The 247,522-nt window shown below is 42.3% G+C and overlaps 3 protein-coding genes across 8 annotated transcripts; all 3 read left to right on the top strand.

The window, feature by feature from the left end:
- Window positions 1-13,753: 13,753 nt before the first annotated feature.
- On the top strand, window positions 13,754-52,843 carry LOC134480478 (uncharacterized). Of its 3 annotated transcripts, XM_063267969.1 has the most exons (5): window positions 25,798-27,340; window positions 28,071-28,230; window positions 29,562-29,693; window positions 30,363-30,546; window positions 34,690-35,481. In XM_063267969.1, the coding sequence occupies exons 1-5, from the start codon at window positions 27,211-27,213 to the stop codon at window positions 34,693-34,695; spliced, it is 612 nt and encodes a 203-aa protein (XP_063124039.1). In that variant the 5' UTR covers window positions 25,798-27,210; the 3' UTR covers window positions 34,696-35,481. The 3 variants fall into 3 exon arrangements, with proteins under 3 accessions (XP_063124041.1, XP_063124039.1, XP_063124040.1); XM_063267971.1 differs by lacking the exons at window positions 25,798-27,340; window positions 28,071-28,230 and adding an exon at window positions 13,754-14,177; XM_063267970.1 differs by lacking the exon at window positions 34,690-35,481 and adding an exon at window positions 50,995-52,843 and having other exon boundaries at window positions 27,227-29,693.
- A 1,473-nt stretch (window positions 52,844-54,316) lies between these two features.
- Window positions 54,317-238,366, top strand: LOC134480474 (uncharacterized). 4 transcript variants are annotated; one of them, XM_063267961.1, is made up of 6 exons: window positions 54,317-54,794; window positions 208,012-208,439; window positions 230,970-231,129; window positions 232,461-232,592; window positions 233,259-233,442; window positions 237,576-238,366. In XM_063267961.1, the coding sequence occupies exons 2-5, from the start codon at window positions 208,298-208,300 to the stop codon at window positions 233,440-233,442; spliced, it is 618 nt and encodes a 205-aa protein (XP_063124031.1). In that variant the 5' UTR covers window positions 54,317-54,794; window positions 208,012-208,297; the 3' UTR covers window positions 237,576-238,366. The 4 variants fall into 4 exon arrangements, 3 of the variants coding, with proteins under 3 accessions (XP_063124031.1, XP_063124030.1, XP_063124032.1); XM_063267960.1 differs by lacking the exon at window positions 54,317-54,794 and having other exon boundaries at window positions 207,585-208,439; XM_063267962.1 differs by lacking the exons at window positions 54,317-54,794; window positions 208,012-208,439 and adding an exon at window positions 229,753-230,246.
- On the top strand, window positions 135,581-157,360 carry LOC134480477 (uncharacterized). Its single transcript, XM_063267968.1, has 5 exons — window positions 135,581-138,006; window positions 138,721-138,880; window positions 140,219-140,350; window positions 141,018-141,201; window positions 156,563-157,360. Exons 1-5 carry the CDS (start codon window positions 137,877-137,879, stop codon window positions 156,566-156,568), a joined length of 612 nt encoding a protein of 203 aa, XP_063124038.1. The 5' UTR covers window positions 135,581-137,876; the 3' UTR covers window positions 156,569-157,360.
- Window positions 238,367-247,522: the final 9,156 nt, after the last annotated feature.

The following is a 247,522-nucleotide window of genomic DNA, read 5'->3' as shown; positions in this document are numbered from 1 at the left end:
GAAGGTTTTATCTTTAAAGATTTATTTATTTCTGTACATGAACACTCTGTTTGTGAGTGTGCCTACATGTCAGAAGAGAGCTTCAGACAGAAGAGAGCATTGGATCCCACTACAGATAGTTGTCGGTCACCATGTGGTTGCTGGGAATTGAACTTGGGAGCAATGGAGGAGCAGTGCTCTTAACCACCAAGCCATCTCTCCAGCCTGATAAAAAAGATTTTAAATTTCATTCTTTTCGTGTTTGTTTGCATCTTTCTTCTTGAGAACACTGTGATGGAATGTCCAAATGGTAATTGGTGGCGGTTGGTAGAAGGAGCCATATGTGTGATGCTGCCATATGTGTGAGGGGCTGGCAACAAGGTGCAGAGCCAAGACCATGGCCCCCTGCCCTGAGGCTCGCCTGCTGGATGTGGGCTCTCAGCCCCATCAGGATGCCTTCAGGTGAGGAAAGGTGGTGGTGGCTTGTGCCCTGCTGAGCCAGCCTAGGAGAGTGGCAACCACAATCACATCGTCCAAGGCTCCAGCCTGGGGCAGCGGGAAGCTCCAGAGGTGATGACCGAGGGTAGGTCACGGTGGTCCTGGGGCCCGCAGAAGCCACCCTGGGCCACCGCAGAGCCCTGAGGGGGGACTGAGGGGCCTGAGCGGAGCCCGGAGCTCCACACCACACGCCTCGCCATGTCCCGCCTCCCGGTGTTGCCTGCACCGCGGAGTGGGCACCCGTGTCCTTCCCACCCCGCCGCTCGACAGCGCCCGAGCCGGGCCTCAGGGCACGCGGAGCTCGTGGGTGAGCGCGGGGCCTGAGGGGACCGGGCGCGCGCGTTATATTTGGCGCCGGCAGCAGCGCGTGTGCCTGGGCGAGTTTTCCTTCCGCAGGTGCCAGCAGCCGGGGCGCCGCCGCCCAAGCTGACTCCTCTCTCTCCCTCTCCAACCCCGGCAGGGTCCAGAGGTGATTCTGTCCGCACGATGTCCTCCTTCCTGGAGACGAGCTCTTCGCAGGCGCCACATCGTGAACAAAAAGAGAATGAAGAAAAGAAAAGAAAAAGCAGAAGAAGCGGCCAGGGAAGCGGGCCTTAGCGGCTTTGGAGGTCAGCTCGGTCACCAGAGGGCGCGCTATGATAGTGGAGGGGTTTCCAACGGAGACTGCAGCCTCGCAGTGTCCAGGGACGAACCCCAGGCGTGCCCTGCCAGGGGACCTGGAGGCGTGGTGCTCGCGCTGACCCCTAGACCAACCTCCGGTCTGGTCCCCAGGGACAGCAAGCAGCAAGCAGGGCGGGCTGCACCGCCAGAGCAGCAGAATCATGGTAGGTAGGAGACCCGAGTCCCTCCTTGGGCTGGTTCTGGCCGTGCCCCCCGCCCCTGGCCCCCTGCCCTGGGAAAGCAGTGGCAGAAGGAGGCAATGCAAAGTGAGCCCATTGGGTAGGGGAAGGGAGGGTTCAGGGATGTATGGAGAGCAGAAGCAGGGATTTGAAAGCCCATGGCATTGAGAAAGAGTGGAGAGGTAATCTGGAGTGTGCTGTTAAAGGACGGGGATCGTGGGAAAATATTTTCTTAAAACCTCAGGCAATGAATGTATTATTTAATAGATTTTTTCTGATCTACTTTGAAATTGGTTGCCCCTTGCAAGAGATTGTAATTGGAGGATGTTAAATACCCTCCTTCAATTACTTGGAGAAAGGGAACATGAACAGAGGTTTCCTCTTTTTTAGCCTCCAAAGCTCTGAGAGATTACAGTTCTGCATAATTTAATTCTTTCCTGCCTGCTATGAGCAGGCCTCCAGATCAGCAAGTTCCTTTGGAACGGTTTTGCTTGTTTTTATTTATTTTCCATGGTGCTGATTAGAAAGCCATGAATTATTTTGTGAATTTTAAATTTCAAGAGGTGACACCCAGAGTTTATGGTGGTTTCCTTCAAACACTGCAGTGTAGTTGCAGCATAAAAAAATACTTCTTGTGACAAGAACTGGAAAAAGAAAGTTGATGAGGTAAGAAAAGTAGAGCCTTGAGCCAGATCAACCATTTGGCTTCCTCAAATATGGAGCAAGCATGGAATGTGGCTTTTTCAGAATCGAAGGGGTTTTTAGGATAGGACAGTGAATACTGTGTGGTGCTAACCCGTCCCTTTTGTGGCTGACAACCCTTAGGAGACAGGTCAGAATGTGCCAACAGCACAGAGTGGGCACTGGTGGTATTTGAACTCAGAAGTGCTCAGGAACTGTGAAAGTTTGTCTGTTATCACCCTGGAGCCATCTAGTGAAATAGATCACTGTGATGTTGTGTAAGAGGCCGTTGTGAGGACTGGAGAGATGGCTCAGTGGGTAAGAGCACCAAGTGTTCTTCCAGAGGTCCTGAGTTCAAATCTCAGCAACCACATGGTGGCTCACAACCATCTGTAATGAGTACTGATGCCCTCTTCTGTTGTGTCTGAAGACAGCTGCATTGTCTCACATATAAATAAATAAATTTTACAAAAGATTATCATCTACTGCAGTTTCTATGTGGACAGAGCACAGTTGAAGGGCTTAAAGATCAAGTACATTGCCTGTCTTTAAAGATCAAGTGTATCACCTAACTTTCAAACAGAGAAATGTAGTGTCTTTTTGCTGCTTGTGTAGCTTTTAGTGGTTTTTTTCTCCTAGTACGTCGTTTGTTTCCATGATAGTTGTTTTCAAGTATATATGATTATCGCTCCTATTTGCAGAGCTATTCAATATTTTCATTGGATAAACATTTGTGGTGAATTTACATTGTGATATCAGTAAAAGGCTATGTGAAAATTTTAGAGAATATACGGGTTTGGGTAATTTTAATAACCTTTGCCCTCAAGTGGTGGCCTGTTTTCACATTGAAAAGACTGGAATTCATTACCATCCATAGCAGGATTGATAGGGAAGCGAAATGGACAGTGACAGTGTTGTTCTCTTTGACAGTTGTGGGAGCCAAGAAAGAAGTGTGACTTGCTTTTTGTGACTTACAAAATCAAGACTGAGTATCATTACGGTAGAAGCCCATGGCAAAAATGATGAAGTTTTCAGAAATCACCAGTTAAAGAAATGGTGGTTTTGCTTATATTGAATTCTGAGTTTCAAAGTTATGTTTCATTTTTCTTTATTCCTTACTGAGGCTTTTTATTGTTTTTATTTACCATTACACCCTTAGATGCACAGTACTAGGATCATAGTAGGTGCTCAATAAATCACTGACCATCGGGAAGGAGGAATGATAAGAAAGTATGTATTTTCTGTAAGTTCTGTTAGTTTTGGGTTGACCAGTCATAGCTTGGTATCTTGTCCAACATAAGACAACTTGACAGAACCCCCTTTCTGGCCATTATGTTCAACTTATTTTACTATTATTCATTCTTGAAAATCATGGAAGTAGTGTGGAAAATTGATTTTACCTGCAGTATAGCAAAAAACAGCAGTCTAGATAGGTAAGCAGTTATGTTTCTCCATGAGCTGATGTCTTAAAACATCTAGATTTAGGAATTTAGTGTTGTGTTTTCGAAACATACATCATAAAGCATAGAGATAACATCGTAATAGAATAAAGGAATCTTTTGATTTAGCACCAAATTCCATAAAGCAGTGACTACTGCACAGTTCTCTTGGCCATATGAATACCCGAAATTATATTTCACTCTTTTAAAGAAATAATGAAAGAACTTAAGGTTAAGCAAAGCCCATGGGAAAAGTTTGCTGTGGTGTTTTTCTTTGGTTTCTTGTGCTCTTTCTAGAGAATGACTTTAAGAAGTCAGGGTGGTCAGGTGGTCAGTGTGGTCAGGCAGTCATGAGCAGATGGTTAAGTGATGTGCTAGGTCCCCATAGGCCAGTGAGCCCAGCTGAAGAGGACAGGCTAGCCAGTGAGCCTGACTGAAGAGCAGAGGCTAGCCAGTGAGCCTGACTGAAGAGCAGAGGCTAGCCAGTGAGCCTGACTGAAGAGCAGAGGCTACCCAGTGAGCCTGACTGAAGAGCAGAGGCTAGCCAGTGAGCCTGACTGAAGAGCAGAGGCTAGACAGTGAGCCTGACTGAAGAGCAGAGGCTAGACAGTGAGCCTGACTGAAGAGCAGAGGCTAGTCAGTGAGCCAGGCTGAAGAGCAGAGGCTAGCCAGTGAGCCTGACTGAAGAGCAGAGGCTAGCCAGTGAGCCTGACTGAAGAGCAGAGGCTAGCCAGTGAGCCCAGCTGAAGAGGAGAGTCTAGCCAGTGAGCCTGACTGAAGAGCACAGGCTGGACAGTGAGCCAGGGTGAAGAGCAGAGGCTAGCCAGTGAGCCTGACTGAAGAGCAGAGGCTAGCCAGTGAGCCTGACTGAAGAGCAGAGGCTAGCCAGTGAGCCTGACTGAAGAGCAGAAGCTAGTCAGGGAACCTGACTGAAGAGCAGAGGCTAGCCAGTGAGCCTGACTGAAGAGCAGAGGCTAGCCAGTGAGCCTGACTGAAGAGCAGAGTCTAGCCAGTGAGCCTGACTGAAGAGCAGAGGCTAAACAGTGAGCCTGACTGAAGAGCAGAGGCTAGCCAGTGAGCCTGACTGAAGAGCAGAGGCTAGCCAGTGAGCCTGACTGAAGAGCAGAGGCTAGCCAGGGAACCTGACTGAAGAGCAGAGGCTAGCCAGTGAGGCTGACTGAAGAGCAGAGGCTAGTCAGTGAGCCTGACTGAAGAGCAGAGGGTAGACAGTGAGCCTGACTGAATAGCAGAGGCTAGTCAGTGAGCCAGGCTGAAGAGCAGAGGCTAGCCAGTGAGCCTGACTGAAGAGCAGAGGCTAGCCAGTGAGCCTGACTGAAGAGCAGAGGCTAGACAGTGAGCCTGACTGAAGAGCAGAGGCTAGTCAGTGAGCCAGGCTGAAGAGCAGAGGCTAGCCAGTGAGCCTTACTGAAGAGCAGAGGCTAGCCAGTGAGCCTGACTGAAGAGCAGAGGCTAGCCAGTGAGCCCAGCTGAAGAGGAGAGTCTAGCCAGTGAGCCTGACTGAAGAGCACAGGCTGGACAGTGAGCCAGGGTGAAGAGCAGAGGCTAGCCAGTGAGCCTGACTGAAGAGCAGAGGCTAGCCAGTGAGCCTGACTGAAGAGCAGAGGCTAGCCAGTGAGCCTGACTGAAGAGCAGAAGCTAGCCAGGGAACCTGACTGAAGAGCAGAGGCTAGCCAGTGAGCCTGACTGAAGAGCAGAGGCTAGCCAGTGAGCCTGACTGAAGAGCAGAGTCTAGCCAGTGAGCCTGACTGAAGAGCAGAGGCTACCCAGTGAGCCTGACTGAAGAGCAGAGGCTAGCCAGGGAACCTGACTGAAGAGCAGAGGCTAGCCAGTGAGGCTGACTGAAGAGCAGAGGCTAGTCAGTGAGCCTGACTGAAGAGCAGAGGCTAGACAGTGAGCCTGACTGAATAGCAGAGGCTAGTCAGTAAGCCAGGCTGAAGAGCAGAGGCTAGCCAGTGAGCCTGACTGAAGAGCAGAGGCTAGCCAGTGAGCCTGACTGAAGAGCAGAGGCTAGCCACTGAGCCAGGCTGAAGGATGAAGAGCAGTGATTTTAACCTTTATTTCTAAGTTCTTCAGTTTTCCTAAAAGACAAAAGTTTGCCTCCATAAAGTTTGACTTAGAAGGTTCTCCTTGCTCTCTTCTTCTTATCTCCTGTTCTCTTGCTCTTATGACACAATAATTTCCTTACTCTCAGTGCCTTACTCTCAATGCTATGCCTTTACTTCTAAGTTCTTCTTGAGTTCTGTTCTCTTCAGTTCAGTTCTGTCTAAAAAGCTTTCTCTCTCTTTGTCCTCAGCATTTGTATATCTTTCTGAACACAGCATCACATGGTGAAAAGGTCACCACAAGTTTGCACAGGAATTCAAATCATAAGTTGGATAATCAGTTTAGGACAGGGAATGTTTACATGCATATCCATGAAGAGTAATCATCAGGATAAACCGTCACCATCTGTCACTGGCTCTGCACATTCATGGAGAGTTAAAAGCTGTAATTTTTATGAGAAAAGAATAAGTGAAATTGCCTATAGGCAAATCCAGTCAATTATTTATGTTCAGTCCATGCACCTATACTAAATCATTAGTTCTCTTTTTATGAACCTTGGTTAATTGGTTTATACCCTCTTAGGATGGGCTCTAATTTGTAGATCCTGCTTGGTATTGCAGAAGCAATTCACTCATGACACTTTAAGAATAGAAGAGATTTCAATGCAATTTTGATTACCAGAGAAAACATAATAGCAGTCCTATTATAAAAGCTTAAAATTACTAATCTAATTTTAGGAATTCTTATACAACCATCATTAGGAATTAAGAAATCAACTATTTGTCTACACATCATCACGCCAACACAATACAACTTCGTTGCTCTGTGGTGATATGCTCAAAAGAGTGGCGTAAAGAGCATGACAAATACAGAAGCAGATACTTGCAGCCAACCATTTAGCTGAAAACAGGGTCCCAAATGGAGAAGTAAGAGAAAGGATTGAGGGAGCTGAAGGGGTTTACAGCCCCATAAGAACAACACTAAGAAACAGCCAGAGCTCCCAGGGCCTAAATCACCATCCAAAGAGTACACATGGACAGACCCATGGCTACAGCTGCATGTGTAGAAGAGGATGGCCTTCTTGGGTACAAATGGGAGGAGAAGCCCTTGGTCTTGTCAAGGCTTGATGCCCCAGTGTAGGGGAAACCAGAACAGGGAGGCAGGTAGGCCTGGGTGTTTGAGTGGGTGGTAACACCCTCACAGTAGAAGGGGGAGGCACGTTATAAGGGGTTTTGTGGATGGGAAACCAGGAAAAGGGTTAACATTTGAAATGTAACAAAAGCCCTCTCTGGGGATGGACTGCTGCTAAGGTGCTCTGAGACCCTACTTCCCTGCTGCCTCCCTTTGATCTCTACTGTGGTGCAAGGTGTTGGCCTGGGAGTCCCCATGGGCTGCTGCTGGCACTGGTCCTGGTGTTCAGGGCCAAGAGCATGATGATCAAGGAGCACATGGTTTATCCCGATTCAGAGCTGGGCGAGTGGCCACCAGAGGACTAGCACAGCTTCCTGTACGATCATGAGGTCTTCCTGGGTAAGGAGAACTCCAAGACCTTTGATAGCTTAGCCTGGACGAGAGCAGGAGAGGCTGGGGAAAATTGTTGATCCAATTGACAGTGGCTTATGCTCTAAGATCAAGAATCAACAAATGTGATCTCATAAAACTGCAAAGCTTCTGTAAGGCAAAGGACACTGTGGTTAGGACAAAACAGCAACGAACACATTGTGAAAAGATCTTTACCAATCCTACAACAGATAGAGGCCTTATATCCAAAATACACAAAGAACTCAAGAAGTTAGACCGCAGGGAGACAAATAACCCTATTAAAAATGGGGTTCAGAGCTAAACAAAGAATTCACAGCTGAGGAATGTCGAATGTCTGAGAAACACCTAAAGAAATGTTCAAAATCTTTAGTCATAAGGGAAATGCAAATCAAAACAACCCTGAGATTTCACCTCACACCAGTGAGAAAGGCTAAGATCAAAAACTCAGGTGACAGCAGATGCTGGTGAGGATGCGGAGAAAGAGGAACACTCCTCCGTTGTTGGAGGGATTGCAGACTGGTACAACCATTCTGGAAATCAGTCTGGAGGTTCCTCAGAAAATTGGACACTGCCTGAGGATCCAGCTATACGTCTCTTGGTCATATACCCAAAAGATGCCCCAACATATAAAAAAGACACGTGCCCCACTATGTTCATAGCAGCCTTATTTATAATAGCCAGAAGCTGGAAAGAACCCAGATGCCCTTCAACAGAGGAATGGATACAGAAAATGTGGTACATCTACACAATGGAATATTACTCAGCTATCAAAAACAATGTCTTTATGAAATTCGTAGGCAAATAGAATGAACGAGAAAATATCCTCCTGAGTGAGTTAAGCCAATCACAGAAAAACACACATGGTATGCACTCATTGATAAGTGTCTATTAGTCCAAATGCTTGAATTACCCTAGATGTCTAGAAGAAATGAAACTCAAGATGGATGATTAAAATGTGAATGCTTCACTCCTTCTTTAAAAGGGGAACAAGAATACCCTTGGCAGGGAATAGAGAGGCAAAGATTAAAACAGACACAGAAGGAACACCCATTCAGAGCCTTCCCCACATATGGCCCATGCATATACAGCCATCCAGTTAGACAAGATGGATGAAGCAAAGAAGTGCAGGGTGACAGGAGCCGGATGTAGATCTCTCCCAAGAGACACAGCCAGAATACAACAAACACAGAGGTGAATGCCAGCAGCAAACCACTGAATTGAGAATAGGACCCCCGTTGAAGGAATCAGAGAAAGAACTGGAAGAGCTTGAAGGGGCTCGAGACCCCATATGTACAACAATGCCAAGCAACCAGAGCTTCCAGGGACTAAGCCACTACCTAAAGACTATACATGGACTGACCCTGGACTCTGACCTCATAGGTAGCAATGAATATCCTAGTAAGAGCACCAGTGGAAGGGGAACCCCTGGGTCCTGCTAGGACTGAACCCCCAGTGAACTAGATTGTTGAGGGGAGGGCAGAAACGGGGGGGGAGGATGGGGAGGGGAACACCCATAAAGAAGGGGAGGGGGAGGGGTATGTTTGCCCGGAAACCGGGAAACAGAATAACACTCGAAATGTATATAAGAAATACACAAGTTAATAAAAAAATAAAATAAAATAAAGTACATAGCATGTGAAAAAAAAAGAAATAGCCATTGTAAAGAATTTATAAAAAGCAAAGCAGTGGAGCAGAGTGGATGCTGTGTGTCAAGTCCCTCTGCTGTCCATCTCTGGGACCAAGTATGCATCAGATCAGTGACAGGAATGGGGTGCTGAGAGCCTGGAGCAAAGGGATGCTGGCTGCATGGCCACATTTGAACAGCGCTAAAGCAGGACTAAATGCTAAGAAAACAAGCAATATGCAAACCATATAAATTTTAATGTCCTCCAGAAAGGCAAAACCACAATAGTTTTACTGTTTGTCAAGCTGCTTGTGTCACCAAACTTCTAATATTGGTAAGGATGTGGAAAACTCTTGTGATGCAAACCAGCTGCCAATAAGAAGAGCAACCACTGTCCTGACCAAGGTGACCTGGATGCTGTCAAATAGGCCGAGGCAGCCTGGACAGCCATCAGAGTATGTTTAACACACAGATATCTGTCATTTCAAAAGGGGGAAAATGAAGCCTGACTTTTCCCCCCTTTAAGCAAAACCAAGAATACTAAAGCATTGAGGATTACAAATAAAAATATGCCAAGAAACTTCATAGAATATGCATTTCTCTTGTGTGTGCTACTGAGTGTGTGTGTGTTTTGTATGTGTTTTGTGTGTGTTTTGTCTGTGTGTGTGTATGTGTGTGTGCTTGTGTGTGTGAGTGTCTGTGTGTCTGTGTGTGTATGTGTGTGAGTGTGTGTGTATATGTGAGTGTGTGTGTATGCATGTGAGTGTGTGTGTTTTGTGTGTGTGTGCGTGTGTGAGTGTGTGCGTGTGTGTGTGTATCTGTGTGCACTAATGCTTCAATTATCTGCTATGGTGAATATTGTCCCCAACTCAATTATGAAGGTTAGTATTAAGCTTTGAGTAGTATGTGGGGAGTGGTCACAAAGAATAATTAGGAGTCCTCTTCTGTTAAGTTGTCTGAGACTCCCAAATGCTGCATGCTGTGAGTGGGCCTCACGTCTCAGCACACTAACGCTATTAAGTACATTGCCTCTGTTTTTCTTAAACATTTGTATGAAAACCTTTAATAATTTTTCTCCCATTCATTTTTTTGGGAGGCACAATGGTCTTTGTTTGGTTTTTGTTTTTTTTGGTTTTTTTTGTTTGTTTGTTTATTGCTTATTTTAGGTCCACAGGATTTTCTGTACCCTTTGAGGAAGTCCTAGACTTAGGACACTGGATCTGTATACTTTAGGGAATTAACCAGTTCACTGAGCACACTTTTCGTTTGTTTGGTTTCTGTTTTTCTTTTGCGATCTCACTGTGGGAGCAGAGGAAGCCCTGAGGAAGTGAATCCCTGAGTGGATGTGTGCTGTAAACATGATATGACCATGCCATGGACCCAAAGCCATTTATCAGTGGGGAAAAGGCAAAGGCCCCCATGCCCCTTGAGGCTCAGAGACATGCCAAAGCCTTCTCAGGATGGCATTGATAGTGTGTGCAGAAAAAGTCTACTCTACCTTTCTCCCTGGCCCCATCTGGATATTTACAGCCTGAAGACTGCTCCTACTGAGATTAGCTAAATCTGCCCCTTGTCAGTTACATATGCATAGTCCTCCCCTCCTTGTTTATCTGCATGTAATGCCCACCTCCTTGCTGCCCTGTGCAACAGCCCTGCTTCCTGGCCAACTCTATATAATAAACATGCTGAGCTTCTGGGATGCTGCATTTTCTCCAGCTCACGGACCCAGCCTTCCCCATGTATGTGTGTCCAATGTCATTCTTCATTTCCTCCTCACTCCTGGTCAGGCCCAAGTCCCTGGAGCCACACAAAGGACTTGGCAATCTCAGTCTGCTCCACTTCGAAGTGAAATCTAAAGCACACAGTGGGTTCAGCTCCCTCTCAAGTGTCTTTGGTGAGGGTTGGGGTGGGTGTGAGACCAGTTACATTATGACTATTGCAGAAGAGTAAAGGATTCACAGTTTGCTTTTGGTGAAGGTGAGCTCCCCAAGAGGCTCTCATTGCCAACGTTTTCCCAAGTCACCTTCTAGGAGGTCAACTGACTCCTAGGTGAGTCTTTGGTTACACTGCTTCAGTTTTCTGTGGCTACACTGTCCAAATGGCACCCACTGGTCACACATGGCTATTTGAGATGAACTGAACTAAGAACTAAAATCTGCCTCTTTAGTCACAGCAGGCAAACCAGGAGGCAAACAGCCAGCCAGAATCCATAGCCAGAAACACTGCAGATATAGACTATTTTATCATCTAGAAATTTCTCCTGGACAGCAGTGGTCTAGGTTCCTGGTGTCTGGTTTTTCCTTCAGGGAGAGTTACTTGCTGTACTACTATCCAAAGGTTTATTTTTAAAGCAACTTTACCAAAATATGACTTACTCACCCCCAAATTAATCCAGTTTAAGTCTACAATGCAATGGTTCCCCATAAATCTACCCGAGTTCGTCTTAGGCCACGGAACAAAAGAACGAGAATGTTTGCAGTTATGTAAAATGGTATGCAACAGTATTGACCACTGCATAATTATACTGCACTACTTTTGAATTCTTCAAAATTCAGGCCTCTTATTGATAGTTGTACAAAAATTCATTATCCTAGAGTTGAGAAAATATTATACAGTATTTCATCTGGGCTTTATATTTCATTTAGACTTTAATATTTTTGCATCTTTTGCTAGTATCGTTAGATTCTTTATAAGAGTTTTATTTTTTGGAGTTTTTTCCTTTTTTTTCTTTTTTTGCCAATCTGGTCCGTATTTGATGCCATTTCAATGTTCTCAGGATTTTGATGAAAATAATACGACAATGAAAAAGTGATACTCATTTTCTCGAGCTATTGACATATGTATATACACACATATGGGAAGTTATGTATACATATTTCTATGCTATACTGTGTAGAATACAATTCTATATACGTCAACATATACAGTTTGCTGAATATGATTTCTGTGAATGTCATGGTGAAATATTAAGAGCCTGAATAAACATGGACAATATTTGCAGGATGCACATAAAATTGACGATGGTATATAAGCAAAAATGTGAAGTATATCACTTGCAGCTTTCATATCAAATGCACTTTACAATTTTTAATAGATTATAAAAATTTAAATCATTTTACCCAGTTTCTTGATTTTTTTCAAAATGTGTCTCCTGGATGATTTGAATTATATATGCTGCTCAAGATCCTTTTAACAACAGTGACCTAATGCCTTAAATGTGTTTCTGATATTTCCATTCACTTGATCACTGTTCAATAATTGTACCAAGTTGATAACTGTACTTTTTTTTTATCACTTTAAGAATGTAACTTTCATGTGTGTGTATACACTTTTGATCCTAACTCTTTGGAAGTATAGGCAGGTGGATCTCTTTTTTGAGGTCAACCTGGTCTATATAGGAAAACCCTATCTTAAAAAAAAAATCAATCAATAAATTAGCAAATAAATAAAAAGAATTTAAAACATTTGTAATTAATATGAACACAACCACATCTTTAATAACAATTGATTTTTTCTTGCAGATAATTCATATAATCAATTTACAAAATGTTACATAGTGTCATATGGGAACTCAATTTCATTGTAAAATAAACCTGCTTTTCTCTTTTAATTGGTTGCTCTTAGTTAACATTTTTATATGCATATGTAATTTATTCTGATTATTCTCTCCCCCACATCGTCCCATCCCCTCCCCTAAGACTTCAACATATACAGTCTTCTAAATTTAGGCTTTCCAATGTCTGATTTCTCTTTTAATTATTATACATTACTTTTCCATCTATAGTTTATGATATCTTAATAAGAAACCCATTCTGTCATTCGCATTATCTCAGTGTTTGGTAGGAGACATTCACATTCTTCAGTAGCTTGTCATCAGTGCAGGAAATGACATCGAGGTCTCTCTCTGTCTCTGTCTCTCTCTGTGTCTTTCTCTGTCTCTCTGTCTCTCTGTCTCTTCTGTCTCTCTGTCTCTCTGTCTCTTTCTCCATCCCCTCCCCAATTGTTTTGTTTTCTAATACAAGGTCTCACACTTTAGTCTTGAAATCAAGGCAATCCACCTACCTCAGCCTTGTGAGTGTCGGGATTCCAGGCATACACCATCTTGCCCAGTGAATTTTGTGACTCTCGTACATCCCTTTACCATTTCTGAATTATTTTTAATATTGCTGTGACCCTTTTCTAGCTTCTAGATGTAGATACATTAACTGATTAGAAGGTTTTATTTTTAAAGATTTATTTATTTCTGTACATGAACACTCTGTTTACGAGTGTGCCTGCATGTCAGAAGAGAGCTTCAGACAGAAGAGGGCATTGGATCCCACTACAGATAGTTGTCGGTCACCATGTGGTTGCTGGGAATTGAACTTGGGAGCACTGGAGAAGCAGCGCTCTTAAGCACCAAGCCATCTCTCCAACCTGATAAAAAAGATTTTAAATTTCATTCTTTTCGTGTTTGTTTGCAATCTTTCTTCTTGACAACACTGTAATGGAATGTCCAAATGGTGATTAGTGGCGGTTGGTAGAAGGAGCCATATGTGTGATGCTGCCATATGTGTGAGGGGCTGGCAACAAGGTGCAGACCCAAGACCATGGCCCGGTGCCCTGAGGCTCTCCTGCTGGATGTGGGCTCTCAGCCCCATCAGGATGCCTTCAGGTGAGGACAGCAGGTGGTGGCTAGTGCCCTGCTGAGTCAGCCTAGGAGAGTGGCAACCACAATTGCCATTACCAAGCCTCCAGCCTGGGGCAGCTGGAAGCTCTGGCTGTGATGGCCTCAGGTTGGTCACAGTGGGCCTGGAGGCCTGAAGAAGCCGCCCTGGCCTCCGCAGAGCATTGAGAGGGTACTGACAGGCCTGGGCTGAGCCCGGAGCTCCGCACCACGGGCCTCCCAGTGTCGCGCCTCCAGGTGTTGTCTGCCCCACGGAGTGGGCACACGTGTCCTTCCCACCCCGCCGCTCGACCGCGCCCGAGCCGGGCCTCAGGTCAGGCAGAGCTCGTGGGTGAGCGCGTGGCCTGAGGGGACGGGGCGCGCGCGTTATATTTGGCGCCCTCAGCAGCGCGTGTTCCTGGGCGAGTTTTCCTTCCGCTGGTGCGGGCAGCCAGGGCGCCGCCGCCCAAGTTGACTCCTCTCTCTCCCTCTCCGACCCCGGCAGGGCCCTGAGGTGATTCTGCCTGCACGATGTCCTCCTTGCTGGAGGCGAGCTCTTCGCAGGCGCCACATCGCGAACAAAAAGAGAAAAGAAAAAAAGAAAAGGAAAAGCAGAAGAGACCAGGGAAGGTGGCGGTAATGGCGTGGGGGTCACCTCGGACACGGGAGGGCGCGCTATGACAGCGGCGGGGTTTCCAACGGAGACTGCAGCCTCGCAGTGTCCAGGGACTAATCCCAGGCCAGCCCTGCCAGGGGACCAGGAGGCGTGGCGCTCGGGCAGACCCCTTGCCAGACCTCCGGTCTGGTCCCCAGGGACAGCAAGCAGCAAGCAGGGCGGGCTGCACCTTAAGAGCAGCATTATCAAGGTAGGTAGGAGACCCGCGCCCCTCCTTAGGCTCCTTCTGGCCCCCTCCCCCGCCCTGGGAAAGCAGTGGCAGAAGGAGGCAATGCAAAGTGAGCCCATTGGGTAGGGGAAGGGAGTGTTCAGGGATGGATGGAGAGCTGAAGCAGGGATTGGAAAGCCTGTGTATTGGAAAAGAGTGGAGAGGTGGTCTGGAGTGTGCATGAGAGCTGTGCTCTGACATCCCCAGAGCAACTTGGGGCTGTCACCACTCTCCAGATGACATGGAATTGAATGGCCTGTACCTGCCAGGGCAGGACAGGCTTTTCAGAGGCAGCTTAGCCTGGTGGCACACTCCCTGTAATGTTTCCATTGTATGCTAAAGGACGGGGATCATGGGAAAATATTTTCTTAAAACCTCAGGCAATGAATTATTATTTAATAGATTTCTTCTGATCTACTTTGTAATTGGTTGCCCCTTGCAAGAGATTGTATTTGGAGGATGTAAAATACCCTCCTTCAATTCCTCAGAAAAAGGGAACATAAACAGAGATTTCCTCCTTTTTAGCCTCCAAAGCTCTGAGAGATTACAGTTCTGCATAATTTAATTCTTTCCTGCCTGCTATGAGCAGGCCTCCAGATCAGCAAGTTCCTGTGGAATGGTTTTGCTTGTTTTTGTTTATTTTCCATGGTGCTGATTAGAAAGCCATGAATTGTTTTGTGAATTTTAAATTTCAAGAGGTGGCACCCAGAGTTTATGGTGGTTTCCTTCACACATTGCAGTGTAGTTGCAGCATAAAAACGTACTTCTTGTGACAAGAAGTGGAAAAAGAAAGTTGATGAGCTAAGAAAAGTAGACCCTTGAGCCAGATCAACCATTTGGCTTCCTCAAATATGGAGCAAGCATGGAATATTGCTTTTTCAGAATCGATGGGGTTTTTAGGATTGGGCAGTGAATGCTGTCTGGGGCTAACCCGTCCCTTTTGTGGCTGACAACTCTTAGGAGACAGGTCAGAATGTGCCAACAACACAGAGTGGGCACTGGTGGTATTTGAACTCAGAAGTGCTCAGGAACTGTGAAAGTTTCTCTGTTATCACCCTGGATCCATCTAGTGAAATAGACTACTGTGATGCTGTGTAAGAGGCCGACGTGAGGGCTGGAGAGATGGCTCAGTGGGTAAGAGCACCAAGTGTTCTTCCAGAGGTCCTGAGTTCAAATCCCAGCAACCACATGGTGGCTCACAACCATCTATAATGAGTACTGATGCCCTCTTCTGGTGTGTCTGAAGACAGCTGCATTGTCTCACATATAAATAAATAAATCTTACAAAAGATTGTCATCTACTGCAGTTTCTATGTGGACAGGGCACAGTTAAAGGGCTTAAAGATCAAGTACATTGCCTGTCTTTAAAGATCAAGTGTATCACCTAACTTTTAAACCAAGAAATGTAGTGTCTTTTTTGCTGCTTGTGTAGCTTTTAGTGATGTATCTTTTCTCCTAGTACGTCCTTTGTTTCCATAATAGTTGTTTTCAAGTATATATGATTATCGCTCCTATTTGCAGAGCTATTCAATATTTTCATTGGTTAAATATTTGTGGTGAATTTACATTGTGATATCAGTAAAATGCTATGTGAAAATTTTAGAGAATATACCGGTTTGGGTAATTTTAATAACCTTTGCCCTCAAGTGGTGGCCTGTTTTCACATTGAAAAGACTGGAATTCATTACCATCCATAGCAGGATTGATAGGGAAGCACAATGGACAGCAACAGTGTTGTTCCCTTTGACAGTTGTGGGAGCCAAGAAAGAAGTGTGAGTTGCTTTTTGTGATTTACCAAATCAAGACTCAGTATCATTACTGTAGAAGCCCATGGAAAAAATGATGAAGTTTTCAGAAATCACCAGTAGAAGAAATGGTGGTTTTGCTTATATTGAATTCTGAGTTTCAAAGTTATGTTTCATTTTTCTTTATTCCTTAATGAGGCTTTTTATTAAGTTTTTTATTCACCATTACACACTTAGATGCGCAGTGCTAGGATCTTGTAGGTGCTCATTAAATCACTGATCATTGGGGAGGAGGAATGATAAGAAAGTATGTATTTTCTGTAAGTACTCTTAGTTTTGGGAACAGGTGGTTTTAGGTTTACCATCATAGTTTGGTATCTTGTCCCACATAAGACAACTTGACAGAACCCCCTTTCTGGCCATTATGTTCAACTTATTTTTCTCTTAATCATTCTTGAAAATCATGGAAGTAGTGTGGAAAATTGATTGTACCTGCAGTATAGCAAAAAAGCCCAGTCTAGATAGGAAGCAGTTATGTTTCTCCATGAGCTGATGTCTTAAAACATCTAGATTTTAGGAATTTGGTGTTGTGTTTTCTAAACATACATCTTACAGCATACAGATAACATCATGATAGAATAAAGGAATCTTTTGATTTAGCACCAAATTCCCTAAAGCAATGACTACTGCACAGCTCTCTTGGCCATATGAATAGCCGAAATTATATTTCACTCTTTTAAAGAAATAATGAAAGCACTTAAGGTTAAAGCAGAGCCCATGGGAAAAGTTTGCTGTGGTGTTTCTCTTTGGTTTCTTGTGCTCTTTCTAGAGAATGACTTTAAGAAGTCAGGGCGACCGGTCAGGTGGTCAGTGTGGTCAGGCAGTCATGAGCAGATGGTTAAGCGATGTGCTAGGGCCCCATAGGCCAGTGAGCCCAGCTGAGAAGCAGAGTCTAGCCAGTGAGCCTAACTGAATAGCAGAGGCTAGAAAGTGTACCTGACTGAAGATCAGAGGCTAGCCAGTGAGCCTAGCTGAAGAGCAGAGGCTAGCCAGTGAGCCTAGCTGAAGAGCAGAGGCTAGCCAGTGAGTCTGACTGAAGAGCAGAGGCTAACCAGTGAGCCAGGCTGAAGAGCAGAGGCTAACCAGTGAGCCTGACTGAAGAGCAGAGGCTAGTCAGTGAGCCTAACTGAAGAGCAGAGGCTAGCCAGTGAGCCTGACTGAAGAGCAGAAGCTAGCCAGGGAACCTGACTGAAGAGCACAGGGTAGACAGTGAGCCTGACTGAAGAGCAGAGGCTAGCCAGTGAGCCTGACTGAAGAGCAGAGGCTAGTCAGTGAGCCAGGCTGAAGAGCACAGGCTAGCCAGTGAGCCAGGCTGAAGAGCAGAGGCTAGCCAGTGAGCCTGACTGAAGAGCAGAGGCTAGCCAGTGAGCCAGGCTGAAGAGCAGAGGCTAGCCAGTGAGCCTGACTGAAGAGCAGAGGCTAGCCAGTGAGCCAGGCTGAAGACTGAAGAGCAGTGATTTTAACCTTTATTCATAAGTTCTTCCGTTTTCCTAAAATTTCTACAAAGGTTTGCCTCCATAAAGTTTGACTTATAAGGTTCTCCTTGCTCTCTTCTTCTTATCTCCTTTCCTCTTGCTCTTATGACACAATAATTTCCTTACTCTCAATGCCTTACTCTCAACGCTATGCCTTTACTTCTAAGTTCTTCTTGAGTTCTGTTCTCTTCAGTTCAGTTCTGTCTAAAAAGCTTTCTCTCTCTTTGTCCTCAGCATTTGTATATCTTTCTGAACACAGCATCACATGGTGAAAAGGTCACCACAAGTTTGCACAGGAATTCAAATCATAAGTTGGATAATCAGTTTAGGACAGGGAATGTTTACATGCATATCCATGAAGAGTAATCATCAGGATAAACCGTCACCATCTGTCACTGGCTCTGCACATTCATGGAGAGTTAAAAGCTGTAATTTTTATGAGAAAAGAATAAGTGAAATTTCCTATAGGCAAATCCAGTCAATTATTTATGTTCAGTCCTTGCACCTATAGTAAATCATTAGTTCTCTTTTTATGAACTTTGGTTAATTGGTTTATACCCTCTTAGCATGGGTTCTAATTTGTAGATGCCTGCTTGGTATTACAGAAGCAATTCACTCATGAAACTTTAAGAAGGAAGAGTTCTCAATGCAATTTTGATTACCAGAGAAAACATAATAGCTGTCCCATTATAAAGGAGCCTAAAATTACTAATCTATTTTAGGAACTCTTATAGAACCATCATAAGAATTAAGAAATCATCTATTTGTCTGTACATCATCACGCCAAGACAATACATCTTCGTTGCTCTGTGGATATCTGCTCAAAAGAGTGGGGTAAAGAGCATGACAAATACAGAGGCAGATACTTGCAGCCAACCATTCAGCTGAGACCAGGGTCCCCAATGGAGGAGTAAGAGAAAGGATTGAGGGAGCTGAAGGGGTTTACAGCCCCATAAGAACAACACTAAAATACACCCAGAGCTCCCAGCACCCAAAATCACCATCCAAAGAGTACACATGGAAAGACCCATGGCTACAGCTGCATGTGTGGAAGAGGATGGCCTTCTTGTGCACAAATGGGAGGAGAAGCCCTTGGTCTTGTCAAGGCTTGATGCCCCAGTGTAGGGGAAACCAGAACAGGGAGGCAGATAGGCCTGGGTGTTTGGGTGGGTGTGGTAACACCTTCACAGTAGAAGGGGGAGGGGGTTTTATAAGGGGTTTTGTGGAAACCAGGAAAACGGATAACGTTTGAAATGTAACAAAAGCCCTCTCTGGGGAAGGGACAGCAGATAAGCTGCTCTGAGCACCTACTTCCCTGCTGCCTCCCTTTGATCACGACTGTGGTACATGGTGTCAGCCTGGGACTCTCCATGGGCTCCTGCTGGCACTGGTCCTGGCGTTCATGGCCAAGAGCATGATGAGCAAGGAGCACATGGTTTGTCCTGATTCAGAGCAGGGCGAATGGCCACCAGAGAATAAGTACAGCTTCCTGTACGATCATGAGGTCTTCCTGGGCAAGGACGACTCCAAGACCTTTGATAGCTAATCCTGGACGAGAGCAGGAGAGGCTGGGGAAAATTGTTGATCCAATCAACAGTGATGAAGGCAGCCTTGTTACTACTGAGGACCTGAAAGTTTGGATCAAACAGGTACAGAAAAGATACATCAACCAAAAGGTGGCTAAACTCTGGAAGGATTATGATAGGGACATAGATGAAAAATCTCCTGGGAAGAATACAAGCAGGCTACCTATGGCTACTACCTGGGAAACCTTGCTGAATTCCAAGATAGCTCTGATCATCACAACTTTAAAAAGGTGCCTCCACGAGATGAGAGGAGTTTAAGGCCTTGATGGTGACCTGACAGCTACTCAGGACGGGTTCATTGCTTTTCTGCACTAAGAGGATTTAGAACATATGAAGGAGATTGTAGTTCTGGAAACGAGGAAGAATATCGACAAGAATGGGGATGGTTTTGTGGACGAGGATGAGTACATTGTGGACATCTTTTTCTCACGAGGACAATTGCCCTGAGACCGACTGGGTTTTGTCTGGGGAGCAGTTCAATGATTTCCCAGATCTGAACAAGGATGGGAAACTGGACTAGGATGAGATTCACCACTGGATCCTCCCTCAGGACTATGACCATGCACAGGCTGAGGCCCAGCATCTGGTGTATGAGTCAGATAAAAACAAGGATGAGATGCTGACCAAGGAGGAGATTCTAGACAACTGGACCATGTTTGTGGGAAGCCATGCCACCAATTACAGGGAAGATCTTACCAAAAATCATGATGATCTTTGAAAGAAACTCATCCTCATGTGGCCACAGTCACATGCTTTCTACGGATATTCTGGTTGATTGCTATATTTGTCAAGTATATAGCAGTTGTGTCCCTAAACAATAAGAAACCTTTCTAAAGCTCAAAAAAATCATACATTGCACCACAAACAATAATAGTAGGAGATTTAAACACGCCACTTTCATCAATGGACAGATCAGGGAAACAGAAATTAAACAGAGACACAGAAAGACTAACAGGTTATGAAACAAATGGATTTAACATATATTTATAGAACACTCCACCCTAAAACCAAAGGATATACCTTCTTATCAGCATCCCACGGTACCTTCTCCAAAAGTGACCATATAATCGGTCACAAAACAAGCCTCAACAGGTACAGGAAGATAGAAATAATCCCATGCATCCTTTCAAAAAACCACGGACTAAGGCTGCTGATCAATAACAACAAATAGGACAGAAAGCCCACATATACATGGAAGTTGAAGTCAATGACAACTTGGTCATTGGAGACATAAGAAAGAAATTAAAGACTTCTTAGAATTTAATGAAAATGAAGATACAACATACCCAAACTTATGGGACACAATAAAAGCAGCACTAAGAGGAAAACTCATTGCTCTGAGTGCCTGCAAAAAGAAACAAGAGAGAGCATATGTCAGCAGCTTGACAGCACACCTAAAAGCTGTAGAAAAAATTAAATAAACCCTAGAGGAGTAGAAGGCAGGAAATAATCAAACTCAGGGCTGAAATCAAACAAGCAGAAACAAAACCGAGTATCAAAAGAATCAGCAAACCCAGGAGCTGGTTCTTTGAGAAAATCAACAAAATACATAAACACATAGCCATATTAACCAGAGGTCACAGAGAGTGTATCCAAATTAATAAAATCAGAAATAAAAGGGAGACATAACAACAAAATCTGAAGAAATTAAAAAGATCATCAGATCCTACTACAAAAACATATATTCAACAAAACTGGAAAATGTGGAGGAAATGGACAATTTTCTATACTGATACCAGGTACCACAGTTAAATCAGGAACAAATAAACCATCAAAACAACCCCATAACTCATAAAGACATAGAAACTGTTATTAAACATCTCCCATCCAAAAAGTGCCCAGGACCAGATGGATTTAGTGCAGAATTCTATCAGACCTTCATAGAAGACTTCATACCAATACTGTCCAAACTATTCCGCAAAATAGAAACAGACAGAGCACTACCAAACTCCTTCTATGAAGCCACAATTACTCTTATACCTAAACCACACAAAGATACAACAAAGATAGAGAAATTCAGACCTATTTGATTTATGAATATTGATCAAAAACGCTCAATAAAATTCTTGCAAACTGAATCCAAGAACGCATCCAAACAATCATCCATCATGGTCAAGTAGGCCTCATGGCAAGGATGCAGGGATGGTTTAATATACGGAAGTCCATCAACGAAATTCATCATATAAACAAAGTCAAAACCACATGATCATTTCATTAGATGCTGAGAAATCATTTGACAAAATTCATTACCCTTTCATTTTAAAGTCCTGGAAAGATCAGGAATTCAAGGCCCATATCTAAATATAGGAAAAGGCAAAATACATCCAACCAGTAGCTAATATCAAACTAAACTGAGAAAATTGAAGGAATCCCACTAAAATCAGGGACTAGACAAGGCTGCCCACTCTTTCCTTACTTTTTCAATATGGTACTTAACGTCCTAGCCATAGCAATCAAACAATGAAAGTAGGTCAAAGGGAAAAAACTAGAAGGGAAGAAGTCAAAACACTAATATTTGAAGATGATATGATAGTCTACTTAAGCAACACCAAAATTCTACCAGAGAACTACTTAACCTGATCAACAACTTCAGCAAACTGTCCGAGTATAAAATTAACCCAAACAATTCAGTAGTCTTCCTCTACTCAAAGGGTAAACAGGCTGAGAAAGAAATTAGGGAAATGACACCCTTCACAATAGTCCCAAATAATATAAAATAACTTGCTGTTACTTGAACCAAGCAAGTAAAAAATCTGTATGACAAGAACTTCAAATCTCTGAAGAAATTGAAGAAGGTCTCAGAAGATTGAAAGATCTCCCATGCTCATAGATTGGCAGGATGAATATGGTAAAAAATGACCATTTTGCCAAAGGCAATCTACACATTCAATGCCATCACCAACAATATTCCTACTCAATTCTTTATAAAGGTAGAAAGTGCAATTTGCCGTCATTTGGTATAACATAAAACCCAGGATAGCAAAACTCTACTCAACAATAAAAGAACTTCTGGGGGAATCACCATCTCTGACCTCAAGCAGTATTACAGAGCAATAGTTTGAATGGTATTGGCATACAGACAGGCAGCTCAGTGGAACATAATTGAAGACACAGAAATGAACCCACACACCTATGGTCATTTGATCTTTGACAAAGGAGTTAAATCATCCAATGGAAGAAAGATAGTATTTTTAACAAATGGTGCTGATTCAACTGGAGGTCAACATGTAGAAGAATGCAAGTTGACCCATTCTTATTACCCTGTACAAAGCTTAAGTCCAAGTGGATCAAGGACCTCCACATCAAACCAGATACACTAAAAGTAGTGGATAAAAAGTAGGGAAGAGTCTCGAAGACATGAGCACTAAGGAAAATTTCCTAAACAAAATACCAATGGCTTATGCTTTAAGATCAAGAATCGACAAATGGGACCTCATAAAACTGAAAAGCTTCTGTAAGGCAAAGGACAGTGTCATTAGGACAAAAAGGCAACCCACAGATTGGGAAAAAATCTTGACCAATCCTGCATCTGATGGAGGGCTTATATCCAAAGTATACACAAAACAGAAGAAGTTAGAGTACAGAGAGCCAAACACCCCTGTTAATAAATGGGGTTCGGAGCTGAAGAAAACATTCTCAGCTGAGGAATATAGAATAGCTGAAAAGCACCTAAAGAAATGCTCAATATCTTTAGTCATCAGAGAAATGCAAATCAAAACAACCCTAAGAATCCACCTCACACCAGTCAGGATGTCTAAGATCAAAAAATCAGGTGACAACAGATGCTGGCGAGGATGTGGAGAAAGAGGAACACTTGTCCATTATTGCTGGGATTGCAAACTGGTACAAGAACTCTGGAAATCAGTCTGAACGTTCCTGGAAAATTGGACATTGCACTACCTGAGCACACAGCTATACCTGTCCTGGGCATATACTCAAAAGATGCTCCAACATACAATAACACATATGATCCACTATGTTCATAGCAGCCTTATTCATAATAGCCAGAAGCTGGAATGAACCCAGATGCCCTTCAACAGAGGAATTTATTCGAAAAATGTGGTACATCTACACAATGGAGTACCACTCAGCTATCAAAAACAATGACTACGTTCAATTCACAGGCAAATGGAAAGAACTAGAAAATATCATCCACAGTGAGGTAACCCAATCACAGAAAAACACACTTGGTATGCTCTTGGGAGCGATGGCCTTGAAGCCCTCCATTATTGATGTTATTATTATGGTTAGCATTAAGTATGACTGGGTTCATGGAAAATCGCCAGCCAGCTGCAGAAGACTAATACAAATGTGGTGGTCAAGATGAATAATCATATGATAACGTCTGACATTAAGATACCCAAAGTCATGACCTGTAACCTTTCTGAAAAAACAACATCCTGCTGACTAATAGATATTACAAACCTGTGACCTTTCTGACAACCTGTCAACATCAGCCGATTCCCTGACCACATGAATATTGTGTCCTTGGCGTGGGTAAATGTTTCTTACTACTCTCCTCTCTCTGTTATCCATTTTAGGCTACAAATTCAGCCTTGGGGAAAAATAAAAGTGTCGCCTTGATCAGACTCTTGTCTTGGAGTCCTTCTTCACATCTCTTGTCCCTCATTCTCTTCCAGGTACTCAGAACCCCTCATTGACAGTATGCACTCATTGATAAGTGGATATTGACCAAAACCTCGAATTACCCAAGATGCAATCTACAGATCTCAGGAAACTCAAGAAGAAGGATGACCAAAGTGCAGATGCTCCCACTCCTTCCTAAAATGTTGAACAAAAATATCCATAGGAGGGGATATGGAGGCCAAATCTAAAGCAGAGACCGAAGGAACAGCCATTCAGAGTCTGCCACACATGTGGCCCATATATATACAGCCACCAAAACTAGGTAAGATTGATGAAGCTAAAAAATGCTTACTGAAAGGGACAGAATATGCATCTCCCCTGAGAGACACATCCAGGGCATGTCAAATCAAGAGGTCAGTGCTGGCAGTAGACTACTAAACTGAGAACAGGACGCCCTTTATGGGAATTAGAAGAAGGATTCAAAGAGCTGAAGGGCTTGCAACCCCATAAGAACAGCAATGCCAACCAAATAAACCACTAGCAAAAGACTATACGTGGACTGACCCAGGGGTCCAACTGCATATGTAGGAGAGAATATCCTTGTTGGGGCACCTGTGAAAGGGGAAGCCCTTGTTCTTAACAAGGTTGGACCCTCAGTGCAGGGAAATGTCCGGGAAGGGGTTTCTAAGTGGCATGGATTGGGGGACCATACATATGGGAGAGGGCACGGCAGGGGGGCTTATGGACCAAAAGCTGGGAAAGGGAATAACGTTTGAATAAAACATATATATCTATTAAAAAAACTGAAATTTAAAAAAATGATACTAATACCAAAAAATAATCAAAAAATGTGAATAAGAAAGAAATTTTAGGTTTTGGAAAAAGATGAAGGCCAGGTATTTGAAAAACTGTATGACCATGGTAAACACTTTAATATACTTGAGAAATTTTTTATATGTTAATGAACTGCATTATTTTTTTAAATAGTGAATGGAAATACAGTCCCTTCCTGGCTGTGAGGCTAGGTATCCAGATGTAGTGGAATTTATTATTTGTTGGTCCTGAATCTTTGAGTCTGCTTCTAATTCAGCTTATGCCAAGGAAACTAGGCCAAGGTGATATCTAAGCCATTGACCCAACTATCTGGACTAACAATTACATGTGAAATTCCAACTTGTAAATGGGAGGAGAGGAATAAAAGATACCTTTAAGGATTTAAAAAAGATGAAATGTACCCAAAAAAATCCAATAAAATTGTTTAAAATAAAAATAACTTAGGAAATACAAAATACTGGGGTGCCATTCCACAATCATGATGTGTTTCTTCTTTGATAGCTTACAGGTTAATTTACTTCTCTATGACTGTTTTCTTATTTCAAAGTAAGTAATGGCATCATCTGTGGAGTGATGGTGAGAACAAAAGCTTTGTCGAACTTGAATAATTGATCCCTATGGAGCATGTGCTTAACATTCTAAGCACAGGGAAATTTCCTGAGGGGATTAAAAGACAAAATCCAAACATAAAACAGGAACAACAACGATGTAAAAACATTCTGCACTCTGGGCATGAAGGCATGTTGCAACTTTAATCAGCTTTGTAGGTATTTCTAATAAACACACAAAGAAACAAAAATCCTATCACAGTCCTAGCAGTTGCATCCAACAAAGAGAGAGCTGTGAGGTAGTGCATGCTGCTTCTCTCCCCAGATACCCCTGGGCCTCAGGCCTGCACCCAGTGAGCTGGACCAAGAGCAGCCAGGTTGAAATTCCTGCTGCCATGGCAGGATTCTGCAGGAACATTTCCCTTTGACAACAAGGGACCGTGTGGAGAAGACCTCTTGGTGAGTCCTCAAGGACTCTATGTGTCCTATTCTACAGGGAGAAGCCCTGCCAGGTCTTTGGCAAGGCCAGCCATTTGTATGGGGAAGTCTCTGGTCCTGTGGCAGAGGGCGAGGAATGGCAGAAAGAATGGCAGCTCCACTGAGAGCAAAGGCTACCCCTTCTAAGCCTGTGACCTCCTAATTAATTTATCTTTCACCCAATGCCCTATTCACATTTTCTTACTATCATACAACTGTGATCTTGATGAGCAGCTGGGCTCTTGTTTTCTTAATCAGTTCTTTGTTATCACAGACGTTTTTAACTTACTCCAGCCCCTGAGACTTATTCATACCTTCTGTATGCAGTAGGACCCTTGGTGGGCCTGTCATCTCAAAAATAGAAGGTTCGGTAATCCAAAAGATTGGACTCCAGTTTACCTCAGGCCAGAAAAGAAGTCAACCACCATTAGTAAAAGAGCAAGGGAAATATTACATAGGAAAAACAAGTGGCTTAATCAGAAGAAAAGATCCTCAACTTCTAGGGCCTGCACATCTGCACCCCTCTCTTCTGAGCTTTGTATAGTGATGTTGTATAACTCCAGATGGTAGTAAAAGTCAGAGTTCTTCCCAGAATGGTCAGACATGATTTTCACTCTTACATCTCTGAGGTGGGGTGGCATTATACCACACATTCATGTTGAATTATTATAACACCTATGATAAGAAGACAGAATCAATATATCACAATGCCAAATAGACTCCCTCCTGAACGTATGGACCCATTAAAATTGAGGTTCAACCTGAACTCAGGCCATTCCACTCCCTTTCCATCCTCCTGATTCTTCTGTTTGCTACAAGTAAAAGTTCATGGTGTAGTCCCCAATATTCTCATGCCTAGACTTGTCTATTCACGAAGAATGATATTGGAGAAGTGATGGCTATATAGTTACAATGTTTTAACACAAGGTCCTGGTTGACATTTGCTCACTGATGTCCAATTTAATTGTCTTGTTATATATGAGAAAGGGAGGATGTCCTACATAATATATAAAACAGACAGAAATTTATTATTTTATATATGCCATGTAGTTGATCCCTATGTTCCCAAGAAAAAGGAGTTTTTATTGCAAAAAAATAGGATTATAGACCATTGATTTTGTGAAATACATGGATATGTAAATGGAAACAATGTCGGCTTTCAAGGACTGCACAGTAAGCAAATATTTCCAGGTTTTATGCACTCAGAGGTATAGAAGAAATATATTGGCCTCCAGAAGAAGGGAAAAGCTTAGGAATGGAAATGTGTGTCACATACATTGTCTCAAGTAGTTGATTTACTTTTAAGAAAAATCTCCCTCCTCCTTAGTCCCTAGAGATTTGGGTGCTAAGAAAAATCGGTTCTCTAATTCAGGGTTGTAAGCAACCCTCCCCAGCAAAAGCATTGTTGACTTCTAATGAAGCAGAGAGACATATCTAGCTTTGAAATAGAGGTTGCCAAATGGTATTCCCAGTGACACATGGGAGACTGGAGGAAAGGGTCCCCACATAAATTCATCAGTGAGGGGAGAGCTGGTTGGTAGGTAGGCCATAGAATTTTCCAGTGACATTACCAGTAAGCCGTTCACTGGACACTCTATTGTATCTAAGAGATCCCTAGAATCTTCTGTGATGTCACCAGTGTTCTGGTGACACCAACTGCCTTTGGGATATTACTTCAGTTCCCTTTGGGTTCACAAGCAGGCATGTTTCGCCAGCTGCTCAGGCTATTTCGGAAGGAAAGTGTTGATCAAGGAGAGACCACACCAGGTCAGAGGGAAGCTGTCCCCCTCTCTAGTGACACAGGAAGGAGGAAATCATTCTGGGGAAGGCTTGGTGAGTCGTGGGCAGAGTTGGGGAACATCCTCAAAGAGGTAGGTTTGAGATGTGCCTTCTAAGATTAGGCCTTACAAGCAGGAGCCTTGGGATTTTTCAAAGGCAAACCAAGAGTCAGAAGTTCCTGATCTTTAATTTGAGAGAAAGCCATAAAGTGGAAAGACTTTAGTGTCTTTTCTTGAAGCTTTTTAACTGTGAGTGTCAACGAATGGCAGTAGGAGGCACTGTGGGATTAACAATGTGACGATCCATGGTTGGGAGTTGAAGCACTTCATCCTCTAGATTACTGTAGGTTACATAAGTGTCTGATGGCGAGAACAAGGAAGGATGCACCCCTAGTCATGAATTGAGTTCTCAGACACTTTGGGCTGGACCACACTTGGTTGGAGCTTGATGGTGGTAAGCATTATGAAGTCATTATGAACTCCAGGATTATCTGCACCACATCTGATATGAGATAACAATGTCGCAGATGTTTATGTCTCAGTCAGATTATAACTTTCAGTGCCGGGGGTTGTGTAATAGTGAGTGTGGCACGTTTATGGCATTAGAGGTTGGGAAGAGGGACATAGCTTAAGAATCAATCTTTAAGAAAGCTTTTCTGCTCTTTCAGGGATTCACCCAGTCTCTACCATTTCCCCTTCCTCTACCTCCTTTTCGGATTCAGAATGATCTTTTCTGCCCACGGGCCATCAAATATGCAAATTCACTTGGGTTTATATGTCTACAGGTTTTGGTAGGAAGGCATCATCCCAAAATGTCATCAGTAAGCAAGAGGAGTGTCTAAAGGAACTGGAGGAACTCAAATTTGAAATCCAGAAGTGTCAATTCGAGAGGGATGAACTTTATCAAATCCTGGATCTTTATATCTATGATGAGTGGGACCACAGGTAGTCATTATGCCCAGTAACCTGTTCACTGTCTTGCGCTCTCTCTCTGCTACCTCGAGATTTCCTCATAGCACGAGAAAGTTTCACCTCTCATCCTGGATTTTAAGGAGATTTGGCAAGCATTTGCTTGTGAGATAAGCTAGGTGCTGTGTGTTTAGGGTCAACCTCTTTTGTACTTGACCCTGAGCCTCTTGGATTAGCATTGGTTCTGTCAACAGCTAGAAGGACCTTGTCACACTTGCTGAAACTGTGTGTGTGAATGAAATGCCTGCACGTCATCACTCTTTCCTCTGAATTTGTTCATTATACACTGATTCTATGGCACCTCCATGGATGTAGTTGGCATTCTAAATGTGTTTGGATATGGGTTGGTGTGTATATATGTGGCAGTATTTGTTGGTGGTTTACTCTGGATCAGGACGTCTGGGACCTTTGATGGGGTCTGAGGATTTGTTTGATCAACACTTTGCAGGTCATGATAGTGATGAGTACGTGGAGGCCCACACTGATCAAAAGAGCACTTTGCTCCTTCTGTATACCTTGGTGGCACCCAGGACTCTCCTGAGGGGAGGAGGTGCTATAAATCCTCTTCCCGGTCAAACTTAGTTATGCCCTCTGGGAATTCATGTAACGATAGAAACCAAGGATTGAGTATACCTGCTTTCAAAACAAGAGAAATGTCATCACAGCTTTCTCTTGGGCCCAAAGCTGTGGCACAGACTGGAGGAATCTTCTTCCTGAACTAGTCAATTCCATCATGCTCACCTGGCCAGCTCTTGAAGGTCAGGTCGCTCCAACTGGTACCGTGGCTCAGTTCTCCTGTGCCCAGGATAATAAACTTAACCAGTACAAATACTTTGAAGGAGCAAGTATGTTGTACATACTGAGTTTAAGTAACAGGGAGAGCAGTCTGATTTTACCTAATTTCTTTCACCTGCTTTGATCTTTAGTTTTTTATTTTTTTAAGTACCCAGGGATTGATTATTGTGACCTAGAAATGGTCACTGTGGTCTTGACCATTGTTCTTCCCAAACAGGCAGCTCTCAGGCTCTGCCCCCTCCTATATAGTGAGTCTTTGCAGAACCATATCTCTCAGGATTCCAAGGAGTCCTTATTTCAAAACAAATGTTTGCTTATTTACATAGAAATATTTTCTGTGGATTGAGTCTCACTGTTGGGTTTTGGTCTGGTTTTTGAATTTGCCATTTTCTTCCCTTCCACCATTCCTTGAATTTGAAATTTTTTATTATATATTTTCATTTACATTTCACCTAATTCTGAAATCGTGAGTTCAAAACATTATTTGTTCCTTTGGCCATGACCTAACCCAGGCTGCATGTAGAATTGCCAGTCCTTCAATCTGAACATGAGATGAGAATGATGGCTATGCAAATGATGACCAACTCAATAAGCGATGCCATGGAGAGGTACAAGGAGCTCATACAAGTGAACAGTTCCTACCGGTGAGTCGCTGACAGAGATGAGAACCCAGCACTAGGCAGGGAATGCTTCTGTCCTGTATGACTTTGAAACAAAGTCAGGGCTCTGGTTCTGTAGTGTCTGACTCTTAACAAGAAGGCTGCCTCCTGGCAAGGGTCTTAGATTTGTAGCTCTTGGACTCAGTTGTCGTACATGTGAAGGTTGTAGAAGACCCTCCAATTGTTATTTTCCCCGTTAAAGTTCCTCTAGATAGAAAAGGTTTGCACCATGATGGGAGTATCAATAAACTCTGAATCTCTAGGACTCTGACAGGAGATTTAAAGATCTGTGATCCATGAGAAACACATGGAAAGATTGTATAGCTATTGGGTCTTCAACTCCCCCTCAGAGGGGCTTTCCCCACAACGTGAAGATGGTTTCACCATACCATGGACATACGAGCTCCCTTATGGACCATCTCTTCTACCTTGATTTATATAAACCGTCTTAGTGTCAGGATTTTCAGAAGTACTTTGATTCATGTGGAATGTGTCCTCTGGATTTGACCTCCTCTAATTGGTGCTAACTTGTATAGTGTGGCTCTATTCTGCGGATTTCTGAGGATGAGGACCCTTAAAGGGATGATTGGACTTGCAGGAGTGACAGGCAAATAGAAGCTGGCTAGGATTTACCATTTTTTGTTTGTGGTTCAGCATCAGGCAATCCCAGCTCCTGCGTGAACAAGCTCAATTGAAGAACAATATACAGATTTTGCTGAATGAGAAGAGAGAACTGCTGGTGGAGCAGACTGAACTGCCAGCATCCTCTGTGGAGGCAAAGAGGCTCTGTGAAGAGGCTGGAATGAACATCTGTGACCCCAGAGCCATGCAACAGCAGGTAGGGTTAGGACTCAGGGTCAGGTTGTCCTCAGGTCTTACCATAACCATAGACAAACCAATGTAACTGTCTATTGACTGATCCATGTCCTGACCTAGGTCTCATCCAAGTGTTCATTCATGTGATGGTTTACAAGGCTTTCTGTGGAGATAGCCCCTTTTCAAGAAACTGCATGTTTGGAAAGCAAATGCTCCTGCTCTTCGAGAATCTGCACTTCATTAAGGGAGATAGGTTGATCACACAGCACAGCACTACATGCCATTATGTATGGAGGGTGCTATGTGGGAGCCCCTCTTTAGACTAGAACAGGGCTTTGAGGGATGAAGCAAAAGCCCGGAGCTCATTTTCTTTACAGGGATCGTGTGAGACTCAAGAAGTAAGTAGTTTTCAAGGAGGAGAGCCTGCTGGAAATGCCAAAGAAATGGTTCTCATTGTCATTTGTGGTGGCTTTTGTTCTTCCTCCCCTCATGTCCCTGTATATGAAGATGGTGACTTCATGCTTCATAGATCTTGGGTAACTACAGAGCCTGTATATCAGCATGTCAGTCCTGTCTTATTTGAGTGCTCCTGGAGAGTTCATAACTGGGCCTTACAACCTGAAGCTGGTTAGAAGAGCAAGGATGTGGAAAAGGTTTCTCAAAGGCTGAGGGTTGGCATGAGAGACTTGAGACTTCAAGAACAAAGTTATCCGTATGTACCCCCAATTGTCACCAAGAAAGGTGCATTGCTGTGCTGACCTGCATCTTAGGGAGCATGCGGGGAGGCCAGTTCATGACATGCAGTTTTGTCCAGTCATTATCTAACTTAGTCCCTTAAGCCTACGTCTCTCAACAAACATGAAGCTTCCTGTTTCGTGCTGGCCAGCAGTCTTTGCATCATTCGTCCAGTTCCAAGTGGAGCCCCCTCTCTTATTTGTCTCAACACATTCTTAAACCATTCAGCTCTTTTAAAAATAAGGATTAGATTTCTTCGCTTTACCTGAACAGAGTTATCCCCCGGGGAAGATTCTGGATTGTCTTATTCCATGATATTGCATGGAATCCTAGAATGCAACCCTCTGCTGACATTGCTTTGCTGACTATATCATGGGCACTGCATTCTTTCAGGATAGATTCCCTCTCAATATTGTACACAGTGCTGCATTTCAGAAAATTCACTGTATGTTATTTATTTAGCCTTTTTCTGACTGACACAGAGGTTGTTTTAATATCACAGGAACTCTAATGTCATGAAATGTTCCTGGTAACTGACCGTGAGTTACTGTCTTCTCTGATGCTTCCAAAGTCTTCTATGAAGTAAACAGGGTAGTTTTAGTGAGGGGCCTATGATGAGTCAGCATAGAGCTCGATGGAGTCTTTTCCTAGAAATCTCTCTCTTGGGGATTTGATGTTGTGTTGTTTAGGCTATCTGTGCAGAACATGTAACTTACTTGTCGGACCAGCAAGTATCTGCATAGAAAGGTTTCCTGAAGTGGAAATGAGTACAGGCCAGGGCAGCACAGCCTGCTTGAGTCTAAGAGACTTGTACACAGCATTTTTCCCACTAATTCCTCACTCAACAGGAAATGTGCTGCATAAGAGCAAAGTTTTCATTTGTGCATGCGAGTGTGTATCTGTGTCTGTGTGTGTGTGTGTGTGTGTGTGTGTTTGTGTGTGTGTGTGTGTGTGTGTGTGGGTATGTGTGTGTGTGTGTGTGTGTGTGTTTGCAGTAGTGAACCTGTGTTTCCCTCAATTCCAAGTTTCATGAGAAAAGTACTCTAAGCATTCACTTTACATCCATGAAACATGAAATAGAGCTGCCCAGTCATTTGGCATCTCCATCTAGCTCTGTTCAGCAAAAGGACACTTAAATTACTAACTTACTCTGTTTCCAAAAATTTCAGAACAGAATTATCTTGTGAAGTCTGGGGGAGGAGTGGAAATATGTTCAACTGAGTCGTGTTTCACAGGGGTAACAAATGGTACAGGCCTAGAGCTTGCAGGTCCCTTTTTGTTATGGTGTAGAAGCAGGACAATAAAATCCTTTAGAAATGCAACCCCCAAAAAGAGGACACAAAAACACCTGTAAAGTTAGATTTTCAAGTGATTAGGGGCAAAACTACTGATCTGCATTGAAATCCTTTGGTGCACATCAAAGGAATGGAGTACTGGGAGGTAAGGGCAAGGCTTCTCTAGAAAAATCCATGAGTTTATTCTGCTTCTCTGTTCTTTGTGAATTGTGAAAGCCCACTGGAAGGTTGTGTCACTCACTGTGTCTTCTCCAAGGTTGCTTTCCACATTGCCTGCTACCATTTCTTTCCAGCTACCTTGGCACACTACAACTTCCCCTGGGAATTTGGCTTGGATTTTATTCATTGAGAATTTGAGTTGCTTGGAATTGTATCGTCATCCAGAAAAAGTCCCATAGCTATGCTGTGGTGCAAGAACAGGGCAGTTTCAGGAACCCCTTTAGGTGTACAGTTAATCCAAAGCGCTCCTCTATGTTATCTGTGTAGCATTCTGCAAGTTCTGTCGATCAACATCATTTTCTCTCAGTTAATTTCGGCCTCACTGGGTTAGGAGAAATGATGAGCCTCAAATGGGTCTGACAGTGTAAGAACAGGTAGCCCTATGAGAAGCCATGTTCAGAAAGTGCAACAGAAGTTTTAGTTAACCCAGTGATTCCACAACAAGGAGTAGGTATTGCCATTGCAACTATGGAGCATCAATGTGCTAGTGGTCCCAGAGTAACCTTGAAGGAGAATCTATCCAGATGTCCATCAGCCAAGGAGTAAAAGTGTACCATACGATGGAGCCCTTCCATAGATTCTGATTCAGTGTGAGATAATCCATGCAAGCTTTTACTTACTTATTCAAATTATCTGTGGAACAATCACATTACGGGGAGAAAATTTGTTGATTTGGATCCTGGTTATGGAGATTTCCTATGATTCTAGCTTTGGGCATGAAGTCACTCAGGCTATGGTAAAGACAGCTCCGATTAGAAGAAGTTGCACACTTTGGGGAAAGTCTGAAAGAGTGAACAAGAACAAGAGTCTAGTCCACCACCAACATATGATCCTTTGCTGAGCAACAAGACAGCTCTACACAGCCTTTGGGACTTGCTAAGCCGGATTGTTAATGGGGAAAGAACCCTGAGTCTATGACGGTTTATGGGAGGACAGTACATCACTGACTGAGCTGTCTATAGGCTCTGGCCACTATGTACATATCCCACTCAACATTTGTTTTTATGTCTCCAGCGAATCCTGGGGAATCTTTACATTAAGCATTAATGTTCAGGTAGGAACATAGGCTGGAAGAAGCCACTTGAATATCCTTCCCTATATAAATACCCTTTTTGGGTGGATGACCACCCCACCTGGATTTCAGCCTCAGGCAGTTAAAGAGCTACTCAGAGTATTGTTCTGGTACAGTTCATGTGAATTTTGCCCATGAAACAATATATATGATCCTCTGGATTTCTTGCTATGTTCTACTCCTTTCTTCCTGTGATCTCTCCGGAAAGATCTGAGGGCATTTTCTCTTCTGTCCTCTCACAAATTGCCTTACACTAGCCATAGACTTACGGGAGTGCTGTTCTCTTTCTACATCACAATCACCTTTAATGTCCGTGTGTACGCTGGGAAGATTTGCATGGAGCACATTCTCAGTGATTACAGGATCTATGCAATTCCCATGGATTTGATGTGAGATGGCTTCTCTGTGTATTTGCAGATACAGTGGTTACAAATTGAACCTACGCAGGTTCCTTCAGTGCTAACATAATCAGAAATTTCACCTCAATTCTGGGCATGTTCTCCAGAAGGATTCCACATGGTATTCTAGGTTGCTCATACCTCTCTTGAACTCAGATTCAGACATAGCTACAATGTTATTATTCAATGTCATATACCTGGACCAGTGGGAAAAAATGCTCATTTTTCTCTTAATCCCAGTACAGTGCATAGTCCACAGTTCAAATTCTAGCAGTGTTAAAAGCTGAGATATAAATCCAAGCGCAGGTACTCTATGTCACTTGGGGATGCAGGGACTGACCTCAGCTGACAGGTCATGCTGGATAGTCCAACTGAATAGAGCTGATGTAAGAGGGAGAGCTGAATTGACAACCACTCAATAAATCTTTATTCCCTTGCTCTGCTAGGTCTGAAATTCTCCAGCAGAAACTCGAACATGACACAGACCAGGACAAGATCTCCCTTGGAGAGAAGAGCTACAGGAGGAGAACTAAGTGTGCACAGCAAATACACCACTATTGCATCTCATCTGTAGTGTCCATAGCAATTGTAGACTGCATTTTCCTCCTTTAGTTTGATTTCTTTGGATTGAATAGGCCGTACTTTCACCTCAGCTCTCTCCAGCAAGTGTGCACATTTAGGGGGACTCAGAGAAGTGCTGATGCACATCAATCAAGAGCTGCTGGTCATCCAGAAAGACTGTGCACGTGTAAATTTGTACTTGTCCTGATGGGTCATCCAGAAGAGTTTCATGGAGATCAGTTCACAACATTGGAAAGACTTTGTGACAAAGTCTGTAATATCATTTATACTCAGTATTGGTAGGCTTTTTCCTTAATACCCCCACTCCAACAAAACAGACCTACTTCCACTCCTCTCGAAAAGATTGTTACCATCACTAACTGCTTGTCTACTATGTCTCCAAGGCAAGCCACAGGCTATAAGTCTATTCTGCAAAAGGAGCAGCAAAAGAATGCTTAGCGCAATTCTTCTATTTAAAGTTTGGTTAATTTTTAATTGTTTTGGTTATTTGGTTTTCCTTCTATTCATTTGAAGATTTATTATTTATCTGTTCTTGTTGTTTTGTTCATTTGCTTTTCTATTTTGATAAGGATATAGTCTCTACATATTGACTGCCTGCATCTGGTTACTATCAAGTAAATTGGATGTATTCTGGTCAATAAAGGAGTAATCTCAAACTCTTCACTCTTAAGAACCTTCTTTATTGATCATTAGTGTCAACATCTGAAGTCCCACAGCTATCAGGGAGGGATGGATCTCTGCATTCTCATTCGGACTGGGCATCAAATCACTTCCCAGTCAGACTGAGATTCACAGGCATTTATACAGTCACTGTGCACTGTGTTTCCAACTCTGAATTTCAACTTCGTCATGCATACATTACCCACTGTGTATGCTTGCTGTCAAATATATAGTTACCTCTAAATTATACTCTGTCGATGACAGTTTTGACCAAATTAATAGGATAAACATTAATTTTTCTGTAACACCTCCCAGGACATATAAACATGGTATAAGGGAGTTTAAAGCCATCGGGAATCCTGCACCCAAATCCTGGGGCAGAAAATGCTGAACACCCTGGAATGCAGATAATCCTGAGACCACAGGAAATAAAGCAACTTCTGACCAGCTCTTCCCACATCTCTGGCCCAATATTAATCTGCATGGTGCCTCTGGAAACAGGAATAGAGGAGCAGTCAGTGGCAGGAACCTGCTTGGTTCAGCCTAGGCCCAGAACCTACCTGGGCCCCAAGCATATTTGAAGAAAACCAGAGGCATACAATTCTCTGTTTCCTGACTGTGGCTTTTTTTGATTCGAAGCTCAAAGTACCATTTTGTTGTTGTTGATTTTTAGTTGGATATTTTTCATTTCGAATTCAAATGTTATTCCTTCCTTGTTTTCCAGAAATAAGTCTGAATACCATCGCCCTCCACCTCTGCTATAAAAGTATTCCCTTCACCAGCCATCCACTTTCCCAGCCTAGGCAGGACCAAGGGCTGCTCATTCCATTTGTGCCCAAGAAGACCATCCTCTGATACACATGCAGATGGAGCCATGGCACAGTCCCTGTATAGTGGTTGGGTACTGGTTTAGTCTCTGGGAACTCTGCTTGGCAGCCATGGTTGTTCTTATGGGGTTGCAAGTCCCTTCAGCTCTTTCAATCTTTCTGTAATTCCTCCAACTGAGGTCCAGTTCTCAGTTCAATGGTTTGCTGCTAGCATTCACCGCTGTATTTGACATGATCTGGCTGTGCCTCTCAGGAGACATCTATATCCACTTCCTATCAGCCTGCACTTCTTAGCTTCATCCACCTTATCTAGTTTGAAGGCTGTATATGTATAGGCCACATGTGGGGTAGACTCTGAATGGACATTCCTCTAGGCTCTGTTTTAAACTTTGCATCCCTATCCCTTCAATAGGGATTCTTCTTCTCCTTTAAAGGAAGGAGTGAAGAATCAGCATTTTGGTCATCCTTCCTGAGTTTCATTTGGTCTGTGAATCTTGGAGAATTTGAGCATTTGTGGTAATATCCACTTATCAATGAGTGCATACCATGTGTGTGTTTCTGTGATTGGGTTAACTCATTCAGGATGATATGTTTTAGTTCATTCTCTTTGCCTATGAATTTCATGAAGTCATTGTTTTTGATATCTCTGTAGTACTCCATTGTGTAGATGTACCACACTTTCTGTTTCCATTCCTCTGTTGAAGGGCATCTGGGATCTTTTCATTTTCTGACTATTATAAATAAGGCTGCTATGAACATGGTGGAGCATGTGCCCTGTTGTATGTTGGAGCATCTTTTGGGTATATGTGCAAGAGAGGTATAGCTGGGTCCTCAGCTAGTGCAATGTCTAATTTTCTGAGGAACCTCCAGACTGATATCCAGAATGGTTGTACCTGTCTGCAATCTCACCAACAATGGAGGAGTGTTCCTCTTTCTCACATCCGTGCAAGCATCTTCTATAGCCTGAGTGTTTGATCTTAGCCATTCAGACTGGTGTGAGGTGGAATATCAGGGTTGTTTTGATTTGCATTTCCCACATAACTAAAGATGTTGAACATTTCTTTTGGTGCTTTCAGCCACTCCATATTCCTCAGCTATGAATTTTTTGTTTAGCTCTGAACGGCAATTTTTAATAGGGTTATTAGTCTCCCTGCAGTCCAACTTCATGAGTTCCTGTATATTTTGGATATTAGCCCTCTATCAGTTGTAGGATTAGTAAAGGTCTTTTCCCAATCTGTTGGTTGCTGTTTTGTCCTAACCACAGTGTCCTTTGTCTTGCAGAAGCTTTGTAGCTTTATGAGGTCCCATTTGTCTATTCTTGATCTTAGAGCATAAGCCATTCGTGTTTTGTTCAGGAAATTTTTTCCAGTGTCCTTGTGTTCAAGATTCTTCCCCGCTTTTGCTTCTATTAGTTTGAGTGATCTGGTTTGATGTAGAGGTCCTTGATCCACCTGGACTTAAGCTTTACACAGGGCAATAAGAAGAGGATGATTTGTACTCCTCCATATGCTGACCTCCATTTGAACCAGCACCCTTTGCTAAAAATGCTATCCTTTTTCCACTGGATGCTTTTGTCTCCTTTGTCAAAAATCAAGGGACCATAGGTGTGCTGGTTCATTTCTGGGTCTGCAGTACTATTCCACTGGTCTATCTTCCTGTCTCTGTACCAATACCATACAGTTTTATCACTAATGCTCTGTAAACAGCTTGAGTTCAGGGATGGTGATTCCCAGGGAAGTCCTTTTATTGTTGAGGATAGTTTTAGCTATCCTGCGTTACTTGTTATTCCAAATGAATTTGCAAATTGTTCTGTCTAACCCTATGAAGAATTGGAATCGAATTTTGATGGAGATTGCATTGCAACTGTAGGTCACTTTGGGAAAATGGCCATTTTTACTATCTCCATACTGCCAAGCCATGAACATGGGAGATCTTTCCATTTTCTGAGACCTTCTTCAATTTCTTTCTTCATATCATGAAGTTCTTGTCACACAGATATTTCACTAGTTTGATATAAGTCACACTGAGGTATTTTTATATGATTTGGGACTATTATGAAAGGTGTCATTTCCCTAATTTCTTTCTCAGCTTGTTTATCTTTTGTGTAGAGGAAGGCTACTGATTTGTTTGAGTTAATTTTGCCCAGCCACTTTGCTGAAGTTGTTTATCAGGCTTAGGTGTTCTCCGTTGTAACTTTTGGGGTGTCCCATGTATACTACCCTATCCTCTGCAACAGTGATATTTTGACTTCTTCCTTTCCAATCTGAATCCTTTTGACCTCCCTTTGTTGTCTGAGTTCTGGCTAATGCTGGGGACAACATACAATGGAGACATCTCAGTAGCCCGCAGTAGCTTTTTGTAAAAACTGGTTGTTTCCATTTCTCCAAACCTTAGCCCTGGACAACGGCTGTATAGATTTCATTTGTGTGTGACTGCCTATCAGTTGGCCTTGGTGTGCACAATTATTGTATTATATCTGACTTTTCTACTTCTTTCTCCTTCTGCTCTGGTGAATTCTGTGAAACTAGATGTTCCTTGATGTTATGATTCTTAGACAATTGGAAATTGATGCATAGGGGCACAGCACAGCAGAGCCCTAGTGGCCCAGGTGGATACTGTGTGTTCTCATCTTGGAAAAAATGTAATAACTGCAGAATTGTAGTTCTAGATTAGGGTTTGATTTGCAAAGACAGCTTGAAGAAAATAAGAGAAAATGAATTAGAGCCAACATTGGGACCCTAAGAAAGGAAAAAGTTATTGAAGTTAGGAAGTAAGTTTTACATAATATTATAGACTAGTTAAGGAAGTATAGAATATATAAAATAATATACTAGTAAACTAAGTCTAACTACTGGAACCCTTATGAGTGTCATTGTGTGCAAGGAGCAGAACGCTAGTGGAATTAGTGTGCTAAGGGTTACCTTGATTCTTTCTGGCCACTGCCTGGCAGTTTTGCCTATGTCATTTATCATTAGAGTGTCTAGGAAAATGCAATTAGCTGATCTCGGGGCTTTGGACTCTGAAGTATAAAAGTAAAGAGTTAAAGTTTAAATAATGATAAGTTTACAATTATTATTATTATATTGGCCACAGGCCTGGATATAGGGCAAGCCTGAAACTTTGGAGAACAGTTGTAATTCTTAGTTCTTGGTGAGATGTAGTCATTCTTTGCATTTGATTTGGCAATGATTATAAATCTCTTTTTTCTACCCGATTTTGGATTATTAATAAAGGACTGGGGCAAGAGAAAGGCTACAGAACATGTGAAGACAAAATGAGAGAGCATGAGGGAGTGAATGAGAGAGTAAATGACAGAGCTAATGTAAGAACAAATGTGAGAGCGAATGATAGAGCATGACAAGAGCATGTGAAGAGTGAGTGGAGAGAGAATGTGAAGAGTGAATGAGGGAGCTAATGAGGGAGCGAGTCTGAGAACAAATGTGAGAGCCAGGGAGAGAGCATGAGGAGAGCATGTGAGAATGAGTGAGGAGAGAATGTGAGGTGTCTGTGAAGACTGTGTGTGTGCGTGACAGGAGAGTGCTTTGGTGTGTGTGAGATATGTGTGAGGTGTGTGTGAAGATTGTGTGTGTGCATGACAGGAGAGTGCATGTGCTGTGTGTGAGATATGTATGAGGTGTGTATGAAGACTGTGTGTGTGCGTGACAGGAGAGTGCATGTGGTGTGTGTGAGATATGTATGAGGTGTGTATGAAGAGTGTGTGTGAGAATGAAAGGGTAATGAACAGACGTGTGCATGATTGTGGGAGTTTGAGAAAAGAAAACTGCAATAAAAAAAGCAGAGTGCACAAAAGAATGCAGCGTGTGTGCAGCCTCAAGCTGAGAGAGAGAGAGAGAGAGAGAGAGAGAGAGAGAGAGAGAGAGAGAGAGAGAGAGAGACAATGACTTTAAGCCTTGAAGTTGCCTATCAGTTTGTACCCAAAGAGGAATCTGTGGATATGTATTATGTGCCTTCCAGATAACCCTGCTTCCAGGTGAGAACTCTGATCCTGTGACCGAGGGCCAGGAAAGGCTGACAGAATGGCTGCTCCCCTGAGGGCAAAGGATAAAACTTTTAGGTCTATGACCTCCTAATTTATCTTTTCATCTGAAGACTTATTATTCAAATTTTCTTACTGGGATAAAACTATGATCCTGGTGAGCGTCTTGTCTCTTGGATGCTCAATCAGTTCTTTGTTGTCACAGACTGTTTGAGCTTACTCCAGTCACTGGGACTTATTCACATCTTCAATTTTCCTGAACTTTTCAGATTTCTAACATTTGTGGCAAACTGAGTGACAAAAGCAATGAATGTTGAGCACTTCCCTGGGGTCCAGTGCATATGGAGCTACGGGTGTATGGATATGGTAAATCACTAGGAGTTACTCTAAGAATATAGGACTGTGCTCTTAAGACCCCTGCCTGACCTCACTTCACTTTGCCAGCTTTGTGGGCTTCTACACTGCTGCTCTGAGAAGAACTGAAAACTAAGGGAATAGATGTGTAGCCTCCCATTACCTTTGTTATTGTTAGGATATTAGTAGGATAGGTTGGATTGAAATATACTCTCAAAAATATTAACAAAACCATTGCCTCTTGTGTACCATCTGGATGAAGGACCAAGTTCACAGACATTTCTTCACAAACTCCCGAAAGCCAGCAAATTGGAGCATGAAGAAAGCCAAGTCCAAGGCATTCAAAACCAGCATCCTCACCAATGCCCCCAGGAAAGGCTTTGGTTAAAGAAGGGAGGTACTGAGATAGTTGGCCCTCATACACTCAGAGAAGACTGTGCCAGGAGAATTGGGGAAGGATTGTGGGAGAGTAATTAGGTATCAGTAGTCAGTGAGCAGAACGTAAAGTGAAAAAGAAAAAATATATAAATAGAAATAAAAAAAAGTTCTTTAACAAAATGGGATACAATGTATTGCTGAACTAACTCTACTGTATTTACATTTGCACATGCTTTAACAGATAGAGAGACTAGATGTGATAAAGTAGGATGCCCTTTTCATTTACATATATTATGTATACAAGATAAATGAGGTGGAGAACATGCAGTTCAAAGATCCATTGTTCCCTCACATCTATGTGACTCTGCTTCCCTTTATCAGGACTGTGGAGGCCTCTGCTCATCCAGGTTTCAGGGCTCAACCAAAATGCAGTCCCCTATGATCTCTGGCCAAGTGCTCTTGTGATCACAACAGAACTCTGCCTCAGGCTGCAGAGGCACTGAAGGGCCAGCCTTCACCTTCAAGGTGCAACCACTCTTTCAGTCTTTCCAGGCTCTCTGTTACTCAACTGGAGGTTTCAACAGAGGCCTTTCATCTCAATAACAGAAGCTTACCTAACCCAAAACATTGGGAAGCCATCCTACACTCCTGATTGGCTGGTTACCTGAGACCAAACTACATAGCTCTCTTCTTTATGCCTGTTTTCCTGATTTGAAAGTAAATAATGTGATCATCTGTGGTGTTGGTGGTAAGAATAAAATTCTTAACATGAATAAGAGGACCATGCAGAGCACTGGCTTCACATTCTAGGTACAGAGTGAAGAGCTAGAGGGAATTACCAAAGAAAACAATAAGAATCCTAACAACAATTACAGAAATAATGAAAAGAAATAAAACAAAAACAAAAGCAAAAACAAAAATACCTTGTGGGTGCTGGTATTAAAGGCATGTATTAATTCTGACCAGCTTAGTAGGAATTTCCAATAAAAACAAACAAACAAACAAACAGCCTTATTACACTTGCAGCAAGTGCAGGAGAGAAAGCTGGGAGACATCCTGTGCTGGTGCCCCCATGCTGTGATTCTGCAGCAACAACTTCCTTGGGAATAGGAACCTGTATGCAGTGGGATCCCTTGCTGGGCCTATCATCTCAAAAAGAGGGGCTTCCCTAATCCAAACCTTAGAATCCAGTTTACTTCAGGCCAGGAATGAAGTCAACCATCATTAGTGAAAGAGCAAGGGAAAAATTATACAGGAAAAAATATGTGCCTTAATCAGAAAAGATCCTCAACTTCTAAGGCCTCCACAATCTCCACCCCTCTCTTCTGAGCTTTGCATAGTGATGTTGTATAACTCCAGATGGTAGGAAAAGGCAGAGTTCTTCCCAGAAAAGATCATACATGATTTTCACCCTGACATATGTGAGTTGAGGTGGCATCGTATCACAGAGTCAGCACACCCGGGATAAGGACACAGAAGCCACAGATGACAATGATAAAATGGACTCCCTCCTGAACTTATGGACCCATTAAAATTGAGGTTTAGCTTAACCTTAGGCCATTCCACTCCCTGCCCATCCACCTGATTTTTATGTTTGCTCTGAGTAAAAGATCAGAGTGGACACCCAAATATCCTCATGATTGGACTTGGAAATTCCGGAAGAATGATATTGGAGAAGGGATGGCTATGTGGTTACAATGTGGTAACTAGTTTCTGACCAGGAACCTCGTCCGTAGCCAATGGGGAATTTAAGGCCGGGCCTCCTGCTTGTTCCAGTCTAGGCTAAGACTTCAGGGTCAGGCCAGCTCCTGAGCCCCACACAGGGCTGCCTGCATGCCCTTGTGACTGCATTAGAGCCAGAGTGCTCTCCGCCCCATCCTCTTCTCTCCTCTTTGTCACAGCCATGGTCCCCAAGAGCACTTGTCAAACACATTTATACATCTATCTCTATCTCAAAGTCAGGTTCCCAGAGAATCAATCCCCATAGCTGACCATAAATGAGGATTCACTGTGTGTGTGTGTGTGTGTGTGTGTGTGTGTGTGTGTGTGTGTGTGTGTATAGTATTTTAGAACACAGAATGGGGATTCTTGGTGAAAGCTTCATGGACATGTATTGTAGAACTAGAGTTTTAAAAAGGTTACTCATTGTCAGAGTCCGGATGTGCAGGGCCGGACATGCCTGAGGGAGAGCCAGAGATAGGACTTGCCAAACCAGCTATCAGCCCCAAGGACATTGACCATCTACAGCCACCCTCTCCCCTTCCTTCAACCCCCTGAGTGAGATGAGCCACCCTACCTGCCTGCCGAGCTGCTAGAGAGCACGTACTCCTTGCTGATGTAATTTCGCGCCGAACGTAACTGTGCACCATTTGAATTGACCAATCATGTGTAACCTCGAGAATGCCCCTAACCTCCCCTATATAAACCCTTGAGTTTGGAGGCTCGGGGTCGATTCCTCTGTCTCCTGTGTGAGATACGTGTCGACCCGGGATCCTGCTAAGACCCGGGATCTTGTTAATTAAAGCTACCTCTTGCTGTTACATCAAGAATGGCTACTCGTGATTCCTGGGGGCACCCCAGCCCGCGATCGGAGCGAGAGACGGGGCTCCCCGTTTTGGGGTATGCTCTTTCATTTGGGGGCTCGTCCGGGATCTGACCGTGACCCCCCCGGAACCACGAATGCCACTTGGAGGTACGTTAGTGTGAGTGCTGGAAAGCGGCTGCTGTGTGTGAGTGTGTGTGAATTAAGTCTTGTAGTCTGTGTTTTTCAGTACCGGTTTAAGGTCTTGGTGCACTGTCTGGGCAGATGAAGGATTCCTGCCCTGTGCACGGGTGGAAGAAGGATTCCCACCCCGTAGAAAGCTAGCTTGAGAGTGCACTGTCTGGGCAGAAGGAGGATTCCTGCCCTGTGCACGGGTGGAAGAAGGATTCCCACCCAGTAGAAAGCTACCTTGAGAGTGCACTGTCTGGGCAGAAGGAGGATTCCTGCCCTGTGCATGGGTGGAAGAAGTTTCCCCACCCCGAATAGGCGCCTGTGAGTAGATGAAGGATTCCTACTCCGAATAGTCTTTTTTTTTTCCTTTTCCTTTTAGAAAGCGCACAGGGGGACGCCCCAATTGCGCAGGTTCTGGGACGCATGAGAACGTTCCACGAGCTGAATTTTGTAGGGAGGACCCGGCAACTGACAGTCAAAAAGATCTGACTGTGTTTAAAATCTTGGACCGACGACTGTGTTTGAAATCACGTTTTGCTTTGTTGGTCGAAGAGTTTTACTTGGTCCCCTTAATGCTTAGTGAGTAAGAAACTTAATCTTATGGACCCTGCTCTAGTGGCGGTATGTTGGTTGATAGCCAAAGTTAATTGTTAAAACAGTGTTTTCTCTGTGCTTGTGCTCGCAGCCAGCTGAGATAAGCTAGAGAAAGATTTAAATTTTGCTTGGGAGTAAGGAATCTTAAACGCGGAGTTTCAGCCGTTTTGACACTTAGTGCGTAGCTGCCTAAAAGATCAGAAATGCTGTCAACAGGCTATCAAAAAAAAAAGAGAGAGAGAGAGACAGGCTGTGTTAGAAATGCTACAGGAGGAACTATCTGAAAAGGCTGAGAGCGAGGTGGGAGAGGACTATAAGGAAAACAAGAACAAGAAAGGAATTTCTGACATTTGCTCACAGTAGGAGAGCACTCATTTAGAGAAGTTCTTTAAGGGAGCCTGCCTTATCAGGCGGTGGCCAAGGTCAGGATTAATGTTTTCTTTTCCATGGGCCTTTAAACCCAGTGAGACAGTTTGGTAAAGGGCTGATACTGAGGTCCTGATAGCCCCAGGTGAATTGGTTACGATTCTTTTGTCAGCCACCTGGCATCTAGCACCCAGGTTCTAACCATCTCTCCATCCTTTGGTTATACTCCTTGAGGGAAAAAATCTAAGTCTAGAGAGATTGTCGATAACAGATCTGCTGCCTCTCTGCTCACCTTTCCGTTTCATAGACAAAGCTTGTGCTTATTTGTACAATGGCTTTTTGTCCAAGAAGGCCTCCTGGTTTAGCTGTGTGACTAAATGCTGTTTGCCCTCTTCATGCTTGTTAGTAACTGTTACAGGTTTTCTTTACCACTGAGGAAAGACGGGATCCTACTAGAGGCCAGAAAAAATGTTCCAGACACGGATAGAAGGCCCTCACTTCTGCCTGCTCTCTTCAGACGCCTGAAGGTAGGGAGTGCTCCAGGTCTGCCGCCAGGCTCCAAGGGTGGTCTCTGAGGGGCTGGAAAATGCCCCACCAATCTGGCTAAGATAAGGAAAGGATATGAAGAGAAAGTTACAGAAACTTGAAGGGTTAAGCTAAGTCACTGAGAGAGTTATTGTAAGTTGCAGAGAAAAATAGCTGTAGAAGAAGGTGCAGACAGAGAGATTGAAAAAAAGAAAAAAAGAAAGAGGATAAAAAGAGCAGGGAGCTAGGGAAGAAAAGAGACAAAAAGAAGAAGAAGTTAGAGAGCTAAAGAGAGATAAAAGATGAGAGAGGAACATATACTGGCCACAGTAGTTAGGGAACCTAGGAAGATAGTACCTGGCAATAGAAGAGAATTCCTGGCTAAAGATCAGTGTGCCTAATGCAAAGAAAAAGGACACTGGGGCAGGGACTGCCCAAGAAAGAACAGGAGGGGCCACTGGAGAGTTTCTTGGTCCTAGAGTGCTGGACAGGGACACAATGCTCTGTGCTCCTATGCCCCCCAGTGGGACAATATCCAAAGACGTTGAGTGCAAGGGGCTACTGGCAACGAACAATACTTATGGACTGCCTGAAGAACAGTGGACCTTGGCGTGTGCCGGGTAACCCACCCACTAATTCATGGTCATCCCTGACTGCCCCATCCCTTGCTCATGAGAAAATTGCTCTCCAAATTGGCTTGCGTGGGCTGAAATCGCTGGGTGAGGCCATGTGTATGCATATCTACAGACTGTGAATGTGGAGCTTAAGACCTGTCTCAGTGCACCAGTACCTGATGCTGGGAGATCTGTGACTTAGTCCTGTTCTGCTTGGAACACACCGTTCCTGCCAGCCGGGCACTGGCAATTATCACCCAATCCAGGACTTAAACTGTGATAGAGTGGCTGATGTTTTGCCTTTAAATAGAGTGTCCCAAACGATGGAACCACTGGTCAGCTGCCATGGACTAGATTCTCCACCGGTTGGGGACAATCTGGTCACCTTGCTGCCCAATCCAGACCTGGAGCCACCACAGCACGAGTGTCAAGCACTGACAGAAGCCCATGGGTGGAGGAAAGACCTCTGCAACTGGCTGATTGACCCCTGCTGAAAGCCGAGGACCTTGTCCACAGACGGGAACAGTTCTCTTCATGAATGAAGGTCAGAGACAAGTGGGTGCTGCCATGGTGGACAACACGATGTCATCTGGGATAGCTGAACTTCTACCCCCCAGCACATCAGCACTTCAGATGCCTTTACCATCTCTTGGATGCCCTAGTGAAGCCAACAACTGCAAGAGACGGCCTCGATAGTCATCAAGAAGATACTGGAAGAAATCTTCCCCCAGTCTGGAGTACCCAATGTAATCTGGTCAGACAACAGCCCTATTTTCATTGCCAAGGTAAGCCAGGGTGTGGCCAAATATTTAGAGGTCGATTGGAAATTACATTGTATCTACAGACCTCAAAGTTCAGGACAGGTAGAGTAAATAAATAAAACTCTAAAATTTTTAGAGACCCTGTCCAAATTAAATTAACCATGGAGACTGGCGCAGACTGGGTGACACTCCTTCCCTCTTGCTCTCTTCAGAGCAAGAAATACCCCTTCCAGATTCAGCCTTACCCCCTTTGAGATCTTATATGGGGCCTCAGCCCCCCTGACTGTATTAGATGATGTTACTGAACCAACACATCATAGTGCCAAAGTAATAATGATTTGTGTGCCAGGCTAAAAGACCTATAGGTGATACAGAAAGAAATCTGCTCACAGCTGACAGCAGCCTATGCCCCGGAGACCCCTGAGACATCCCATCAGTTCCAGGTCTTAGACTGCAGCTACACTGAGCCCAGACACTCGAGCCTCGCTGGAAAGGACCATACCTGGTGCTGCTGACCACCCTGACAGCTGTCAATTCTCAGCCCTCACCAGTCATGTACTAGATGTTTGGGCTGAGAGCTGGGACCTAGAGGGAAATTCAGTCATGTTTGTCCCGGGTTCTATCAAGATAGGTGTGGGATAGGCTTGATTTCCATTACAAATGATGTAACATTGCATATGTTACTACTCTTAATACTTCTTGGGACCGTGCCTCAGGGATCACAGTCTGTATAAGCTTAGAAGTTCTAAAAGCTAGTCATGACCTTGGTGTATAGCCTTAGATAGTGTCCAGATTAGAATCCTCATGTTAAGACAACAATACCAAGCTGTTATGCTAGATGAAGCTGAGTTCTCCATGAAGTTCTAAGATTAGAACTATTAACAAAAAAGGAGAAGGGAATGTAGAACTAGAGTTTTTAAAAGGTTACTCATTGTCAGAGTCCGGATGTGCAGGGCTGGACATGCCTGAGGGAGAGCCAGAGATAGGACTTGCCGGACCAGCTATAAGCCCCAAGGACATTGTCCATCAGTAGCCACTCCCTCCCCTTCCTTCACCCCCCTGAGTGAGATGAGCCACCCTACCTGCCTGCCGAGCTGCTAGGGAGCACATACTCCTTGCTGATGTAATTTCACACTGAAAGTAACTGTGCACCATTTGAATTGACCAATCATGTGTAACCGTGCAAATGCCCCTAACTTCCCTATATAAACCCCCCAGGTTGGAGGCTCGGGGTCGATTCCTCTGTCTCCTGTGTGAGATATGTATCGACCCGGAATCCCGCTTAGACCTGGGATCTCCTTAATAAAAGCTACCTCTTGCTGTTACATCAAGAATGGCTACTCGTGATTCCTGGCGGCACCCCAGCCCGCGATCAGAGCGAGAGACGGGGCTCCCCGTTTTGGGGTACACTCTTTCAGTATCTTTGCTACATGTCTTTGCACTGGGATCTTTCCACATGACTTAGATATCCTTGCCATGGGGTCATTACCCGTCACCTTGCCATTTCAATTTTGTGTTTGTTTTGGATGCTAACGCTGTTTGACGTAAGATCCAAGGATGAACTTCCATAATGGGCTATGGTTTCAGACTTGATTTACAGCCATGTGCCCCTCAGGTTGCTTCCTTTTGATCCTAGAGGTTGATTAATCTTTCCAGCAAGGCTTCCAGTACTTGATAGGATTGTGCTACATGCTATCAGAGCAGAGTTATACCGAAGTCATATGCTGGCCTTCCTCTGACAGTGCTTACCCTTGAAAAGTCCTCAAACAGGGCAGCGCTTGCAGAAAAAAAAAAACCCTGTAGGCAATAAATCATATATCTGGGTCTACCCCTGGCTCCTTGAGAAATGAAAGAGGAATATGGTCTTGGCTTACTGGAAGTCTTATCCCAAGACTAGGGAAGGGGACTCCAGAGAGCACTAAGCCTTCTCCTAATCCATCATAGTCTGTATAGCCTGTGGCTTTCATTTGGTCGGTGTGGTGACCTTAAAATGTTCTAGGTATTTCTGCCATGTTCTGTCTCTATACCTACACATGACCTCAGGTGTACAGTCACATTGGAAATATACAAAAACTTGCATATGAATTGTAAAATTCAATGTGTGTTATATTTAAAATACCACAATAATTGAGTGGCCGTTGCTACAGTAAATATTATTAGGGGGTTTCTACCCGACCGTAGATCATTTAGTTCCCAAATAAAAGACACAAAACTTTTAGATTTATAATAAGCTTTAAAGTACTAGAACTGAGCAGACATCAACCCTCTGTGCTATTTTTTCTGCTTCCCTGTCAATAACCCTGAGGTTTTGCTTGCCATGCTCTGCCCGGGCCACGCCTGTTCTAACAGACTGGCCCACATGGCAATACACTCATGATCCAACTACCCTATGGGGTGGTTTCTCCTTCCTTCTCCTCCATGTCCTTTCCCTCTCCTTGTGGACCCTGCCTGAGCCCCCAAGCCAAGGGCAACTTTGCTCTGTCCCTTCTCTTCTTCCAAGCCCATGTTGTAGGGATTTTATTAACCAATCAGGGATAACTTAGGACGCAAAAAAAAAAAAAATCTGGTATACATGAGGGTCTCCTTGTTTGAAGCAACCAGACCTTAGGGTACAGAATTTAGCATTTGAATATACAGCACCACAGGCCAACCCATTATAGGCCAATCTACTTTGTAGTTGGACTCAAAGCTTGGCTCTCACACCCATTAGATGTTCAACTGTGGAGAAGTTATTTTACCTTTGTGTGACTCAATTCCCTTATCTGCACAGTGAGGATGATAATGAGTGTTAAATTCACAGAGTTGTCTTGGGGACTGATGAGTTAATATATCTAGTATTTAAACATTTAACACCATCTACTTTGCATAATTAATAAAAGTCTGTGGAAAGGGCAAAGTCATAATGCCAGAAGAACATTTGATTTGGAAATAGGGCCATACAACTACCTCTAATAACAAATTGAGAATCAGGGAATGGTGGAAGACTAAGGCCAGAGAATTGGGAAATCAAGGCCAGCCTGGGCTGCATAATAAGATCCTATCTCAAAATATCAAGACAAGTCATGTTCGTAGAAATAATAAATCAAGAAATAGCCATTATAAAGAATTTACAAAAAGCAAAGCAGTGGAGCAGAGTGGATGCTGTGTGTCAAATCCCTCTGCTGTCCATCTCTGGGACCAAGTATGCATCAGATCAGTGACGGGAATGGGGTGCTGAGAGCCTGGAGCAAAGGGATGCTGGCTGCATGGCCACAATTGAACAGCACTAAAGCAGGACTAAATGCTAAGAAAAAAAGTGATATGCAAACCATGTAAATTTTAATGTCCTCCAGAAAGGCAAAACCACAATAGTTTTACTGTTTCTCAAGCTGCTTCTGTCACCAAACTTCTAACATTGGTAAGGATGTGGAAAACTCTTGTGATGCAAACCAGTTGCCAATAAGAAGAGCAACCACTGTCCTGACCAAGGTGACCTGGATGCAGTCAAATAGGCCGAGGCAGCCTGGACAGCCATCAGAGTATGTTTAACACACAGATATCTGTCATTTCAAAAGGGGGAAATGAAGCCTGACTTTTCCCCCCTTTAAGCAAAACCAAGAATACTAAAGCATTGAGGATTACAAATAAAAATATGCCAAGAAACTTCATAGAATATACATTTCTCTTATGTGTGCTCCTGAATGTGTGTGTTTTGTATGTGTTTTGTGTTTTGTGTGTATGTGTGAGTGTGTGTATGTGTGTGTACTTGTGTGTGTGAGTGTCTGTGTGTCTGTGTGTGTATGTGTGTGACTGTGTATGCATGTGTGAGTGTGTGTGTATGCGTGTGAGTGTGTGTGTTTTGTGTGTGTGTGCGTGTGTGAGTGTGTGTATGAGTGTGTGTGTGTCTGTGTCTGTGTGCACTAATGCTTCAATTATCTGCTATGGTGAATACTATCCCCAACTCAATTATGAAGGTTAGTATTAAGCTGTGAGTAGTATGTGGAGAGTGGTCACAAAGAATAATTAGGAGTCCTCTTCTGTTAAGTTGTCTGAGACTTCCAAATGCTGCATGATGTGAGTGGGCCTCACATCTCGGCACACTAACTCTATTAAGTAAATTCCCGTGTGTTTTTCTTAAACAATTTTTATGAAAACCTTAATTTTTTCTCCCATTCATTTTTTTGGGGGGGGGGGCGCAAGGGTCTTTGTTTGGTTTTTGGTTTTGTTTTTGTGGTTTTTTTTGTTTTCTTTTTGTTTGTTTGTTTGTTTTTTGCTTATTTTAGGTCCACAGGATTTTCTGTATCCTTGGAGGAAGTCCTAGACTGGATCTGTACAGTTAAGGGAATTAACCAGTTCACTGAGCACATTTTTTCTTTGTTTGGTTTCTGTTTTTCTTTTGAGATCTCACTGTGGGAGCAGAGGAAGCCCTGAGAAAGTACAGCCCTAAGTGGATGTGTGTTGGAAACATGATATGACCATGCCTTGGACCCAAAGCCATTTATCCATGTGGAAAAGACAAAGGCCCCCATGCCCCTTGAGGCTCAGAGACATGACAACACCTTCTCAGGATGGCATTGATAGTGTGTGCAGAAAAAGTCTACTCTACCTTTCTCTCTGGCCCCATCTGGATATTTACAGCCTGAAGACTGCTCCCTGCAGAGACTGCTCCTACTGAGATTAGCTAAATCTGCCCCTTGTCAGTTACATATGCATAGTCCTCCCCTCCTTGTTTATCTGCATGCAATGCCCACCTCCTTGCTGCCCTGTGCAACAGCCCTGCTTCCTGGCCAGCTCTATATAATAAACCTGCTGAGCTTCTGTGATGCTGCATTTTCTCCAGCCCACGGACCCAGCCTTCCCCATGTATGTGTGTCCAATGTCAATCTTCATTTCCTCCTCACCCCTGGTCAGACCCAAGTCCCTGGAGCCACTCAAAGGACTTGGCAATCTCAGTCTGCTCCACTTTGAAGGAAGTGCTTTCTAAAATGAAATCTAAAGCACACAGTGGGTTCAGCTCCCTCTCAAGTGTCTTTGGTGAGGGTTGGGGTGGGTGTGAGACCAGTTACATTCTGACTATTGCAGAAGAGTAAAGGATTCACAGTTTGCTTTTGGTGAACGTGAGCTCCCCAAGAGGCTATCATTGCCAACGTTTTCCCAAGTCACTTCTAGGAGGTCAACTGACTCCTAGGTGAGTCTTTGGTTACACTGCTTCAGTTTTCTGTGGCTACACTGTCCAAATGGCACCCACTGGTCACACATGGCTATTTGAGATGAACTAAACTTAGAACTAAAATCTGCCTCTTTAGTCACAGCAGGCAAACCAGGAGGCAAACAGCCAGCCAGAATCCATAGCAAGAAACACAGCAGATATAGAATATTTCTATCATCTAGAAATTTCTCCTGGACAGCAGTGGTCTAGGTTCTTGGTGTCTGGTTTTTCCTTCAGGGAGAATTATTTGCCGTACTAATATCAAAAGGTTTATTTTTAAAGCAACTTTACCAAAATATGACTTACTCACCCCCAAATTAATCCAGTTTAAGTCTACAATGTAATGGTTCCCCATAAATCTATCCGAGTTCGACGGTAGACCACAGAACAAAAGAAAGACAGTTTATGCAGTTATGTAAAATGGTATGCATCAATATTGACCACTGCATAATTATACTGTACTACTTTTGATTTCTTCAAAATTCAGGCCTTTTATTGATTGTTTTACAAAAATACATTATCCTAGAGTTGAGAAAATATTATACAATATTTCATCTGGGCTTTTTATTTCATTGAGACTTTAATATTTTTGCATCTTTTGCTAGTATTGTTAGATTCTTTATAAGAGTTTTATTTTGTGGATTTTTTTGCCGATCTGGTCACTATTTGACGCCATTTCAATGTTCTCAGGATTTTGATGACAATAATACCACAATGATAAAGTGATACTCATTTTCTTGAGCCATTTACATATGTATATACACACATATATGGGAAGTTATGTATACATATTTCTATGCTATACTGTGTAGAATACAATTCTATTATACGTCAACATATACAGTTTGCTCAATATGATTTCTGTGAATGTTATCAGTCATGGGGAAATAATAAGAGCCTGAATAAACATGGACAATATTTGCAGAATGCACATAAAATTGAAGATGGTATATAAGCAAAAGTGTGAAGTATATCACTTAGAGCTTTCATATCGAATGCACTTTAAAATTTTTAATAGATTAAAAAAATTTAAATCATCTTTACCCAGTTTCATGTTTTTTTTACAATGTATCTCCTGGATGATTTGAATTATATATGCTGCTCAAGATCTTTTTAACAACAGTAACGTAATGCCTTAAATGTGTTTCTGATATTTCTATTCACTTGATCACTGTTCAATAATTGTACCAAGTTGATAGCTGTAATTTTTTATCACTTTAAGAATGTAAATTTCATGTGTGTGTATACACTTTTGATCCTAACTCTGTGGAGGCATAGGCAGGTGGATCTCTTTTTTGAGGTCCACCTGGTCTACATAGGAAAACCCTATCTTAAAAAAATCAATCAATGAATAAGCAAATAAAAGAAGAATTTAAAACACTTGAAATTAATATGAACACAACCACATCTTTAATAACAATTGATTTTTTATTGCAGATAATTCATATAATCCAAAATGTTATATAGTGTCATATGGGAACTCAATTTCATCATAAAATAAACCTGCTTTTCTCTTTTCATTGGTTGCTCTTAGTTAACATTTTCATACACATATATAATTTATTCTGATTATTCTCTCCCCCACATCGTCTCATCCCCTCCCCTATGACTTTAACTTATACAGTCTTCTAACTTAGGCTTTCCAAATTCAGGATTTCTCTTTTATTTATTATACATTCCTTTACTTTCCCATCTACAGTTTATGATATCTTAATAAGAAACCCATTCTATCATTAGCATTATCTCAGTGTTTGGTAGGAGACATTCACATTCTTCAGTAGCTTGTCATCAGTGCAGGAAATGACATCGAGGTCTCTCTCTGTCTCTCTCTCCCTCTCTGTCTCTCTCTGTCTCTCTGTCTCTTCTGTCTCTCTGTCTCTCTCTCCATCCCCTCCCCAATTGTTTTGTTTTCTAATACAAGATCTCACACTTTAGTCTAGGCTAGCCTTGAACTCAAGGCAATCCACCTACCTCAGCCTTGTGAGTGTTGGGATTCCAGGCATACACCATCTTGCCCAGTGAATTTTGTGACTCTCGTACATCCCTTTACCATTTCTGAATTATTTTTAATATTGCTGTGACCTTTTTTAGCTTCTAGATGTACATACATTAACTTGATTAGAAGGTTTTATTTTTAAAGATTTATTTATTTATGTACATGAGCACTCTGTTTGCGAGTGTGCCTGCCTGTCAGAAGAGAGCTTCAGACAGAAGAGGGCATTGGGTCCCACTACAGATAGTTGTGGGTCACCATGTGGTTGCTGGGAATTGAACTTGGGAGCAATGGAGAAGCAGCGCTCTTAACCACCAAGCCATCTCTCCAGCCTGATAAAAAAGATTTTAAATTTCATTCTTTTTGTGTTTGTTTGCAATCTTTCTTCTTGAGAACACTGTGTTGGAATGTCCAAATGGTAATTGGTGGCGGTTGGTAGAAGGAGCCATATGTGATGCTGCCATATGTGTGAGGGGCTGGCAACAAGGTGCAGAGCCAAGACCATGGCCCGGTTCCCTGAGGCTCGCCTGCTGGATGTGGGCTCACAGCCAGGTCAGGATGCCTTCAGGTGAGGACAGCAGGTGGTGGCTTGCGCCCTGCTGAGCCGGCCTAGGAGAGTGGCAACCACAATCACCATGCCCAAGCCTCCAGCCTGGGGCACCTGGAAGATCTGGAGGCTTTGGCCGCGGTTAGGTCACGGTGGGCCTGGGGGCCTCAGAAGCAGCCCTGGGCCTCCGCAGAGCCCTGAGGGGGACTGACGGGCCTGGGCGCAGCCCGGAGCTCCACACCAGGCGCCTCCGCGTGTCGCACTTCTGCGTGTTGCCTGCACCAGGGAGTGGGCACACGTGTCCTTCCCACCCCGCCATTCGACCGCGCCCGAGCCCGGCCTCAGGGCACGCGGAGCTCGTGGGTGAGCGCGGGGCCTGAGGGGAAGGGGCGCCCGCGTTATATTTGGCGCCCGCAGCAGCGCGTGTGCCTGGGCGAGTTTTCCTTCCGCGGGTGCCGGCAGCCAGGGCGCCGCCGCCCAAGCTGACTCCTCTCTCTCCCTCTCCGACCCCAGCAGGGCCCAGAGGTGATTCTGCCTGCACGATGTCCTCCTTGCTGGAGGCGAGCTCTTCGCAGGCGCCACGTCGCAAACAAAAAGAGAGAGAAAAAAAGAAAAGAAAAAGCAGAAGAAGAGACCAGGGAAGCCGGCCTTAGCGGCCTTGGGGTCACCTCGGCCACGGGAGGGCGCGCTAAGACAGCGGCGGTGTTTCCAACGGAGACTGCAGCCTCTCAGTGTCCAGGAACGAAGCCCAGGCCAGGGGACCTCGAGGCGTGGAGCTCGCGCTGACCCTAGCCCGACCTCCGGTCTGGTCCCCAGGGACAGCAAGCAGCAGGCAGGGCGGGCTGCACCGCCAGAGCAACAGAATCAAGGTAGGTAGGAGACCCGCATCTGTCCTTGGCTGGTTCTGGCCCCGCCCCCTCCCCTCCCCTCCCTCCCCTTCCCCCTGTCCTAGGAAAGCAGTGGCAGAAGGAGGCAAGGTAGGGGAAGGGAGGGTTCATGGATGTATGGAGAGCTGAAGTAGGGATTGGAAAGCCCAAGGCATTGGGAAAGAATGGAGAGGTAATCTGGAGTGTGCTGTTAATGGACGGGGATCCTGGGAAAATATTTTCTTAAAACCTCAGGCAATGAATGTATTATTTAATAGATTTCTTCTGATCTACTTTGAAATTGGTTGCCCCTTGCAAGAGATTGTATTTGGAGGATGTAAAATACCCTCCTTCAATTACTCGGAGAAAGGGAACATAAACACAGATTTCCTCTTTTTTAGCCTCCAAAGCTCTGAGAGATTACAGTTCTGCATAATTTAATTCTTTCCTGCCTGCTATGAGCAGACCTCCAGATCAGCAAGTTCCTTTGGAATGGTTTTGCTTGTTTTTGTTTATTTTCCATGGTGCTGATTAGAAAGCCATGAATTGTTTTGTGAATTTTAAATTTCTAGACTTGACACCCAGAGTTGATGGTGGTTTCCTTCAAACACTGCAGTGTAGTTGCAGCATAAAAAAAAATACTTCTTGTGACAAGAAGTGGAAAAAGAAAGTTGATGAGCTAAGAAAAGAGGAGCCTTGAGCCAGATCAACCATTTGGCTTCCTCAAATATGGAGCAAGCATGGAATGTGGCTTTTTCAGAATCGAGGGGGTTTTTAGGATTGGGCAGTGAATGCTGTCTGGGGCTAACCCGTCCCTTTTGTGGCTGACAACCCTTAGGAGAAGATCAGAATGTGCCAACAGCACAGAGTGGGCACTGGTGGTGTTTGAACTCAGAAGTGCTCAGGAACTGTGAAAGTTTCTCTGTTATCACCCTGGAGCCATCTAGTGTAATAGACCACTGTGATGCTGTGTAAGAGGCCATTGTGAGGGCTGGAGAGATGGCTCAGTGGGTAAGAGCACCAAGTGTTCTTCCAGAGTTCCTGAGTTCAAATGACAGCAACCACATGGTGGCTCACAACCATCTGTAATGAGTACTGATGCCCTCTTCTGGTGTGTCTGAAGACAGCTGCATTGTCTGACATATAAATAAATAAATCTTACAAAAGATTGTCATCTACTGCAGTTTCTATGTGGACAGGGCTTGAAGATCAAGTACATTGCCTGTCTTTAAAGATCAAGTGTATCACCTAACTTTTAAACCAAGAAATGTAGTGTCTTTTTTGCTGCTTCTGTACCTTTTAGTGATGTATCTTTTCTCCTATTACGTCGTTTGTTTCCATGATAGTTGTTTTCAAGTGTATATGATTATCAATCCTATTTGCAGAGCTATTCAATATATCTGTTTTCATTGGTTAAATATTTGTGGTGAATTACATTGTTATATCAGTAAAATGCTATGTGAAAATTTTAGAGAATATACCGGTTTGGGTAATTGTAATAACCTTTCCCCTCAAGTGGTGGCCTGTTTACACATTGAAAAGACTGGAATTCATTACCATCCATAGCAGGATTGATAGGGAAGCACAATGGACAGCGACAGTGTTGTTCCCTTTGACAGTTGTGGGAGCAAAGAATGAAGTGTGAGTTGCCTCTTTGTGACTTATAAAATCGAGACTGAGTATCATTACTGTAGAAGCCCATGGAAAAAATGATGAAGTTTTCAGAAATCACCAGTTAAAGAAATGGTGATATTGCTTGTATTGAATTCTGACTTTCAAAGTTATGTTTCATTACTCTTTATTCCATAATGAAGCTTTATATTAATTTTTTTATTCACAATTACACCCTTAGATGCACAGGGCTAGGATTGTAGTAGGTGCTCAATAAATCTCTGACCATCGGGGCAGAGGACTGATAAGAAAGTATGTATTTTCTGTAAGTTCTGTTACTTTCGGGAACAGGTGGTTTTCGGCTTAACCATTCATAGCTTGGTATCTTGTCCCACATACGACAACTTGACAGAATCCCCTTTCTGGCCATTATGTTCAACTTATTTTTCTCTTAATCATTCTTGAAAATCATGGAAGTAGTGTGGAAAATTGATTGTACCTGCAGTATAGCAAAAGAGGCCAGTCTAGATAGATAAGCAGTTAAGTTTCTCCATGAGGTGATGTCTTAAAACATCTAGACTTAAGGAATTTAGTGTTGTGTTTTCTAAAGATACATCGTACAGTACACAGATAACATCGTAATAGAATAAAGTAGTCTTTTGATTTAGCCCCAAATTCCATAAAGCAATGACTACTGCACAATTCTCTTGGCCATATGAATAGCGGAAATTATATTTCACTTTTTTAAAGAAATAATGAAAGTACTTAATCTTAAGCAAAGCCCATGGGAAAAGTTTTCTGTGGTGTTTCTCTTTGGTTTCTTGTGCTCTTTCTAGAGGACGACTTTAAGAAGTCAGGGCGGTCAGGTGGTCAGCGTGGTCAGGCAGTCATGAGTAGATGGTTAAGCAATGTGCTAGGGCCCCATAGGCCAGTGAGCCAGGCTGAAGAGCAGAGTCTAGCCAGTGAGCCTGACTGAAGAGCAGAGGCTAGCCAGTGAGCCTGACTGAAGAGCAGAGGCTAGGCAGTGAGCCGGACTGAAGAGTAGAAGCTAGCCAGTGAGCCTGACTGAAGAGCAGAGGCTAGCCAGTGAGCCAGGCTGAAGAGCAGAGGCTAGCCAGTGAGCCAGGCTGAAGGCTGAAGAGCAGTGATTTTAACCTTTATTTCTAAGTTCTTCAGTTTTCCTAAAAGTTTCTACAAAGTTTTGCCTCCATAAAGTTTGGCTTAAAAGGTTCTCCTTGCTCTCTTCTTCTGATCTCCTTTCCTCTTGCTCTATGTCACAATAATTTCCTTACTCTCAATGCCTTACTCTCAACGCTATGCTTTACTTCTAAGTTCTTCTTGAGTTCTGTTCTGTTCTGTTCTGTTCAGTTCTGTCTAAAAAGCTTTCTCTCTCTTTGTCCTCAGCATTTGTATATCTTTCTGAACACAGCATCACATGGTGAAAAGTTCACTACAAGTTTGCACAGGAATTCAAATCATAAGTTGGATAATCAGTTTACAACAGAGAATGTTTACATGCACATCCATGAAGAGTAATCATCAGGATAAACCATCATCATCTGTCACTAGTTCTGCACGTTCATGGAGAGTTAAAAGCTGTAATTTTTATGAGAAAAGAATAAGTGAAATTACCTATAGGCAAATCCGGTCAATTATTTATGTTCACTCCTTGCATCTATAGTAAATCATTAGTTCTCTTTTTATGAACTTTGGTTAATTGGTTTACACCCTCTTAGGATGGGCTCTAATTTGTAGATGCCTGCTTGGTATTGCAGAAGCAATTCACTCATGACACTTTAAGAATAGAAGAGATTTCAATGCAATTTTGATTACCAGATAAAACATAATAGCAGTCCTATTATAAAAGCTTAACATTACTAATCTAATTTTAGGAATTCTTATAGAACCATCATTAGGAATTAAGAAATCATCTATTTGTCTACAGATCATCACTCCAAGACAATACATCTTCGTTGCTCTGTGGTGATCTGCTCAAAAGAGTGGGGTAAAGAGCATGACAAATACAGAGGCAGATGCTTGCAGCCAACAATTCAGCTGAGATCAGGGTCCCCAATGGAGAAGTAAGAGAAAGAATTGAGGAGCTGAAGGGCTTTACAGCCCCATAAGAACAACAGTAAGAAACACCCATAGCTCCCAGGGCTGAAATCACCATCCAAAGAGTACACATGGACAGACCCATGAGTAAAACTGCATATGTAGAATAGGATGGCCTTCTTGGGTACAAATGGGAGGAGAAGCCCTTAGTCTTGTCAAGGCTTGATGGCCCAGCGTAGGGGAAAACAGAACAGGGAGGCAGGTAGGCCTGGGTGTTTGGGTGGGTGGTAAAACCCTAATAGTAGAAGGGGGAGGCATGTTATAAGGGGTTTTGTGGATGGGATACAGGAAAAGGGATAACATTTGAAATGTAACAAAAGCCCTCTCTGGGGGATGGACAGCGGCTAAGGTTCTCTGAGCCCCTACTTCTCTGCTGCCTCCCTTTGATCACGAATCTGGTGCCAGATGTCAGCCTGGGGCTCTCCATGGGCTGCTGCTGGCACTGGTCTTGGCGTTCAGGGCCAAGAGCATGATGAGCAAGGAGCACATGGTTTGTCCTGATTCAGAGCAGGGCGAGTGGCCACCAGGGAATAAGCACAGCTTCCTGTACGATCATGAGGTCTTCCTGGGCAAGGAGGACTCCAAGACCTTTGATAGCTAAGCCTGGACGAGAGCAGGAGAGGCTGGGGAAAATTGTTGATCCAATTGACAGTGATGGAGGCGGCCTTGTTACTTCTGAAGACCTGAAAGTTTGGGTCAAACAGGTACAGAAAAGATACATCTACCATAATGTGGCTAAACTCTGGAAGAATTATGATAGGGACATAGAGGAAAAGATCTCCTGGTAAGAATACAAGCAGCCACCTATGGCTACTACCTTGCTGAATTCCAAGATAGCTCAGATCATCACAACTTTAAAAAGATGCCTCCAGGGGAATCACTATCCCTGAACTCAAGCAGTATTACAGAGCAATAGTGATAAAAACTGCATGGTATTGGTACAGAGACAGACAGATAGACCAATGGAATAGAATTGAAGACCCAGAAATGAACCCACACACCTATGGTCACTTGATTTTTGACAAAGGAGCCAAAACCATCCAATGGAAAAAAGATAGCATTTTCAGCAAATGGTGCTGGTTCAACTGGAGGTCAACATGTAGAAGAATGCAGATTGATCCATGCTTATCACCCTGTACAAAGCTTAAGTCCAAGTGGATCAAGGACCTCCACATCAAACCTGATACACTCAAACTAATAGAAGAAAAACTAGGGAAGCATCTGGAACACATGGGCACTGGAAAAAATTTCCTGAACAAAACACCAATGGCTTATGCTCTAAGATCAAGAATCGACAAATGGGATCTCATAAAACTGCAAAGCTTCTGTCAGGCAAAGGACACGGTGGTTAGGACAAAACGGCAACCAACAGATTGGGAAAAGATCTTTACCAATCCTACAACAGAGAGAGGCCTTATATCCAAAATATACAAAGAACTCAAGAAGTTAGACCGCAGGGAGACAAATAACCCTATTAAACAGTGGGGTTCAGAGCTAAACAAAGAATTCACAGCTGAGGAATGCCGAATGGCTGAGAAACACCTAAAGAAATGTTCAACATCTTTAGTCATAAGGGAAATGCAAATCAAAACAACCCTGAGATTTCACCTCACACCAGTGAGAATGGCTAAGATCAAAAACTCAGGTGACAGCAGATGCTGGCGAGGATGCGGAGAAAGAGGAACACTCCTCCATTGTTGATGGGATTGCAGACTGGTACAACCATTCTGGAAATCAGTCTGGAGGTTCCTCAGAAAATTGGACATTGAACTGCCTGGGGACCCACCTATACCTCTCTTGGGCATATACCCAAAAGATGCCCCAACATATAAAAAAGACACGTGCTCCAATATGTTCATCGCAGCCTTATTTATAATAGCCAGAAGCTGGAAAGAACCCAGATGCCCTTCAACAGAGGAATGGATACAGAAAATGTGGTACATCTACACAATGGAATATTACTCAGCTATCAAAAACAACGGCTTTATGAAATTCGTAGGCAAATGGTTGGAACTGGAAAATATCATCCTGAGTGATCTAACCCTATCACAGAAAGACATACATGGTATGCACTCACTGATAAGTGGCTATTAGCCCAAATGCTTGAATTACCCTAAATGCCTAGAACAAATGAAAATCAAGACGGATGATCAAAATGTGAATGCTTCACTCCTTCTCTAAAAGGGGAACAAGAATACCCTTGGCAGGGAAGAGAGAGGCAAAGATTAAAACAGAGACTGAAGGAACTCCCATTCAGAGCGTGCCCCACATGTGGCCCATACATATATAGCCACCCAATTATACAAGATGGATGAAACAAAGAAGTGCAGACCGACAGGAGCCGGATGTAGATCACTCCTGAGAGACACAGCCAGAATACAGCAAATATAGAGGCGAATGCCAGCAGCAAACCACTGAACTGAGAATAGAACCCCCGTTGAAGGAATCAGAGAAATAACTGGAAGAGCTTGAAGGGGCTCGAGACCCCATATGTACAACAATGCCAAGCAACCAGAGCTTCCAGGGACTAAGCCACTACCTAAAGACTATACATGGACTGACCCTGGACTCTGACCTCATAGGTAGCAATGAATATCCTAGAAAGAGCATCAGTGGAAGGGGAAGCCCTGGGTCCTGCTAAGACTGAACCCCCAGTGAACTAGACTGTTGGGGGGAGGGCGGCAATGGGGGGAGGGTTGGGAGGGGAACACCCATAAGGAAGGGGAGGGGAGAGGGGGATGTTTGCCCGGAAACCAAAGAATTATTATTAAGTATTAAATAAATTAAAAAAAACTGAAAACAACAAAAAAAATGTAAGTTAAAATTATCCAATAAAAAGATTCAAAGCCAAAAAAAAAAAAAAAAAAAAAAAAGGTGCCTCCACGAGATGAAATGAGAGGAGGTTTAAGGCCTTGACGGTGACCTGACAGCTACTCAGGACGGGTTCATTGCTTTTCTACACTAAGAGGATTTAAAGCATATGAAGGAGATTGTAGTTCTGGAAACCCTGGAGGATATCAACAAGAACGGGGATGGTTTTGTGGACCAGGATGAGTACATTTTGGACATCTTTTTCCCATGTGGACAATTCCCCTATGACAGACTGGGTTTTGTCTGGGGAGCAGTTCAATGATTTTCTAGATCTGAACAAGGATGCGAAACTGGATTAGGATGAGATTCACCATTGGATCTTCCCTCAGGACTATGACCATGCACAGGCTGAGGCCTGGCATCTGGTATATGAGTCAGACAAAAACAAGGATGAGATGCTAACCAAGGAGGAGATTCTAGACAACTGGACCATGTTTATGGGAAGCCAAGCCACCCATTATGCGGAAGATCTTACCAAAAATCATGATGAACTTTGAAAGACATTCATCTTCATGTGGCCAATGGTCACAGGCTTCCTGCGAATGTTCTGGGTTATTGCTATATTTGTAAAGTATATAGCAGTTGTGTCCCTAAACAATGAGAAACCTTTCTAAAGCTCAAAAAAAAAATAATATATTGCACCACAAACAATAATAGTTGGAGATTTAAACACCCCACTTTCATCAATGGACAGATCAAGGGAACAGAAATTAAACAGAGACATAGAAAGACTAACAGAAGTTATGAAACAAATGGATTTAACTTATATTTATAGAACATTCCATACTAAAACGAAAGGATATACCTTCTTCTCAGCATCTCATGGAACCTATTCCAAAATTGACCATATAATCAGTCACAAAACAAGCCTCAACAGGTACAGGAAGATAGAAGTAATCCCATGCATCCTATCAAAAAACCACAGACTAAGGCTGCTGATCAATAACAACAAATAGAACAGAAAGCCCACATATACATGGAAGTTGAAGTCAATAACAACTTGTTCATTGGAGACATAAGAAAGAAATTAAAGACTTCTTAGAACTTAATGAAAGTGAAGATACAACATACCCAAACTTATGGGACACAATAAAAGCAGTGCAAAGAGGAAAACTCACAGCTCTGAGTGCCTGCAAAAAGAAACAGGAGAGAGCATCTGTCATCAGCTTGACGGCACACCTAAAAGCTCTAGAAAAAAAATTAAATAAACCCTAGAGGAGTAGAAGGCAGGAAATAATCAAACTCAGGGCTGAAATCAAACAAGAAGAAACAAAACTGAGTATCAAAGGAATCAGCAAACCCAGGAACTGGTTCTTTGAGAAAATCAACAAGATAAATAAACACTTAGCCATACTAACCAGAGGTCACGGAGAGTGTATCCAAATTAATAAAATCAGAAATAAAAGGGAGACATACAACAAAATCTGAAGAAATTAAAAAGATCATCAGATCCTACTACAAAAACATATATTCAACAAAACTGGAAAATGTGAAGGAAATGGACAATTTTCTATACAGATACCAGGTACCACAGTTAAATCAGGAACAAATAAACCATCTAAACAACCCCATAACTCCTAAAGAAATAGAAACTGGTATTAAACATCTCCCATCCAAAAAGAGCCCAGGACCAGATGGATTTAGTGCAGAATTCTATCAGACCTTCATAGAAGACTTCATACCAATACTGCCCAAACTATTCCGCAAAATACAAACAGACAGAGCATTACCAAATTCCTTCTATGAAGCCACAATTACTCTTATACCTAAACCACCCAAAGATACAACAAAGATAAAGAAAATCAGATCAGTTTGCTTTATGAATATTGATGCAAAAATGGTCAATAAAATTCTTGCAAACTGAATCCAAGAACACATCCAAATGATCATCCATCATGATCATGTAGGCCTCATGGCAAGGATGCAGGGATGGTTTAATATACAGAAATCCATCAACGAAATTCACCATATAAACAAACTCAAAGGAAAAAAAAACACATGATCATTTCATTAGATGCTGAGGAATCATTTGACAAAATTCAACACCATTTCATTAATAAAGTCCTGAAAGATCAGGAATTAAAGGCCCATATCTAAATATAGGAAAATACAAAATACATCAAACCAGTAGCTAACATCAAACTAAACTGAGAAAATTGAAGGAATCCCACTAAACCAGGGACTAGACACGGCTGACCACTCTTTCCCTACTTTTTCAATATGGTACTTAAAGTCCTAGCAATAGCAATCAAACAATGAAAGTAGGTCAAAGGGAAAAAATTAGAAGGGATGAAGTCAAAATACTAATATTTGAGGATGATATGATAGTCTACATAAGCAACGCCAAAATTCCACCAGAGAACTACTTAACCTGATCAACAACTTCAGCAAACTGTCTGAGTATAAAATTAACCCAAACAATTCAGTAGTCTTCCTCTACTCAAAGGGTAAACAGGCTGAGAAAGAAATTAGGGAAATGACAGCCTTCACAATAATCCCAAATAATATAAAATAACTTGCTGTTACTTGAACCAAGCAAGTAAAAAATCTGTATGACAAGAACTTCAAGTCTCTGAAGAAGTTGAAGAAGATCTCAGAAGATGGAAAGATCTCCCATGCTCATAGATTGGCAGGATGAATATGGTAAAAAATGGCTATTTTGCCAAAAGCAATCTACAGATTCAATGCCATCACCATCAATATTCCTACTCAATTCTTTATAAAGGTAGAAAGTGCAATTTGCCATCATTTGGTATACCATAAAACCCAGGATAGCAAAAACTATACTCAACAATAAAAGAACTTCTGGGGGAATCACCATCTCTGACCTCAAGCAGTATTACAGAGCAATAGTTTGTATGGTATTGGCATACAGACAGGCAGATCAGTGGAACATAATTGAAGACACAGAAATGAACCCACACACCTATGGTCATTTGATCTTTGACAAAGGAGTTAAATCATCCAATGGAAGAAACATAGCATTTTTAACAAGTGGTGCTGGTTCAACTGGAGGTAAGCATGTAGAAGAATGTAAGTTGACCCATTCTTATTGCCCTGGACAAAGATTAAGTCCAAATGGATCAAGGGCCTCCACATCAAACCAGATACACTAAAATTAATCGAAAAAAAGTAGGGAAGAGTCCCGAAGACATAAGAACTAAGGAAAATTTCCTGAACAAAATACCAATAGCTTATGCTTTAAGATCAAGAATCGACAAATGGGCCCTCATAAAACTGAAAAGCTTCTGTAAGGCAAAGGACAGTGTCATTAGGACAAAAAGGCAACCTACAGATTGGGAAAAAATCTTGACCAATCCTGCATCTGATAGAGGACTAATATCCAAAGTATACACAAAACACAAGAAGTTAGAGTACAGAGAGCCAAACACCCCTGTTAATATATGGGGTTCGGAGCTGAAGAAAACATTCTCAGCTGAGGAATATCGAACAGCTGAAAAGCACATAAAGAAATGCTCAACATCCTTAGTCATCTGGGAAATGCAAATCAAAATAACCCTAAGAATCCACCTCACACCAGTCAGGATGGCTAAGATCAAAAACAGGTGACAACAGATGCTGGCAAGGATGTGGAGAAAGAGGAACACTCCTCCATTGTTGCTGGGATTGCAAACTGGTACAAGCACTTTGGAAATCAGTCTGAAGGATCCTCAGAAAATTGGACATTCCACTACCTGAGCACACAGCTATACCTGTCCTGGGCATATACTCAATAGATGCTCCAACATACAATAACAAACATGCTGCACTAAGTTCATAGCAGCCTTATTCATAATAGCCAGAAGCTGGAATGAACCCAGATGCCCTTCAACAGAGGAATGGATTTGAAAAATGTGGTACATCTACACAATGGAGTACCACTCAGCTATCAAAAACAATGACTACATTCAATTCATAGGCAAATGGAAAGAACTAGAAAATATCATCCACAGTGAGGTAATCCAATCACAGAAAAACACACTTGGTATGCTGTTGGGAGCAATGGCCTTGAAGCCCTCCATTATTGATGTTATTATTATGGTTAGCATTAAGTATGACTGGGTTCATGGAAAATCCACAGATACCTCAGAAGACTAATACAAATGTGGTGGTCAAGATGAATAATCATATGATAACGTGTGATGATAAGATACCCAATGTCATGACCTGTAACCTTTCTGAAAAACCAACAGCCTGCTGACTAATAGATATGACAAACCTGTGACCTTTCTGACATCCTGTCAACATCAGCCGATTCCCTGACCACACGAATATTGTGTCCTTGGCGTGCGTAAATGTTTCTTACTTCACCCCTCTCTCTCTTACCTTTTTATGGTACAAATTCAGCCTTGGGGAAAAATAAAATTGTCGCCTTGATCAGACTCTTGTCTTGGCGTCCTTCTTCGCGTCTCTTGTCCCTCATTCTCTTCCAGGTACTGAGCACCCCTCATTGACAATATGCACTCACTGATAAGTGGATATTGACCAAAACCTCAAATTACCCAAGATGCAATCTACAGATCTCAGGAAACTCAAGAAGAAGGATGACCAAAGTGCAGATGCTCCCACTCCTTCTTAAAATGGGGAACAAAAATATCCATAGGAGGGGATATGGAGGCCAAATCTAAAGCAGAGACTGAAGGAACAGCCATTCAGACCCTGCCCTACATGTGGCCCATATATATACAGCCACCAAAACTAGGTAAGATTGATGAAGCTAAAAAGTGCTTACTGAAAGGGACCGGATATACATCTCCCCTGAGAGACACATCCAGAGCATGTCAAATAAAGAGGTCACTGCTGGCAGTAAACTGCTGAACTGAGAACAGGACGCCCTTTATGGGAATTAAAAGAAGGATTCAAAGAGCTGAAGGGCTTGCAACCCCATAAGAACAGCAATGCCATCCAAATAAACCACTAGCAAAAGACTATATATGGACTGACCCAGGGGTCCAACTGCATATGTAGGAGAGAATAGCCTTGCTGGGGCACCTGTGGAAGTGGAAGCCCTTGTTCTTAACAAGGTTGGACCCTGAGTGCAGGGAAATGTCAGGGAAGGGGTTTCTAAGTGGCATGGATTGGGGGACCATACATATGGGAGAGGGCACGGGAGGGGGGCTCAAGGACCAAAAGCTGGGAAACGGAATAAGTTTTGAATAAAATATATATATATATATATTTAAAAAACTAAAATTTTAAAAAATGATAATAATACTAAGAAATAATCTAAAAAAGAAACTGTGAATAAGAAAGAAATTGTAGGATTTGGAAAAAGATGAATGCCAGGTATTTGAAAAACTGTATGACTATGGTAAACACTTTAATATACATGAGAAATTTTTTTACATGTTAATGAACTGCATCTTTTTTTTAAATAGTGGATGGAAATACAGTCCCTTCCTGGGTATGAGGCTAGGTATCCAGATATAGTGGAATTCATTATTTGTTAAGTCCTGAACCTTTGAGTCTGCTTCTAACTCAGCTTATGCCAAGGAAACTAGGCCAAGGTGATATCTAAGCCATTGACCAAACTATCTGGACTACCAATCACAGGTGAAATTCCACCTTGTAAATGGGAGGAGAGGAATAAAAGATATCTTTAAGAATTTAAAAAAGATGAAATGTACCCAAAAAACCCAATAAAAAAAGTTTAAAATAAAAATAACTTAGGAAATACAAAATACTGGGGTGCCATTCCACAATCATGATGTGTTTCTTCTTTGATAGCTTACAGGTTAATTTACTTCTCTATAACTGTTTTCTTATTTCAAAGTAAGTAATGGCATCATCTGTGGAATGATGGTGAGAACAAAAGCTTTGCCGAACTTGAATAATCGATCCCTCCCGAGCATGTGCTTAAAATTCTAATCACAGGGAAATTTCCTGAAGGGATTAAAAAACAAAATCCAGGGTTGGAGAGATGTCTCAGTGGTTAAGAACCTTGACTACTCTTCCAGAGGTCCTGAGTTCAAATCCCAGCAAACACATAGTGGCTCACAACCATCTGTAATGGGATCTGATACCCTCTTCTGGTGTATCTGATGAAAGCTACAGTGTACTCACATACATGAAATAAACAAATCTTTAAAAAAAATCCAAACATAAAACAGGAACAACAATGATGTAAAAACATTCTGCATGCTGGGTATGAAGGCATGTTGCAACTTTAATCAGCTTTGTAGGTATTTCTAATAAACACACAAAGAAACAAAAATCCTATCACAGTCCTAGCAGTTGCATCCAACAAAGAGAGAGCTGTGAGGTAGTGCGTGCTGCTTCTTTCCCCAGATACCCCTGGGCCTCAGGCCTGCACCCAGTGAGCTGGACCAAGAGCAGCCAGGTTGAAATTCCTGCTGCCATGACAGGATTCTGCAGGAACATTTCCCTTTGACAACAAGGAACCTGTGTGGAGGAGACCTCTTGGTGAGTCCTCAAGGACTCTACATGTCCTATTCTACAGGGAGAAGCCCTGGCAGGTCTTTGAGCAAGGCCAGCCAGTTGTATGGGGAAGTCTCTGGTCATGTGGCAGAGGGTGAGGAATGGCAGAAAGAAGGGCAGCTCCACTGAGAGCAAAGGATAACCCTTCTAGGCCTATGACCTCCTAATTAATTTATCTTTTCACCTGATGCCCTATTCACATTTTCTTACTATCATAAAACTGTGATCTTGATGAGCAGCTGGGCTCTTGTTTTCTTAGTCAGTTCTTTGTTGTCACAGATGTATTTAACTTACTCCAGCCCCTGAGACTTATTCATACCTTCTGTATGCAGTAGGACCCTTGGTGGGACTGTCATCTCAAAAATAGAAGGTTCGGTAATCCAAAAGATTGGACTCCAGTTTACCTCAGGCCAGGAAAGAAGTCAGCCACCATTAGTAAAAGAGCAAGGGAAAAATTACATAGGAAAAACAAGTGGCTTAATCAGAAGAAAAGATCCTCAACTTCTAAGGCCCGCATATATGCACCCCTCTCTTCTGAGCTTTGTATAGTGATGTTGTATAACTCCAGATGGTAGTAAAAGGCAGAGTTCTTCCCAGAAAGGTCAGACATGATTTTCACTCTTACATCTCTGAGGTGGGGTGGCATTATAGCACACATTCATGTTGAATTATTATAACACCTATGATAAGAAGACAGAATCCATATATCACAATGCCAAATAGACTACCTCCTGAACGTATGGACCCATTAAAATTGAGGTTCAACCTGAACTCAGGCCATTCCACTCCCTTCCCATCCTCCTGATTCTTATGTTTGCTACAAGTAAAAGATCATGGTGCAGTCCCCAATATTCTCATGCCTAGACTTGTCTGTTCACGAAGAATGATATTGGAGAAGTGATGGCTATATAGTTACAATGTAGTAACACAAGGTCCTGGTTGACATTTGCTCATTGATGTCCAATTTAATTGTCTTGTTATATTTCAGAAAGGGAGGATGTCCTACATAATATATAAAACGAACAGAAATTTATTATTTTATATATGCTCTGTACTTGATCACTATGTTCCCAAGTAAAAGGAGTTTTTATTGCAAAAAAATAGGATTATAGACCATTGATTTTGTGAAATACATGGATATGTAAATGGAAACAATGTCGGCTTTCAAGGACTGCACAGTAAGCAAATATTTCCAGGTTTTATACACTCAGAGGTATAGAAGGAATATATTGGCCTCCAGAAAAAGGGAAAAGCTTAGGAATGGAAACGTATGTCACATGCATTGTCTCGAGTAGTAGATTTACTTTTAAGAAAAATCTCCCTCCTCCTTGGCCCCTAGAGATTTGGGTGCTAAGAAAAATCTGTTCTCCAATTCAGGGTTGTAAGCAACCCTCCCCAGCAAAAGCATTGTTGACTTCTAATGAAGCAGGAAGACATATCTAGCTTTGAAATAGAGGTTGCCAAATGGTATTCCCAGTGACACATGAGAGACTGGAGGAAAGGGTCCCCACTGAAATTCATCAGTGTGGGGAGAGCTGGTTAGTAGGTAGGCCATAGAATTTTCCAGTGACATCATCAGTAAGCCCTTCACTAGACAATCTATTGTATCTAAGAGATCCCTAGAATCTTCAGTGATGTCACCAGTGTTGTGGTGACACCAACTGCCTTTGGGATATTACTTCAGTTCCCTTTGGGTTCACAAGCAGGCATGTTTCGCCAGCTACTCAGGCTATTTCGGAAGGAAAGGGGAGATCAAGGAGAGACCACACCAGGTCAGAGGGAAGCTGACCCCCTCTCTAGTGAAACAGGAAGGAGGAAATCATTCTGCGGAAGGCTTGGTGAGTCCTGGGCAGAGTTGGGGAACATCCTCAAGGAGGTAGGTTTGAGATGTGCCTTCTAAGACTAGGCCTTACAAGCAGGAGCCTTGGGATTTTTCAAAGGCAAACCAAGAGTCAGGAGTTCCTGATCTTTAATTTGAGAGAAAGCCATAAAGTTGTAAGACTTCAGTGTCTTTTCTTGAAGCTTTTTAACTGTGAGTGTCAATGATTGGCAGGAGGAGGCACTGTGAGATTAACAATGTGACGATCCATGGTTGGGAGTTGAAGCACTTCATCCTCTAGATTACTGTAGGTTACATAAGTGTCTGATGGCGAGAACAAGGAAGGATGCACACCTAGTCATGAATTGAGTTCTCAGACACTTTGGGCAGGACCACACTTGGTTAGAGCTTGATGGTGCTAAGCATTATGAAGTCATTATGAACTCCAGGATTATCTGCACCACATCTGATATGAGATAACAATGTCACAGATGTTTATGTCTCAGTCAGATTATAACTTTCAGTGCCGGGGGTTGTGTGACAGTGAGTGTGGCACGTGTATGGCATTAGAGGTTGGGAACAGGGACATAGCTTAAGAATCAACCTTTAAGAAAGCTTTTCTGCTCTTTCATGGATTCACCCAGTCTCTACCATTTCCCCTTCCTCAACCTCCTTTTTGGATTCAGAATGATCTATTCTGCCCATTGGTTCAAATATGCAAATTCACTTGGGTTTATCTGTCTACAGGTTTTGGTAGGAAGGCATCATCCCAAAATGTCATCAGTAAGCAAGAGGAGTGTCTAAAGGAACTGGAGGAACTCAAATTTGAAATCCAGAAGTGTCAATTCGAGAGGGATGAACTTTATCAAATCCTGGATCTTTATATCTATGATGAGTGGGACCACAGGTAGTCATTATGCCCAGTAACCTGTTCAATGTCTTGCGCTCTCTCTCTACTACCTCAAGATTTACTCATAGCATGAGAAAGTCTCATCCTGGATTTTAAGGAGATTTGGCAGGCATTTGCTTGTGAGATAAGCTAGGTGCTGTGTGTTTAGGGTCAACCTCTTTTGTACTTGACCCTGAGCCTCTTGGATTAGCATTGGTTCTGTCAACAGCTAGAAGGACCTTGTCATGCTTTCTGCAACTGTGTGTGTGTGAATGAAATGCCTGCACGTCATCACTCCTCTGAATTTGTTCATTATACACTGATTCTATGGCACCTTCAAGGATGTAGTTGGCATTCTAAATGTGTTTGGATATGGGTTGCTGTGTATGTATGTTGAAGTATATGTGGTGTTTTACTCAGGATCAGGAGGTCTGGGACCTTTGATGGGGTCTGAGGATTTGTTTGATCAACACTTTGCAGGTCATGATAGTGATGAGTACGTGGAGGCCTACACTGATCAAAAGAGCACTTTGCTCCTTCTGTATGCCTTGGTGGCATCCAGGACTCTCCCGAGGGGAGGAGGTGCTATAAATCCTCTTCCCTGTCAAACTTAGTTATGCCCTCTGGGAATTCATGTAAGGATAGAAACCAAGGATTGAGTATACCTGCTTTCAAAACAAGAGAAATGTCATCACAACTTTCTCTTGGGCCCAAAGCTGTGGCACAGACTGGAGGAATCTTCTTCCTGAACTAGTCAATTCCATCATGCTCACCTTGCCAGCTCTTGAAGGTCAGGTCCCTCCAACTGGTACCATGGCTCTGTTGTCCTGTGCCTGGGATAATAAACTTAACCAGTACAAATACTTTGAAGGAGCAAGTATGTGGTACATACTGAGTTTAAGTAATAGAACAGTCTGTTTTTACCTAATTTGTTTCACCTGCTTTGATCTTTAGTTTTTTATTTTTTTAGCTATCCAGGGATTGTTTATTGTGACCTAGAAATGGTCACTGTGGTCTTGACCATTGTTATTCCCAAACAGGCAGCTCTCAGGCTCTGCCCACTCCTATATAGTGAGTCTTTGCAGAACCATATCTCTCAGGATTCCAAGGAGTCCTTATTTCAAAACAAATGTTTGCTTATTTACAGAGAAATATTTTCTGTGGATTGAGTCTCACTGTTGGGTTTTGGTCTCGTTTTTTACTTTGCCACTTTCTTCCCTTCCACCATTCCTTGAATTTGAAATTTTTTATTATATATTTTTATTTACATTTCACCTAATTCTGAAATCGTGAGTTCAAAACATTATTTGTTCCTTTGGCCATGACCTAACCCAGGCTGCATGTCGAATTGCCAGTCCTTCAATCCGAACATGAGATGAGAATGATGGCTATGCAAATGATGACCAACTCAATAAGTGATGCCATGGAGAGGTACAAGGAGCTCATACAAGTGAACAGTTCCTCCCGGTGAGTCGCTGACAGAGATGAGAACCCAGCACTAGGCAGGGAATGCTTCTGTCCTGTATGACTTTGAACAAAAGAAAGGGCTCTGGTTCTGTAGTGTCTGACTCTTAACAAGAAGGCTGCCTCCTGGCAAGGGTCTTAGATTTGTAGCTCTTGGACTCAGTTGTCGTACATGTGAGGGGTGTAGAAGACCCTCCAATTGTTATTTTCCCAGTTAATGTTCCTCTAGATAGAAAAGGTTTGCACCATGATGGGAATAGCAATCAACTCTGAATCTCTAGGACTGTGACAGGAGATTTAAAGATCTGTGATCCATGAGAAACACATGGAAAGAGTCTATAGCTATTGGGTCTTCAACTACCCCTCAGAGGGGCTTTCCCCACAACGTGAAGATGGTTTCACCATACCATGGACATACGAGCTCCCTTATGGACCATCTCTTCTTCCTTGATTTATATAAACCGTCTTAGTGTCAGGGTTTTCAGAAGTACTTTGATTCATGTGGAATGTGGATTCTGGATTTGACCTCCTCTAATTGGTGCTAACTTGAATAGTGTGGCTCTATTCTGGTGATTTCTGAGGATGAGGACCCTTGAAGGGATGATTGTACTTGCAGGAGTGACAGGCAAATAGAAGCTGGCTGGGATTTACCATTTTTTGTTTGTGGTTCAGCATCAGGCTGTCCCAGCTCCTGCGTGAACAAGCTCAATTGGAGAACAATATACAGATTTTGCTGAATGAGAAGAGAGAACTGCTGGTGGAGCAGACTGAACTGCCAGCATCTTCTGTGGAGACAAAGAGGTTCTGAGAAGAGGCTGGAATGAACATCTGTGACCCCAGAGCCAAGCAACTGCAGGTAGGGTTAGGTCTCAGGGTCAGGTTGTCCTCATGTCTTACCATAATCATAGACAAACCAATGTAACTGTCTATTGACTGATCCATGTCCTGACCTAGGTCTCATCCAAGTATTCATTCATGTGATGGTTTACAAGGCTTTCTGTGGAGATAGCCCCTTTTCAAGAAACTGCATTTTTGGAAAGCAAATGCTCCTGCTCTTCGAGAATCTGCACTTCATTAAGGGAGATAGGTTGATCACACAGCACAGCACTACATGCCATTATGTATGGAGGGTGCTATGTGGGACCCCCTCTTTAGACCAGAACAGGGCTTTGAGGGATGAAGGAAAAGCCTGGAGCTCATTTTCTTTAAAGGGATCGTGTGAGACTCAGGAAGTAAGTATTTTTCAAGGAGGAGAGCCTGGTGGAAATGCCAAAGAAATGGTTCTCATTGTCATTTGTGGTGGCTTTTGTTCTTCCTCCCCTCATGTCCCTGTATATGAAGATGGTGACTTCATGCTTCATAGATCTTGGGTAACTACAGAGCCTGTGTATCAGTATGTCAGTCCTGTCTTATTTGAGTGCCCCTGAGAGTTCATAACTGGGCCTTACAACCTGAAGCTGGTTAGAAGAGCAAGGATGTGGAAAAGGTTTCTCAAAGGCTGAGGGTAGGCATGAGAGATTTGAGACTTCAAGAACAAAGTTATCCGTATGTACCCCCAATTCTCACCAAGAAAGGTGCATTGCTGTGCTGACCTGCATCTTAGGGAGCATGCGGGGAGGCCAGTTCATGACATGCAGTTTTGTCCAGTCATTATCTAACTTAGTCCTTTAAGCCTAGGTCTCTCAACAAACATGAAGCTTCCTGTTTTGTGATGGCCAGCAGTCTTTGCATCATTCGTCCAGTTCCAAGTGGAGCCCCCTCTCTTATTTGTCTCAACACATTCTTAAACCATTCAGCTATTTTAAAAATAAGGATTAGATTTCTTCGCTTTACCTGAACAGAGTTATCCCCCGGGAAGATTCTGGATTGTCTTATTGGCTTCACCATGATCTTGCATTGAATCCTAGAGTGCAACCCTCTGCTGACATTGCTTTGCTGACTATATCATGGGCACTGCATTCTTTCAGGATAGATTCCCTCTCAATATTGTACACAGTACTGCATTTCAGAAAATTCACTGTATGTTATTTATTTAGCCTTTTTCTGACTGACATTGAGGTTGTTTTAATATCACAGGAACTCTGATGTGATCAAATGTTCCTCGGAAGTGACCATGAGTTACTGTCTTCTCTGGTGCTTCCAAAGTGTTCTATGAAGGAAACAGTGTAGTTTTAGTGAGGGGCCTATGATGAGTCAGCATAGAGCTTGATGGAGTCTTTTCCTAGAAATTTCTCTCTTGGGGATTTGATGTTGTGTTGTTTAGGCTATCTGTGCAGAACATGTAACTTACTTGTCGGACCAGCAAGTATCTGCATAGAAAGGTTTCCTGAAGTGGAAATGAGTACAGGTCAGGGCAGCACAGCCTGCTTGAGTCTAAGAGACTTGTACACAGCATTGTTCCCACTAATTCCTCACTCAACAGGAAATGTGCTGCATAAGAGCAAAGTTTTCATTTGTGCATGTGACTGTGTATCTGTGTGTGTGTGTGTGTGTGTGTGTGTGTGTGTGTGTGTGTGTGGTGTGTGTGTGGGTATATGTGTGTGTGTGTGTTTGAAGTAGTGAACGTGTGTTTCCCTCTATTTCCAAGTTTCATGAGAAAAGTACTCTAAGCATTCACTTTACATCCATGAAACATGAAATAGAGCTGCCCAGTCATTTGGCATCTCCATCTAGCTCTGTAGAGCAAAAGGACACTTAAATTACTAATTTATTTTTTCCAAAAATTTCAGAACAGAATTATCTTGTGAAGTCTGGGGGAGGAGTGGAAATATGTTCAAGTGAGTCATGTTTCACAGGGGTAACAAATGTTACAGGCCTAGAGCTTGCAGGTCCCTTTTTGTTATGGTGTAGAAGCAGGACAATAAAATCCTTTAGAAATGCAACCCCCAAAACGAGGACACAAAAACACCTGTAAAGTTAGATTTTCAAGTGATTAGGGGCAAAACTACTGATCTGCACTGAAGTCCTTTGGAGCACATCAAAGGAATGGAGTACTGGGAGGTAAGGGAAAGGCTTCTCTAGAAAAATCCATGAGTTTATTTGCTTCTCTGTTCTTTGTGAATTGTGAAAGCCCACTGGAAGGTTATGTCACTCACTATGTCTTCTCGAAGGTTGCTTTCCACATTGCCTGCTACCATTTCTTTCGAGCTACCTTGGCACACTACAACTTCCCCTGGGAGTTTGGCTTGGATTTTATTCATTGAGAATTTGAGTTGCTTGGAATTGTATCGTCATCCAGAAACAGTCCCATAGCTATGCTGTGGTGCAAGAACAGGGCAGTTTCAGGAACCTCTTTGGGTGCACAGATAATCCAAAGCGCTCCTCTATGTTATCTGTTTAGCATTCTGCAAGTGCTGTCAATCAACATCATTTTCTCTCAGTTAATTTCAGCCTCAATGGGTTAGGAGAAATGATGAGCTTCAAATGGGTCTGACAGTGTAAGAACAGGTAGCCCTATGAGAAGCCATGTTCAGAAAGTGGAACAGAAGTTTTAGTTAACCCAGTGATTCCACAATAAGGAGTAGGTATTGCCATTGCAACTAGGGAGCATCAATGTGCTAGTGGTCCCAGAGTAACCTTGAAGGAGAATCTATCCAGACGTCCATCAGCCAAGGAGTAAAAGTGTACCATACGATGGAGCCCTTCCATAGATTCTGATTCAGTGTGAGATAATCCATGCAAGCTTTTACTCACTTATTCAAATTATCTGTGGAACAATCACATTACGGGGAGAAAATTTGTTGATTTGGATCCTGGTTATGGAGATTTCCTATGATTCTAGCTTTTGGCATGAAGTCACTCAGGCTATGGTAAAGACAGCTCCGATTAGAAGAAGTTGCACACTTTGGGGAAAGTCTGAAAGAGTGAACAAGAACAAGAGTCTAGTCCACCACCAATATATGATCCTTTGCTGAGCAACAAGACAGCTCTACACAGCCTTTGGTACTTGCTAAGCCAGATTGTTAATGGGGAAAGAACCCTGAGTCTATGACGGTTTATGGGAGGACAGCACATCACTGACTGAGCTGTCTATACGCTCTGGCCACTATGTACATATCCCACTCAACATTTGTTTTTATGCCTCCAGCGAATCCTGGGGAATCTTTACATTAAGTATTAATGTTCAGGTAGGAACACAGGCTGGAAGAAGCCATTTGAATATCCTTCCCTATATAAATACCCTTTTTGGGTGGATGACCACCCCACCTGGATTTCAGCCTCAGGCAGCTAAGGAGCTACTCAGAGTATTGTACTGTTACAGTTCGTGTGAATTTTGCCCATGAAACAATATATATGATCCTCTGGATTTCTTGCTATGTTCTACTCCTTACTTCCTGTGATCTCTCTGGAAAGATCTGAGGACATTTTCTCTTCTGTCCTCTGACAAATTGCCTTACACTAGCCATAGCCTTACAGGGGTGCGGTTCTGTTTCTACATCACAATCACCTTGAATGTCCGTGTGTACGCTGGGAAGATTTGCATGGAGCACATTCTCAGTGATTACAGGATCTGTGCAGTGAGCATGAATTTGAAGTGAGATGGCTTCTGTGTGTATTTGCAGATTCAGTGGTTACAAATGGAAACTAGACGGGTTCCTTCAGTGCTAACATAATCAGAAATTTCACCTCAATTCTGGGCATTTCTCCAGAAGGCATCCACATGGAATTCTAGGTTGCTCATACCTCTCTTGAACTCAGATTCAGACATAGCTACAATTTTATTATTCAATGTCATATACCTGGACCAGTGGGAAAAAATGCTCATTTTTCTCTTAATCCCAGTACAGTGCATAGTCCACAGTTCAAATTCTAGCAGTTTGAAAGGTGAGATATAAATCCAAGCGCAGGTACTCTAGGACACTTGGGGATGCAGGGACTGACCTCAGCTGACAGGTCATGCTGGATTATCCAACTGAATAGAGCTGATGTAAGGGGGAGAGCTGAATTGACAACCACTCACTAAACATTTTTTCCCTTGCTCTGCTAGGTCTGAAATTCTCCAGCAGAAACTCGAACATGACACAGTCCAGGACAAGATCTCCCTTGGAGAGAAGTGCTACAGGAGGAGGACTAATTGTGCACAGCAAATGCACCACTATTGCATCTCATCTGTACTGTCCATAGCAATTGTGGACTGCATTTTCCTCCTTTAGTTTGATTTCTTTGGATTGAATACGCTGTATTTTCACCTTGCCTCTCTCCAGCAAGTGTACACTTTTCGAGGGACTCAGAGAAGTGCTGATACACATCAATCAAGAGCTGCTGGTCATCCAGAAAGACTGTGCACGTGTAAATTTGTACTTGTCCTGATGGGTCATCCAGAAGAGTTTCATGGAGATCAGTTCACAATATTGGAAAGACTTTGTGACAAAGTCTGTAATATCATTTATACTCAGTATTGGTAGGCTTTTTCCTTAATACCCCCACTCCAACAAAACAGACCTACTTCCACTCCTCTTGAAAAGATTATTACCATCACTAACTGCTTGTCTACTATGTCTCCAAGGCAAGCCACAGGCTATAAGTCTATTCTGCAAAAGGAGCAGCAAAAAATGCTTAGTGCAATTCCTCTATTTAAAGTTTGGTTAATTTTTAATTGTTTTGGTTATTTGGTTTTCCTTCTATTCATTTGAAGATTTGTTATTTATGTGTTGTTGTTGTTTTGTTCATTTGCTTTTCTATTTTGATAAGGATATAGACTGTATATATTGACTACCTGCATCTGGTTACTATCAAGTAAATTGGATGTATTCTGGTCAATAAAGGAGTAATCTCAAACTCTTCACTCTTAAGAACCTTCTTTATTGATGATTAGTGTCAACATCTGAAGTCCCACAGCTATCAGGGATGGATGGATCTCTGAATTCTCATGGGGACTGGGGATCAAATCACTTCCCAGTCAGACTGAGATTCACAGGCATTTATACAGTCACTGTGCACTGTGTTTCCAACTCTGAATTTCAACTTCATCATGCATACATTACCCACTGTGTATGCTTGCTGTCAAATATATATTTACCTCTAAATTATACTCTGTTGATGAGAGTTTTGACCAAATTAATAGGATAAACATTAATTTTTCTGTTATACCTCCCAGGACATATAAACATGGTATAAGGGAGTTTAAAGCCATCGGGAATCCTGCACCCAAATCCCAGGCAGAAAATGCTGAACACCCAGGAATGCAGATAATCCTGAGACCACGGGAAAGAAAGCCACTTCTGACCAGCTCTGCCCACATCTCTGGCCCAATATTAATCTGCATGATGCCTCTGGAAACAGGAATAGAAGAGCAGTCAGTGGCAGGAACCTGCTTGGTTCAGTCTGGGCCCAGAAACTACTTTGGCCCTGAGCATATTTGAAGAAAACCATAGGCATACAATTCTCTGTTTCCTGACTGTGGCTTTTTTTGATTCGAAGCTCAAAATACCATTTTGTTGTTGCTGATTTTTAGTTGGATATTTTTCATTTCTATTTCAAATGTTATTCCTTCCTAGTTTTCCAGAAATAAGTCTGAATACCATTGCCCTCCACCTCTGCTATAAAAGTATTCCCTTCACCATCCATCCACTTTCCCAGCCTAGGCAGGACCAAGGGCTGTTCATTCCATTTGTGCCCAAGAAGACCATCCTCTGATACACATGCAGATGAGGCCATGGCACAGTCCCTGTATAGTGATTGGTACTGGTTTAGTCTCTGGGAACTCTGCTTGGCAGCCATGGTTGTTCTTATGGTGTTGCAAGTCCCTTCAGCTCTTTCAATCTTTCTATAATTCCTCCAACTGAAGTCCAGTTCTCAGTTCAATGGTTTGCTGCTAGCATTTGCCACTCTATTTGACATGATCTGGCTGTGCCTCTCAGGAGACATCTATATCCAGTTCCTATCAGCCTGCACTTCTTAGCTTCATCCACCTTTTCTAGTTTGAAGGCTGTATATGTATAGGCCACATGTGGGGTAGACTCTGAATAGCCATTACTCTAGGCTCTGTTTTAAACTTTGCAATCCTATCCCTCAATAGGGATTCTTCTTCTCCTTTAAAGGAAGGAGTGAAGAATCAGCATTTTAGTCATCCTTCCTGAATTTCATTTGGTCTGTGAATGTTGGAGAATTTGAGCATTTGGGCTAATATCCACTTATCAATGAGTGCATACCATGTGTGTGTTTCTGTCATTGGGTTAACTCACTCAGGATGATATGTTTTAGTTCGTTTTCTTTGCCTATGAATTTCATGAAGTCATTGTTTTTGATATCTCTGTAGTACTCCATTGTGTAGATGTACCACACTTTCTGTTTCCATTCCTCTGTTGAAGGGAATCTGGGATCTTTTCATTTTCTGACTACTATAAATAAGGCTGCTATGAACATGTTGGAGCATGTGCCCTGTTGTATGTTGGAGCATCTTTAGGGTATATGTGCAAGAGAGGTATAGCTGGGTCCTCAGGTAGTGCAATGTCTAATTTTCTGAGGAACCTCCAGACAGATATCCATAATGGTTGTACCAGTCTGCAATCTCACCAACAATGGAGTAGTGTTACTCTTTCTCACATCCGTGCAAGCATCTTCTATAGCCTGAGTGTTTGATCTTAGCCATTCAGACTGGTGTGAGGTGGAATCTCAGGGTTGTTTTGATTTGCATTTCCCACATAGCTAAAGATGTTGAACATTTCTTTTGGTGCTTCTCAGCCACTCCATATTCCTCAGCTATGAATTCTTTGTTTAGCTCTGAACTGCAATTTTTAATAGGGTTATTAGTCTCCCTGCAGTCCAACTTCATGAGTTCTTGTATATTTTGGATATTAGCCCTCTATCAGTTCTAGGATTAGTAAAGGTCTTTTCCCAATCTGTTGGTTGCTGTTTTGTCCTAACCACAGTGTCCTTTGTCTTACAGAAGCTTTGTAGCTTTATGAGGTCCCATTTGTCTATTCTTGATCTTAGAGCATAAGCCATTCGTGTTTTATTCAGGAAATTTTTTCCAGGGTCCATGTGTTCAAGATTCTTCCCCGCTTTTGCTTCTATTAGTTTGAGTGATCTGGTCTGATGTAGAGGTCCTTGATCCACCTGGACTTAAGCTTTACACAGGGCAATAAGAAGGGGATGATTTGTACTCCTCCATATGCTGACCTCCATTTGAACCAGCACCCTTTGCTAAAAATGCTATCCTTTTTCCACTGGATGCTTTTGTCTCCTTTGTCAAAAATCAAGGGACCATAGTTGTGCGGGTTCATTTCTGGGTCTGCAATTGTATTCCACTGGTCTATCTTCCTGTCTCTGTACCAATACCATACAGTTTTATCACTAATGCTCTGTAAACTGCTTGAGTTCAGGGATGGTGATTCCCAGGGGAGTCCTTTTATTGTTGAGGATAGTTTTAGCTATCCTGCGTTACTTGTTATTCCAAATGAATTTGCAAATTTTTCTGTCTAACCCTAGAAGAATTGGAATCGAATTTTGATGGAGATTGCATTGCAACTGTAGGTCACTTTGGGAAAATGGCCCTTTTTACTATCTTCATACTGCCAAGCCATGAACATGGGATATCTTTCCATTTTCTGACATCTTCTTCAATTTCTTTCTTCAGATCATGAAGTTCTTGTCACACAGATCTTTCAAATGTTTGATAAGTCACACTGAGGTATTTTTATATGATTTGGGACTATTATGAAAGGTGTCATTTCCCTAATTTCTTTCTCAGCTTGTTTATCTTTTGTGTAGAGGAAGGCTACTGATTTGTTTGAGTTAATTTTATACCCAGCCACTTTGCTGAACTAGTTTATCAGGATTAGGAGTTCTCTGTTGTAACTTTTGGGGTGTCCCATGTATACTACCCTATCCTCTGCAACAGTAATATTTTGACTTCTTCCTTTCCAATCTGTATCCTTTTGACCTCCCTTTGTTGTCTGAGTTCTGGCTAATGCTGGGGACAACATACAATGGAGACATCTCAGTAGTCCGCAGAAGATTTTTGTAAAAACTGGTTGTTTCCATTTCTCCAAACCTTACCCTCGACAACGGCTGTATAGATTTCATTTGTGTGTGACTGCCTATCAGTTGGCCTTGGTGTGCAGAATATTGTATTATATCTGACTTTCCTACTTCTTTCTCCTTCTGCTCTGGTGAATTCTGTGAAACTAGATGTTCCTTGAAGTTATGATTCTTAGACAATTGGAAATTGATGCATAGGGGCACAGCACAGCACAGCCCTAGTGGCCCAGGTGGATACTGTGTATTCTCATCTTGGAAAAAATGTAATAACTGCAGAATTGTAGTTCTAGATTAGGGTTTGACTTGCAAAGACAGCTTGAAGAAAATAAGAGAAAATGAATTAGAGCCAACATTGGGACCCTAAGAAAGGAAAAAGTTATTGAAGTTAGGAAGTAAGTTTTACATAATATTAAATTCATACATGATTTCACCCTGACATATGTGAGGTGAGATGGCATCGTATCACAGAGTCAGCACACCCGGGATAAGGACACAGAAGCCACAGATGACAATGCCAATGGACTCCCTCCTGAACTTATGGACCCATTAAAATTGAGGTTTAGCCTAACCTTAGGCCATTCCACTCCCTGCCCATCCACTTCATTTTTATGTTTGCTCTGAGTAAAAGATCAGAATGTAGCCCCAAATATCCTCATGATTGGACTTGGAAATTCAGGAAGAATGATGTTGGAGAAGGGATGGCTATGTGGTTATAATGTGGTAACTAGTTTCTGACCAGGAACCTCGTCCTTAGCCAATGGGGACTTTAAGGCCAGGCCTCCTGCTTGTTCCAGTGCAGGCTAAGACTTCAGGGTCAGGCCAGCTCCTGAGCCCCACACAGGGCTGCATGCATACTCTTGTGACTGCATTAGAGCCAGAGTGCTCTCCACCCTATCCTCTTCTCTCCTCTTTGTCACAGCCATGGTCCTCAAGAGCACTTGTCCAACACATTTATACATCTATTTCTGTCTCAAAGTCAGGTTCCCAGAGAATCAATCCCCATAGCTGACCATAAATGAGGATTCACTGTGTGTGTGTGTATATATATAGTATTTTAGAACACAGAATGGGGATTCTTGGTGAAAGCTTCATGGACATGTATTGTAGAACTAGAGTTTTAAAAAGGTTACTCATTGTCAGAGTCCGGATGTTCAGGGCCTGACGTGCCTGAGGGAGAACCAGAGATAGGACTTGCCAAACCAGCTATCAGCCCCAAGGACATTGACCATGAGTAGCCACCCCCTCCCCTTCAGTCACCCCCCTGAGTGAGATGAGCCACCCTACCTGCCTGCCGAGCTGCTAGAGAGCACATACTCCTTGCTGATGTAATTTCGCGCCGAAAGTATCTGTGCACCATTTGAATTGACCAATCATGTGTAACCGCGCGAATGCCCCTAACCTCCCCTATATAATCCCCCCAGTTTGGAGGCTCGTGGTCGATTCCTCTGTCTCCTGTGTGAGATAAGTGTCGACCCGGGATCCCGCTAAGACCTGTGATCTCGTTAATTAAAGCTACCTCTTGCTGTTACATCAAGAATGGCTACTCGTGATTCCTGGGGGCACCCCAGCCCGCGATCGGAGCGAGAGACGGGGCTCCCCGTTTTGGGGTATGCTCTTTCATTTGGGGGCTCGTCCGGGATTGGAGCGTGACCCCCCCCCCCCGAAACCCGAATGCCACTTGGAGGTACGTTAGTGTGAGTGCTGGAAAGCGGCCGCTGTGTGTGAGTGTGTGTGAATTAAGTCTTGTAGTCTGTGTTTTTCAGTACTGGTTTAAGGTCTTGGTGCACTGTCTGGGCAGATGAAGGATTCCTGCCCTGTGCACGGGTGGAAGAAGGATTCCCACCCCGTAGAAAGCTACCTTGAAAGTGCACTGTCTGGGCAGAAGGAGGATTCCTGCCCTGTGCACGGGTGGAAGAAGGATTCCCACCCCGTAGAAAGCTACCTTGAGAGTGCACTGTCTGGGCAGATGAAGGATTCCTGCCCTGTGCACGGGTGGAAGAAGGTTCCCACCCCGAAAAGGCGCCTGTGAGTAGATGAAAGATTCCTACTTCGAATAGTCTTTTTTTTTCTTTTTCCTTTTTAGAAAGCGCACAGGGGGACGCCCCAATTGCGCAGGCTCTGGGACGCATGAGAACGTTCCACGAGCTGAATTTTGCAGGGAGGACCCGGCAACTGACAGTCAAAAAGATCTGACTGTGTTTAAAATCTTGGACCGACGACTGTGTTTGAAATCATGTTTTGCTTTGTTCGTCGAAGAGTTTTACTTGGTCCCCTTAATGCTTAGTGAGTAAGAAACTTAATCTTATGGACACTGCTCTAGTGGCGGTGTGTTGGTTGATAGCCAAAGTTAATTGTTAAAAAAGTGTTTTATCTGTGCTTGTGCTCGCAGCCAGCTAAGATAAGCTAGAGAAAGATTTAAATTTTGCTTGGGAGTAAGGAATCTTAAAGGCAGAGTTTCAGCCGTTTTGACATTTAGTGCGTAGCTGCCTAAAAGAAATGCTGTCAACAGGCTATCAAGAGAGAGAGAGAGAGAGAGAGAGAGAGAGAGAGAGAGAGAGAGGCTGTGTTAGAAATGCTACAGGAGGAACTATCTGAAAAGGCTGAGAGCGAGGTGGGAGAGGACTATAAGGAAAACAAGAACAAGAAAGGAATTTCTGACATTTGCTCACAGTAGGAGAGCACTCATTTAGAGAAGTTCTTAAAGGGAGCCTGCCTTATCAGGCGGTGGCCAAGGTCAAGATTAATGTTTTCTTTTCCATGGGCCTTTAAACCCAGTGAGACAGTTTGGTAAAGGGCTGCTACTGAGGTCCTGATAGCCCCAGGTGAATTGGTTACGATTCTTTTGTCAGCCACCTGGCATCTAGCACCCAGGTTCTAACCATCTCTCCATCCTTTGGTTATACTCCTTGAGGGAAAAATCTAAGTCTAGAGAGATTGTCGATAACAGATCTGCTGCCTCTCTGCTCACCTTTCCGTTTCATAGACAAAGCTTGTGCTTATTTGTACAATGGCTTTTTGTCCAAGAAGGCCTCCTGGTTTAGCTGTGTGACTAAATGCTGTTTGCCCTCTTCATGCTTGTTAGTAACTGTTACAGGTTTTCTTTACCACTGAGGAAAGACGGGATCCTACTAGAGGCCAGAAAAAATGTTCCAGACACGGATAGAAGGCCCTCACTTCTGCCTGCTCTCTTCAGATGCCTGAAGGTAGGGAGTGCTCCAGGTCTGCCGCCAGGCTCCAAGGATGGGTCTCTGAGGGGCTGGAAAATGCCCCACCAATCTGGCTAAGATAAGGAAAGGATATGAAGAGAAAGTTACAGAAACTTGAAGGGTTAAGCTAAGTCACTGAGAGAGTTATTGTAAGTTGCAGAGAAAAATAGCTGTAGAAGAAGGTGCAGACAGAGAGATTGAAAAAAAGAAAGAAAGAAAGAGGATAAAAAGAGCAGGAAGCTAGGGAAGAAAAGAGACAAAAAGAAGAAGAATTTAGAGAGCTAAAGAGAGATAAAAGATGAGAGAGGAACATATACTGGCAACAGTAGTTAGGGAACCTAGGAAGATAGTACCTGGCAACAGAAGAGAATTCCTGGCTAAAGATCAGTGTGCCTAATGCAAAGAAAAAGGACACTGGGGCAGGGACTGCCCAAGAAAGAACAAGAGGGGCCACTGGAGAGCTTCTTGGTCCTAGAGTGCTGGACAGGGACCCAATGCTCTGTGCTCCTATGCCCCCCAGTGGGCCAATATCCAAAGACATTGAGTGCAAGGGGCTACTGGCAACGAACAATACTTATGGACTGCCCGAAGAACAGTGGACCTTGGCGTGGGCCGGGTAACCCACCCACTAACTCATGGTCATCCCTGACTGCCCCTATCCCTTGCTCAGGAGAAAATTGCTCTCCAAATTGGCTTGCGTGGGCTGAAATCGCTGGGTGAGGCCATGTGTATGCATATCTACAGACTGTGAATGTGGAGCTTAAGACCTGTCTCAGTGCACCAGTACCTGATGCTGGGAGGTGTGTGGCTTAGCGCTGTTCTGCTTGGAGCACACCGTTCCTGCCAGCCGGGCCCTGGCAATTATCACCCAATCCAGGACTTAAACTGTGATAGAGTGGCTGATGTTTTGCCTTTAAATAGAGTGTCCCAAAAGATGGGACCACTGGTCAGCTGCCATGGACTAGGTTCTCTAACAGTTGGGGACAATCTGGTCACATTGCTGCCCAATCCAGACCTGGAGCCACCACAGGACGAGTGTCAAGCACTGACAGAAGCCCATGGGTGGAGGAAAGACCTCTGCAACTGGCTGATTGACCCCTGCTGAAAGCCGAGGACCTTGTCCACAGACGGGAACAGTTCTCTTCCTGAATGAAGGTCAGAGACAAGTGGGTGCTGCCATGGTGGACAACACGATGTCATCTGGGATGGCTGAACTTCTACCCCCCAGCACATCAGCACTTCAGATGCCTTTACCATCTCTTGGATGCCCTGGTGAAGCCAACAACTGCAAGAGACGGCCTCGATAGTCATCAAGAAGATACTGGAAGAAATCTTACCCCAGTCTGGAGTACCCAAGGTAATCTGGTCAGACAACAGCCCTATTTTCGTTGCCAAGGTAAGCCAGGGTGTGGCCAAGTATTTAGAGGTCGATTGGAAATTACATTGTATCTACAGACCTCAAAGTTCAGGACAGGTAGAGTAAATAAATAAAACTCTAAAAGAGACCCTGTCCAAATTAAATTAACCATGGAGACTGGCGCAGACGGGGTGACACTCCTTCCCTCTTGCTCTCTTCAGAGCAAGAAATACCCCTTCCAGATTCAGCCTTACCCCCTTTGAGATCTTATATGGGGCCTCAGCCCCCCTGACTGTATTAGATGATGTTACTGAACCAACACGTCATAGTGCCATAGTAATAATAATTTGTGTGCAATGCTAAAAGACCTACAGGTGATACAGAAAGAAATCTGCTCACAGCTGACAGCAGCCTATGCCCCGGAGACCCCTGAGACATCCCATCAGTTCCAGGTTGGAGACTGCAGCTACACTGAGCCCAGACACTCGAGCCTCGCTGGAAAGGACCATACCTGGTGCTGCTGACCACCCTGACAGCTGTCAATTCTCAGCCCTCACCAGTCGTGTACTAGCTGTTGGGGCTGAGAGCTGGGGCCTAGAGGGTAATTCAGTCATGTTTGTCCTGGGTTCTATCAAAATAGGTGTGGGATAGGCTTGATTTCCATTACAAATGATGTAACATTGCATATGTTAGTACTCTTAATACTTCTTGGGACCGTGCCTCAGGGATCACAGTCTGTATAAGCTTAGAAGTTCTAAAAGCTAGTCATGACCTTGGTGTATAGGCTTAGATAGTGTCCAGATTAGAATCCTCATGTTAAGACAACAATACCAAGCTGTTATGCTAGATGAAGCTGAGTTCTCCATGAAGTTCTAAGATTAGAACTATTAACAAAAAAGGAGAAGGGAATGTAGAACTAGAGTTTTAAAAAGGTTACTCATTGTCAGAGTCCAGATGTTCAGGGCCGGACGTGCCTGAGGGAGAGCCAGAGATAGGACTTGCCAAACTAGCTATCAGCCCCAAGGACATTGACCATGAGTAGCCACCCCCTCCCCTTCCTTCACCCCCCTGAGTGAGATGAGCCACCCTACCTGTCTGCCGAGCTGCTAGAGAGCACGTACTCCTTGCTGATGTAATTTCGCGCCGAAAGTAACTGTGCACCATTTGTATTGACCAATCATGTGTAACCGCGCGAATGCCCCTAACCTCCCCTATATAAACCCCCGAGTTTGGAGGCTCGGGGTCGATTCCTCTGTCTCCTGTGTGAGATACGTGTTGACCCGGGATCCCGCTAAGACCCGGGATCTCGTTAATTAAAGCTACCTCTTGCTGTTACATCAAGAATGGCTACTCGTGATTCCTGGCGGCACCCCAGCCCGCGATCGGAGCGAGAGACGGGGCTCCCCGTTTTGGGGTACACTCTTTCAGTATCTTTGCTAGATGTCTTTGCACTGGGATCTTTCCACATGACTCAGATATCCTTGCCATGGGGTCATTACCCGTAACCTTGCCATTTCAATTTTGTGTTTCTTTTGGATGCTAACGCTGTTTGACATAATATCCAAGGATGAACTTCCATAATGGGCTATGGTTTCAGACATGATTTACAGCCATGTGGCCCTCGGGTTGCTTCCTTTTGATCCTAGAGGTTGATTAATCTTTCCAGCAAGGCTTCTAGTACTTGATAGGATTGTGCTACATGCTGTCAGAGCAGAGTTATACAGAATTCATATGCTGGCCTTCCTCTGACAGTGCTTACGCTTGACAAGTCCTCAAACAGGGCAGCGCTTGCAGAAAAAAAAAAACCCTGCAGGCAATAAATCATATATCTGGGTCTACCCTTGGCTCCTTGAGAAATGAAAGAGGAATATGGTCTTGGCTTACTGGAAGTCTTATCCCAAGACTAGGGAAGGGGACTCCAGAGAGCACTAAGCCTTCTCCTCATCCATCATAGTCTGTATAGCCTGTGGCTTTCATTTGGTCGGTGTGGTGACCTTAAAATGTTCTAGGTATTTCTGCCATGTTATGTCTCTATACCTACACATGACCTCAGGTGTACAGTCACATTGGAAATATACAAAACCTTGCATCTGAATTGTAAAATTCAATGTGTGTTATATTTAAAATACCACAATAATTGAGTGGCCATTGCTACAGTAAATATTATTAGGGGGTTTCTACCCCACCGTAGATCATTTAGTTCCCAAATAAAAGACACAAAACTTTTAGATTTATAATAAGCTTTAAAGTACTAGAACTGGGCAGACAGCAACCCTCTGTGCTATTTTTTCTGCTTCCCTGTCAATAACCCTGAGGTATTGCTTGCCATGCTCTGCCTGGGCCACTCCTGTTCTGACAGACTGGCCCTCATATCAATACACTCACGATCCACCTACCCTATGGGGTGGTGTCTCCTTCCTTCTCCTCCCATGTCCTTTCCTTCTCCTCGTGGACCCTGCCTGAGCCCCCAGGCACAGGGAAACTTTGCTCTGTCCCTTCTCTTCTGCCCAGCCCATGTTGTAGGGATTTTATTAACCAATCAGGGATAACTTAGGAGGCAAAAAAAAAATCTGGTATACATGAGGATCTCCTTGTCTTGGAGCAACCAGACCTTAGGGTACAATATTTACCATTTGAATATACAGCAGCAGCAGACACATTATAGGCCAATCTACTTTGTAGTTGGACTCAAAGCTTGGCTCTCACACCCGTTAGATGTTCAACTGTGGAGAAGTTATTTTACCTTGTGTGACTCAATTCCCTTATCTGCACAGTGAGGATGATAATGAGTGTTTAACTCACAGAGTTGTCTTGGGGACTGGTGAGTTAATATATCTAGTATTTAAACATTAAACACCATCTACATTGCATAATTAATAAAAGTCTGTGGAAAGGGCAAAGTAATAAAGCCAGAAGAACATTTGATTTGGAAATGGGGCCATACAACTACCTCTAGTAACAAACTGAGAATCAGGGAATGGTGGAAGACTAAGGCCAGAGAATTGGGAAATCAAGGCCACCCTGGGCTGCATAATAAGATCCTATCTCAAAATGTCAAGAAAAGTCATGTTCGTAGGAATAATAAATCAAGAAATAGCCATTGTAAAGAATTTACAAAAAACAAAGCAGTGATGCAGAGGGGATGCTGTGTGTCAAGTCCCTCTGCTGTCCATCTCTGGGACCAAGCATGCATCAGATCAGTGACGGGAATGGGGTGCTGAGAGCCTGGATCAAAGGGATTCTGGCTGCATGGCCACATTTGAACAACACTAAAGCAGGACTAAATGCTAAGAAAAAAAGCCATATGCAAAACATGTAAATTTTAATGTCCTCCAGGAAGGAAAAACCACAATAATTTTACTGTTTGTCAAGCTGCTTGTGTCACCAAATTTCTAATATTGGTAAGGATGTGAAAAACTCTTGTGATGCAAACCAGTTGCCAATAAGAAGAGCAACTACTGTCCTGACCAAGGTGACCTGAATGCTGTCAAATAGGCCGAGGCAGCCTGGACAGCCATGAGAGTATGTTTAACACACAGATATCTGTCATTTCAAAACGGGGAAAATGAAGCCTGACTTTTCCCCCCTTTAAGCAAAACCAAGCATACTAAAGCATTGAGGATTACAAATAAATATATGCCAAGAAACTTCATAGAATATACATTTCTCTTGTGTGTGCTCCTGAGTGTGTGTGTTTTGTATGTGTTTTGTGTGTGTTTTATGTGTATGTGTGAGTGTGTGTGTATGTGTGTGTACCTGTGTGTGTGAGTGTCTGTGTGTATGTGTGTGTATGTGTGTGAGTGTGTATGCAAGTGTGAGTGTGTGTGTATGCGTGTGAGTGTGTGTGTTTTGTGTGTGTGTGAGTGTGTGTATGAGTGTGTGTGTGCCTGTGTCTGTGTCTGTGTGCACTAATGCTTCAATTATCTGCTATGGTGAATACTGTCCCCAACTCAATTATGAAGGTTAGTATTAAGCTGTGAGTAGTATGTGGAGAGTGGTCACAAAGAATATTTAGGAGTCCTCTTCTGTTAAGTTGTCTGAGACTTCCAAATGCTGCATGATGTGAGTGGGCCTCACATCTCAGCCCACTAACTCTATTAAGTAAATATCCGTGTGTTTTTCTTAAACAATTTTTATGAAAACCTTAATAATTTTTTCTCCCATTCATTTTGGGGGGGACACAAGGGTCTTTGTTTGGTTTTTTTTTTTTTTTTTTTTGGTTTTCTTTTTGTTTGTTTGTTTGTTTTTTGCTTATTTTAGGTCCACAGGATTTTCTGTAGCCTTAGAGGAAGTCCTAGACTTAGGACACTGGATCTGTACAGTTAAGGGAATTAACCAGTTCATCACTGAGCACATTTTTTCTTTGTTTGGTTTCTGTTTTTCTTTTGAGATCTCACTGTGGGAGCAGAGGAAGACCTGAGGAAGTACAGCCCTAAGTGCATGTGTGCTGTAAACATGATATGACCATGCCTTGGACCCAAAGCCATTTATCCATGGGGAAAAGGCAAAGGCCCCCATGCCCCTTGAGGCTCAGAGACATGACAACGCCTTCTCAGGATGGCATTGATAGTGTGTAGAAAAAGTCTACTCTACCTTTCTCCCTGGCCCCATTTGGATATTTACATCCTGAAGACTGCTCCCTGCAGAGACAGCTCCTACTGAGATTAGCTAAATCTGCCCCTTGTCAGTTACATATGCATAGTCCTCCCATCCTTTTTTATCTGCATGTAATGCCCACCTCCTTGCTTCCCTGTGCAACAGCCCTGCTTCCTGGCCAGCTCTATATAATAAACATGCTGAGCTTCTGGGATGCTGCATTTTCTCCAGCCCACAGACCCAGCCTTCCCCATGTATGTGTGTCCAATGTCATTCTTCATTTCCTCCTCACCCATGTCAGGCCCAAGTCCCTGGAGCCTCGCAAAGGACTTGGCAATCTCAGTCTGCTCCACTTTGAAGGAAGTGCTTTCTACACTGAAATCTAAAGCACATGGTGGGTTCAGCTCCCTCTCAAGTGTCTTTGGTGAGGGTTGGGGTGGGTGTGAGACCAGTTACATTATGACTATTGCAGAAGAGTAAGGATTCACAGTTTGCTTTTAGTGAAGGTGAGCTCCCCAAGAGGCTATCATTGCCAACATTTTCCCAAGTCACCTTCTAGGAGGTCAACTGAAACTAGGTGAGTCTTTGGTTACACTGCTTCAGTTTTCTGTGGCTACACTGTTCAAATGGCACCCACTGGTCACACATGGCTATTTGAGATGAACTAAACTTAGAACTAAAATCTGCCTCTTTAGTCACAGCAGGCAAACCAGGAGGCAAACAGCCAGCCAGAATCCATAGCCAGAAACACAGCAGATATAGAATATTTCTATCATCTAGAAATTTCTCCAGGACAGCAGTGGTCTAGGTTCTTGGTGTCTGGTTTTTCCTTCAGGGAGAATTACTTGCTGTACTAATATCCAACGGTTTATTTTTAAAGCAACGTTACCAAAATATGACTTACTCACCCCCAAATTAATCCAGTTCAAGTCTACAATGCAATGGTTCCCCATGAATCTATCTGAGTTCGTCGCTAGACCACGGATCAAAAGAACAAGAGTGTTTGCAGTTATGTAAAATGGTATGCAACAGTATTGACCACTGCATAATTATACTGCACTACTTTTGAATTCTTCAAAATTCAGGCCTTTTATTGATAGTTGTACAAAAATACATTATCCTAGTGTTGAGAAAATATTATACAGAATTTCATCTGGACTTTATATTTCATTGAGACTTTAATATTTTTGCATCTTTTGCCAGTATCTTTAGATTCTTTGTAAGAGTTTATTTTGTGGATTTTTTTGCCGATCTGGTCACTATTTGATGCCATTTCAATGTTCTGAGAATTTTGATGACAATAATACCACAATGATAAAGTGATACTCATTTTCTTGAGCCATCTACATATGTATATACACACATATGAGAAGTTATGTATACATATTTCTATGCTGTACTGTGTAGAATACAATTCTATTATTCATCAACATATACATTTTGCTCAATATGATTTCTGTGAATGTTATCAGTCATGGGGAAATAATAAGAGCCTGAATAAACATGGACAATATTTGCAGAATGCACATAAAATTGAAGATGGTATATAAGCAAAAGTGTGAAGTATATCACCTAGAGCTTTCATATCGAATGCACTTTAAAATTTTTAATAGATTAAAAAAATTTAAATCATCTTTACCCAGTTTCATGTGTTTTTTCACAATGTATCTCCTGGATGATTTGAATTATATATGCTGCTCAAGATCCTTTAAATAACAGTAACCTAATGCCTTACATGTGTTTCTGATATTTCTATTCACTTGATCACTGTTCAATAATTGTACCAAGTTGATAGCTGTAATTTTTTATCACTTTAAGAATGTAAATTTCATGTGTGTGCAAATACTTTTGATCCTAACTCTTTGGAGGCATAGGCAGGTGCATCTCTTTTTTGAGTCAACCTGGTCTACATAGGAAAACCCTATCTTAAAAAAATCAATCAATGAATAAGCAAATAAAAAAAGAATTTAAAACACTTAAAATTAATATGAACACAACCACATCTTTAATAACAATTGATTTTTTATTGCAGATAATTCATATAATCCAAAATGTTATATAGTGTCATATGGGAACTCAATTTCATCATAAAATAAACCTGCTTTTCTCTTTTCATTGATTGCTCTTAGTTAACATTTTCATACACATATATAATTTATTCTGATTATTCTCTCCCCCACATCGTCTCATCCCCTCCCCTATGACTTAAACTTCTACAGTCTTCTAAATTTAGGTTTTCCAAATTTAGGATTTCTCTTTTATTTATTATACATTCCTTTACTTTTCCATCTACATTTTATGATATCTTAATAAGAAACCCATTCTATCATTGGCATTATCTCAGTGTTTGGTAGGAGACATTCACATTCTTCAGTAGCTTGTCATCAGTGCAAGAAATGATGTCGAGGTCTCTCTCTCTCTCTCTCTGTCTCTGTCTCTCTCTGGCGCTGGCTCTCTGTCTCTGTCTCCCTCTCCGTCTTTCTCTGTCTCTCTGTCTCTCTCTCCATCCCCTCCCCAATTGTTTTGTTTTCTAATACAAGGTCTCACACTTTAGTCTAGCCTTGAACTCAAGGCAATCCACCTACCTCAGCCTTGTGAGTTTTGGGATTCCAGGCATACACCATCTTGCCCAGTGAATTTTGTGACTCTCGTACATCCCTTTACCATTTCTGAATTATTTTTAATATTGCTGTGACCCTTTTCTAGCTTCTAGATGTAGATACATTAACTGATTAGAAGGTTTTATTTTTAAAGATTTATTTATTTATGTACATGAGCACTCTGTTTGCGAGTGTGCCTGCATGTCAGAAGAGAACTTCAGACAGAAGAGGGCATTGGATCCCACTACAGATAGTTGTAGGTCACCATGTGGTTGCTGGGAATTGAACTTGGGAGCAATGGAGAAGCAGCGCTCTTAACCACCAAGCCATCTCTCCAGCTTGATAAAAAAGATTTTAAATTTCATTCTTTTTGTGTTTGTTTGCATCTTTCTTCTTGAGAACACTGTGATGGAATGTCCAAATGGTAATTAGTGGCGGTTGGTAGAAGGAGCCATATGTGTGATGCTGCCATATGTGTGAGGGGCTGGCAACAAGGTGCAGACCCAAGACCATGGCCCTGTGCCCTGAGGCTCACCTGCTGGATGTGGGCTCTCAGGATGCCTTCAGGTGAGGACAGCAGGTGGTGGCTTGCGCCCTGCTGAGCCGGCCTAGGAGAGTGGCAACCACAATCGCCCACCCAAGCCTCGAGCCTGGGGCAGCTGGGAGCTCCTGAGGCTATGGCCACAGTTAGGTCACGCTGGGCCTGGGGGCCGCAGAAGCCGCCCTGCGCCTCCTCAGAGCCCTGAGGGGGGACTGACCCGCCTGGATGGAGCCTGGAGCTCCGCACTACAGGCCTCGCGGTGTCGTGCCTCGCCCTGTTGTCTGCCCCACGGAGTGGGCACACGTGTCCTTCCCACCCCGCAGCTTGACCGCGCCCGAGCCGGGCCTCAGGGCACGCGGAGCTCGTGGGTGAGCGCGGGGCCTGAGGGGACGGGGCGCCCGCGTTATATTTGGCGCCGGCAGCAGCGCGTGTTCCTGGGCGAGTTTTCCTTCCACAGGTGCCGGCAGCCTGGGCGCCGAGGCCCAAACTGACTCCTCTCTCTCCCTCTCCGACCCCGGCAGGGCCCAGAGGTGATTCTGCCTGCAAGATGTCCTCCTTCCTGGAGACGAGCTCTTCGCAGGCGCCACGTCGCGAACAAAAAGAGAAAGAAAAATAGAAAAGAAAAAGCAGAAGAAGAGACCAGAGACGGGGGCGGTAACGGCATTGGGGGTCAGCTCCGCCTGGGGCAGGCGCGCTATGACAGCGGCGGGGTTTCCAAAGGCGACTCCACCCTTGCAGTGTCCAGGGAAGAAGCCCAGGCCAGCCCTGCCAGGGGACCTCGAGGCGTGGTGCTTGCCCGGACCCCTAGCCGGACCTCCGTCTGGTCCCCAGGGACAGCAAGCAGCAAGCAGGGCGGGCTGCACCGCCAAAGCAGCAGAATCAAGGTAGGTAGGAGACCCTCGTCCCTCCTTGGCTGGTTCTGGCCCTGCCCCCCCGCCCCCCTTCCCCCTGTCCTGGGAAAGCAGTGGCAGAAGGAGGCAATGCAAAGTGAGCCCATTGGGTAGGGGAAGGGAGGGTTCAGGGATGTATGGAGAGCTGAAGTAGGGATTGGAAAGCCCATTGCATGGGGAAAGAGTGGAGAGGTAATCTGGAGTGTGCTGTTAAAGGACTGGGATCGTGGGAAAATGTTTTCTTAAAACCTCAGGCAATGAATGTATTATTTAATAGATTTCTTCTGATCTACTTTGAAATTGGTTGCCCCTTGCAAGAGATTGTATTTGGAGGATGTAAAATACCCTCCTTCAATTACTTGGAGAAAGGGAACATAAACAGAGATATCCTCTTTTTTATCCTCCAAAGCTCTGAGAGATTACAGTTCTGCATAATTTAATTCTTTCCTACCTGCTATGAGCAGGCCTCCAGATCAGCAAGTTCCTTTGGAATGGTTTTGCTTGTTTTTGTTTATTTTCCATGGTGCTGATTAGAAAGCCATGATTGTATTGTGAATTTTAAATTTCAAGAGGTGGCACCCAGAGTTGATGGTGGTTTCCTTCACTCATTGCAGTGTAGTTGCAGCATAAAAAAAAAAAATACTTCTTGTGACAAGAAGTGGAAAAAGAAAGTTGATGAGCTAAGAAAAGAAGAGCCTTGAGCCAGATCAACATTTGGCTTCCTCAAATATGGAGCAAGCATGGAATGTGGCTTTTTCAGAATCGAGGGGGTTTTTAGGATTGGGCAGTGAATGCTGTCTGGGGCTAACCAGTCCCTTTTGTGGCTGACAACCCTTAGGAGACAGGTCAGAATGTGCCAACAGCACAGAGTGGGCACTGGTGGTGTTTGAACTCAGAAGTGTTCAGGAACTGTGAAAGTTTCTCTGTTATCATCCTGGAGCGATCTAGTGAAATAGACCACTGTGATGCTGTGTAAGAGGCCATTGTGAAGGCTGGAGAGATGGCTCAGTGGGTAAGAACACCAAGTGTTCTTCCAGAGGTCCTAAGTTCAAATGCCAGCAACCACATGGTGGCTCACAATCATCTGTAATGAGTACTGATGCCCCCTTCTGGTGTGTCTGAAGACAGCTGCATTGTCTGATGTCGCGCGCCCAATGTCCCGCCAGCAAGAACGACGCGCGGCAACAGGATTCTTCTGCGAGCAAGCCTTTACTGTGTTACAGCTCTTCTTAGTGTTACAGCTCTTCTCAGTGTTACAGCTCTTCTCAGTGTTACAGCTCTTCTTAGTGTTACAGCTCTTCTCAGGGTTACAGCTCTTCTGAACAGGGACCCCGAGCAGCAAAATCGATCGGCTTATATAGACAGCAGTATGCTAATTATCTCTCAGGGATTGGTGGGGCTTGGATCACCACACTACTTGTCCTCCAGGGCTTGGGGGAGAATGAATCACCTCATTAGCATATTAACGGTCAACTAACACCTGGTGAATAAACCCCACATGTGCAGTACCGCTGTTCACCACTAGAGTGAGCCCTAGCAAGGGGACAAGCCTGCACATGCGCAGTAAGTCGTTTATATCCAGACAAGGCTGGATGTCGGCGCCATCTTTGTTTCACCGCGCCGCTCTCTACATCTCCCCCTTTTTTGTTTAATAAAATGACTGGTCTAGATCTGGGTGTCACGTCAATCTTGTCATTGCTCCGGTCTTAGGTCGTTCTCATCCAAACTCGGCCTTACCCGTCATAGAGTTACCCTATCGCCACCGGGCCCTGTGTCTTAGGTTGGTCCGAGTTCGAGGAAAGTTGCCCGTCCCTGGATACAATGACTCCACATGACTGTGACAAAAATGATCTAGGGCAAACTCTTGATCTTTCAAAGAGGCCAGCCATATGTTGGGAGAAGTACCCTTTTTAATGGTGGTCATAGCCTGGTAAACAACCACTTTGTGTCTGGCATGTTCTCTACAGTCTGACATATAAATAAATAAATCTTACAAAAGACTGTCATCTACTGCAGTTTCTATGTGGACAGGGCACAGTTGAAGGGCTTAAAGATCAAGTACATTGCCTGTCTTTAGAGATCAAGTGTATCACCTAACATTCAAACCAAGAAATGTAGTGTCTTTTTTGCTGCTTCTGTACCTTTAAGTGATGTAACTTTTCTCCTATTACGTCGTTTGTTTCCATGATAGTTGTTTTCAAGTATATATGATTATCGCTCCTATTTGCAGAGCTATTCAATATTTTCATTGGTTAAATATTTGTGGTGAATTTACATTGTGATATCAGTAAAATGCTATGTGAAAATTTTAGAGAATATACTGGTTTGGGTAATTTTAATAACCTTTGCCCTCAAGTGGTGGCCTGTTTTCACATTGAAAAGACTGGAATTCATTACCATCCATAAAAGGATTGATAGGGAAGCACAATGGACAGCAACAGTGTTGTTCCCTTTGACAGTTGTGGGAGCCAAGAAAGAAGTGTGACTTGCTTTTTGTGATTTACCAAATCAAGACTCAGTATCATTACTATAGAAGCCCATGGAAAAATGATGAAGTTTTCAGAAATCACCAGTTCAAGAAATGGTGGTGGTTTTGCTTATATTGAATTCTGAGTTTCAAAGTTATGTTTGATTTTTCTTTATTCCTTAATGAGGCTTTTTATTAAGTTTTTTATTCACCATTACACACTTAGATGCACAGTGCTAGGATCGTAGTAGGTGCTCAATAAATCACTCACCATCGGGGAGGAGGAATAAGAAAGTATGTATTTTCTGTAAGTTCTGTTAGTTTTGGGAACAGGTGGTTTTACGTTTACCATCATACTTTGGTATCTTGTCCCACATAAGACAACTTGACAGAACCCCCTTTCTGCCATTATGTTCAACTTATTTTTCTCTTAATCATTCTTGAAAATCATGGAAGTAGTGTGGAAAATTGATTGTACCTGCAGTATAGCAAAAAAGCCCAGTCTAGATAGGAAGCAGTTATGTTTCTCCATGAGCTGATGTCTTAAAACATCTAGATTTTAGGAATTTGGTGTTGTGTTTTCAAACATACATCTTACAGCATACAGATAACATTGTAATAGAATAAAGGAATCTTTTGATTTAGCACCAAATTCCCTAAAGCAATGACTACTGCACAACTCTCTTGGCCATATGAATAGCCGAAATTATATTTCACTCTTTTAAAGAAATAATGAAAGCACTTAAGGTTAAAGCAGAGCCCATGGGAAAAGTTTGCTGTGGTGTTTCTCTTTGGTTTCTTGTGCTCTTTCTAGAGAATGACTTTAAGAAGTCAGGGCGACCGGTCAGGTGGTCAGTGTGGTCAGGCAGTCATGAGCAGATGGTTAAGCGATGTGCTAGGGCCCCATAGGCCAGTGAGCCCAGCTGAGAAGCAGAGTCTAGCCAGTGAGCCTAACTGAATAGCAGAGGCTAGACAGTGAACCTGACTGAAGAGCAGAGGGTAGACAGTGAGCCAAGCTGAAGAGCAGAGGCTAGCCAGTGAGCCTAGCTGAAGAGCAGAGGCTAGCCAGTGAGCCTGACTGAAGAGCAGAGGCTAGCCAGTGAGCCCAGCTGAAAAGCAGGGTCTAGGCAGTGAGTCAGGCTGAAGAGCACAGGCTAGCCTGTGAGTCTGACTGAAGAGCAGAGGCTAGCCAGTGAGCCAGGCTGAAGAGCAGAGGCTAGCCAGTGAGCCTGACTGAAGAGCAGAGGCTAGTCAGTGAGCCTAACTGAAGAGCAGAGGCTAGCCAGTGAGCCTGACTGAAGAGCAGAGGCTAGCCAGGGAACCTGACTGAAGAGCACAGGGTAGACAGTGAGCCTGACTGAAGAGCACAGGTTAGCCAGTGAGCCAGGCTGAAGAGCAGAGGCTAGCCAGTGACCCTGACTGAAGAGCAGAGGCTAGCCAGGGAACCTGACTGAAGAGCACAGGGTAGACAGTGAGCCTGACTGAAGAGCACGGGTTAGCCAGTGAGCCAGGCTGAAGAGCAGAGGCTAGCCAGTGACCCTGACTGAAGAGCAGAGGCTAGCCAGTGAGTCTGACTGAAGAGCAGAGGCTAGCCAGTGAGCCAGGCTGAAGAGCACAGGCTAGCCAGTGAGCCTAGCTGAAGAGCAGAGGCTAGCCAGTGAGCCTGACTGAAGAGCAGAGGCTAGCCAGTGAGCCCAGCTGAAAAGCAGGGTCTAGGCAGTGAGTCAGGCTGAAGAGCACAGGCTAGCCTGTGAGTCTGACTGAAGAGCAGAGGCTAGCCAGTGAGCCAGGCTGAAGAGCAGAGGCTAGCCAGTGAGCCTGACTGAAGAGCAGAGGCTAGTCAGTGAGCCTAACTGAAGAGCAGAGGCTAGCCAGTGAGCCTGACTGAAGAGCAGAGGCTAGCCAGGGAACCTGATTGAAGAGCACAGGGTAGACAGTGAGCCTGACTGAAGAGCACAGGTTAGCCAGTGAGCCAGGCTGAAGAGCAGAGGCTAGCCAGTGACCCTGACTGAAGAGCAGAGGCTAGCCAGTGAGTCTGACTGAGGAGCAGAGGCTAGCCAGTGAGCCAGGCTGAAGAGCACAGGCTAGACAGTGAGTCTGACTGAAGAGCAGAGGCTAGCTAGTGAGCCAGGCTGAAGAGCACAGGCTAGACAGTGAGCCTGACTGAAGAGCACAGGCTAGCCAGTGAGCCTGACTGAAGAGCACAGGCTAGCCAGTGAGCCAGGCTGAAGACTGAAGAGTAGTGATTTTAACCTTTATTTATAAGTTCTTCCGTTTTCCTAGAATTTCTACAAAGGTTTGCCTCCATAAAGTTTGACTTATAAGGTTCTCCTTGCTCTCTTCTTCTTATCTCCTTTCCTCTTGCTCTTATGACACAATAATTTCCTTACTCTCAATGCCTTACTCTCAACGCTATGCCTTTACTTCTAAGTTCTTCTTGAGTTCTGTTCTCTTCAGTTCAGTTCTGTCTAAAAAGCTTTCTCTCTCTTTGTCCTCAGCATTTGTATATCTTTCTGAACACAGCATCACATGGTGAAAAGTTCACCCCAAGTTTGCACAGGAATTCAAATCATAAGTTGGATAATCAGTTTACGACAGAGAATGTTTACATGCATATCCATGAAGAGTAATCATCAGGATAAACTGTCACCATCTGTCACTGGCTCTGCATGTTCATGGAGAGTTAAAAGCTGTAATTTTTATGAGAAAAGAATAAGTGAAATTGCCTATAGGCAAATCCAGTCAATTATTTACGTTCAGTCCTTGCACCTATAGTAAATCATTAGTTCTCTTTTAATGAACTTTTGTTAATTGGTTTATACCCTCTTAGAATGGGTTCTAATTTGTAGATGCCTGCTTGGTATTGCAGAAGCAATTCACTCGTGAAAGTTTAAGAAGGAAGAGTTCTCAATGCAATTTTGATTACCAGAGAAAACATAATAGCTGTCCCATTATAAAGGAGCTTAAAATTACTAATCTAATTTTAGGAATTCTTATAGAACCATCATAAGAATTAAGAAATCATCTATTTGTCTGTACATCATCAGGACAAGACAATACATCTTCGTTGCTCTGTGGTGATCTGCTCAAAAGAGTGGGGTAAAGAGCATGACAAATACAGAGGCAGATACTAGCAGCCAACCATTCAGCTGAGAGCAGGGTCCCCAATGGAGGAGTAAGAGAAAGGATTGAGGGAGCTGAAGGGGTTTACAGTCCCATAAGAACAACACTAAGAAACACCCAGAGCTCCCAGGACCGAAACCACCATCCAAAGAGTACACATGGACAGACCCATGGCTACAGCTGCATATGTAGAAGAGGATGGCCTTCTTGGGCACAAATGGGAGGAGAAGCCCTTGGTCTTGTCAAGGCTTGATGCCCCAGTGTAGAGGAAACCAGAACAGGGAGGCAGATAGGCCTGGGTGTTTGGGTGGGTGTGGTAACACCCTCACAGTAGAAGGGGGAGGGGGTTTTATAAGGGGTTTTGTGGAAACCAGGAAAATGGATAACATTCGAAATGTAACAAAAGCACTCTCTGGGGAAGGGACAGCAGATAAGCTGCTCTGAGCCCCTACTTCCCTGCTGCCTCCCTTTGATCTCGACTGTGGTGCATGGTGTCAGCCTGGGACTCTCCATGGGCTGCTGCTGGCACTGGTCCTGGCGTTCATGCCAAGAGCATGATGAGCAAGGAGCACATGGTTTGTCCCGATTCAGAGCAGGGCGAGTGGCCACCAGAGAATAAGCACAGCTTCCTGTACGATTATGAGGTCTTCCTGGGCAAGGAGGACTCCAAGACCTTTGATAGCTAATCCTGGACGAGAGCAGGGAGGCTGGGGAAAATTGTTCATCCAATTGACAGTGATGAAGGCAGCCTTGTTACTACTGAAGACCTGAAAGTTTGGATGAAACAGGTACAGAAAAGATACATCAACCAAAATGTGGCTAAACTCTGGAAGGATTATGATAGGGACATAGATGAAAAATCTCCTGGGAAGAATACAAGCAGGCTACCTATGGCTACAACCTGGGAAACCTTGCTGAATTCCAAGATAGCTCTGATCATCACAACTTTAAAAAGTTGCCTCCATGAGATGAGAGGAGGTTTAAGGCCTTGACGGTGACCTGACAGCTACTCAGGACGGGTTCATTGCTTTTCTGCACTAAGAGGATTTAGAACATATGAAGGAGATTGTAGTTCTGGAAATGCTGGAGAATATCGACAAGAACGGGGATGGTTTTGTGGACTAGGATGAGTACATTGTGGACATCTTTTTCTCACGAGCACAATTGCCCTGAGACCGACTGGGTTTTGTCTGGGGAGCAGTTCAATGATTTCCCAGATCTGAACAAGGATGGGAAACTGGATTAGGATGAGATTCACCATTGGATCCTCCCTCAGGACTATGACCATGCACAGGCTGAGGCCCAGCATCTGGTGTATGAGTCAGATAAAAACAAGGATGAGATGCTGACCAAGGAGGAGATTCTAGACAACTGGACCATGTTTGTGAGAAGCCATGCCACCAATTACAGGGAAGATCTTACCAAAAATCATGATGATCTTTGAAAGAAACTCATCCTCATGTGGCCAACAGTGACATGCTTTCTATTCTGGTTGATTGCTATATTTGTCAAGTATATAGCAGTTGTGTCCCTAAACAATAAGAAACCTTTCTAAAGCTCAAAAAAATCATGCATTACACCACAAACAATAATAGTAGGAGACTTAAACACGCCACTTTCATCAATGGACAGATCAGGGAAACAGAAATTAAACAGAGACACAGAAAGACTAACAGGTTATGAAACAAATGGATTTAACATATATTTATAGAACACTCCACCCTAAAACCAAAGGATATACCTTCTTCTCAGCATCCCATTGTACCTTCTCCAAAATTGACCATATAATCAGTCACAAAACCGGCCTCAACAGATACAGGAAGATAGAAATAATCCCATGCATCCTATCAAAAAACCACGGACTAAGGCTGCTGATCAATAACAACAAATAAGACAGAAAGCCCACATATACATGGAAGTTGAAGTCAATGACAACTTGGTCATTGGAGACATAAGAAAGAAATTAAAGACTTCTTAGAATTTAATGAAAATGAAGATACAACATACCCAAACTTATGGGACACAATAAAAGCAGCACTAAGAGGAAAACTCATAGCTCTGTATGCCTGCAAAAAGAAACAGGAGAGAGCATATGTCAGCAGCTTGACAGCACACCTAAAAGCTCTAGAAAAAATTAAATAAACCCTAGAGGAGTAGAAGGCAGGAAATAATCAAACTCAGGGCTGAAATCAAACAAGAAGAAACAAAACCGAGTATCAAAAGAATCAGCAAACCCAGGAGCTGGTTCTTTGAGAAAATCAACAAGATACATAAACGCTTAGCCATATTAACCAGAGGTCACAGAGAGTGTATCCAAATTAATAAAATCAGAAATAAAAGGGAGACATAACAACAAAATCTGAAGAAATTAAAAAGATCATCAGATCCTACTACAAAAACATATATTCAAAAAACTGGAAAATGTGGAGGAAATGGACAATTTTCTATACAGATACCAGGTACCACAGTTAAATCAGGAACAAATAAACCATCGAAACAACCCCACAACTCATAAAGACATAGAAACTGCTATTAAATATCTCCCATCCAAAAAGAGCCCAGGACCAGATGGATTTAGTGCAGAATTCTATCAGACCTTCATAGAAGACTTCATACCAATACTGTCCAAACTATTCCGCAAAATAGAAACAGACAGAGCACTACCAAACTCCCTCTATGAAGCCACAATTACTCTTATACCTAAACCAAACAAAGATACAACAAAGATAGAGAAATTCAGACCTATTTGATTTATGAATATTGATCAAAAATGCTCAATAAAATTCTTGCAAACTGAATCCAAGAACACATCCAAACTATCATCCATCATGGTCAACTAGGCCTCATGGCAAGGATGCAGGGATGGTTTAATATACGGACGTCCATCAACGAAATTCATCATATAAACAAAGTCAAAACCACATGATCATTTCATTAGATGCTGAGAAATCATTTGACAAAATTCATTACCCTTTCATTAATAAAGTCCTGGAAAGATCAGGAATTGAAGGCCTGAATCTAAATATAGGAAAATGCAAAATACATCAAACCTGTACCTAACATCAAACTAAACTTAGAATATTGAAGGAATCCCACTAAAATCAGGGACTAGACAAGGCTACCCACTCTTTCCCTACTTAAGTACAATATGGTACTTAACGTCCTAGCCATAGCAATCAAACAATGAAAGTAGGTCAAAGGGAAAAAATTAGAAGGGATGAAGTCAAAACACTAATATTTGAAGATGATATGATAGTCTACTTAAGCAACACCAAAATTCCACCAGAGAACTACTTAACCTGATCAACAACTTCAGCAAACTGTCCGAGTATAAAATTAACCCAAACAATTCAGTAGTCTTCCTCTACTCAAAGGGTAAACAGGCTGAGAAAGAAATTAGGGAAATGATACCCTTCACAATAGTCCCAAATAATATAAATTAACTTGCTGTTACTTGAACCAAGCAAGTAAAAAATCTGTATGACAAGAACTTCAAATCACTGAAGAAATTGAAGAAGGTCTCAGAAGATGGAAAGATCTCCCATGCTCATAGATTGGCAGGATGAATATGGTAAAGAATGACCATTTTGTCAAAGGCAATCTACAGATTCAATGCCATCACCAACAATATTCCTACTCAATTCTTTATAAAGGTAGAAAGTGCAATTTGCCGTCATTTGGTATAACATAAAACCCAGGATAGCAAAACTATACTCAACAATAAAAGAACTTCTGGGGGAATCACCATCTCTGACCTCAAGCAGTATTACAGAGCAATAGATTGTATGGTATTGGCATACAGGCAGGCAGATCAGTGGAACATAATTGAAGACACAGAAAAGAACCCACACACCTATGGTCATTTGATCTTTGACAAAGGAGTTAAAACATCCAATGGAAGAAAGATAGTATTTTTAACAAATGGTGCTGATTCAACTGGAGGTCAACATGTAGAAGAATGCAAGTTGACCCATTCTTATTACCCTGTACAAAGCTTAAGTCCAAGTGGATCAAGGACCTCCACATCAAACCAGATACACTAAAAGTAATGGATAAAAAGTAGGGAAGAGTCTCGAAGACATGAGCACTAAGGAAAATTTCCTGAACAAAATACCAATGGCTTATGCTTAACAAATAGGACCTCATAAAACTGAAAAGCTTCTGTAAGGCAAAGGACAGTGTCATTAGGACAAAAAGGCAACCCAGAGATTGGGAAAAAATCTTTACCAATCCTGCATATGATGGAGGGCTTATATCCAAAGTATACACAAAACAGAAGAAGTTAGAGTACAGAGAGCCAAACACCCCTGTTAATAAATGGGGTTCGGAGCTAAAGAAAACATTCTCAGCTGAGGGAATATAGAATAGCTGAAAAGCACCTAAAGAAATGCTCAATATCCTTAGTCATCAGGGAAATGCAAATCAAAACAACCCTAAGAATCCACCTCACACCAGTCAGGATGTCTAAGATCAAAAAATCAGGTGACAACAGACGCTGGCGAGGATGTGGAGAAAGAGGAACACTCGTCCATTGTCGCTGGGATTGTAAACTGGTACAAGCACTCTGGAAATCAGTCTGAACGTTCCTGGTAAATTGGACATTGCACTACCTGAGCACACAGCTATACTTGTCCAGGGCATATACTCAAAAGATGCTCCAACATACAACAACACATATGATCCAAGATGTTCATAGCAGCCTTATTCATAATAGCCAGAAGCTGGAATGAACCCAGATGCCCTTCAACAGAGGAATTTATTCGAAAAATGTGGTACATCTACACAATGGAGTACCACTCAGCTATCAAAAACAATGACTACGTTCAATTCATAGGCAAATGGAAAGAGCTAGAAAATATCATCCACAGTGACGTAATCCAATCACAGAAAAGCACACTTGATATGCTCTTGGGAGCGATGGCCTTGAAGCCCTCCATTATTGATGTTATTATTATGGTTAGCATTAAGTATGACTGGGTTCATGGAAAATCCCCAGCCAGCTGCAGAAGACTAATACAAATGTGGTGATCAAGATGAATAATCATATGATAACGTGTGACGTTAAGATACCCAATGTGATGACCTGTAACCTTTCTTAAAAACCAACATCCTGCTGACTAATAGATATTACAAACCTGTGAGTTTTCTGACAACCTATCAACATCAGCCGATTCCCTGACCACACGAATATTGTGTCCTTGGCGTGGGTAAATTTTCTTACTTCTCTCCTCTCTCTGTTACCCTTTTTATGGTACAAATTCAGCCTTGGGGAAAAATAAAATTGTCACCTTGATAAGACTCTTGTCTTGGCGTCCTTCTTTGCGTCTCCTGTCCCCCATTCTCTTCCAGGTACTCAGCACCCCTCATTGACAGTATGCACTCATTGATAAGTGGATATTGACCAAAACCTCAAATTACCCAAGATGCAATCAACAGATCTCAGGAAACTCAAGAAGAAGGATGACCAAAGTGCAGATGTTCCCACTCCTTCTTAAAATGGGGAACAAAAATATCCATAGGAGGGGATATGGAGGCCAAATCTAAAGCAGAGACCGAAGGAACAGCCATTCCGAGTCTGCCCCACATGTGGCCCATATATATATACATCCAGCAAAACTAGGTAAGATTGATGAAGCTAAAAAGTGCTTACTGAAAGGGACCGGATATACATCTCCCCTGAGAGACACATCCAGAGCATGTCAAATAAAGAGGTCATTGCTGGCAGTAAACTACTGAACTGAGAACAGGACACCCTTTATGGGAATTAGAGGAAGGATTCAAAGAGCTGAAGGGCTTGCAACCCCATAAGAACAGCAATGCCAACCAAATAAACCACTAGCAAAAGATTATACGTGGACTGACCCAGGGGTCCAACTGCATATGTAGGAGAGAATAGCCTTGTTGGGGCACCTGTGGAAGGGGAAGCCCTTGTTCTTAACAAGGTTGGACCCTGAGTGCAGGGGAATGTCCGGGAAGGGGTTTCTAAGTGGCATGGATTGGGGGACCATACATATGGGAGAGGGCACAGCAGGGGGGCTTATGGACCAAAAGCTGGGAAAGGGAATAACGTTTGAATAAAACATATATATCTATTAAAAAAACTGAAATTTAAAAAAATGATACTAATACCAAAAAATAATCAAAAAAATGTGAATAAGAAAGAAATTTGAGGTTTTGGAAAAAGATGAATGCCAGGTATTTGAAAAACTGTATGATCATGGTAAACACTTTAATATACTTGAGAAATTTTTTACATGTTAATGAACTGCATCTTTTTTTTAAATAGTTAATGGAAATACAGTCCCTTCCTGGGTGTGAGGCTAGGTATCCAGATGTATTGGAATTCATTATTTGTTGAGTCCTGAACCTTTGAGTCTGCTTCTAACTCAGCTTATGCCAAGGAAACTAGGCCAAGGTGATATCTAAGCTATTGACCAAACCATCTGGACTAACAATTACATGTGAAATTCCACCTTGTAAATGGGAGGAGAGGAATAAAAGATACCTTTAAGGATTTAAAAAAGATGAAATGTACCCAAAATATCCAATAAAAAAGTTTAAAATAAAAATAACTTAGGAAATACAAAATACTGCGGTGCCATTCCACAATCATGATGTGTTTCTTCTGTGATAGCTTACAGGTTAATTTACTTCTCTGTAACTGTTTTCTTATTTCAAAGTATGTAATGGCATCATCTGTGGAGTGATGGTGAGAACAAAAGCTTTTCCGAACTTGAATAATCGATCCCTCCTGAGCATGTGCTTAACATTCTAAGCACAGGGAAATTTCCTGAGGGGATTAAAAAACAAAATCCAAACATAAAACAGGAACAACAACGATGTAAAAACATTCTGCAGTCTGGGTATGAAGGCATGTTGCAACTTTAATCACCTTTTTAGGTATTTCTGATAAAACACATAAAGAAACAAAAATCCCATCACAGTCCTAGCAACAAAGAGAGAGCTGTGAGGTAGTGCCTACTGCTTCTTTCCCCAGATACCCCTGGGCCTCAGGCCTGCACCCAGTGAGCTGGACCAAGAGCAGCCAGGTTGAAATTCCTGCTGCCATGGCAGGATTCTGCAGGAACATTTCCCTTTGACAACAAGGAACCTGTGTGGAGGAGACCTCTTGGTGAGTCCTCATGGACTCTGCATTTCCTATTCTACAGGGAGAAGCCCTGCCAGGTCTTTGGCAAGGCCAGCCAGTTGTATGGGGAAGTCTCTGGTCCTGTGGCAGGGGGTGAGGAATGGCAGAAAGAATGGCAGCTCCACTGAGAGCAAAGGTTAACCCTTCTAGGCCTATGACCTCCTAATTAATTTATCTTCTCACCCGATGCCCTATTCACATTTTCTTACTATCATACAACTGTGATCTTGATGAGCAGCTGGGCTCTTGTTTTCTTAATCAGTTCTTTGTTGTCACAGACGTTTTTAACTTACTCCAGCCCCTGAGACTTATTCATACCTTCTGTATGCAGTAGGACCCTTGGTGGGACTGTCATCTCAAAAATAGAAGGTTCGGTAATCCAAAAGATTGGACTCCAGTTTACCTCAGGCCAGGAAAGAAGTCAGCCACCATTAGTAAAAGAGCAAGGGGAAAAATTACATAGGAAAAACAAGTGGCTTAATCAGAAGAAAAGATCCTCAACTTCTAAGGCCTGCACATCTGCACCCCTCTCTTCTGAGCTTTGTATAGTGATGTTGTATAACTCCAGATGGTAGTAAAAGGCAGAGTTCTTCCCAGAAAGGTCAGACATGATTTTCACTCTTACATCTCTGAGATGGGGTGGCATTACAGTACACATTCATGTTGAATTATTATAACACCTATGATAAGAAGACAGAATCCATATATCACAATGCCAAATAGACTCCCCCTGAACGTATGGACCCATAAAAATTGAGGTTCAACCTGAACTCAGGCCATTCCACTCCCTTCCCATCCTCCTGATTCTTATGTTTGCTACAAGTATAAGTTCATGGTGTAGTCCCCAATATTCTCATGCCTAGACTTGTCTATTCACGAAGAATGATATTGGAGAAGTGATGGCTATATAGTTACAATGTAGTAACACAAGGTCCTGGTTGACATTTGCTCACTGATGTCCAATTTAGTTGTCTTGTTATATTTGAGAAAGGGCAGAGGTCCTACATAATATATAAAACGGACAGAAATTTATTATCTTATATATGCCCTGTAGTTGATCCCTATGTTCCCAAGTAAAAGGAGTTTTTATTGCAAAAAATAGGATTATAGACCATTGATTTTGTGAAATACATGGATATGTAAATGGAAATAATGTCGGCTTTCTAGGACTGCACAGTAAGCAAATATTTCCAGGTTTTAAACACTCAGAGGTATAGAAGAAATATATTGCCCTCCAGAAAAAGGGAAAAGCTTAGGAATCGAAATACATGTCACATGCATTGTCTCGAGTAGTAGATTTACTTTTAAGAAAAATCTCCCTCCTCCTTGGTCCCCAGAGATTTGGGTGTTAAGAAAAATCTGTTCTCCAATTCAGGGTTGTAAGCAACCCTCCCCAGCAAAAGCATTGTTGACTTCTATTGAAGCAGAGAGACATATGTAGCTTTGAAATAGAGGTTGCCAAATGGTATTCCCAGTGACACATGAGAGACTGGAGGAAAGGGTCCCCACAGAAATTCATCAGTTTGGGGAGAGCTGGTTAGTAGGTAGACCATAGAACTTTCCAGTGATATCATCAGTAAGCACTTCACTGGACACTCTATTGTATCTAAGAGCTCCCTAGAATCTTCTGTGATGTCACCAGTGTTGTGGTGACACCAACTGCCTTTGGGATATTACTTCAGTTCCCTTTGGGTTCACAAGCAGGCATGTTTCGCCAGCTGCTCAGGCTATTTCGGAAGGAAAGTGTTGATCAAGGAGAGACCGCACCAGGTCAGAGGGAAGCTGACCCCCTCTCTAGTGAAACAGGAAGGAGGAAATCATTCTGGGGAAGGCTTGGTGAGTCGTGGGCAGAGTTGGGGAACATCCTCAAGGAGGTAGGTTTGAGATGTGCCTTCTAAGACTAGGCCTTACAAGCAGGAGCCTTGGGATTTCTCAAAGGCAAACCAAGAGTCAGGAGTTCCTGATCTTTAATTTGAGAGAAAGCCATAAATTTGTAAGACTTCAGTGTCTTTTCTTGAAGCTTTTTAACTGTGAGTGTCAATGATTGGCAGGAGGAGGCACGGTGAGATTAACAATGTGACCATCCATGGTTGGGAGTTGAAGCACTTCATCCTCTAGATTACTGTAGGTTACATAAGTCTCTGATGGCGAGAACAAAGAAGGATGCACCCCTAGTCATGAATTGAGTTCTCAGACACTTTGGGCTGGACCACACTTGGTTAGAGCTTGATGGTGCTAAGCATTATGAAGTCATTATGAACTCCAGGATTATCTACTCCACATCTGATATGAGATAACAATGTCGCAGATGTTTATGTCTCAGTCAGATTATAAGTTTCAGTGCCGGTGGTTGTGTAATAATGAGTGTGGCACGTGTATGGCATTAGAGGTTGGGAAGAGGGACATAGCTTAAGGATCAACCTTGAAGAAAGCTTTTCTGCTCTTTAAGGGTTCACCCAGTCTCTACCATTTCCCCTTCCTCCACCTCCTTTTCGGATTCAGAATGATCTATTCTGCCCATTGGTTCAAATATGCAAATTCACTTGTGTTTATCTATCTACAGGTTTTGGTAGGAAGGTATCATCCCAAAATGTCATCAGTCAGCAAGAGGAGTTTCTAAAGGAACTCAAATTTGAAATCCAGAAGTGTCAATTCGAGAGGGATGAACTTTATCAAATCCTGGACCTTTATATCTATGATGAGTGGGACCACAGGTAGTCATTATGCCCAGTAACCTGTTCAATGTCTTGCGCTCTCTCTCTACTACCTCAAGATTTACTCATAGCACAAGAAAGTTTCACCTCTCATCCTGGATTTTAAGAAGATTTGGCATGCATTAGCTTGTGAGATAAGCAAGGTGCTGTGTGTTTAGGGTCAACCTCTTTTGTACTTGACCCTGAGCCTCCTGGATTAGCCTTGGTCCTGTCAACAGCTGGAAGGACCTGGTCACACTTGCTGCAACTGTGTGTGTGAATGAAATGCCTGCACGTCATCACTCTTTCCTCTGAATTTATTCATTATACACTGATTCTATGGCACCTCCATGAATGTAGTTGGCATTCTAAATGTGTTTGGATATGGGTTGCTATGTATGTATGTGGACGTATATGTGGTGTTTTACTCAGGATCAGGAGGACTGGGACCTTTGATGGGGTCTGAGGATTTGTTTGATCAACACTTTGCAGGTCATGATAGTGATGAGTACGTGGAGGCCCACACTGATCAAAAGAGCACTTTGCTCCTTCTGTATACCTTGGTGGCACCCAGGACTCTCCCGAGGGGAGGAGGTGCTATAAATCCTCTTCCCTGTCAAACTTAGTTATGCCCTCTGGGAATTCATGTAACGATAGAAACCAAGGATTGAGTACACCTGCTTTCAAAACAAGAGAAATATCATCACAGTTTTCTCTTGGGCCCAAAGCTGTGGCACAGACTGGAGGAAACTTCTTCCTAAACTAGTCAATTCCATCATGCTCACCTGGCCAGCTCTTGAAGGTCAGGTCCCTCCAACTGGTACCGTGGCTCTGTTGTCCTGTGCCCAGGATAATAAACTTAACCAGTACAAATGCTTTGAAGGAGCAAGTATGTGGTACATACTGAGTTTAAGTAATAGAGAGAACAGTCTGATTTTACCTAATTTGTTTCACCTGCTTTGATCTTTAGTTTTTTATTTTTTTAACTATCCAGTGATGATTTATTGTGACCTAGAAATGGTCACTGTGGTCTTGACCGTTGTTATTCCCAAACAGGCAGCTCTCAGGCTCTGTCCCCTCCTATATAGTGAGTCTTTGCAGAACCATATCTCTCAGGATTCCAAGGAGTTCTTATTTCAAAACAAATGTTTGCTTATTTACATAGAAATATTTTCTGTGGATTGAGTCTCACTGTTGGGCTTTGGTCTGGTTTTTGAGTTTGCCACTTTCTTCCCTTCCACCATTCCTTGAATTTGAACTTTTTTATTATATATTTTTTATTTACATTTCAACTAATTCTGAAATCATGAGTTCAGATGGTTATTTGTTCCTTTGGCCATGACCTAACCCAGGCTGGATGTCGAATTGCCAGTCCTTCAATCCGAACATGAGATGAGAATGATGTCTATGCAAATGATGACCAACTCAATAAGTGATGCCATGGAGAGGTACAAGGAGCTCATACAAGTGAACAGTTCCTACCGGTGAGTCGCTGACAGAGATGAGAACCCAGCACTAGGCAGGAAATGCTTCTGTCCTATATGACTTTAACAAAAGTCAGGGCTCTGGTTCTGTAGTGTCTGACTCTTAACAAGAAGGCTGCCTCCTGGCAAGGGTCTTAGATTTGTAGCTCTTGGACTCAGTTGTCCTACATGTGAAGGGTGTAGAAGACCCTCCAATTGTTATTTTCCCAGTTAAAGATCCTCTAGATAGAAAAGGTTTGCACCATGATGGGAATATCAATCAACTCTGAATCTCTAGGACTCTGACAGGAGATTTAAAGATCTGTGATCCATGAAAACACATGGAAAGGTTGTAAAGCTATTGGGTCTTCAACTACACTTCAGAGTGGCTTTCCCCAAACATGAATATTGTTTCACCATACCATGGACATACGAGCTCCCTTATGGACCATCTCTTCTTCCTTGATTTATATAAACTGTCTTAGTGTCAGGATTTTCAGAAGTACTTTGATTCATGTGGAATGTGGATTCAGGATTTGACGTCCTCTAATTGGGCTAACCTGCTTAGTGTGGCTCTATTCTGGGGATTTCTAAGGATGAGGACCCTTGAAGGGATGATTGGACTTGCAGGAGTGACAGGCAAATAGAAGCTGGCTGGGATTTACCATTTTTTGTTTGTGGTTCAGCATCAGGCAATCCCAGCTCCTACGTGAACAAGCTCAATTGAAGAACAACATACAGATTTTGCTGAATGAGAAGAGAGAACTGCTGGTGGAGCAGACTGAACTGCCAGCATCCTCTGTGGAGACAAAGAGGTTCTGTGAAGAGGCCGGAATGAACATCTGTGACCCCAGAGCCAAGCAACAGCAGGTAGGGTTAGGGCTCAGGGTCAGGTTGTCCTCAGGTCTTACCATAACCATAGACAAACCAATGTAACTGTCTATTGACTGATCCATGTCCTGACCTAGGTCTCATCCAAGTGTTCATTCATGTGATGGTTTACAAGGCTTTCTGTAGAGATAGCCCCTTTTCAAGAAACTGCATGTTTGGAAAGCAAATGCTCCTGCTCTTCGAGAATCTGCAGTTTATTAAGGGAGATAGGTTGATCACACAGCACAGCACTACATGCCATTATGTGTGGAGGGTGCTATGTGGGAGCCCCTCATTAGACTAGAACAGGGCTTTGAGGGATGAAGCAAAAGCCCAGAGCCCATTTTCTTTACAGGGATCGTGTGAGACTCAGGAAGTAAGTAGTTTTCAAGGAGGAGAGCCTGGTGGATATGCCAAAGAAATGGTTCTCATTGTCATTTGTGGTGGCTTTTGTTATTCCTCCCCTCATGTCCCTGTATATGAAGATGGTGACTTCATGCTTCATAGGTCTTGGGTAACTACAGAGCCTGAGAAGCAGCATGTCAGTCCTGTCTTATTTGAGTGCTCCTGGAGATTTCATAACTGGGCCTTATACCCTGAAGCTGGTTAGAAGAGCAAGGATGTGGAAAAGGTTTCTCAAAGGCTGAGGGTTGGCATGAGAGACTTGAGGCTTCAAGAACAAAGTTATCCGTATGTACCCCAATTCTCACCAAGAAAGGTGCATTGCTCTGCTGACCTGCATCTTAGGGAGCATGCGGGGAGGCCAGTTCATGACATGCAGTTTTGTCCAGTCATTATCTAACTTAGTCCTTTAAGCCTAGGTCTCTCAACAAACATGAAGCTTCCTGTTTTGTGCTGGCCAGCAGTCTTTGCATCATTCGTCCAGTTCCAAGTGGAGTCTTCTCTCTTATTTGGCTCAACGCATTCTTAAACCATTCAGCTATTTTAAAAATAAGGATTAGATTTCTTCACTTTACCTGAACAGAGTTATCCCCCGGGGAAGATTCTGGATTGTCTTATTGGCTTCACCATGATATTGCATGGAATCCTAGAGTGCAACCCTCTGCTGACATTGCTTTGCTGACTATATCATGGGCACTGCATTCTTTCAGGATAGATTCCCTCTCAATATTGTACACAGTGCTGCATTTCAGAAAATTCACTGTATGTTATTTATTTAGCCATTTTCTGACTGACATTGAGGTTGTTTTAATATCACAGGAACTCTAATGTGATCAAATGTTCCTCGGAACTGACCATGAGTTACTGTCTTCTCTGGTGCTTCCAAAGTCTTCTATGAAGGAAACAGGGTAGCTTTAGTGAGGGGCCTATGATGAGTCAGCATAGAGCTTGATGGAGTCTTTTCCTAGAAATCTCTCTTGGGGATTTGATGTTGTGTTGTTTAGGCTATCTGTGCAGAACATGTAACTTACTTGTCGGACCAGCAAGTATCTGCATAGAAAGGTTTCCTGAAGTGGAAATGAGTACAGGCCAGGGCAGCACAGCCTGCTTGAGTGTAAGAGACTTGTATACAGCATTGCTCCCACTAATTCCTCACTCAACAGGAAATGTACTGCGCAACAGCAAAGTTTTCATTTGTGCTTGCGAGTGTGTTCTGTGTGTCTGTGTTTGTGTGTGTGTGTGTGTGTGTGTGTGTGTGTGTTTGCAGTAGTGAAAGTGTGTTTCCCTCTATTTCCAAGTTTCATGGGAAAAGTACTCTAAGCGTTCACTTTACATCCATGAAACATGAAATAGAGCTGCCCAGTCATTTGGCATCTCCATCTAGCTCTGTACAGCAAAAGGACACTTAAGTTACTAATTTACTCTGTTTCCAAAAATTTCAGAACAGAATTATCTTGTGAAGTCTGGGGGAGGAGTGGAAATATGTTCAAGTGAGTCCTGTTTCACAGGGGTAACAAATGGTACAGGCCTAGAGCTTGCAGGTCCCTTTGTGTTATGGTGTAGAAGCAGGACAATAAAACCCTTTAGAAATGCAACCCCCAAATAGAGGACACAAAAACACGTGTAAAGTTAGATTTTCAAGTGATTAGGGGCAAAACTACTGATCTGCATTGAAATCCTTTGGAGCACATCAAAGGAATGGAGTACAGTGAGGTGAGGGGGGCTGCTTTAAAAAATGCATTGATTTATGATCCTTCTCTGTTCTTTGTGAATTGTGAAAGCCCACTGGAAGGTTGTGTCACTCACTGTGTCTTCTCCAAGGTTGCTTTCCACATTGCCTGCTACCATTTCTTTCGAGCTACCTTGGCACACTACAACTTCCCCTGGGAGTTTGGCTTGGATTTTATTCATTGAGAATTTGAGTTGCTTGGAATTGTATCGTCATCCAGAAACAGTCCCATAGCTATGCTGTGGTGCAAGAACAGGGCAGTTTCAGGAACCCCTTTAGGTGCACAGATAATCCAAAGCGCTCCTCTATGTTATCTGTGTAGCATTCTGCAAGTGCTGTCGATCAACATCATTTTCTCTCAGTTAATTTCAGCCTCAATGGGTTAGGAGAAATGATGAGCTTCAAATGGGTCTGACAGTGTAAGAACAGGTAGCCCTATGAGAAGCCATGTTCAGAAAGTGGAACAGAAGTTTTAGTTAACCCAGTGATTCCACAACAAGGAGTAGGTATTGCCATTGCAACTAGGGAGCATCAATGTTGTAGTGGTCCCAGAGTAACCTTGAAGGAGAATCTATCCAGATGTCCATCAGCCAAGGAGTAAAAGTGTACCATACGATGGAGCCCTTCCATAGATTCTGATTCAGTGTGAGATAATCCATGCAAGCCTTTACTCACTTATTCAAATTATCTGTGGAACAATCACATTACGGGGAGAAAATTTGTTGATTTGGATCCTGGTTATGGAGATTTCCTATGATTCTAGCTTTGGGCATGAAGTCACTCAGGCTATGGTAAAGACAGCTCCGATTAGAAGAAGTTGCACACTTTGGGCAAAGTCTGAAAGAGTGAACAAGAACAAGAGTCTAGTCCACCACCAATATATGATCCTTTGCTGAGCAACAAGACAGCTCTACACAGCCTTTGGGACTTGCTAAGCCAGATTGTTAATGCGGAAAGAACCCTGAGTCTATGACGGTTTATGGGAGGACAGCACATCACTGACTGAGCTGTCTATAGGCTCTGGCCACTATGTACATATCCCACTCAACATTTGTTTTTATGCCTCCAGCGAATCCTGGGGAATCTTTACATTAAGCATTAATGTTCAGGTAGGAACACAGGCTGGAAGAAGCCATTTGAATATCCTTCCCTATATAAATACCCTTTTTGGGTGGATGACCACCCCACCTGGATTTCAGCCTCAGGCAGGTAAGGAGCTACTCAGAGTATTGTTCTGGTACAGTTCATGTGAATTTTGCCCATGAAACAATATATATGATCCTCTGGATTTCTTGCTATGTTCTACTCCTTACTTCCTGTGATCTCTCCGGAAAGATCTGAGGACATTTTGTCTTCTGTCCTCTCACAAATTGCCTTACACTAGCATAGACTTACAGGGGTGCTGTTCTGTTTCTACATCACAATCACCTTTAATGTCCATGTGTACGCTGGGAATATTTGCATGGAGCACATTCTCAGTGATTACAGGATCTGTGCAGTGAGCATGAATTTGAAGTGTGATGGCTTCTCTGTGTATTTGCAGATTCAGTGGTTACAAATGGAAACTAGACGGGTTCCTTCAGTGCTAACATAATCAGAAATTTCACCCTAATTCTGGGCACGTTCTCCAGAAGGCATCCACATGGTATTCTAGGTTGCTCATACCTCTCTTGAACTCAGATTCAGACATAGCTACAATGTTATTATTCCATGTCATATAACTGGACCAGTGAGAAAAAATGCTCACTTTTCTCTTAATTCCAGTACAGTGCATAGTCCACAGTTCAAACTCTAGCAGTTTGAAAGGTGAGATATAAATCCAAGCGCAGGTACTCTAGGACACCTGGGGATGCAGGGACTGACCTCAGCTGACAGCTCATGCTGGATTATCCAACTGAATAGAGCTGATGTAAGGGGGAGAGCTGAATTGACAACCACTCACTAGACCTTTTTTCCCTTGCTTTGCTAGGTCTGAAATTCTCCAGCAGAAACTCGAACATGACACAGACCAGGACAAGATATCCCTTGGAGAGAAGTGCTACAGGAGGAGAACTAAGTGTGCACAGCAAATGCACCACTATTGTATCTCATCTGTAATGTCCACTATTGTATCTCATCTGTAATGTCCATAGCAATTGTGGACTGCATTTTCCTCCTTTTGTTTGATTTCTTTGGATTGAATACACTGTATTTTCACCTCGCCTCTCTCCAGCAAGTGTACAGTTTTCGAGGGACTCAGAGAAGTGCTGATGCACATCAATCAAGAGTTGCTGGTCATCCAGAAAGACTGTGCACGTGTAAATTTGTACTTGTCCTGATGGGTCATCCAGAAGAGTTTCATGGAGATCAGTTCACAATATTGGAAAGACTTTGTGACAAAGTCTGTAATATAATTTCTACTCGGTATTGGTAGGCTTTTTCCTTAATACCCCCACTCCAACAAAACAGACCGACTTCCACTCCTCTTGAAAAGATTATTACCATCACTAACTGCTTGTCTACTATGTCTCCAAGTCAAGCCACAGGCTATAAGTCTATTATGCAAAAGGAGCAGCAAAAAATGCTTAGTGCAATTCCTCTATTTAAAGTTTGGTTAATTTTTAATTGTTTTGGTTATTTGGTTTTCCTTCTATTCATTTGAAGATTTGTTATTTATCTGTTGTTGTTTGTTCATTTGCTTTTCTGTTTTGATAAGGATATAGACTGTATATATTGACTACCTGCATCTGGTTACTATCAAGTAAATTGGATGTATTCTGGTCAATAAAGGAGTAATCTCAAACTCTTCACTCTTAAGAACCTTCTTTATTGATCATTAGTGTCAACATCTGAAGTCCCACAGCTATCAGGGAGGGATGGATCTCTGCTTTCTCATGGGGACTGCGCATCAAATCACTTCCCAGTCAGACTGAGCTTCACAGGCATTTATACAGTCAGTGTGCACTGTGTTTCCAACTCTGAATTTCAACTTCATCATGCATACATTACCCACTGTGTATGCTTGCTGTCAAATATATAGTTACCTCTAAATTATACACTGTTGATGAGAGTTTTGACCAAATTAATAGGATAAACATTAATTTTTCTGTAGTACCTCCCAGGACATATAAACATGGTATAAGGGAGTTTAAAGCCATCGGGAATCCTGCACCCAAATCCCGGGGCAGAAAATGCTGAACACCCAGGAATGCAGATAGTCCTGAGACCACAGGAGAGAAAGCCTCTTCTGACCAGCTCTGCCCACATCTCTGGCCCAATATTAATCTGCATGATGCCTCTGGAAACAGGAATAGAGGAGCAGGCAGTGGCAGGAACCTGCTTGGTTCAGCCTGGGCCCAGAACCTACCTGGGCCCTGAGCATATTTGATGAAAACCAGAGGCATACAATTCTCTGTTTCCTGACTGTGGCTTTTTTTGATTCAAAGCTCAAAATACCATTTTGTTGTTGTTGATTTTTAGTTGGATATTTTTCATTTCGAATTCAAATGTTATTCCTTCCTTGTTTTCCAGAAATAAGTCTGAATACCATCGCCCTCCACCTCTGCTATAAAAGTATTCCCTTCACCAGCCATCCACTTTCCCAGCCTAGGCAGGACCAAGGGCTGCTCATTCCATTTGTGCCCAAGAAGACCATCCTCTGATACACATGCAGATGGGGCCATGGCACAGTCCCTGTATAGTCATTGGGTAGTGGTTTAGTCTCTGGGAACTCTGCTTGGCAGGCATGGTTGTTCTTATGGGGTTGCAAGTCCCTTCAGCTCTTTCAATCTTTCTCTAATTCCTCCAACTGAGGTCCAGTTCTCAGTTCAATGGTTTGCTGCTAGCATTGGCCCCTGTATTGGACATGATCTGGCTGTGCATCTCAGGAGACATCTATATCCAGTTCCTATCACCCTGCACTTCTTAGCTTCATCCACCTTATCTAGTTTGAAGGCTGTATATATATAGGACACATGTGGGGTAGACTCTGAATGGCCATTCCTTCAGGCTCTGTTCTAAACTTTGCATCCCTATCCCTTCAATAGGGATTCTTCTTCTCCTTTAAAGGAAGGAGTGAAGAATCAGCATTTTGGTCATCCTTCCTGAATTTCATTTGGTCTGTGAATCTTGGAGAATTTGAGCATTTGGGCTAATATCCACTTATCAATGAGTGCATACCATGTGTGTGTTTCTGTCATTGGGTTAACTCACTCAGGATGATATGTTTTAGTTCGTTCTCTTTGCCTATTAATTTCATGAAGTCATTGTTTTTGATATCTCTGTAGTACTCTTTTGTGTAGATGTACCACACTTTCTGTTTCCATTCCTCTGTTGAAGGGCATCTGGGATCTTTTCATTTTCTGACTATTATAAATAAGGCTGCTATGAACATGGTGGAGCATGTGCCCTGTTGTACGTTGGAGCATCTTTTGGGTATATGTGCAAGAGAGGTATAGCTGGGTCCTCAGCTAGTGCAATGTCTAATTTTCTGAGGAACCTCCAGACTGATATCCAGAATGGTTGTACCAGGGTGCAATCTCACCAACAATGGAGGAGTGTTCGTCTTTCTCACATCCGTGCAAGCATCTCCTATAGCCTGAGTGTTTGATCTTAGCCATTCAGACTGGTGTGAGGTGGAATCTCAGAGTTGTTTTGATTTGCATTTCCCACATAACTAAAGATGTTGAACATTTCTTTTGGTGCTTCTCAGCCACTCCATATTCCTCAGCTATGAATTCTTTGTTTAGCTCTGAACTGCAATTTTTAATCGGGTTATTAGTCTCCCTGCAGTCCAACTTCATGAGTTCTTGTATATTTTGGATATTAGCCCTCTATCAGTTGTAGGATTAGTAAAGGACTTTTCCCAATCTGTTGGTTGCTGTTTTGTCCTAACCACAGTGTCCTTTGTCTTACAGAAGCTTTGTAGCTTTATGAGGTCCCATTTGTCTATTCTTGATCGTAGAGCATAAGCCATTCGTGTTTTCTTCAGGAAATTTTTTCCAGGGTCCATGTGTTCAAGATTCTTCCCTGCTTTTGCTTCTATTAGTTTGAGTGATCTGGTTTGATGTAGAAGTCCTTGATCCACCTGGACTTAAGCTTTACACAGGGCAATAAGAAGGGGATGATTTGTACTCCTCCATATGCTGACCTCCATTTGAACCAGCACCCTTTGCTAAAAATGCTATCCTTTTTCCACTGGATGCTTTTGTCTCCTTTGTCAAAAATCAAGGGACCATAGGTGTGCTGGTTCATTTCTGGGTCTGCAGTTCTATTCCACTGGTCTATCTTCCTGTCTCTGTACCAATACCATACAGTTTTATCACTAATGCTCTGTAAACTGCTTGAGTTCAGGGATGGTGATTCCCAGGGGAGTCCTTTTATTGTTGAGGATAGTTTTAGCTATCCTGCGTTACTTGTTATTCCAAATGAATTTGCAAATTGTTCTGTCTAACCCTATGAAGAATTGGAATCGAATTTTGATGGAGATTGCATTGCAACTGTAGGTCACTTTGGGAAAATGGCCATTTTTACTATCTTGATACTGCCAGGCCATGAACATGGGAGATCTTTCCATTTTCTGAGATCTTCTTCAATTTCTTTCTTCATATCATGAAGTTCCTGTCACACAGATCTTTCACTGTTTGATAAAAGTCACACTGAGGTATTTTTATATGATTTGGGACTACTATGAAAGGTGTCATTTCCCTAATTTCTTTCTCAGCTTGTTTATCTTTTGTGTAGAGGAAGGCTACTGATTTGTTTGAGTTAATTTTATACCCAACCACTTTGCTGAAATTGTTTATCAGGCTTAGGAGTTCTCTGTTGTAACTTTTGGGGTGTCCCATGTATACTACCCTATCCTCTGCAACAGTGATATTTTGACTTCTTCCTTTCCAATCTGAATCCTTTTGACCTCCCTTTGTTGTCTGAGATCTGGCTAATGCTGGGGACAACATACAATGGAGACATCTCAGTAGCCCGCAGTAGCTTTTTGTCAAAACTGGTTGTTTCCATTTCTCCAAACCTTAGCCCTGGACAACGGCTGTATAGATTTCATTTGTGTGTGACTGCCTATCAGTTGGCCTTGGTGTGCATAATTATTGTATTATATCTGACTTTCCTACTTCTCTCTCCTTCTGCTCTGGTGAATTGTGTGAAACTAGATGTTCCTTGATGTTATGATTCTTAGACAATTGGAAATTGATGCATAGGGGCACAGCACAGCACAGCCCTAGTGGCCCAGGTGGATACTGTGTATTCTCATCTTGGAAAAAATGTAATAACTGCAGAATTGTAGTTCTAGAATAGGGTTTGACTTGCAAAGACAGCTTGAAGAAAATAAGAGAAAATGAATTAGAGCCAACATTGGGACCCTAAGAAAGGAAAAAGTTATTGAAGTTAGGAAGTCAGTTTTACATAATATTATAGACTGGTTAAGGAAGTATAGAATATATAAAATAATATACTAGTAAACTAAGTCTAACTACTGGAACCCTTATGAGAGTCATTGTGTGCAAGGAACAGAACGCTAGTGGAATTAGTGTGCTAAGGGTTACCTTGATTCTTTCTGGCCACTGCCTGGCAGTTTTGCCTATGTCATTTATCATTAGAGCTTCACAGGAAAATGCAATTAGCTGATCTCAGAGCTTTGGAGTCTGAAGTATAAAAGTAAATGGTTAAAGTTTAAATAATGATAAGGTTACAATTATTATTATTATATTGGCCACAGGCCTGGGTATAGGGCAAGCCTGAAACTTTGGGGAACAGTTGTAATTCTTAGTTCTTGGTGGGATGTAGTCATTCTTTGCATTTGATTTGGCAATGATTATAAAAGCTCTTTTTTCTACCCGCTTTTGGATTATTAATAACTACAGAACATGTGAAGAGTAAATGAGAGAGTGCATGAGGGAGTGAATGAGAGAGTAAATCACAGAGCAAATGTAAGAACAAATATGAGAGCCAGGGAGAGAGCATAAGAGGAGAATTTGAAAATGAGTGAGGAGAGAATGTGAGGTGTGTATGAAGATTGTGTGTGTGCGTGACAGGAGAGTGCATGTGCTGTGTGTGAGATATGTATGAGGTGTGTATGAAGATTGTGTGTGTGCGTGAAAGGAGAATGCATGTGGTGTGTGTGAGATATGTATGAGGTGTGTATGAAGAGTGTGTGTGAGAATGAAAGGTTAATGAACAGACGTGTGAATGATTGTGGGAGTTTGAGAAAAGAAAACTGCAATAAAAAGGCAGAGTGCACAAAAGAATGAGAGTGTGTGCAGCCTCAAGTTGAGAGAGAGAGAGAGAGAGAGAGAGAGAGAGAGAGAGAGAGAGAGAGAGAATAACTTTAAGCCTTGAAGTTGCCTGTCAGTTTGTACCCAAAGAGTCGTCTGTGGATATGTATTATGTGCCTTCCAGATATTCCTGCTTCCAGGTGAGAACTCTGATCCTGTTAGAGGCCAGGAAAGGCTGACAGAATGGCTGCTCCCCTGAGGGCAGAGGAAAAAACTTTTAGGTCTATGACCTCCTAATTTATCTTTTCACCTGAAGCCTTATTATTCAAATTTTCTTACTGTGATACAACTATGATCCTGGTGAGCGTCTTGTCTCTTGGATGCTCAATCAGTTCTTTGTTGTCACAGACTGTTTGAGCTTACTCCAGTCACTGGGACTTATTCACACCTTCAAATTTGCTGAACTTTTCAGATTTCTAACATTTGTGGCAAACTGAGTGACAAAAGCAATGGATGTTGAGCACTTCCCTGGGGTCCAGTGCATATGGAGCTACGGGTGTATGGATATGGTAAGTCCGTAGGAGTTACTCTAAGAAAGTAGGACTGTGCTCTTAGGATCCCTGCGTGACCTCACTTCACTTTGCCAGCTTTGTGGGCTTCTACACTGCTGGTCTCAGAAGAACTGAAAACTAATGAAATAGATGTGTAGTCTCCCATTACCTTTGTCATTGTTAGGATATTAGTAGGAGAGGTTTGATTGAAATATACTCTCAAAAATATTAACAAAACCACTGCCTCTTGTGTACCATCTGGATGAAGTACCAAGTTCACAGACAGTTCTTCACAAACTTCTCAAAGCCAGCAAACTGGAGTATGAAGAAAGCCAAGTCCAAGGCATTCAAAACCAGCATCCTCAACAATGCCCCCAGGAAAGGCTTTGGTAAAAGACTGGAGGTACTGAGACAGTTGGCCCTCATACACTCAGAGAAGACTGTGCCAGGAGAATTGGGGAACGATTGTGGGAGAGAGTAATTAAGTATCAGTAGTCAGTGAGCAGAACGTAAAGTGAAAAAGAAAAAATATATAAATAGAAATAAAATAAAGTTCTTTAACAAAATGGGACACAATGTATTGCTGAACTAACTCTACTGTGTTTACACTTGCACATGCTTTAACATCTAGAGAGACTAGATGTGATAAAGTAGGATGCCCTTGTCGTTTACATATACTATGTACACAGCAAAGATAAATGAAGTGGATAACATGCAGATCACAGATCCATTGTTCCCTCACATCTATGTGACTCTGCTTCCCTTTATCAGGACTGTGGAGGCCTCCTCTCATCCAGGTCTCAGGGCTCAAGCAAAATGCAGTCCCCTATGATCTCTGGCCAAGTGCTCTTGTGTTCCCAAAATTACTCTGCCTCAGGCTGCAGAGGCACTGAAGGGCCAGCCTTCACCTTCAAGGTGCAACCACTCTTTCAGTCTTTACAGGCCCTCTGTTACTCAACTGAAGGTTTCAGCAGAGGCCTTTCATCTCAATAACAGAAGCTTACCTAATCCAAAACATTGGGAAGCCATCCTACACTCCTGATTGCCTGCTTACCTGAGACCAAACTACATAGCTCTCCTCTTTATGCCTGTTTCCCTGATTTGAAAGTAAATATTGTGTTCATCTGTGGCATCTTTGGTAAGAATAAAATCCTTAACATGAATAACAGGACCATGCAGAGCATGGGCTTCACATTCTAGGTACAGAGTGAATAGCTAGAGGGAATTACCAAAGAAAACAATAAGAATCCTAACAACAATTACAGAAATTATGAAATGAAATAATACAAAAACAAAAGCAAAAACAAAAATGCCTTGTGGGTGCTGGTATTAAAGGCATGTATTAACTCTGACCAGCTTTAGGTATTTCCAATAAAAGGCAAACAAACAAACAAACAAACAACCAAACAGCCTTATTACAGTTGCAGCAGGTGCAGGAGAGAAAGCTGGGAGATATCCTGTGCTGCTGATTCTGCAGCAACAACTTCCTTGGGAATAGGAACCTGTATGCAGTGGGATCCCTTGCTGGGCCTGTCATCTCAAAAATAGGGACTTCCCTAATCCAAAACCTTGGAATCCAGTTTACTTCAGGCCAGGAATGAAGTCAACCATCATTAGGGAAAGAGCAAGTGGAAAATTACATAGGAAAAAAATATGTGCCTTAATCAGAAAAGATCCTCAAGTTCTAAGGCCTCCACAATCTCCACCCCTCTCTTCTGAGCTGTGCATAGAGATGTTGTATAACTCCAGATGGTAGGAAAAGGCAGAGTTCTTCCAGAAAAGTCATACATGATTTTCACCCTGACATCTGTGAGGTGAGGTGGCATCGTATCACAGAGTCAGCTCACCCGGGATAAGGACACAGAAGCCACAGATGACAATGCCAATGGACTCCCTCCTGAACTTATGGACACATTAAAATTGAGGTTTAGCCTAACCTTAGGCCATTCCACTCCCTGCCCATCCACCTGATTTTTATGTTTGCTATGAGCAAAAGATCAGAGTGGAGCCCCAAATATCCTCATGATAGGACTTGGAAATTCAGGAAGAATGATATTGGAGAAGGGATGGCTATGTGGTTACAATGTCGTAAATGGGTTCTGACCAGGAACCTTGTCCTTAGCCAATGGAGACTTTAAGGCCGGGCCTCCTGCTTGTTCCAGTGCAGGCTAAGACTTCAGGGTCAGGCCAGCTCCTGAGCCCCACACAGGGCTGCCTGCATACCCTTGTGACTGCATTCGAGCCAGAGTGCTCTCTGCCCCATCCTCTTCTCTCCTCTTTGTCACAGCCATGGTCCCCAAGAGCACTGGTCAAACACCTTTATACATCTATCTGTATCTCAAGGTCAGGTTCCCAGAGAATCAATCCCCATAGCTGACCATAAATGAGTATTCTTTGTGTGTGTGTATATATAATGTTGTAGAACACAGAATAGGGATTCTTGGTGAAAGCTTCGTGGACATGTGTCTTTGCACTGGGATCTTTCCACATGACTTAGATATCCTTGCCATGAGGTCATTACCAGTCACCTTGCCATTTCAGTTTCATTTTTCTTTTGGATGCTATCGCTGTTTGATGTAAGATCCAAGGCTGAAATTCCATACTGGGCTATGGTTCCAGACTTGCTTTACAGCCATATGGCCCTCGGGTTGTTTCCTTTTGATCCTAGAGGTTGATTAATCTTTCCAGCAAGACTTCCAGTACTTGATAGGTACATGCTGTCACAGCAGAGTTATACAGAATTCATATGCTGGTCTTCCTCTGGTGGTGCTTACCTTTGCCAAGTCCTTAAACAGGGCAGCGCTTGGAAAAAAAACCCTGCAGGCAAAGAAATCATACATGTGGGTCTACCCCTGCCTCCTTGAGAAATGAAAGAGGAATATGGTCTTGGCTTACTGGAAGTCTTATCCCAAGACTAGGGAAGGGGACTCCCAGAGAGCACTAAGCCTTCTCCTCATCCATCATAGTCTGTATAGCCTGTGGCTTTCATGTGGTCGGTGTGGTGACCTTAAAATGTTCTAGGCATTTCTGCCATGTTCTCTCTCTATACCTAGACATGACCTCAGGTGTACAGTCACATTGGAAACATAAAAAGCCTTGCATCTGAATTGTGAAAATCAATGTGTTTTATATTTAAAATACCACAATAATTGAGTGGCCATTGCTACAGTAAATATTATTAGGGGGTTTCTCCCCCACCATAGATCATTTAGTTCCCAAATAAAAGACACAAAACTTTTAGATTTAGAATAAGCCTTAAAGTACTAGAGCTGGACATACATCAACCCTCTGTGCTATTTTTTCTGCTTCCCTGTCCATAACCCCGAGGTATTGCTTGGCATGCTCTGCCTGGGTCACTCCTGTTCTGACAGGCTGCCCCTCATGGTAATACACTCACGATCCACCTACCCTATGGGGTGCTGTCTCCTTCCTTCTCCTCCATGTTTTTTCCCTCTCCTTGTGGACCCTGCCTGAGCCCCCAGGCCCAGGGAAACTTTGCTCTGTCCCCTCTCTTCTGCCCAGCCCATGTTGTAGGGATTTTATTAACCAATCAGGGATAACTTAGGAGGCAAAAGAAAGAAAGAAAGAAAGAAAGAAAGAAAGAAAGAAAGAAAGAAAGAGAGAAAGAGAGAAAGAGAGAAAGAGAGAAAGAAAATCTGGTATACATGAGTATCTCCTTGTCTTGGAGCAACCAGACCTTAGGGTACAGAATTTAGCATTTGAATGTACAGCAGCAGCAGACACATTATAGGCCTATCTACTTTGTAGTTGGACTCAAAGCTTGGCTCTCACACCCATTGGATGTTCAACCCTGGAGAAGTTATTTTACCTTTGTGTGACTCAAATCCCTTATCTGCACAGTGAGGATGATAACGAGTGTTAACTCACAGAGTTGTCTTGGGGACTGACGAGTTAATATATCTAGTATTTAAACAAAACATCATCTCCTTTGCATAATTAATAAAAGTCTGTGGAAAGGGCAAAGTCATAAAGCCAGAAGAACATTTGATTTGGAAATGGGGCCATGCAACTACATCTAATAACAAATTGAGAATCAGGGAATGGTGGATGACTAAGGCCAGAGAATTGGGAAATCAAGGCCAGCCTGGGCTGCATAATAAGATCGTATCTCAAAATATCAAGACAAGTCATGGTCATAGGAATAATAAATCAAGAAATAGCCAGTGTAAAGAATTTACAAAAAGCAATGCAGTGGAGCAGAGTGGATGCTGTGTGTCAAGTCCCTCTGCTGTCCATCTCTGGGACCAAGTATGCATCAGATCAGTGACAGGAATGGGGTGCTGAGAGCCTGGAGCAAAGGGATGCTGACTGCATGGCCACATTTGAACAGCACTAAAGCAGGACTAAATGCTAAGAAAAAAAGCCATATGCAAACCATGTAAATTTTAATGTCCTCCAGAAAGGTAAAACCACAATAATTTTACTGTTTGTCAAGCTGCTTGTGTCACCAAACTTCTAATATTGGTAAGGACGTGAAAAACTCTTCTGATGCAAACCAGTTGCCAATAAGAAGAGCAACCAGTGTCCTGACCAAGGTGACCTGGATGCTGTCAAATAGGCCGAGGCAGCCTGGACAGCCATCAGAGTATGTTCAACACACAGATATCTGTCATTTCAAAAGGGGGAAAATGAAGCCTCACTTTTCCCCCCACTTTTTGCAAAACCAAGAATACTCCAGCATTGAGGCTTACAAATAAAAATATGCCAAGAAACTTCATAGAATATGCATTTCTCTTGTGTGTGCTCCTGAGTGTGTGTGTTTTGTTCGTGTTTTGTGTGTGTTTTGTGTGTGTGTATGTGTGAGTGTGTGTATGTGTGAGTGTGTGTGTGTGAGTGTATGTTTTGAGTGCATGTGTGTATGTCTGTGTGTATGTGTGTGAATGTGTGTGTGAGTGTGTGTGTTTTGTGTGCATGTGTGTGTGTCTGTGTGTATGTGTGAGTGTGTGTGTGAGTGTGTGTGTTTTGTGTGCATGTGTGTGTGTGTGTGTGTGTGTGTGTCTTTGTGCACAAATGCTTCAATTATCTGCTATGGTGAATAGTATACCCAACTCAATTATGAAGGTTAGTATTAAGCTGTGATAGTATGTGGAGAGTGGTCACAAAGAATAATTAGGAGTCCTCTTCTGTTAAGTTGTCTGAGACTTCCAAATGCTGCATGCTGTGAGTGGGCCTCACATCTCAGCACACTAATTCTATTAAGTACAATTCCCGTGTGTTTTTCTTAAACAATTATCTATGAAAACCTTTAATAATTTTTTCTCCCATTCATTTTTTGTGTTGGGGACAAGGTCTTTGTTTTGTTTTTTTTTTCTTTTTTTCTTTTTTTTTTTCTTGCTTATTTTAGGTCCACAGGATTCTCTGTAGCATTTGAGGAAGTCCTAGACTTAGGACACTGGATCCATATACTTTAGGGAATTAGCCAGTTCACTGAGCACATTTTTTGTTTGTTTGGTTTCTGTTTTTCTTTTGAGATCTCACTGTGGGAACAGAGGAAGTCCTGAAGAACTGCAGCCCTAAGTGGATGTGTGTTGTAAACATGATATGACCATGCCATGGACACAAAGCCATTTATCCATGGGGAAATGGCAAAGGCCCCCATGCCCCTTGAGGCTCAGAGACATGACAACGCCTTCTCAGGATGGCATTGATAGTGTTTGCAGAAAAAGTCTACTCTACCTTTCTCCCTGGCCCCATTTGGATATTTACATCCTGAAGACTGCTCCCTGCAGAGACTGCTCCTACTGAGATTAGCTAAATCTGCCCCTTGTCAGTTACATATGCATAGTCCTCCCCTCCTTGTTTATCTGCATGTAATGCCCACCTCCTTGCTGCCCTGAGCAACAGCCCTGCTTCCTGGCCAACTCTATATAATAAGCATGCTGAGCTTCTGGGATGCTGCATTTTCTCCAGCTCACAGACCCAGCCTTCTCCATGAATGTGTGTCCAATGTCATTCTTCATTTCCTCCTCACCCATGGTCAGGCCCAAGTCCCTGGAGCCACACAAAGGACTTGGCAATCTCAGTCTGCTCCACTTTGAAGGAAGTGCTTTCTAAACTGAAATCTAAAGCACACAGTGGGTTCCGCTCCCTCTCAAGTGTCTTTGGTGAGGGTTGGGATGGGTGTGAGTCCAGTTACATTCTGACTATTGCAGAAGAGTAAATGATTCACAGTTTGCTTTTGGTGAAGGTGAGCTCCCCAAGAGGCTATCATTGCCATCGTTTTCCCAAGTCACCTTCTAGGAGGTCAACTGACTCCTAGGTGAGTCTTTGGTTACACTGCTTCAGTTTTCTGTGGCTACACTGTCCAAATGGCACCCACTGGTCACACGTGGCTATTTGAGATGAACTAAACTTAGAACTAAAATCTGCCTCTTTAGTCACAGCAGGCAAACCAGGAGGCAAACAGCCAGCCAGAATCCATAGCCAGAAACACAGCAGATATAGAATATTTCTATCATCTAGAAATTTCTCCTGGATAGCAGTGGTCTAGGTTCTTGGTGTCTGGTTTTTCCTTCAGGGAGAATTACTTGCTGTACTAATATCCAAAGGTTTGTTTTTAAAGCCATTTTAACAAAATACGACTTACTCATCCCCAAATTAATCCAGTTTAAGTCTACAGTGCAATGGTTCCCCATAAATCTACCTGAGTTCCCCATAAATCTACCCGAGTTCCTTGCTAGACCAGGGAACAAAAGAACGAGAGTGTATGCAGTTATGTAAAATGGTATGCAACAGTATTGACCACTGCATAATTATACTGCACTACTTTTGAATTCTTCAAAATTCAGGCCTTTTATTGAATGTTGTACAAAAATACATTATCCTAGAGTTGAGAAAATATACAGTATTTCATCTTGGCTTTTTTTTTCATTGAGACTTTAATATTTTTGCATCTTTTGCTAGTATCGTTAGATTCTTTATAAGAGTTTTATTTTTTGGAGTTTTTTTTTCTTTTTGTTTTTTGTTTTTTTTTTTTGTTTTTTTGTTTTTTGCCAATCTGGTCAGTATTTGATGCCATTTCAATGTTCTCAGGATTTTGATGAAAATAATACTACAATGATAAAGTGATACTCATTTTCTTGAGCCATTTACATATGTATATACACACATATATGGGAAGTTATGTATCAATATTTCTATGCTATACTGTGTAGAATACAATTCTATTATACGTCAACATATACAGTTTGCTCAGTATGATTTCTGTGAATGTTATCAGTCATGGGGAAATATTAAGAGCCTGAATATACATGGACAATATTTGCAGAATGCACATAAAATTGAAGATGGTATATAAGCAAAAATGTGAAGTATATCACTTACACTTTCATATCGAATGCACTTTAAAATTTTTAATAGATTAAAAAATTTAAATCATCTTTACCCAGTTTCTTGTTTTTTTTTGAAATGTGTCTCCTGGATGATTTGAATTATATATGCTGCTTAAGATCCTTTTAACAACAGTGACCTAATGCCTTAAATGTGTTTCTGATATTTCCATTCACTTGATCACTGTTCAATAATTTTACCATGTTGATAACTGTACTTTCTTTTTTATCACTTTAAGAATGTAACTTTCATGTGTGAGTATACACTTTTGATCCTAACACTTTGAAGGCATAAGCAGGTGGATCTGTTTTTTGAGGTCGACCTGGTCTATATAGGAAAACCCTATCTTAAAAAAAATCAATCAATAAATAAGCAAATAAATAAAAAGAATTTAAAACATTTCTAATTAATATGAACACAACCACATCTTTAATAACAATTGATTTTTATTGCTGATAATTCATATAATCAATTTACAAAATGTTACATAGTGTCATATGGGAACTCAATTTCATCGTAAAATAAACCTGCTTTTCTCTTTTCATTGATTGCTCTTAGTTTCCATATTCATACACATATATAATTTATTCTGATTATTCTCTCCCCCACATCGTCCCATTCCCTCCCCTGTGACTTAAACATATACAGTCTTCTAAATTTAGGTTTCCGATGTCTGATTTCTCTTTCATTTATTATACATTCCTTTACTTTTCATCTATAGTTTATGATATCTTAATAAGAAACCCATTCTGTCATTAGCACTCTCTGTGCTTGATAGGAGACATTCACATTCTTCAGTAGCTTGTCATCAGTGCAGGAAATGACATCAAGCTTGCTCTCTCTCTCTCTCTCTCTCTCTCTCTCTCTCTCTCTCTATCTCTGTCTCTCTGTCTCTGTCTCCCTCTCTGTCTCTCTGTCTCTCTGTCTCTTCTGTCTCTCTGTCTCTCTGTCTCTCTCTCCATCCCCTCCCCAATTGTTCTGTTTTCTAGTACAAGGACTCACACTTTAGTCTAGCCTTGAACTCAAGGCAATCCACCTACCTCAGCCTTGTGAGTGTTGGGATTGCAGGTATACACCATCTTGCCCAGTGAATTTTGTGACTCTCGTACATCCCTTTACTATTTCTGAGTTATTTTTAATATTGCTGTGACCCTTTTCTAGCTTCTAGATGTAGATACATTAACTGATTAGAAGGTTTTATTTTTAAAGATTTATTTATTTATGTACATGAGCACTCTGTTTGCGAGTGTGCCTGAATGTCAGAAGAGAGCTTCAGACAGAAGAGGGCATTGGATCCCACTACAGATAGTTGTGGGTCACCATGTGGTTGCTGGGAATTGAACTTGGGAGCACTGGAGAAGCAGCGTTCTTAACCACCAAGCCATCTCTCCAGCCTGATAAAAAAGATTTTAAATTTCATTCTTTTTGTGTTTGTTTGCAATCTTTCTTCTTGACAACACTGTGATGGAATGTCCAAATGGTAATTAGTGGCGGTTGGTAGAAGGAGCCATATGTGTGATGCTGCCATATGTGTGAGGGGCTGGCAACAAGGTGCAGACCCAAGACCATGGCCCTGTGCCCTGAGGCTCACCTGCTGGATGTGGGCTCTCAGCCCCATCAAGATGTCTTCAGGCAAGGACAGCAAGTGGTGGCTTGTGCCCTGCTGAACCGGCCTAGGAGAGTGGCAACCACAATCGCCATGCCCAAGCCTCCAGCCTGGGGCACCTGGAAGCTCTGGCTGTGATGGCCTCAGGTTGGTCACGGTGGGCCTGGAGGCCCGAAGAAGCCGCCCCGGCCTCCGCGGGCCCTGAGAGGGGACTGACGGGCCTGAGCGGAACCCGGAGCTCCACACCACACGCCTCCCCGTGTCCTGCCTCCCGGTGTTGTCTGCGCCACGGAGTGGGCACACGTGTCCTTCCCACCCCGCAGCTCGACCGCGCCCGAGCCGGGCCTCAGGGCACGCGGAGCTCGTGGGTGAGCGCGGGCCCTGTGGGGGCGGGGCGCTCGCGTTATATTTGGCGCCCGCAGCAGCGCGTGTGCCTGGGCGAGTTTTCCTTCCGCGGGTGCCGGCAGCCGGGGCGCCGCCGCCCAAGCTGACTCCTCTGTCTCCCTCTCGGACCCCGGCAGGGCCCAGAGGTGATTCTGCCTGCACGATGTCCTCCTTCCTGGAGGCGAGCTCTTCGCAGGCGCCACCTCGCGAACAAAAAGAGAAAAGAAAAAAATGAAAAGAAAAATCAGAAGAAGCTGACAGAGAAGGGGGCGGTAACGGCGTTGGGGGTCACCTCGGCCACGGGAGGGCGCGCTAAGACAGTGGCGGGGTTTCCAACGGCGACTCCACCCTTGCAGTGTCCAGGGAAGAAGCCGAGGCTAGTCCTGCCAGGGGACCTGGAGGCCTGGCGCCCGCGCGGACCCCTAGCCCGACCTCCGGTCTGCTCCCCAGGGACAGCAAGCAGCAAGCAGGGCGGGCTGCACCTTAAGAGCAGCATCATCAAGGTAGGTAGGAGACCCGCGTCCCTCCTAAGGCTCCTTCTTGCACCCACCCCCCCCCCCCCCGCCCTGGGAAAGCAGTGGCAGAAGGAGGCAATGCAAAGGGAGCCCATTGGGTAGGGGAAGGGAGGGTTCAGGGATGGATGGAGAGTTGAAGCAGGGATTGGAAAGCCTATGGCATTGGGAAAGAGTAGAGAGGTGCTCTGGAGTGTGCATGAGAGCTGTGCTCTGACATCCCCAGAGCAACTTGGGGATGTCACACCACTCCAGATGACTTGGAATTAAATGGCCTGTACCTGCCAGGGCAGGACAGGCTTTTCAGAGGCAGCTTAGCCTGGTGGCACACTCCCTGTAATGTTTCTATTGTATGCTAAAGGACGGGGATCGTGGGAAAATATTTCCTTAAAACCTCAGGCAATGAATTATTATTTAATAGATTTCACCTGATCTACTTTGTAATTGGTTACCCCTTGCAAGAGATTATATTTGGAGGATGTAAAATACCCTCCTTCAATTACTCGGAGAAAGGGAACATAAACAGAGATTTCCTCTTTTTTAGCCTCCAAAGCTCTGAGAGATTACAGTTCCGCATAATTTAATTCTTTGCTGCCTGCTATGAGCAGGCCTCCAGATCAGCAAGTTCCTTTGGAATGGTTTTGCTTGTTTTTGTTTATTTTCCATGGTGCTGATTAGAAAGCCATGAATTGTTTTGTGAATTTTAAATTTCAAGAGGTGACACCCAGAGTTTATGGTGGTTTCCTTCAAATATTGCAGTGTAGTTGCAGCATAAAAAAATACTTCTTGTGACAAGAAGTGGAAAAAGAAAGTTGATGAGCTAAGAAAAGTAGAGCCTTGAGGCAGATCAACCACTTGGCTTCCTCAAATATGGAGCAAGCATGGAATGTGGCTTTTTCAGAATCGAGGGGGTTTTTAGGATTGGGCAGTGAATGCTGTCTGGTGCTAACCAGTCCCTTTTGTGGCTGACAACCCTTAGGAGAAGGTCAGAATGTACCAACAGCACAGAGTTGGCACTGGTGGTGTTTGAACTCAGAAGTGCTCAGGAACTGTGAAAGTTTCTCTGTTATCACCCTGGAGCCATCTAGTGAAATAGACCACTGTGATGCTGTGTAAGAGGCCATTGTGAGGGCTGGAGAGATGGCTCAGTGGGTAAGAGCACCAAGTGTTCTTCCAGAGGTCCTGAGTTCAAATGCCAGCAACCACATGGTGGCTCACAACCATCTGTAAGGAGTACTGATGCCCTCTTCTGGTGTGTCTGAAGACAGCTGCATTGTCTCACATATAAATAAATAAATCTTACAAAAGATTGTCATCTATTGCAGTTTCTGTGTGGACAGGGCACAGTTGAAGGGCTTAAAGATCAAGTACATTGCCTGTCTTTAGAGATCAAGTGTATCACCTAACATTCAAACCAAGAAATGTAGTGTCTTTTTTGCTGCTTCTGTACCTTTAAGTGATGTAACTTTTCTCCTATTACGTCGTTTGTTTCCATGATAGTTGTTTTCAAGTATATATGATTATCGCTCCTATTTGCAGAGCTATTCAATATTTTCATTGGTTAAATATTTGTGGTGAATTTACATTGTGATATCAGTAAAATGCTATGTGAAAATTTTAGAGAATATACTGGTTTGGGTAATTGTAATAACCTTTCCCCTCAAGTGGTGGCCTGTTTTCACATTGAAAAGACTGGAATTCATTACCATCCATAGCAGGATTGATAGGGAAGCACAATGGACAGCAACAGTGTTGTTCCCTTTGACAGTTGTGGGAGCCAAGAAAGAAGTGTGACTTGCTTTTTGTAACTTACAAAATCAAGACTGAGTATCATTACTATACAAGCCCATGGAAAAAATGATCAAGTTTTCAGAAATCACCAGTTAAAGAAATGGTGGTTTTTTTTATATTGAATTCTGAGTTTCAAAGTTATGTTTCATTTTTCTTTATTCCTTAATGAGGCTTTTTATTAAGTTTTTTATTCACCATTACACCCTTAGATACACAGTGCTAGGATCGTAGTAGGTGCTCAATAAATCACTGACCATCGGGGAGGAGGAATGATAAGAAAGTATGTATTTTCTGTAAGTTCTGCTAGTTTTGGGAACAGGTGGTTTTAGGTTGACCAGTTACAGCTTGGTATCTTGTCCCACATAAGACAACTTGACAGAACCCCCTTTCTGGCCATTATGTTCAACTTATTTTTGTCTTAATCATTCTTGAAAATCATGGAAGTAGTGTGGAAAATTGATTGTACCTGCAGTATAGCAAAAAAGGCCAGTCTAGATAGGTAAGCAGTTATGTTTCTCCATGAGCTGATGTCTTAAAACATCTAGATTTTAGGAATTTAGTGTTGTGTTTTCTAAACGTACATCGTACAGCATACAGATAACATCGTAATACAATAAAGGAATCTTTTGATTTAGCACCAAATTCCCTAAAGCAATGACTACTGCACAGCTCTCTTGGCTATATGAATAGCCAAATTATATTTCACTCTTTTAAAGAAATAATGAAAGTACTTAAGGTTAAGCAAAGCCCATTGGAATAGTTTACTGTGGTGTTTCTCTTTGGTTTCTTGTGCTCTTTTAGAAGACGACTTTAAGAAGTCAGGGCGGTCAGGTGGTCAGTGTGGTCAGGCAGTCATGAGCAGATGGTTAAGCGATGTGCTAGGGCCCCATAGGCCAGTGAGCCCAGCCGAAGAGCAGAGGCTAGCCAGTGAGCCTGACTGAAGAGCAGAGGCTAGTCAGTGAGCCTGACTGAAGAGCAGAGGCTAGACAGTGAGCCTGACTGTAGAGCAGAGGCTACCCAGTGAGCCAGGCTGAAGAGCAGAGGCTAGCCAGTGAGCCTGACTGAAGAGCACAGGCTAGTCAGTTAGCCTCGCTGAAGGCTGAAGAGCAGTGATTTTAACCTTTATTTCTAAGTTCTTCCGTTTTCCTAAAATTTATACAAAAGTTTGCCTCCATAAAGTTTGGCTTTAAAGGTTCTCCTTGCTCTCTTCTTCTTATCTCCTTTCTCTTGCTCTTATGTCACAATAATTTCCTTACTCTCAATGCCTTACTCTCAACGCTATGCTTTACTTCTAAGTTCTTCTTGAGTTCTGTTCTCTTCAGTTCAGTTCTGTCTAAAAAGGTTTCTCTCTCTTTCTCCTCAGCATTTGTATATCTTTCTGAACACAGCATCACATGGTGAAAAGTTCACCACAACTTTGCACAGGAATTCAAATCATAAGTTGGATAATCAGTTTACGACAGAGAATGTTTACATGCATATCCTTGAAGAGTAATCATCAGGATAAACAGTCACCATCTGTCACTAACTCTGCACGTTCATGGAGAGTTAAAAGCTGTAATTTTTATGAGAAAAGAATAAGTGAAATTACCTATAGGCAAATCCAGTCAATTATTTATGTTCAGTCCTTGCACCTATAGTAAATCATTAGTTCTCTTTTTATGAACCTTGGTTAATTGGTTTATACCCTCTTAGGATGGGCTCTAATTTGTAGATGCCTGCTTGGTATTGCAGAAACAATTCACTCATGACACTTTAAGAAGAAGAGTTCTCAATGCAATTTTGATTACCAGAGAAAACTTAATAGCATTCTCATTATAAAGGAGCTTAAAATTACTAATCTCATTTTAGGAATTCTTATAGAATTATAAGAATTATAGGAATTAAGACATCATCTATTTGTCTGTACATCATCATGCCAAGACAATACATCTTCGTTGCTCTGTGGTGATCTGCTCAAAAGAGTAGGGTAAAGAGCATGACAAATATAGAAGCAGATACTTGCAGCCAACCATTTAGCTGAGATCAGGGTCCCCAATGGGGGAGTAAGAGAAAGGATTGAGGGAGCTGAAGGGGTTTACAGCCCCATAAGAAAAACAGTAAGAAACACCCATAGCTCCCAGGGCTGAAACCACCATCCAAAGAGTACACATGGACCGACCCATGGCTACAGCTGCATATGTAGAAGAGGATGGCCTTCTTGGGCACAAATGGGAGGAGAAGCCCTTGGTCTTGTCAAGGCTTGATTCCCCAGTGTAGGGGAAACCAGAACAGGGAGGTGAGTCCTCATGGACTCTGCATTTCCTATTCTGCAAGGAGAAGCCCTGCCAGGTCTTTGAGCAAGGCCAGCCAGTTGTTTGGGGAAGTCTCTGGTCCTGTGGCAGAGGGCAAGGAATGGCAGAAAGAATGGCAGCTCCACTGAGAGCAAAGGATAACCCTTCTAGGCCTATGACCTCCTAATTAATTTATCTTTTCACCTGATGCCCTATTCACATTTTCTTACTATCATACAACTGTGATCTTGATGAGCAGCTGGGCTCTTGTTTTCTTAATCAGTTCTTTGTTGTCACAGACGTTTTTAACTTACTCCAGCCCCTGAGACTTATTCATACCTTCTGTATGCAGTAGGACCCTTGGTGGGCCTGCCATCTCAAAAATAGAGGGTTCAGTAATCCAAAAGATTGGACTCCAGTTTACCTCAGTCCAGGAAAGAAGTCAGCCACCATTAGTAAAAGAACAAGGGAAAATTTACATAGGAAAAACAAGTCCTTAATTAGAAGAAAAGATCCTCAACTTCTAAGGGGTGCACATTGCACCCCTCTCTTCTGAGCTTTGTAAAGTGATGTTGTATAACTCTAGATGGTAGTAAAAGGCAGAGCTCTTCCCAGAAAGGTCAAACATGATTTTTACTCTTACATCTGTGAGGTGGGGTGGCATTATAGCACACATTCAGGTGGAATTATAACACCAAGGATAAGAAGACAAAATCCATATATCACAATGCCAAATGGACTCCCTGCTGAACTTATGGACCCATTAAAATTGAGGTTCAACCTGAACTCAGGCCATTCCACTCCCTTCTCATCCTCCTGATTCTTATGTTTGGTAGGAGTAAAGGATCATGGTGCAGCCCCCAATATTCTCATGCCTAGACTTGCCTATTCAGAAAGAATGATATTGGAGAAGTGAGGGCTATGTCGTTACAATGTAGTAACACAAGCTCCAAGTTGACATTTGCTCACTGACGTCCAATTTAATTGTCTTGTTATATTTGAGAAAGGGAGGATGCCCTATTTAATATATAAAAGGGAAAGAAATTTATTATTTTATATATGCCCTGTAGTTGGTCCCTATGTTCCCAAGAAAAAGGAGTTTTTATTGCAAAAAAAAATAGGATTATAGACCATTGATTTTGTGAAATACATGGATATGTAATTGGAAACAATGTCAGCTGTCAAGGACTGCACAATAATCAACTATTTCTCGGTTTTATATATTCTGAGGTATAGAAGAAACATATTGGCCTCCAGAAAAAGGGAAAAGCTTAGGAATCGAAATGTATGTCACATCATTGTCTCGAGTAGTAGATTTACTTTTAAGAAAAATCTCCCTCCTCCTTGGCCCCTAGAGATTTGGGTGCTAAGAAAAATCTGTTCTCCAATTGAGGGTTGTAAGGAACTCTCCCCAGCAAAAGCATTGTTGACTTCTAATGAAGCAGAGAGAAACATCTAGCTTTGAAATAGAGGTTGCCAAATGGTATTCCCAGTGACACATGAGAGACTGGAGGAAAGGTCTCCACAGAAATTCATCACATTGGAGAGAGTTGGTTAGTAGGTAGGCCATAGAACTTTCCAGTGACATCATCTGTAAGCCCTTCACTGGACAATCTTTTGTATCTAAGAGATCCCTAGAATCGTCTGTGATGTCACCAGTGTTGTGGTGACACCAACTGCCTTTGGGATATTTCTTCAGTTCCCTTTGGGTTCACAAGCAGGCATGTTTCGCCAGCAGCTCAGGATATTTCGGAAGGAAAGGGGAGATCAAGGAGAGAGCACACCAGGTCAGAGGGAAGCTGACCCCTTCTCTAGTGAAACAGGAAGGAGGAAATCATTCTGGGGAAGGCTTGGTGAGTCCTAGGCAGAGTTGGGACACATCCTCAAGGAGGTAGGTTTGAGATGTGCCTTCTAAGACTAGGCCTTAGAAGCAGGAGCCTTGGGATTTCACAAAGGCAAACCAAGAGTCAGGAGTTCCTAATCTTTACTTTGAGAGAATGCCAGAAAGTGGTAAGCCTTTAGTGTCTTTTCTTGAAGCTTTATAAATGTGTCAATGAATGGCAGGAGGAGGCACTGTGAGATTAACAATGTGACCATCCATGGTTGGGAGTTGAAGCACTTCATCCTCTAGATTACTGTAGGTTACATAAGTCTCTGATGGCGAGAACACGGAAGGATGCACTCCTACTCATGAATTGAGTGCTCAGACACTTTGGGCTGCAACACACATGATTAGAGCTTGATGGTGCTAAGCATTATGAACTCCAGGATTAACTGCACCACATCTGATATGAGATAACAATGTCCCAGACGTTTATGTATCAGTCAGGTTATACTGTTCAGGGTGAGGGGTCCTGTAATAGTGAGTGTGGCACGTGTATGGCATTAGAGGTTGGGAAGAGGGACATAGCTTAAAAATCCACCTTTAAGAAAGCTTTTCTGCTCTTTCAGGGATTCACCCAGTCTCTTCTATTTCCCCTTCCTCAACCTCCTTTTGGGATTCAGGATGATCTTTTCTGCCATGGGCCATCAAATATGCAAATTCACTTGGGTTTATCTATCTATAGGTTTTGGTAGGAAGGCATCATCCCAAAGTGTCATCAGTAAGCAAGAGGAGCTTCTAAAGGAACTGGAGGAACTCAAATTTGAAATCCAGAAGTGTCAATTCGAGAGGGATGAACTTTATCAAATCCTGGACCTTTATATCTATGATGATTGGGACCACAGGTAGTCATTATGCCCAGTAACCTGTACACATTCTTGTGCTCTCTTTCTGCTAACCCGAGATTTCCTCATAGCACGAGAGAGTTTCACCTCTCATCCTGGATTTTAAGGAGTTTTGGCAGGCATTACCTTGTGAGATAAGCTAGGTGCTGTGTGTTTAGGGTTAACCTTTTTTGTAGTTTAGCCTGAGGTGGTTGGAGAGGCATTGGTTCTGTCAGCAGCTAGAAGGACCTGGTCATACTTGCTGCAACTGTGGGAGTGAAAGAAATGCCTGCACGGCATCACTCTTTCCTCTGAATTTGTTCATTATACACTGATTCTATGGCACCTCCATGCATGTAGTTGTCATTCTAAATGTGTTTGGATATGGGTTGCTATGTATGTATGTGGAAGTACATGTGGTGTTTTACTCAGGATCAGGACGTCTGGGACCTTTGATGGGGTCTGAGGATTTGTTTGACCAACAGTTTGCAGGTCATGATAGTGATGAGTACGTGGAGGCCCACACTGATCAAAAGAGCATTTTGCTCCTTCTGTATACCTTGGTTGCACACAGGACTCTCCTGAGGGGAGTAGGTGCTATAAATCCTCTTCCCTGTCAAACTTAGTTATGCCCTCTGGGAATTCATGTAACGATAGAAACCAAGGATTGAGTATACCTGCTTTCAAAACAAGAGAAATGTCATCACAGCTTTCTCTTGGGCCCAAAGCTGTGGCACAGACTGGAGGAATCTTCTTCCTGAACTAGTCAATTCCATCATGCTCACCTGGCCAGCTCTTGAAGGTCAGGTCCCTCCAACTGGTACCGTGGCTCTGTTCTCCTGTGCCCAGGATAATAAACTTAACCAGTACAAATGGTTTGAAGGAGCAAGTATGTGTTGCATACTGAGTTTAAGTAATCGAGAGAACAGTCTGATTTCACCTAATTTGTTTCACCTGCTTTGATCGTTAGTTTTTTATTTTTTTAACTATCCAGTGATGGTTTATTGTGACCTAGAAAGGGTCACTGTGGGAATGAATTCTTGACAGTTGTTATTCCAAACAGGCAGGTCTCAGGCTCTGCCCACTCCTATATAGTAAGTCTTTGCAGAACCATATCTCCCCAAGCTTTTAAGGAGTCCTTATTTCAAAACAAAATTTGCTTATTTACATGGAAATATTTTCTGTGGATTGAGTCTCACTGTTGGGTTTTGGTCTGGTTTTTGAATTTGCCAATTTCTTCCCTTCCACCATTCCTTGAATTTGAACTTTTTTATTATATATTTTTTATTTACATTTCTCCTAATTCTGAAATCGTGAGTTCAAAACATTATTTGTTCCTTTGGCCTTGACCTAACCCAGGCTGGATGTCGAATTGCCAGTACTTCAATCCGAACATGAGATGAGAATGATGGCTATGCAAATGATGACCAACTCAATAAGTGATGCCATGGAGAGGTACAAGGAGCTCATACAAGTGAACAGTTCCTACCTGTGAGTCGCTGACAGAGATGAGAACCCAGCACTAGGCAGGGAATACTTCTGTCCTGTATGACTTTAACAAAAGTCAGGGCTCTGTTTCCATGGTGTCTGACTCTTAACAAGAAGCCTGCCTCCTGGCAAGGGTCTTAGATTTGTAGCTCTTGGACTCAGTTGTCCTACATGTGAAGGGTGTAGAAGACCCTCCAATTGTTATTTTCCCCATTAAGGATCCTCTAGATAGAAAAGGTTTGCACCATGATGGGAATATCAATCAACTCTGAATCTCTAGCACTCTGACAGGAGATTTAAAGATCTGTGATCCATGAGAAACACATGGAAAGACTGTATAGCTATTGGGTCTTCTCTCCTCCCTCAGAGGGGATTGAACTCTACTTGCAGATGGTTTCAGCATACTATGGAAATATGAGCTCCCTTATGGACCATTTCTTCTACCTTGATTTATATAAACCGTCTTAGTGTCAGGATTTTCAGAAGTACTTTCATTCACAGGGAATGTGTCCTCTGGATTTGACCTCCTCTAATTGGTGCTAACTTGTATAGTGTGGCTCTAGTCTGGGGATTTCTGGGGATGAGGACACTTAAAGGGATGATTGTACTTGCAAGAGTGACAGGCAAATAGAAGCTGGCAGGGATTTACCATTTTTTGTTTGTGGTTCAGCGTGAGGCACTCCCAGCTCCTGCGTGAACAAGCTCAATTGAAGAACAATATACAAATTTTGCTGAATGAGAAGAGAAAACTGCTGGTGGAGCAGACTGAACTGCCAGCATCCTCTGTGGAGGCAAAGAGGCTCTGTGAAGAGGCCGGAATGAACATCTGTGACCCCAGTGCCAAGCAACAGCAGGTAGGGTTAGGACTCAGGGTCAGGCTGTCCTCATGTCTTACCATAAACATAGACAACCAATGTAGCTGTCTATTGAGGGATCTATGTCCTGACCTAGGTCTCGTCCAAGTGTTCATTTATGTGATGGTTTACAAGGCTTTCTGTGGAGATAGCCCCTCTTCAAGAAACTGCGTGTTTGGAAAGCAAATGCTCCTGCTCTTCGAGAATCTGCAGTTTATTAAGGGAGATGGGTTGATCACACATCACAGCACTACATGCCATATGTGTGGAGGGTGCTATGTGGGAGCCCCTCTTTAGACTAGAGCAGGGCTTTGAGGGATGAAGCAAAAGCCCAGAGCCCATTTTCTTTGCAGGGGTCCTGTGAGATTCCAGGAACTAAATAGTTTAGAAGGAGGAGAGCCTGGTGGAAATGCCAAAGAAATGGTTGTCATTGTCATCTTTTGGTGGATTTGTTCTTTCTCCACCATTTTCCCTGTATATCAAGACCATCTCTTCATGCTTCCTAAATCATGGTACCTGACAGAGAAAGAGTAGCAGCATGTCAGTCCTGTTTTGTTCGAGTGTTGCTGGAGAGTTCATATCTTGACCTTATACTCTGTAGATGCTTGGAAAAGCAGGGATGTGGAAAGGTGTTCTCAAAACCTGACAGTTGGCATGAGAGATTTGAGACTTCAAGAACAGAGTTATCTACCCCCATTCTCATCAAGAAGAGTGCTATCTAGGCCTTTTTGTTCCTCTCAGGAAAAATGGCTGAGTAGTGATTCTCTCTTAAAATACCTGCTTTGAATAGTCTATATTATGTTGTTCCTCCAGTATGATGGGATCTTCATTGTTTTCTGCCGACTTGCGATTTTTGGTGTGTGTGTGTGTGTGTGTGTGTGTGTGTGTGTGTGTGTATGTTTGTGCTTGTTTGTGTGTGTGTCTGTATGGGTGTGTGATAGAGTATGTGTGTGTGAGTGGGTGTATGTGTGTATGTGTGTGTGAGTGTGTGTGAGTGTGTCTGTGAGTGTGTGTTAGGGTGTTTATATGTGACTCTGTGTGTGTGTGAGTGTGTGTATGTGTGTGTGTGTGTGTGTGTGTGTGTGTGTGTTTGTGTGTACCAGCTGTGGCTCAGCATGTTTATGCTCATGTTGTGGGTTTAATTCTGGATGATTTTCCAAGTGTTTCTAGTATGGGTTCTTTTGTGTGTGTGTGTGTGTGTGTGTGTGTGTGTGTGTGTGTGTGTTTGTGTGTGTGTGTTTCCCTGTGCATAATTGCACAAGTGAGTCTCTATTGCCATGTTTCATGAGTTCACTTTGCCTCCATGAATATCAAATATAGCACCCCAATCACTTGGTATCTCCACCTATCTCTGTACAGCAAAAGAACCCAAAACACTTGTAAAGTTAGATTTTCAAGTGATTAGGGAAAAATGACTGGTCTGCATCGAAATCCTTTGGAGCACATCAAAGGAATGGAGTACATGGAGGTAAGGGGGGGCTGCTTTATAAAATCCATGAGTTTATGATCCTTCTCTGTTCTTTGTGAATTGTGAAAGGCCACTGCAAGGTTGTGTCACTCACTGTGTCTTCTCCAAGGTTGCTTTCCACATGGCCTGCTACCATTTCTTTCCAGCTACCTTGGCACACTACAACTTCCCCTGGGAGTTTGGCTTGGATTTTATTCATTGAGAATTTGAGTTGCTTGGAGTTGTATCGTCATCCAGCAAAAGCCCCATAGCTATCCTGTGGTGCAAGAGCAGGGCAGTTTCAGGAGTCCCTTTAGGTGCACAGATAATCTAAAGCGCTCCTCTATGTTATCTGTGTAGCATTCTGCAAGTGTTGTCAATCAACATCATTTTCTCTCAGTTAATTTCAGCCTTAATGGAGTTAGGAGAAATGATGAAATTCAGACGGGTCTGTTAGTGGACGATCAGAAAGGCCTGTGAGAAGCCATGTTCTTTAAGTGGAACAGAAGTCTTAGTTGACCCGGAGATCCCAGAGAAAAGAATAGGTGTGCAACTAGAGCACATCTGGGTTGTAGTGGTCCAAGGAGGGAAACTGTATGAGAGGTTGGAGCCTTTAAATGGATTATGACTCAGTGTGAGATAATCCATGTAAGCATTTGTTTATTTACTCCGAATATCTGTGACACAATCACATTATAGGTAGAAACATTGTTCATTTGGATCCTGGTTATGGAGATTTCCTATGATTCTGGGGGCATAGCTTTGGGCATGAAGTCACTCAGGCTATGGTAAAGAGAGCTCCTATTAGAAGAAGCTGCACTCTATGGGGAAAGTCTGAAACAGTGAACAAGAACAGGAGTCTAGTCCACCACCAACATATGATCATGTGCTGGGAAACAAGACTGCTCTACACAGGCTTGGGAACTTGCTAAGCCAGATTGGTAATAGGGAAAGAACCCTGATTCTATGTCGGTTTATGGGAGGACAGCACATCACTGACTGAGCTGTCTATAGGCTATGACCACTATGTTCATAACCGACTCAACATTTGTTTTTAGGCCTGCAGAGTATCCAGGGGAATCATTATATTAAGCATTAAAAGGGAAAGTAAACACTGCAATGTACTATGTTTATATTGTGTAAACACAAATGGCTTGTGTGTTTGCGAGTTAGTATTAGTGTGTCTGTGTATCTGTGTGTGTGTTTGCGTGTGCACACATGCCTGCATGCTTCCATTGACAGTACACTCATCTGATGACCAGAATAAGGAAGGATTAGAGGAAAGAATGCAGGACATTCTGAAGCAGAAAGAACTGATCAACCAGGAAAGTGGCATGGGAGGAACATTGTAGAAGCATTCTGATATTTTTGAGATCAGGCAGGAACACAGACTGGCAGAAGCCAATTGGATTTCCTGTCCCTATATAACTATCCTTTTTGGATGGCTGACCACTAACAAGGTTTTCACCTTCAGTCACCTAAAGAACTACCCAGAGTATTGTTCTGGTACAGTTTATGTGAATTTTGTCCATGACACAATATGTATAATCCTCAGGATTTCTTTGTATTTTGTACTTCTTTCTTCCTGTTAACTCTCTGATAAGATCTGAGAACATTTTCTCATCTGTCCTCTCACAAATTGCATTACAATAAGCATAGTCTTACAGGGGTGCTGTTATGTATCTCCATCACAATAAACTTTACTGTTCCTTGTGTATGCTGTGAGGATTTGCATGGAGCACATTCTCAGTGATTACAGGATCTGTTCAGTGAGCATGGATTTGAAGTGTGATGGCTTCTCTGTGTATTTGCAGATTCAGTGGTTACAAATTGAACCTACGCAGGTTCCTTCAGTGCTAACATAATCAGAACTTTCACCACATTTCTGGACATGTTCTCCAGAAGGAATCCACATGGTATTCTAGGTTGCTCATACCATTCTTGAACTCAGATTCAGACCCAGCTACAATGTTATTATTCAATATAATAAACCTGGACCAGTGACAAAATATGCTCATTTTTCTCTTAATCCCAGTACAGTGCATATTCCACAGTTCAAATTCTAGCAGTTTGAAAAGCTGAGATATAAATCCAAGCCCAGGTACTCTATGACACTTGGGGATGCAGGGACTGACCTCAGCTGACAGGTCATGCTGGATTGTCCAACTGAACAGAGCTGATGTAAGAGGGAGAGCTGAATTGACAACCACTCACTAAACCTTTATTCCCTCACTCTGCTAGGTCTGAAATTCTGTAGCAGAAACTCAAACATGACACAGACCAGGACAAGATCTCCCTTGGAGAGAAGAGCTACAGGAGGAGAACTATGTGTGCACAGCAAATACACCACTATTGCATCTCATCTGTAATGTCCATAGCAATTGTGGACTGCACTTTCCTCCTTTAGTTTAACTTCTTTGGATTGAGTAGGCCTTACTTTCACCTCAGCTTTCTCCAGCAAGTGTACACTTTTGGAGGAACTCAGAGAAGTGTTGATGCACAAAAATCAAGAGCTGCTGGTCATCCAGAAAGACTGTGCACGTGTAAATTTGTACTTGTCCTGATGGGTCATCCAGAAGAGTTTCATGGAGATCAGTTCACAACATTGGACAGACTATGAAACAAAGTCTGTAATATCATTTATACTCAGTATTCGTAGGCTTTTTCCTTAATACCCCCACTCCAACAAAACAGACCTACTTCCACTTCTCTTGAAAATATTATTACCATCAGTAACTGCTTGTCTACTATGTCTCCAAGGCAAGCCACAGGCTATAAGCCAATTCTGCAAAAGGAGCAGCAAAAGAATGCTTAGCGAAATTCCTCTATTTAAAGTTTGCTTGAGTTTTGATTATTTTGGTTATTTGGTTTTCCTTCTATTCATTTGAAGATTTGTTATTTATGTGTTGTTGTTGTTTTGTTCATTTGCTTTTCTATTTTGATAAGGATATAGACTATATATATTGACTACCTGTATCTGGTTACTATCAAGTAAATTGGATGTATTCTGTTGAATAAAAGAGTAATCTCAAACCCTTCACTCTTAAGAACCTTCTTTATTGATCACTAATGTCAACATCTGAAGTCCCACAGCTATCAGGGAGGGATCGATCTCTGCATTCTCATGGGCACTGTGCATCAGTCTTACTGAGATTCAAAGGCAATTATACAGTCACTGTTCACTGTGTTTCCAACTCTGTGAATTTCCAGTTCATCATGCATATCGTACCCACTGTGTATGCTTGCTGTCAAATATATAGTTACCTCTAAATTATACTCTGTGGATGAGCATGTTGAACAAATTAATGGGATAAACATTAATTTCTCTGTAATATCTCCTAGGACATATAAACATGGTATAAGGGATTTTAAAGCAATCGGAAATCCTGCACCCAAATCCGGGGGCAGAGGGTGTTGAACACCCAGGAATGAAGATAATCCTGAGACCACAGGACAGAAAGCCACTTCTGCCTAGCTCTTCCCACATCTCTGGCCCAATATTAATCTGCATGATGCCTCTGGAAACAGGAATAGAGGAGCAGTCAGCGGCAGGAACCTGCTTGGTTCAGCCTGGACCCAGAACCTACCTGGGCCCTGAGCATATTTGAAGAAAACCATAGGCATACAATACTGTGTTTCCTGATTGTGACTTTTTTTATTTGAAGCTCTAAACACCATTTTGTTGTTGTTGAATTTTAATTGGATATCTTTCATTTCGAAGTCAAATGTTATTCCTTCCTTGTTTTCCAGAAATAAGTCTGAATAACATCGCCCTCCCCCTCTTCTATAAGGTGTTCCCTTCACCATCCATCCACTTTCCCAGGCAGGACCAAGGGCTGCTCATTCTATTTGTGCCCAAGAAGACCATCCTCTGATACACATGCAGATGAGGCCATGGCACAGTCCCTGTATAGTGATTGGTACTGGCTTAGTCTCTGGGAACTCTGCTTGGCAGCCATGGTTGTCCTTATGGGGTTGCAAGTCCCTTCAGCTCTTTCAATCTTTCTGTAATTCCTCCAACTGAGATCCAGTTCTCAGTTTAAAGGTTTGCTGCTAGCATTCGCTTCTGTATTTGACATGATCTGGCTGTGCCTCTCAGGAGACATCAATATCCAGTTCCTGTCAACCTGCACCTCTTAGCTTCATCCACCTTATCTAGTTTGAAGGCTGTATATGTATAGGCCACATGTGGGGTAGACTCTGAATGGACATTCCTCTAGGCTCTGTTTTAAACTTTGCATCCCTATCCCTTCAATAGGGATTCTTCTTCTCCTTTAAAGGAAGGAGTGAAGAATCAGCATTTTGGTCATCCTTCCTGAATTTGATTTGGTCTGTGAATCTTGGAGAATTTGAGCATTTGGGCTAATATCCACTTGTCAATGAGTGCATACCATGTGTGTGTTTCTGTGATTGGGTTAACTCACTCAGGATGATATGTCTTAGTTCATTCTCTTTGCCTATGAATTTCATGAAGTCATTGTTTTTGATATCTCTGTAGTACTCCATTGTGTAGATGTACCACACTTTCTGTTTCCATTCCTCTGTTGAAGGGCATCTGGGATCTTTTCATTTTATGACTATTATTAATAAGGCTGCTATGAACATGGTGGAGGGTGTGCGTTGTTGTATGTTGGAGCATCTTTTGGGTATATGTGCAAGAGAGGTATAGCTGGGCCTCAGCTAGTGCAATGTCTAATTTTCTGAGGAACCTCCAGACTGATATCCAGAATGGTTGTACCAGTCTGCAATCTCACCAACAATGGAGGAGTGTTCCTCCTTCTCAAATCCCTGCAAGTATCTTCTGTCACCTGAGTGTTTTATCTTAGCCATTCAGACTGGTGTGAGGAGGAATTTCGGGGTTTTTTTGATTTCCATTTCCCTTATAACTAAAGATGTTAAACATTTCTTTTGGTGCTTCTCAGCAACTCCATATTCCTCAGCTGTGAATTCTTTGTTCAGCTCTGAACCACAATTTTTAATAGGGTTATTAGTCTCCCTACAGTCCAACTGTCCAACTTCATGAGTTCTTTCTAAATTTTGGATATTAACCCTCGATCAGTTGTAGGATTGGTAAAGGTCTTTTCTCAATCTGTTGGTTTATGTTTTGTCCTAACCACAGTGTCCTTTGCCTTACAGAAGCTTTGTACCTTTATGAGGTCCCATTTGACTACTCTTGATCGTAGAGCATAAGCCATTCATGTTTTGCTCAGGAAATTTTTTCCAGTGTCCTTGTGTTCAAGATGCTTCCCCACTTTTGCTTCTATAGATTGAGTGTATCTGGTTTGATTTAGAGGTCCTTGATCCACCTGGACTTAAGCTTTGTCCAGGGCAATAAGAAGGGGATGATTTGGACTCTTCCATATGCTGACCTCCAGTGGAACCAGCACCATTTGCTGAAAATGCTATCCTTTTTCCACTGGATGGTTTTGTCTCCTTTGTCGAAAACCAAGTGACCATAGGTGTGCTGGTTCCTTTCTGTATCTGCAGTTCTATTCCACTGGTCTATCTTCCTTTCTCTGTACCAATACCATACAGTTTTTATCACTAATGCTCTGTAAACTGCTTGAGTTCATGGATGGTGATTCCCAGGGAAGTCCTCTATTGTTGAGGATAGTTTTAGCTATCCTGCCTTACTTGTTATTCAAAATGAATTTGCAAATTATTTCTTCTAACCCTATGAACAATTGATTTGGCATTTTGATGGGGGTTGCTTTCAATCTGTAGGTCACTTTTGGAAAAATGGCCATTTTTACTATCTTCATCCTGTCAAGCCATGGACATGGGAGATCTTTCCATCTTCTGAGACCTTCAATTTCTTTCTTCAGATACTGGAAGTTCTTGTAACACAGATCTTTCACTTGCTTCATAAAAGTCACACTGAGGTATTTTTATATAATTTGAGACTATTATGAAAGGTGTAATTTCCCTAATTTCTTTCTCAGCTTGTTTATCTTTTGTGTAGAGGAAGTCTACTGATTTGTTTGAGTTAATTTTATACCCAGCCACTTTGCTGAAGTTGTTTATCAGACTTAGGAGTTCTCTGGTGTAACTTTTGGGGAGTCTCATGTATACTATCCTATCCTCTGCAATAGTTATATTTTGACTTCTTCCTTTCCAATCTGTATCCCTTTGACCTCCTCTTGTTGTCTGATTGCTCTGCCTAATGCTGGGGACAACATACAATGATAGGGATTGCCAGCAGAGGGCCGGGATGGAGACATCTCAAAAGCCGGTTCAAAAAAAGCAGGTTCAGAGCTAAACAAAAATTCACAGCTGAGGAATGCCGAATGGCTGAGAAACACCTAAAGAAATGTTCAACATCTTTAGTCATAAGGGAAATGCAAATCAAAACAACCCTGAGATTTCACCTCACACCAGTGAGAATGGCTAAGATCAAAAACTCAGGTGACAGCAGATGCTGGCGAGGATGCAGAGAAAGAGGAACACTCCTCCATTGTTGGTGGGATTGCAGACTGGTACAACCATTCTGGAAATCAGTCTGGAGGTTCCTCAGAAAATTGGACATTGAACTGCCTGAGGATCCAGCTATACCTCTCTTGGGCATATACCCACAAGATGCCCCAACATATAAAAAAGTCACATGCTCCACTATGTTCATAGCAGCCTTATTTATAATAGCCAGAAGCTGGAAAGAACCCAGATGCCCTTCAACAGAGGAATGGATACAGAAAATGTGGTACATCTACACAATGGAATATTACTCAGCTATCAAAAACAATGACTTTATGAAATTCGTAGGCAAATGTTCGGAACTGGAAAATATCATACTGAATGAGGTAACCCAATCACAGAAAAACACACATGGTATGCACTCATTGATAAGTGGCTATTAGCCCAAATGCTCGAATTACCCTAGATGCCTAGAACAAAGAAACTGAAGACGGATGATCAAAATGTGAATGCTTCACTCCTTCTTTAAAAGTGGAACAAGAATACCCTTGGCAGGGAATAGAGAGGCAAAGATTAAAACAGACACAGAAGGAACACCCATTAAGAGCCTGCCCCACATGTGGCCCATACATATACAGCCATCCAATTAGACAAGATGGATGAAGCAAAGAAGTGCAGGCCGACAGGAGCGGGATGTAGATCTCTCCCGAGAGACACAGCCAGAATACAGCAAACACAGAGGCGAATGCCAGCAGCAAACCACTGAATTGAGAATAGTACGCCTGTTGAAGGAATCGGAGAAAGAAGTGGAAGAGCTTGAAGGGGCTCGAGACCCCATATGTACAACAATGCCAAGCAACCAGAGCTTCCAGGGACTAAGCCACTACCTAAATACTATACATGGACTGACCCTGGACTCTGACCCCATAGGTAGCAATGAATATCCTAGTAAGAGCACCAGTGGAAGGGGAAGCCCTGGGTCCTGCTAAGACTGAACCACCAGTGAACTAGATTGTTGGGGGTAGGGCAGCAAGGGGGGAGGATGGGGAGGGGAACACCCATTAAGAAGGGGAGGGGGGAGGGGGAAGTATGCCCGGAAACCGGGAAAGGGAATAACACTCAAAATGTATATAAGAAATACTCAAGTTAATAAAAAAAAAAGAATGGTGGTTTTGCCTATATTAAATTCTGAGTTTCAAAATTATGGTTCATTTTTCTTTATTCCTTAATTAAGCTTTTTATTAAGTTTTTGATTAACCATTACACCCTTAGATGCACAGTGCTAGGATCGTAGTAGGTGCTCAATAAATCTCTGACCATCGGGCAGAGGAATGATAAGAAAGTATGTATTTTCTGTAAGTTCTTTCAGTTTCGGGAACAGGTGATTTTAGGCTTACCAGTCATAGCTTGGTATCTGGTCCCACACAAGACAACTTGACAGAATCCCCTTTCTGGCCATTATGTTCAACTTATTTTTCTCTTAATCATTCTTGAAAATCATGGAAGTAATGTGGAAAATTGATTGTACCTGCAGTATAGCAAAAAAGGCCAGTCTAGATAGGTAAGCAGTTATGTTTGTCCATGAGCTGACGTCTTAAAACATCTAGATTTTAGGAATTTGGTGTTGTGTTTTCCAAAGATACATCTTACAACATACAGATAACGTCGTAATAGAATAAAGGAATCTTTTGATTTAGCACCAAATTCCATAAAGCAATGACTACTGCACAGCTCTCTTGGCCATATGAATTACAGAAATTATATTTCACTTTTTTTTTATTAACTTGAGTATTTCTTATATACATTTCGAGTGTTATTCCCTTTCCCGGTTTCCGGGCAAACATCCCCCTCCACCCTCCCCTTCCTTATGGGTGTTCCCCTCCCAACCCTCCCCCCATTGCCGCCCTCCCCCCATAGACTAGTTCACTGGGGGTTCAGTCTTAGCAGGACCCAGGGCTTCCCCTTCCACTGGTGCTCTTACTAGGATATTCATTGCTACCTATGGGGTCAGAGTCCAGGGTCAGTCCATGTATAGTCTTTAGGTAGTGGCTTAGTCCCTGGAAGCTCTGGTTGCTTGGCATTGTTGTACTTTTGGGGTCTCGAGCCCCTTCAAGCTCTTCCAGTTCCTTCTCTGATTCCTTCAATAGGGGACCTATTCTCAGTTCAGTGGTTTGCTGCTGGCATTCGCCTCTGTATTTGCTGTATTCTGGCTGTGTCTCTCAGGAGCGATCTACATCCGGCTCCTGTCGGTCTGCACTTCTTTGCTTCATCCATCTTGTCTAATTGGGTGGCTGTATATGTATGGGCCACATGTGGGGCAGGCTCTGAATGGGTGTTCCTTCAGTCTCTGTTTTAATCTTTGCCTCTCCCTTTCCTGCCAAGGGTATTCTTTTTCCTCATTTAAAGAAGGAGTGAAGCATTCCCATTTTGATCATCCGTCTTGAGTTTCGTTTGTTCTAGGGATCTAGGGTAATTCAAGCATTTGGGCTAATAGCCACTTATCAATGAGTGCATACCATGTATGTCTTTCTGTGATTGGGTTAGCTCACTCAGGATGATATTTTCCAGTTCCAACCATTTGCCTACGAATTTCATAAACTCGTTGTTTTTGATAGCTGAGTAATATTCCATTGTGTAGATGTACCACATTTTCTGTATCCATTCCTCTTTTGAAGGGCATCTGGGTTCTTTCCATTTTCTGGCTATTATAAATAAGGCTGCGATAAACATAGTGGAGCACGTGTCTCTTTTATATGTTGAGGCATCTTTTGGGTATATGCCCAAGAGAGGTATAGCTGGATCCTCAGGCAGTTCAATGTCCAATTTTCTGAGGAACCTCCAGACTGATTTCCAGAATGGTTTTACCAGTCTGCAATCCCACCAACAATGGAGGAGTGTTCCTCTTTCTCCACATCCTCGCCAGCATCTGCTGTCACCTGAGTTTTTGATCTTAGCCAATCGCACTGGTGTGAGGTGAAATCTCAGGGTTGTTTTGATTTGCATTTCCCTTATGACTAAAGATGTTGAACATTTCTTTAGGTGTTTCTCAGCCATTCGGCATTCCTCAGCTGTGAATTCTTTGTTTAGGTCTGAAGCCAATTTTTTAATAGGGTTATTTGTTTCCCTGCGGTCTAACTTCTTGAGTTCTTTGTATATTTTGGATATAAGGCCTCTATCTGTTGTAGGATTGGTAAAGATCTTTTCCCAATCTGTTGCTTGCCGTTTTGTCCTAACCACAGTGTCCTTTGCCTTACAGAAGCTTTGCAGTTTTATGAGATCCCATTTGTCGATTCTTGATCTTAGAGCATAAGCCATTGGTGTTTTGTTCAGGAAATTTTTTCCAGTGCCCATGTGTTCCAGATGCTTCCCTAGTTTTTCTTCTATTAGTTTGAGTGTGTCTGGTTTGATGTGGAGGACCTTGATCCACTTGGACTTAAGCTTTGTACAGGGTGATAAGCATGGATCGATCTGCATTCTTCTACATGTTGCCCTCCAGTTGAACCAGCACCATTTGCTGAAAATGCTATCTTTTTTCCATTGGATGGTTTTGGCTCCTTTGTCAAAAATCAAGTGACCATAGGTGTGTGGGTTCATTTCTGGGTCTTCAATTCTATTCCATTGGTCTATCTGTCTGTCTCTGTACCAATACCATGCAGTTTTTATCACTATTGCTCTGTAATACTGCTTGAGTTCAGGGATAGTGATTCCCCCTGAAGTCCTTTTATTGTTGAGGATAGCTTTAGCTATCCTGGGTTTTTTGTTATTCCAGATGAATTTGCAAATTGTTCTGTCTAACTCTTTGAAGAATTGGATTGGTATTTTGATGGGGATTGCATTGAATCTGTAGATTGCTTTTGGTAAAATGGCCATTTTTACTATATTAATCCTGCCAATCCATGAGCATGGGAGATCTTTCCATCTTCTGAGGTCTTCTTCAATTTCTTTCCTCAGTGTCTTGAAGTTCTTATTGTACAGATCTTTTACTTGCTTGGTTAAAGTCACACCGAGGTACTTTATATTATTTGGGTCTATTATGAAGGGTGTCGTTTCCCTAATTTCTTTCTCGGCTTGTTTCTCTTTTGTATAGAGGAAGGCAACTGATTTATTTGAGTTAATTTTATACCCAGCCACTTTGCTGAAGTTGTTTATCAGCTTTAGTAGTTCTCTGGTGGAACTTTTGGGATCACTTAAATATACTATCATGTCATCTGCAAATAGTGATATTTTGACCTCTTCTTTTCCGATCTGTATCCCTTTGATCTCCTTTTGTTGTCTGATTGCTCTGGCTAGAACTTCAAGAACTATATTGAATAAGTAGGGAGAGTGTGGGCAGCCTTGTCTAGTCCCTGATTTTAGTGGGATTGCTTCAAGTTTCTATCCATTTAGTTTATATTTCACTTTTTTAAAGAAATAACGAAAGTACTTAAGGTTGAAAAAAGCCCATTGGAAAAGGTCCCTGTGGTTTTTCTCTTTGGTTTCTTGTGCTCTTTCTAGAGGACGACTTTAAGAAGTCAGGGCAGTCAGGTTGTCATTGTGGTCAGGCAGTCATGAGCAGATGGTTAAGCGATGTGCTAGGGCCCCATAGGCCAATGAGCCAAGCTGAAGAGGACAGGCTAGACAGTGAGCCTGACTGAAGAGCAGAGGCTAGCCAGTGAGACTGACTGAAGATCAGAGGCTAGCCAGTGAGCCAGGCTGAAGGCTGAAGAGCAGTGATTTTAACCTTTATTTCTAAGTTCTTCCGTTTTCCTAAAATTTCTACAAAAGTTTGCCTCCATAAAGTTTAGCTTTAAAGGTTCTCCTTGCTCTCTTCTTCTTATCTCCTTTCCTCTTGCTCTTACCACACAATGATTTCCTTACTCTCAATGCCTTACTCTCAATGCTATGCCTTTACTTCTAAGTAGTTCTTCAGTTCTGTTCTGTTCTGTTCAGTTCTGTCTAAAAAGCTTTCTCTCTCTTTGTCCGCAGCATTTGTATATCTTTCTGAACACAGCATCACATGGTGAAAAGTTCACCACAAGTTTGCACAGGAATTCAAATCATAAGTTGGATAATCAGTTTACGACAGAGAATGTTTACATGCATATCTGTGAAGAGTAATCATCAGCATAAACTGTCACCATCTGTTACTGGCTCTGCACGTTCATGGAGAGTAAAAGCTGTAATTTTTATGAGAAAAGAATAAGTGAAATTACCTATAGGCAAATCCAGTCAATTATTTATGTTCAGTCCTTGCACCTATAGTAAATCATTAGTTCTCTTTTTATGAACCTTGGTTATTTGGTTAATACCCTCTTAGAATGGGCTCTAATTTGTAGATGCCTGCTTGGTATTGCAGAAGCAATTCACTCATGACACTTTAAGAATGGCAGGGTTCTCAATGCAATTTTGATTACCAGAAAGAACATAATAGCAGTCCTATTATAAAAGCTTAAAATTACTAATCTAATTTTAAGAATTCTTATACAACCATCATTAGGAATTAAGAAATCATCTATTTGTCTATACATCATCACTCCAAGACAATACATCTTCGTTGCTCTGTGGTGATCTGCTCAAAAGAGTGGGGTAAAGAGCATGACAAATACAGAGGCAGATGCTTGAGGCCAACCATTCAGCTGGGAACAGGGTCCCCAATGGAGGAGTAAGAGAAAGGATTGAGGGAGCTGAAGGGGTTTACAGCCCCATCAGAACAACACTAAGAAACACCCAGAGCTCCCAGGGCCAAAACCATCGAAAGAGTACACATGGACAGACTCATGGCTACAGCTGCATATGTAGAAGAGGATGGCCTTCTTGGGCACAAATGGGAGGAGAAGCCCTTGGTCTTGTCAAGGCTTGATGCCCCAGTGTAGGGGAACCAGAACAGGGAGGCAGGTAAACCTGGATGTTTGGGTGGGTGTGGTAAGACCCTTATAGTAGAAGGGGGAGGCGTGTTATAAGGGGTTTTTTGGATGGGAAACCAGTAAAAGGGATAACATTGGAAATGTAACAAAAGCCCTCTCTGGATGGACAGCGGCTAAGTTGCTCTGAGTCCCTACTTCCCTGCTGCCTCCCTTTGATCTCGACTGTGGTGCATGGTGTCAGCCTGGGACACTCCATGGGCTGCTGCTGGCACTGGTCCTGGCGTTCAGGACCAAGAGCATGATGAGCAAGGAGCACATTGTTTGTCCCGATTCAGAGCAGGGCCAGTGGCCACCAGAGGACAAGCACAGCTTCCTGTACAATCATGAGGTCTTCCTGGGCAAGGAGGACTCCAAGACCTTTGATAGCTAAGCCTGGACGAGAGCAGGAGAGGCTGGGGAAAATTGTTGATCCAATTGACAATGATGGAGGTGGCCTTGTTACTACTGAAGTCCTGAAAGTTTGGGTCAAACAGGTACAGAAAAGATACATCTACCATATGTGACTAAACTCTGGAAGGATTATGATAGCGACATAGAGGAAAAGATCTCCTGGGAAGAATACAGGCAGGCCACCTATGGCTACTACCTGGGAAACCTTGCTGAATTCCAAGATAGCTCTGATCATCACAACTTTAAAACGTTGCCTCCACGAGATGAGAGGAGGTTTAAGGCCTTGACGGTGACCTGACAGCTACTCAGGTCGGGTTCATTGCTTTTCTACATTAAGAGGATTTAGAACATATGAGGAGATTGTAGTTCTGGAAACCCTGGAGGATATCGACAAGAACGGGGATTGTTTTGTGGACCAGGATGAGTACATTGTGGACATCTTTTTCCCATGAGGACAATTGCCCTGAGACAGACTGGGTTTTGTCTGGGGAGCAGTTCAATGATTTACCAGATCTGAAGAAGGATGGGAAGCTGGACTAGGATGAGATTCACCACTGGATCCTCCCTCAGGACTATGACCATGCACAGATTGAGGCCCACCATCTGGTGTATGAGTCAGACAAAACAAGCATGAGATACTGTCCAAGGAGGAGATTCTAGACAACTGGAACATGTTTGTGGGAAGCCAAGCCACCAATTATGTGGAAGGTCTTTTCAAAAATCATGATGAATTTTGAAAGACACTCATCCTCATGTGGCCAATGGTCACAGCTTCCTGCGGATGTTCTGGGTTATTGCTATATTTGTCAAGTATTTAGCAGTTGTGTCCCTAAACAATGAGAAACCTTTCTAAAGCTCAAAAAAATCATACATTGCACCAAACAATAATAGTAGGAGATTTAAACACCCCACTTTCATCAGTGGACAGATCAGGGAAACAGAAATTAAACAGAGACATAGAAAGACTAACAGAAGTTATGAAACAAAATGGATTTAACATATATTTATAGAACATTCCACCCTAAAACCAAAGGATATACCTTCTTCTCAGCATCTCATGGTACCTTCTCCAACACTTGGACACTTGGAGATGCAGGGACTGACCTCAGCTGACAGGTCATGCTGGATTGTCCAACTGAATAGAGCTGATGTAAGGGGGAGAGCTGAATTGACAACCCCTCACTAAACCTTTATTCCCTTGCTCTGCTAGGTCTGAAATTCTCCAGCAGAAACTTGAACATGACACAGACCAGGACAAGATCTCCCTTGGAGAGAAGTGCTACAGGAGGAGGACTAAGTGTGCACAGCAAATACACCACTACTGCATCTCATCTGTAATGTCCATAGCAATTGTGGACTGCATTTTCCTCCTTTAGTTTGAATTCTTTGGATTGAATAGGCCTTACTTTCATCTCGGCTCTCTCCAGCAAGTGTATACATTTGGAGGGACTCAGAGAAGTGCTGATGCACATCAATCAAGAGCTGCTGGTCATCCAAAAAGACTGTGCATTTGTAAATTTGTACTTGTCCTGATAGGTCATCCAGAAGAGTTTCATGGAGATCAGTTCACAACATTGGAAGGACTTTGAAACAAATCATTCATGTATTTTATACTCATTATTGCATGGCTTTTTCCTTAATAGCCCCACTCCAACAAAACAACCTACTTCCACTCCTCTTGCAAAGATTATTATCATCAGTAACTGCTTGTCTACTATGTCTCCAAGGCAAGCCACAGGCTATGAATCCATTCTGCAAAAGGAGCATCAAAAGAATGCTTAACACAATTCCTCTATTTAAAGTTTCGTTGAGTTTTGATTATCTTGGTTATTTGGTTTTCCTTCTATTCATTTGAAGTTTTGTTATTTATGTGTTGTTGTTTTGTTCATTTGCTTTTCTATTTTGATATTTTGATAAGGATATAGACTGTATATATTGACTACCTGCATCTGGTTACTATCCAGTAAATTGGATGTATTCTGTTGAATAAAAGAGTAATAATCTCAAACTCTTCACTCCTAAGAACCTTCTTTATTGATAATCAGTGTCAACATCTGAAGTTCCACAGCTATCAGGGAGGGATCGATCTCTGCATTCTCATCGGGACTGGGCATCAAAATTACTTCCCAGTAAGACTGAGATTCAAAGGCAGTTTCACAGTCACTGTTCACTGTGTTTCCAACTCTGTGAATTGCAACTTCATCATGCATATATTACCGACTGTGTATGCTTGCTGTCAAGTATATAGTTACCTCTAAATTATACGCTGTGGATGAGAGTGTTGAACAAATTAATGGGATAAACATTAATTTTTCTGTAATATCTCCCAGGACATATAAACATGGTATAATTGAGTTTAAAGCAATCGGGAAGCCTGCAACCAAATCCCGTGGCAGAGAGTACTGAACACTCAGGAATGCAGATAATCCTGAGACCACAGGACAGAAAGCCACTTCTGCCCAGCTCTGCCCACATCTCTGGCCCAATATTAATCTGCATGATTCCTCTGGAAACAGGAATAGAGGAGCTTTCAACGGTAGGAACCTGCTTGGTCCAGCCTGCGCCCAGAACCGCCCCGTGCCTTGAGCATATTTGAAGAAAACCAGAGGCATACAATTCTCTGTTTCCTGATTGTGGCTTTTTTTATTTGAAGCTCTAAACACCATGTTGTTGTTGTTGAATTTTAATAGGATATTTTTCATTTTGAATTCAAATGTTCTTCGTTCCTTGTTTTCCAGAAGGAAGTCCAAATACCATCGCCCTCCCCCTCTTCTATAAGGTATTCCCTTCACCAGCCATCCACTTTCCCAGCCTAGGAAGGACCAAGGGCTGTTCATTCCATTTGTGCCCAAGAAGATCATCCTCTGATACACATGCAGAAGGAGCCATGGCACAGTCCCTGTATAGTGTTTGGGTAGTGGTTCAGTCTCTGGGAATTCTACTTGGCAGGCATGGTTGTTCTTATGGGGTTGCAAGTCCATTCAGCTCTTTCAGTCTTTCTATAATTCCTCCAACTGAGGTCCAGTTCTCAGTTCAATGGTTTGCTGCTAGCATTAGCCACTGTATTTGACATGATCTGGCTGTGCCTCTCAAGAGACATCTATATCCAGTTCCTGTCAGCAATGAACTTCTTAGCTTCATCCACCTTATCTAGTTTGGAGACTGTATATGTATAGGCCACTCGTGGGGTAGACTCTGAATGGACATTCCTCCAGGCTCTGTTCTAAACTTTGCCTCCCTATCCCTTCTATGGGTATCCCCTTTGAAAGAAGGAGTGAAGCATCAGCATTTTGGTCATCTTTCTTGAGTTTCATGTTGTCTGTGAATATTGGTGAATTCCAGCATTTGGGCTAATATCCACTTATCAATGAGTGCATACCATGTGTGTGTTTTTGTGATTGGATTAAGTCACTCAGGATGATATGTTTTAGTTCATTCTATTTGCCTATGAATGTCGTGAAGTCATTTTTTTTTATATCTCTGTAGTGCTCCATTGTGTAGATGTACCACAATTTCTGTTTCCATTCCTCTGTTGAAGGGCATCTGGGATCTTTTCATTTTCTGACTATTACAAATAAGGCTGCTATGAACATGGTGGAGCGTGTGCCTTGTTGTATGTTGGAGCATCTACTGGGTATATGTGCAAGAGAGGTATAGCTGGGTCCTCAGGTAGTGCAATGTCTAATTTTCTGAGAAACCTCCAGACTGATATCCAGAATGGTTGTACCAGTCTGCAATCTCACCAACAATGGAGGAGTGTTCCTCTTTCTCACATCTGTGCAAGCATCTTCTGTCGCCTCAGTATTTGATCTTAGCCTTTCAGTCTGGTGTGAGGTGGAATCTCAGAGTTGTTTTGATTTGCATTCCCCTTATAACTAAAGATGTTGAACATTTCTTTTGGTCCTTCTCAGCCACTCCATATTCCTCAGCTATGAATTCTTTGTTTAGCTCTGAACTGCAATTTTTAATAGGGTATTAGTCTCCCTACAGTCCAACGTCATGAGTTCTTTGTATATTTTGGATATTAGCTCTCTATCAGTTGTAGGATTAGTAAAGGTCTTTTCCTAATCTGTTGATTGCTGTTTTATCCTAACCAGTGTTCTTTGGGTTATGGAAGCTTTGTACCTTTATGAGGTCCCATTTCTCTACTCTTGATCTTAGAGCATAAGCCATTCGTGTTTTGTTCAGGAAATTTTTTCCAGTGTCCTTGTGTTCAAGATGCTTTCCCACTTTTGCTTCTATTAGTTTGAGAGTATCTGATTTGATACTGAGGTCCTTGATCCACCTGGACTTAAGCTTTGTCCAGGGCAATAAGAAGAGGATGATTTGTACTCCTCCATATGCTGATCTCCAGTTGAACCAGCACCATTTGCTGAATATGCTATCTTTTTTCCACCAAATGGTTTTGTCTCCCTTGTCAAAAATCAAGTGCCCATAGGTGTGTGGGTTCATTTCTGGGTCTGCAATTCTATTCCACTGGTGTATCCTCCTGTCTCTGTACCAATAGCATACAGTTTTTATCACTAATGCTCTGTAATACTGCTTTAGTTCAGGGATAGTGATTCCCAGGGAAGTCCTTTTATTGTTGAGGATAATTTTAGCTATCCCGGGTTTTTTGTTATTCCAAATAAATTTGCAAATTATTCCTTCTAACCCTATGAACAACCGGATTGGAATTTTGATGGGGATTGCATTGAATCTCTAGGTCACTTTGGAGAAAATGGCCATTTTTACTATCTTAATCCTGCAAAGCCATGAGCATGGGAGATCTTTCCATTTTCTGAGATCTTCAATTTCTTTCTTCAGACACTGGATGTTCTTGTGACACAGATCTTACACTTGTTTGATAAAAGTCTCACTGAGGTATTTTTATATAATTTGAGACTATTATGAAAGGTGTCATTTCCCTAATTTCTTTCTCAGCCTGTTTATCTTTTGGGTAGATGAAGGCAACTGATTTGTTTGAGTTAATTTTATACCCAGCCACTTTGCTGAAGTTGTTTATCAGGCTTAGGAGTTCTCTGGTGTAACTTTTGGGGTGTCTCATGTATATTATCCTATCCTCTGTGATAGTGATATTTTGACTTCTTCCTTTCCAATCTGTATCCCTTTGACCTCCTCTTGTTGTCTGATTGCTCTGGCTAATGCTGGGGACAACATACAATGACAGGGACTGCCGGGAGGGAGACATCTCTGAAGCCTGCAGCAGCTCCTTGTAAAGTAGGGTGGCTTCTGGAAACCTGAGAAGCAGGAGACACATCTCTCCACGGGACCCACCATCTTAAATAAGAGGCTGCGTGCAGCAGTCCGGGATGGAGACATCTCAGTAGCCCGCAGTATCTCTTTGTAAAAACTGGTTGTTTCCATTTCCCTAACCTTATTACTGGACAAGGGCTGTATAGATTTCATTTGTGTGTGACTGCCTATCAGTTGGCCTTGGTGTGCATAATTATTCTATTATATCTGACTTTCTTACTTCTTTCTTCTTCTGCTCTGGTGAATTCTGTTAAACTAGATGATCCTTGATGTTATGATTCTTAGACAATTGGAAAGTGATGCACAGGGGCACAGCACAGCACAGCCCTAGTGGCCCAGGTGGATACTGTGTATTCTCATCTTGGAAAAAAATGTAATAACTGCACAATTGCAATTCCAGATTAAGGTTTGACTTGAAAAGAACCTTTAAACATTATTAGAAAATGAATTAGAGCCAACATTGGGACCATAATAAAGGAAAAAGGTATTGAAGTTAGGAAATAAGTTTACATAACATATAAGAGTGATTTCTGGATAAGGAAGTATAAAGTATATTAAATCATATACTAGAATACTAAGTCAAAATAGTCGGACTCTTATGAGTGTCATTGTGTGCAAGGAACAGAAAGCTAGCTGAATTAATGAGCTAAGGGTTAACTTGATTCTTTCTGGCCACTGCCTGGCAGTTTTGCCTATGTCATTTATCAGTAGAGCTTCACAGGAAAATGCAAGTAGCTGACCTCGGAGCTTTGGACTCTGAAGTATAAAAGTAAAGAGTTAAAGTTTAAATAAGGATAAGTTTACAATTATTATTATTTTGGCCACTGGCATGGGGATAGGGAACACTTGAAACTGTGGGGAACAATTGCAATTCTTAGTTCTTGATGGGATGTAGTTATTCTCTGAATTTGATTTGGAAATGATTACACAATGTCTTTTTTCTACCTGCTTTTGGATTATTAATAAAGGACTGGGGCAAGAGAAAGGCTACAGAACATGTGAAGAGTAAATGAGACAGAGCATGTGGGAGTGAATGAGAGAGGAAATGACAGAGCTAATGTAAGAAAAAATGTGAGAGCGAATGAGAGAGCATGAGAAGAGCATGTGAAGAGTGAGTGGAGAGAGAATGTGATAGTGAATGAGGGAGCGAATGAGAGCGCGAGTCTGAGAACAAATGTGAGAGCCAGGGAGAGAGCATGAGGAGAGCATGTGAGAATGAGTGAGGAGAGAATGTGAGGTGTGTGTGAAGACTGTGTGTGTGTGTGACAGGAGAGTGCATGTGGTGTGTGTGAGATATGTATGAGGTGTGTATGAAGACTGTGTGTGTGTGTGACAGGAGAGTGCATGTGGTGTGTGTGAGATATGTATGAGGTGTGTATGAAGACTGTGTGTGAGAATGAAAGGATAATGAACAGACGTGTGCATGATTGTGGGAGTTTGAGAAAAGAAAACTGCAATAAAAAAGCAGAGTGCACAAAAGAATGCAGTGTGTGTGCAGCCTCAAGCTGAGAGAGAGAGAGAGAGAGAGAGAGAGAGAGAGAGAGAGAGAGAGACTTTAAGCGTTGAAGTTGCCTGTCAGTTTGTACCCAAAGAGTAGTCTGTGGATATGTATTATGCGCCTTCCAGATAACACTGTTTCCAGGTGAGAACTCTGATCCTGTGACAGAGGCCAGGAAAGGCTGAAAGAATGGCTGCAACCCTGAGGGCAAAGGATAAAACTTTTAGGCCTAGACCTCCTAATTTATCTTTTCACCTGAAGCCTTATTATTCAAATTTTCTTACTGGGATACAACTATGATCCTGGTGAGCGTCTTGTCTCTTGGATGCTCAATCAGTTCTTTGTTGTCACAGACTGTTTGAGCTTACTCCAGTCACTGGGACTTATTCACACCTTCAAGTTTCCTGAACTTTTCAGATTTCTAACATTTGTGGTAAACTGAGTGACAAAAACAATGAATGTTGAGCACTTGGCTGGGGTCCAGTGCATATGGAGCTATGGGTGTATGGATATGGTAAGTCCCTAGGAGTTACTCTAAGAAAGTAGGACTGTGTTCTTAGGACCCCTGTGTGACATCACTTCACTTTGCCAGCTCTGCCCAGGCTGCAGAGGCACTGAAGGGCCAGCCTTCACCTTCAAGGTGCAACCACTCTTTCAGTCTTTCCAGGCTCTCTGTTACTCAACTGGAGGTTTCAGCAGAGGCCTTTCATCTCAATAACAGAAGCTTACCTAATCCAAAACATTGGGAAGCCATCCTACACTCCTGATTGGCTGGTTACCTGAGACCAAACAACATAGCTTTCTTCTTTATGCCTTTTTTCCTGATTCGAACGTAAATAATATGACCATCTGTGGTGTTGGTGGAAAGAATAAAATCATTAACATGAATAACAGGACCATGCAGAGCATGGCCTTCACATTCTAGGTACAGAGTGAAGAGCTAGAGGGAATTACCAAAGAAAACAATAAGAATCCTAAAACAATTACAGAAATAATGAAATGAAATAAAAAAAAGCAAAAACAAAAATACCTTGTGGGTGCTGGAATTAAAGGCATGTATTGACTCTGCTCAGCTTTGTAGGTATTTCCAATAAAAAGCAAACAAACAAACAAACAGCCTTATTAAAAGTGCTGCATGTGCAGGAGAGAAAGCTGGGAGATATCCTGTGCTGCTGCCCGCATGCTGTGATTCTGGAGTAACAACTTCCTTGGGAATAGGAACCTGTATGCAGTGGGATCCCTTGCGGGGCCTGTCATCTCAAAAAGAGGGGCTTCCCTAAGGCAAACCTTGGAATCCAGTTTGCTTCAGGCAAGGAATGAAGTCAACCATCATTAGTGAAAGAGCAAGGGAAAAATTACATAGGAAAAAATATGGGCCTTAATCAGAAAAGATCCTCAACTTCTAAGGCCTCCACAATCTCCACCCCTCTCTTCTGAGCTTGGCTTGGTGATGTTGTGTAACTCCAGATGGTAGGAAAAGGCAGAGTTCTTCCCAGAAAAGTCATACATGATTTTCACCCTGACATCTGTGAGGTGAGGTGGCATCTTATCACAGAGTCAGCACACCCAGGATAAGGACACAGAAGCCACAGATGACAATGCCAAATGGACTCCCTCCTGAACTCAGGGACCCATTAAAATTGAGGTTTAGCCTAACCTTAGGCCAACCCACTCCCTGCCCATCCGCCTGATTTTTATGTTTGCTCTGAGTAAAAGATCAGAGTGGAGCCCCAAATATCCTCATGATTGGGCTTGGAAATTCAGGAGAAACGATATTGGAGAAGGGATGGCTATGTGGTTACAATGTGGTAACTAGTTTCTGACCAGGAACCTCGTCCTTAGCCAATGGGGACTTTAAGGCCGGGCCTCCTGCTTGTTCCAGTGCAGGCTAAGACTTCAGGGTCAGGCCAGCTCCTGAGCCCCACACAGGGCTGCCTGCATACCCTTGTGACTGCATTAGAGCTAGAGTGCTCTCTGCCCAATCCCCTTCTCTCCTCTTTGTCACAGCCATGGTCCCCAAGAGCACTTGTCAAACACCTTTATACATCTATGTCAATCTCAAAGTCAGATTCCCAGAGAATCAATCCCCATAGCTGACCATAAATGAGTATTCACTGTGTTTGTGTATATATAGTATTTTAGAACACAGAATGGGGATTCTTGGTGAAAGCTTCGTGGACATGTGGCTTTGCTAGATGTCTTTGCACTGGGATCTTTCCACATGACTTAGATATCCTTGACATGAGGTCATTACCCACCACTTTGCCATTTCAGTTTCGTTTTTCTTTTGGATGCTAATGCTGTTTGACATAAGATCCAAGGATGAACTTCCATACTGGGATATGGTTTCAGACGTGATTTACAGCCCTGTGGCCCTCGGGTTGCTTCCTTTTGATCCTAGAGGTTGATTAATCTTTCCAGCAAGGCTTCCAGTACTTGATAGGATTGTGCTACATGCTGTCAGAGCAGAGTTATACAGAATTCATATGTTGGCCTTCCTCTGACAGTGCTTACCTTTGCCAAGTCCTCAAAAAGGGCAGCGCTTGGAAAAAACCACTGCAGGCTAAGAAATGATATATGTGGGTCTACCCCTGGCTCCTTGAGAAATGTAAGAGGAATATGGTCTTGGCTTACTGGAAGTCTTATCCCAAGACTAGGGAAGGGGACTCCCAGAGAGCACTAAGCCTTCTCCTCATCCATCATAGTCTGTATAGCCTGTGGCTTTCATGTGGTCAGTGTGATGACCTCATAATGTTCTAGGTAATTCTGCCATGTTCTGTCTCTATACCTAGACATGACCTCAGGTGTACAGTCACATTGGAAACATAAAAAGCCTTGCATCTGAATTGTGAAATTCAATGTGTGTTATATTTAAAATACCACAATAATTGAGTGGCCATTGCTACAGTAAATATTATTAGGGGGTATCTACCCACTATAGATCATTTAGTTCCCAAATAAAAGACACAAAACTTTTAGATTTAGAATAAGCCTTAAAGTACTAGAACTGGGCAGATGTCAACCCTCTGTGCTATTTTTTCTGCTTCCCTGTCCATAACCCCGAGGTAATGCTTGCCATGCTCTGCCTGGACCACTCCTGTTCTGACAGGCTGGCCCTCATGGCAATACACTCACGATCCACCTACCCTATGGGGTGGTGTCTCCTTCCTTGTCCTCCCATGTCCTTTCTCTCTCCTCGTGGACCCTGCCTGAGTCCCCAGGCCCAGGGAAACTTTGCCCTGTCCCCTCTCTTCTGCCCAGCCCATGTTGTAGGGATTTTATTAACCAATCAGGGATAACATAGGAGGCAAAAAAAAATCTGGTATACATGAGGATCTCCTTGTCTTGGAGCAACCAGACCTTAAGGTACAGAATTTAGCATTTGAATATACAGCAGCACAGACCAACCCATTATATGCCGATCTACTTTGTAGTTGGACTCAAAGCTTGGCTCTCACACCCGTTAGATATTCAACCCTGGAGAAGTTATTTTACCTTTGTGTGACTCAAATCCCTTATCTGCACAGTGAGGATGATAACAAGTGTTTAATTCACAGAGTTGTCTTTGGGACTGATGAGTCAATATATTTAGTAGTTAAGTAGTGGCTATCATTGCCAAGGTTTTCCCAAGTCACTTCTAGGAGGTCAACTGACTCCTAGGTGAGTCTTTGGTTACACTGCTTCAGTTTTCTGTTGCTACACTGTCCAAATGGCACCCACTGGTCACACGTGGCTATTTGAGATGAACTAAACTTAGAACTAAAATCTGCATCTTTAGTCACATCAGGCAAACCAGGAGGCAAACAGCCAGCCAGAATCCATAGCAAGAAACACTGCAGATATAGAATATTTCTATCATCTACAAATTTCTCATGGACAGCAGTGGTCTAGGTTCTTGGTGTCTGGTTTTTCCTTCAGGGAGAATTACTTGCTGTACTAATATCCAACGGTTTATTTTTAAAGCAACGTTACCAAAATATGACTTACTCACCCCCAAATTAATCCAGTTCAAGTCTACAATGCAATGGTTCCCTATAAATCTACCCGAGTTCGTCGCTAGACCACGGAACAAAAGAACGAGAGTGTATGCAGTTATGTAAAATGGTATGCAACAGTATTGACCACTGCATAATTATAGTGCACTACTTTTGAATTCTTCAAAATTCAGGCCTTTTATTGATAGTTGTACAAAAATACATTATCCTAGAGTTGAGAAAATATTATACAGAATTTCATCTGGACTTTATATTTCATTGAGACTTTAATATTTTTGCATCTTTTGCCAGTATCTTTAGATTCTTTGTAAGAGTTTATTTTGTGGATTTTTTTGCCGATCTGGTCACTATTTGATGCCATTTCAATGTTCTCAGGATTTTGATGAAAATAATACCACAATGATAAAGTGATACTCATTTTCTTGAGCCATTTACATATGTATATACACACATATGGGAAGTTATGTATACATATTTCTATGCTATACTGTGTAGAATACAATTCTATTATACGTCAACATATACAGTTTGCTCAATATGATTTCTGTGAATGTTATCAGTCATGGGGAAATAATAAGAGCCTGAATAAACATGGACAATATTTGCAGAATGCACATAAAATTGAAGATGGTATATAAGCAAAAGTGTGAAGTATATCACTTAGAGCTTTCATATCGAATGCACTTTACAATTTTTAATAGATTAAAAAAATTTAAATCATCTTTACCCAGTTTCATTTTTTTTCACAATGTATCTCCTGGATGATTTGAATTATATATGCTGCTCAAGATCCTTTAAACAACAGTAACCTAATGCCTTAAATGTGTTTCTGATATTTCTATTCACTTGATCACTGTTCAATAATTGTACCAAGTTGATAGCTGTAATTTTTTATCACTTTAAGAATGTAAATTTCATGTGTGTGCATATACTTTTGATCCTAACTCTTTGGAGGCATAGGCAGGTGCATCTCTTTTTTGAGTCAACCTGGTCTACATAGGAAAACCCTATCTTAAAAAAATCAATCAATGAATAAGCAAATAAAAAAAGAATTTAAAACACTTGAAATTAATATGAACACAACCACATCTTTAATAACAATTGATTTTTTTATTGCAGATAATTCATATAATCCAAAATGTTACATAGTGTCATATGGGAACTCAATTTCATCGTAAAATAAACCTGCTTTTCTCTTTTCATTGATTGCTCTTAGTTAACATTTTCATACACATATATAATTTATTCTGATTATTCTCTCCCCCACATCGTCCCATTCCCTCCCCTGTGACTTAAACTTATACAGTCTTCTAAATTTAGGCTTTCCAATGTCTGATTTCTCTTTCATTTATTATACATTCCTTTACTTTTCCATCTACAGTTTATGATATCTTAATGAGAGCCCACATCCAGCAGGCGAGCCTCAGTGCTCAGGGCCATGGTCTTGGGTCTGCACCTTGTTGCCAGCCCCTCACACATATGGCAGCATCACACATATGGCTCCTTCTACCAACCGCCACTAATTACCATTTGGACATTCCATCACAGTGTTCTCAAGAAGAAAGATGCAAACAAACACGAAAAGAATGAAATTTAAAATCTTTTTTATCAGGCTGGAGAGATGGCTTGGTGGTTTTGCTTATATTGAATTTTGAGTTTCAAAGTTATGTTTCATTTTTCTTTATTGCTTAATGAGGCTTTTTATTAAGTTTTTTATTCACCATTACACACTTAGATGCACAGTGCTAGGATCGTAGTAGGTGCTCATTAAATCACTGATCATTGGGGAGGAGGAATGATAAGAAAGTATGTATTTTCTGTAAGTTCTGTTAGTTTTGGGAACAGGTGGTTTTAGGTTTACCATCATACTTTGGTATCTTGTCCCACATAAGACAACTTGACAGAACCCCCTTTCTGGCCATTATGTTCAACTTATTTTTCTCTTAATCATTCTTGAAAATCATGGAAGTAGTGTGGAAAATTGATTGTACCTGCAGTATAGCAAAAAAGCCCAGTCTAGATAGGAAGCAGTTATGTTTCTCCATGAGCTGATGTCTTAAAACATCTAGATTTTAGGAATTTGGTGTTGTGTTTTCAAACATACATCTTACAGCATACAGATAATATCGTGATAGAATAAAGGAAGCTTTTGATTTAGCACCAAATTCCCTAAAGCAATGATTACTGCACAGCTCTCTTGGCCATATGAATAGCCGAAATTATATTTCACTCTTTTAAAGAAATAAGGAAAGCACTTAAGGTTAAAGCAGAGCCCATGGGAAAAGTTTGCTGTGGTGTTTCTCTTTGGTTTCTTGTGCTCTTTCTAGAGAATGACTTTAAGAAGTCAGGGCGACCGGTCAGGTGGTCAGTGTGGTCAGGCAGTCATGAGCAGATGTTTAAGCGATGTGCTAGGGCCCCATAGGCCAGTGAGCCCAGCTGAGAAGCAGAGTCTAGCCAGTGAGCCTAACTGAATAGCAGAGGCTAGACAGTGAACCTGACTAAAGAGCAGAGGCTAGCCAGTGAGCCAAGCTGAAGAGCAGAGGCTAGCCAGTGAGCCTAGCTGAAGAGCAGAGGCTAGCCAGTGAGCCTGACTGAAGAGCAGAGGCTAGCCAGTGAGCCCAGCTGAAAAGCAGAGTCTAGGCAGTGAGCCAGGCTGAAGAGCACAGGCTAGCCTGTGAGTCTGACTGAAGAGCAGAGGCTAGCCAGTGAGCCAGGCTGAAGAGCAGAGGCTAGCCAGTGAGCCTGACTGAAGAGCAGAGGCTAGTCAGTGAGCCTAACTTAAGAGCAGAGGCTAGCCAGTGAGCCTGACTGAAGACCAGAGGCTAGCCAGGGAACCTGACTGAAGAGCACAGGCTAGCCAGTGAGCCTGAGTGAAGAGCAGAGGTTAGCCAGTGAGCCTGACTGAAGAGCAGAGGCTAGCCAGTGAGGCTGACTGAAGAACAGAGGGTAGCCAGTGAGCCTGACTGAAGAGCACAGGTTAGCCAGTGAGCCAGGCTGAAGAGCAGAGGCTAGCCAGTGACCCTGACTGAAGAGCAGAGGCTAGCCAGTGAGTCTGACTGAAGAGCAGAGGCTAGCCAGTGAGCCAGGCTGAAGAGCACAGGCTAGACAGTGAGCCTGACTGAAGAGCAGAGGCTAGCCAGTGAGCCTGACTGAAGAGCACAGGCTAGCCAGTGAGCCAGGCTGAAGACTGAAGAGTAGTGATTTTAACCTTTATTTATAAGTTCTTCCATTTTCCTAGAATTTCTACAAAGGTTTGCCTCCATAAAATTTGACTTATAAGGTTCTCCTTGCTCTCTTCTTCTTATCTCCTTTCCTCTTGCTCTTATGACACAATAATTTCCTTACTCTCAATGCCTTACTCTCAACGCTAGGCCTTTACTTCTAAGTTCTTCTTGAGTTCTGTTGTCTTCAGTTCAGTTCTGTCTAAAAAGCTTTCTCTCTCTTTGTCCTCAGCATTTGTATATCTTTCTGAACACAGCATCACATGGTGAAAAGTTCACCCCAAGTTTGCACAGGAATTCAAATCATAAGTTGGATAATCAGTTTACGACAGAGAATGTTTACATGCATATCCATGAAGAGTAATCATCAGGATAAACTGTCACCATCTGTCACTGGCTCTGCATGTTCATGGAGAGTTAAAAGCTGTAATTTTTATGAGAAAAGAATAAGTGAAATTGCCTATAGGCAAATCCAGTCAATTATTTACGTTCAGTCCTTGCACCTATAGTAAATCATTAGTTCTCTTTTAATGAACTTTGGTTAATTGGTTTATACCCTCTTAGCATGGGTTCTAATTTGTAGATGCCTGCTTGGTATTGCAGAAGCAATTCACTCGTGAAAGTTTAAGAAGGAAGAGTTCTCAATGCAATTTTGATTACCAGAGAAAACATAATAGCTGTCCCATTATAAAGGAGCTTAAAATTACTAATCTAATTTTAGGAATTCTTATAGAACCATCATAAGAATTAAGAAATCATCTATTTGTCTGTACATCATCAGGCCAAGACAATACATCTTCGTTGCTCTGTGGTGATCTGCTCAAAAGAGTGGGGTAAAGAGCATGACAAATACAGAGGCAGATACTTGCAGCCAACCATTCAGCTGAGAGCAGGGTCCCCAATGGAGGAGTAAGAGAAAGGATTGAGGGAGCTGAAGGGGTTTACATTCCCATAAGAACAACACTAAGAAACACCCAGAGCTCCCAGGACCGAAACCACCATCCAAAGAGTACACATGGACAGACCCATGGCTACAGCTGCATATGTAGAAGAGGATGGCCTTCTTGGGCACAAATGGGAGGAGAAGCCCTTGGTCTTGTCAAGGCTTGATGTCCCAGTGTAGAGGAAACCAGAACAGGGAGGCAGATAGGCCTGGGTGTTTGGGTGGGTGTGGTAACACCCTCACAGTAGAAGGTGGAGGGGGTTTTATAAGGGGCTTTGTGGAAACCAGGAAAATGGATAACATTCGAAATGTAACAAAAGCCCTCTCTGGGGAAGGGACAGCGGATAAGGTGCTCTGAGCCCCTACTTCCTTGCTGCCTCCCTTTGATCACGACTGTGGTGCATGGTGTCAGCCTGGGACTCTCCATGGGCTGCTGCTGGCACTGGTCCTGGCGTTCATGCCAAGAGCATGATGAGCAAGGAGCACATTGTTTGTCCCGATTCAGAGCAGGGCGAGTGGCCCCCAGAGAATAAGCACAGCTTCCTGTACGATCATGAGGTCTTCCTGGGCAAGGAGGGCTCCAAGACCTTTGATAGCTAATCCTGGACGAGAGCAGGAGAGGCTGGGGAAAATTGTTGATCCAATTGACAGTGATGAAGGCAGCCTTGTTACTGCTGAGGACCTGAAAGTTTGGATCAAACAGGTACAGAAAAGATACATCAACCAAAATGTGGCTAAACTCTGGAAGGATTATGATAGGGACATAGATGAAAAATCCCCTGGGAAGAATACAAGCAGGCTACCTATGGCTACTACCTGGGAAACCTTGCTGAATTCCAAGATAGCTCTGATCATCACAACTTTAAAAAGTTGCCTCCACGAGATGCGAGGAGGTTTAAGGCCTTGACGGTGACCTGACAGCTACTCAGGACGGGTTCATTGCTTTTCTGCACTAAGAGGATTTAAAACATATGAAGGAGATTGTAGTTCTGGAAACGCTGGAGAATATCGACAAGAACGGGGATGGTTTTGTGGACTAGTATGAGTACATTTTGGACATCTTTTTCTCACGAGGAAAATTGCCCTGAGACCGACTGGGTTTTGTCTGGGGAGCAGTTCAATGATTTCCCAGATCTGAACAAGGATGGGAAACTGGATTAGGATGAGATTCACCATTGGATCCTCCCTCAGGCCTATGACCATGCACAGGCTGAGGCCCAGCATCTGGTGTATGAGTCAGATAAAAACAAGGATGAGATGCTGACCAAGGAGGAGATTCTAGACAACTGGACCATGTTTGTGAGAAGCCATGCCACCAATTACAGGGAAGATCTTACCAAAAATCATGATGATCTTTGAAAGAAACTCATCCTCATGTGGCCAACAGTCACATGCTTTCTATTCTGGCTGATTGCTATATTTGTCAAGTATATAGCAGTTGTGTCCCTAAACAATAAGAAACCTTTCTAAAGCTCAAAAAAATCATGCATTACACCACAAACAATAATATTAGGAGACTTAAACACGCCACTTTCATCAATGGACAGATCAGGGAAACAGAAATTAAACAGAGACACAGAAAGACTAACAGGTTATGAAACAAATGGATTTAACATATATTTATAGAACACTCCACCCTAAAACCAAAGGATATACCTTCTTCTCAGCATCCCATTGTACCTTCTCCAAAATTGACCATATAATCGGTCACAAAACCAGCCTCAACTGATACAGGAAGTTAGAAATAATCCCATGCATCCTTTCAAAAAACCACGGACTAAGGCTGCTGATCAATAACAACAAATAAGACAGAAAGCCCACATATACATGGAAGTTGAAGTCAATGACAACTTGGTCATTGGAGACATAAGAAAGAAATTAAAGACTTCTTAGAATTTAATGAAAATGAAGATACAACATACCCAAACTTATGGGACACAATAAAAGCAGCGCTAAGAGGAAAACTCATAGCTCTGTATGCCTGCAAAAAGAAACAGGAGAGAGCATATGTCAGCAGCTTGACAGCACACCTAAAAGCTCTAGAAAAAATTAAATAAACCCTAGAGGAGTAGAAGGCAGGAAATAATCAAACACAGGGCTGAAATCAAACAAGAAGAAACAAAACCGAGTATCAAAAGAATCAGCAAACCCAGGAGCTGGTTATTTGAGAAAATCAACAAGATACATAAACGCTTAGCCATGTTAACCAGAGGTCACAGAGAGTGTATCCAAATTAATAAAGTCAGAAATAAAAGGGAGACATAACAACAAAATCTGAAGAAATTAAAAAGATCATCAGATTCTACTACAAAAACATATATTCAACAAAACTGGAAAATGTGGAGGAAATGGACAATTTTCTATACAGATACCAGGTACCACAGTTAAATCAGGAACAAATAAACCATCGAAACAACCCCATAACTCATAAAGACATAGAAACTGCTATTAAACATCTCCCATCCAGGGGCTGGGGATTTAGCTCAGTGGTAGAGCGCTTACCTAGGAAGCGCTAGGCAGGCCCTGGGTTCGGTCCCCAGCTCCGAAAAAAGGAACCAAAAAAAAAACATCTCCCATCCAAAAAGAGCCCAGGACCAGATGGATTTAGTGCAGAATTCTATCAGAACTTCATAGAAGACTTCATACCAATACTGTCCAAACTATTCCGCAAAATAGAAACAGACAGAGCACTACCAAACTCCCTCTATGAAGCCACAATTACTCTTATACCTAAACCACACAAAGATACAACAAAGATAGAGAAATTCAGACCTATTTGATTTATGAATATTGATCAAAAATGCTCAATAAAATTCTTGCAAATTGAATCCAAGAACACATCCAAACAATCATCCATCATGGTCAACTAGGCCTCATGGCAAGGATGCAGGGATGGTTTAATATACGGAAGTCCATCAACGAAATTCATCATATAAACAAAGTCAAAACCACATGATCATTTCATTAGATGCTGAGAAATCACTTGACAAAATTCATTACCCTTTCATTAATAAAGTCCTGGAAAGATCAGGAATTGAAGTCCTGAATCGAAATATAGGAAAATGCAAAATACATCAAACCTGTACCTAACATCAAACTAAACTTAGAATATTGAAGGAATCCCACTAAAATCAGGGACTAGACAAGGCTGCCCACTCTTTCCCTACTTAAGTACAATATGGTACTTAACGTCCTAGCCATAGCAATCAAACAATGAAAGTAGGTCAAAGGGAAAAAATTAGAAGGGATGAAGTCAAAACACTAATATTTGAAGATGATATGATAGTCTACTTAAGCAACACCAAAATTCCACCAGAGAACTACTTAACGTGATCAACAACTTCAGCAAACTGTCCGAGTATAAAATTAACCCAAACAATTCAGTAGTCTTCCTCTACTCAAAGGGTAAACAGGCTGAGAAAGAAATTAGGGAAATGACACCCTTCACAACAGTCCCAAATAATATAAAATAACTTGCTGTTACTTGAACCAAGCAAGTAAAAAATATGTATGACAAGAACTTCAAATCTCTGAAGAAATTGAAGAAGATCTCAGAAGATGGAAAGATCTCCCATGCTCATAGATTGGCAGGATGAATATGGTAAAAAATGGCCATTTTGCCAAACACAATCTACAGATTCAATGCCATCACCAACAATATTCCTACTCAATTCTTTATAAAGGTAGAAAGTGCAATTTGCCGTCCTTTGGTATAACATAAAACCCAGGATAGCAAAACTATACTCAACAATAAAAGACCTTCTGGGGGAATCACCATCTCTGACCTCAAGCAGTATTACAGAGCAATAGTTTGTATGGTATTGGCATACAGACAGGCAGCTCAGTGGAACATAATTGAAGACACAGAAATGAACCCACACACCTATGGTCATTTGATCTTTGACAAAGGAGTTAAAACATCCAGTGGAAGAAAGGTAGCAGTTTTAACAAATAGTTCAACTGGAGGTCAGCATGTAGAAGAATGCAAGTTGACCCATTCTTATTACCCTGTACAAAGCTTAAGTCCAAGTGGATCAAGGGCCTCCACATCAAACCAGATACACTAAAATTAATAGAAAAAAAGTAGGGAAGAGTCTCGAAGACATGAGGACTAAGGAAAATTTCCTAAACAAAATACCAATGGCTTATGCTTTAAGATCAAGAATCGACAAATGGGGGGAACCTCATAAAACTGAAAAGCTTCTGTAAGGCAAAGGAGAGTGTCATTCACACAAAAAGGCAACCAACAGATTGGGAAATTATTTTTACCATTCCTGCATCTGATAGAGGGCTAATATCCAAAGTATACAGAAAACACAAGAAGTTAGAGTACAGTGGGCCAAACACCCCTGTTAATAAATGGGGTACGGAGCTAAAGAAAACATTCTCAGCTGAGGAATATCGAACAGCTGAAAAGCACCTAAAGAAATGCTCAACATCCTTAGTCATCAGGGAAGTGCAAATCAAAACAACCCTAAGAATCCACCTCACACCAGTCAGGATGGCTAAGATCAAAAACTCAGGTGACAACAGAGGCTGGGGAGGACGTGGAGAAAGAGAAACACTTGTCCATTGTTGCTGGGATTGCAAACTGGTACAAGCACTCTGGAAATCAGTCTGAAGGTTCCTCAGAAAATTGGATATTGCACTACCTGAGCACACAGCTATACCTGTCCTGGGCATATACCCAAAAGATTCTCCAACATATAACAAACACATATGATCCACTATGTTCATAGCAGCCTTATTCATAATAGCCAGAAGCTGGAATGAACCCAGATGCCCTTCAACAGAGGAATGGATTCGAAAAATGTGGTACACCTACACAAAGGAGTACCACTCAGCTATCAAAAACAATGACTACATTCAATTCATAGGCAAATGGAAAGAACTAGAAAATATCATCCACAGGGAGGCAATCCAATCACAGAAAAACACACTTGGTATGTTCTTGGGAGCAATGGCCTCGAATCACTCCATTATTGATGTTATTATTATGGTTAGCATTAAGTATGACTGGGTTCATGGAAAAACCCAGCCAGCTGCAGAAGACTAATACAAATGTGGTGGTCAAGATGAATAATCATATGATAACGTGTGACGTTAAGATACCCAAAGTCATGACCTGTAACCTTTCTGACAAACCAACATCATGCTGTCTAATAGATATGACAAACCTGTGACCTTTTTGACTACCGGTCAACATCAGCGGATTCCCTGACCACATGAATATTGTGTCCTTGGCGTGGGTAAATGTTTCTTACTTCTCTCCCCTCTCTGTTACCCTTTTTATGGTACAAATTCAGCATTGGGGAAAAATAAAATTGTCACCTTGATCAGACTCTTCTCTTGGCATCCTTCTTCATATCTCTTATCCCTCATTCTCTTCCAGATTCTCAGCACCCCTCGTTGACAGTATGTACTCATTGATAAGTGGATATTGACCAAAACCTCAAATTACCCAAGATGCAATCTACAGATCTCAGGAAACTCAAGAAGAAGGATGACCAAAGTGCAGATGCTCCCACTCCTTCTTAAAATGGGAAACAAAAATATCCATAGGAGGGTATATGGAGGCCAAATCTAAAGCAGAGACCGAAAGAACAGCCATTCAGAGTCTGCCCCACATGGGGCCCATATATATACATCCACCAAAACTAGGTAAGTTTGATGAAGCTAAAAAGTGCTTACTGAAAGGGACAGAATATGCATCTCCCCTGAGAGACACATCCAAGGCATGTCAAATAAAGAGGTCAGTGCTGGCAGTAAACTACTGAACTGAGAACAGGACACCCTTTTTGGGAATTAGAAGAAGGATTCAAAGAGCTGAAGGGCTTGCAACCCCATAAGAACAGCAATGCCAACCAAATAAACCACTAGCAAAAGACTATACGTGGACTGACCCAGGGGTCCAACTGCATATGTAGGAGAGAATATCCTTGTTGGGGCACCTGTGGAAGGGGAAGCCCTTGTTCTTAACAAGGTTGGACCCTGACTGCAGGGAAATGTCCGGGAAGGGGTTTCTAAGTGGCATGGATTGGGGGACCATACATATGGGAGAGGGCATGGCAGGGGGGCTTATGGACCAAAAGCTGGGAAAGGGAATAACGTTTGAATAAAACATATATATCTATTAAAAAAACTGAAATTTAAAAAAATGATACTAATACCAAAAAATAATCAAAAAATGTGAATAAGACAGAAATTTTAGGTTTTGGAAAAAGATGAATGCCAGGTATTTGAAAAACTGTATGACCATGGTAAACACTTTAATATACTTGAGAAATTTTTTACATGTTAATGAACTGCATCTTTTTTTTAAATAGTGAATGGAAATACAGTCCCTTCCTGGCTGTGAGGCTAGGTATCCACATGTAGTGGAATTTATTATTTGTTGGTCCTGAATCTTTGAGTCTGCTTCTAACTCAGCTTATGCCAAGGAAATTAGGCCAGGGTGATATCTAAGCCATTGACTAAACTATCTGGACTAAAAATCACAGGTGAAATTCCACCTTGTAAATGGGAGGAGCGGAATAAAAGATACCTTTAAGGATTTAAAAAAAATGAAGTGTACCCCAAAAAAATCCAATAAAAATGTTTAAAATAAAAATAACTTAGGAAATACAAAATACTGGGGTGCCATTCCACAATCATGATGTGTTTCTTCTTTGATAGCTTACAGGTTAATTTACTTCTCTATAACTGTTTTCTTATTTCAAAATAAGTAATGGCATCATCTCTGGAGAGATGGTGAAAACAAAAGCTTTGCTGAACTTGAATAATCGATCCCTCCCGAGCATGTGCTTAACATTCTAAGCACAGGGAAATTTCCTGAGGGGATTAAAAATCAAAATCCAAACATAAAACAGGAACAACAACGATGTAAAAACATTCTGCACTCTGGGTATGAAGGCATGTTGCAACTTTAATCAGCTTTGTAGGTATTTCTAATAAACACACAAAGAAACAAAAATCCTATCACAGTCCTAGCAGTTGCATCCAACAAAGAGAGAGCTGTGAGGTAGTGCGTGCTGCTTCTTTCCCCAGATACCCCTGGGCCACAGGTCTGCACCCAGTGAGCTGGACCAAGAGCAGCCAGGTTGAAATTCCTGCTGCCATGGCAGGATTCTGCAGGAACATTTCCCTTTGACAACAAGGAACCTGTGTGGAGGAGACCTCTTGGTGACTCATCAAGGACTCTACGTTCCTATTCTACAGGGAGAAGCCCTGCCAGGTCTTTGGCAAGGCCAGCCAGTTGTTTGGGGAAGTCTCTGGTCCTGTGGCAGAGGGCGAGGAATGGCAGAAAGAATAGCAGCTCCACTGAGAGCAAAGGCTACCCCTTCTAGGCCTATGACCTCCTAATTAATTTATCTTTTCACCTGATGCCCTATTCACATTTTCTTACAATCATACAACTGTGATCTTGAGGAGCAGCTGGGCTCTTGTTTTCTTAATCAGTTCTTTGTTGTCACAGACGTTTTTAACTTACTCCAGCCCCTGAGACTTATTCATACCTTCTGTATGCAGTAGGACCCTTGGTGGGCCTGTCATCTCAAAAATAGAAGGTTCGGTAATCCAAAGATTGGACTCCAGTTTACCTCAGGCCAGGAAAGAAGTCAGCCACTATTAGTAAAAGAGCAAGGGAAAAATTACATAGGAAAAACAAGTGCCTTAATTAGAAGAAAAGATCCTCAACTTCTAAGGCCTGCACATCTGCACCCCTCTCTTCTGAGCTTTGTATAGTGATGTTGTATAACTCCAGATGGTAGTAAAAGGCAGAGTTCTTCCCAGAAAGGTCAGACATGATTTTCACTCTTACATCTCTGAGGTGGGGTGGCATTATAGCACACATTCATGTTGAATTATTATAACACCTATGAGAAGAAGACAGAATCCATATATCACAATGCCAAATAGACTCCCGCCTGAACGTATGGACCCATTAAAATTGAGGTTCAACCTGAACTCAGGCCATTCCACTCCCTTCCCATCCTCCTGATTCTTATGTTTGCTACAAGTAAAAGATCATGGTGTAGTCCCCAACATTCTCATGCCTAGACTTGTCTATTCACGAAGAATGATATTGGAGAAGTGATGGCTATATAGTTACAATGTAGTAACACAAGGTCCAGGTTGACCTTTGCTCACTGATGTCCAATTTAATTGTCTTGTTATATTTGAGAAAGGGAGGATGTCCTACATAATATATAAAACGCACAGAAATTTATTATTTTATATATGCCCTGTAGTTGGACCCTATGTTCCCAAGTAAAAGGAGTTTTTATTGCAAAAAAATAGGATTATAGACCATTGATTTTGTGAAATACATGGATATGTAAATGGAAACAATGTCGGCTTTCAAGGACTGCACAATAAGCACATATTTCCAGGTTTTATACACTCAGAGGTATAGAAGAAATATATTGGCCTCTAGAAAAAGGGAAAAGCTTAGGAATCGAAATGTGTGTAACATGCATTCTCTCGAGTAGTAGATTTACTTTTAAGAAAAATCTCCCTCCTCCTTGGTCCCTAGAGATTTGGGTGCTAAGAAAAATCTGTTCTCCAATTCAGGGTTGTAAGCAACCCTCCCCAGCAAAAGCATTGTTGACTTCTAATGAAGCAGAGAGACATATCTAGCTTTGAAATAGAGGTTGCCAAATGGTATTCCCAGTGACACATGGGAGACTGGAGGAAAGGGTCCCCACATAAATTCATCAGTGTGGGGAGAGCTGGTTAGTAGGTAGGCCATAGAATTTTCCAGTGACATCACCAGTAAGCCCTTCACTGGACACTCTATTGTATCTAAGAGATCCCTAGAATCTTCTGTGATGTCACCAGTGTTGTGGTGACACCAACTGCCTTTGGGATATTACTTCAGTTCCCTTTGGGTTCACAAGCAGGCATGTTTCGTCAGCTGCTCAGGCTATTTCGGAAGGAAAGTGTTGATCAAGGAGAGAACGCACCAGGTCAGAGGGAAGCTGACCCCCTCTCTAGTGAAACAGGAAGGAGGAAATCATTCTGGGGAAGGCTTGGTGAGTCGTGGGCAGAGTTGGGGAACATCCTCAAGGAGGTAGGTTTGAGATGTGCCTTCTAAGACTAGGCCTTACAATCAGGAGCCTTGGGATTTTTCAAAGGCAAACCAAGAGTCAGGAGTTCCTGATCTTTAATTTGAGAGAAAGCCAGAAAGTTGTAAGACTTCAGTGTCTTTTCTTGAAGCTTTTTAACTGTGAGTGTCAATGATTGGCAGGAAGAGGCACTGTGAGATTAACAATGTGACCATCCATGTTTGGGAGTTGAAGCACTTCATCCTCTAGATTACTGTAGGTTACATAAGTCTCTGATGGCAAGAACAAAGAAGGATGCACACCTAGTCATGAATTGAGTACTCAGACACTTTGGGCTGGACCACACTTGGTTAGAGCTTGATGGTGCTAAGCATTATGAAGTCATTATGAACTTCAGGATTATCTGCACCACATCTGATATGAGATAACAATGTCGCAGTTGTTTATGTCTCAGTCAGATTATAACTTTCACTGCCGGGGGTTGTGTAATAGTGAGTGTGGCACGTGTATGGCATTAGAGGTTGGGAAGAGGGACATAGCTTAAGAATCAACCTTTAAGAAAGCTTTTCTGCTCTTTCAGGGATTAACCCAGTCTCTACCATTTCCCCTTCCTCAACCTCCTTTTCGGATTCAGAATGATCTATTCTGCCCATTGGTTCAAATATGCAAATTCACTTGGGTTTATCTGTCTACAGGTTTTGGTAGGGAGGCATCATCCCAAAATGTCATCAGTAAGCAAGAGGAGTGTCTAAAGGAACTGGAGGAACTCAAATTTGAAATCCAGAAGTGTCAATTCGAGAGGGATGAACTTTATCAAATCCTGGATCTTTATATCTATGATGAGTGGGACCACAGGTAGTCATTATGCCCAGTAACCTGTTCACTGTCTTGTGCTCTCTCTCTTCTACCTCAAGATTTACTCATAGCACGAGAAAGTTTCACATCTCATCCTGGATTTTAAGGAGATTTGGCAGGCATTACCTTGTGAGATAAGCTAGGTGCTGTGTGTGTTTAGGGTTCACCTTTTTTGTTGTTTAGCCTGAGGTGGTTGGAGAGGCGTTGGTTCTGTCAACAGCTAGAAGGACCTGGTCACACTTGCTGCAACTGTGTGTGTGAATGAAATGCCTGCACGTCATCACTCTTTCCTCTGAATTTGTTCATTATACACTGATTCTATGGCACCTCCATGGATGTAGTTGGCATTCTAAATGTGTTTGGATATGGGTTGGTATGTGTGTATGTGGAAGTATATGTGGTGTTTACTCAGGATCAGGACGTCTGGGACCTTTGATGGGGTCTGAGGATTTGTTTGATCAACACTTTGCAGGTCATGATAGTGATGAGTACGTGGAGGCCCACACTGATCAACAGAGCACTTTGCTCCTTCTGTATACCTTGGTTGCACACAGGACTCTCCCGAGGGGAGGAGGTGCTATAAATCCTCTTCCCTGTCAAACTTAGTTATGCCCTCTGGGAATTCATGTAACGATAGAAACCAAGGATTGAGTATACCTGCTTTCAAAACAAGAGAAATGTCATCTTTTTGAAATTTTTTATTATATATTTTTATATTATATTTATATATTATTATATATTATACATTTTATTATATATTTTTATTTACATTTCACCTAATTCTGAAATCGTGAGTTCAAAACATTATTTGTTCCTTTGGCCATGACCTAACCCAGGCTGGATGTGGAATTGCCAGTCCTTCAATCCGAACATGAGATGAGAATGATGGCTATGCAAATGATGACCAACTCAATAAGTGATGCCATGGAGAGGTACAAGGAGCTCATACAAGTGAACAGTTCCTACCGGTGAGTCGCTGACAGAGATGAGAACCCAGCACTAGGCAGGGAATGCTTCTGTCCTGTATGACTTTGAACAAAAGTCAGGGCTCTGGTTCCATGGTGTCTGACTCTTAACAAGAAGCCTGCCTCCTGGCAAGGGTCTTAGATTTGTAGCTCTTGGACTCAGTTGTCCTACATGTGAAGGGTGTAGAAGACCCTCCAATTGTTATTTTCCCCATTAAGGATCCTCTAGATAGAAAAGGTTTGCACCATGATGGGAATATCAATCAACTCTGAATCTCTAGGACTCTGACAGGAGATTTAAAGATCTGTGATCCATGAGAAACACATGGAAAGACTGTATAGCTATTGGGTCTTCTATCGTCCCTCAGAGGGGATTTGACCTCTACTTGCAGATGGTTTCAGGATACTATGGACATATGAGCTCCCTTATGAACCATTTCTTCTACCTTGATTTATATAAACCGTCTTAGTGTCAGGATTTTCAGAAGTACTTTCATTCCCAGGGAATGTGTCCTCTGGATTTGACCTCCTCTAATTGGTGCTAACTTGAATAGTGTGGCTCTATTCTGGGGATTTCTGAGGATGAGGACCCTTGAAGGGATGATTGTACTTGCAGGAGTGACAGGCAAATAGAAGCTGGCTGGGATTTACCATTTTTTGTTTGTGGTTCAGCATCAGGCAATCCCAGCTCCTGCGTGAACAAGCTCAATTGGAGAACAATATACAGATTTTGCTGAATGAGAAGAGAAAACTGGTGGTGGAGCAGACTGAACTGCCAGCATCCTCTGTGGAGGCAAAGAGGCTCTGTGAAGAGGCCGGAATGAACATCTGTGACCCCAGAGCCAAGCAACAGCAGGTAGGGTTAGGCCTCAGGGTCAGGTTGTCCTCATGTCTTACCATAATCATAGACAAACCAATGTAACTGTCTATTGACTGATCCATGTCCTGACCTAGGTCTCATCCAAGTGTTCATTCATGTAATGGTTTACAAGGCTTTTTGTGGAGATAGCCCCTTTTCAAGAAACTGCATGTTTGGAAAGCAAATGCTCCTGCTCTTCGAGAATCTGCACTTCATTAAGGGAGATAGGTTGATCACACATCACAGCACTACATGCCATTATGTATGTAGGGTGCTATGTGGGAGCCCCTCTTTAGACTAGAACAGGGCTTTGAGGGATGAAGCAAAAGCCTGGAGCTCATTTTATTTTCAGGATCGTGTGAGACTCAGGAAGTAAGTAGTTTTCAAGGAGGAGAGCCTGGTGGAAATGCCAAAGAAATGGTTCTCATTGTCATTTGTGGTGGCTTTTGTTCTTCCTCCCCTCATGTACCTGTATATGAAGATGGTGACTTCATGCTTCATAGATCTTGGGTAACTACAGAGCCTGTGTATCAGTATGTCAATCCTGTCTTATTTGAGTGCCCCTGAGAGTTCATAACTGGGCCTTACAACCTGAAGCTGGTTAGAAGAGCAAGGATGTGGAAAAGGTTTCTCAAAGGCTGAGGGTAGGCATGAGAGATTTGAGACTTCAAGAACAAAGTTATCCGTATATATCCCCAATTCTCACCAAGAAAGGTGCATTGCTGTGCTGACCTGCATCTTAGGGAGCATGCGGGGAGGCCAGTTCATGACATGCAGTTTTGTCCAGTCATTATCTAACTTAGTCCTTTAAGCCTAGGTCTCAACAAACATGAAGCTTCCTGTTTTATGCTGGCCAGCAGTCTTTGCATCATTCGTCCAGTTCCAAGTGGAGCCCCCTCTCTTATTTGTCTCAACACATTCTTTTTTTTTCTCCCCCCTTTCATTCCTTATGTGTGTTCCCCTCCCAAACCTCCCCCCATTGCCACCCTCCCCGCATAGTCTAGTTCACTGGGGGTTCAGTCTTAGCAGGACCCAGGGCTTCCCCTTCCACTGGTGCTCTTACTAGGATATTCATTGCTACCTATGGGGACAGAGTCCAGGGTCAGTCCATGTATAGTCTTTAGGTAGTGGCTTAGTCCCTGGAAGCTCTGGTTGCTTGACATTGTTGTACTTTTGGGGTCTCGAGCACCTTCAAGCTCTTCCAGTTCTTTCTCTGATTCCTTCAACGGGGGACCTATTCTCAGTTCAGTGGTTTGCTGCTGGCATTCGCCTCTGTATTTGCTGTATTCTGGCTGTGTCTCTCAGGAGCGATCTACATCCGGCTCCTGTCGGTCTGCACTTCTTTGCTTCATCCATCTTGTCTAATTGGATGGCTGTATATGTATGGGCCACCTGTGGGGCAGGCTCTGAATGGGTGTTCCTTCAGTCTCTGTTTTAATCTTTGCCTCTCCCTTCCCTGCCAAGGGTATTCTTTTTCCTCATTTAAAGAAGGAGTGAAGCATTCACATTTTGATCATCCGTCTTGAGTTTCCTTTGTTCTAGGGATCTAGGGTAATTCAAGCATTTGGGCTAATAGCCACTTATCAATGAGTGCATACCATGTATGTCTTTCTGTGAGTGGGTTAGCTCACTCAGGATGATATTTTCCAGTTCCAACCATTTGCCTACGAATTTCATAAACTCGTTGTTTTTGATAGCTGAGTAATATTCCATTGTGTAGATGTACCACATTTTCTGTATCCATTCCTCTGTTGAAGGGCATCTGGGTTCTTTCCAGTTTCTGGCTATTATAAATAAGGCTGCGATGAACATAGTGGAGCACGTGTCTCTTTTATATGTTGAGGCATCTTTTGGGTATATGCCCAAGAGAGGTATGGCTGGATCCTCAGGCAGTTCAATGTCCAATTTTCTGAGGAACCTCCAGACTGATTTCCAGAATGGTTTTACCAGTCTGCAATCCCACCAACAATGGAGGAGTGTTCCTCTTTCTCCACATCCTCGCCAGCATCTGCTGTCACCTGGGTTTTTGATCTTAGCCATTCTCACTGGTGTGAGGTGAAATCTCAGGGTTGTTTTGATTTGCATTTCCCTTATGACTAAAGATGTTGAACATTTCTTTAGGTGTTTCTCAGCCATTCGGCATTCCTCAGCTGTGAATTCTTTGTTTCGCTCTGAACCCCATTTTTTAATAGGGTTATTTGTCTCCCTGCGGTCTAACTCTTGAGTGCTTTGTATATTTTGGATATAAGGCCTCTATCTGTTATAGGATTCGTAAAGATCTTTTCCCAATCTGTTGGTTGCCGTTTTGTCCTAACCACAGTGTCCTTTGCCTTACAGAAGCTTTGCAGTTTTATGAGATCCCATTTGTCGATTCTTGATCTTAGAGCATAAGCCATTGGTGTTTTGTTCAGGAAATTTTTTCCAGTGCCCATGTGTTCCAGATGCTTCCCTAGTTTTTCTTCTATTAGTTTGAGTGTGTCTGGTTTGATGTGGAGGTCCTTGATCCACTTGGACTTAAGCTTTGCACAGGGTGATAAGCATGGATCGATCTGCATTCTTCTACATGTTGCCCTCCAGTTGAACCAGCACCATTTGCTGAAAATGCTATCTTTTTTCCATTGGATGGTTTTGGCTCCTTTGTCAAAAATCAAGTGACCATAGGTGTGTGGGTTCATTTCTGGGTCTTCAATTCTATTCCATTGGTCTATCTGTCTGTCTCTGTACCAATACCATGCAGTTTTTATCACTATTGCTCTGTAATACTGCTTGAGTTCAGGGATAGTGATTCCCCCTGAAGTCCTCTTATTGTTGAGGATAGCTTTAGCTATCCTGGGTTTTTTGTTATTCCAGATGAATTTGCAAATTGTTCTGTCTAACTCTTTGAAGAATTGGATTGGTATTTTGATGGGGATTGCATTGAATCTGTAGATTGCTTTTGGTAAAATGGCCATTTTTACTATATTAATCCTGCCAATCCATGAGCATGGGAGATCTTTCCATCTTCTGAGGTCTTCTTCAATTTCTTTCCTCAGTGTCTTGAAGTTCTTATTGTACAGATCTTTTACTTGCTTGGTTAAAGTCACACCGAGGTACTTTATATTATTTGGGTCTATTATGAAGGGTGTTGTTTCCCTAATTTCTTTCTCGGCTTGTTTCTCTTTTGTATAGAGGAAGGCAACTGATTTATTTGAGTTAATTTTATACCCAGCCATTTGCTGAAGTTGTTTATCAGCTTTAGTAGTTCTCTGGTGGAACTTTTGGGATCACTTAAATATACTATCATGTCGTCTGCAAATAGTGATATTTTGACCTCTTCTTTTCCGATCTGTATCCCCTTGATCTCCTTTTGTTGTCTGATTGCTCTGGCTAGAACTTCAAGAACTATATTGAATAAGTAGGGAGAGAGTGGGCAGCCTTGTCTAGTCCCTGATTTTAGTGGGATTGCTTCAAGTTTCTCTCCATTTAGTTTAATGTTAGCAACTGGTTTGCTGTATATGGCTTTTACTATGTTTAGGTATGGGCCTTGAATACCTATTCTTTCCAGGACTTTTATCATGAAGGGGTGTTGAATTTTGTCAAATGCTTTCTCAGCATCTAATGAAATGATCATGTGGTTCTGTTCTTTCAGTTTGTTTATATGATGGATCACGTTGATGGTTTTCCTTATATTAAACCATCCCTGCATGCCTGGGATGAAGCCTACTTGATCATGGTGGATGATTGTTTTGATGTGCTCTTGAATTCGGTTTGCCAGAATTTTATTGAGTATTTTTGCGTCGATATTCATAAGGGAAATTGGTCTGAAGTTCTCTTTCTTTGTTGGGTCTTTGTGTGGTTTAGGTATAAGAGTAATTGTGCCTTCATAGAAGGAATTCGGTAGGGCTCCATCTGTTTCAATTTTGTGGAATAGTTTGGATAATATTGGTATAAGGTCTTCTATGAAGGTTTGATAGAATTCTGCACTAAACCCGTCTGGACCTGGGCTCTTTTTGGTTGGGAGACCTTTAATGACTGCTTCTATTTCCTTAGGAGTTATGGGGTTGTTTAACTGGTTTATCTGTTCCTGATTTAACTTCGATACCTGGTATCTGTCTAGGAAATTGTCCATTTCCTGAAGATTTTCAAGTTTTGTTGAATATAGGTTTTTATAGTAAGATCTGATGATTTTTTGAATTTCCTCTGAATCTGTAGTTATGTCTCCCTTTTCATTTTTGATTTTGTTAATTTGGACGCACTCTCTGTGTCCTCTCCTTAGTCTGGCTAAGGGTTTATCTATCTTGTTGATTTTCTCAAAGAACCAACTTTTGGTTCTGTTGATTCTTTCTATGTTCCTTTTTGTTTCTACTTGGTTGATTTCAGCTCTGAGTTTGATTATTTCCTGCCTTCTACTCCTCCTGGGTGTATTTGCTTCTTTTTGTTCTAGAGCTTTTAGGTGTGCTGTCAAGCTGCTGACATATGCTCTTTCCTGTTTCTTTCTGCAGGCACTCAGCGCTATGAGTTTTCCTCTTAGCACAGCTTTCATTGTGTCCCATAAGTTTGGGTATGTTGTACCTTCATTTTCATTAAATTCTAAAAAGTTTTTAATTTCTTTCTTTATTTCTTCCTTGACCAGGTTATCATTGAGTAGAGCATTGTTCAATTTCCACGTATATGTGGGCATTCTTCCCTTATTGTTATTGAAGACCACTTTTAGGCCGTGGTGGTCCGATAGCACGCATGGGATTATTTCTATCTTTCTGTACCTGTTGAGGCCCGTTTTTTGACCAATTATATGGTCAATTTTGGAGAAAGTACCATGAGGAGCTGAGAAGAAGGTATATCCTTTTGCTTTAGGATAGAATGTTCTATAAATATCCGTTAAGTCCATTTGGCTCATGACTTCTCTTAGTCTGTCTACATCTCTGTTTAATTTCTGTTTCCATGATCTGTCCATTGATGAGAGTGGGGTGTTGAAATCTCCCACTATTATTGTGTGACGTGCAATGTGTGTTTTGAGCTTTAGTAAGGTTTCTTTTACATATGTAGGTGCCCTTGTATTTGGGGCATAGATATTTAGGATTGAGACTTCATCTTGGTGGATTTTTCCTTTGATGAATATGAAGTGTCCTTCCTTATCTTTTTTGATGACTTTTAGTTGAAAATTGATTTTATTTGATATTAGAATGGCTACTCCAGCTTGCTTCTTCTGACCATTTGCTTGGAAAATTGTTTTCCAGCCTTTCACTCTGAGGTAATGTCTGTCTTTGTCTCTGAGGTGTGTTTCCTGTAGGCAGCAGAATGCAGGGTCCTCGTTGCGTATCCAGTTTGTTAATCTATGTCTTTTTATTGGGGAGTTGAGGCCATTGATATTGAGAGATATTAAGGAATAGTGATTATTGCTTCCCGTTATATTCATATTTGGAAGTGAGGTTATGTTTGTGTGCTTTCATTCTCTTTGTTTTGTTGCCAAGATGATTAGTTTCTTGCTTCTAGGGTATAGCTTGCCTCCTTATGTTGGGCTTTACCCTTTATTATCCTTTGTAGTGCTGGACTTGTAGAAAGATATTGTGTAAATTTGGTTTTGTCATGGAATATCTTGGTTTCTCCATCTATGTTAATTGAGAGTTTTGCAGGATACAGTAACCTGGGCTGGCATTTGTGTTCTCTTAGGGTCTGTATGACATCTGTCCAGGATCTTCTGGCCTTCATAGTTTCTGGCGAAAAGTCTGGTGTGATTCTGATAGGTCTGCCTTTATATGTTACTTGACCTTTTTCCCTTACTGCTTTTAATATTCTTTCTTTATTTTGTGCGTTTGGTGTTTTGACAATTATGTGACGGGAGGTGTCTCTTTTCTGGTCCAATCTATTTGGAGTTCTGTAGGCTTCTTGTATGCCTATGGGTATCTCTTTTTTTAGGTTAGGGAAGTTTTCTTCTATGATTTTGTTGAAGATATTTACTGGTCCTTTGAGCTGGGAGTCTTCACTCTCTTCTATACCTATTATCCTTAGGTTTGATCTTCTCATTGAGTCCTGGATTTCCTGTATGTTTTGGACCAGTAGCTTTTTCCGCTTTACATTATCTTTGACAGTTGAGTCAATGATTTCTATGGAATCTTCTGCTCCCGAGATTCTCTCTTCCATCTCTTGAATTCTGTTGGTGAAGCTTGTATCTACAGCTCCTTGTCTTTTCTTTTGATTTTCTATGTCCAGGGTTGTTTCCATGTGTTCTTTCTTGATTGCTTCTATTTCCATTTTTAATTCCTTCAACTGTTTGATTGTGTTTTCCTGGAATTCTTTCAGGGATTTTTGCGATTCCTCTCTGTAGGCTTCTACTTGTTCTCTAAGGGAGTTCTTTATGTCTTTCTTGAAGTCCTCCAGCATCATGATCAAATATGATTTTGAAACTAGGTCTTGCTTTTCTGGTGTGTTTGGATATTCCGTGTTTGCTTTGGTGGGAGAATTGGGCTCCGATGATGCCATGTAGTCTTGGTTTCTGTTGCTTGGGTTCCTGTGCTTGCCTCTCGCCATCAGATTATCTCTAGTGTTACTTTGTTCTGCTATTTCTGACAGTGGCTAGACTGTCCTATAAGCCTGTGTGTCAGGAGTGCTGTAGACCTGTTTTCTTTCAGCCAGTTATGGGGACAGAGTGTTCTGCTTTCGGGCGTGTAGTTTTTCCTCTCTACAGGTCTTCAGCTGTTCCTGTGGGCCTGTGTCTTGAGTTCACCAGGCAGGTTTCTTGCAGGGGAAAAATTGGTCCTACCTGTGGTTCCAAGGCTCAAGTTTGCTCGTGGGGTACTGCCTAAGTCCTCTCCGCTGTGGCAGCAACCGGGAAAATCTGTGCCGCTCCTTCCGGGAGCCTCTGTGCACCAGGGTTTCAGATGACGTTTGGTGTTTTCCTCTGGCGCCTGGATGTGCACAGAGTGCAGTCTCTTCTGGTTTCCCAGGCGTGTCCGCCTCTCTGAAGGTTCAGCTCTCCCTCCCACGGGATTTGGGTGCAGAGAACTGTTTATCCGGTCTGTTTCCTTCAGGTTCCGGCAGAGTCTCAGGCGCAGGGGTCCTGCCGCTCCCGGGCCCTCCCCCACGGGAACCCAGAGGCCTTATACAGTTGCCTCTTGGGCCAGGGATGTGGGCAGGGGTGGGCAGTGTTGGTGGTCTCCTCCGCTCTGCAGCCTCAGGAGTGCCCACCTGATCAGGCGGTGAGGTCTCTCTCCCACGGGGTTTGGGAGCAGAGAGCTGCTGCGGTACGGGATCCGCCGGTGTGTCTCAACACATTCTTAAACCATTCACCTATTTTAAAAATAAGGATTAGATTTCTTCACTTTACCTGAACAGAGTTATCCCCCGGGAAGATTCTGGATTGTCTTATTGGCTTCACCATGATCTTGCATTGAATCCTAGAGTGCAACCCTCTGCTGACATTGCTTTGCTGACTATATCATGGGCACTGCATTCTTTCAGGATAGATTCCCTCTCAATATTGTACACAGTGCTGCATTTCAGAAAATTCACTGTATGTTATTTATTTAGCCTTTTTCTGACTGACATTGAGGTTGTTTTTATATCACAGGAACTCTAATGTGATCAAATGTTCCTCGGAACTGACCATGAGTTACTGTCTTCTCTGGTGCTTCCAAAGTCTTCTATGAAGGAAACAGGGTAGTTTTAGTGAGGGGCCTATCATGAGTCAGCATAGAACTTGATGGAGTCTTTTCCTAGAAATTTCTCTCTTGGGGATTTGATGTTGTGTTGTTTAGGCTATCTGTGCAGAACATGTAACTTACTTGTCGGACCAGCAAGTATCTGCATAGAAAGGTTTCCTGAAGTGGAAATGAGTACAGGTCAGGGCAGCACATATTGCTTGAGTCTAAGAGACTTGTACACAGCATTGTTCCCACTAATTCCTCACTCAACAGGAAATGTGCTGCATAAGAGCAAAGTTTTCATTGGTGCATGCGAGTGTGTATCTGTGTGTCTGTGTTTGTGTGTGTGTTTGTGTGTGTGTGTGTGTGTGTGTGTGTGTTTGCAGTAGTGAACGTGTGTTTCCCTGATTTTCCAAGTTTCATGAGAAAAGTACTCTAAGCGTTCACTTTACATCCATGAAACATGAAATAGAGCTGCCCAGTCATTTGGCATCTCCATCTAGCTCTGTACAGCAAAAGGACACTTAAATTACTAATTTATTCTGTTTCCAAAAATTTCAGAAGAGAATTATCTTGTGAAGTCTGGGGGAGGAGTGGAAATATGTTCAAGTGAGTCGTGTTTCACAGGGGTAACAAATGGTACAGGCCTAGAGCTTGCAGGTCCCTTTTTGTTATGGTGTAGAAGCAGGACAATAAAATCCTTTAGAAATGCAACCCCCAAAAAGAGGACACAAAAACACCTGTAAAGTTAGATTTTCAAGTGATTACGGGCAAAACTACTGATCTGCATTGAAATCCTTTGGAGCACATCAAAGGAATGGAGTACTGGGAGGTAAGGGCAAGGCTTCTCTAGAAAAATCCATGAGTTTATTCTGCTTCTCTGTTCTTTGTGAATTGTGAAAGCCCACTGGAAGGTTGTGTCACTCACTGTGTCTTCTCCAAGGTTGCTTTCCACATTGCCTGCTACCATTTCTTTCCAGCTACCTTGGCACACTACAACTTCCCGTGGGAGTTGGCTTGGATTTTATTCATTGAGAATTTGAGTTGCTTGGAATTGTATCGTCATCCAGAAAAAGTCCCATGGCTAGGCTGTGTTGCAAGAACAGGGCAGTTTCAGGAACCCCTTTAGGTGCACAGATAATCCAAAGCGCTCCTCTATGTTATCTGTGTAGCATTCTGCAAGTGCTGTCGATCAACATCATTTTCTCTCAGTTAATTTCAGCCTCAATGGGTTAGGAGAAATGATGAGCTTCAAATGGGTCTGACAGTGTAAGAACAGGTAGCCCTATGAGAAGCCATGTTCAGAAAGTGGAACAGAAGTTTTAGTTAACCCAGTGATTCCACAACAAGGAGTAGGTATTGCCATTGCAACTAGGGAGCATCAGTGTTGTAGTGGTCCCAGAGTAACCTTGAAGGAGAATCTATCCAGACGTCCATCAACCAAGGAGTAAAAGTGTACCATACGATGGAGCCCTTCCATGCATTCTGATTCAGTGTGAGATAATCCATGCAAGCTTTTACTTACTTATTCAAATTATCTCTGGAACAATCACATTATGGGGAGAAAATTTGTTGATTTGGATCCTGGTTATGGAGATTTCCTGTGATTCTAGCTTTGGGCATGAAGTCACTCAGGCTATGGTAAAGACAGCTCCGATTAGAAGAAGTTGCACACTTTGGGGAAAGTCTGAAAGAGTGAACAAGAACAAGAGTCTAGTCCACCACCAATATATGATCCTTTGCTGAGCAACAAGACAGCTCTACACAGCCTTTGGGACTTGCTAAGCCAGATTGTTAATGGGGAAAGAACCCTGAGTCTATGACGGTTTATGGGAGGACAGCACATCACTGACTGAGCTGTCTATTGGCTCTGGCCACTATGTACATATCCCACTCAACATTTGTTTTTATGCCTCCAGCGAATCCTGGGGAATCTTTACATTAAGCATTAATGTTCAGGTAGGAACATAGGCTGGAAGAGGCCATTTGAATATCCTTCCCTATATAAATACCCTTTTTGGGTGGATGACCACCCCACCTGGATTTCAGCCTCAGGCAGCTAAGGAGCTACTCAGAGTATTGTTCTGGTACAGTTCATGTGAATTTTGCCCATTAAACAATATATATGATCCTCTGGATTTCTTGCTATGTTCTTCTCCTTTCTTCCTGTGATCTCTCCGGAAAGATCTGAGGACATTTTCTCTTCTGTCCTCTCACAAATTGCCTTACACTAGCCATAGACTTACAGGGGTGCTGTTCTGTTTCTACATCACAATCACCTTTAATGTCCATGTGTTTGCTGGGAAGATTTGCATGGAGCACATTCTCAGTGATTACAGGATCTGTGCGGTGAGCATGAATTTGAAGTGAGATGGCTTCTCTGTGTATTTGCAGATTCAGTGGTTACAAATGGAAACTAGACGGGTTCCTTCAGTGCTAACATAATCAGAAATTTCACCTCAATTCTGGGCATGTTCTCCAGAAGGAATCCACATGGTATTCTAGGTTGCTCATACCTCTCTTGAACTCAGATTCAGACATAGCTACAATGTTATTATTCAATGTCATATACCTGGACCAGTGGGGAAAAATGCTCATTTTTCTCTTAATCCCAGCACAGTGCATAGTCCACAGTTCAAATTCTAGGAGTTTGAAAGGTGAGATATAAATCCAAGCCCAGGTACTCTATGACACTTGAGGATGCAGGGACTGACCTCAGCTGACAGGTCATGCTGGATTGTCCAACTGAACAGAGCTGATGTAAGAGGGAGAGCTGAATTGACAACCACTCACTAAACCTTTATTCCCTTGCTCTGCTAGGTCTGAAATTCTCCAGCAGAAATTCGAACATGACACAGACCAGGACAAGATCTCCCTTGGAGAGAAGAACTACAGGAGGAGAACTAAGTGTGCACAGCAAATACACCACTATTGCATCTCATCTGTAATGTCCATAGCAATTGTGGACTGCATTTTCCTCCTTTAGTTTGATTTCTTTGCATTGAATACGCTGTATTTTCACCTTGCCTCTCTCCAGCAAGTGTACACTTTTGGAGGGACCCAGAGAAGTGCTGATGCACATCAATCAAGAGCTGCTGGTCATCCAGAAAGACTGTGCACGTGTAAATTTGTACTTGTCCTGATGAGTCATTCAGAAGAGTTTCATGGAGATCAGTTCACAATATTGGAAAGACTTTGTGACAAAGTCTGTAATATCATTTATACTCAGTATTGGTAGGCGTTTTCCTTAATACCCCCACTCCAACAAAACAGACCTACTTCCACTCCTCTTGAAAAGATCATTACCATCACTAACTGCTTGTCTACTATGTCTCCAAGGCAAGCCACAGGCTATAAGTCTATTCTGCAAAAGGAGCAGCAAAAAATGCTTAGTGCAATTCCTCTATTTAAAGTTTGGTTAATTTTTAATTGTTTTGGTTATTTGGTTTTCCTTCTATTCATTTGAAGATTTGTTATTTATGTGTTGTTGTTTTGTTCATTTGCTTTTCTATTTTGATAAGGATATAGACTGTATATATTGACTACCTGCATCTGGTTACTATCAAGTAAATTGGATGTATTCTGGTCAATAAAGGAGTAATCTCAAACTCTTCACTCTTAAGAACCTTCTTTATTGATCATTAGTGTCAACATCTGAAGTCCCACAGCTATCAGGGAGGGATGGATCTCTGCATTCTCATGGGGACTGGGCATCAAATCACTTCCCAGTCAGACTGAGATTCACAGGCATTTATACAGTCAGTGTGCACTGTGTTTCCAACTCTGAATTTCAACTTCACCATGCATACATTACCCAAGGTGCATGCTTGCTGTCAAATATATAGTTACCTCTAAATTATACTCTTTCGATGAGAGTTTTGACCAAATTAATAGGATAAACATTAATTTTTCTGTAATACCTCCCAGGACATATAAACATGGTATAAGGGAGTTTAAAGCCATCAGGAATCCTGCACCCAAATCCCGGGGCAGAAAATGCTGAACACCCAGGAATGCAGATAATCCTGAGACCACAGGACAGAAAGCCACTTCTGACCAGCTGTGCCCACATCTCTGGCCCAATATTAATCTGCATGATGCCTCTGGAAACAGGAATAGAGGAGCAGTCAGTGGCAGGAACCTGCTTGGTTCAGCCTGGGCCCAGAACCTACCTGGGCCCTGAGCATATTTGAAGAAAACCAGAGGCATACAATTCTCTGTTTCCTGACTGTGGCTTTTTTTGATTCGAAGCTCAAAATACCATTTTGTTGTTGTTGATTTTTAGTTGGATATTTTTCATTTCGAATTCAAATGTTATTCCTTCCTCGTTTTCCAGAAATAAGTCCAAATACCATCGCCCTCCACCTCTGCTATCAAAGTATTCCCTTCACCATCCATCCACTTTCCCAGCCTAGGCAGGACCAAGAGCTGCACATTCCATTTGTGCCCAAGAAGACCATCCTCTGATACACATGCAGATGGAGCCATGGCACAGTCCCTGTATAGTGATTGGGTAGTGGTTTAGTCTCTGGGAACTCTGCTTGGCAGGCATGGTTGTTCTTATGGGGTTGCAAGTCCCTTCAGCTCTTTCAATCTTTCTCTAATTCCTCCAACTGAGGTCCAGTTCTCAGTTCAATGGTTTGCTGCTAGCATTCACCAGATATTTGAAATGATCTGGCTGTGCCTCTCAGGAGACATCTATTTTCAGTTCCTGTCAGCAATGCACCTCTTAGCTTCATCCACCTTATCTAGTTTGAAGGCTGAATATGTGTATAGGCCACTCGTGGGTTAGACTCTAAATGGCCATTCCTCCAGGCTCTGTTCTAAATTTTGCCTCCCTATCCCTTCAATAGATATTCTTCTTCTCCTTTAAAGGAAGGAGTGAAGCATCAGCATTTTGGTCATCCTTCCTCAATTTCATTTGGTCTGTGAATCTTGGAGGAATCGAGCATTTGTGCTAATATCCACTTATCAATGAGTGCATACCATATGTGTTTTTTTTTTGTGATTGGGATAACTCACTCAGGAGGATATTTTCTAGTTCATTCTATCTGCCTATGAATGTCATGAAGTCATTGTTTTTGATATCTCTGTAGTACTCCATTGTGTAGATGTACCACACTTTCTGTTTCCATTCCTCTTTTGAAGGGCATCTGGGATATTTTCATTTTCTGAATATTATAAATAAGGCTGCTATGAACATAGAGGAGCGTGTGCCCTGTTGTATGTTGGAGCATCATTTGGGTATATGTGCAAGAGAGGTATAGCTGGGTCCTCAGCTAGTGCAATGTCTAATTTTCTGAGGAACCTCCAGACTGATATCCAGAATGGTTGCACCAGTCTGCAATCTCACCAACAATGGAGGAGTGTTCCTCTTTCTCACATCTGTGCAAGGATCTTCTATAGCCTGAGTGTTTGATCTTAGCCATTCAGACTGTTGTGAGGTGGAATCTCAGGGTTGTTTTGATTTCCATTTCCCTTATAACTAAAGATGTTAAACATTTCTTTTGGTGCTTCTCAGCCACTCCATATTCCTCAGCTATGAATTCTTTGTTTAGCTCTGAACTGCAATTTTTAATAGGATTATTAGTCTCCCTGCAGTCCAACTTCATGAGTTCTTTGTATATTTTGGATATTAGCCCTCTATCAGTTGTAGGATTAGTAAAGGTCTTTTCCCAATCTGTTGGTTGCTGTTTTGTCCTAACCACAGTGTCCTTTGTCTTACAGAAGCTTTGTAGCTTTATGAGGTCCCATTTGTCTATTCTTGATCTTAGAGCATAAGCCATTCGTGTTTTGTTCAGGAAATTTTTTCCAGTGTCCATGTGTTCAAGATTCTTCCCCACTTTTGCTTTTATTAGTTTGAGAGTATCTGGTTTGATGTAGAGGTCCTTGACCCACCTGGACTTAAGCTTTACACAGGGCAATAAGAAGGAGATGATTTGTAGTCCTCCATATGCTGCCCTCCAGTTGAACCAGCACCATTTGCTGAAAATGCTATCCTTTTTCCATTGGATGGTTTTGTGCCCTTTGTCAAAAATCAAGTGACCATAGGTGTGTGGGTTCATTTCTGGGTCTGCAGTTCTATTCCACTGGTCTATCTTCCTGTCTCTGTACCAATACCATACAGTTTTTATCACTCATGCTCTGTAAACTGCTTGAGTTCAGGGATGGTGATTTCCAGGGAAGTCCTTTTATTGTTGAGGATAGTTTTAGCTATCCTGCGTTACTTGTTATTCCAAATTAATTTGCAAATTGTTCTGTCTAACTTTATGAATAATTGGATTGGAATTTTGATGGGGATTGCATTGAATCTGTAGGTCACTTTGGGGAAAATGGCCATTTTTACTCTCTTCATCCTGCCGACCCATGAGCATGGGAGATCTTTCCATCTTCTGAGACCTTCTTCAATTTCTTTCTTCAGACACTTGAAGTTCTTGTCACACAGATGTTTCACTTGCTTGACAAAAGTCACACTGAGGTATTTTTATATGATTTGGGACTATTATGAAAGGTGTCATTTCCCGAATTTCTTTCTCAGCTTGTTTATCTTTTGTGTAGAGGAAGGGTACTGATTTGTTTGAGTTAATTTTATACCCAGCCACTTTGCCAACGTTGTTTATCTGGTTTAGGAGTTCTCTGGTGTAACTTTTGGGGTGTCCCATGTATACTACCCTATCCTCTGCAACAGTGATATTTTGACTTCTTCCTTTCCAATCTGTATCCCTTGACCTCCTCTTGTTGTCTGAGTTCTGGCTAATGCTGGGGACAACATACAATGGAGACATCTCAGTAGCCCGCAGTAGCTTTTTGTAAAAACTGGTTGTTTCCATTTCTCCAAACCTTAGCCCTGGACAACGGCTGTATAGATTTCATTTGTGTGTGACTGCCTATCAGTTAGCCATGGTGTGCACAAGTATTCTATTATGTCTGACTTTCCCACGTCTTTGTCCTTCTGCTCTGGTGAATTCTGTGAAACTAGATGTTCCTTGAGGTTATGATTCTTAGACAATTGGAAATTGATGCATAGGGGCACAGAACAACACAGCCCTAGTGGCCCAGGTGCATACTGTGTGTTCTCATCTTGGAAAAAATGTAATAACTGCAAAATTGTAGTTCCAGATTAGGCTTTGACTTGCAAAGACAGCTTGAAGAAAATAAGAGAAAATGAATTAGTGCCAACATTGGGACCCTAAGAAAGGAAAGAGTTATTGAAGTTAGGAAGTAAGTTTTACATAATATTATAGACTGGTTAAGGAAGTATAGAATATATAAAATAATATACTAGTAAACTAAGTCTAACTACTGGAACCCTTATGAGTGTCATTGTGTGCAAGGAGCAGAACGCTAGTGGAATTAGTGTGCTAAGGGTTACCTTGATTCTTTCTGGCCACTGCCTGGCAGTTTTGCCTATGTCATTTATCATTAGAGTGTCACAGGAAAATGCAATTAGCTGATCTCGGAGCTTTGGAGTCTGAAGTATAAAAGTAAATGGTTAAAGTTTAAATAATGATAAGTTTACAATTATTATTATTATATTGGCCACAGGCCTGAGTATAGGGGAAGCCTGAAACTTTGGGGAACAATTGCAATTCTTAGTTCTTGATGGGATGTAGTCATTCTTTGCATTTGATTTGGCAATGATTATAAAATGTCTTTTTTCTACCTGCTTTTGGATTATTAATAAAGGACTGGGGCGAGAGAAAGGCTACAGAACATGTGAAGAGTAAATGAGAGAGAGCATGAGGGAGTGAAGGAGAGAGTACATGACAGAGCTAATGTAAGGACAAATGTGAGAGCGAATGAGACAGCATGAGGAGAGCATGTGAAGAGTGAGTGGAGAAAGAACGTGATAGTGAATGAGCGTGCTAATGAGAGAGCGAGTCTGAGAACAAACGTGAGAGCCAGGGAGAGAGCATGAGGAGAGCATGTGAGAATGAGTGAGGAGAGAATGTGAGGTGTGTGTGAAGACTGTGTGTGTGAGTGACAAGAGAGTGCATGTGGTGTGTGTGAGATATGTGTGAGGTGTGTGTGAAGACTGTGTGTGTGCGTGACAAGAGAGTGCATGTGGTGTGTGTGAGATATGTGTGAGGTGTGTATGAAGATTATGTGTGTGTACGTGACAGGAGAGTGCATATGGTGTATGTGAGATATGTGTGAGGTGTGTATGAAGACTGTGTGTGTGCGTGACAGGAGAGTGCATGTGGTGTGTATGAGATATGTGTGAGGTGTGTGTGAAGACTGTGTGTGTGCGTGACAGGAGAGTGCATGTGGTGTGAGTGAGATATGTGTGAGGTGTGTATGAAGACTGTGTGTGTGCGTGACAGGAGAGTGCATGTTGTGTGTGTGAGATATGTATGAGGTGTGTGTGAAGACTGTGTGTGTGAGCGATAGGAGAGTGCATGTGGTGTGTGTGAGATATGTGTGAGGTGTGTATGAAGACTGTGTGTGTGCATGACAGGAGAGTGCATGTGGTGTGTGTGAGATATGTGTGAGGAGTGTATGAAGAGTGTGTGTGTGCGTGAAAGGATAATGAACAGACGTGTGAATGATTGTGGGAGTTTGAGAAAAGAAAACTGCAATAAAAAAGGGAGGGTGCACAAAAGAATGCAGAGTGTGTGCAGCCTCAAACTGAGAGAGTGAGAGAGAGAGAGAGAGAGAGAGAGAGAGAGAGAGACAGAGAGACAGAGAGAGACAAAGAGAGACAGAGAGAGATAGAGAGAGAGAGAGAATAACTTCAAGCCTTGAAGTTGCCTATCTTTTGAACCCAAAGAGGAGTCTGTGGATATGTATTATGCGCCTTCCAGATATTCCTGCTTCCAGGTGAGAACTCTGATCCTGTGACCAAGGGCCAGGAAAGTCTAACAGAATGGCTGCAACCCTGAGGGCAGAGGATAAAACTTTTAGGTCTATGACCTCCTAATTTATATTTTCACCTGAAGTAAGTAAGTAAATTTTCTTACTGGGATAGGACTACGATCCTGGTGAGCGTCTTGTCTCTTGGATGCTCAATCAGTTCTTCGTTGTCACAGACTGTTTGAGCTTACTCCAGTCACTGGGAGTTATTCACACTTTCAAATTTGCTGAACTTTTCAGATTTCTACCATTTGTGGCAAACTGAGTGACAAAAGCAATGAATGTTGAGCACTTCCCTGGGGTCCAGTGCATATGGAGCTACGGGTGTATGGATATGGTAAGTCCCTAGGAGTTACTCTAAGAAAGTAGGACTGTGCTCTTAGGACCCCTGCGAGACCTCACTTCACTTTGCCAGCTTTGTGGGCTTCTACACTGCTGGTCTGAGAAGAACTGAAAACTAATGAAATAGATGTGTAGCCTCCCATTACCTTTGTCATTGTTAGGATATTAGTAGGAGAGGTTTGATTGAAATACACTCTCAGGAATATTAACAAAACCATTGCCTCTTGAGTACCATCTGGAGGAAGTACCAAGTTCACAGACAGTTATTCAAAAACTTCTCAAAGCCAGCAAACTGGAGCATGAAGAAAGCCAAGTCCAAGGCATTCAAAACCAGCATCCTCAACAATGCCCCCAGGAAAGGCTTTGGTAAAAGAAGGGAGGTACTGAGACAGTTGGCCCTCATACACTCAGAGAAGACTGTGCCAGGAGGATTGGGGAAGGATGTTGGGAGAGAGTAATTAGGTATAAGTAGTCAGTGAGCAGAACAAAAAGTGAAAAAGAAAAAATATATAAATAGAAATAAAATAAAGGTCTTTAACAAAATGGGACACAATGTATTGCTGAACTAACTCTATTGTGTTTACACTTGCACATTCTTTAACATCTAGAGAGACTAGATGTGATAAAATAGGATGCCCTTGTCGTTTATATTTACTATGTACACAGCAAAGATAAATGAAGTGGATAACATGCAGATCACAGATCCATTGTTCCCTCGCATCTATGTGACTCTGCTTCCCTTTTCAAAACTGTGGAAGCCTCTGCTCATCCAGTTCTCAGGGCTCAAGGAAAATGAAGTCCCCTATGATCTCTGCCAAGTGCTCTTGTGTTCCCAAAATTACTCTGCCTCAGGCTGCAGAGGCACTGAAGGGCCAGCCTTCACCTTCAAGGTGCAACCACTCTTTCAGTCTTTCCAGGCCCTCTGTTACTCAACTGAAGGTTTCAGCAGAGGCCTTTCATCTCAATAACAGAAGCTTACCTAATCCAAAACATTGGGAAGCCATCCTACACTCCTGATTGCCTGCTTACCTGAGACCAAACAACATAGCTCTCTTCTTTATGCCTGTTTCCCTGATTTGAAAGTAAATATTGTGTTCATCTGTGGCATCGGTGGTAAGAATAAAATCCTTAACATGAATAACAGGATCATGCAATGCATGGCTTTACATTCTATATACATATTGAATAGCTAGAGGGAATTACCAAAGAAAACAATAAGAATCCTAACAACAATTACAGAAATTATGAAATGAAATTAAACAAAAACAAAAGCAAAAACAAAAATACCTTGTGGGTGCTGGTATTAAAGGCATGTATTAACTCTGACCAGCTTTTAGGTATTTCCAATAAAAAGCAAACAAACAAACAAACAAACAAACAGCCTTATTACAGTTGCAGCAGGTGCAGGAGAGAAAGCTGGGAGATATCCTGTGCTGCTGCCCCCATGCTGTGATTCTGCAGCAACAACTTCCTTGGGAATAGGAACCTATATGCAGTGGGATCCCTTGCTGGACCTGTCATCTCAAAAATGGGGGCTTCTCTAATCCAAAACCTTGGAATCCAGTTGACTTCAGGCCAGGAATGAAGTCAACCATCATTAGTGAAAGAGCAAGGGAAAAATTACATAGGAAAAAATATGTGCCTTAATCAGAAAAGATCCTCAACTTCTAAGGCATCCACAATCTCCACCCCTCTCTTCTGAGCATTGCATAGAGATGATGTATAACTCCAGATGGTAGTAAAAGGCAGAGTTCTTCCCAGAAAAGTCATACATGATTTTCACCCTGATATCTGTGAGGTGAGGTGGCATTGTATCACAGAGTCAGCACACCCAGGATAAGGACACAGAAGCCACAGAAGACAATGCCAAATGGACTCCCTCCTGAACATATGGACCCATTAAAATTGAGGTTTAGCCTAACCTTAGGCCATTCCACTCCCTGCCCATCTGCCTGATTTTTATGTTTGTTCTGAGTTAAAGATCAGCGAGTAGCCCCAAATATCCTCATGATAGGACTTGGAAATTTAGGAAGAATGATAATGGAGAAGGGATGGCTATGTGGTTACAATGTGGTAACTGGGTTCTGACCAGGAACCTCGTCCTTAGCCAATGGGGACTTTAAGGCCGGGCCTCCTGCTTGTTCCAGTGCAGGCTAAGACTTCAGGGTCAGACCAGTTCCTGAGCCCTACACAGGGCCGCCTGCATACCCTTGTGACTGCATTAGAGCCAGAGTGCTCTCCGCCCCATCCTCTTCTCTCCTCTTTGTCACAGCCATGGTCCCCAAGAGCACTTGTCAAACACCTTTATACATCTATGTCAATCTCAAAGTCAGGTTCCCAGAGAATCAATCCCCATAACTGACCATAAATGAGGATTCACTGTGTGTGTGTATATATAATGTTGTAGAACACAGAATAGGGATTCTTGGTGACAGCTTCGTGGACATGTATCTTTGCACTGGGATCTTTCCACATGACTTAGATATGCTTGCCATGAGGTCATTACCAGTCACCTTGCCATTTCAGTTTCGTTTTTCTTTTGGATGCTAATGCTGTTTGATGTAAGATCCAAGGCTGAACTTCCATACTGGGCTATGGTTTCAGACTTGATTTACAGCCAGGTGCCCCGCGGGTTGCTTCCTTTTAATCCTAGAGGTTGATTAATCTTTCCAGTAAGGCTTCCAGTACTTGATAGGATTGTGCTACATGCTGTCAGAGCAGAGTTATACAGAATTCATATGCTGGCCTTCCTCTGATGGTGCTTACTTTTGCCAAGTCCTCAAACAGGGCAGCTCTTGGAAAAAAAACCCTGCAGGCAAAGAAATCATATATGTGGGTCTACCCCTGGCTCCTTGAGAAATGAAAGAGGAATATGGTCTTGACTTACTGGAAGTCTTATCCCAAGACTAGGGAAGGGGACTCCCAGAGAGCACTAAGCCTTCTCCTCAGCCATCATAGTCTGTCTAGCCTGTGGCTTTCATGTGGTCAGTGTGATGACCTTAAAATGTTCTAGGCATTTCTGCCATGTTTTGTCTCTATACCTAGACATGACCTCAGGTGTACAGTCACATTGGAAACATAAAAAGCCTAGCATCTGAATTGTGAAATTCAATGTGTGTTATATTTAAAATACCACAATAAATGAGTGGCCATTGCTACAGTAAATATTATTAGGGGGTTTCTACCCCACCATAGATCATTTAGTTCCCAAATAAAAGACACAAAACTTTTAGATTTATAATAAGCCTTAAAGTACTCGAGCTGGGCAGACATCAACCCTCTGTGCTATTTTTTCTGCTTCCCTGTCAATAACCCTGAGGTATTGCTTGCCATGCTCTGCCTGGGTCACTCCTGTTCTGACAGGCTGCCCCTCATGGCAATACACTCACGATCCACCTACCCTATGGGGTGGTGACTCCTTCCTTCTCCTCCCATGTCCTTTCCCTCTCCTTGTGGACCCTGCCTGAGCCCCCAGGCCCAGGGAAACTTTGTTCTGTGCCCTCTCTTCTGCCCAGCCCATGTTGTAGGGATTTTATTAACCAATCAGGGATAACTTAGGAGGCAAAAAAAAAAAAAAAAATCTGGTATACTTGAGGATCTCCTTGTCTTGGAGCAACCAGACCTTAAGGTACAGAATTTAGCATTTGAATATACAGCAGCACCAGACACATTATAGGCCGATCTACTTTGTAGCTGGACTCAAAGCTTGGCTCTCACACTGGTCAGATGTTCAACTGTGGAGAAGTTATTTTACCTTTATGTGACTCAATTCCCTTATCTGCACAGTGAGGATGATAACGAGTGTTTAATTCACAGAGTTGTCTGGGAACTGATGAGTCAATATATCTAGTATTTAAACATGAAAAACCATCTACTTTGCATAATTAATAAAAGTCTGTGGAAAGGGCAAAGTAATAAAGCCAGAAGAACATTTGATTTGGAAATGGGGCCATACAACTACCTCTAATAACAAACTGAGAATCAGGGAATGGTGGAAGACTAAGTCCAGAGAATTGTGAAATCAAGGCCAGCCTGGGCTGCGTAATAAGATCCTATCACAAAATATCAAGACAAGTCAGGTTCATAGTAATAATAAATCAAGAAATAGCCATTGTAAAGAATTTACAAAAAGCAAAGCAGTGAAGCAGAGTGGATGCTGTGTGTCAAATCCCTCTGCTGTCCATCTCTAGGACCAAGTATGCATCAGATCAGTGACAGGAATGGGGTGCTGAGAGCCTGGAGCAAAGGGATGCTGGCTGCATGGCCACATTTGAACAGTGCTAAAGCAGAACTAAATGCTAAGAAAAAAAGCCATATGCAAAACATGTAAATTTTAATGTCCTCCAGAAAGGCAAAACCACAATAATTTTACTGTTTGTCAAGCTGCTTGTGTCACCAAACTTCTAATATTTGTAAGGATGTGAAAATCTCTTGTGATGCAAACCAGCTGCCAATAAGAAGAGCAACCACTGTCCTGACCAAGGTGACCTGGATTCTGTCAAACAGGCCGAGGCAGCCTGGACAGCCATCAGAGTATGTTTAACACACAGATATCTGTCATTTCAAAAGGGGGAAAATGAAGCCTCACTTTTCCCCCCACTTTATGCAAAACCAAGAATACTCCAGCATTGAGGCTTACAAATAAAAATATGCCAAGAAACTTCATAGAATATACATTTCTCTTGTGTGTGCTACTGAGTGTGTGTTTTGTATGTGCTTTGTGTGTATGTGTGAGTGTGTGTGTATGTGTGTGTGCTTGTGTGTGTGTGTGTCTATGTGTGTATGTGTGTGAGTGTGTGTGTGTATGCATGTGAGTGTGTGTGTTTTGTGTGTGTGTGTGTGAGTGTGTGTGTGTATGAGTGTGTGTGTGTGTGTGTGTGTGTCTGTGTCTGTGTGCACTAATGCTTCAATTATCCGCTATGGTGAATACTGTCCCCAACTCAATTATGAAGGTTAGTATTAAGCTGTGAGTAGTATGTGGAGAGTGGTCACAAAGAATAATTAGGTGTGCTCTTCTGTTAAGTTGTCTGAGACTTCCAAATGCTGCATGCTGTGAGTGGGCCTCACATCTCAGCACACTAACTCTATTAAGTACAATTCCCATGTGTTTTTCTTAAACAATTTTTATGAAAACCTTTAATAATTTTTTCTCCCATTCATTTTTTTGTGGGGGGCAAGGGTCTTTGTTTGGTTTTTGTTTTTTTGGGTTTTTTTGTTTGTTTGTTTTTGCTTATTTTAGGTCCACAGGATTTTCTGTAGCCTTTGAGGAAGTCCTAGACTTAGGACACTGGATCTGTACAGTTTAGGGAATTAACCAGTTCACTAAGCACATTTTTTGTTTGTTTGGTTTCTGTTTTTCTTTTGAGATCTCACTGTGGGAACAGAGAAAGCCCTGAGGAAGTGCAGCCCTGAGTGGATGTGTGCTGTAAACATGATATGACTATGCCAAGGACCCAAAGCCATTTATCCACGGGGAAAAGGGAAAGGCGCCCATGCCCCTTGAGGCTCAGAGACATGACAAAGCCTTCTCAGGATGGTGTTGATAGTGTGTGCAGATAAAGTCTACTCTACCTTTCTCCCTGGCCCCATCTGGATATTTACAGCCTGAAGACTGCTCCCTGCAGAGACTGCTCCTACTGAGATTAGCTAAATCTGCCCCTTGTCAGTTGCATATGCATAGTCCTCCCCTCCTTGTTTATCTGCATGTAATTCCCACCTCCTTGCTTCCCTGTGCAACAGCCCTGCTTCCTGCCAACTCTATATAATAAACGTGTTGAGCTTCTGGTATGCTGCATTTTCTCCAGCTCAGGGACCCAGCCTTCCCCATGTATGTGTGTCCAATGTCATTCTTCATTTCCTCCTCACCCCTGGTCAGGCCCAAGTCCCTGGAGCCACACAAAGGACTTGGCAATCTCAGTCTGCTCCACTTCGAAGGAAGTGCTTTCTAAACTGAAATCTAAAGCACACAGTGGGTTCAGCTCCCTCTCAAGTGTCTTTGGTGAGGGTTGGGGTGGGTGTGAGACCAGTTGCATTATGACTATTGCAGAAGAGTAAAGGATTCACAGTTTGCTTTTGGTGAAGGTGAGCTCCCCAAGAGGCTATCATTGCCAACGTCTTCCCAAGTCACCTTCTAGGAGGTCAACTGACTCCTAGGTGAGTCTTTGGTTACACTGCTTCAGTTTTCTGTGGATACACTGTCCAAATGGCACCCACTGGTCACACATGGCTATTTGAGATGAACTAAACTTAGACCTAAAATCTGCCTCTTTAGTCACAGCAGGCAAACCAGGAGGCAAACAGCCAGCCAGAATACATACCCAGAAACACTGCAGATATAGAATATTTCTATCATCTAGAAATTTCTCATGGACAGCAGTGGTCTAGGTTCTTGGTGTCTGGTTTTTCCTTCAGGGAGAATTATTTGACATACTAATATCCAAAGGTTTATTTTTAAAGCAACTTTACCAAAATATGACTTACTCACCCCCAAATTAATCCAGTTTAAGTCTACAATGTAATGGTTCCCAATAAATCTACTTCATCTCTAGACCACGGACCAAAAGAACGAGAGTGTTTGCAGTTATGTAAAATGGTATGCAACAGTATTGACCACTGCATAATTATACTGCACTACTTTTGAATTCTTCAAATTCAGGCCTTTTATTGATAGTTGTACAAAAATACATTATCCTAGAGTTGAGAAAATATTATACAGTATTTCTTCTGGGCTTTATATTTCATTGAGACTTTAATATTTTTGCATCTTTTGCTAGTATCGTTAGATTCTTTGTAAGAGTTTTATCTTGTGGAGTTTTGTTATTTTCTTCCAATCTGGGCAGTATTTGATGCCATTTCAATGTTCTCAGGATTTTGATGAAAATAATACCACAATGATAAAGTGATACTCATTTTCTTGAGCCATCTACATATGTATATACATACATATGGGAAGGTATGTATACATATTTCTATGCTATACTGTGTAGAATACAATTCTATTATACGTCAACATATACAGTGTACTCAATATGATTTCTGTGAATGTTATCAGTCATGGGGAAATATTAAGAGCCTGAATAAACATGCACAATATTTGCAGAATGCACATAAAACTGAAGATGGTATATAAGCAAAATTGTGAAATATATCACTTACAGCTTTCATATCGAATGTACTTTACAATTTTTAATAGATTAAAAAAATTAAATCATCTTTACCCAGTTTCTTTTTTTGTTCACAATGTGTATCCTGGATGATTTGAATTATATACGCTGCTCAAGATCCTTTTAACAACAGTAACCTAATGCCTTACATGTGTTTCTGATATTTCTATTCACTTGATTACTGTTCAATAATTATACCAAGTTGATAGCTGTAATTTTTATCACTTTAAGAATGTAAATTTCATGTGTATGTATACTTTTGATCCTAACTCTTTGGAGGCATAGGCAGGTGGATCTCTTCTTTGAGGTCTACCTGGTCTACATAGGAAAACCCTATCTTAAAAAAATCAATCAATAAATAAGCAAATAAATAAAAAGAATTTAAAACACTTGAAATTAATATGAACACAACCACATCTTTAATAACAGTTGATTTTTTATTGCAGATAATTCATATACTCAATTTAAAAAATGTTATATAGTATCATATGGGAACTCAATTTCATCGTAAAATAAACCTGCTCTTCTCTTTTAATTGGTTGCTCTTAGTTAACATTTTCATACACATATATAATTTATTCTGATTATTCTCTCCCCCACATCTTCTCATCCCCTCCCCTATGACTTAAACTGATACAGTCTTCTAAATTTAGGCTTTCCAAATTTAGGATTTCTCTTTTATTTATTATACATTCCTTTACTTTTCCATCTACATTTTACGATATCTTAATAAGAAACCCATTCTGTCATTAGCATTATCTCAGTGTTGGTAGGAGACATTCATATTCTTCAGTAGCTTGTCATCAGTGCAGGAAATGACATCGAGGTCTCTCTCTGTCTCTGTCTCCCTCTCTGTCTCTCTCTGTCTCACTGTCTCTTCTGTCTCTCTCTGTCTCTTCTGTCTCTCTGTCTCTCTGTCTCTCTCTCCATCCCCTCCACAACTGTTTTGTTTTCTAATATAAGGTCTCACACTTTAGTCTTGAAATCAAGGCAATCAACCTACCTCAGCCTTGTGAGTTTTGGGATTCCAGGCATACACCATGTTGCCCAGTGAATTTTGTGACTCTCATACATCCCTTTACCATTTCTGAATTATTTTTAATATTGCTGTGACCCTTTTCTAGCTTCTAGATGTAGATACATTAACTGATTAGAAGGTTTTATTTTTAAAGATTTATTTATTTATGTACATGAGCACTCTGTCTGCGAGTGTGCCTGCATGTCAGAAGAGAGCTTCAGACAGAAGAGGGCATTGGATCCCACTACAGATAGTTGTCTGTCACAATGTGGTTGCTGGGAATTGAACTTGGAAGCAATGGAGAAGCAGCGCTCTTAACCACCAAGCCATCTCTCCAGCCTGATAAAAAAGATTTTAAATTTCATTCTTTTCGCGTTTGTTTGCATCTTTCTTCTTGAGAACACTGTGATGGAATGTCCAAATGGTGATTAGTGGCGGTTGGTAGAAGGAGCCATATGTGTGATGCCACCATATGTGTGAGGGGCTGGCAACAAGGTGCAGACCCAAGACCATGGCCCCGTGCCCTGAGGCTCGCCTGCTGGATGTGGGCTCTCAGCCCCATCAGGATGCCTTCAGGTGAGGACAGCAGGTAGTGGCTTGCGCCCTACTAGGCCAGCCTAGGAGAGCGGCAACCACAATTGCCCTGCCCAAGCCTCGAGCCTGGGGCAGCTGGAAGCTCCAGAGGCGATGGCCGCGGTTAGGTCACGGTAGGCCTGGGGGCCACAGAAACCTCCCTGCGCCTCCTCAGAGCCCTGAGGGGGACTGACGCGCCTGGGCGGAGCCTGCAGCTCCACACAACGCGCTTCCCCGTGTCGCGGCTCCCGGTGTTGCCTGCACCGCGGAGTGGGCACACGTGTCCTTCCCACCCCGCCGTTCGACCGCACCCGAGCCGGGCCTCAGGTCAGGCGGAGCTCGTGGGTGAGCGCGGGGCCTGAGGGGACGGGGCGCGCGTGTTATATTTGGCGCCCGCAGCAGCGCGTGTGCCTGGGCGAGTTTTCCTTCCGCAGGTGCTGGCAGCCGGGGCGCCGCCGCCCAAGCTGACTCCTCTCTCTCCCTCTCAGACCCCGGCAGGGCCCAGAGGTGATTCTGCCTGCACGATGTCCTCCTTGCTGGAGGCGAGCTCTTCGCAGGCGCCACATCGCGAACAAAAAGAGAAAGAAAAAAAGAAAAGAAAAAGCAGAAGAAGCAGCCAGGGAAGGGGGCCTTAGCGGCGTTGGGGGTCACCTCGGCCACGGGAGGGCGCGCTATGATAGCGGCGGGGTTTCCAAGGGAGACTGCAGCCTCGCAGTATCCATGGATGAAGCCCAGGCCAGCCCTGCCAAGGGACCTGGAGGCATGGCGCTTGCGCGGACCCCTTGCCCGACCTCCGGTCTGGACCCCAGGGACAGCAAGCAGCAAGCAGGGCGGGCTGCACCGCCAGAGCAGCAAAATCAAGGTAGGTAGGAGACCAGCATCCGTCCTTGGGCTGGTTCTGGCCCTGCCCCCCGCCCCTGGCCCCCTGCCCTCCTGCCCTGGGAAAGCAGTGGCAGAAGGAGGCAATGCAAAGTGAGCCCATTGGGTAGGGGAAGGGAGGGTTCAGGGATGTATGGAAAGCAGAAGCAGGGATTTGAAAGCCCATGGCATTGAGAAAGAATGGAGAGGTAATCTGGAGTGTGCTGTTAAAGGACGGGGATCATGGGAAAATATTTTCTTAAAACCTCAGGCAATGAATGTATTATTTAATAAATTTCTTCTGATCTACTTTGAAATTGGTTGCCCCTTGCAAGAGATTGTATTTGGAGGATGTAAAATACCCTCCTTCAATTACTTGGAGAAAGGGAACATAAACAGAGATTTCCTTCTTTTTTAGCCACCAAAGCTCTGAGAGCTTACACTTCTGCATAATTTAATTCTTTCCTACCTGCTTTGAGCAGGCCTCCAGATCAGCAAGTTCCTTTGAAATGGTTTTGCTTGTCTTTGTTTATTTTCCATGGTGCTGATTAGAAAGCCATGAATTGTTTTGTGAATTTTAAATTTCAAGAGGTGACACCCAGAGTTGATGGTGGTTTCCTTCACACATTGCAGTGTAGTTGTGAAGGGTTAAAATTTCTAAAAGTTAGTCATGAACAAAGTCCAGACATGCCTGAGAGAATTTGAGATAGGGCTCACTGGCCCGACTATCAACTCCCAAGGACACTGGCCATCTGGAGCCACCCCCTCCCCTTCCTTCACTCCCTGAGGATGGGTCATCCCCCTGCTGCAATGAGATGAGTTGCCCTGCCCACATTGCTGAGATGCTAGATTACACGTATGCTTTGTTGATGTAACTCCATGCCAAAAGTAACTGTGCACCCTTTGTATAAGCCAATTATGTGTATCCACACGAAACCCCTGGTTTTCCCTATATAAGCTCCTGCCTAGAGAGGCTCGGGGCTTGACTCAATCTCCTGTGTGAGATACGTGTCAGCCCGAGATCTCGTAAATAAAACTGCCTCTTGTTGATTACATCAAGACCGGCTTCTCGTGTTTCCTGGGGGTACCTCAACCCGTGACTGGAGCGAGAGTCTCCCCAAGTCTGGGGGTCTTTCAGTTGCAGCATAAAAAAAAATACTTCTTGTGACAAGAAGTGGAAAAAGAAAGTTGATGAGCTAAGAAAAGAGGAGCCTTGAGCCAGATCAACCATTTGGCTTCCTCAAATATGGAGCAAGCATGGAATGTGGCTTTTTCAGAATCGAGGGGGTTTTTAGGATTGGGCAGTGAATACTGTCTGGTGCTAACCCGTCCCTTTTGTGGCTGACAACCCTTAGGAGACAGGTCAGAATGTGCCAACAGCACAGAGTGGGCACTGGTGGTATCTGAACTCTGAAGTGCTCAGGAACTGTGAAAGTTTCTCTGTTATCACCCTGGAGCCATCTAGTGAAATAGACCACTGTGATGCTGTGTAAGAGGCCATTGTGAGGGCTGGAGAGATGGCTCAGTGGGTAAGAGCACCAAGTGTTCTTCCAGAGGTCCTGAGTTCAAATGCCAGCAACCACACGGTGGCTCACAACCATCTGTAAGGAGTACTGATGCCCTCTTCTGGTGTGTCTGAAGACAGATGCATTGTATGAAATATAAATAAATAAATCTTACAAAAGATTGTCATCTACTGCAGTTTCTATGTGGACAGGGCACAGTTGAAGGGCTTAAAGATCAAGTACATTGCCTGTCTTTAAAGATCAAGTATATCACCTAACTTTTTTTTTTTTTGACATCTTTTTTTTTTTTTATTAACTTGAGTATTTCTTATATACATTTCAAGTGTTATTCCCTTTCCCGGTTTCCGGACAAACATCACCCTCCCCCCTCCCCTTCCTTGTGGGTGTTCCCCTCCCAAACCTCCCCCCATTGCCACCCTCCCCGCATAGTCTAGTTCACTGGGGGTTCAGTCTTAGCAGGACCCAGGGCTTCCCCTTCCACTGGTGCTCTTACTAGGATATTCATTGCTACCTATGGGGACAGAGTCCAGGGTCAGTCCATGTATAGTCTTTAGGTAGTGGCTTAGTCCCTGGAAGCTCTGGTTGCTTGACATTGTTGTACTTTTGGGGTCTCGAGCACCTTCAAGCTCTTCCAGTTCTTTCTCTGATTCCTTCAACGGGGGACCTATTCTCAGTTCAGTGGTTTGCTGCTGGCATTCGCCTCTGTATTTGCTGTATTCTGGCTGTGTCTCTCAGGAGCGATCTACATCCGGCTCCTGTCGGTCTGCACTTCTTTGCTTCATCCATCTTGTCTAATTGGGTGGCTGTATATGTATGGGCCACCTGTGGGGCAGGCTCTGAATGGGTGTTCCTTCAGTCTCTGTTTTAATCTTTGCCTCTCCCTTCCCTGCCAAGGGTATTCTTTTTCCTCATTTAAAGAAGGAGTGAAGCATTCACATTTTGATCATCCGTCTTGAGTTTCCTTTGTTCTAGGGATCTAGGGTAATTCAAGCATTTGGGCTAATAGCCACTTATCAATGAGTGCATACCATGTATGTCTTTCTGTGAGTGGGTTAGCTCACTCAGGATGATATTTTCCAGTTCCAACCATTTGCCTACGAATTTCATAAACTCGTTGTTTTTGATAGCTGAGTAATATTCCATTGTGTAGATGTACCACATTTTCTGTATCCATTCCTCTGTTGAAGGGCATCTGGGTTCTTTCCAGTTTCTGGCTATTATAAATAAGGCTGCGATGAACATAGTGGAGCACGTGTCTCTTTTATATGTTGAGGCATCTTTTGGGTATATGCCCAAGAGAGGTATGGCTGGATCCTCAGGCAGTTCAATGTCCAATTTTCTGAGGAACCTCCAGACTGATTTCCAGAATGGTTTTACCAGTCTGCAATCCCACCAACAATGGAGGAGTGTTCCTCTTTCTCCACATCCTCGCCAGCATCTGCTGTCACCTGGGTTTTTGATCTTAGCCATTCTCACTGGTGTGAGGTGAAATCTCAGGGTTGTTTCGATTTGCATTTCCCTTATGACTAAAGATGTTGAACATTTCTTTAGGTGTTTCTCAGCCATTCGGCATTCCTCAGCTGTGAATTCTTTGTTTAGCTCTGAACCCCATTTTTTAATAGGGTTATTTGTCTCCCTGCGGTCTAACTCTTGAGTTCTTTGTATATTTTGGATATAAGGCCTCTATCTGTTATAGGATTGGTAAAGATCTTTTCCCAATCTGTTGGTTGCCGTTTTGTCCTAACCACAGTGTCCTTTGCCTTACAGAAGCTTTGCAGTTTTATGAGATCCCATTTGTCGATTCTTGATCTTAGAGCATAAGCCATTATCACCTAACTTTTAAACCAAGAAATGTAGTGTCTTTTATGCTGCTTCTGTACCTTTTAGTGATGTATCTTTTCTCCTATTACTTCGTTTGTTTCCATGATAGTTGTTTTCAAGTGAATGTGATTATTGAACTTATTTGCAGAGCTATTCAATATTTCTATTTTCATTGGTTAAATATTTGTGGTGAAATTGCTTTGTGATATCAGTAAAATGTATGTGAAAATTTTAGAGAGTATACCGGTTTGGGTAATTATAATAACTTTCCCCTCAAGTGGTGGCCTGGTTACACATTTAAAAGACTGGAATTCATTACCATCCATAGCAGGATTGATAGGGAAGCACAATGGACAGCGACAGTGTTGTTCCCTTTGACACTTGTGGGAGCCAAGAAAGAAGTGTGAGTTGCCTGTTTGTGTCTTAGAAAACTGAGACTGAGTATCATTACTGTAGAAGCCCATGGAAAAAATGATGAGCTTTTCAGAAATCACCAGTTAAAGAAATGGTGGTATTGGTTGGGGAGGGCCCAGGAGCAGCAGGACCTCTGCGCCTGAGACACTGCCGGAAGCTGAAGAGACAGACCGGATAAACAGTTCTCTGCACCCAAATCCCATGGGAGGGAGAGCTAAACCTTCAGAGAGGCAGACACGCCTGGGAAACCAGAAGAGACTGCACTCTGCACACATCTCTGACGCCAGAGGAAAACACCAAACGCCATCTGGAACCCTGGTGCACAGAGGCTCCCAGAAAGGGTGGCGCAGATCTTCCTGGTTGCTGCCCCCGCATAGAGCTTATAGGCAGCACCCCACGAGCAAACTTGAGCCTCTGGACCACAGGTAAGACCAACTTTTCTGCTGCAAGTGACCTGCCTGGTGAACTCAAGACCCAGGCCCACAGGAACAGCTAAAGACCTGTAGATAGGAAAAACTACACGCCCGAAAGCAGAACACTCTGTCCCCATAACTGGCTGGAAGAAAACAGGAAAACAGGTTTACAGCACTCCTGACACACAGGCTTATAAGACAGTCTAGCCACTGTCAGAAATAGCAGAACAAAGTAACACTAGAGATAATCTGATGGCGAGAGGCAAGCGCAGGAACCCAAGCAACAGTAACGAAGACTACATGGCATCATCGGAACCCAATTCTCTCACCAAAGCAAACATGGAATATCCAAACACACCAGAAAAGCAAGATCTAGTTTCAAAATCATATTTGATCATAATGCTGGAGGACTTCAAGAAAGACGTGAAGAACTAACTCCCTTAGAGAACAAGTAGAAGCCTACAGAGAGGAATTCAAAAATACCTGAAAGAATTCCAGGAAATCATAAATAAACAAGTAGAAGCCCATAGAGAGGAGTCACGAAAATCCCTGAAAGAATTCCAGGAAATCATAAATAAACAAGTAGAAGCCCATAGAGAGGAATCACAAAAATCCCTGAAAGAATTCCAGGAAAACACAATCAAACAGTTGAAGGAATTAAAAATGGAAATAGAAGCAATCAAGAAAGAACACATGGAAACAACCCTGGATATAGAAAACCAAAAGAAGAGACAAGGAGCTGTAGATACGAGCTTCACCAACAGAATACAAGACATGGAAGAGAGAATCTCAGGAGCAGAAGATTCCATAGAAATCATTGACTCACTGTGAAAGATAATGTAAAGCGGAAAAAGCTACTGGTCCAAAACATACAGGAAATCCAGGAATCAATGAGAAGATCAAACCTAAGGATAATAGGTATAGAAGAGAGTGAAGACTCCCAGCTCAAAGGACCAGTAAATATCTTCAACAAAATCATAGAAGAAAACTTCCCTAACCTAAAAAAAGAGAAACCCATAGGCATACAAGAAGCCTACAGAACTCCAAATAGTTTTGACCAGAAAAGAAACACCTCCCGTCACATAATAGTCAAAACACCAAACGCACAAAATAAAGAAAGAATATTAAAAGCAGTAAGGGAAAAAGGTCAAGTAACATATAAAGGCAGACCTATCAGAATCACACCAGACTTTTCGCCAGAAACTATGAAAGCCAGAAGATCCTGGACAGATGTCATACAGACCCTAAGAGAACACAAATGCCAGCCCAGTACTCTATCCTGCAAAACTCTCAATTAACATAGATGGAGAAACCAAGATATTCCATGACAAAACCAAATTTACACAATATCTTTCTAAAATCCAGCACCACAAAGGATAATAAATGGTAAAACCCAACATAAGGAGGCAAGCTATAACCTAGAAGAAGCAAGAGACTAATCGTCTTGGCAACAAAACAAAGAGAAGAAAAACACACAAACATAACCTCACATCCAAATATGAATATAACAGGAAGCAATAATCACTATTCCTTAATATCTCTCAATAGCAATGGCCTCAACTCCCCAATAAAAAGACATAGATTAACAAACTGGATACGCAACGAGGACCCTGCATTCTGCTGCCTACAGGAAACACACCTCAGAGGCAAAGACAGACACTACCTCAGAGTGAAAGGCTGGAAAACAACTTTCCAAGCAAATGGTCAGAAGAAGCAAGCTGGAGTAGCCATTCTAATATCAAATAAAATCAATTTTCAACTAAAAGTCATCAAAAAAGATAAGGAAGGACACTTCATATTCATCAAAGGAAAAATCCACCAAGATGAACTCTCAATCCTAAATTTCTATGCCCCAAATACAAGGGCACCTACATACGTAAAAGAAACCTTACTAAAGCTCAAAACACACATTGCACCTCACACAATAATAGTAGGAGACTTCAACACCACACTCTCATCAATGGACAGATCATGGAAACAGAAATTAAACAGAGACGTAAACAGACTAAGAGAAGTCATGAGCCAAATGGACTTAACAGATATTTATAGAATATTCTATCCTAAAGCAAAAGGATATACCTTCTTCTCAGCTCCTCATGGTACTTTCTCCAAAATTGACCATATAATTGGTCAAAAAACGGGCCTCCACATGTACAGAAAGATAGAAATAATCCCATGCGTGCTATCACACCACCACGGCCTAAAACTGGTCTTCCATAACAATAAGGGAAGAATGCCCACATATACGTGGAAATTGAACAATGCTCTACTCAATGATAACCTGGTCAAGGAAGAAATAAAGAAAGAAATTAAAGACTTTCTAGAATTTAATGAAAATGAAGGTACAACATACCCAAACTTATGGGACACAATGAAAGCTGTGCTAAGAGGAAAACTCATAGCGCTGAGTACATGCAGAAAGAAACAGGAAAGAGCATATGTCACCTGCTTGACAATAGGCCTAAAAGCTCTAGAACAAAAAGAAGCAAATACACTCAGGAGGAGTAGAAGGCAGGAAATAATCAAACACAGAGCTGATATCAACCAAGTAGAAACAAAAAGGAACATAGAAAGAATCAACAGAACCAAAAGTTGGTTCTTTGAGAAAATTAACAAGATAGATAATCCCTTAGCCAGACTAACGAGAGGACACAGAGAGTGTGTCCAAATTAACAAAATCAGAAATGAAAAGGGAGACATAACTACAGATACAGAGGAAATTCAAAAAATCATCAGATCTTACTATAAAAGCCTATATTCAACAAAACTTGAAAATCTGCAGGAAATGGACAATTTCCTAGACAGATACCAGGTACCGAAGTTAAATCAGGAATAGATAAACCAGTTAAACAACCCCATAACTCCTAAGGAAATAGAAGCAGTCATTAAAGATCTCCCAACCAAAAAGAGCACAGGTCCAGACAGGTTTAGTGCAGAATTCTATCAGACCTTCATAGAAGACCTCATACCAATATTATCCAAACTATTCCACAAAATTGAAACAGATGGAGCACTACCGAATTCCTTCTATGAAGCCACAATTACTCTTATACCTAAACCACACAAAGACCCAACAAAGAAAGAGAACTTCAGACCAATTTCCCTTATGAATATCGACGCAAAAATACTCAATAAAATTCTGGCAAACCGAATCCAAGAGCACATCAAAACAATCATCCACCACGATCAAGTAGGCTTCATCCCAGGCATGCAGGGATGGTTTAATATACGGAAAACAATCAACGTGATCCATTATATAAACAAACTGAAAGATCAAAACCACATGATCATTTCATTAGATGCTGAGAAAGCATTTGACAAAATTCAACACCCCTTCGTGATAAAAGTCCTGGAAAGAATAGGAATTCAAGACTCATACCTAAACATAGTAAAAGCCATATAAAGCAAACCAGTTGCTAACATTAAACTAAATGGAGAGAAACTTGATGCAATCCCACTAAAATCAGGGACTAAACAAGGTTGCCCACTCTCTCCCTACTTATTCAATATAGTTCTTGAAGTCCTAGCCAGAGCAACCAGACAACAAAGGAGGTCAAGGGGATACAGATCGGAAAAGAAGAAGTCAAAATATCACTATTTGCAGATGATATGATAGTATATTTAAGTGATCCCAAAAGTTCCACCAGAGAACTACTAAAGCTGATAGAGAACTTCAACAAAGTGGCTGGGTATAAAATCAACTCAAATAAATCAGTAGCCTTCCTCTACACAAAAGAGAAACAAGCCGAGAAAGAAATTAGGGAAAGGACACCCTTCATAATAGACCCAAATAATATAAAGTACCTCGGTGTGACTTTAACCAAGCAAGTAAAAGATTTGTACAATAAGAACTTCAAGACTCTGAAGAAAGAAATTGAAGAAGACCTCAGAAGATGGAAAGATCTCCCAAGCTCATGGATTGGCAGGATTAATATAGTAAAAATGGCCATTTTACCAAAAGCGATCTACAGATTCAATGCAATCCCCATCAAAATACCAATCCAATTCTTCAAAGAGTTAGACAGAAAAATTTGCAAATTCATCTGGAATAACAAAAAACCCAGGATAGCTAAAAGTATCCTCAACAATAAAAGGACTTCAGGGGGAATGACTATCCCTGAACTCAAGCAGTATTACAGAGCAATAGTGATAAAAACTGCATGGTATTGGTACAGAGACAGACAGATAGACCAATGGAACAGAATTGAAGACCCAGAAATGAACCCACACACCTATGGGCACTTGATTTTTGACAAAGGAGCCAAAACCATCCAATGGAAAAAAGATAGCATTTTCAGCAAATGGTGCTGGTTCAACTGGAGGTCAACATGTAGAAGAATGCAGATCGATCCATGTTGATCACCCTGTACAAAGCTTAAGTCCAAGTGGATCAAGGACCTCCACATCAAACCAGATACACTCAAACTAATAGAAGAAAAACTAGGGCAGAATCTGGAACACATGGGCATGGGATAAATTTCCTGAACAAAACACCAATGGCTTATGCTCTAAGATCAAGAATCGACAAATGGGATCTCATAAAACTGCAAAGCTTCTGTAAGGCAAAGGACACTGTGGTTAGGACAAATCGGCAAACAACAGATTCAGAAAAGATCTTTACCAATCCTACAACAGATAGAGGGCTAATATCCAAAATATACAAGAACTCAAGAAGTTAGACCACAGGGAGACAAATAACCCTATTAAAAAATGGGGTTCAGAGCTAAACAAAGAATTCACAGCTGAGGAATGTCAAATGGCTGAGAAACACCTAAAGAAATGTTCAACATCTTTAGTCATAAGGGAAATGCAAATCAAAACAACCCTGAGATTTCACCTCACATCACTGAGAATGACTAAGATCAAAAACTCAGGTGGCAGCAGATGCTGGGGAGGATATGGAGAAAGAGGAACACTCCTCCATTGTTGGTGGGATTGCAGACTGGTACAACTATTCTGGAAATCAGTCTGGAGGTTCCTCAAAAATTGGACATTGAACTACCTGAGGACCCAGCTATACCTGTCTTGGGCATATACCCAAAAGATCCCCCAACATATAACAAAGACACATGCTCCACTATGTTCATAGCTGCCGTATTTATAATAGCCAGAAGCTGGCCTCCAAAGCTCTGAGAGATTACAGTTCTGCATAATTTAATTCTTTCCTGCCTGCCATGAGCAGGCCTCCAGATCAGCAAGTTCCTTTGGAATGGTTTTGCTTGTTTTTGTTTATTTTCCATGGTGCTGATTAGAAAGCCATGAATTGTTTTGTGAATTTTAAATTTCAAGAGGTGACACCCAGAGTTGATGGTGGTTTCCTTCAAACACTGCAGTGTAGTTGCAGCATAAAAAAATACTTCTTGTGACAAGAAGTGGAAAAAGAAAGTTGATGAGCTAAGAAAAGTAGAGCCTTGAGCCAGATCAACCATTTGGCTTCCTCAAATATGGAGCAAGCATGGAATGTGGCTTTTTCAGAATCGAGGGGGTTTTTAGGATAGGGCAGTGAATACTGTTTGGTGCTAACCCGTCCCTTTTGTGGCTGACAACCCTTAGGAGACAGGTCAGAATGTGCCAACAGCACAGAGTTGGCACTGCTGGTGTTTGAACTCAGAAGTGCTCAGGAACTGTGAAAGTTTCTCTGTTGTCACCCTGGAGCCATCTAGTGAAATAGACCACTGTGATGCTGTGTAAGAGGCCGTTGTGAGGGCTGGAGAGATGGCTCAGTGGGTAAGAGCACCAAGTGTTCTTCCAGAGGTCCTGAGTTCAAATGCCCGCAACCACATGGTTGCTCACAACCATCTGTAAGGAGTACTGATGCCCTCTTCTGGTGTGTCTGAAGACAGCTGCATTGTCTGACATGTAAATAAATAAATCTTACAAAAGATTGTCATCAACTGCAGTTTCTATGTGGACAGGGCACAGTTAAAAGGCTTAAAGATCAAGTACATTGCCTGTCTTTAAAGATCAAGTGTATCACCTAACTTTTAAACCAAGAAATGTAGTGTCTTTTTTGCTGCTTGTGTAGCTTTTAGTGATGTATCTTTTCTCCTAGTACATCCTTTGTTTCCATAATTGTTGTTTTCAAGTATATATGATTATCGCTCCTATTTGCAGAGCTATTCAATATTTTCATTGGTTAAATATTTGTGGTGAATTTACATTGTGCTATCAGTAAAATGCTATGTGAAAATTTTAGAGAATATACCGGTTTGGGTAATTTTAATAACCTTTGCCCTCAAGTGGTGGCCTGTTTTCACATTGAAAAGACTGGAATTCATTACCATCCATAGCAGGATTGATAGAGAAGCAAAATGGATAGCGACAGTGTTGTTCTCTTTGACAGTTGTGGGAGCCAAGAAAGAAGTGTGACTTGCTTTTTGTGATTTACCAAATCAAGACTCAGTATCATTACTATAGAAGCCCATGGAAAAAATGATGAGCTTTTCAGAAATCACCAGTTAAAGAAATGGTGGTTTTGCTTATATTGAATTCTGAGTTTCAAAGTTATGTTTCATTTTTCTTTATTCCTTAATGAGGCTTTTTATTAAGTTTTTGATTCACCATTACACCCTTAGATGCACAGTGTTAGAATCGTAGTAGGTGCTCAATAAATCACTGACCATCGGGGAGGAGGAATGTTAAGAAAGTATGTATTTTCTGTAAGTTCTGTTAGTTTGGGAACAGGTGGTTTTTGGTTGACCAGTCATAGCTTGGTATATTGTCCCACATAAGACAACTTGACAGAACCCCCTTTCTGGCCATTATGTTCAACTTATTTTTCTCTTAATCATTCTTGAAAATCATGGAAGTAGTGTGGAAAATTGATTGTACCTGCAGTATAGCAAAAAAGCCCAGTCTAGATAGGTAAGCAGTTATGTTTTCCATGAGCTGATGTCTTAACACATCTAGATTTTAGGGATTTAGTGTTCCGTTTTCTAAACATACATCTTACAGCGTACAGATAACATCGTGATAGAATAAAGGAATCTTTTGATTTAGCACCAAATTCCCTAAAGCAATGACTACTGCACAGCTCTCTTGGCCATATGAATAGCCGAAATTATATTTCACTCTTTTAAAGAAATAATGAAAGCACTTAAGTAGTTAAGCAAAGCCAATGGAAAAGGTCCCTGTGGTGTTTCTCTTTGGTGCCTTGTGCTCTTTCTCGAGAATGACTTGAAGAAGTCAGGGCGGTCAGGTGGTCAGTTTGGTCAGGCAGTCATGAGCAGATGGTTAAGCGATGTGCTAGGGCCCCATAGGCCAGTGAGCCCAGCTGAAGAGCAGAGGCTAGGCAGTGAGCCCAGCTGAAGAGCAGAGGCTAGCCAGTGAGTCTGACTGAAGAGCAGAGGCTAGCCAGTGAGCCTGACTGAAGAGCAGAGGCTAGGCAGTGAGCCTGACTGAAGAGCAGAGGCTAACCAGTGAGCCTGACTGAAGAGCAGAGGCTAGCCAGTGAGCCTGACTGAAGAGCAGAGGCTAGCCACTGAGCCTGACTGAAGAACAGAGGCTAGCCAGTGAGCCTGACTGAAGAGCAGAGGCTAGCCAGTGAGCCTGACTGAAGAGCAGAGGCTAGCCACTGAGCCTGACTGAAGAGCAGAGGCTAGCCACTGAGCCTGACTCAAGAGCAGAGGCTAGCCACTGAGCCTGACTGAAGAGCAGAGGCTAGCCACTGAGCCTGACTGAAGAGCAGAGGCTAGCCAGTGAGCCTGACTGAAGAGCACAGGCTAGCCAGTGAGCCAGGCTGAAGGCTGAAGAGCAGTGATTTTAACCTATATTTATAAGTTCTTCAGTTTTCCTAAAAGACAAAAGTTTGCCTCCATAAAGATTGATTTAAAAGGTTCTCCTTGCTCTCTTCTTATTATTTACTTTCCTCTTGGTTTTATGACACAATAATTTCCTTACTCTCAAGGCCTTACTCTCAACGCTATGCCTTTACTTCTAAGTTCTTCTTGAGTTCTGTTCTCTTCAGTTCAGTTCTGTCTAAAAAGCTTTCTCTCTCTTTGTCCTCAGCATTTGTATATCTTTCTGAACACAGCATCACATGGTGAAAAGTTTACCACAAGTTTGCACAGGAATTCAAATCATAAGTTGGATAATCAGTTTACGACTGAGAATGTTTACATGCATATTCATGAAGAGTAATCATCAGGATAAACTGTCACCATCTGTCACTGGCTCTGCATGTTCATGGAGAGTTAAAAGCTGTAATTTTTATGAGAAAAGAATAAGTGAAATTGCCTATAGGCAAATCCAGTCAATTATTTACGTTCAGTCCTTGCACCTATAGTAAATCATTAGTTCTCTTTTTATGAACTTTGGTTAATTGGTTTGTACCCTCTTAGCATGGGTTCTAATTTGTAGATGCCTGCTTGGTATTGCAGAAGCAATTCACTCATGACACTTTAAGAAGGAAGAGTTCTCAATGCAATTTTGATTACTAGAGAAAACATAATAGCTGTCCCATTATAAAGGAGCTTAAAATTACTAATCTAATTTTAAAATTCTTATAGAACCATCATAAGAATTAAGAAATCATCTATTTGTCTGTACATCATCACGCCAAGACAATACATCTTCGTTGCTCTGTGGTGATCTGCTCAAAAGAGTGGGGTAAAGAGCATGACAAATACAGAGGCAGATACTTGCAGCCAACCATTCAGCTGAGAGCAGGGTCCCCAATGGAGGAGTAAGAGAAAGGATTGAGGGAGCTGAAGCGGTTTACAGCCCCATAAGAACAACACTAAGAAACACCCAGAGCTCCCAGGCCCGAAAACACCATCGAAAGAGTACACATGGACAGACCCATGGCTACAGCTGCATATGTAGAAGAGGATGGCCTTCTTGGGCACAAATGGGAGGAGAAGCCCTTGGTCTTGTCAAGGCTTGATGCCCCAGTGTAGGGGAAACCAGAACAGGGAGGCAGGTAGGCCTGGGTGTTTGGGTGGGTGTGATAACACCCTCACAGTAGAAGGGGGAGGGGGTTTTATAAGGGGATTTGTGGAAACCAGGAAAACGGATAACATTTGAAATGTAAAAAAAGCCCTCTCTGGGGAAGGGACAGCGGATAAGGTGCTCTGAGCCCCTACTTCCCTGCTGCCTCCCTTTGATCGCGACTGTGGTGCATGGTGTCAGCCTGGGACTCTCCATGGGCTGCTGCTGGCACTGGTCCTGGCTTACATGGCCAAGAGCATGATGAGCAAGGAGCACATGGTTTGTCCCGATTCAGAGCAGGGTGAGTGGCCACCAGAGAATATGCACAGCTTCCTGTACGATCATGAGGTCTTCCTGGGCAAGGAGGACTCCAAGACCTTTGATAGCTAATCCTGGACGAGAGCAGGAGAAGTTGGGGAAAATTGTTGATCCAATTGACAGTGATGAAGGCAGCCTTGTTACTACTGAGGACCTGAAAGTTTGGATCAAACAGGTACAGAAAAGATACATCAACCAAAATGTGCCTAAACTCTGGAAGGATTATGATAGGGACATAGATGAAAAATCTCCTGGGAAGAATACAAGCAGGCTACCTATGGCTACTACCTGGGAAACCTTGCTGAATTCCAAGATAGCTCTGATCATCACAACTTTAAAAAGTTGCCTCCACGAGATGAGAGGAAGTTTAAGGCCTTGACGGTGACCTGACAGCTACTCAGGACGGGTTCATTGCTTTTCTGCACTAAGAGGATTTAGAACATATGAAGGAGATTGTAGTTCTGGAAACGCTGGAGAATATCGACAAGAACGGGGATGGTTTTGTGGACTAGGATGAGTACATTGTGGACATCTTTTTCTCACAAGGACAATTGCCCTAAGACATACTGGATTTTGTCTGGGGAGCAGTTCAATGATTTCCCAGATCTGAACAAGGATGGGAAACTGGATTAGGATGAGATTCACCATTGGATCCTCCCTCAGGCCTATGACCATGCACAGGCTGAGGCCCAGCATCTGGTTTATGAGTCAGATAAAAACAAGGATGAGATGCTGACCAAGGAGGAGATTCTAGACAACTGGACCATGTTTGTGGGAAGCCATGCCACCAATTACAGGGAAGATCTTACCAAAAATCATGGTGATCTTTGAAAGAAACTCATCCTCATGTGGCCAACAGTCACATGCTTTCTACGGATATTCTGGGTGATTGCTATATTTGTCAAGTATATAGCAGTTGTGTCCCTAAACAATAGAAACCTTTCTAAAGCTCAAAAAAATCATACATTGCACCACAAACAATTATAGTAGGAGATTTATACACGCCACTTTCATCAATGGACAGATCAGGGAAACAGAAATTAAACAAAGACACAGAAAGACTAACAGGTTATGAAACAAATGGATTTAACATATATTTATAGAACACTCCACCCTAAAACCAAAGGATATACCTTCTTCTCAGCATTCCATTGTACCTTCTACAAAATTGACCATATAATCGGTCACAAAACAGGCCTCAACAGATACAGGAAGATAGATATAATCCCATGCATCCTTTCAAAAAACCACGGACTAAGGCTGCTGATCAATAACAACAAATAGGACAGAAAGCCCACATATACATGGAAGTTGAAGTCAATGACAACTTGGTCATTGGAGACATAAGAAAGAAATTAAAGACTTCTTAGAATTTAATGAAAATGAAGATACAACATACCCAAACTTATGGGACACAATAAAAGCAGCGCGAAGAGGAAAACTCATAGCTCTGTATGCCTGCAAAAAGAAACAAGAGAGAGCATATGTCAGCAGCTTGACAGCACACCTAAAAGCTCTAGAAAAAATTAAATAAACCCTAGAGGAGTAGAAGGCAGGAAATAATCAAACTCAGGGCTGAAATCAAACAAGAAGAAACAAAACCGAGTATCAAAAGAATCAGCAAACCCAGGAGCTGGTTCTTTGAGAAAATCAACAAGATACATAAAGGCTTAGCCATATTAACCAGAGGTCACAGAGAGTGTATCCAAATTAATAAAATCAAAAATAAAAGGGAGACATAACAACAAAATCTGAAGAAATTAGAAAGATCATCAGATCCTACTACAAAAAAAAATATTCAACAAAACTGGAAAATGTGGAGGAAATGGACAATTTTCTATACAGATACCAGGTACCACAGTTAAATCAGGAACAAATAAAACATTGAAACAAACCCATAACTCATAAAGACATAGAAACTGCTATTAAACATCTCCCATCCAAAAAGAGCCCAGGACCAGATGGATTTAGTGCAGAATTCTATCAGACCTTCATAGAAGTCTTCATACCATTACTGTCCAAACTATTCCGCAAAATACAAACAGACAGAGCACTACCAAATTCCTTCTATGAAGCCACAATTACTCTTATACCTAAACCACACAAAGATACAACAAAGATAGAGAAATTCAGACCTATTTGATTTATGAATATTGATCAAAAATGCTCAATAAAATTCTTGCAAACTGAATCCAAGAACACATCCAAACAATCATCCATCATGATCAAGTAGGCCTCATGGCAAGGATGCAGGGATGGTTTAATATACGGAAGTCCATCAACGAAATTCATCATATAAACAAAGTCAAAACCACATGATCATTTCATTAGATGCTGAGAAATCATTTGACAAAATTCATTACCCTTTCATTAATAAAGTCCTGGAAAGATCAGGAATTGAAGGCCTGAATCTAAATATAGGAAAATGCAAAATACATCAAACCTGTACCTAACATCAAACTAAACTTAGAGTATTGAAGGAATCCCACTAAAATCAGGGACTAGACAAGGCTGCCCACTCTTTCCCTACTTAAGTACAATGTGGTACTTAACGTCCTAGCCATAGCAATCAAAGAATGAAAGTAGGTCAAAGGGAAAAAATTAGAAGGGATGAAGTCAAAACACTAATATTTGAAGATGATATGATAGTCTACTTAAGCAACACCAAAATTCTACCAGAGAACTACTTAACCCGATCAACAACTTCAGCAAACTGTCCGAGTATAAAATTAACCAAAACAATTCAGTAGTCTTTCTCTACTGAAAGGGTACACAGGCTGAGAAAGAAATTAGGAAAATGACACCCTACACAATAGTCCCAAATAATATAAAATAACTTGCTGTTACTTGAACCAAGCGAGTAAAAAATCTGTATGACAAGAACTTCAAATCTCTGAAGAAATTGAAGAAGGTCTCAGAAGATTGAAAGATCTCCCATGCTCATAGATTGGCAGGATGAATATGGTAAAAAATGACCATTTTGCCAAAGGCAATCTACAGATTCAATGCCATCACTAACAATATTCCTACTCAATTCTTTATAAAGGTAGAAAGTGCAATTTGCCATCATTTGGTATACCATAAAACCCAGGATAGCAAAACTCTACTCAACAATAAAAGACCTTCTGGGGAAATCACCATCTCTGACCTCAAGCAGTATTACAGAGCAATAGTTTGTATGGTATTGGCATACAGACAGGCAGCTCAGGGGAACATAATTGAAGACACAGAAATGAACCCACACACCTATGGTCATTTGATCTTTGACAAAGGAGGTAAAACATCCAATGGAAGAAAGATAGTATTTTTAACAAATGGTGCTGGTTCAACTGGAGGTCAACATGTAGAAGAATGCAAGTTGACCCATCCTTATTACCCTGTACAAAGCTTAAGTCCAAGTGGATCAAGGACCTCCACATCAAACCAGATACACTAAAAGTAATGCATAAAAAGTAGGGAAGAGTCTCGAAGACATGAGCACTAAGGAAAATTTCCTGAACAAAATACCAATGGCTTATGCTTTAAGATCAAGAATCGACAATTGGGACCTCATAAAACTGAAAAGCTTCTGTAAGGCAAAGGACAGTGTCATTAGGACAAAAAGGCAACCCACAGATTGGGAAAAAATCTTTACCAATCCTGCATCTGATGGAGGGCTTATATCCAAAGTATACACAAAACAGAAGAAGTTAGAGTACAGAGAGCCAAACACCCCTCTTAATAAATGGGGTTCAGAGCTGAAGAAAACATTCTCAGCTGAGGAATATAGAATAGCGAAAAGCCCCTAAAGAAATGCTCAATATCCTTAGTCATCAGAGAAATGCAAATCAAAACAACCCTAAGAATCCACCTCACACCAGTCAGGATGGCTAAGATCAAAAAATCAGGTAAGAACAGATGCTGGCAAGGATGTGGAGAAAGAGGAACACTTGTCGATTGTAGCTGGGATTGCAAACTGGTACAAGCACTCTGGAAATCAGTCTGAAGGTTCCTCAGAATTTGGACATTGCACTACCTGAGCACACAGCTATACCTGTCCTGGGCATATACCCAAAAGATTCTCCAACATACAACAACACATATGATCCACTATGTTCATAGCAGCCTTATTCATAATAGCCAGAAGCTGGAATGAACCCAGATGCCCTTCAACAGAGGAATGGATTCGAAAAATGTGGTACATCTACACAATGGAGTACCACTCAGCTATCAAAAACAATGACTATGTTCAATTCATAGGCAAATGGAAAGAACTAGAAAATATCATCCACAGTGAGGTAATCCAATCACAGAAAAGCACACTTGGTATGCTCTTGGGAGCGATGGCCTTGAAGCCCTCCATTATTGATGTTATTATTATGGTTAGCTTTAAGTATGACTGGGTTCATGGAAAATCCCCAGCCAGCTGCAGAAGACTAATACAAATGTGGTGGTCACGATGAATAATCATATGATAATGTCTGACATTAAGATACCCAAAGTCATGACCTGTAACCTTTCTGGAAAACCAACATCCTACTGACAAATAGATATGACAAACCTGTGACCTTTCTGACAACCTGTCAACATCAGCTGATTCCCTGACCACAGGACTATTGTGTCCTTGGCGTGGGTAAATGTTTCTTAATTCCCCCCTCTCTCTGTTACCCATTTTATGGTACAAATTCAGCGTTGGGGAAAAATAAAATTGTCGCCTTGATCAGACTCTTGTCTTGGAGTCCTTCTTCACCTCTCTTGTCCCTCATTCTCTTCCAGGTACTCAGCACCCCTCGTTGACAGTATGTACTCATTGATAAGTGGATATTGACCAAAACCTCAAATTACCCAAGATGCAATCTACAGATCTCAGGAAACTCAAGAAGAAGGATGACCAAAGTGCAGATGTTCCCACTCCTTCTTAAAATGGGGAACGAAAATATCCATAGGAGGGGATATGGAGGCCAAATCTAAAGCAGAGACCGAAGGAACAGCCATTAAGAGTCTGCCCCACATGTGGCCATATATATACAGCCACCAAAACTAGGTAAGATTGATGAAGCTAAAAAGTGCTTACTGAAAGGGACAGAATATGCATCTCCACTGAGAGACGCATCCAGGGCATGTCAAATAAAGAGTTCAGTGCTGGTAGTAAACTGCTGAACTGAGAACAGGACGCCCTTTATGGGAATTAGAAGAAGGATTCAAAGAGCTGAAGGGCTTGCAACCCCATAAGAACAGCAATGCCAACCAAATAAACCACTAGCAAAAGACTATAGGTGGACTGATCCAGGGGTCCAACTGCATATGTAGGAGAGAATATACTTGTTGGGGCACCTGTGGAAGGGGAAGCCCTTGTTCTTAACAAGGTTGGACCCTGAGTGCATGGAAATGTCCGGGACGGGGTTTCTAAGTGGCATGGATTGGGGGACCATACATATGGGAGAGGGCACGGCAGGGGGGCTTATGGACCAAAAGCTGGGAAAGGGAATAACGTTTGAATAAAACATATATATCTATTAAAAAAACTGAAATTTAAAAAAATGATACTAATACCAAAAATAATCAAAAAATGTGAATAAGAAAGAAATTTTAGGTTTTTAAAAAGATGAATGCCAGGTATTTGAAAAACTGTATGACCATGGTAAACACTTTAATATACTTGAGAAATTTTTTACATGTTAATGAACTGCATCTTTTTTTTAAATAGTGAATGGAAATCCAGTCCCTTCCTGGCTGTGAGGCTGGGGATCCAGATGTAGTGGAATTCATTATTTGTTGGTCCTGAACCTTTGAGCCTGCTTCTAACTCAGCTTATGCCAAGGAAACTAGGCCAGGGTGATGTCTAAGCCATTGACCAAACTATCTGTACTAACAATCACAGGTGAAATTCCACCTTGTAAATGGGAGGAGAGGAATAAAAGATACCTTTAAGAATTTAAAAAAGATGAAATGTACCCAAAAAAATCCAATAAAAAAGTTTAAAATAAAAATAACTTAGGAAATACAAAATACTGGGGTACGATTCCACAATCATGATGTGTTTCTTCTTTGATAGCTTACAGGTTAATTTACTTCTCTATAACTGTTTTCTTATTTGAAAGTAAGTAATGGCATCATCTGTGGAGTGATGGTGAGAACAAAAGCTTTGCCGAACTTGAATAATCGATCCCTCCCGAGCATGTGCTTAACATTCTAAGCACAGGGAAATTTCCTGAGGGGATGAAAAAACAAAATCCAAACATAAAACAGGAACAACAATGATGTAAAAACATTCTGCACTCTGGGTATGAAGGCATGTTACAACTTTAATCAGCTTTGTAGGTATTTCTACTAATCCCACAAAGAAACAAAAATCCTATCATAGTCCTAGCAGTTGCATCCAACAAAGAGAGAGCTGTGAGGTAGTGTGTGCTGCTTCTTTCCCCAAATACCCCTGGGCCTCAGGCCTGCACCCAGTGAGTTGGACCAAGAGCAGCCAGGTTGAAATTCCTGCTGCCATGGCAGGATTCTGCAGGAACATTTCCCTTTGACAACAACGAACCTGTGTGGAGGAGATCTCTTGGTGAGTCCTCAAGGACTCTACATGTCCTATTCTACAGGGAGAAGCCCTGCCAGGTCTTTGGCAAGGCCAGCCATTTGTATGGGGAAGTCTCTGGTCCTGTGGCAGAGAACGAGGAATGGCAGAAAGAATGGCAGCGCCACTGAGATCAAAGGATAACCCTTCTAGGCCTATGACCTCCTAATTAATTTATCTTTCACCCGATGCCCTATTCACATTTTCTTACTATCATACAACTGTGATCTTGATGAGCAGCTGGGCTCTTGTTTTCTTAATCAGTTCTTTGTTGTAACAGACCTTTTTAACTTACTCCAGCCCCTGAGACTTATTCATACCTTCTGTATGCAGTAGGACCCTTGGTGGGACTGTCATCTCGAAAATAGAAGGTTCGGTAATCCAAAAGATTGGACTCCAGTTTACCTCAGGCCAGGAAAGAAGTCAGCCACCATTAGTAAAAGAGCAAGGGAAAAATTACATAGGAAAATCAAGTGGCTTAATCAGAAGAAAAGATTCTCAACTTCTAAGGCCCGCACATCTGCACCCCTCTCTTCTGAGCTTTGTATAGTGATGTTGTATAACTCCAGATGGTAGTAAAAGGCAGAGTTCTTCCCAGAAAGGTCAGACATGATTTTCACTCTTACATCTATGAGGTGGGCTGGCATTATAGCACACATTCATGTTGAATTATTATAACACCTATGATAAGAAGACAGAATCCATATATCACAATGCCAAATAGACTCCCTCCTGAACGTATGGACCCATTAAAATTGAGGTTCAACCTGAACTCAGGCCATTCCACTCCCTTCCCGTCCTCCTGATTCTTATGTTTGCTACAAGTAAAAGATCATGTTGTAGTCCCCAATATTCTCATGCCTAGACTTGTCTATTCACGGAGAAGGATATTGGAGAAGTGATGGTTATATAGTTACAATGTAGTAACACAAGGTCCAGGTTGACATTTGCTCACTGATGTCCAATTTAATTGTCTTGTTATATTTGAGAAAGGGAGGATGTCCTCCATAATATATAAAACAGACAGAAATTTATTGTTTTATATATGCTCTGTAGTTGATCCCTATGTTCCCAAGGAAAAGGAGTTTTTATTGCAAAAAAATAGGATTATAGACCATTGATTTTGTGAAATACATGGATATGTAAATGGAAACAATGTCGGCTTTCAAGGACTGCACAGTCAGCAAATATTTCCAGGTTTTATACACTGAGAGGTATAGAAGAAATATATTGGCCTCCAGAAAAAGGGAAAAGCTTAGAAATCGAAATACATGTCACATGCATTGTCTCGAGTAGTAGATTTACTTTTAAGAAAAGTCTCCCTCCTCCTTTTCCCTAGAGATTTGGGTGCTAAGAAAAATCTGTTCTCCAATTCAGGGTTGTAAGAAACCCTCCGCAGCAAAAGCATTGTTGACTTCTAATGAAGCAGAGAGACATATCTAGCTTTGAAATAGAGGTTGCCAAATGGTATTCCCAGTGACACATGAGAGACTGGAGGAAAGGGTCCCCACAGAAATTCATCAGTGTGGGGAGAGCTGGTTAGTAGGTAGGCCATAGAATTTTCCAGTGACATCACCAGTAAGCCCTTCACTGGACACTCTATTGTATCTAAGAGATCCCTAGAATCTTCTGTGATGTCACCAGTGTTGTGGTGACACCAACTGCCTTTGGGATATTACTTCAGTTCCCTTTGGGTTCACAAGCAGGCATGTTTCGCCAGCTGCTCAGGCTATTTCGGAAGGAAAGTGTTGATCAAGGAGAGACCGCACCAGGTCAGAGGGAAGCTGACCCCCTCTCTAGTGAAACAGGAAGGAGGAAATCATTCTTGGGAAGGCTTGGTGAGTCGTGGGCAGAGTTGGGGAACATCCTCAAGGAGGTAGGTTTGAGATGTGCCTTCTAAGACTAGGCCTTACAAGCAGGAGCCTTGGGATTTTTCAAAGGCAAACCAAGAGTCAGGAGTTCCTGATCTTTAATTTGAGAGAAAGCCATAAAGTTGTAAGACTTCAGTGTCTTTTCTTGAAGCTTTTTAACTATGAGTGTCAATGATTGGCAGGAGGAGACACTGTGAGATTAACAATGTGACCATCCATGGTTGGGAGTTGAAGCACTTCATCCTCTAGAGTACTGTAGGTTACATAAGTGTCTGATGGCGAGAACAAGGAAGGATGCACCCCTAGTCATGAATTGAGTTCTCAGACACTTTGGGCTGGACCACACTTGGTTAGAGCTTGATGGTGCTAAACATTATGAAGTCATTATGAACTTCAGGATTATCTGCACCACATCTGATATAACAATGTCGCAGATGTTTATGTCTCAGTAATATTATAACTTTCAGTGCCGCGGGTTGTGTAATAGTGAGTGTGGCACGTGTATGGCATTAGAGGTTGGGAACAGGGACATAGCTTAAGAATCAACCTTTAAGAAAGCTTTTCTGCTCTTTCACGGATTCACCCAGTCTCTACCATTTCCCCTTCCTCAACCTCCTTTTCGGATTCAGAATGATCTATTCTGCCCATTGGTTCAAATATGCAAATTCACTTGGGTTTATCTATCTACAGATTTTGGTAGGAAGGCATCATCCCAAAATGTCATCAGTAAGCAAGAGGAGTGTCTAAAGGAACTGGAGGAACTCAAATTTGAAATCCAGAAGTGTCAATTCGAGAGGGATGAACTTTATCAAATCCTGGATCTTTATATCTATGATGAGTGGGACCACAGGTAGTCATTATGCCCAGTAACCTGTTCACTGTCTTGCGCTCTCTCTCTGCTACCTCAAGATTTACTCATAGCACGAGAAAGTTTCACATCTCATCCTGGATTTTAAGGAGATTTGGCAGGCATTTGCTTGTGAGATGAGCTAGGTGCTGTGTGTTTAGTGTCAACCTCTTTTGTACTTGACCCTGAGCCTCTTGGATTAGCATTGGTTCTGTCAACAGCTAGAATGACCTTGTCACACTTGCTGCAACTGTGTGTGTGAATGAAATGCCTGCATGTCATCACTCTTTCCTCTGAATTTGTTCATTATACACTGATTCTATGGCACCTCCATGGATGTAGTTGGCATTCTAAATGTGTTTGGATATGGGTTGGTGTGTATATATGTGGCAGTATTTGTTGGTGGTTTACTCTGGATCAGGACGTCTGGGACCTTTCAATGGGTCTGAGGATTTGTTTGATCAACAGTTTGCAGGTCATGAGAGTGATGAGTACATGGAGGCCCACACTGATCAACACAGCACTTTGCTCCTTCTGTATACCTTGGTGGCACACAGGACTCTCCTGAGGGGAGGAGGTGCTATAAATCCTCTTCTCTGTCAAACATACTTATGCCCTCTGGGAATTCATGTAACGATAGAAACCAAGGATTGAGTATACCTGCTTTCAAAACAAGAGAAATGTCATCACAGCTTTCTCTTGGGCCCAAAGCTGTGGCACAGACTGGAGGAATCTTCTTCCTGAACTAGTGAATTCCATCATGCTTACCTGGCCAGCTCTTGAAGGTCAGGTCCCTCCAACTGGTACCGTGACTCTGTTGTCCTGTGCCCGGGATAATAAACTTAACCAGTACAAATACTTTGAAGGAGCAAGTATGTGGAACATACTGAGTTTAAGTAATAGAGAGAACAGTCTGATTTTACCTAATTTGTTTCACCTGCTTTGATCTTTAGTTTTTTTATTTTTTTAACTATCCAGGGATTGTTTATTGTGACCTAGAAATGGTCACTGTGTTCTTGACAGTTGTTATTCCCAAACAGGCAGCTCTCAGGCTCTGCCCCTCCTATATAGTGAGTCTTTGCAGAACCATATCTCTCAGGATTCCAAGGAATCCTTATTTCAAAACAAATGTTTGCTTATTTACATAGAAATATTTTCTGTGGATTGAGTCTCACTGTTGGGTTTTGGTCTGGTTTTTGAGTTTGCCATTTTCTTCCCTTCCACCATTCCTTGAATTTGAAATTTTTTATTATATATTTTTATTTACATTTCACCTAATTCTGAAATCCTGAGTTCAAAACATTATTTGTTCCTTTGGCCATGACCTAACCCAGGCTGCATGTCGAATTGCCAGTCCTTCAATCTGAACATGAGATGAGAATGATGGCTATGCAAATGATGACCAACTCAATAAGTGATGCCATGGAGAGGTACAAGGAGCTCATACAAGTGAACAGTTCCTACCGGTGAGTCGCTGACAGAGATGAGAACCCAGCACTAGGCAGGGAATGCTTCTGTCCTGCATGACTTTAACAAAAGTCAGGGCTCTGGTTCCATGGTGTTTGACTCTTAACAAACAGCCTGCCTCCTGGCAAGGGTCTTAGATTTGTAGCTCTTGGACTCAGTTGTCCTACATGTGAAGGGTGTAGAAGACCCTCCAATTGTTATTTTCCCCGTTAAAGTTCCTCTATATAGAAAAGGTTTGCACCATGATGGCAATAGCAATCAACTCTGAATCTCTAGGACTCTGACAGGAGATTTAAAGATCTGTGATCCATGAGAAACACATGGAAAGAGTCTATATCTATTGGGTCTTCAACTACCCCTCAGAGGGGCTTTCCCCACAACGTGAAGATGGTTTCACCATACCATGGACATACGAGCTCCCTTATGGACCATCTCTTCTTCCTTGATTTATATAAACCGTCTTAGTGTCAGGATTTTCAGAAGTACTTTGATTCACAGGGATGTGTCCTCTGGATTTGACCTCCTCTAATTGGTGCTAACCTGCATAGTGTGGCTCTATTCTGGGGATTTCTGAGGATGAGGACCCTGAAGGGATGATTGTACTTGCAGGAGTGACAGGCAAATAGAAGCTGGCTGGGATTTACCATTTTTTGTTTGTGGTTCAGCATCAGGCACTCCCAGCTCCTGCGTGAACAAGCTCAATTGGAGAACAATATACAGATTTTGCTGAATGAGAAGAGAGAACTGCTGGTGGAGCAGACTGAACTGCCAGCATCTTCTGTGGAGACAAATAGGCTCTGTGAAGAGGCCGGAATGAACATCTGTGTCCCCAGAGCCAAGCAACAGTAGGTAGGGTTAGGGCTCAGGGTCAGGTTGTCCTCATGTCTTACCATAAACATAGACAAACCAATGTAACTGTCTATTGACTGATACATGTCCTGTGCTCCGTCTCATCCAAGTGTTCATTCATGTGATGGTTTACAAGGCTTTCAGTGGATAGCACCTTTTCAAGAAACTGCCTGTTTGGAAAGCAAATGCTCCTGCTCTTCGAGAATCTGCACTTCATTAAGGGAGATAGGTTGATCACACAGCACAGCACTACATGCCATTATGTATGGAGGGTGCTATGTGGGAGCCCCTCTTTAGACTAGAACAGGCCTTTGAGGGATGAAGCAAAAGCCCGGAGCTCATTTTCTTTACAGGGATCGTGTGAGACTCAAGAAGTAAGTAGTTTTCAAGGAGGAGAGCCTGCTGGAAATGCCAAAAAAATGGTTCTCATTGTCATTTGTGGTGGCTTTTGTTCTTCCTCCCCTCATGTCCCTGTATATGAAGATGGTGACTTCATGCTTCATAGATCTTGGGTAACTACAGAGCCTGTATATCAGCATGTCAGTCCTGTCTTATTTGAGTGCTCCTGGAGAGTTCATAACTGGGCCTTACAACCTGAAGCTGGTTAGAAGAGCAAGGATGTGGAAAAGGTTTCTCAAAGGCTGAGGGTTGGCATGAGAGACTTGAGACTTCAAGAACAAAGTTATCCGTATGTACCCCCAATTGTCACCAAGAAAGGTGCATTGCTGTGCTGACCTGCATCTTAGGGAGCATGCGGGGAGGCCAGTTCATGACATGCAGTTTTGTCCAGTCATTATCTAACTTAGTCCCTTAAGCCTACGTCTCTCAACAAACATGAAGCTTCCTGTTTCGTGCTGGCCAGCAGTCTTTGCATCATTCGTCCAGTTCCAAGTGGATCCCCCTCTCTTATTTGTCTCAACACATTCTTAAACCATTCAGCTCTTTTAAAAATAAGGATTAGATTTCTTCGCTTTACCTGAACAGAGTTATCCCCCGGGGAAGATTCTGGATTGTCTTATTCCATGATATTGCATGGAATCCTAGAGTGCAACCCTCTGCTGACATTGCTTTGCTGACTATATCATGGGCACTGCATTCTTTCAGGATAGATTCCCTCTCAATATTGTACACAGTGCTGCATTTCAGAAAATTCACTGTATGTTATTTATTTAGCCTTTTTCTGACTGACACAGAGGTTGTTTTAATATCACAGGAACTCTAATGTCATGAAATGTTCCTGGTAACTGACCGTGAGTTACTGTCTTCTCTGATGCTTCCAAAGTCTTCTATGAAGGAAACAGGGTAGTTTTAGTGAGGGGCCTATGATGAGTCAGCATAGAGCTTGATGGAGTCTTTTCCTAGAAATCTCTCTTGGGGATTTGATGTTGTGTTGTTTAGGCTATCTGTGCAGAACATGTAACTTACTTGTCGGACCAGCAAGTATCTGCATAGAAATGTTTCCTGAAGTGGAAATGAGTACAGGTCAGGGCAGCACATATTGCTTGAGTCTAAGAGACTTGTACACAGCATTGTTCCCACTAATTCCTCACTCAACAGGAAATGTGCTGCATAAGAGCAAAGTTTTCATTTGTGCATGCGAGTGTGTATCTGTGTGTCTGTGTTTGTTTGTGTGTTTGTGTGTGTGTGTGTGTGTGTGTGTGTGGTGTGTGTGTGGGTATATGTGTATGTGTGTGTGTGTTTGCAGTAGTGAACGTATGTCCCTCTATTTCCAAGTTTCATGAGAAAAGTACTCTAAGCATACACTTTACATCCATGAAACATGAAATAGAGCTGCCCAGTCATTTGGCATCTCCATCTAGCTCTGTACAGCAAAAGGACACTTAAATTACTAATTTATTGTTTCCAAAAATTTCAGAATGAATTATCTTGTGAAGTCTGGGGGAGGAGTGGAAATATGTTCAAGTGAGTCATGTTTCACAGGGGTAACAAATGGTACAGGCCTAGAGCTTGCAGGTCCCTTTTTGTTATGGTGTAGAAGCAGGACAATAAAATCCTTTAGAAGTGCAACCCCCAAAAAGAGGACACAAAAACACCTGTAAAGTTAGATTTTCAAGTGATTAGGGGCAAAACTACTGATCTGCATTGAAATCCTTTGGAGCACATCAAAGGAATGGAGTACTGGGAGGTAAGGGCAAGGCTTCTCTAGAAAAATCCATGAGTTTATTCTGCTTCTCTGTTCTTTGTGAAATGTGAAAGCCCACTGGAAGGTTATGTCACTCACTGTGTCTTCTCCAAGGTTGCTTTCCACATTGCCTGCTACCATTTCTTTCGAGCTACCTTGGCACACTACAACTTCCCCTGGGAATTTGGCTTGGATTTTATTCATTGAGAATTTGAGTTGCTTGGAATTGTATCGTCATCCAAAAACAGTCCCATAGCTATGCTGTGGTGCAAGAACAGGGCAGTTTCAGGAACCCCTTTAGGTGCACAGTTAATCCAAAGCACTCCTCTATGTTATCTGTGTAGCATTCTGCAAGTGCTGTCGATCAACATCATTTTCTCTCAGTTAATTTCAGCCTCAATGGGTTAGGAGAAATGATGAGCTTCAAATGGGTCTGACAGTGTAAGAACAGGTAGCCCTATGAGAAGCCATGTTCAGAAAGTGGAACAGAAGTTTTAGTTAACCCAGTGATTCCACAACAAGGAGTAGGTATTGCCATTGCAACTAGGGAGCATCAGTGTTGTAGTGGTCCCAGAGTAACCTTGAAGGAGAATCTATCCAGACGTCCATCAGCCAAGGAGTAAAAGTGTACATACGATGGAGCCCTTCCATAGATTCTGGTTCAGTGTGAGATAATCCATGCAAGCTTTCACTTACTTATTCAAATTATCTGTGGAACAATCACATTACGGGGAGAAAATTTGTTGATTTGGATCCTGGTAATGGAGATTTCCTATGATTCTAGCTTTGGGCATGAAGTCACTCAGGCTATGGTAAAGACAGCTCCGATTAGAAGAAGTTGCACACTTTGGGGAAAGTCTGAAAGAGTGAACAAGAACAAGAGTCTAGTCCACCACCAACATATGATCCTTTGCTGAGCAACAAGACAGCTCTACACAGCCTTTGGGACTTGCTAAGCCAGATTGTTAATGGAGAAAGAACCCTGAGTCTATGACGGTTTATGGGAGGACAGCACATCACTGACTGAGCTGTCTATAGGTCTGGCCACTATGTACATATCCCACTCAACATTTGTTTTTATGCCTCCAGCGAATCCTGGGGAATCTTTACATTAAGCATTAATGTTCAGGTAGGAACATAGGCTGGAAGAGGCCATTTGAATATCCTTCCCTATATAAATATCCTTTTTGGGTGGATGACCACCCCACCTGGATTTCAGCCTCAGGCAGTTAAAGAGCTACTCAGAGTATTGTTCTGGTACAGTTCATGTGAATTTTGCCCATGAAACAATATATATGATTCTCTGGATTTCTTGCTATGTTCTACTCCTTTCTTCCTGTGATCTCTCCGGAAAGATCTGAGGACATTTTCTCTTCTGTCCTCTCACAAATTGCCTTACACGAGCCATAGACTTACAGGGTGCTGTTCTGTTTCTACATCACACTCACTTATACTGTCCGTGTGTACGCTGGGAAGATTTGCATGGAGCACATTCTCAGTGATTACAGGATCTGTGCAATTCCCATGGATTTGATGTGAGATGGCTTCCCTGTGTATTTGCAGACTCAGTGGTTACAAATGGAAACTAGACGGGTTCCTTCAGTGCTAACATAATCAGAAATTTCACCTCAATTCTGGGCATGTTCTCCAGAAGGGATCCACATGGTATTCTAGGTTGCTCATACCTCTCTTGAACTCAGATTCAGACATAGCTACAATGTTATTATTCAATGTCATATACCTGGACCAGTGGGAAAAAATGCTCATTTTTCTCTTAATCCCAGCACAGTGCATAGTCCACAGTTCAAATTCTAGCAGTGTTAAAAGCTGAGATATAAATCCAAGCCCAGGTACTCTATGTCACTTGGGGGTGCTGGGACTGACCTCAGCTGACAGGTCATGCTGGATTGTCCAACTGAATAGAGCTGATGTAAGAGGGAGAGCTGAATTGACAACCACTCAATAAATCTTTATTCCCTTGCTCTGCTAGGTCTGAAATTCTCCAGCAGAAACTCGAACATGACACAGATCAGGACAAGATCTCCCTTGGAGAGAAGAGCTACAGGAGGAGAACTAAGTGTGCACAGCAAATACACCACTATTGCGTCTCATCTGTAGTGTGCATAGCAATTGTGGACTGCATTTTCCTCCTTTAGTTTAACTTCTTTGGATTGAATAGGCCTTACTTTCACCTCAGCCTCTCCAACAAGTGTGCACTTTTTGAGGGACTCAGAGAAGTGCTGATGCAGATCAATCAAGAGCTTCTGGTCATCCAGAAAGACTGTGCACGTGTAAATTTGTACTTGTCCTGATGGGTCATCCAGAAGAGTATCATGGAGATTAGTTCACAACATTGGAAAGACTTTGTGACAAAGTCTGTAATATCATTTATACTCAGTATTGGTAGGCTTTTTCCTTAATACCCCCACTCCAACAAAACAGACCTACTTCCCCTCCTCTCGAAAAGATTGTTACCATCACTAACTGCTTGTCTACTATGTCTCCAAGGCAAGCCACAGGCTATAAGTCTATTCTGCAAAAGGAGCAGCAAAAGAATGCTTAGCGCAATTCTTCTATTTAAAGTTTGGTTAATTTTTAATTGTTTTGGTTATTTGGTTTTCCTTCTATTCATTTGAAGATTTATTATTTATCTGTTGTTGTTGTTTTGTTCATTTGCTTTTCTATTTTGATAAGGATATAGACTGTATATATTGACTACCTGCATCTGGTTACTATCAAGTAAATTGGATGTATTCTGGTCAATAAAGGAGTAATCTCAAACTCTTCACTCTTAAGAACCTTCTTTATTGATCATTAGTGTCAACATCTGAAGTCCCACAGCTATCAGGGAGGGATGGATCTCTGAATTCTCATGGGGACTGGGCATCAAATCACTTCCCAGTCAGACTGAGATTCACAGGCATTTATACAGTCACTGTGCACTGTGTTTCCAACTCTGAATTTCAACTTCATCATGCATACATTACCCACTGTGTATGCTTGCTGTCAAATATATAGTTACCTCTAAATTATACTCTGTCGATGAGAGTTTTGACCAAATTAATAGGATAAACATTAATTTTTTTGTAACACCTCCCAGGACATATAAACATGGTATAAGGGAGTTTAAAGCCATCGGGAATCCTGCACCCAAATCCCGGGGCAGAAAATGCTGAACACCCAGGAATGCAGATAATCCTGAGACCACAGGAAAGAAAGCCACTTCTGACCAGCTCTGCTCACATCTCTGGCCCAATATTAATCTGCATGGTGCCTCTGGAAACAGGAATAGAAGAGCAGTCAGTGGCAGGAACCTGCTTGGTCTAACCTGGACACAGAACCTACCTGGGCCCTGAGCATATTTGAAGAAAACCATAGGCATACAATTCTCTGTTTCCTGACTGTGGCTTTTTTTGATTCGAAGCTCAAAATACCATTTTGTTGTTGTTGATTTTTAGTTGGATATTTTTCATTTCGAATTCAAATGTTATTCCTTCCTCGTTTTCCAGAAATAAGTCTGAATACCATCGCCCTCCACCTCTGCTATACAGGTATTTCCTTCACCAGCCATCCACTTTCCCAGCCTAGGCAGGACCAAGGGCTGTTCATTCCATTTGTGCCCAAGAAGACCATCCTCTGACACACATGCAGATGAGGCCATGGCACAGTCCCTGTATAGTGATTGTGTAGTGGTTTAGTCTCTGGGATCTCTGCTTGGCAGGCATGGTTGTCCTTATGGGGTTGCAAGTCCCTTCAGCTCTTTCAATCTTTCTATAATTCCTCCAACTGAGGTCCGGTTCTCAGTTCAATGGTTTGCTGCTAGCATTTGCCACTGTATTTGACATGATCTATCTGTGCCTCTCAGGAGACATCTATATCCAGTTCCTATCAGCCTGCACTTCTTAGCTTCATCCAACTTATCTAGTTTGAAGGCTGTATATGTATAGGCTCATGTGGGGTAGACTCTGAAAGGTCATTCCTCTAGGCTCTGTTTTAAACTTTGCATCCCTATCCCTTCAATAGGGATTCTTCTTCTCCTTTAAAGGAAGGAGTGAAGAATCAGCATTTTGGTCATCCTTCCTGAATTTCATTTGGTCTGTGAGTCTTGGAGAATCTGAGCATTTGGGCTAATATCCACTTATCAATGAGTGCATACCATGTGTGTATTTCTGTCATTGGGTTAACTCACTCAGGAGGATATGTTTTAGTTCGCTCTCTTTGTCTATGAATTTCATGAAGTCATTGTTTTTGATATATCTGTAGTAGTCCATTGTGTAGATGTACCACACTTTCTGTTTCCATTCCTCTGTTGAAGGGCATCTGGGATCTTTTCATTTTCTGACTATTATAAATAAGGCTGCTATGAACATGGTGGAGCATGTGCCCTGTTGTATGTTGGAGCATCTTTTGGGTATATGTGCAAGAGAGGTATAGCTGGGTCCTCCGCTAGTGCTATGTCTAATTTTCTGAGGAACCTCCAGACTGATATCCAGAATGGTTGTACCAGTCTGCAATCTCACCAACAATGGAGGAGTGTTCCTCTTTCTCACATCCGTGCAAGCATCTTCTATAGCCTGAGTGTTTGATCTTAGCCATTCAGTCTGGTGTGAGGTGGAATCTCAGGGTTGTTTTTATTTGCATTTCCCACATAACTAAAGATGTTGAACATTTCTTTTGGTGCTTCTCAGCCACTCCATATTCCTCAGCTATGAATTCTTTGTTTAGCTCTGAACTGCAATTTTTAATAGGGTTATTAGTCTCCCTGCAGTCCAACTTCATGAGTTCTTTGTATATTTTGGATATTAGCCCTCTATCAGTTGTAGGATTAGTAAAGGACTTTTCCCAATCTGTTGGTTGCTGTTTTGTCCTAACCACAGCGTCCTTTGTCTTGCAGAAGCTTTGTAGCTTTATGAGGTCCCATTTGTCTATTCTTGATCTTAGAGCATAAGCCATTCGTGTTTTCTTCAGGAAATTTTTTCCAGTGTCCATGTGTTCAAGATTCTTCCCCGCTTTTGCTTCTATTAGTTTGAGTGCTCTGGTTTGATGTAGAGGTCCTTGATCCACCTGGACTTAAGCTTTACACAGGGCAATAAGAAGGGGATGATTTGTACTCCTCCATATGCTGACCTCCATTTGAACCAGCACCCTTTGCTAAAAATGCTATCCTTTTTCCACTGGATGCTTTTGTCTCCTTTGTCAAAAATCAAGGGACCATAGGTGTGCGGGTTCATTTCTGGGTCTGCAGTTCTATTCCACTGGTCTATCTTCCTGTCTATGTACCAATACCATACAGTTTTATCACTAATGCTCTGTAAACTGCTTGAGTTCAGGGATGGTGATTCCCAGGGAAGTCCTTTTATTGTTGAGGATAGTTTTAGCTATCCTGCGTTACTTGTTATTCCAAATGAATTTGCAAATTGTTCTGTCTAACCCTATGAAGAATTGGAATCGAATTTTGATGGAGATTGCATTGCAACTGTAGGTCACTTTGGGAAAATGGCCATTTTTACTATCTTGATACTGCCAGGCCATGAACATGGAAGATCTTTCCATTTTCTGAGATCTTCTTCAATTTCTTTCTTCATATCATGAAGTTCTTGTCACACAGATCTTTCACTTGTTTGATAAAAGTCACACTGAGGTATTTTTATATGTTTTGGGTCTATTATGAAAGGTGTCATTTCCCTAATTTCTTTCTCAGCTTGTTTATCTTTTGGGTAGAGGAAGGCTACTGATTTGTTTGAGTTAATTTTATACCCAACCACTTTGCTGAAGTTGTTTATCAGGCTTAGGAGTTCTCTGTTGTAACTTTTGGGGTGTCCCATGTATACTACCCTATCCTCTGCAACAGTGATATTTTGGCTTCTTCCTTTCCAATCTGAATCCTTTTGACCTCCCTTTGTTGTCTGAGTTCTGGCTAATGCTGGGGACAACATACAATGGCGACATCTCAGTAGCCCGCAATAGCTTTTTGTAAAAACTGGTTGTTTCCATTTCTCCAAACCTTAGCCCTGGACAACGGCTGTATAGATTTCGTTGGTGTGTGACTGCCTATCAGTTGGTCGTGGTGTGCACAATTATTGTATTATATCTGACTTTCCTACTTCTTTCTCCTTCTGCTCTGGTGAATTCTGTGAAACTAGATGTTCCTTGATGTTATGATTCTTAGACAATTGGAAATTGATGCATAGGGGCACAGCACAGCACAGCCCTAGAGGCCCAGGTGGATACTGTGTATTCTGATCTTGGAAAAAATGTAATAACTGCAGAATTGTAGTTCTAGATTAGGGTTTTACTTGCAAAGACAGCTTGAAGAAAATAAGAGAAAATGAATTAGAGCCAACATTGGGACCCTAAGAAAGGAAAAAGTTATTGAAGTTAGGAAGTAAGTTTTACATAATATTATAGACTGGTGTTAAGGAAGTATAGAATATATAAAATAATATACTAGTAAACTAAGTCTAACTACTGGAACCCTTATGAGAGTCATTGTGTGCAAGGAACAGAACGCTAGTGGAATTAGTGTGCTAAGGGTTACCTTGATTCTTTCTGGCCACTGCCTGGCAGTTTTGCCTATGTCATTTATCATTAGACTGTCATAGGAAAATGCAATTAGCTGATCTCGGAGCTTTGGACTGTGAAGTATAAAAGTAAAGAATTAAAGTTTAAATAATGATAAGTTTACAATTATTATTTTGTCTCTGAAGTATAAAAGTAAAGAGTTAAAGTTTAAATAATGATAAGTTTACAATTATTATTATTATATTGGCCACAGGCCTGGGTATAGGGCAAGCCTGAAACTTTGCAGAACAGTTGTAATTCTTAGTTCTTGGTGAGATGTAGTCATTCTTTGCATTTGATTTGGCAATGATTATAAAATCTCTTTTTTCTACCCGCTTTTGGATTATTAATAAAGGACTGGGGCAAGAGAAAGGCTATAGAACATGTGAAGAGTAAATGAGAGAGAGCATGAGGGAGTGAATGAGAGAGTAAATGACAGCAAATGTAAGAACAAATGTGAGAACGAATGAGAGAGCATGAGGAGAGCATGAGAAGAGTGAGTGGAGAGAGAATGTGAAGAGTGAATGAGGGAGCTAATGAGAGAGCGAGTCTGAGAACAAATGTGAGAGCCAGGGAGAGAGCATGAGGAGAGCATGTGAGAATGAGTGAAGAGAGAATGTGAGGTGTGTATGAAGATTTTGTGTGTGCGTGACAGGAGAGTGCATGTGGTGTGTGTGAGATATGTGTGAGGTGTGTATGAAGAGTGTGTGTGTGAGTGACAGGAGAGTGCATGTGGTGTGTGTGAGATATGTGTGAGGTGTGTATGAAGAGTGTGTGTGAGAATGAAAGGGTAGTGAACAGACGTGTGCATGATTGTGGGAGTTTGAGAAAAGAAAACTGCAATAAAAAAGGCAGAGTGCACAAAAGAATGCAGAGTGTGTGCAGCCTCAAGCTGAGAGAGAGAGAGAGAGAGAGAGAGAGAGAGAGAGAGTGAGAGAGAGAGTGAGAGAGAGAGAGAGAATGACTTTAAGCCTTGAAGTTGCCTGTCAGTTTGTACCCAAAGAGTCGTCTGCGGATATGTATTATGTGCCTTCCAGGTAACCCTGCTTCCAGGTGAGAACTCTGATCCTGTGACCGAGGTCAGGAAAGTCTGACAGAATGGCTGCAACCCTGAGGGCAGAGGATAAAATATTTGGCTTAGACCTCCTAATTTATCTTTTCACCTGAGGCCTTATTATTAAATTTTCTTACTGGAATAGGACTACGATCCTGGTGAGCGTCTTGTCTCTTGGATGCTCAATCAGTTCTTTGTTGTCACAGACTGTTTGAGCTTACTCCAGTCACTGGGACTTATTCACACCTTCAAATTTGCTGAACTTTTCAGATTTCTAACATTTGTGGCAAACTGAGTGACAAAAGCAATGAATGTTGAGCACTTCACTGGGGTCCAGTGCATATGGAGCTATGGGTGTATGGATGTGGTAAGTCCCTAGGAGTTACTCTAAGAAAGTAGGACTGTGCTCTTAGGACCCCTGCGTGACCTCACTTCACTTTGCCAGCTTTGTGGGCTTCTACACTGCTGCTCTGAGAAGAACTGAAAACTAATGAAATAGATGTGTAGCCTCCCATTACCTTTGTCATTGTTAGGATATTAGTAGGAGAGGTTTGATTGAAATATACTCTCAAAAATATTAACAAAACCACTACCTCTTGTGTACCATCTGGATGAAGTACCAAGTTCACAGACAGTTCTTCACAAACTTCTCAAAGCCAGCAAACTGGAGCATGAAGAAAGCCAAGTCCAAGGCATTCAAAACCAGCATCCTCACCAATGCCCCCAGGAAAGGCTTTGTTAAAAGAAGGGAGGTACTGAGACAGTTGGCCCTCATACACTCAGAGAAGACTGTGCCAGGAGAATTGGGGAAGGATTGTGGGAGAGAGCAATTAGGTATCAGTAGTCAGTGAGCAGAACGTAAAGTGAAAAAGAAAAAATATATAAATAGAAATAAAATAAAGGTCTTTAACAAAATGGGACACAATGTATTGCTGAACTAACTCTACTGTGTTTACACTTGCACATGCTTTAACATCTAGAGAGACTAGATGTGATAAAGTAAGATGCCCTTGTCGTTTACATATACTATGTACACAGCAAAGATAAATGAAGTGGATAACATGCAGATCACAGATCCATTGTTCCCTCACATCTATGTGACTCTGCTTCCCTTTATCAGGACTGTGGAGGCCTCCTCTCATCCAGGTCTCAGGGCTCAAGCAAAATGCAGTCCCCTATGATCTCTGGCCAAGTGCTCTTGTGTTCCCAACAGAACTCTGCCTCAGGCTGCAGAGGCACTGAAGGGCCAGCCTTCACCTTCAAGGTGCAACCACTCTTTCAGTCTTTCCAGGCTCTCTTTTACTCAACTGAAGGTTTCAGCAGAGGCCTTTCATCTCAATAACAGAAGCTTACCTAATCCAAAACATTGGGAAGCCATCCTACACTCCTGATTGCCTGCTTACCTGAGACCAAACTACATAGCTCTCCTCTTTATGCCTGTTTCCCTGATTTGAAAGTAAATATTGTGTTCATCTGTGGCATCGGTGGTAAGAATAAAATCCTTAACATGAATAACAGGACCATGCAGAGCATGGGCTTCACATTCTAGGTACAGAGTGAATAGCTAGACGGAATTACCAAAGAAAACAATAAGAATCCTAACAACAATTACAGAAATTATGAAATGAAATTAAACAAAAACAAAAGCAAAAACAAAAATACCTTGTGGGTGCTGGTATTAAAGGCATGTATTAACTCTGACCAGCTTTTAGGTATTTCCAATAAAAAGCAAACAAACGAACAAACAGCCTTATTACAGTTGCAGCACGTGCAGGAGAGAAAGCTGGGAGATATCCTGTGCTGCTGCCCCCATGCTGTGATTCTGCAGCAACAACTTCCTTGGGAATAGGAACCTGTATGCAGTGGGATCCCTTGCTGGACCTGTCATCTCAAAAATGGGGGCTTCTCTAATCCAAAACCTTGGAATCCAGTTTACTTCAGGCCAGGAATGAAGTCAGCCATCATTAGGGAAAGAGCAAGGGAAAAATTACATAGGAAAAAATATGTGCCTTAATCAGAAAAGATCCTCAACTTCTAAGGCCTCCACAATCTCCACCCCTCTCTTCTGAGCTGTGCATAGAGATGTTGTATAACTCCAGATGGTAGGAAAAGGCAGCGTTCTTCCCAGAAAAGTCATACATGATTTTCACCCTGATATCTGAGGTGAGGTGGCATTGTATCACAGAGTCAGCTTACCCGGGATAAGAACACAGAAGCCACAGATGACAATGCCAAATGGACTCCCTCCTGAACGTATGGACCCATTAAAATTGAGGTTTAGCCTAACCTTAGGCCATTCCACTCCCTGCCCATCCGCCTGATTTTTATGTTTGCTATGAGTAAAAGATCAGAGTGGAGCCCCAAATATCCTCATGATAGGACTTGGAAATTCAGGAAGAATGATAATAGAGAAGGGATGGCTATGTGGTTACAATGTGGTAACTGGGTTCTGACCAGGAACCTCGTCCTTAGCCAATGGAGACTTTAAGGCCGGGCCTCCTGCTTGTTCCAGTGCAGGCTAAGATTTCAGGATCAGGCCAGCTCCGGAGCCCCACACAGGGCTGCCTGCATGCCCTTGTGACTGCATTAGAGCCAGAGTGCTCTCCTCCCCATCCTCTTCTCTCCTCTTTTTCACAGCCATGGTCCCCAAGAGCACTTGTCAAACACCTTTATACATCTATGTCAATCAAAGTCAGATTCCCAGAGAATCAATCCCCATAGCTGACCATAAATGAGTATTCTTTGTGTGTGTGTATATATAATGTTGTAGAACACTGAATAGGGATTCTTGGTGAAAGCTTCGTGGACATGTGTCTTTGCACTGGGATCCTTCCACATGACTTAGATATCCTTGCCATGAGGTCATTACCAGTCACCTTGCCATTTCAGTTTCGTTTTTCTTTTGGATGCTATCGCTGTTTGATGTAAGATCCAAGGCTGAACTTCCATACTCGGCTATGGTTCCAGACTTGCTTTACAGCCATATGGCCCTCGGGTTGTTTCCTTTTGATCCTAGAGGTTCATTATTATTTCCAGCAAGGCTTCCAGTACTTGATAGGTACATGCTGTCACAGCAGAGTTATACAGAATTCATATGCTGGCCTTCCTCTGATGGTGCTTACCTTTGCCAAGTCCTTAAACAGGGCAGCGCTTGGAAAAAAAAACCCTGCAGGCAAAGAAATCATATATGTGGGTCTACCCCTGGCTCCTTGAGAAATGAAAGAGGAATATGGTCTTGACTTACTGGAAGTCTTATCCCAAGACTAGGGAAGGGGACTCCAGAGAGCACTAAGCCTTCTCCTCATCCATCATAGTCTTTATAGCCTGTGGCTTTCATGTGGTCAGTGTGATGACCTTAAAATGTTCTAGGTATTTCTGCCATGTTCTGTCTCTATACCTAGACATGACCTCAGGTGTACAGTCACATTGGAAACATAAAAAGCCTTGCATGTGAATTGTGAAATTCAATGTGTGTTATATTTAAAATACCACAATAATTGAGTGGCCATTGCTACAGTAAATATTATTAGGCGGTTTCTACCCCACCGTAGATCATTTAGTTCCCAAATAAAAGACACAAAACTTTTAGATTTAGAATAAGCCTGAAAGTACTACAGCTGGGCAGACATCAACCCTCTGTGCTATTTTTTCTGCTTCCCTGTCCATAACCCCGGGGTATTGCTTGCCATACTCTGCCTGGGTCCTGTTCTGACAGGCTGCCCCTCATGGTAATACACTCACGATCTACCTACCCTATGGGGTGCTGTCTCCTTCCTTCTCCTCCATGTCTTTTCCCTCTCCTTGTGGACCCTGCCTGAGCCCCCAGGCCGAGGGAAACTTTGCTCTGTACCCTCTCTTCTGCCCAGCCCATGTTGTAGGGATTTTATTAACCAATCAGGGATAACTTAGGAGGCAAAAAAAAAAAAAAAAAGAAAGAAAGAAAGAAAATCTGGTATACATGAGGATCTCTTTGTCTTGGAGCAACCAGACCTTAGGGTACAGAATTTACCATTTGAATATACAGCAGCAGCAGACATATTATAGGCCGATCTACTTTGTAGTTGGACTCAAAGCTTGGCTCTCACACCCATTGGATGTTCAACCATGGAGAAGTTATTTTACCTTTGTGTGACTCAATTCCCTTATCTGCACAGTGAGGATGATAACGTGTGTTTAATTCACAGGATTGTCTTGGGGACTGACGAGTTAATATATCTAGTATTTAATCATTAAACACCATCTGCTTTGCATAATTAATAAAAGTCTGTGGAAAGGGCAAAGTCATAAAGCCAGAAGAACATTTGATTTGGAAATGGGGCCAT

The sequence above is a fragment of the Rattus norvegicus genome, chromosome 9, assembly GCF_036323735.1.
Source record: "Rattus norvegicus strain BN/NHsdMcwi chromosome 9, GRCr8, whole genome shotgun sequence".
NCBI classification, from domain to species: Eukaryota; Metazoa; Chordata; class Mammalia; order Rodentia; family Muridae; genus Rattus; species Rattus norvegicus.
Note: the sequence above shows the minus strand (reverse complement) of the source record. Positions and strands in the feature narration are given on the sequence as shown.

Bases quoted from the DNA above. Each gene is read 5' to 3' on its own strand.
- LOC134480478 (XM_063267969.1), top strand. From the start codon at position 27,211: ATGTTTCGCCAGCTGCTCAGGCTATTTCGGAAGGAAAGTGTTGATCAA. The intron at 28,231-29,561 runs GTAGTCATTATG...GACCTAACCCAG, and splicing joins TATGATGAGTGGGACCACAG to GCTGCATGTAGAATTGCCAG. The intron at 29,694-30,362 runs GTGAGTCGCTGA...TTTGTGGTTCAG, and splicing joins CAAGTGAACAGTTCCTACCG to CATCAGGCAATCCCAGCTCC.
- LOC134480477 (XM_063267968.1), top strand. From the start codon at position 137,877: ATGTTTCGCCAGCAGCTCAGGATATTTCGGAAGGAAAGGGGAGATCAA. The intron at 138,007-138,720 runs GTGAGTCCTAGG...ATCTATCTATAG, and splicing joins ATCATTCTGGGGAAGGCTTG to GTTTTGGTAGGAAGGCATCA. The intron at 138,881-140,218 runs GTAGTCATTATG...GACCTAACCCAG, and splicing joins TATGATGATTGGGACCACAG to GCTGGATGTCGAATTGCCAG.
- LOC134480474 (XM_063267961.1), top strand. From the start codon at position 208,298: ATGGATGAAGCCCAGGCCAGCCCTGCCAAGGGACCTGGAGGCATGGCG. The intron at 231,130-232,460 runs GTAGTCATTATG...GACCTAACCCAG, and splicing joins TATGATGAGTGGGACCACAG to GCTGCATGTCGAATTGCCAG. The intron at 232,593-233,258 runs GTGAGTCGCTGA...TTTGTGGTTCAG, and splicing joins CAAGTGAACAGTTCCTACCG to CATCAGGCACTCCCAGCTCC.